At 43.0% G+C, this 288,358-nt stretch overlaps 1 protein-coding gene across 5 annotated transcripts; it reads left to right on the top strand.

The window, feature by feature from the left end:
- Positions 1-58,211: 58,211 nt before the first annotated feature.
- On the top strand, positions 58,212-272,519 carry JADE2 (jade family PHD finger 2). Of its 5 annotated transcripts, none has more exons than XM_048487863.1 (13): positions 58,411-59,354; positions 91,202-91,259; positions 102,783-102,868; positions 138,869-139,026; positions 185,958-186,127; positions 217,407-217,618; positions 223,464-223,631; positions 224,477-224,593; positions 236,752-237,213; positions 247,515-247,632; positions 263,457-263,585; positions 266,991-267,404; positions 268,596-272,519. In XM_048487863.1, the coding sequence occupies exons 2-13, from the start codon at positions 91,202-91,204 to the stop codon at positions 268,700-268,702; spliced, it is 2,199 nt and encodes a 732-aa protein (XP_048343820.1). In that variant the 5' UTR covers positions 58,411-59,354; the 3' UTR covers positions 268,703-272,519. The 5 variants fall into 5 exon arrangements, with proteins under 5 accessions (XP_048343817.1, XP_048343820.1, XP_048343819.1 ...); XM_048487862.1 differs by having other exon boundaries at positions 58,412-59,354; positions 266,991-267,607; XM_048487861.1 differs by having other exon boundaries at positions 58,413-59,354; positions 266,991-267,727.
- Positions 272,520-288,358: the final 15,839 nt, after the last annotated feature.

Below are 288,358 nucleotides of genomic sequence, written 5' to 3'. Positions count from 1 at the left end.
ACCCTCCCCCATTTCCCATTTCCGAGATATGGGTGTGGGTGTTGGGAGAAAGCTACTAATGAGAGGAAGCAAAAATTAGTTTGCAAGATGGTATGTTTTTAACTATACACTGAGCAATACATTGCACAGACATTTTCCCAAGGAGAAGCAAACTTCCAATATACATACATCACCTTATGAAAAAGATCACAATACGTTTAAAACATTTTGAGGCAGGAAATAAAACATTTCCCCCCTCTTTGGTTCCTCAAATGTTTTATTTGCAGTCTCAATGTATTTTAAGTGAAAGTCTTTTAAAATGATTATTTAGTTGAAATGTTTTCAAAATGGCTTCACTAGGCTGTGTGATCTCTTTAAGAGATTTCCCATACCACTCTACTGTCCCTAGATTTCCTCCTCGGCACCATTTTCTCACTCCTTGCCCCTCGCTTGATTATTTGCAGCATTTCTGCTTGTTTTTAAAATTTGGGGGAGCTAATCTTCGAAGGATCGAGTATGCATGATGATGTGAAGCTTTGAAGCATCAATCCAACAACATTATCAAATGAAAAAGGGAAAATAAAAAAATGGCAGCCAGGAGTAGTTTTAAGGGGGTGATTGTGGACATATATTGTAGTAAAGAAGGGGATTTAAAATGTTTACAAAAACATTTTTGAGCATTTTACAAATGTTTTTGGAGACTTGTGTGGAAAGGGACATCCCCTCTCTTTGGTAAATTATCATATTCTAATGATGTCAGTGGCGTATGGCCCTAGGGACACAAGGTACCCATGTCCCCAGGCACACATCTTTTGGTCATATGGGGGCGCCAAACGGCCTCCCCCACGTGACCAAACGGTTTGGGCCTTTGGCTGGAGGCAAGAAGCTGAGCCAGACATGCAGCCTGCAGCCAGCTCCCAGTCCCTAGGAGCTGGCTGCAGACCACAGTGCCCGGCACCCTGCTCAGCTCATCGGTTCCAGCCAGAGGCACAAAGCTGAGCTGGCCGCCGAGCTCCCAGTCCTGCCTTCCCTGGCTGTGGAGGGAAAGACTGGGAGCCCCTGAAGTCTGGGCAACCGGTTTAGCTTCTTGCCTCTGGCCAGAGGTGCAAAGCTGAGCCGGCTGCCAGGACTCCCAGTCCTGCCTTCCCTGGCTGAGGAGAGCAGGACTGGGAGCCCCTGCCTCCCTGATAGGCATGCCGGTGGGGGCGGGGCTTTGACAGGTGGAGATGGGGGGTCTTGCCTCCACAGTCCTGCCTTCCCCAGCTGGGGAGGGAAGGACTGGGAGCCCCTGCAGCCCCAGTTCTGGCTCACCTTTTTGCCTCCTGCCGGGGCCCCCTTCCGCACATGCAAAATAATGTGTTTTCAAACCACTTTCACAACTGTTTGCAAGTGGATTTTGCTATTCCGCACAGCTTCAAAGAGCATTGAAAGCTGTTTTAAAGTGCATTATTGTGCATGTGCGGACTGAGCCTAGATATGGCAGCACTTGGAATGCTGTAAACAGATGTGGTTGCCTCAGTTGTGAAAAGGAGATTGTAGCTCTGAGAAAAGTGCAGAAAAGGCATTCAGACTGATCAAGGATCATCTTCCTTCTGAGGAGAGGTTAAACTGTTTGGAACAGAGACAAGTTTCCAAAATTTATTCATGATGTGGGGGAAGTGGATAGGGAGAACTTTATTCTCTCTAGAACTTGGGCTTGCTTGATTAACTTGACTGCTAGTAGATTCAGGACAGATTCAATAAAATTCTTTTTCACTCATATGTAATTAATTGATGAAATTCATGATCAGAAAATGTGACAAGGGCCACTGACTTAGATGAAATTAAAAATTAGGCAAATTAATGGATGATAGATCTATAAAGAGGTCCCCAACCTGTTGGAACCTGCAGGCACATTTGGAATTCTGCCATGGCATGGTGGACACAGGAACAAAATAGCTGTCACAGGAGGCAGAGTGAGCCACAAAATGATTCCCACAGCTTAAGTTCCAGAACACAATGCAGATCTATATACTGTGGTGGCAGCTGCTGCCAAAGCAGCATTTAAAAAGAAATTTGCACTGCCAATCAGATCTTGAATAGTCAATCAGAATCCTTGCCAGGCAAAAGCCCTAGCTGACCCTGTTTACTTCCTAAAAACAACAAGCACCAGAAAAAGTGTTGGCAGGTGGACACCACACTAGGGATCCCTGGTTTATAAAAAGCTGTTGGTCATGATGGCTAAATGGGAACTCCATGTTCAGAAACAGTATACAGTTGTTGTGTAGCATGTGCCAAAGCTCAGTGCTCAGTCACATAGGAAAGAGGATCCTGGATCTGATGGATCTGTGGCCTGATCCAGCAGGGCGTTCTCTTAACATATCTCCCATAGGAACCATGTAGTGCTGCATGCTTTAATTTCTGACTGCCAGTGGTGTAGCGTGAGTGGGGTCACAGGGGTGATTGCTGTGGGATCAAAATTCTCAGGGATGCCAGTGCCCGGCCTGCCTCGAGTCGATGCTTGCTGAGCTTGGCACCTCTCCTGCTCACAATGAGGAAGGTAAAGGCAGCAGTGTAGCAGAAGCAGCAACAGCAGGAGGAGGGGAAGAAGCCACATCGGCAACATTCCCTCTTCTACCACCATTCATTTGATGTGAACACAAGCCAGGTGGGAAGGAGCCACTTTGCTAAGTCAGAGAAGGGGGGGTGGGAAAGAGGAGAGGAGGCAAGGGAGAGGGAGAGCACAGAGCAAAGGTGCCTGACAAGAGCAAAAGTGGTGGTTCCAAGTGGCGTGTGCTACTACTGGCGCCTTTTAAACAGCAACACACAACCACTGCCTCCTTGTCTGGTGGGTGGGTGCAGCAGTCATTTCCATGCACCTTCTGTGGCTCCTGCCTCTTTATAAACTGGGAAGCTCTAGTCTTTTACTACTTTGGAAGGGAGAGCACACGGTGCCCTTTAGGTGGGGGGGAGGGGATGTAAGGTGGCTTAAAAAGCTGAAGAATGCTGCCTCAAAACCAAGCAATCCATTTATGCAGCGGTTGCTCCCCAAAGGAAAGGGGACAAGGAAGAGTCATTCCAGCACCAAATGAAGTGGAGGAAATGGAAGGGCAATCTTGTAGGGAAGAGACGGAATCAACCAAACAGACAACAGAATGGCAAGAAGAGAAGTTGAGACAGAAGACTTGGGTGGGCCCCCAGAAGGAGGAAAGGGGTGGAGGCCGCAGGAATGAAGAAAGATAGAGATCTCCCAGAATTGCAGTTGATCTCTAGACTACAGAGTTCAGTTCTTCTGGGGAAAATGGCTGCTTTGGATGATGGACTATGGCATTGCACTTTGTTGAGCTCCCTGGCATCCCAAGGCTCTACCCCCAAATCTTCAGGAATTTCCTAACCCAGAGTGCTGGTGTGCTTGGCCAGCAACCTTGGTATAATAGATCTTTTACCTCTGAAGGATAACTTTGTGCACTCCAGGAATTGCCAATGTCTATTCAAACAACAGTTCACATTGCAAAGCAGTTTGATACATGTTAGAACACTGTTTGGTGTTTTGCTGCGCATGCCTCTGAATACTGCCATAATACTTCAGTACCACCTCACTATGCAGCATTTATTTGAGTACTTTGTGCAGCAGGGCTCTATGCATACCACGGAGGACTTGTCCAATCCTCATAAGCTCTGTGCAAATACCTGTGACATTTTTTAAGTCAGTACTATACTAATTGTACAATGTGAAGAGTCTTAGTGCTGAATACTTGGGATGCTTTGCATAACTATAGAGTAGCTTTGTGCAGTACTGTGTATAGGTTAGGGAGCGCAATACTTGCCTTGCCCTGGGCACTGGCAACCCACGCTACACCACTGCTGGCTGCCCCCACTAAGAGGAAACCAAAGAGGCAAAGTGTGGGCCCAGGGATGTTTGGATGAAGTGCCCCAGAATACCGTGTCTGTGATTCTGTTCCTTAGTAAATTCTACACCAAAAGCTTCCTGTCACAATTCATGATAACCTCCTAATTATTTTCCTTGCACCAATGAATAATAAGGGAATTCTTCTGACTTGATTTGCTGGAGGTCTTGCTTAGCTACCTCAGTGCATGCAAGATTCAGTTTTACAGTAAATGAATAATAGGAATGGGAACAGATACAATCGCTTTGCCAACTAATCTCTATTACCTTTTGATGGTGATTAGGTTTCTTTATCAGCTTGGATTTTTAAAAAACCAAATGATGGGCCAGTGTTAACAACACCTGGGTTGATGGTCCTGTAAAGTGGGATTTCTTAATTCCTTTATGCTGCTTTTTAATCTTTCTCAGTCAGCTCTGGAACTAACAGTACAATTTTATTCATGTTTATTTGGAAATAACTCCCACTGAATTCAGCAGCCAGGAATCACAGTGCACAGCTCTTCACAGTACAGTGTCAATCTAAGAGGCATTAGTTAACCTGCTGTATAATTTACCTTTGTGTTCTAAACACAGAGGACATGCTACAACATTCTGGGGTTTCTGTACACACCAATATTGGTTTCCCAAAATAAAACTCACGAAGAATTGCATCATTGCCTGAGGCTTCTGGATAAACAAGATGTGTGTGCCAACCGGAGGTTCTGCCCTTCACTGGAAAAATCCTCAGTTCCTCTGAATTCCACCAAAGCCAAAACACAGCATTTGAGCAGTGATTGCGAAAGAACATGATGTGTCACATCCCAAGAATGTAAGCATTAGGCTGCCAAATCCCCATAGGTGGGCAGCAGTGCAGGAAGGGGAAAGCAGTGGGGAGATTTGCAAACAGTTGCACGGATTTCCAGAAAAGGGTTGTCAAGAGCCAGTCCAGCTCTACAAGCTTTCTGTAAAGCTCACCAGGAGCTCATTTGTTTGAGATGCTTTCATTGGTCCCAGCTGTGTTTGTAACAAGGGACAAGTGGAGGCTACTGGCAGGCCAGTCTGCAGACTGTGTTTGCAGCCCTTCGGGTGTATTTTAATCAGTACCTGCCTGTTTTGCTCTGTTGTTTCTCCTTTTCATTGCTCTGCCCTGCCATATCCCTTCCATTCTGAGTCTGCCTGCCCTAAACCCACATATACACAGTTCTGCCTTGTTTGCCCAATCTCTGCCTATGGGATCTTCATGGCTGAAGTAATGCATCTCAAACCTGTTTTCCTAGCCCTTGACACAGCTATGCCACATATACCTGTAAGATGCTGGCCAAAAGAAAGCTTCCTGTATAAAGTGGTTGTTGATTGCTGTTTTGTTTTGTGTGAATCCACAATATCTGGCTGTGTCTTCTAGTCAGAGTTGCCAGCCAACAGGGAAGGAGGGCACTATTCCTAGCTTTTTCTTTTATGGTTGGTTTCCAGAAAATGAAGAGGAAAAGTCCTTGTTTTAAATATGAATAAGAGTAATGTGTGCATGTATCTACTCCTCGGGTGGGGTGCTGTGTGGTTTCCAGGCTGTATGGCCGTGTTCTAGCAGCATTCTCTCCTGACGTTTCGCCTGAATCTGTGGCTGGCATCTTCAGAGGATCTCCTCGGGTGGTTTCAGGCAGTGTAGTTTCAGGCAATGTAGTGGTTAGAGTGTTGGACTAGGCTCTGTCAGGCCCAGATCTGAATCTTCACAGTGTCATGGAAACTCACTGGAGGATCTTGGACTAGTCTCTTTCCATCTAACCTCCCTCATAGGATGGTGGTTGTAAGAATAGATGGAGAAGGGAGAACAATCTTGTAAGTTGCTTTAGGTCCCCACTAAGGATAAAAGTGGAGTAAAAGTATCTACATAAATAAATAGTTTGCACTGCTGAAAGATCCCTTGTTTGCATTCAGCTGCAACGAGAATCAAAATGGGAGTTCCACACAGCACTTAACATAGCACTATATTCTTCCCCGAAAAATTCCACCGTCACAGGCAAGATATTTTCACATGTCTACTCTGAAGTGAGTCTCCTTCAGCAAAGATCCAGCTTCTCCCTGTGTTTACATTTTCCTTATCCTGAAAACAAATTAAGTACTTCCTATTTTGTCCTGCATGACAAATTCTTTCAAATCACATCCATAAAATGGCTATATTTTGGGCCCTAGGATGATGAGGAAGAGCTAAAGCATAGGTTTTCTCACTGTGACAAGTCAGTTGCTTGGATCCTAAGCAATGAGAACACAGTTGTGCTTGTGGAAGGAAATTTTCCATCTCCTATTACAGACTGTTGTGCCCCCAAATTCCTGCTCCCCAGGAGTTAGTGGACCGTAAGGAAGAGCCTAGTGGAGGTCTGCAATGAAATGAGAGGGGGTGCTGGCAAAAACTGCTTCCCAGGCAAAAATTGTCTTCCCCAGGCAACAATAACTTCTGTCTTGGGAAAATGTACTTAGGAGGATCAAAGCTGTTGCTCATAATTTCTCAAATATTCATCATAACATGATTACAACATAATTATGATAATTAAAAAAGGGACGAGTGGACTAGAAAGTCAACCAGGAATGTTGAATCTGATGCTAAATCTAGTTTTTGAAAGCTATCAAAGACTATGTCCATCCAAGCCTCAGAGGACTCTTTGAATGAAGAGTGCCGTACTGGCTGCTGCAATTGGCAGGCAGCATGAGATCTTTGGATTGGGTTGCCGGCCTCAAGGTGCTGGTTGGAGATCTCTCACTGTTACAACTGATCACCTGCAGGGATCAGTTCACCTGCAGAACATGGCTGCTTTGGAAGGTGGACTGTATGGTATCATACCCCACTGAAGTGCCTTCCGAAACTCCATTCTTCCTAGGCTCCACCCCCAAAATCTTCAAGTGTTTCCCAATGTTGAGCTGCCTGCATCAGTTCCACAAAGCACTAACTTTCCCTTGCCATATTCTATTGCAACCTTGGGGGTTCCAAGCTAGAAACTAGTGCCTCCATGGGTCTGGATTTGGACATAATTGTCTATGTCCCCAAAGGCCTTGACATAATGCTCCCATTCACTCCAAGATCTGACCACCTACATTTCTCACAAGAGAAAGTATTTTGACTACACACTCTTGAAATTACCATAAACCTGTTCCCAAGTTCACTTGACTGGCAAGAACTCCTCTGTGGTAGATGTATCTGATGTCACAATGACCATGCAGCTAAGATCTAACTGCATGAAAATTATTTTAAGGATGCTGAGCCTCACTTATTTCCAAGCACACATATACTGTAACATGGAAACATTCTTTACAACTCTAGGGCGGATTCCACATGGGCCAAAAACAGTGGTGTGAAAACGATGTGAAAACGGTGTAACCCTTTTACACTGTTTTAAACCATTTTACACCATTTTCACACCACTGTTTTTGGCCCATGTGGAATCCGCCTTAGATCTACTACATCATCTGAAATTGTCATTACAAAATGTCCCAGGGTTCTCAGGAGTTCTTGAATGAGCAAATAGTAGTGATCAGAGGCCAGACCAGGTCCAAATGAAGTTTCAATTGAATGCCAGGAGAACAGGAGCCTTAACATGCCTGTTGAACCTGCTCAACAAAGAGAAATGTAGACCATTATGCAAAAAGCATTTCTGCTTGTACTCTCCCCTCTCCATCAGAAGAGGTCCAGTTTCATATAAACTACTTACTACAAGGTTTTGGTTCCTTTATGTAATGTGGAAACTGCCCTTAAAATGCATTAAAGTGTTTAACATTGTGAGAAATAATAATGTTCAATGATCATTGATGCCAAACCAAATTACGACAGCCCGTCATCCTAACGACACACATAAAAATGCATTTTCCTTTTGAGCATTTCCTTTTATGAATGAAGAGGCAAAGCAGGCAAATTTCTAGCCAGCTTATATATACATCTGGAATGCATTTTATTGTTCCTATAAGAAGCAATAGCTCTTGAATACCCAGAGGATGAGATTGCTCAAGAAACCATAGATGAATACACAGGCAGAGAGTGGCGAGCCAAAGTATGATCCTCTATCCCTGCAAGAGAATTTTTCATTCTCGATTGCCCAAACCTGTTTAGCACACATGTCTTGCTTCAACTGTTTGAAATTGTCTCCCACGATCTGTTGACCTCACCATTTCACTTTCGTCCTTTATTTCGCTCTTAAGGGTTTTAATTTTTTTTCTCTTTGTATTGACTTTTTTACATGACCAATCTAGAAGAATCTTACACACATTCTATTTCATACTTGTAATTTAGCGTGAATAAATTAATGTCTGTGCTTTCTTAAGCCAGAGGACGTAACAATGGTATATAGTAAGTTGCAAAGATCACAGGAAAATGGTTGACAGTGCAAAGGAAACAGGTGGGTAAGAGTTCAGTTATACAACATCAATCTGAGAACAAGCAATATTTTTTTTAAAATAGTGAACTCTAAATTAGGGCTGCCAAGTGCCCCCCTGGCCACTGTTGGGGTGATAGGGTTGCCAGCTCCAGGTCGGAAAGTTCGTGAGATTTGGGGCTAGAGTCTGGGAAGACAGGGACTTCTGTGGGGTACAATGCCATAGAGTTCACCCTCCAAACCATCCATTCCCTCCTAGAGAACTGATTTCTGTATTCTGGCTATGAGCTACCAGGCCCCACCTGGAGGCTGGCATCCCTTGCTCTGTTCTTAACTTCCACTGCAAAAACAATGAAGTCTTATGAGGCCTCACAAATAACACACTGGGAGAAAAATATGGCAAGTGCAACCCTGTTAATGCTCTTAGACCTTTCATCAGCTTTTTCACAGTTTATCATATTATTCTGGACCACCTTATGGGGTTTGGACTGGGAAGCACCATTCTGTGGTGGTTTCAGTTCTACTCAAAAAACTTTGGAATTTAGGGAGATTTGCCTGTTACTTTCTGTTGTTGTCTTCTGCCAGCAGGTGAAGATGTTTTTGTTTTATGTATTGTCGAAGGCTTTCACGGCCGGAATCACTGGGGTGCTGTGTGGTTTCCGGGCTGTATGGCCGTGTTCTAGCAGCATTCTCTCCTGATGTTTTGCCTGCATCTGTGGTTGGCATCTTCAGAATATTCAGATGCCCTCACCTATTGACCTTGCTATCTTCATTGTTACTCACAGGTATATATACTCCACTTGCTTTCCTTTCCTACTGTCAGATCCTCTGAAGATGCCAGATAAGGTTAAAATGTTTTGATGTTTGCTACCTTGTGGACCCTGTTTGGGTGGAGGGGTAGCATGGAAATGTTTTAAATAAATAAATAAAATAATAGAACCCTCCCATGAGATTTTGTGATAATTTGGGTGGAATATAAAAGTATTCCATTTGAATTATAGTACTTGCCCTTACCTTAATTTCAGCAAGGCCCAATACAGTTGCCTTAAATAGAACTAGGTCCATGGACCAGAGTAACTCTACATAGGATTATACTGTGTGCTTAAAATACATTGATGCAGATTAATTCCCTGCTATCTTCCCCTTCCCTCTGTTTTTTTTCTGAGTGTTGAAATTGATTCCGTGCCTTTTTTCATTTAGACAAACCCATAAATATCACGCATATTGGTAGTTCTCCCTACAAATTATTATCATTGTTACACTTTTGTTCTAGCTAGATCACAGTTGTGTGTGTGTGTGTTTCTCTTATCAGCATTTGATTTTCTGCATGCAAGCAAGTGATAACTACTAATGTAGTTACATTCGCCTTCAGAAGGGGAAATTTCTCAAAGATGAGGGAGATAGTGCGCAGGAAGCTGAAAGGGAAAATCAAGAAAGTCAAAACTGTCCAAAATGCTTGGAGGTTATTTTAAAAAACAGTAATAAAAGCTCAGCTGGAATATGTTCTGTAGTTTGGGAAAGGCAGCACCCAGTCCAAAAGAAAGCCACCATGATTAACAAGGGAGGTTGAGGAAACTATCAAAAAAAAGAAAGATGTCTTTTAGAAAATGGAAGTCCAGGTCAACTGGTGAAAAATATGAGAAGGAACACAAATGGTGGGAAAAGAGAAGCAAGTTAGCTGTAAGGGAGGCAAAAAAAAAAGAATTATGAGGAATGCATGACTGCAAACATCTAGACCAGCAACAAACAGTTCTTCAAGTACATCAAAAGTAGGAAGCCAGCTAGGAAGTGGTGTCCCCCAAGGATCCGTTTTGGGACCAGTGCTCTTTAACCTATTCATAAATGACCTGGAAGTAGGGGTGGGTAGCATGGTGGCCAAGTTTGCAGATGATACCAAATTATGTAGGTTGGTGAGAACTGCAAAGGATTGCGAAGAGCTCCAAGCGGACCTTGATAAATTAGGTGAGTGGGCTAAGAAATGGCAAATGCAGTTCAGTGTAGCAAAATGTACAGTGATGCACATTGGGCAAAAAATGTAAAGTGATGCACATTGGGCAAAAAAGTGATGCACATTGGGCAAAGTGTAAAGTGATGCACATTGGGCAGTGCTTTCAGTCACAGACCAGGAAAGGGATTTGGGTGTCTTAGTTGATAGTTCCATGGGAATGTCAACTCAATGCATGGCGGCTGTGAAAAAGGCAAACTCTATGCTGGGGATAATTAGGAAAGGAATTGATAATAAAACGGAAAAGATTGTCATGTCCTTATATAAAACGGTGGTGCGACCGCACTTGGAGTACTGTGTTCCTAATTCTGGTCGCCACATCTCAAAAAGGATATAAAAAGAGATTTAAAAAGTGCAGAGAAGGGCAACGAGGATGATTGAGGGATTGGAGTACCTTCCTTATGAGGAGAGGCTGCAGCGTTTGGCATACATTGAAAATGCAGGGGGGAAGAATTGGGACTAATAAAAGGAAACATTTCTTCATGCAACGCGTTTCTAGATTTTTGCTTCAATGCAGCTAAAGTTAGTCACAAATGTCCCATTGTAACTAATGTTCATTGCAACTAACTCAAGCCCCACTACTATCAGCAGGCTCAGTATGATTAACATTAGCTGGAATGGGACCTTTGAAGTGCTTATCAGAATGTTTTTGTGTTATTTTTGTATGAATTATGTATTGCTGATTCTGTATGAATTTGTACATTTGTAATCTTTTATCTTACAGTTAATGAGGTCATGTCTTTGGAGGAATATAGAACTGTACTTTAAAGTCAACAACTACTACTACTGTTTTGATAATACTTTCAGCATTCAAAGCACTTCACATATATTAACATTGTATTCCTTACAGCAACCCTGTAAGATTGGCCAATATTATCACCATATTACAGATGAGGCTGAAAAAGAGGGGGAGAGACAGTGCCCTCTCTAAGGTCACTTTATGCCTTTTGTTGATTAGTAAGTTTTTAACCAACAATTCTTCTGGCCCATTGCTCATTCCCTTAGCTGCCATGCTACACCACTTTAAATGCTACACATGCAGTCTGATTCTTATTTATTTCCTAGGGCTTTGCACATGTATTGAAAGCAAGACTAAAAATATTGGCAGCCAGATGCTGTAAATGTACCCCTACATAAGATTGGAATGAGCCAGGAATAGGTAGAGCGTTTAGAGGCAGAAGGGGGCAGAATGTATTCAGAAGAAAGCATGGCTGCTTGGTTGGGAGATTGAAATTTAATTATAGGGTTTAAACACCTCTTTTAAGGTGACTATGAGGACTAGAAAGGGAAGGTGACTCTTGTTCTGAATTGTAAATTTTAGAATTTATTGTTACAGGGCTGTGGCTGTTTGGTGGGAGTTTCTTGGGACCGTCATCTTTCGAAGCCAGTACACCCAGAGTTTATCTGGACCACCTACAAGAGGAAATAAATGGTCTTGGGACTGGAAAGCTGTGAAAAGGAGGAAAGTTAATTGTTCAACTTGAATAAGATAATGATTTCATTGTATTACTAAGTTCTATGTTGATATATGTTACTTTAAATGAAAAGTAAAAAGAAAATTTGTTTTAAATTGTTTTGCAAGATTAATTCCAAGTTCTCCCCCACATGTGGTGCCCAATATTTCTTTACAAAATATCAAGCCAACCGAAGGGAGTTTTAAGTAGTTTTATTTGCAAAGAAAGGGGAGCAGACTCTGCTGAACCAGTATATCCACAGCATATTTATCTCCTCCTCCCAAATTCGCCTTTCTGTTCCCCCATTGGCTAAGGGTACTTAGAGTCACAACTTTCCGGTCAATCTATTTATATGTTAGTCCTTAATATGTGGGCCCCTCCCATATTCTTCCTGTATGTTCACTATAACACAGTTTGTTGTCAGAGCAGGAGAAGTTAATATGCATTAGCCTATTAAGCATGCTCAATATGTACAATCTGATACAAGCCTTGTTCTTCAGCCTAGTCATCCCGCGTTCTTATCTTGTCCTGCCACAAGCACCCTCCCTTATGACTCATCTCCTCATTCATAGTAGAAAACACATTTCTCATTTTTCACACAGAATTCACAAGCTGAGGTTACATAAACACAGCAGCACTTGGGAAAGTCTATATCATTGTGTAGTATAACTACTTCCTCATTCTAACAATGATTCTCCCCCCCCCATGTAAACTTTTAACAGTAGGTAGCTCCAGAGCAGAAGGCTGAGTCATCACACAGGCCATTAGCTTTATCTGCAATAAAGAGTAGAGTCTAGCAGAAACCCCCAGGCCAGATGGTTTCACATCTGAATTGTTTCAAGCCATTTATGTAACAACTTGAAACAACCCTTCCTTTCCCCATATGTGCCTATCCCCATGTTTAAAGCAGCTCATGCTAGCCTTTGAAGAGTATGAATCTGGCTTTGATCTGTAAGGAAAGAAGTGGCCTGGACTTATGTTGGTAACACAGCTCTATTTCTATCACAAGCAACCCATCAAGGGAACATTATTTATGGTTACCATACATTTCTGATCCGCTAGATTTATCAGAATTTATGCTACATTCATATGTATATGCTAGAGAATCTTAAAAAGCTTAATATGATCAGGCCTTGTTACAGTGAGCCAAGAATGTGGGGAAATGGAATGTATAAATATGCGGATGGGAGTGGGGAATTTGTAGGAAACAATCATTCCTGTTGACCCTCAGGTTGGCTTACGAACGGTTATCCTAGCCATTGCTAAGCATATTTAGAAATGTGTTTGTAATATTTTGTAAATTACCTTTGGTAAAACAGAATCTTGGATTTAATGTCTATCTTCACAGACTAATTGTAGATACTCTGAGGGCCCAAGTATCTGTTAAACAAGAGATCTGTGATTGGTCATTACAATTTTTTTAATGAAGATAATGCTGCCTTGAGTGGTGATGATTTTTAAGTTAGTTTGGTTGGAGCATGGGTGTTTAACCCAACACCCTCTTCAAAATCACCACTTGCCCACAGCTGTTTGCTTTATGGAATGAAGATGCAGAATAGATAGCCATGGAGGGGAGTTATGCTTTTATGTGGAGAATCGGATGAAGGAAAAAATAAAGTGTCCCTGCCCTTTTTTTCCTGCTGCTCAACCAAATTGGCAGCCCATCTGCAGCTGTACATCTGAAACATCTGAAACAAAAATTTGAAACTTAGTCATGAGCGTTAAGAACCTAAGAACAAGCCTGCTGGATCAGACCAGAGTCCATCTAGTCCACCACTCTGCTACTCACATTGGCCCACCAGATGCCTTTGGGAGCTCACATGCAGGATGTGAACACCTTCTGCTGCTGTTGCTCCTGTGCACCTGGTCCGCTAAGGCATTTGCAATCTCAAATCAATGAGGCCAATATTATGTATTGTATATGTATACAAAGACCAACTTCTCCTCCATAAATTTATCCAAGCCCCTTTTAAAGCTATCAAGGTTAGCGGCCATCACCACCTCCTGTGGCAACATATTCCAAACACCAATCAAGTTTTGCGTGAAGAAATGTTTCCTTTTATTAGTCCTAATTCTTCCCCCCAGCATTTTCAACGTTCATAAAATATGTTGTTTGTCTCTTCTTAGTCTTCAGAAGAAACATTTTTAATCTGGGTTGTCCAGATTTTCAGAGTGACAGAGTGTGCATACAGAGGTGAAGCTTGAAATAAGATTAACTTCAAGGTGACCAGACGTCCTGCTTTTGGCGGGACAGTCCCCGCTTCTTTAAACCACCAATTTGTCCTCGCAGCGGTTTTTTTTACATCGTCCCCGATTTCTTTTGGAGAAGCACTCATTCGCTTGGCGCTTCTTTTCCCACCCTGTGACAGGGCGGGAAACAGGGGAGCGCCCCAGAAGGCAGTGCGGCAGCCTCCTGCGCTGCCGCGCTGCCTTCTGGGGCGCTCCTGTTTCCCTGTCACAGGGCTCCCGTTTCCCTGTCACAGGGCGGGAAACCGGGGAGCGCTCCAAAAGGCAGTGCACTCCCACCCTGGTCCAGGTTTAAAAAGGTGACAATCTGGTCACCTTAATTAACTTTCATAATGAGAAAGTTGTTGGAAGTTGTCCCCAGATTTTTTTGAGCCTGCAGGCACATCTGAAATTCTGACATTGCATAGTTGGCACAGGAACAAAATGGCTGCCACAAATGGCTACCACAAGAGGCAGAGCCAGCCACAAAATGATTCCAACATCTAAACTTCAGTAACATAATGCAAAACCTTGTGCTGTGGTGGCAGCTGCTGACAAAACAACATTTTACAAAATCTGCACAGCAAAAGCCCTAGATGGCCCTGGCTACTTCCAAGAAATACTTAGTAGGTGCCAGAAAAGAGGTTGATGAACACCATGGCATCCACAGGCACCACACCGGGAACGCCTATTCTGCTTTATTTATTAACACCTTTGTGAACTTTTGCAGTCTTACAATACCTTTATAAAAATAGTTATTTCTACTTCTTATATATCTAGAAGTAGAAACAGAGGTATACTGTCTGAACCAAAACCATCCTATAAGGAAGTGGCTGATGTGGGTTCCTTTCTAAGATCTATTACTTAGATCAAGAGTGACACCATTACTGTAATAGCTGATGAACTTACCACAGCCTTTATCCATTTCACCACAGCAAGGCGGGTTATTCTAACTTTATATAGAGCAAGGCATCTTTCTTGGAGAACACTTCAAAGTGCTCCTTTTTTCCCTAAGCCTCCTGCAAAGATGTCTCCTGCCTGGCTGTGCAGAATGCAGAGCTCAGGAGGTATCTTATTTTTTCTGCCCGACCAATTTGCTCTCTGGTCAGTTTGATCCTCAGCTTGCACCCAACATTTTGTGAGCTGCTGAAGGGATTCTCCCTGCTCCCATTTGCTGAAAGTTGCCCCAGTGTGTTTGCTGTGCAGGCTCTGATCCTAAGTGCCTTTTCAGCCCCAAGAGTACATAGTTGTACACAGCTCGTCCTGCTGATTCTGGCAAATACGAGAATCTTAGCTGCTCAACAGATTGGTCTGCCTCCCATTGAGAACTGTTGGGTTGACCTGCCCTCCGCAGACCAATGGGTTTTTTTCTTACTGCACAGAAAAAGGCCCTGGTCTAGGACAGACTGCTCTCAGGCCAGGGACTTCTATTAAATTTTGAGAACTAACACAAAGCATCCTTAGGAGAGGCTGACTCAGAAGCTCCAACTGGTTCAAAATGCTACTGCACCTCACGTGTCCTCACTGGAGCCCCATGGCAGAAGCATATTTGTCCAGTACTCCCCAGTTGCATTGGTTACCAGTGGAGTACCAAGTCATGTTCAAGGTTCTGGTTGTAACCTTTAAAGCCTGAGTGGTCTGTAACCTTTGTATTTGTGGAACTACCTCTCCAAACATACCTTCAAGGGAGCACTTCATTCCATGGATAACAAGAGTTAGTGATGGTTATTAATAGAGTGGCATGAGACAAAAAGAGGGCCTGTGAATGTTTGCTGCTGTGGGGACTCAGGCTGGGGCAGAGTTTTCATTGGGCAAGGCAAGGGAAGATTGATCAATGAAAGGAATAATTACAGTGTATTCCTGCTATTCCATGCCATCTACTCAATGCCTCTATTGAAATCTCTTCCCTTGGAAAATGTCTATTGAGTGAGCCAGCCGTGGGTGGCCTTTTGCCTTTCTGGACGCCACCTTTCACAAGTTTAGTGCAGATGAAGTGAAAATGTTTGTTTCCCCTACAGATAAACTTCTGTCTACTTTTCCCATTTTGTAGAGTTAACGTGCAAAACTACCTGTAGGAACTTGGGGATGAGAGGCGTACAAGAACTAGTGAAAGGGACTAAAGCAGAAAAGAGTCAGAGAGGGTGATATGGGTTTCATTACAAAGACCCTACCTCCCCCGCCCCCAATCGCCAATAATATGAACAATGAAAGTGATAACAGACTGTAACTGAGAGGAAAAGAGGAGGAACCAAAATAATACAACCTGTTTTGAATGGAGATAGAGAATAAAACATTTAAACAACTGTGTCAGAGAACTCTATAAGGAATTAATTCCTGTGAGACACTCACCATGATAGGAAACTATTTTCATTCTCTAAGAAGTAAATCTGTTCTTGCCTTCTGGTATTCTGGCTAATGAGTGCGAAGGCACTGTGATAACTGGGCACCAGGGACTTGTTTGTAGATTTTATAAAATTAAAATTTGATTTGTTAACATGTGATACACTTAAATATAGTTAAACATATTAGGGTACTTATGTTCAGGTTCTGGCAGCTCTGCAATGATTCCCACCCCCATTTGCTTTAATATCTTTAGGGTTTCTCACTGCAAAATTTCTGCATATGGACTGCTTCATGGATAAGTAAGAATTTGAATCCAGTTTTCCCAAGTTTAACCTTCTATTCAGTGCTTCCCTCTGGATAACTTGTTTACGCACTTGGAATCTGGAAGACCAAAACTTGAACCAAACTTCTAATTATCACAGGGCAGATCATGGGTGACTGTGTGTGATCCTCTGTATACTATAATTCCAGACAGGTAGCCAAGTTACAGTGCAATTCTATGCAGAAGTTCTCTAGCCCACTGCAGTGAATACTCCTAGATTAGATTAATTCTACATAGGATTGCACTGTGAGTCTGTTGTGACATAAATGAACAGGAGTCTAGTTGAATCTTAAATACTAGTCCTTAAATCTGCAGACTGTGTATTGCTTTACAGACAGCATTTTTCACAGAAAAGAGGGAAAACCTATTCATGCTTGTGTCAAGGGACAGATGCACAAAATGGAATAAGAGCAGTTTGACCAAATATATTGCAACATGCAATGCACCTCCCTTATCATTGATGACGAGACAGTAACCAGGTCTGTGTGGCTAGTATCCAGCCTTAACACAGATGCCTAGAAGCCAATCTCATTGATATTGAGCAATATGCTTTTAAATTGGTGTGAAGCCAGTGTCTAAAAAATGCTAAATGGTTGCTACATTTTATTAAAAGAAGAGGGCATTTGCTTCCTTTCTAGCTCTGAGCAATGGTTCTGTATATCACAACCTGAGTGAAAGAGAAACCTAATGAATATAATATGTTTGCTTGAGAAAATCTGTTTTCTTCCTTAAAACCATCTGTGCTAAGAGGAAATGTAGTGCATTGGAACTGCTGATGGAAGCGTAAAACTTACAGTTGCTGATGCAGAGTTCTGATGCTTGCTTGGCTTTCTTTTTCAGTGTATGAAAAGGTTGCCAGTTGTCCTTTGATCAATATTTTGTGTCGTACGCTGAGCCCACTGACAAATTATGTCACCTAAAAGATGCACAGTTCTTTGAAATAAAAGAGGAAAGAACGACCATAGTAACATTTTAGAATGAATGAGAATAGAAAGGAATGTGACTATATACAGTAGCTATGCCTGCAAACAACTGACAGTTATGAAGCAGTTGAGTTTGGATTTATACCCCTCCTTTTTCTCTCTTGTACTGAGACTTAAAGGGACTTACAAACTCCTTCTCCTTCCTCTCCCTACAACAGACACCTTGTGAGATAGGTGGGACAGAGAGTTCTGACTGAACAGTAACTAGCCCAAAGTCACCCAGCAGGAATGTAAGAGTGAGGAAACAAATCTGGTTCTCCACTCAGGTGGAGGAGTGGGGAATCAAACCCAGTTTTCCAGATTAGAGTCCACCTGCCTTTAACCACTATACCAATTATGGCTCGGCAAAATCCTCTTGGAGGTAAATATTGCAGGCTAAATTTTTATATATGCTGATGATACCATATTACTGGCAGAAAACAGTGAAGACTTGAAAGTTAAAGCAGAAAGTGCCAAAGCAGGATTATAGCTGAGCATCAAGAAGACAAAAGTAATGACTATTGGAGAATTACTCAATGAAGAAACTGAAAATTATTCAAGGTTTTCTATTCCTTAGCCGATCATCAACTAAAAGGAAGACTGCAACCAAGTAATCAGAAGCAAATTGAGACAGGGAAGGGCTGCCACGAAGGAGCTAGAAAAGATTTGTAAGTGTAAGGATGGGACAATTAACACCATAATATTCTCTTTACAATGTATGAGTGTGAAAGATGGATTATGAAAAGTTGACAGGCAGAAAGTTGATTCCTTTAAAATGTGGTGTTGGAAGAGAGTTTGGTGGATTCTATGGACTGCCAAAAAGACAAATGAGTGAATTCTAGATCAAATCAAGTCTGAACTGTCCCTAGAAGCAAAAGTGACTAAACTGAGGCTATCATACTTTGGTCACATTATGAGAAGACAAGAGTCACTGGAAAGTACAATGATGCTACAAAAAGTTGAAGAAAGCAGGAAAAAAAGGAAGACCCTACATGACATGGATTGACTGTATAAAGGAAGCCACAGCCCTCAGTTTGCAAGACCTGAGCTAGGCTGTTAACAATAGGACAATTTGGAGGACGTTGATTCATAGGGCACCATGAGTCTCAAGTGACTTGACAGCACTTAACATACACACAATATCCAGGCAAAAAATTAAGGGAAATTTCAGATTATTTCACTGACAGGATTTTAAATCCTCAAGCCTGATTTGCTCCACAGCCATATCTGACCAACCATCCCCCTAATTCTACCTATTTTTATACTACCGGTCCTCCAAGGAGCTTTCCCATCTTCTGTGTTGCTCTCATAACAACCCCATAAGGTTGGGCAAGCTGAGAGTGTGTGTGATGGGCCCTAAGTCTCTCAGTAAGTATCATATTTGATTTGTGATCTGGACCCAGATCTCACCCTAATACCAACTAACCACCATACCACACTGGTTCATCACACACACATAGCTAATATACAGGAAACTGTGTAGATTGCTTTTGAACATATGTGCATGGTGTATCTGTCTCATCACTTTCTACTCTGACTGTCAGCAGACCTCTGGTATCTCATAGCATTGGCAACTACCTGGAGGAAAAGAAATCCTGCCCCTTTAATAGAGGTTCAAGTGGATGCTATTTACCAGGTGATATTATTTAGCTCTGTGCTTAGAAAAAGATCGAACTGATCATTTCCATACATTAAGCCTCTATTTAAAAAGTTGGATACTTTTCTCAAGGACTGTTGGCAACTATGGCTGATTCCGCATGGGACAAAAACAGCGATGTGAAAATGGTGTAAAAGGGTTTATACTGTTTTTACATCGTTTTCACACTGCTGTTTTTGGCCCATCCAGAATCAGCCTATATTATCTTGGGTAGAGAACTATATTTCCTAATGTCTGCAACTTGAAATCTTTTGGAACTGAAGATGCCTAGGACTGTCACTGCCTTCATACAAAATATGTGCCTTACCACTGAGCTATGGCTCCTCTAGTGTCTCTCGTTCCCCCCACATTCAATTAGAATGAAAGAAGAAGAGTTTGGATTTATATCCCCCCTTTCTCTCCTGAAGGAGACTCAAAGGGGCTTACAATCTCCTTGCCCTTCCCCCCTCACAACAAACAAAGGCTTTGAAATTCAACATGCCTAAAATGCTTGTTTCCTTGTAAACAAAGAAAGACTTCATTACCATTTTCCTGGTTACCAGGAGGTATATCCACCACCACCCCACCCGCACCGCCCCCAGCTCTTAACTGATCACTGGCAAGCTTTCCCAGGTACATTTGCATTTAGACAAAGGTATCCTGATTGTAGCTTTTTGTATAGACCAAACTAACAAAAGGAGTGGACATAAATTTTTAAGAGGCTAATATAAGCTTGCAAGACACGATTTTAAATAACAAATGACTTGGTACAGGAGGACGTTGACATACCTAAAAACTGAGGATTCCATTTGCTTTCTTTTTGGATCTTTGTAAACTCAGCCTAACAAACAGATCACATGGGAGAAATGGGAGGAAAAATAGGAAATGAGGATAATATTGCTGTTTAAAAACAAACAAACCAGGTGGCATGACTGGAGGCAGCAAGTGGAAAGAACCATATTTTAGAGCAAATACCAGATGGGCTGTTGATATTGTAGCATGAGGTTTCAAGAATGGGTCTTCATTCAGTTATGGCATAAACCTAAAAATAGTTCAACACACATACTGCTCTGCTTATTTAGAATAATATTAACACTGAATCTGTCTTTCTAAGCAAATAGATACATAAGTATCCGCAAATGACAGGAAAGTGGTGGTGTGGGAGGGGAGGTTTTGTTTTGTACATGAGCAAGCTAACTGCTAATTTCCATGACTGCATATGGATCCATTGACTCCTTTCCCATCAAGACCATGTGGTGCTGTGGTCCTAGGATCCCCTCATCATTTTAGCGAGTAATATGCTAATATGGTAATTGAATAGCCCACTTGAATAAGGATTTGTTTGATTCACATCTAGACTGAGAAGGGTGCTGTAAATCTACCTTGAAGGCAAAGTGTTGGGCCTACCAGGGAAGAGAGACAGAAGTTGCAGAGAGAAAAAAATATTTCTGTCCCATACTAGGATTCACTGGGAAAGCTTCAGAGGAGTTCATGGAGCAACACATTTTCATTCAGCTCTCCTGCCAGCATGGCCAATTGGCCATGCTGGCTGGGGCTGATGGGATTTGTAGTCCATGAACATCTGGAGAGCCACAGGTTGCAGACCCCTGTACTAGACCCTGGGTCACCCAATTAAGTTAATGGGCAATAGGAATTCAGTCCCAGTGGATTTAGTGATGGTCATGAGCATGGATAGTTTTAAAAGGGGGTTAGACAGATTCATGGAGGCTAGGCCTAACATTAGCTACCAACCATGGTGACTAATGGGATCCTTCATTTTCAGAGACAATAAACTTCTGAATACTAGAGTTAGGAGGCAATATCAACGGCCTCTACACCCTGTTTTTGGCCCTCCAGGGATAATTGATTGGCCACTGTGTGTATATTTTCTATGCTGTAAACCGCTCTGAGCCCCCTTGCAAGCAAGAGCTGGATAGAAAACAAACAGGTTGCAATAATAGGTGGACTACTGCTCTGATTCAGGGCTCTTCATATGTTCCTATGAAGAGCAAGTCGAGGAGTTATCCATGCATTTCATTCTTTTGCTACAGCAATGACACCAGAAAAGAATTGCCTCTCACTTCATAAGGAAACACTGAAGGCAGTGAGGTATCCGGAAGGTATAGCTTCAATCCATTGCTTGATAGTCCTTCCACTACTATAGTCCTTATCCTCAGTGGAAGTGGCTTGTGTGGAGATGGATCAGAATGTGTATAAATTTGTGTATTTAATCAAGGAGGATTAATTCAAATGAAACAAGGATTTAAGAATCAAAATGGAGTGTCTCTGTATAGTGACCAGCTGAAGCCTGCATGTTTGCAAAGGTCAAAAGCCATGTTACCTATGCAGGCAGGCTACAGATAACATCTTTTGGTATCCTGGCACTGAGGGCCTACGTGACAGAAGACAAGATGCAATTTTATTACCTTGTTTTCTTGGTTAGGTTTTTGGGTTAGAATCCTTCAGATCCACCATCAGTTCGCCAGCATGGCCAATTGGCCATGCTGACAGAGGCTGATGGGAATTGTAGTTCCTGAACATCTGGAGAGCCGCAGGTTCCCTACCCCTGGGTTAGAACTAGCTAAATCAATGTGATTAGTTAAATAAGAGTTCTTCTATATAGTTAAATGAACACATAAATAATGAGAGTGATTCATATTCACATGTATTTGTATTTCACTATAATTCTATTTTCTTAGAATCATTGTGTTAGAATTATGTTTTAACATTTCAAACTGGAGAATTGTTAGAATCATTTCAAACTGTTGGGAGACGTTTTATGACCCAAAGGAATCCTGCATTGCTTTAAGGCATCTCTCTCTGAGAGTCAAACTCAGAGAACGGGTTTTTCTTGAAGACAGTGAGCTACCTTTTATTACTATTCTTTGTATATGCATAGAGGCCATAAAAGTGACAGCATGCAGCGTTTGGGCAGACAGAGAGGGCATGCGCTAGGCAGCATTGGAATGTAGAAATACGTAGAAATATAGGCTGTCTTTATTCGTGACCAAAGACAGACAGATCTCGACCAATGGAAGCTTTGAACACTGGACATGGATGATAATACGTGAGAGTAAAGGGATGGACCGTAGACGCCTTTGAATCTCACAAAACTCAGGTTTTCTCTCTGCTGGCTGCGTGCAGTTCTTCGAGAGAGCCACCCAGGAGAAGGCAATCTCCTGTAAACATTCTTAAACGTTGTATTAAAGGGCTGCCTCCTTCCTTAGGGAGAATGTCACCTTCTGTAACTTATCTGTATTCTGTAAACGCTCTGAATTCTGGGTCTATCACCTTCGAGGGCACTGGGGAGTGTTCATCATTCTGTAACTCTCTAAGCTATATTCTGCTAAGTAAACTGTTCGTTTGTTTTTCTAAATTTCAGATGCCTTTTGCTTTTATTTCTAACTTAGTTTTTCTTAAAACTAACCCAGCTGTGTAGGACCAGAGAGGCGGCTCTGGCCCCACACTTGTTATCTAAAGGCAAAATTATCCTTGAATCTGGATGGGAATATCTTACTTTACAATGGAGAATAGTCCTCTACCATAAGAAGGCCTCCTCCAAGTTATGTGGCTTTTTTTAGGAGAGAAGAGACTTCAGACATTGTTCAATAGCATGGTAGGATAAAGGCTAGAGAGCCAACGTATGGGCAAGGATAGAGGAACAGAAAGTATACTCTCCAAATTCATTTTTGGCCAGGATGATTGATTGATTCAGTTCTTTTAGTTGAAATATGAAATATGCTTCTTGGTCAGCTGGCTTTCCATTCGTTACTGGGTACAGTATACACAATCACCACTTGTGAAGCTGCCTTAAGCTGAATCTGTCCATCAAGGCCAGTACTTTCAACTCAGACAGGTGGTGGCTCTCAAGGGTCTCAGATGATGGTCTTCAGCACCACTTGGTCCTTTTTAACTGGAGATGCTGGGGCTTGAACCTGGGACTTCCTTCAGGGAAAGCAGAGAGTCTTCTGCTGAGCCCCAGCCCCAGTTGCCACTTCCAGCTTGGTGAATGGACAGGGAAGAGTTTGTGGAATGGTGGGAGCTCATCGAGGATGTGATGCCCTAGTCTTCCCTCTGAAACTTCTGTTTCCTCTAGGGGAACTGTTCTCCGTTGTCTGAAAACTGTAATTCTGTGGAAACTCTAGCCCTCACTTGGAGCGTGGTAACCTTAATACAATAGAGTTTTAATATGGTAGGGAGAGGATGAATTGGTAGAACCAACATTGCACATTTGGTGGCTATTTCTATTACTTATAAAAACACAAAATCTCAAAGTTGAAGCAAATATCACTATTTGCTGTTTGCACTGGTAGAAAACAAAAGATGGCATAGCCATTTGCAATTTCACTACTATTTGCAACTGTCCTTCTACGTAATTATGCCCTTTGTTTAACAGATTGACAAGGTGCATGAAGCAATTAACTGCATAGGTTTCACAATCCATGTGAAACTCGAAAGGTTTTTAGAGGCTTTGATCCTGGTTTTGATAAAGATGCAACAGCAATAGGACTTTCAAAATCAACATGGCTAATCAATAAATGTCACCCTGGACAAGTACCTAGCAAAATCCATGCAGATCTATTTACTTGGAAGTAAGCTGAATTTTTGAAGGGATTTTTTTTTATTCCACAACAAATGTTATTGGACAAGGTCAGGGGACCACTGTGTTTTTTATAATAACTCTGGAACAAAAGCTACAAATAATCATGTGGCATCTTAAAGATGAAAAGTTCCCTTTCTAGAGCTTCTAGAATCTTAAAATGAAGTTGAAAGTATGTTGCAGACTTAATTGGATTACATAAGTGCAAATCAAGTTTCTAGAGAAAGAAACCAGGAAGAAAAAAGTGGTCATGTTCTGTTTGATAATATAAATGCCAGCAGTTAATCAGATGTCCTTCCAGCACTACTTAGTATATACAGATTCTTTGTAGCACAGAAAGCAGAATAACAATGTGGTAGCCTTTATATTAGTAGATCTGTCCCTAGCTGATGAATTAATGAAGAGTCAAGGCAAGATAACACAGATGGAGAAAATGTTTGCTTATTTGTTAGGGCAGCAATTGAATAATTTTTTTAAAAAGTCAAATGCTAAAACATTTAATATTAAATGACCTGCCCCATGTTTAACTAAAGTCACCACATGCCTAACAAAACTCAAAGATCTCCCGTACTCTAAAATGAGTTCAGGCTAATATTATGCAAACCTCCAGAAGGCAGATCCATGTATGCAGAAAAGCATACTGAGAATTCCTCTTTTTATATGGCCCTAGGATTGACAGTTCTGAGCTGAGAAATTCCTGGAGATTCCAGGGGTGCAGCCTGGAGAGAGTAAGGTTTGGGGAGAGGACAGGACTCAGCAGGGTATGATGCCATGGAGTCTACCTTCCAAAACAACCTTTTTTTCCAGGGGAACTGATCTTATTTGTCTGGAGATCAATTGTAATAGTGAGAGATCTCCAGGTGCCACCTGGAGGCTGGCAACTCTGTGTGACTCTAATTGTTTAAAAAGTAGTGGTACCAATTGTGTATTGGTCAGGGTATTCACAGTCAATGAATGACATGTTGCCCTAAAGATGAAAGGCCTAAGTTTCTTGCATCATTTCCAGCATTTTGCATAGTGCCCAGAAGGAAAGGAAGTACAACCCATCTCCTTTGGACAGGAAAAACTGATCTGTTCATCTGGTCCCCTTAACCGATTTACCAGTTTGGAACTGCAAATGAAAAGGGATCATCCCCTGAACATTGTATGAACTGTGAGGTTTTCCAGCTATCCAGCTGGAGTTAGGTTTGCAAGGATTTAGTTGTTGCCAATAAAGCCAGTTCATACATCCACTCTCAGAGGATTCCAAAGAGGCAAGGCAACATGTTTTAAATAAATTAGTGTGTAATGAGGTCTCTGTTCATTTTTCTTACCTGGCCTTGGTGATGGTGTAGGTAGAATAATGGACTTACCTGTGTCTGCATAACCCTATTTCACTTTTATATCCAGCATATTATTAATTACCAAATCTCTCAGACCACTGCAAGCACAGAAGACAAGAAAGTTGCCACGTACTGTAACTCTATGTGAAGGGAATTTTATTTCATGGGAATGTATATGGGGAACAAACACAAAGATGGATCAAACTATGGTGAAGTTATGACAGGTGTAATAAGCAACCGACCAGTGTATTGACCTCACTATAAATAAAAATTATTAGAATAACAGTGCCACAAATGGGGAGAAGATTCATTCATCTCTCTTTAACAACCCTGAATTGTGTGAACAAAAGAACATGGGATTAAACTTTGCCAGGGTATAGAATCTGCAGTATGTGCTTTTTAGTGTGTACGCTCATGATCTGGCCCTCTCTTATTGATGAGTTCTTCATAGTAGCACTGTTCCATTGCAGCACTTCCTACATTCCATTAAGCATTGCTCAATGTAGCTTGACAAGCAACTTGGCGGCTATAACCTCTTGTCTTGCAGCTGTGTGAACAGCTTGCACTTTTGGATCAGCTTCTGCCTGCCCAAGCCAGATAATAGCCAAAAATTCAAGGTGAGACAGTGCAAAGTTAGCTGAACTACAGTGGGCAGAAACATTAGTGGGACTCCAGTGTTGACACATGAATTGAAAACCACAATTACAGAATTGTGAACATGTCCTATTTGCTAGGTGGCTGAAGTTGCTTCCCAGTTTCTTTTTTGCAACTCCTAGACTCATTCCACACGGACCAATAAAAGCAGAGTACAGTCGGTGTAAACAAAATCGCTGCTGCCTTGGGGCATTCACATGGGCGGGTGTCCCGTGGACAGCATGTGAATCGGCTGGGCCGCGGGCCTTCACACAGAGGAGCAGCGTATGTTTTTTTGTTGGTCACCTATTTCTGCGTAGCTATGCAGAAATGCACACATGAACCCCCACAGCCACACTGATATCCCACAATACCCCAAGATGGTCCTGTTCACCTGCATGGCTACACAGAAGTAAGCCAGGAATTTTTTTTAAAAAACGGAAATGTGGCCAGAGCAGAAGTGCCTCCTGCCTGGCCATTCACTCAGCAGTGGCTGAAAAATGGCATTTTTGAAAAGAATCCCTAGTTTAGCAATTCTCAAATATGCCGGTTTAGGGAAAATAGGATGTTACAGCTTTGGTTCAGCAGCGATGGCTGTGTGAAGTTTTCCCACAAAACGGTGTTTTTACTGTCTTCACACCGCTGTTTTTGGCCCATATGGAATGTGGCCTAGTTCCTTATTCACAAATCCAACAATAACTATTGAGCCCAGTATAAAAGCTCTGAACCCCAAAATAAGATTTGGACGGCCACAACTCATACACCCCCATATTCAGGGACTTTGCCCTTTAAGTGGACACCTGCTGTTTCTTGGTCCAAAGCTCAGATCTTGTGCCAACTGCTCCAAAATGGGATGCCCCCAGAACTAATTGTCATGAGTCAGTCCCTGGACAGTGGAGATGCATCTGAGGAAAAATCAGTTAGGGAGGAAACAGCTCTTCCAGAAAGCCAGCAAGAAGAGGTTCAGGAGCAAGAGGAAGTGTCGATTGAGGCTCTTCAGCCCTGTGGGCCATTCCTGCTTACCAGTCAGGCATCAGATGAGGAAATGTAGGCCCTCAGTTCCCCGGACTCACCTGCAGAATGAAGCTGGCAGCACCTGAGGAGTCAGTTGCAAATTAAAAGATGCACTTCCAGCCTCTTGCAAAAATTATGCTTGCTTGAGAACAATGAGTCGTCATAGGATCAGATCTAGTCTGTCCAATCAGCTACAAAAAGGATGCAGATTCAGCAGACTCTGTGTGAATTCTGTTGTCGTGCTGAGACTTCTCTTTCTGAAATCCTGACCCTTGGACCGGACCTGGGAGACCTTGCTACTCAGCTTGCCCTTGACTGCATGATAACTGCTGTTAGAACTCCTGGCCTCTTGATGAACAGACAGCCTGGAATAGGCTTTCTGTCTACTGTGCTCTGCCTGTGTGTGGCTGCTGCCTGGGCTCAACTCCAGGCACTGAAACCTGACTCCAGAGCTCTGCTTGAGCTTGCACATTAATGCACATTCAACACTGAACCTAAGCTGCACCCAAAAACAATATTTGGACCATCCGAAGTGACACATCCCCATACTCCAGAGATGGTTCCCTGCCAGAGTACATGCATTGGTACTCCATACAAATACTGGTTCTGGTACAATCTCTATATAAATACTGGTTTTATGTCAGTTACCTTCAAGAACTCTGAATTATGAAGAAGATTTCAGTAAGGAACTGGAATGGCTGAATGCCCTTTACACCCCAAAATAAAGTTTGAACCCCCTAAGGAAAGGGAAAGTATGGATCTGGGTAGTTCTAATAGGAGCTATTGATGGCCCAAGCTGCATTTGATCCAGGCACCATTTCATGTGTGTTAGAACTGGGGGCATCCCACTTTGAAGCAGTTGGCCCAAGAGCTGGACTTTGGACCAAGAAACAGAATATGTCTCCTAGGCATAAAAATGGGGATGTATGGAGTGTGAGGACGTATGATTTGCAGTGACCCAAATATAGGTTTAGGGTTTAGCTTTGCCTCAGTGTTTACATGTACATTTTTCCTGGGGGAACCCTACTTTGGAGAATAATGTGTGGGTGTAGAGGGCATTCAGTCATTCCAGTTCTTTGTTCAAATCTTCTTTGCAATATAAGCTTCTTGAAGGCAACCCAAAATAGAAATTTGTGGTGCCAGAACCAGTGTTTGAACCAGGCACCAGTGCATGTGTTATTGGAGGGGACAGTCTCTGGAATTTGGGAATGTGAAATTTGTGGTGGTCCACAGATTATTTTAGGGTGCAGCCATGCAGCTTTGACCCAGTGTCTTCATGTGCATTTGTCCTGGGCGCATCCCACTTAGGAGTACCTGGCACAAGAATTGGGCCTTGGGTTAGGTAACAGCATACCTCCCCTTGGAGGCCAGAGTCCCCTAAATGTGGGGTGTATGGTTGTGGTAGTTCAAACCTCTTTTTGGAGTTCAGAGCTTTTAAATTATCCTCAATATTTGTGATAGGATTCACAAACAAAGAACTAGGAAATGTGAATTCAAGGAACTGGGAAGCAACATAAAATGACTAAGAATTTGTTATAGATTGATAATCGAGAGTGCTAGTGTAATGGACTTGCCCCACACTGAAGGGCTGGTGTTTGTGAAAGGCCTAATGAAAAGGCCTTAGTAACAGCCAGAGTTAAGGCAGCAGGCTTCACTATACAAAGGACCCCATTTGACTGGTCGAGACAGGCACAGTTGCCTATGGCCAGGGATAGGGGGACCTAAAGTGCGAGAAGTATATATAGACAGTGCAGTGCCTGTCAGAGTTTAGTTAAGATTGGGAGAGAGATTCAGGAAGAGCAAGAGTTTGACAGACAGCGGTCTGTCATGTCTGAAGCTGAAGGATTCTGTCTCAGCCAAGTTAGCTGACAGAAGTCCAGTTACTCTACAAGCTGAGGAGGCTTGTCAAAGAAAGGAGGCCCTGAGTTTGGTGCAAAGTGAAGCACCAGTCAGTGGCTTGGCAGTGAATACTGTCCAGACCTAGAGTCTGTCCTACCCCAGTACAACACCAGTCTTGGGAAAGCCCGTTCCAGAGGCAGTGAGGCCAATTTGGGATTAGTGTGAGAGAGGGAGGCTTTGTATGCCAGAATCTCACAGGGCATAGACTGTGTGTCTGTGTATTCAGTGGGTTGTGGATTAGAAAGGACTAGTGTCTGTCTGTGAAGAAAGTTAGTAGAACTAAAGCAAAATCATTCCTGAAGAGACACCTGCGTGTGTCTGTGTGTGTGTGAAACCTAAGTAACATCTGAAGCCCTGTAACTTTTAAGTGAAAAGAACCTCTCTGAAACCATCAAGTGTTAGTACCTCTCTGAGCCAATTTAAGAAGCCCCTCTCTTGTGTTTAAGAATAAATTTCATTCGTTGTGTTCAAGTTACCCTCGTACCAGCCCACGTTTGTGTGTGAGAGGTTGAAGAGTGCCTGTCTGAGAGGCTAGAATACCAGCCAATTTTCCCTCCATTTTTGTATGTGGGACTCTGGAGGACCTTCTCCTCAGACCAAGAGCGAATGTGAGGTGGGATCCTGTAATACCTTTGGCAGCCAGCGGCAGGGTTTTTTTTGGGATTCCTAGTTCCTTCTCTGTAATGGTGACAGCAGAGTAAAAAGAAGATCCCTGAACACTAGTCTGGGATATTTTGGGTGGCAAAAGAAACCCCACTGGTCAGTTTAGTGGGAACCTTGATTGTAGGCCACCCGTCCCGTTACAATTGGTGGCTAGTGGTGGGATAATATCTCTCCCTCGCCAGGAACATAAGCAACCCCGTTACAGCTAGCCTCATTGCTGGGTTGGTTAGAGACTATAAAGGACTGGACACACACACACCCTGACTTGGTTCATTGGGATGTGAAGGAAATAGTTTGGCAATTTTTAATACAGCCAACTGAAAAGTTGAATTTTGTGACTGGTATCCAAAAATATCATGTGAGAAATCATATTTTTCAGGAGCAAATGCTACTTTAAAGACTGTTTCTATCTTCTGTCTAGGATAGTCATGTCCAGTCTTTTATGCTTAACTGATATATTTGAAATTAAACTTTCTTCAGAAACACCCTTGATTCTTTATCTGAACTTGGAAAGGGCTCCCCCTGAAATTTCCTTCTACTCCCAAAAGTGGGGGATTCTGAAATAATGGGTATCTAAAGTATCCAAACAGCAGATCAGCAGGAGGAAAAATCTCAAATTGTAAGTGTGGAAGCTTTTAATTATGAAGATTCATTCTGCTTTCTAAATCTGCAAGTGAACACATCAAACTGAATTTTAAAGTCTGTTTTATTCAAGGTACAACTTAAGCTGCATAAGAGCCATTATACTTTATCTATGACCTACTTAATGCTCAAGCCACTACATTAATATTCTGCTTTTTCGTGGTATATTGGCAGATTTTTAAAAACTAGGCTTCCAAATGCTGCCACAGCTTGATTTATAGAAAGTGCTTAGTCATTGATATTTGCTCTGTTTTATGTTAGAAAGAGATACTCCACAGTGTTTCTTACAGCATTGTATGCCAAGAAGCTGAGGCTGCCCTTGATAGATCATTGAAAACTGAGGCCCTTTTCCCATGGAAGGCTCCATCTATTTCTGCAGAATTTCTTAAGCCAGTGCACATGAAATCAACCTTCAGAAAGCACAGGTGACTGTTATTTCAGTGGTTCAGCTGAATAATACGCCCCCCCCCTCCCGCCGCTGCCCCACAAATTCCCTCCAAGTAACTGCATCACTTTTCTTCCAGTCTGATGGAAAGAATACATACTCATATTGGTAAATGAAGATGCCCTATGTAAAGATGCAAGTTACACTAATAAAGTTGACATTTGTAGCCAAGTGAGCTTGATTACTTTTAGCAGTTATCAGTGGTGATGAGATACACAGGTTCCATTTTAAAATTAGCACACCGAAGAAGGGCGTGTACAAGAGGGTGAATATTTACAGTTACCTTGGATATTATTGACAGCAAAGCCTCCACCCTGCCCTGGTTCATTGAGGGAAACTAATGGGCAATTTGTCTGATTTTTGCTTTAAGCCATTATGGAATATAAGTCACACTCACCTGCAGCAGGTGTAGGTCAGCAATTAATTTTATGGCAAAGTTTTCAAATTCTAGAATGCCAGCATGGTAAATAAATCAACGATTACAAAGACATCACAAGTCTCTATTCTACTTTCCCTCAAAGGACACTCACCTTCTCTCAAAGGACACTCACACTCACTCAGCTGAATGTTCCATCACTCAGGAAAAGAGAGTGTGAAATTAACAAGCAGTCCTTCAGGACGCAGTGTGACCCTGGTGTTGGCATAAATGCTGGTGTGGAGGCCCTTATGTTTGTATTGGGGAGTTGCACAGCAGCAAAACACTAAGGCACCAGCATCGCCACGCCACCCGCGCTCTTTTGACACAGTAGCTATAGGGCTGGCTTAGTCAGCTTTCTGAGCCCTTTTAGCCTGTGAACTTACACTGGCCAAAAAAGTAGGCCCAGGAACTTATGCTGGCAAAAAGTTGGTATAGTCCAAGGAACTGCATAGTGTTTTCATGGGAGTTTGGGGGAGCATCCCTGTCATCTCTCTGGCTATGGTGCAGTAAGCCAATTTGAAGGCACCATGGTTGCACTATGACTGTGCTGTCCCCAGCCATGGCGCAACTATCCCTCCTTAGGATTGCACTGTAATTCATGAATAGTAAGAATAATCTTGGAGGGGAAATGAAAGACATCAAATGACAACTGGTTGGCAAGCTGCATCCCCCTTCCCCATTATATCCTTCTGCATTTCCAGACCTGAAAGCTAGAAATAGTAGTTCTGTTTCAGAGAAGATCCGATGTTACTCCAAGGAAGAGAATGGTTAAAAAATAAAAAAACAACCTTGGATTATTCAAAAAAACTGAAACAAGGTCATCAGTTTGTATTTTGATAGTCCACTGAAATCATTGAGACTCTCAAGTATAGAGTAAATATAAGCTATAAAATAAAGCCATTTTATTTCCTTGAAACCAAGACTAAACTGGGCAAGGTAGGGGTTTTGTTGTTGTTTTAGTACATATTTTTCACAAAATTCAAGACTTGGTAGCAAAACAAGGAGTTTCTCTTCATAGTTGGAATTTCCCCTTTCGCATAATTGTGGAGCAGGTGCACAGCCATGTGCTATAGGACAATAGAACAGCAGCTGGCTACATCTCTTCTCAGTATGCTTTACTGTGTACTCAGACTCACAGAAAAAAATGAGGCAGGAACAGATGAGAAAGGCCACTCTTTTTTGGCATGAGCAAATAGCCTGTTCTTTTTTCCATGGCTCATTCTCCAATCTTTGTGGTATTTGACAAGAACAAACATAAAACAGTTAGTAAAAAAAGCCCCAAATTGTGTGTTTGGTTTTCATGATTAGCATGATTAGTTTGGGGGAAGCAGGACAGGATCAGGGTCCATATTCTTCTTGCTGACTCAGGCCTTATTCATTTGCCCTTAACCACAAGCTGGCACAAACAAATGAAGTATGCAAAGTTTTCTCCATCATATCTCCTTATATGAAACCAGTTAACCTGCTATAATTCCTCCTGCCAGTGAACAGAGCTAGCAAGAAAATCTGCAGCCTTATAGTGCTATCCTAAGTATACTCTTTTGGGCATAAGCCCCACTTAATATACTTGAGTAGGATTCTGAGTAGTCTTGCTTAGGATGGCGCTGTTGGTTACAAACTAGGGAGTCAGAAGAAGATCTTTGTGGCATCCATCAGTTCTTTATATACCGAATTGAATGGAATTTCTCCATGCCTCATGAAACAGTTAAAGCAGAACTTTTATCTTTGACAAGGATTAAGAACAATAATCTTGCAGTTTTACAAAACTAAATTTCCTCCGATTTGAAATAGGGAATATTTTTTACTCATCTGCAATGAAAACAAATTGCTTTAAGGTCTGGCCAGTCAATGTTTTTCTCTGCCATTAGGGGAAAAAACCTGCTTCCACATTTTCATTTCACTATTGACATTTACTGACCATGATGTTGGCCCTAATTCTGTTCCTTAAACAAACATGCTTCTCACTGGAGCTATATTGCTACCAGGCAACAGTAGCTCAAGAATGACCTAAGGAGTAACTGCTAGGCAGGTAACACTACACGACTACAACAATATTACTACAACAATATTATCCCAAGCCCTTGTTGGCAATGTTTATTTTTGGTATGCTGCTTTAATGAAAATATCATCTGACAGAAACAACAGAAGAGAAGGACATTTGCAACCAATTATATTATTGCTGATCCATCAAATTGCACTGAAAATTACATGTTGAAGTTTATTCAAGACCACTGATAATTTAATCGGCAGTCTATCACTTAGATCCAAAGTCAGGTTAATGTGTTTAGTTGGTTTAAAGAAAATAGGAGTTTTGGGGAGAAAGCTATGACATGATGTACAGATACTAATAATGTTGTATAACCAATATTATCAAATGCCTCCGGGTCCCATCAAAAATAATTTTACAACACAAATTAGCATGGAATTTGGCTGTCTCTCCTGTAAATACATAACTGAGGCTACTTTAAAATTAATGCTTTTACCAAATTTCTCATAGTCACAAAGGGAAGTTGGTACTTCAGCATATAATTAAGAGGTTACCTAAATTGCTGGCTAACAATTGGTCTAGAAGAGACCAATTGCTCTTTACACTCTGGCTTTTGGAGATGATAAAGTAATGTTATAGTGGCATTCCTTCCTGTTCCTTGGCAAGTGGGCTTCTTGGGGCTTTAGAAATGGTCTAGTTTCTCAATTAGGAGGGAAGACCCAATCCACCCATCTCTACTAAAAACAAAATTTGACTTAAATACATTGAAGATATCAATAAGTAAAATCAAATTCACATCCCTTAGATGGATTATAAGGAAATTGGAAAGGTGGCATAGTCCATTTTGGCCAAAGTTGGGGCACTTAAGGACATTGCAAAAGGATATGTACCAAAGGAGTTCACTGACTGAAGTGGGCAGTGTCTAAAAAAGGGATCCTTAGTCGATGGCCCAATAAAACCATTGAAAAAGGGCAATTAACTCTTGAGTGCATAAAGATTCTACATGACTTTAAGCTAACCAGGGAATCCGAATAAGAAGGAAGATTTCTCTTAGATAGAAGATCCAAGGTAAGCGGTGAACATGTCCTCCAAGCATCAAAATGAGTGTAACTCTTATCTCTAGCATAGATTGTACACTGATGTACACAAAAAGAGAAAAGGTCATCTGCCTTCAGATTTACCAGTGATAATTTCTGTCTAAAAACCTGGAGCCAGGGAGCCTTATAAGAAAGGTGGAATGTGCAAAGTTGTTTCTACTCTGTGTTTAGAATCCGAACTGCATTCAGATGATATTTAAAATCTTCACTCAGAATAAATGATGTAAATTGATTAAAACATGTACATGCTTAGTTTACTCTTTTCTCTTTTGAATAAGTAAAAAAGCATGCTAGTCTTCTACCTTATCGGATACTGTCCTTCCTTTGTTTCTTACTGGCAGGGCATACCCCATCCCCAATTTTGTGGCAGACAGAAAACCAACTATATAAAATTTTAGCTTGCCTCTGGGAGCAGAGGGGAGAGGAATCCGCTGAAGTGCTGCCTGTCATGCAAGTCAAACACACTGAGGCAGGGGAAAGTATGTGTCCTGCCTAGCAGAAGCACTTGGCTAATGCTGCAATGGGAATCATATGTGATGGAAGCCTCTTTTGACACAAGTTCTAGGCCAATCAGAATAGGTGACAGGCAAAGATTTATCATTAATACATGATTGCCCAGAGTCCCTAATCGCATATGGCCCATCTTTTCATGATCACTTCTCTATTTACACTCTGTGAGAGATGAAGAAGGAAGTTCTACAATTCCAATAAAATTTTCTTCTGTCCTTTTCCTGTTTGGAAGGAGCAAGGCTGACAGGCAAAATGGAGAGACACATTTAAAGACTCCAGGTTTCTAGTGGACGCTGAAATAATTCAGTGCAGGGCATTTTGATAAAAGCAGTAGGGCTATGTTACAACAGAATGGTTCAGGAAGATGTTTTAATAAAGAGCATGGGGCCTTGATCTATACTATAGCAGTGGTTCTCAACCTTCCTAATGCCGTGATCCTTTAATACAGTTCCTCATGTTGTGGTGACCTCCAACCCTAACATTTATCCATTTTACAGATGGAGAAGACTGATGCAGAGAGTCTTAGGCGACCCCTGTGAAAGGGTCGTTCAACCCCCAAAGGGGTCCAGACCCCCAGGTTGAGAACCACTGGTCTATAGTATACTACTGTGTACATTATGTATTTTCTGTTGCTGTATGTGTTATCATACTGCACTCCATTTCTACATGTCAGGTCTAATACTTTGCGCTTTGTTTCAGATTTCTACAGTCCTACTATTCCACATATCAGATGTGTCATTCTATCGACTGCATTGACTTAAGTTGTGTAATCTGTCTTGAGTCTCAGTGAGAAAAGTGGATTGTATGTAAAATGCTGTCAAGTTGCAGCTGACTTACAGCAACCTGGTAGGATTTTCAACACAAGAGACTAATAGAGGTAGTTTGCCATTGCCTTCCACTGCACAGCAATTCTGGTTTTCCTTGAAGGTCTCCCATCCAGTTGCTACCCTGCTTACCTTCTGATATCTGACAAGATCAGGCTAGCCTGGGCCATCCAGGGCCAGGCAGAAAAGTGGACTACAAGTAACACAACTAATAATAATTAAATAATCAATGTGCCTTAAGACAAAGAGGTGCTGCCAGTAGATCTTGCTGGCAAAAACAGAACTGCCACAACAGAAACATGGGGAGAGCTGCTGCTTCAGGCATGTGAGTCTCAGATAATGAAGGGCTTTAAACCAACTCCTTAAATTCAATCCAGAAAGCAATTGGCAATAAGTAAAGCACCTCAAACTAGGAATTATATAGCTCTGCTGGCTAGACCCAAATAACAAATGAGCTGGTTCATTTGGCACTAGCTGCAATTTCTGGCACAGCGTGGCATAGTGGTTAAAGTGTTGGAATAGGATTGGGATGATTCAGGTTCAAATCTCCACTCTGCCATGAATGATTGCTGGACCAGTCACACACTGTCTGCCTGACCTATCTCACGAGGTTGTTGTGAGGATAGAACAGAGGAGAAGAAAATGGTTTAACCTGCGTTGGGTCCCTGCTGGGGAGAAAGGTGGAATGTAGATTAAGTAAGTTGGTAAGTAATCACTGGAAAGGCTGCCCCATGTAGAGCATATTACAGTAATCTAACCCCAAGACTATGAAACCCCTGTGTAAGAATGGGATGACCCAGAAAGGGTGGAGTCTGAAAAGAAGCAGAATGCTGCAGAACTCATGAGGTTGGAAGAAGCAAGGCTACTAGGCTGGGACCTTGATTGATTTTATTAAGCCCTTAACACCTTGTTTAAGGTAACTGCAATGTTGTGGGGAACTAGTGGGAAGGGAGTTTATTTTTTTGCTATATTGTAAACGTTAGAATTTATTGTTTCAGGGTTTTTGTGTATGTAAATGCTGAGAGTTTTCTGGGAACCTTCAACACCTTGAATCCCATTCACCAAGCCTCTGAAGTCTTCAAAACCAACCACCAGCAAAGAAGAATTGGACTTGGCAATATCAGTAGACTGTAAATATAAGGACATCAAAAATGCAAACTTAACAGGACTGTAAAGTGTAAATGTTAAATGTTTTAAAAATGTTATTTGTTAAGAGAAGTAAACTGTTTTTGTTTAAACTTAGTTCTTTGCAACTCCTTCCAAGTACTGCCCCACAGAACCCACAGAAAGAGGTTACAACTACTGAATCATGAATCGGCATGACTACATAAGGCATCTGCAAACAGGGAGCTAACTTTCTAACTATATGCATGAGATCTTGCAATGCATATTAGAGCCACAGATGTCATCCATCTTAGTTGTATTTCAGGATCAAGAAGAAGAAGATAAAGTTGGTCTGTCTTAATGGAAGCTTTTTTCCACAAAAACAAAACCCAACTTGTCCTAGGGTTCAAAAACCCTTCTGGGAAGCACATCCCATTAGAAGTTGTGTTTTGTATTGTACTGGGCTGACTTTCATGAATGTAATACTAAAGACTGAATATGAAAGATTAATACTGGATTTAATCTTTGTAAATAGTTGTATTTCAGGATCAAGAAGAAGAAGAAGATAAAGTTGGTCTGTCTTAATGGAAGCTTTTTTCCACAAGATCTCAGAAGCTAAGCAGGCTTGCTACTTGGATGATGAAGAGGAGTTTGGATTTATACACCACTTTTATCAACTGAAGGAATCTCAAAGCGGTTTACAAATTCCTTCTCTTTCTCTGCCCCAACAGACACCATGTGAGGTAGGTGGGGTTGAGAGAGTTCTATGGGAACTGTAATTAGCTCAAAGTCACTAAGCAGGCTTCTAGTGTAGGGGTGAGAAGACAAACCTGGTTTACCAGATTAGAGCCTGCAGCTCATGAGGAAGAGAGGGAAATCAAACCTAATTTTTTTCAAATTAGACTTCCCTTGCTCTTAACCACTATGCCATGCTGGCTTTTAACCATTACACCATGCTGGATGGGAGACAACATCTGATTAAGCTAATGAGGGGCCCGTAGCATATGGTATAAAAGAGCCTTGTTGCAGGCGTACCCTCCAGTGTCATAACAGTGAGTGCATACTACAGTGGCTTGGGATATAACACAAAGGATACCATACCTGTGCATACGACACAGCAAGAAGCCAACACATGCCTGCCCACACACAGAACCCATAGCACGTACCATGCAGTATGCAGCTTCCCCAACATGTAAACTACAGAACTGCCAGATTGTGAGAATACAGTGAGATGTTGATTTCAGTACACAGATTGGAAACATTTAATGAGGAGCTCACAAAAATGCAGGGTCCAGATCATATACTTCTTTTGCTGCTAGGTTAATCTGGCACTGGTGGGAGACCATTAAGGAAGATTTTGCAGAGGAAGACAATGGCAAACAACCTCTGCTTAATCACTTGCCTTAAAAACCCTATGGGGTTGCCATAAATTGGCTGCAACTTGTTAGCACTTTACACACACACACAAACGGAAGTATGTGTGTATGTTAAACACAAGTAATGAAAAGGTGCAAGTGCTCAGGCACTGTAGCTTGTTGGTAGATGTGCCTTCCAGTGTAATTATTTCACATTGCTCAAAGCAGGTTGAAAGAATCCTACTTAGCAAGAACATCATTTTAACAAACCCCATTTCCCTACCATTAATCAAAAGATGACTCACTAACCAAAACATAATGATAAGGCTGTAGAGTTATTTCATCTACCTGGCTACTGCTTCATTTACTAAGAAACAAACTCAGTGATGCTTTGCCCTCATTCAATAAGAGGGCTTCATGTGAAATCCAGAGTACATATAGCTTCTTTATTTACAGTGAGAATGTCGACATCACACTTATCATCACACGCTTAATGTTAACAACTGGGTGTTTGGGTAAACTGGTAGCTTAATGCTCAGGAGATTAAATTACCGCAGCTCCACAACAGATATTGGTGAAAATGGCTGCAGATTTGACAGGTAATCTCCCAAACTACTGGACCGATTGCTTTGAAATTTTCACACGACGTCACATCCACGTGCGGCCAGGTTTTCATACTGTTTCCACACCTCCTGTTGTGTACATGACACAACTGTGCCAGTTATTATGTACATGCTACCTGCCTGCATGACAGTGCTGGAACTTTTCACAGTTCTTGTTCCAAGCAACAGCGCCATCTGGCTGGCCATCAAAGCAACACTTTTACTCAGTGATACAAAGGGAACCAACCATGCCTTCCTTGCCAGAAACCACACTGCCTTATGGAATTGGAAGGGATGCGGCGGGCTATTCCTTTGCACATGGCTCCACCCAACCCTAAGCGGAGGGAAGGGGAAGGTGAGGAGAGGGTCCAGGGGTTTGCCTCGACTCAAACGGCTTTCTCTGGAAATTTGAACACAACGTGAAGCTTCATGCCTCCCCCAGCCTGCTGTTTTACGCTAGATAATTCGCCTGAAAGGGAAGGGAGTGAGAGGGACAGGACCAGCCCACCTGGACATGGCCCACCCACCCTAGCAGAGGAAGGGGAACGTTAGGGAGGGACCTGCAGGGTTGCCATGCAAGGGAACGGGAGGGAGGGAGGGGAGCGAGGGGCCCCTTGCCCCTCCCCTCCCTTGCAAGCATTGTGCAATGACACATGTTTGAACCGTTCGCTTCCCTTTTTCTTTCTTTTCCACTTCACCAAACTGAGCCACAGCAAAGCGTGGCCAGGCCCGCTAGTAGGTATTATAAAAATTTTATTGTTTTTAAATTATTTTAGGCTATAATTTCAGTCTTTGTGTACATGGTACTGTTGCAGAAACTGAAATCAGAATTGTACTTTTCTTTTACATTCAATAAGCACTGACTTAAACTAGCTGAAAAATCTTTGTATATTCTAACTTTATAGTGTAATAAATGTGTGGTTAGTATTCAGATGTAGCAAGAAAGATCCAAATATCATCTTCACCCAAGCCACCTTATTGGGAAATAGACTTTCCCAGCCCTAAGACTATTGCTGGGAAAATGTTTTTCTTTGGCCCACAGTGTCTATTCTGAAACAGACCAGTTTATAGAAATAGAAGATAACTGTGAAAATCCTAAGTCCTAGTAGGACACTGCAAGTAACGTTGGAACAAGCACCACAATGCTCCTGCCCATTTGCTCATTTTTGTTATTACAGTCAAAAAAATTTAAAATGCATTATTTTAGTACTTCAAAAGCAAAGCTCTTTCCTTCCATGCTACTCTAATTCATGAATTAGAGCATTCATGAAGCCCTTTAAAAGCCAAACTGAAATCAGGGCTTTGAGGTGCAAAGGCTCCAGTTGTAGGGAGTGACTGAAGAAGAAAGTTGATTTTTACACCCTGCTTTTCTCTCCCTGTAAGGAGTCTCAAAGCATTTTGGGATTGCCTTGCCTTCCCCTTCCCACAACAGACACCTTGTGAGGCAGGTAAGGCAGAGGGAGTTTGAAGAGAACTGTGACTAGCCCAAGGTCACCCAGCAGGCTTCTTGTGGAAGTGAGGAAAACAACCCCAGTTCACCAGTTAAGAGTCAACTGCTCATGCGGAGGAGAGTGGAATTGAACCTGGTTTTCCAGATTAGAGTCTACCTCTCTTAACCACTACAGGATGCTAGCTGGTTTGATCTAAGCGCTATTTGAAGTAACATCTTCTCCAGTATGAGACAAGATTTTAATTATTAATGGCTAATGGCCTTGTTGTGATTGACTGCCAGCTCATTGCCAACATTATTTGTGTAGACTGAAGAGTCAGTTTGTCATTTCTTCACAAACATCACACGAATGTACAGTGTCCTTTACATTACTGTCTGTCTGTGGGACAAGTTTCAATCTTTTAAGCAGCCCTTCTCTGTATAATGATAATGTATCCTCACTCTTTAAATGACCATTCTCAAAATCTGTTTTTTTCCCCAAGTAACCTTCAACTCACGCTTGAGGTAGTTGTAAATTTCTGTCTTCTAAACAGCAGCTTGAACCCCACTAAAAATCCACATTTAAAAGTCAAGGGACCCTCCAGAGCAGCATGGGGTGTGATTTGGGAGAACTACAATTGGGATGACACATCTCTTGTGGACCCCAAGGCTGCTTCAAGTCTCTTGCCATCCCACATGGCCGAGCACCCTCTCAGCACTGATCCAGGGGAGACTAAAGATCACAGCAGGATGGTAGTGGCATGCAGCTTCATCTGTACCCCCCGCAGAAGCTTCAAGATGGATTGGAAAACTGGTCTGCTACACATCTTGGAATCCAGCAGCACTGTGGATGTGTCCATTACTGGTGGGGGTGGGGCTCCTGCCATACTACTGTTATCAATTCCAAGCCAGCCTGATGTGGACTCAGGCAGCAATGTTGTAACTCCTCCTCCTCCTTTCACACATCCATCCTGCACATGCATGTGTGCATCTGCAACCAGGGACCAGCACCTGGACAAAAGGTGGGGTTTCAATCACACATTCAGCCGTATATGCATTGGATGTAATGTGAGAATTAGTCCACATGCATATAAAGAAAAATTAAGTGTACACTGCACACCATTTATACATGCATTCACTGTGACCTGTGAACAGGTCTTGACTTTGATATCTTTGACAAATAATGGCCTGCTGCAATAAGCATGCCATTTGCTGAAGATATCATAGCCTCTCTGATTACAGCTGAAAGGAAGAAGAGGGGATAGGAATGATCCAAAGAGGTTAGGAATAGAGGTTTTACATTTTCCTGGCTTTACTGGCCATTCCCGTCCCCTGCTTCTTCCTGCCATACTCTAAGGAATCTCTTTGCAAGAATCATGTTAAGGATGGGATGACATTTGCCAAGGTCATCAGAGACAATCCCTTACAGTTACAAACAGACAGAGAGTGGAAGGCAGGGAAAGAGACTATCTGAACAAGCCAGTGGTGGGCCACTGGGTTGAAATTGTTGCCTCTGTTATCATGGCAGCTCAAGTGGCTGCTTATGTCATGAACTGTATAAGGGATGTCAGGTGTACATTTAGAATGTATGAACATCATGAACACATGACTTTGGGGTTTGGGGTTCAAAACAAGGTGGGCACTGTCAGATCTGACCCCTAAACTTAATTTGTGTTAGTGCATTGCTATAACTTGTAAATCCAAGTTAAAATAAACATTCTTGGTGTTGATGCTGGAGTTCTAAAAAGTTTTTATGCGCAAGTTATGTTTTTGTTTGTTTGTTTGTTTACATTTCCCTTATCCCAGCACTACAGCCTTTCTTAAATGAACCTCTTTGCTTATTTTACTACACTGGGCATTTCTAAGTGCTATTTCCCTTTGTGAGTGCCAGATTTCAGGCAAATAACTCCTCTTTGCTTTTGAGACCAAATAATCCATAATTTTTTTCCTGCCAGATCCTCCAGGTCTGGAGTGCACTCCCCACTAGAAAGCAATAGATGCATTTCTGGCAGTAACCCAAGAGAGGAGCTGTTTGGAAGGCTCAGGTACTCACTTAGGAGTGAAAGTAAGTCATTTTTTTTCTGATTTTCTTGGGGGACTGGAAGCAGTAGGTGAGATGTACCACTTTGCTCACTTTCTTACCAATATTCTGTACTAATCATCCTGTACTTAGTTTCACCTCTGCATCCAATCAAAAGTGTTTCCATTCTGCAGCCAGTCATTGTGGATTTCTTGTTGAAAGGGTATAATCCAATCCTAGAAGCTCATTGAGAACTAGGGATGTTTTATTCTGTTTACTGACTGACTACAGAAAAGAAAGACAAGCTTAGACTTGGCTCAGGACATTTTTGAGGCTAAGTTGAAAATCCAAATGTTTACCCACATCCCACAGTTATTAAAATCAACATCTGTTTGCCTTTTAATTTTAATATTTCACTCTACCTAATTATAAGAACGTAAGAAAGAGCCTGCTGGATCAGACCAGAGTCCATCTAGTCCAGCACTCTGCTACTCACTGTGGCCCACCATATACCTTTGGGAGCTCACATGCAAGATGTGAAAGTAATGGCCTTCTGCTGCTGCTGTTCCTGAGCACCTGGTCTGCTAAGGCATTTGCAATCTCAGATCAAGGAGGATCAAGATTGGTAGCCATAGATCGACTTCTCCTCCATAAATCTGTCCAAGCCCCTTTTAAAGCTATCCAGGTTAGTGGCCATCACCACCTCCTGTAGCAGCATATTCCAAATACCAATCTTGTGTAGAAGTAACCTTGTCTCCACTTGAGGAATCTACTCTCTTTCTGATGTGTCTTCCTTCTAAGTTGAAGTTGGGCCAGGTTGGATCATGCCACCCAAGTAAGAGCATTGAAAGACTCAAATTACCTAGTTGCATCAATGCATTGAAATCAATTAATGAAAAGTCAGAAAATGTTTGCTTTCCTTGGTTCTAAGGCCTCTCCTGCACGTGCAGAATAATGCACTTTCAACCCATTTTCAATGCACTTTGCAGCTGGATTTTACTGTGAGGAATAGAAAAACTACTTGCAAACAATTGTGAAAGTAGATTGAAAGTGCATTATTCTGCATGTGTGGAAGGGGCCTAAGAGCTGTAACTTAATTGTTTACAGTTTTGTTTAGAATAATTTGAATTATGTTGGTAGACTTATACCAAGTTCACAAATTGAAATTCATCCTGTATTTTTTCAATGTACATCCCTAATGTGAATTGCATGAATGCCTGTAAGTGATTTTTATTTAGTGGTGGAGAATGGACATATAAAGGTTTTGTGGGTCATTTTTCCATTGCAATAGAAACAGAGAAAATAGATTGTTTACCTTCTGGCATAGTCAGCGATGATATTTCTAGTATGGCTTTTTATTGTCTTAAAAATTATGCCTGAGGTCCAAGAATGTAATAATTTGCATTCATTGTTCCTTCCTGTTCAACAAGATTTTGAGTACCATCTTAATCTTTGAAATCTACTGACAGAAACCCATGTTTCTTGTGAATTTATTTATTTATGAAATACTAACAGAATTCCATATAGCTTACCACAGGCTGGTAGACTATCCTATACCATGATATTTACTGAGTCAATATTTGTTGTAATGAAAACAGAATCATTGGAATGACTCTTTTAAGATGCAATAATGGCTTTTCACTTTCAAATCTCTCTACTACAGCATTTTTATCGGTTTCTCAGTGGTGATGGGGCAACAGGAGACTATTCAAATGTCATTATCTGACAGATATATCACTTTATACAACTGCAATTTACAATGCATATATATTTAATGACACTTCTAAGCCAAATTAAATTCTTCTAAGATGCAGTAGTCATGGAAAAGAAATGTCTGTTCTAGCAATTTGTTGCTCATAGTATACTTTTTGTTATTAAATAGGTAACAGCACAATCTTGGCACGCAATAAATTGTATACTTCCATTTTTGTAAACTTTTCCTTTGGGAATCTAGCAGTTTTAAAAATGAAATTTTCTTTTTTCATACCCCAAGAGAACTGTGGAAACTGACTAAGTGTTTAAAAGTCTGAGCATCTAAGAAAAGCAACATAACAGGTTGGACTGATGGAGTCTTAATGCATCCAACGTTTCCTAGGTATAAGGGAACTGTATAAACAGATATGGCTGCCAGAGCAGCACAGAGATAAACAGTTACAAGTTTCACTACTGTTAGAGTAGCCAACTCCAAGTTGGAAAACACCTGGGGAATGTTGAGGTAGACCATGAGGACAGCCTAGTTTAGGGAATGGAGGAACTTTGATGGGGTACCATGCTACCTTCCAAAGCAGCCATTTTCTCCAAAGCAGGTGAACTGATCTCTGTCATCTGGCAATCAGTTGTAATTCCAGGGGATCTATGGCCATCACCTGGAGGTTGGCAACTCTAAATACTGTGCCAGTATGTTTCAATACTGGTAACTCCAGCACTTTGTCCCACTCACAGAAGTAGTTAAGATAACCAGCATGTCAAACAGGGATGTCACTGAATGGAGACTAGAGCATGAAACACAAGTTCAAATCACAATCTCAGCTACAAAGCTGTGTGGTTGTTAAAAAGCCATGCCACCACAATCTAACATAACATACAAAGCTGGTGTGAGACGAAAACACTACCCTGGGCACCTTGAAGAACAGATGATTTCTTTTGCAAGTTTGACAAACGAACTGGGCTGTGGCTGGGCTGAGACAGAAGTCCTTAGGCAGCAAGGACCAAGAATCAAGTCCAAAATACATCTTTATGCAAAACAAAGAGACCATCAGAAACAGCAGACTACATCCTCTGCTTTTTTGATAGTGGCTTCTACAAGGAGGCACTGTTATGGTAAAAAATTAGTATGAGTCTACTGAAACTATCCATTGTCTGTTTTGAAGGACACCAAGAACAGAGCACAGTGCAGCCCTTCTGGAGTACCTCCTGTGGCTTGCCCCAATGTTTTTCATAATGGCATAGATATGAAGTCATCACAAGTTCCATGACAGTGAAACACATCAAAGGAGCAGGCCCCAAGAGCAGAGCCACAGCAGCAGCCACCAAAAGGTGGCAGTGGAAGCATGATCTGATCAAAGGCCTTTTTGCAGCATCCTGTAGTCAGTGAAATCATAATAGAACACAGACTTGTGGTCCCAAATAGAAATCTGGAGAGGTTTTTTTTACGGCAGGACACAGAGCTGTTGTTGTTCCATTTGTCAGGATCAGAGTGCTTCCACAACTGCAGACAAAAATTGCAACCAGCTGTGCAGATTCAATAGGGGTCCAATCTTAAAATAACAGTAAAGTAATACTTTTATTAGGATCACCTAAAAGAGTTAAAAAGAGAGATAGAAGTAAGCAAATTTTTGAGTTCAGTAGTCCTTGCTGATAAGTTCTGATGAATTTGACAACATGCTCATGGCTTTCTGTGGTTTCCATGGTTAGTTGGTCCATATCTACAAAGGCTCACCAAGTCCATAGGATCACACAGGTGGTTGACACTACATATTTTTTTAGTTTAGGAGCAATACAATCACGCTTTACTTTCCAGTGTTTTAACCTAAAGAGGCAGGAAATTCCTTTCTGAAAGAGAAGGATAAGTAAAAACAGGCTAGCTATAAAACAAAAATTATCACAATGGAATCTGCTATGGTGCTGAAGAAATCTATTAAAATCACAATAAGATATTCCTTAAGTATTTCCAGGCACAGTAAAATATACCAAAACCTTTTCAGCTTTTATATTTCCCAAACCTTTTGCTGCTGTTAGATTATTTCAGTTATTAAATACTTAGCTTTAGCTTTATTCATTTGTTGTAATCGGGTATCATCCAAGATTGATACAGAGCCATAAGCACATCTATATACAATAAAATTTCAAAGGCACATAACTGTCAGATTTCAATAGCACAGACATAATTAATAAAAGACTTAACCAGCTGCTTTAATTAATTAAAAAAAACCAGACTTAACCATCTGCTTCTTTGATAAACATGTCAAAGCACAAAATCTGACCTTAAAGGTGGTCTCATTTGGAACAATCTGAGAAGAGGAGGGAAATATAAAATTCAACTGGTCTGCCTAGAAAATTTGATAGGATCATATGTATAGAAACCAAATGTCCTCATACAGAGGGCAATATACATGGTCAAATGTTTCAACATGTCCATTTGGCAAGGGCAAACATGCCGAGGATAAGGTGTATGTGCATATTTATCTTCTTTAAAAAGCTGACAGCAAAGCATCAAAGGTGAAGGCTCTTTTGTATTTGGGGAATTCTAAAACATATTAAATTTGACATTTGTATCCCAATTTTAGACCAACAAGGTCTCAATGAAATTTTCGAAACTGTGTTTGTATTGATTTGATTGATCGATCGATTTATTGCACCTAATGTAGAATCTGAGCTATGACTACGATTTACACTTTGTAGATCATCAAGGGTGAGCCTTGGAGACTTGGAGTTAGATCAAAAGTTTAGAAATAATGTATACTTAAAAAAATTTTGAATTTTAAAATGGGTCAGTGGGTCATAGTTGAAGTGGAGGGACATGAGGTACTTCAGGGCACTTTTGGGAAAGTTTCCAAAAAGGAGCATTGCAGTTTTCATGTAAATGACAAAGATAACTGCTGAATATCAGTTTAATAACAGAAGTATGGTTAACCTGTTATAAAACCCTCCATCGTTTTGAAATGTAGCATACTTTAGTATGCCCGTTTATTTTTAAATGTTGGCATTCTTTAGTTGAGTGTTTGAAAATTGAAGTCATTTTCTCTTACTTCTTTTATCCCAAAAGCCTGCTTCAGATCTAGGGGACCTAGGCTGTGAACAATTAATGGGAGGCATGACAATGAGGGAATAGTTATATACCAGCAGGAAACTCATCAATAAGCAAATCAACCCATATAGTGATGACCTGCAGGTATTAGGGTTAAAGTTGCAGGTTAACAAGCAATGCTTATCTCTCACTGCTAAGAACTTGCATATTCTTTAATATGCGCATGACATTTTAAGTTTCCTTTTCTGTTGCTTGCCACTGCAATTGTCCCTTTCTTTCAATTATTTCTTTGGCAAGCATTGCTGCTTTTTTAAAATGAACAGAATCTGGTGTTTGTAAAACCTGCATAGCAGATAGATATCCAAAGGTGAAGTTTCACAGTACCCAGTGTTGGGGGGAAATGTCACCTTTTGATTGCTGCCTGTTAGATAGCTGCTCAAGGCACCACACAAAAACAGGCACACTCTTACCAGGGTCCTCAGATTAGGTCATGGCCTTGGTTGGATATGAGTCTAGTGGGCCAGTGGTAAAAATGTATTCTGAATGTAAATCCAAAAGTCAAATAAAAAAGGAACAGTCTGAAATCTGAGCACAGCAAGTCAGTCAAGGGAGGCAGGAATGCAAAGCTGGGGAAATAAACTGTGAGCTGTTTGGGAAAGCAGAGGAAGGTCTGGGAAGTACAGGAAAGGGAACCCAAGCTGGAGCAGGTATTGATAATAAAGGGAACAGGAAGGATCCAAGTCAGAAATAGCAAGAGAGGTGTGAGCGGTCCAAGTTCCTTCCTAGCCCCACCCTTCCTCAGTATGTATACATGAAAAAAATCCACAAGCCTCTTGGCAAACAGTTTGCACTGTCATTTCTCAACTGTACCATCTTGGTGCCCACACCTACAAATCTCTTATGCAATCCAGTACAAATATCCATGGTAGTAACTACAAAGATGTTATTTGGCTGTCTGCAGGACCTGATGTTTCTAGACTTGGATGTGTTAAGTGGCTTTTAAATTTTGCTTCTAGATTTACTGCAAGTAATTGTGGTGGTATAATTTAGAATGCAACTTACGTTCTGTTCCTGATAGTTTGTGGTACAATTCTCAGGAACAAGCATATTTTTTAGAAATTATGCCACAAAGAAAGGCAAAACCTGTTCAAGCTTTAACACCACCTGTTCAAGCTTTTAGTGGTTTCAGATCAGGATAATGTTTATTATTATTACTGTAACAACATTTATAACTCTCTTTTTTTGCTAAGATACAAGACGGATAGCAAAATATGAAAAACAATTGAATTAGACAGCAAAGACCTCCAATAAACAATGCAGTAGGGCTATGATTACAGAGACTGATAAATAGTATAAATAAAAACTGCATAAGACAACAAAAAACAGTTTAAGGAATGACATACCACTTGAAGAAAGGGGTGACAAAAATAGAAGATATTGCAGTAAAAAGGGAGGTAATACTTGCAATAACCTTGCAACAGACTACAACAAGCAGGAACGCGCATGGACTTGCAGGAGATATCTCATTTCCCCCTCCCAACTATTTTCTTTTTATCTTCCCTAAAAGACCCCACAGCCTCTCCCCTTATCCTGTTCCTTCTCTGCTTGCCACCCAACCTACATTTATCTATCTCTTTGTCTTCAGCTTTCACTCCCCCACCTCAGCAGACTCTTCCTAAGAAAACTATAGTGAAGTTGTATGGTCCTGGCCACTGGACCAGGCCCACTTTCATGATAGGGAACCCTCAAGCACTTGAGGGGAAGGCACCTCACTTTCCACTCTAACCCTCTGCCCACATTATTACCACTTTCTCTCCCCCTGGCAACCCCCTTATCCTCTCCCCTTTTCCTGCTTCACTGTCTCCTTCTCAGCCAACCTACCTTTTATCTACCTCCCATCTTCAGTTATATCTGTTATTCTTTCATTTATACTTCACCTTTCTCCATAGTGTGGTTCAAAGCAGATTATTTTCCTTTCCTCCTTTTTAGCTACATCACATCCTTGTGATGTAGGTTAGGCTGACATTATATGACTGGCCCCAAATCACTCAGTGAGCTCCACAGCAAGAGTGGTCTCTCAGACATCCTCTAAAACTCTACCACACTGGCTTTCATGGGGTGGCTAGTGTTGAACAGTAACAAACCTAGGTGAGCCATGTAAGTTGGGTAGTATTAACAGTGCAATCCTATAAAGAGTTACTCCAGTCTAAGCCCATTAATTTCAATTGGCTTAGAATAAAGTTGTCCTTCTCGGGATCGTGCCATAAGTCACTCAGTGCTTGCTGCCAGGCGGGCCTGGCCCCAATGAGTCCTTCCTCAAAGACCAAAACAGCCTTAGAAAGGACGTTTTTCCCTCACCTCACTTTTTACTCAAATAAACCAAGTCTAGAATTCTGTAGTTGCATAGCCACTGAGGGACTATCAGCCCAATCCAGAGCCCCTGGAGGTGAGACATGGTGCAGCTGCAGCACAGACCTGCTGACTCCAGGAGGGCTTCTCAGTGGTGTGGGAGGCAACAAACAAACAAAAAGCCATCTATTAGGCTATATGTGCTCATTCCACCCAAAGGGGAGGGTGAAAACCCAAGCCCCCATTGCCAGTATTCTGGCAAGCAAAGGCCAGGTAGAAACCAACTGGGGGTGCAGGACTGCTGACCTGGCACTCTGCACCTTGTCTGCTTGCTGTGGAGGGCTGCAGCAGCCACCCTCTGATGAATTTGCCCCTCCATGATAGTAAATGCCCCAGGGAGAGAAAATCCCCTGGCACAGCCCTGTACCACCCTCCCGTGTTTCTGGCTGTTTGTGCACTTTCTAAATGCTCCGTGGCTCAGCCGGGGAGCATACCTGCTGTGGGGCTTCTCACGCTGCTTGTAGTTCCCCACTGCTGCCCAACTCTGTCCTTCCCTCGAGTCAGGGCCAGTGAGAGAAGCCCCAAATGGTTTCCCACAAGCCTGGGGCTTTCCTTTAAGCACCGCTTCAGCATGGCGAGCTCTTCCATAGTCTCACGCATGCGCAGGCAGCCTCCATTTCCTGCGTTCAGATTGGCTGAATCTCGCCCCATTCCCCCCACTCACTTTCACTATTTTAGTTTTACATGACAAATCAGGTGCTGAGAATTGGCACCCTCGCCCCCCCCCATCTAAAATTCTTGCAAGTGCAACCAGATCGCTGTCCTCCCCCCTGTCTAAAATGTAAATCTAAAATCCTTGCATGTGCGAGCGAATCGCTGCTCTCCTGATCATGGCGCCTGCACATGCCGCTTTTCTGCCCAAGGTTTCTCCCTCCTGTATAAAAACCAAGGTTTCTCCCTCTGTGTTTTTTTCCCCACTTCTCAGTGCCTGTCCATTGGTGGGGCGGGCCAGAGCGGCAAGGCGGAAAAACTCGCCCTGTTTATGCTACAGAGGAGTTTTGCACGCCGGGGAAGCCTCCGGAGCAGCAAAGGGGCATTTCAAAAGGACCTCAACCTTTGCGGTTCAGGAAATTCATGGAGCAAAGCCATTACTGCGGGGCGGCTCCGTGGCAGAACCGTGTCAGCCACGCTGCAGCACTGGAGTTTCCTGCTGGTTACTGATTTAAGACTTTATAAAACATAATGAAAGTTCAGTTCTTTATAACAAAACATCTGGTAATTTCAATTGTTTCTTCATCATGCACTATATAAAAGTCTGTATTTCCCTTTTCTTCTTAGAGATAAGTAAATATATAAGCAGGGACATGGTCAGTGAATGAAGATGAAAGAAAAATGCAGGTTGGTTTTATCTCCAGATATTTCTTACTTACAAAGCTTATTTTAGCATCACTCTGAATAGTCAAGCTTGTTCTTTTAGAACAGGAGTGTCAAAGACCAGCCTCTTTAAGGATTCCAGAGCATCTTGCAGCATCTCTATTACACTCCACTCAAATTACTGCACCATCTTCACAGCTAAGAGGCTGATGCTTATAGGGCAAGGGGGCAAACTCTGCTATTGCATGAGACAGCATCTTCCCATCTGTTCCAATTGCTCCCCTCCCCAATTAGCAACATATGTATTAAGTAAAGAAAAATGGAGTAGTGTGTAATGGAATGCATTTTTAGCATAGAGCAGTATGGTATTTTTTAGAGAAGAGTAAGATACTTGTGTTTGTGTGTATAAAACAGTGATGGCGAACCTTTTTGAGACGGAGTGCCCAAATTGCAACCCAAAACCCATTTATTTATTGCAAAGTGCCAACACAGCAATTTAACTTGAATACTGAGGTTTTAGTTTAGGAAAAATGGTTGGCTCCGAGGTGCGCGTTACTTGGGAGTAAGCTTGGTGAAGCAACTGTGCAATGCATTGTCGAAGGCTTTCATGGCCAGAATCACTTGGGTGGTGTGTGGTTTCCGGGCTGTATGGCCGTGTTCTAGCAGCATTCTCTCCTGACGTTTTGCCTGCATCTGGGCCGGCATCTTCAGAGGATTCCACACAGCGGTGTGAAAATGGTGTGAAAACAGTGTAAACTCTTTTAAACTATTTTAAGCCATTTTACACCATTTTCACACCACTATTTTTGGCCCATGTGGAATCCGCCAGAAAGAAGCAAAACAAAGAGAGGATGGGCTATTGGGGCTTTCAGAAAAGGGGAAGAGGAAACAGTGAGGGAGACGATACTGGGATGCTTTTGGTAAATCCTTGTGGCTACCCTGCTTGTATGCATAAAATTCTAAATATGATCCCATTGTGAATAATTAAATCTATGAACCAGGCTCACTTGGAGAACAGAATTTTTTCTACAAACCTAGATTTGCACAAAGAAATGGAGTGTGGGTTTTAAACCTCAGCATCCACTTGGATCACACTGCCATCGATGAGTCACTTGCAGGCAGGCAGGTGTGGAGCAGACAGGAGGCAACACCACATTGCTACTCCCTGCAAAGTGGCAGGAAGGAGAACAGATGGGGGAGCAGGCAGCCTGACAGACAGCAGACAAGCATAATGGCAAGAAGAACAGATGGACAGGTGCACAGAACTTTGGGGAAGATGGAGGGTGGGCATAATGGGGAAGGGGGCAAGCAAGATTCCCCCTCCCCTCTGAGTTTGCTTGGAGCTGGAGTACAGTCCATGGAGGTGACCATGCTGCAGGTGGCTACCTGGGTAAGTGAGTGAGGCAGGGAAGAATGTGATTCTCCCCTGCAGTTTCAAAGGTAGCTGCTTGCATATAAAACTTTTTCAGCATCATATTCATGCGACATATTTACTAAGCCCAGATAATTGGCCAAATTAATTGGCCAACTTTGCAATTTTTCGAGTATAACAGATAAATAGGTATCTTGTGGGCAGGAAATTTGACTTTGACACCTTTAGTTTAAAGAGTTTACATGGCAAAGCAGGATAAAACTCAATCCATCGAAGACAGAGGTCCTGTGGGTGGGTCACGAAAGAGGGGGAAGGGGGTTTCAGCCACTGTTGCTGGAGGGGGCTTCTCTATCATTAGTTCCCTCAGTCTGGAGCCTGGGTGTTTGCCTGGATTCAGTTCTCTCCATGGAGGCCCAGGTTGCCCGCACAGCTCAGGTGGCATTTTTCCATCTGCGTCAAGCACGTCGGTGGCCTCTTACCTCTCCCGGACTGACCTGGCCACAGTGATCCATGTGACAGTCACCTCCAGGTTAGACTATTGCAACTCGCTGTATACGGGGCTTTCCTTGCGGTTGATCCGGAAGTTGAAGTTGGTCCAGAATGTAGTGGCGCAACTTCTTACGGATAGTTCATTATGAGATTACATCTCGCCTGTGCTGTGCCACCTGCTCTGGCTTCCGCTAGAATTCAGAATCGTCTTCAAGGTGTTGGTTTTAACCTTTAAGGCACCCCATGGCCTGGGGACTTCATATCTTAAGGACTTTCTGTCCCCATGTGTCTCTGTTCGACCTCTGTGTTCAGTGGAGGTCAATTTGCTGGTGGTCCCGGGCCCTTCCATGATACGGCTGGCCTCTACCCAGGCCAGGGCCTTTAGTGCCCTGGCCCCAGCCTGGTGGAACACTCCCCCCCCAGCCATCTGGCCCCTGCAGGATCTAGAACAGTTCTGCAGGGCCTGCAAGACAGAGTTGTTCCGCCGGGCCTTTTGGGAAGTCGGCCGTTGAAAGTGCCATCCCCTGCGCCCCATATTCCACCTTGGGGGCTTGCCCATATTATGCTGACAGCCCGATGAGTTTGTCATTGTTTATTCTATCTATCATCTGATTTTAAGATGGAGGTTGATGGTTTTATTCACTGGCCAAAGCCCTTTGGGGATGGGGCTATATTAAATTTAGATAGATGGACGGACGGACGGACGGACAGACAGATAATGTGTAACATCTCTGTCTTGGGAGGAGGGAAGGCAGCACGCCATAGTGCAATCTTGTCAGACCTCAGAGGTTAAGCAGGGGCAGCACTTGGAAGTGAGACTTTCCAGGAAGACTCCTCAGAAGGCGGCAATGGCAAACCACCTCTGTTTCTTACTTGCTTTGAAAGTCCCTTGCTAGTGTTGGCATAAGTCGGCTGTGACTTAATGACACTTCAAATTCATACAACAGCTGTCTCATTCTGTTTATTTCTTCAGTGAAGAAACAGCTATTGAAAATCACAGGTTTTTTAAAAACTCAAATGTCACAGAAAAGTTTATGTATGAATCAATATTATGTATGAATTAATTTATTATTCTCTAACCCACATCTTCTTAGGGGATAACAACTTTTCCTGGGTATGTCCTATGTCCCGTGCTTCTCAGATGTGTGGAGAGACTCCCAATTCAGATTGGGACTGCAGCAGGCTGGGAAAGAGGACTCAAATGGCTGCAGGAAGCTGCTGTTTCCTCCACTGGGGGAAATTTAGTGTGTTTCCCCACTGGGATCCCCAAGGCTGTTCCAAATTAGGAAAATGACATAATGACATGTGGGGAAGAAAACTTAAAACTCATTTCTCTGTGTGCCACTGAACTCCCAAGCTACATCCATTGACTTGATCTGGAGATAAAACTGGAAAGATTATTGTGTAGTTGGGCCTTTGATTTGCCTTTAGGCTATATTATGGTCATGGGTAGTCCCCAGAGACAGAAGACCCTTTGCTCATTCCACAATAGAATGAACTTTTTATCTTATTTTTGGCTCTCCAGATCAAACCCACCAGTGGTATCCTGTTGCCTTCATTGGTGATAAGGCCCATTCATCAGCACAAGTTATAACCATATTTCACATAAAAGTAGAATTGTACAGGACTGAGTGGGGGGTGGGGGAGAGATAGAATGGACTCACCGGTGAACTTCTTAAGCCTTTGGCACACATGGCAAGATTCTTCATTCCCCACATTCAGAGCAGAATAGCTATACTAGTGAACAAATATTGCTGATGTTTTTTATGGAGTGCCACAAAGTAGTAGCACAAGATACACAATGACACAGGAAAATCTGTGATTAATTATATTTTTGCCCATTGTATAAACAATCCCAGATGGCTCAAGCAGCCAAGAGAGATAGGTCACAATGTGTTACATTTTTCATGTTGATCTGCTCCATTACACATTGGGCTATGCAAAGCATATGTACAGCAGCCACACCATGCTGCCTCTCCAATTCTTCACCTTTTCACGACTTACTGAGGAGTATGGCATAGATCCCTACACTTTGATGTTATCTTCCACATGTCAGATAGAACAGATCATTTTGGTGATCATGATTTGTAAAATCCAGTGGACACTTCTTAGAATTTCATCTTCCATATATGAGTTTTAACCAGCATAAATTAGGCACTATGTTTCTTCCTTATTTGACTGCATGCCTTTTCAAAGGGCCAGAAACTGTAGTTCCTCCATGACAGTGTGATGCGACAGTTGTTAGATCAGAAGAAGGGACCAATAAGGTCTGTTTTGGGATCATCAATCTGTCAAATGTTTCCAATATAATTCCAACAATGATTCTGAAGAACATTATTAGTTTGACTATCATATCCAATACGCATACTGCTGTAGCTGGTAATCAGATTAGACCCAGCTAGATCTAATCAATACAGTACAATGATCTGACATGTATTATTTTTGAAAAGCTTAAAAAGGATACCTTGCCAAAGAAACACAAAATAGAATAAATGCTTAAAATAATGTTATTCAAGTATTAAATGTGAAACTTTGTTTGCCATTTGAAGGATACTATTAAAGTATCCTGCCGCCAGATTCCACTTGTTCTCTAATGATCTTTTTTCTCAGTGTAACTACTGAGAGATGCACTGGATTTTTAAAAAATGGCTGCTGTGATATGGATCCCTCTCCCATAACCATTCTCCCAAGTCCTAATGCAATTCCCAGAGCAGGCACAGCAGTTGGCCCAATCACTGTTTTAAAACATGAGGTAAAGTACCTTTGCCAGTTGAGCTATATCAGTGATGGCAAACCTATGGCACAGGTGCCAGAGGTGGCACTCAGGGCCCTCTCTGTGGGCACGCGCACACAAAGTTCATCATGTGGGGGGCAGAAAATCACCTCCCCAACACACACACACACACACATCTAGGCTGGCCTGGGCCATTGAGCACAACATGTGCGCACCGCAGTGAGCAGGGAGGACTCAGCTGGCAGGCCCGGTGCCTGTGCTCCAGGTGGCTGCTGCCCGAGGGGGGAGGCACAGAGAAGGCAGAGATGCTAGAGAGGCACAGAGCGGTGCGCGCGGGACTTGCTGGAGGCTAGAGCAGGCTGGCCCCTGCTCGAGCGGGTGGGGCAGAGGAAGAGGGAGCCAACCGTTTTTTTTTCTAAACTAAAACCTCAGCATTCAGGTTAAATTGCCGGGTTGGCACTTTGCAATAAATAAGTGGGGTTTGGGTTGCAATTTGGGCACTCAGTCTCAAAAAGGTTCGCCATCACTGAGCTATATCTTTTTAAGCGTACATTATTTACAATGGTTAGGGGGAACGAACAACCCTGCAAACTGTTCTAATTTTTACATGGGTTCTTTTCCTGGTGGTGAGGGGATTCAGCTATGGAGCTATTATTCTGAAAAAAGAATTGCCCTTCTTGGGTTAAACCTAATGCTGGCATGCAGAATATCCTGTATTCATTCTCTCACTATTACAGTTGAAAAGGATTTCAGGTAGCGCTGGTGGAAAATACCTTTCCTTGCATGTGACCTGGAGAGTTACTTTAGGTCAGAAGAGACAGTGGTCAATGGTCTTAATTAGTATAAGATAGTGTCCTCTGTTTTGTGCATCTCCAAAAGTAGTGAAAAGACAATCATTATCAGAAAGGTTTTCCAAAACCAATGAGAGGCCCATGTTAAAGGGATAAAAATGCATAAACTATCTTTTATAATAACAGATAATAACAGATCTTCACGGAATATGTAGCATGACATGAGAAAGCCCCAAAGTGTTATAAGAAGTCAAAGGCTTTCACAGCCGGATTCAACTGGTTGTTGTGGGTTTTCTGGGCTGTCTGGTCGTAATCTAGTAGATCTTGTTCCAAACGTTTCGCCTGCATGTGTGGCTTGCATCTTCAGAGGTGTCCAAGTCCCATGGTGGGGAACCAATCAGTAAGTGTTTGGGTGGAACTTGCTATGTCATTGTCTCTTCTGACCTAAAGAAATGTAGTCTGACATAGTAACTTTCTGAGTTGTCCAGACTGGACTGAAAAACCCCCACGTGATCCAAAATTGTGCGCCCGGTGCACGGCGCACCCCCAGCCCCTGGTGGCTTCACTGCTGTAAACCTCTGAAGATGTCAGCCACAGATGCAGGCAAAACATTAGGAACAAGATCTACCACACCATGGTCACACAGCCTGGAAAACCCACAACAACCAGTTGAATCCGCCCGTGAAAGCCTTTGACTTCTTATAAAACTTTGAGGAGGAGATTCTAGTTGGGGTACAATTTTCATGCTTTGTCAAGACTTTCATGGCTGGAATCACTGGGGTGTGGGGTTTCCAGGCTGTATGGCTGTGAAGATGCCAGCCACAGATGCAGGCAAAACGTCAGGAGAAAATGCTACTGGAACATGGCCATACAGCCCAAAAACCCCATAACACAATAATTTTCATGCTTCTTGGATGGGCTCCAGTTTTATGTGGGAGGGCATCTTTTTAAATTTTTTACTTCAGAGGCAAAATGTATAGTGATGTAACTGATTTCTGGGAGCAGCAGTGGCGTAGGAGGTTAAGAGCTCGTGTATCTAATCTGGAGGAACCGGGTTTGATTCCCAACTCTGCCGCCTGAGCTGTGGAAGATTAGCTGGGGAATTCAGATTAGCCTGTACACTCCCACTTACGCCAGCTGGGTGACCTTGGGCTAGTCACAGCTTCTCGGAGCTCTCTCAGCCCCACCTACCTCACAGGGTGTTTGTTGTGAGGGGGGAAGAGCAAGGAGATTGCAAGCCCCTTTGAGTCTCCTGCAGGAGAGAAAGGGAGGATATAAATCCAAACTCCTCCTCTTTCTCCTCCTCTTCTTCTTCTAACAGTGAAAAGAGAACACCTTTCTGAAATGGTTAACTTTGGATTTGTCATTTACAATTGTAATATACAACTTTTACTGTGCAAACAGCAGTGAAATCATTATCTGCTTCCTCCCTCTGGAAATCCTGTGAGGTAGGCAGATGACCAGTATCCCTGGATTTCAGATGATGCCCCACCCCTCTCGAAATTATGTCTGAGGTGAATCCAGGCTCATATGAAATGGTAACAATCTGATGATTCAAATTGAAATTAGACTCTTTACAGTGTCTGTGCCCGCATCCCTGCAGACAGACTTAAGTTCTCCCAATTAAGAAATATGCTTTGAACATCAGTAAAGGCCCTAAGGAAACAGTGGAGAAATAAGTCTTGAACCCTTAGATTTCAGAAGCAGCTTTTTTGCTAACTTTTCAGGCATTTCTCAGTGGAAATACATAGCATCCATAATTATCTGAACATCCCTGGGGGAGTTTTTCTCTGCAGAAAGGTGATACTGTAACAACAGCTACGGAGAGGAAATGTGAGCTAGGGGATGAATGCTGCACCTACAACTGTGAGGAAAAAGCCTTGAGGGGCGAGGTGCCCACCCGGCGAAGGGCAGCCTCTTCTTTGCCTCCCTCCCAAGCTTTCTCCTTGGGTGAAACGACTGTTGTTATCCGAGTCCAGAGTGGTGTCTGCCTGCCTCAAGCAAGCTGCGGTGGGTGTGGCCAGTTGGATGTCGGCGGGAGCCCTGGGCTGCTGCTGCCGCCACCACCACAGAAAACAGACAGGCGACAGAAACAGCAACAAACACCCTTCTAGCAACGGACTGAAGTGCATTGTTTGTACATCACAAGGTCAAGTTGAGAACTACAGGAGGGCGGACCAGGCTCCTCTTCTTCCTGTGCAAAACGGTGCAAAGTTCCTTCTGCCTTTTCTCAAAAGAAGCCCCCTTTTAGTAGTTGGGAAAGAAAACTGCAGGAATCAAAGCAAACCAGTTTCATGGGGCAAGACGGGGGAGGGGGGATATTTCTTAACGTCCACGTCTCTCCTCCCCCTTGGCTTCTATAACCGAAACGGAGCAAGTGTTTCACGGCCAGCAGAGATCTGGATGATGATTGGAATTAAAAGGACTGGATGTTCTTCCCCATAAGGTGGTGGCATTTCATACACCACTCTCTTCACCCCTTTCTCTTGAGAAGGCAGCCAAATAACTTTGCGACCCATAGCACACAATTGCGATCTCGATGCTTCCCCCCTCCTGCCACTTCGCCCCCTCCCGCCCTCGCCTCGTGCACTTCTAGTTAATGCAAACACACACACACACCCAATCCCATCCCCTGCGCGGTTTTTGCTGCGAGGGTCTTTCTCTCCTTGCAGCTGAAGGGGTTTTTTTTATCCTTCTCCCCGCCTTGCACCTCGTCTGTTATTTGCAAGAAACGTCTTTTTGACGCAGGAAGAAATGGCAAATTTGAAGTACGTCATTAATATGGCGCCAAAAGATTTTGTTAAGTATAAGCTCTTTTTTTTTTTTGGTAAGGTTGCAGCAGCAGGCTAGTGTACGCCTGTGCATAGCTCCGAGGAGGTGAAGGGGGGCAGGGAGAGTGTGTGTCGGAGAAGAGGAGGACGCGAAGAAAGTGTTGCAGCTCTGTGATCTGCGTGTGTGTGCACTGCCGCCGCTGTTGTGTGTGCGCGAGGCTGAAGATCATTGCGAAAGTGACCTGATCAGGCTTGTAGAGGGAGAGAGAGCGCGCGAGGGAAAGTGGGCGAGCGCGTCAGTGTGTGCAACCCGACCCCTTTCCAGCTGCCCAGGGCACCAGAGAAAAACGATGGGGACTCAGCCCATCGGAGGGAGGTGAAGCAGAGGGAGGGGTGGGCGAGCAGTGCGTTGGGGTGGGAGGCGACACATGCCCGACACAATCAGGGATGGGACCCACGTCTGCCGCTACTCCCGCTGCACCTGGACCTGCTGCTCGTCGGGAGGCAACAACAACCAAGAAAAGAAGAAATTGAGGGAAGGGAGGTGCAGGGGGCGGGGGAGGAAGAGGGAGAGAGCGGCAGCATCACCCTAATTTATATACTGCTTTGAAGAAGTCTTTTCTTCGCCGGCAAGGGAGAGGAAGGGGGGCCTGCTGTTCAATTTCGGGCAATAGCAAAGAGATCCGAAAAGTCCGGATTTAAAAAAGAAACAGAAACACGCACGCAGGGCTTGCTGGATTTTGCACCGAGCGGCCATCTCAGCGGGAAGCAATTCTTTGGGGTTTTTTTTTTGTTGCATCCATGGAGTTACTTTGTATCTAATCAAAAAAGGAGGTTATCATCTACGGATCCTACGAGGCGGGGGGGATGTTTCGTCCCCTCCGCAATGGTACCGGATTAATTTTTGCAAAAGGAAATTCTATGAACGGTTACGTTTCTGGAGCATCACCCCCCACACTTCTTCTGTAACCCCAGGGGCATTCTCAACTCTTGGAGGACGCTCTCTCCAAGCCAAGGTAAAAGGGTGGAGAACTGCTCCATTTTTTTTCTTTTGCAGCTTCTCTTGATTTTGTTCCCCTCCCCTTCTTGCATTTGTTTTAGTCTTCCTAACTGAGCTGCCTGCAAAGGAGGAACGGGGGTGGGGTGGGGAGGGAAGTGTGCAGCGTTTTTAGACATAGATTGCGCATGTTGGTCAGTCATGTTTTAAAAGGGAGGCGGCAGGAATGTAAACAACAACTTTTTCAAGGATCGGGAGCCTCTGGAAGCAGTTCCTCGAATTAATGACTGCGGCAGCGCTTGCCCTAAAAGGTCTCCAAGAAAGAGGGACGAGCGAAAAAGGGGTCAAGAATCACAATTGGGGCCGGGGAAGGATGATCCAAAACGGAGGGAGAAAATGTTCGAGAATGATACAGTCCCTAAAGGGTGGAGATTGAGTAGTGTTTGTGTGTGAGTGAGCTATGTAATGTGTATATGTGTGTGCGCAGTAGGGGATAGCGCGGCAAATTAAGAGAAACACGAGTTTCATTTTTGTTGATACGCAGCACGTTTTGGAGCCTTTGCATTTCTTGGAGCTGCTGCACCCACATGATCCGCGCCTCTCACGTGCTGGGGTTGTGGGGTCCCTGCCAGCTCCTGTAACAGACACAAACAATGCTCCCAGGAGGCAGGCAGAGGAGAAGCGACAGCGCCGCCTTTTGCGAGGGTGGGCGAGCCCCACTGGGCTTTGAATGGCACAAGCTTTCCGGGGCGCCGATGGCTTTTGCAGCCGCGTTGCAACGGCGCGAGGGCGGGGGGGGGGTGACTGCGCGGGGGGGGGAGGGCGCGAGTCACGCCGCTGGGGGCACGAAGCGATTTGGGAATGGAAATGTACAGGCAGCGGCTGCGACTGAGCTGCGCGGCGGGGCTGAGGACTGTAGGGGGCGTGGCTGTTGTTTACCTTCTCCAACTCTCCCGGCTCCCAACGGGCTCCTCCGGGGGGCGTCTCATCTTTTCCTCTATCTCCGCCACTGAATCACACCCGCCCCCCAGCCCTCCCCCAGCTTTGCTTGCCTCCCGCGGCTACGCGGACCCCCCTCTGCCTCCCCTCCCGGAGGCGTCCTGTTCCTTCCTCCTCGCTTTCCCTCCTTCTCTGCATTCCCTTACAGGCTTTGCGCTTTGCCTGTGGTAGGCATTCCTTTCCCAAATGCCTCATCATCTTTTCCCTGCCGCTTCTCTTGCAGCCGTTTCCCACTCTCTCTTTTAGCTGCTCTTCAAGAGTCCTCTCTCTTAGCCAGGGTTTATTTTCTTTTTTTTATTTAAAAGAGTGATCCTGGAGCTCAAGCTCGCCTGCATGTGGCATGCTGTCTTCTGAAAGCGCCCCCTCCCCCCCGTTCCGCAGAAGTGTGTGGGTTGACTGTGAGGAAAAGGTACTTTCCACATGCTGAAGCCTCAAGGCCTTTTCTTTATTACTCTTTAGTCTGTTTCTGAACACCAGGCCCTACGCCCTCTGCATTTCACTTTCTTTTTTAAACTGCAGGTGCCTGTTATACTCCTGTTGCCAAGTGTCAGGTTTTCTAGTGGATGTTCCCAAAGCTGGCATTCATCATTGGGGGAGATGCTTGCTCATCTTTTAGAACTGCTAGCAACTCAGTTAATAAAATAATAAATAAATTAGTACATCTAGATTGGAAGCCACAAAATGCTCACAATGATCATATTTTCTCCCTTTTCCACACAACACGCACCTTCCTTTGAACTCCAAGGAGAGGAGGTATCCTGCTGCACCTCTGATTTTGGCTAAATTTAATATACATTTAATAAATAAAATTGCCCAAAGCATCAGATAAACTCTGAATTAAGTTTTTTTAAAGTAGTTTCATGTTAAAAACTCATTTGTGTTTCCTTCCAACTGATTGCTCAGTCTGTTTGTGTTCTCTCTTTTCACTAGGTCCCTTGTGTGTCTCTGCCCCCTTTTTCAGGATTGTAATGCTTATTACACTTCTTGTAGCTCTTTTCACACAGCTTCCCAGTTCTGCTACTTGCCCATGCGCCACACACATACACAGTACATGCCTGCACTGCATTGCTACTGAACCTCACTGGGACCTTCTGCCATTATTTTTTTGGAACACTCCTTTTATTTCCGTGCCTAATTGTGACATAAGTACATACACACACACACTGCCTCATACTGGTAGATTTCCTCTTCGTCCTGTCTGATTCTCTAGAACCTGCTTCTAGTCCTTCAGTTTAGTCTTGACTGATATATGCTCCGATACCTACCTTCCTTATTCTTATTATTCCCCATGCCACTGAATTGGCACCCACTTGTATCTGTCCTTTATTCTTGCCCTGCTTCCTTTCCTTTTTGTCAGCTACTTGTTGATATCCTGTGACCTCTTTCCATGCCAGTTTTTTCTTTGATGCCCTGTCAGCTTTCCTGCTTGCACTTGCTCACTGCACTCAGGAATCCCCTGACAGTCTGTACCTCTCTCATTTGGGTTCTTGTAGTTTCTGGGTGCCCTTTTCCCTCCAATTTCACTGTTTCATTCTTGTAAAACTAATGTTCCGTGCTGATTTTGTCTTAATGTAAAAAAAAAACCCCTGAGTTTGCCTTAATGTCTGGTCCATTCTTCTGCAGGGTGTATCTTCTGCAGGGTGTAATTCACAGTTCTCTGCACTTGTGTATATATGTTTGACCGGACATCTGGAAGGTTTCTTTCTTTAAACTGCTTGGCAAATAGTTGGGAGCTTCCCAGCTTCCTACCTGAAATATAATTTAATCTCTTGCCTTTCACTGTTTCAACCTTAAACATACTTATCATAAGCAAAATGCACATCTCCGGTGGTATAGCTAAAGCATTTTTTTTTATTTTAGGATCTGATTTTACATCTAATTGTGTTCCTGGAGGGCAGGGAATCTATTTGACTGCATACCCTTTAGAAGGAAGTGCAGTCAAAGTTTAACTGGGGTTGAAATGATGGGAATGGACTTGCTGATTATTAAAAGCAGCTGAAGTTCAGATGAAGCTATGCAGCTAGCTAGACCCTTAAGTGCCTTGAGCCTTATGCACAGAAACCCAGCAACATGTTATTTACAAACAGCTTATTGATTACTCCCCCAGCTGTCATTAAATGTAATGTGGGGATTTTGTAAATTTGCATACAAAACATTACCAGACAGATCCTTACAAGTGAGGCTTTGGCTCCAGATGGGGCACTAGTTCACTTTGCTTCTCACTGGGATAAAGAAGTCCTGGCTTTAAAACAGCATTTGACCTTTAAACATTTGCTGGCTAATTAAGTTGAAACATATTTCAGGCAAAATGAGAAATAGTTTATAGAAATTTAATTTTGCTGTTCAGTAGGAAAGTTTAAACTGGCTTTTGGCAGCCAAGGCTGTCACTGCAGAGTAGGAATTTTATCCCTTGTAAACTTATCTCTTGTTTATAGAAACTGATTTTACTTAATCAGATTTTCTCTAGGGTTGCTGCCACTGCAGGCTCACTTTAGAATAGCTGCAAATATCTACATTATGGTGATCAGACATATAGAGCTGTTGTCATTTCCATTTTGTGTAGGAGAGGGCGTTGGGGCAGGTTTTATCTTGCAGAGAAAAGCTGCACCTGCTGGAATTCCTTGAGGACATCATTATTGAAAACAGGATCTTGTCCTCTTCTGACATTAGATCCAAGTCTTCAAGGGCAGCTAGTCTAAAGATGTTTTAGTATCTCTTCCCCCCCCTTACCCATTTGAAACCTGACCACCATTATTACCTTGTATCTATATCCATTGAAGTCAGTGGGCTCTGTTAAATACTATTTTGCTGAAAACTTCACTTTTCCTCAACTTCTTAGTTTGCACATATATTCTTTTGTCTAGAACAGAAATTGAAATCCTGAAAAAGAAAGGTGGGAAGTTGTAGGAACAGAAGTTTAAGCATGGTTTAAGATTAGCTGTCAAAAGCTTCTGAGTTCTGCCTATTATGGATCAACTTTGCACAAAAAATCTTTGGAGAAGCAAGACAGTGACTGTTGGACTTACAATTGAGTCAAATCCTTAGGGTCACCTGGCTTTTTTGTGAGCTCACTTAAAAGTTATATTTAGGTAGGTAATGTTAGTTTTGCTCTTTTTGCATTTGGAATTGACTTGGAAAGTCACAGTCATTAAGTTGTTTCTTTGGGACAACACTGTCTGTGACAGGTCTGTGACAATACTTAGGCCTTTTAGGGCTACTCATCTTTTCGGATGGAATTGTTGAAGTCTCTATATTATGTAGCAGTTTCTCTTTGCTCCCTTTCATGCATTGCTTTGTTGGGGATGCCCATCTGTCTTTCCCCCTATCTAGTCTAGATTAATATGTTCAGTTATCACTGACATGTTTGGACTTGTTTCTAGATAAGCAAAGGGTAAACCAATTAAGAGTTTGAGAGGGAAAGTAGAGTCATAAACATGACTACTAAAACAGTTCCTCCTAGAGATGGAAAAAATGCAAAGCAGGCAGAGGTGAATAGGACCAAGTTTTGTTTTGAATTTTGTGAGAGTTCCTCATACGTGGTGGATGAGGGGGGCATGATGTTCCTCCTTAGGGCCCCTTCGGCACATGTAGAATAATGCACTTTCAGTCCACTTTCACAATTGTTTGCAAGTGGATTTTGCTATTCCTCACAGTAAAATCCAGTTGCAAAGTAGATTGAAAGTGTATGGCTCTGCATGTGTGGAAGGGGCCTAGGTGTTACAAACACAAGTATAATTCCATTCATCTCCCCTCTCCAAATTATGTAACGTACCAAATCACTCTTTTGAAAAGCATTAGAAATCTGTAGATAGAAAATAATATTATTTTAAGTCATTAATAAAAATTAATAATATTAATTTTTAAGTCATGCAGGCATATTATGCAATAACATTTTCAAAAATCAGTGGAACCATGAGGTCTAGCTTCTTATTTTTATATAGCAGGAGTTAATAGAGTAGTTTTATTAGGGTGACTTTCCCTTCTCATATGCCTTGTATCCTCCAGCAGAGGGCCTGCTGCTCTGCTTGAAAACCATTGCAAGTTTCCCAAAGAGGAATGGAAACAGTTTTGAGATGTGGAACTATTAATGATAGCTTTGCGTCTTAATCATAACAAAGGCAGATCAAAAATAATAAATGCAGGGTCAGTTCCAGCCATTAAATTAAACACTCATTGAATGTTACAGAGGCACTTTTATCTATTTTTTCATTGATTTCTGGCCTAGTTATTTCACCAGAGTCCATAATGTTAGATGCACTTCACCTGACTTCCCAACTTAATACTAAGAAGAGTAGTGAAATGCTTTTGGAGGGTTGTGTAATAGCTTTATCTTTTGATTATTTCAAAGAACAAGGACTGCTTAGCCCTTAACATTGCAGTTGGATGGAGAATATTTCAAGTAATCTGTGTGCTCTCCCAGTATATCTTGACTTCTGGAAGCAATATAGTGCAGAGCAGTTGCAGTGCCATCTTTATGCTGCATTTTCTGTCCTCCCAGGGAAGGGGAAGTTTACGTTGGTTTATTGTTAAATTATATAGAGAGGGAATCACCACCAAATTGCCCTACAATAATTACTTCAGATTCCTGATGGCTTCTAATAGATTTGTAGCATAGTTTAGGGGCTGGCATGAGGAGGAACATTATTTATGATTTGTCTCCTTATCTGCAACAAACTTACCTCTGTGCTATTGTGGTCATTGCTAGAATATAGTACAGGTACCATAAGTATATTAACATGTGTGCAGCCGACTTAGTCCTTAATGTGTAGGATCTTCCCACTTTTGTATTTATACCATCAGAATTTTGGCAGTCTACCAAGGATGTAATACGAATCCATGCTACATAACAGCAGTCCCGCAGGTTTGGACATCTTAGCTCCTTTGCACTTCAGTTTTCTTTCTTGTCCGCTTTTTTCTCTCCTTGGACATCTTATTCCTGGCACAAATGCCCTCTTTCTATCCTGACTCTTTATTTAAATATTCTTGCTTAAAGCGATTAAATTTTCCTCAGGAATAACCTCTGCCATTTTACAAATAAGTATCACTTCAGTAGCTTCCGACTCATGAAAGGAGGATGTCTTCTGATTCTTACCAAAGTCTGCCTGCTACCCAGCTGATTATACTTAGCTAGTGGGAGTTGGATGTGAATGCTGGACATCTCCAATGTATGTTCAACCTGCACTATATTCCAGAATAATGTCTCAAGACCTTAATAAAATCTTGAGGTAGAAAAGATAAAGGGATAAAGTCATGGTTTTTTAAATCTCCCTTTTGTCTGTGAGGAAAATTCTGGGCTCTATTATTGATTTTGGAAATTAACGGAGGCTGACAATAGATGGATGACAATATTAGCTCCGAACTCTCAGAAATTTCTTAACCCCAAGCCCTATTGGGTCTCAAATTGTAGACTTTAAATTTTGTGCTCTATTTCTTTGTTGCACTTTGCCCAGATGTGGCATAACTTTATAAGTAGGAACAAACTTGAGTTGTCCCCATTCACTTGTGTGGGACTAAGTACATCGGCAGCAATTGATGGGACAGTTAGGGGAGGGAACAATGTGTTTTTTTTAAAAAAGGCTGCCTAGGGCAGGTGTCACCAACCTTGCTGACCTATGGCATATTTGAAATTTGACAGCGGGGAATAGGCACCACAACAGAATGGCTTCCACGTGGTGGTTGGGATCAGTCACAAGATGGCTACAATGGGGTGTGGGTCCAATCTCTCAATATCGTGAAGTTCCAAAAAAGTTAGGCGGTTTCCTTTCAAGCACCTCCCTGTTATAACAGCTATTTTGGAATGGGTGGTTTCTGCAGACACAAACGTGATGCTTCCCAGAGACTTCTGTAGCTCCTCTTGCTCTATTGATGTGGAGGAAATTCTTTAGAAAGAGCAGTCACTAAGATAATGCATTATGTTGAGGATCACTGCTCTGGGTCATTAACAGCAGAAAGTAAGCTTTAGCCCACATCAACAGGTTATACACCCTCATCTCCTGTAAATGAATAGTTACTATTGACCCTCGTGAGAACAAACTTCATGCTCTAGTTGCTTGGAAAACCAGCTGTCCCCTCTTTTTTGCAGGATAGCCTGTCTAATTTAGAGAGGCTTTCACAAAAGAAGTTCAGTGGAAGGCATACAGAGATGCCTTGGTGCTTCTATGATTGTTTCAATTGCAGCTATGGCCTCTCTTAAGATTGATCCACACATTGCTGTAATTGTACTATCACTGTGCTATAGTTATCATTTCCCTCTGGATTTGAATGTGTGGACAAGACGATCCGGCAGGTCAGTGATTACAGTAGCACAACATCCAAAGTGTGTGGATTCAGTTTTTACCTACTTATCTCACACCTTATTGTGACAACAGACATTTCTCTAACTGATAATGAGAAGCAAGTGCAGCTATATACATGAAAAAGTTTCTGAACTTGACTCATCACTTTTAGAACACTAGTCACCATAATTATGAATGAAAATCTGTTCTGTTTATTATAGCAGAAATAATTTTTCTGTGAAAAATGTTTTAACATTTTAAATCTATATTATTTCTGTGCATATACTTTCCATTTTAGATCTGTGATTCCTCTTGTCTGTATTGTGAGCTAAGACCTTGTTCTCACTCAGGTGGTGAACCTGTCTGGGCCATAACTCTCCAGGCTGCTGGTGGAGGCTAATGTGTTGAATTTAATGGGGGGTGGGGGTGGGTGGGTGTATTCCCATAGAAAACTAGATGTCAGGGAGAAACCTCTAGACTAGCTTTTTCCAAACATTGTTGCCTTTGTGCAGAAATTTTTATTTTATATGTAGCAGTGAGCCCCCAATTGTACTGAAGCCCAGATATGAGTTTCCTACCCTATTAACTCTTATGAAGAGGAAACCTATGAAGATAATTTTAATCTTGTATATACAAGCTACAACAGTGCCCAAGTTTCCTGCAAACATTCTCCCTCTGAGGACATCTTTGGGTGATTTGCACTGCTTTGCAAGGAACCAGGAACTAAAATTCTTCTCCTTCCTGGTTCCTGTGGAGCTCGCCCCTCCATTTGCTCTGTTCTTTTCCTGCCTACAGGGAGAGCAGACATGTTATGTCTGTGCTGTCTGTCTTAAAGCTATGTATTGATGGAACATGCATCGGAGGTTGAACTCTCCGAGAAAGACCTAGAGGCTGCTCTGGTTCTGGAGTGGGACTCCTCACTGACTCCGGTGGGTACAACCCACAGGGCTGCCTCTTGCTGACGAAACAGAGCCCTGGCTGCCATTTTTGGCAGGCACAAGAAAGTGTGCTAGAAAGGACAGTGTTTCTAATATGGCGGCCACCACTATTCCTATCGATTCCTTAGCAACAGATGAAAGTGTCAACGAACAAGCCTGACAGAAGGAACAGAATGCTGACTTGGCTCCTGGAGGTTCCTATGACCAAACCACGCCTTCTCCACATCAGAGTGGTAATGTTGACACTCACAGATCCTTTACCCTTCCTGCAGACTTTATAGCATGACTGAGCAGATGGAAACATTTTTCAGGCAAAGGGGGATTGGAATGGGACCTAGAAGCCCTGTTGATATAGCATTGGCCTATAGGGAGAGAGGGGTGGGGGAACAATCCAGATAGCTTACAAAAGCAGCATTAAAACGCAGGAGGGTTAGTCCTGCCAAAGATATCTCTAATTCATCTGATAGCGACTCTGATTCTAGAGAGGATGGAGAGCTCCTTTCTGAAGCTGAATAGAAGATATCAAAGTACCTGAATCTGATCGTAGGTGCTTTAAACAGGCAGACTATCAATATTTTCCAAAACCTTGGCAGTTCTCTATCGTAAAGATACTCAGAATGAAACAGAGTAGGCCAAGAAGAAAACAAAACCTAGGTAGAAAGACCATTAGGAGTTTCTTCCCTGTACTGATTCAAAAAGGTGGTTTTTCCATTCCCAGAATTTTTGGAAAATCGGGTGAAAGCAGAATGGGACAAACCCAATACCCAAGCTTCATAAAAAAGCTGTACATGCCACAGTTTGCTGACGATTTATTACAGGTACTCTTAATGGATGCCCCCATAGCAGCCTTGCAATCTTCAGGAATCGTGACAGAAGCGAAGTACACGTTAAGGATGTGATTGACAGAGGAATGGACCAATGCACCAGGAAGTGGTGGCCATGACTAAAAAATAATCCTCAACAGCATCTTTAGTCTCCAGAGCCTCTGTCATCTGGGCAAGACAGGTAGTTCAGTTGTTAACCCTACAAATGTTAACCCTAGACTGCATGAAGGAGGCAGTTGCCTTTCTATCTGATGCCACTCTAGATGTGCTGACCTTTTCAGCCAGGGCTTCTGCAACAGCCACCAGACTCCTTCTATGGGTCAGACAATGGCAGTGGACTACCACTCTAAGACAGTAGTAGCTGCTTACTTGTTTCAAGGTGACACATTTTGGGGGATCCCTTTGGCAAGATTCTTGTGGAATCCAAGGACAAGTCAATGACTATGCCACAATATCCCAGGAGGTTGGACCAAAGATTCCAAAATTACTCTTCCTTTCATTCCCAACATACCTTAACAAAATTCCGCCAAGAATTTTGCAAAAACAGCTGGTCCCAGTTGCAAAAACAGTACAAGAAAAGCCCATTTGGGAAAAAGTTCCAATACAGAGGTGACAAACAGGACAGTAAACACAAACCAAATAAAGCATGACTCAACCAGCCCTCTGGCAGGAAGATGCCTGGCCCTCTTCAAGGACAAATGGACTCTATCTCACACAGACAACTGGGTCATAGAAGCAGTGGCCCAAGTCTACATAGAGTTCAAGTCCTTCCCACTGGAAAGGCTAATCATCTCTCCAACATCAACAAATAGTCAAAAAAAAAAAGAAAAAACCTCAAAATGCAGTTCAACATCTCCTGAACATCCAAGATATGGAACCAGTTTCCTAGGAAGATCGGGTAAGAAGAGTATACTCTACCTTCTTCACTGTTCTTTAGTGGGTAGGATTGGAGGGCAATCCTCAACCTCAAATTCCTGAACTGGCATATCGGACTATTTCATTTCAAAATGGAAACCCTCAGATCCATCGCAGAAGTGCTTTAACAGGAGGAGTTTCTAACCTCCATAGATCTGGCAGAAGCTTATCTACACATACCAATCTTCCTTTTGCATTGGAGATTTATACAATTCTGTGTAGAAGAAAGGCCTTTTTCGAGCTGTGCCTTGTGGATTCTGTTCAGCTCCTTGAGTCTTTACCAAAATGTTAGTCAACCTAGTCATCAACCTCAAATAATGTTAGTCAACCTAGTCATCATCCTCAAATAATGGGATACATTACTTAGACAACATCCTGATAAGAACCAACTTAAAAACCAAGGCCAAAGAGAATACGCAGAAAGTGCTGGAGTGATTGAAGGATCATGGGTTTCTTAAGGGTGAGGCGAGGAGCCTACTCACTCCATCCCAGAGAATAGAGCACCTGGGGACCATCATAGACACCAGATGTCAGATGCTCTGATGTCATTTTGGCCAAGAGGACTGATGTATGTGTTCCTGCTAATAACAGTCATCCTGAAACTTCTCAGAAAGATTCAAGAACAGAAAGCGGTGTTGGTTCTGGTAGTTCTTTGTTGGCCATGTCAACCATGGTTCTATACACTAAAACAACTATCATCAACACCTCCAGAAATCAGAGACCTGCTCAAGGACCCATATAGCACTCAGAACCCCAGCAATTACGTTTGACGCCTGAAAGTTGAAAGTCAATACTTCAAAGAAACAAGCTTCAATAGAGAGGTGATAGAGAAAGTTCTAATGGTCAGAAAGGCCTGCAAAACCCAAATCTATAACTTGAGTTGGAAAATCTTTGCACAATGCTGCTGTCGACAGAAAGCTGACCCACTGCATCTGAAAATATCAGCATTATTGGATTTTTTTGCAAGATGAAATTAAAGCAGGTCTACAATCTGCATCGCTATGAAGACAAGGGGCAGCTATCGCTCCCAGGGATCATAGGTTAGAAGGATGTAGAATTACTAAACATCCACATATAGTTAGGTTTCTCAAGGAAGCCACCACCAAAGCCTCCCCTCAATTGCATAGGTTTCCTGTGTGGAAACTAAACACTGTTTGGACTTTGTTCCCCAAAACCCCATTAGAACCCACTGGTGACATCTCACTCAAATGCCTTAGAATGAAGACCATTTTTCTAGTAGAAGTCACCTCAGCAAGGAGAATGTTGGAGATCAGAGTATTGTCAGTGGAATCTTCCTTATGCATTTTCCATAAGGATAAGGTAATACTCAGGATTGACCCAACCTTCATTCCCAGAGTGAATACTACCTTCCACAGACAACAAGAAATCTTGTTGCCCTCATTCTGCCCTCATTCAAAACATCTCAAGGAGATCATATGGCATAAACTTGACTTAAGAAGAGCCCTTGAGGCCTACATCATCAGGACGCAAGATACTAGAAAAACTAAGGCAATGTTTATAGCCATCTCTCCTCTGAAGTCAGGGTGCAATATTTCTGACTCCACCATCAGCAAATGTCTCATGGATTGTGTTATAAAGCGCAAAAGATTTATTTATTTATATTTATGTATTTATTATTTCGTCTTCTATACCGCCCGATCCCCGAAGGGGATCCTCCCACAGGAATTACAGCTTACTTCATTAGAAGCACAGCTATCAATGCTGCATTAGTCAAGAACACTTCCATCAAGGACATTTGTAAGGTGGCAATGTGGTCGTCAATATCTACATTCATTAGACACTACAAAATAAACATACAGTTCTGCAGATGCAGCATGTGGGAGGAAAAATCCTCCAACACATTCTAGAATTGGACAATCATGACCCACCCAACAAATAGAGACGCTGCTATGGGAGGTCCCAAAGATGTCCTCAGAGCCCAGAGGGAGAATGACCATTGATACTTACCTTGAAGGGTCGTTCTGCTCCAATTGAATGAGGACAACTTGCCCTTCCATGTCATTGTTATCAACAGGCACTATATCTTTATTCGTTACTTCTTCCTATTGATAATATCTAATTGTTATGCTCTCTTGTTGAGTACTAATTGTTGTTAATGTTTTGCAAAGTTCTTAATTTAAAAGTTGAAGTTCTATTACAAGTTAGTTCAGCTGCTGGTTGGAGTCTCAGAACTGAGCAAGGAGTGATCTTCACAGGAAACCGGAAGAATTTTAGTTCCTGCCTCTCTAAAAGCAGTGGAAATCATCCAGAGATGTTCTAATTCCATTCACAGATAAATACCCTTCACAGATAAATACCAATGGTCGTTTTAAAGGTATTTTAAAATTTATTTAAGAAAATAAAAGTATTTCCTAGAAAAATAACTAGAAAGGTCAGCTTGAAAGTTAAGAGACATTGGACTGATAATTTTTTGCCTTTTTGTTTTGCTATTGCCAGAACCAACTTATGGTGATTCCATAGGGTTTTCAAGGCAAGATACATTCAGGGGTAGTTTGTCATTGTCTGTCTGCCTAGAGACCCTGGTTCTTTGGTGATCTCCCATCCAAATACCAACCAGGGCTAATCCTGTTTTGCTTCTGAGATCTATCTAGGTCAAGGCAATAGAACTGAAATATCTGGAAAAGGATTGCTAGAGGGTTGCAGATTTGGAGAGAAGATTTTTTTTTGACATGCCTTCAGAGGTGCCAGTTTTCTTTTTTTAAATTCAGGTATGTGGGAAGAACAAATAGGAAAAGTGGTTTCTTTCACCCTCACTGCAATTGAAGAGAACACAAAATTCAGTGTGTGCTTTTAGCTTGACCATCATTGGGTTAGAAGTTACTAGCGATGGGAAAATATGAGCCCAGGAAGAGACCTGGATAGTCAATGTTTCAAAAACCAGATTATTTGATGACCAAGTAATTTTTCCTTTTCTGTAATTAGCTATCCTAAGCAGGTATTTAAATAAATTAGTGATGTTAAAGATAGACATTCCAACCACACATTGGAGTGGTTTAGGATTTTGCACATGTTGGTTTCTGTATAATTCTCCCTTTCATGTTAAAGAGTGTCTCTTTGGGAGAGATTTTCCAGTCAAAAGAATGTTAGGTCTTATTAGCATCTCATTCAGCTTAGTGACCTGCCATATGGGGAAGCCTTAGAAAGTGCCCCCTGCTGTTAGTGTTGTCAACTATATTTTTTAAAAAGAGGACTTTGTTATTGAGGCAATGGCTTTGCGCATCATAATGTTGCTACAAAGCTTATTTCTATTCTGAATAGGATTGCTAATTGAATTGTGGGAAGAATTTAATTCAGAGTTGTACTAGTTGTCCAGCATTTTATACAGGAGATTGTCGAAGGCATAAAAAATGATTTTTCAAAAGTTATGGTGCTTGAGATAGGAATTCTGGACTTGGCTACTAGTCATTTCTAAATACCTTAATTGTGTGTGCATTTATACTGTTATACCACACTTACATTTTTGGTGTATATATAACATGTTGGGGGGATATCCACTGGCTATTAGCTTTGATAGTTTAGTGGAACATCCATATTCATTGGCAGTAGTATTCACTGAGTAGCAGGTGCTAGGGACAGCGCGCAACAGAGCGCCATCTAGATACATACGTTTTCTAGAAATTTTGAAGCCATGGCCAGGGCGAATGCTTTGTTTTCTAGGAACAAATATCAATTTGGGTAACAACTGAAGTATAAATAGTCGTTTTCTTATCAAACTCAAACTTATTTTAATACTCCATTGAATTCTACATTCTTATTTATCACAATGGTACTTTATAAATTGATCTATTTGTAAATGGTACTTTATAAATTGATCTAACAGGTCAAACAAAATTGCATATATTCTCAATACTGGACACAGAAAGAGGCAGACTCTTGCATTTTGCACTTTAGTTTTTGCCACCTGGGAAGCAGGAAACAATGAAAATTGAAAATGGAAACTATGCTTTTGTAGCTACCTCATGAAGGTTCATTATTTTGACTCAGGAACAGCATATCATCCCAGTATTAGGAACTATTTGGATATTGTGGTAACAATAGAGAAATGAAGGCCTGGGGAAAAACAGACTAGGGGGAAAATCCCAATTTTGGGGGTGGGTGGGTTCTGAGAACTCTCCTCCCCCCCGCTCATTTTTTCAGTGGGAAAACTGGAAAATCGTAGGTCTACATTTTGTCTGCCTGAGGGAATGAAATGGCTAATGGGTAAAGTAGGGTGAAGAATGTAGGGAATGTCATCTCCTATTCTACATGGAGTAACATAGTAATCTAATCAGCCGGCTGTGGTTATTTAGAGTCTGTGCAGCCGCATATACCATTCAAAACCTGGCTGGATTGACTCAGCCATTCTTCTTCCAAGTCAAACAAGGAGAGCACAGTTGCAGTTTTCAGTTAGAGGGCTTTTTCAAAACCTTTGAAAAAATATCCTTATTTCTTTTGGAGTGCTGTAGGAACACACCAAATAATGCTGAAGAATAAGGTCTTCAGCCCATATTTCCTTTTCCTTATGCAACTTGTGCAGGATGCATTTATTGACCAGCTACAAAGAGATTATATGTAAGGCTGATTATCTGCTGATTAGTGGAATCAGTGAGGCTTCCCCTCAGCCCCCTGTGTGATTTTTGCTATGCAAGGAATACTGATAAGGAAAGTCTGCTTCTGCCCCCTCCCCCGGTAATGTGCCAACCTTTGATTGAACAAATACTGATAAATGCATGTACCCTTAAAGGCAAATCTCATTCTCTTTTAAATAGATTGTGACCAATGCAGCAGTAGAGTGCTAAAGACAACCATAGCTGCCTAGTTGATGCACCTGCAGAAATAGGCTCTTGCCTACTAAAACTTGTGCATCATTAAATGTGTGGTCTGTAAGGTGCTATTATATATATGTTCCTACCTAATTTTGGAAGCCATCAGATCAGAGCTGACTTATAGCAATTCCATAAGGTTTTCAAGGCAAGATACTTCAGAGTTGTTTGCCACTGCCTGCCTCTGGATGGTGACCCTGGACTTCCTTGGTGGTCTCCCATACAAATAATAACCAAGGCCCACCCTGCTTAGCTTTTGAGGTCTGGCAGGGTTGGAGCAGCCTGGAATAGCCAAGTCAGGACTCCTCTACTTTACAGAATGATATTAACGCATATAGAGATAGTGTATGGGAAACGGTTTGAATACACAAAAACTCTAAAAGATTACAATGATGTGAATTTTTTCCTTTAAAAAGCTTTTCAAACACTAAGAAGAGTTGGTTTTTATACCCCTGTAAGTTTCTTTTTATCCTCTTTTCTTTACCTTTGAAAGGGGTCTCAAAGCAGCTTACAGTCACCTTCCCTTTCCACACACACCCCACAACAGACACCTTTCCCTTTCCGTCCCCACAACAAACACACAACAGAGAGGGTGGGGCTGTGAGAGTTCTGAGAGAACTGACTAGCCCAAGGTCATCCCGGAGGCTTCATGTGTAGGAGTGGGGAATCAAACCTGGTTCTCCAGATTAAAGTCTGATGCTCTTAACCCGGCATGATTCTGGCTCTACAAATATGAGCGAATGGGAGCCTTTTAGCTAGCTAGATGGAAAGTTAGATGGGATAAGGATTTATTAGCCTCATTTAAGCTTGGTCATATTGGTCAAGTCACTTAACTTACCAGCCAAGTGAATTGGTGGAAGCATGAAGACTCCAGAGGTCAGTGCATATTCATGGAGCTCCTTTGCCTTCAAGGGCTCTTCCATTCAGTTCAGTGGCGGTAGTAGTACGTTCAGAACAAAGGGATGCATGCACAGAACTTCCCTACTGCTGAAGTAACATGTAGGACATTGAATCTAGGTTTATATCTGTGCCACCAAGGAATAAGATCCTCAGTTTAAGGTGATGCAACTCTCTTTAAGTCAGTAGAATTTTATGAACCAGTAGATTTTATTCACATTTTTAACTAGATTTTTTCTTCTGGTTAGTTTGGTATTAGTTTTAAACAAATAGTTTGGAACAACAATAAATTTATTCCAAAGATCTTGGAGATCTTACAGTTCAACCCTGATTTAACGGGCAAATCGGCCACTGGAGGAGGTACAGGGCCATGTGGGCACATTTGCCCACTCTGCTGGCATAAGAGGCACTTATGTTGGCGGGGAGGGCAAACAGGGAGGTGGGCAGGTGCCAACGAACTCTGTGGCACCAAGCCCAAAAGAGAGTGTATGCTGCATAGCTGCGCTGACCTAAATGGGGCTGTTGGTGCAGCTGGGGGCAGGCTAGGGGCATTCCCAGTGATGGAGCTGACTAGTTTTTGCGCTGCTCTGCCACTGGTGCAGCCCTGAGACTTATGTCACGGAAACAGTGGTGTAAGTCTGTTTTCTCTATGGAGCTCTTCAGGATTTTGAATTTCCCTCCTGCCTGAACCACCTGGAGCCCTTTTAGAAGTGCGGTTCCACTTTTGCTGCACCATTTCTGGGCACAGTGCAGTCCCTCCAACAGCTGGATAGTGCTATTAAAAATTCTGGAATCTCTCATCCTTTATTATCTCCATTTAGCTTTAAGCAGGCAATACTCTGTTGTGGGAAACACACACACACACGTGACATGGTCAGCAAAAAGCTATAGGAAGATGTTCAGTTGGAGTTTCAACATCATAAAATATCTCCAATCCATCTGTAGTGTCTTTTTCTCTCTCCAAAATCTAATGGCCCTGAAGTGCAAGGCTAGTTTAATAACAGCTGTTCCCCTGAATTACTGGAGAAAAGTATTGATATAACCATATTGTCAAGAAGTAATTTTAATCATGTTTTGACAGGGCAATTCTTTATCGCAGTGTGTCGGTAAAATGTTTATGTTACTTAGCTGTTATTATCCTTCATAGTGGTGTACTAAAACATTGCACATGTGCTGGAAATGAAGGCTGTGCTTATGATTTTATGATTTAATATTTATGGGAATTCTTCTGCAGATTGTCATCTTCTCTGAGGGATAATAGCATCTTGTGGTCTTGTCATCAAGTGCAATTTTCTTCTAATGGTTGTTGTGATTAAACCACAAACAAAACTATTTTCCGAAGTTTTGTTGTTCTTTCCTTCCTTGATCCTAAAAATGTGGAGCAAATGCTCTCTAGGCATTGGTATCTGAGTGAATACCATCCTGGTGGATTTAACTGTCTTTTCATGAGATTTTTTTTTACTTCAGCAAAAATACTTGCATATAAAATGTACTGTTTTGATCATAGCATTTCCCTTGAAAATGCTCAGAAGTATTTAATGGGAAATGATCAGGCCCTTGGCTTGTAGGACTGCCAGGTCAAAGAGGATGACATAGTGAACAACTGAAACTTGAAATCTCAAGATGCAGTGAGAAACCAACATGATGGAGCTAGGATGATAGAGCTAGTATGATTCGACCACAGCCAGTTCCCTAGGTGACCTTGGACCAGTCCCACTCTCTCACTCCAATCTCTCCCAGAAGATGGCTGTTGTGAGGATAAGATAGAGGTGAATGACAGTGTATGCTTCTTTGGTTCCTTGTTGGGGAGAAAAGTATGGTGCCAGTAGCTAAATAAATGATTTTTAGTCCTTCTTTTCACCCTTCTCTTCCGTTGTTTTGTAATGTGCAAGACAATTTTTGGAGGAAGGGATGTGAATAACAGGATTGAGCAAAGGAACAGTCTGAGAGAGCTGTAGACTGTTTTTTCCCCATGGCATTGAAAGTTAAAATTACATGCACATTCTCCAAACTGCAACCAGTACTATGTATTTTAAGAGGGAAAGCTGAATTTCATCTCATGAAATAGATTGCATAACTCTAAGTGAAACCATATTTGCAGTTTTGCTAAGACAGTGTGCTATAAAAATTCACATGGTGCCTTAATTTATCTTTTGATATAAGAGGTTAGTACAACTGTTTATGCAGGTAATAGAGATTTGGTTTTGAATCCAGTGACTATAAGCAGTTGTTCAGCTCTTCTGGCAATTAAATGCTTATGGAAAGATGCAGTTAACTGTTGCATCCTGAATATTTTTAAATATATTTTATTAGGCTTGCTATCCTGCCCTTTCCCAGCCAAAGCCGGATTCAGGGTGGCTAACACACATAATAACACCATACAATTTCATATAAAACATAGCAAACAAGTAAAAACATTTTAAAACTGCAATTTAATATTGTACTTCTGAGCCCTTTGGGGGAAAACGGCCAATAAATCTAATAAATAAATAAAATAAGATGGCAACAACAGAATTACATCCCTTCAGCACTCTTGTCAGGACCCGAGATACCTTTCCTTTCCACCATAAGTAGATTAAATGGGGGGGGGGGAAGGGGCAGGGGGGAAGGCCAACAAAATGGAACAAACCATAGCTGCCTCAACCCAAGACCCAGTGGAACTCTTCCCTGCAGAATTTTACAGGCCCTGTGGAATTCACTAAGATCCCACAGGACCCTGATGTCAGCAGGTAGAGGGTTCCACCTAGCCAGAGCCAGGGTCAATAAATAAATACTTGAAACCAAACCATATACAGGATACTCCTCTTTGGCATTGGATTTGAGCTGGCTGCACATAATTCACAAAACAAAAGAAAGAATTGTGGAAATATGGATGCACTGAGACACATGGAAGAGTTGTTCTACATAAAGATGTGACTGCAGCATTTAGTAGATACTTTTGTAAAGATAAATGCAGTCCAGCAACCCATTTCATATTACAGTATATGTAATTAAAGAAACTCAGTGGGAGGTTGGCCATACAGAAAATTTGAACATGAGCATAATTTCTGTAGCTGTATTACACAACAGCCAAGTGTGAAAGAATAAACTCATCTGAGCATAGTTTTGGTAGTTGGGGATACTTTTCATCATCCTTTGAGGCCAAAAATGAGTTTTATTTATTTATTTAATGCTTACATTTGTACCTTGCCTTTCTTCCCAATGGGACCCAAAGCAGCTTACATCATTCCCTCCATTTTACCTCACAACAACTTGGTGAGGCTTAGACTGAGAAAATGTGACTGGCCCAAGGTCACCCAGGAAGCTTCTATGGCACATATGGGGATTTGAATTTGGGTCTTCCAGATAGTAGTCTGGCACTCTTAACCACCGTGCCACACTTTACCACGATCCTTTGGGTCTCCCTTCCCCTTCTCCCACTGAGTTCTTTTACTGCCTCTGATGTGTCAGCAAGGAAACCTGAGAGTTCTGCTTCATTTTCCTACTGTAATGTAATCTATTTATTTATTTTTGTCATCAAGTCACAGCTTACATATGGCAACCCTGTAATGTTTTCTAGTCATTAGATCTCAGAGGTGATTTGCAATTGCCTGTGTGTTAGACCCCTTGTATTCCTTGGAGGTCACGTATTCAAATACTTGCCATGGTTAAGACTGAGAGTGTGTGACTTGCCCAAGGTCACCTGATAGGTTTCCAAGGCAGAGTGGGGATTTGAACCGGGTTTTTCCAGATCCTGTTCTGACACCTTAGCCACTATACCACGCTAGCTCCACTTTATTACTCTTTTGCCCTGGCTAGCATGCTGCAACCAACCAACTTACTGTGCCAGAAGATCCAGGAGCAGCAGCGTAAAATACTGCAGATTTTATTCCTTTCCTCCCCAAGCTGTGGCACAAAAAGTTGTCAGCCTGGTTGCCCCCTCTACAGAAGACACAGCAGAGCCCACAAGTGGAATTGCTAGTCACAGCCTGTCACATTTGGGCTCAAAAAATGAGGGGAGACTGTCATTTTGAGCCCCCTGAAGAAACTCAGGGCTGTCCTCAGTAGGCAGTGAGACAAGGCACACTTTACTTATCTAGAGTTAATCAGGATGGGGCCCATGAGTCAAGAGAGGAAGAAGTTCCCATCAGCATTTGATGCTTAATGAGGTACTTTTACGGATAACCACCTGGTCCGTCAGGAGTGGCCAAGCCAAAGGAGCCAAAGGTGTGGGAAACATCTCTACTGAGATCCAACCCCCCTTCTCCCTGCAAGTGTAGTCAATTAGTAAAGCTCCTGCAACTCCTCTCTTCCCACTTGAGGCAGACCCTGGCCAATTAAGATGGCCTTTAAGAGGCCTGTTTCTTCCAGGCCCCATTCCCTGGAGGGTTCCCCAAACAGACATTTGTTCTTGGAGGGATACAAGGATATGGATGAGGATTCCGACAGATAGCACAGTGAAACCTCAGTGAGGATTCCATTCATTTAGAATCCCGACAGGGATTATTTGCCCCAAATAACCTCCCTCCCCCCTTCTCCTCAGTGCAATGAAGGCTTTAGAATTCCAAATGAAAAACTCCTCAAAGCCAGTGAGGATAAAGGATATTTAAGAAGCAAGGATTTATTCCCTAGGAGTGGGTAAACTGCTTCCTAGATGGAGAACAAAGTCTTCAGAACATATGTATTTCCCCTTAAAAAGCCACCCCACTAATCAAGACTAGTTGCTGCTACTGTTTTCAGGAGTACTTCTGCATCAAGATGACAGAAGTACTCTAGAGGACTCTTCAAACAAAAAGATGAAGATGGCTCTCAACCACAGCGCTGTTGAACTTGTGATGAAGGCAGCCACTGCTTTCCTGATGGTAGAAGCATCACTGGCCTGGGTTAAGCTCTTAATCGCAGACTCACCCAATAAGTAGAAAGGTTGCCAATTTCCTCTTGGTTGGAAAGAGGAGTCTATGGCTGATGTGAATTTGAGATCCTTGACTTTCTCATTTAGAGCAATGGTCTTTGGTGTGGTCACATGGTGCTTCTTATGATTCCACAGTGGGGAGGGGGCCCATGACCAGACTATCAAAATATCCCTGGTAAATTATTTTGGAAGAAATTGGATGGTGAACAAGAACAAAAGGAAAGCTATCCCCTTCTCATTTAAAAAGGAGAACAAATACTTAAGCAGCCCAAGGATTTTTTGGCCTCTGTAGGCCAAACAGAACCATATTCATATGTACCAATAATTCCAAGCCACCATTGGGTTCCTAAGGTTTTCAGTCAACAACCGACATCTCCAGTTCAAAGTGATTTCCTTCAGCTTATTGATCCTAAGGGTGTTGTATTGGTGGTAGCAAGCCTCTGCTTCAAAGAGATTCACATCTACCTAATTATGGATGACCTACTCATAAGAGCGTCATCCTTCCAGAAAGCCTCTCAGGACATCACTGAGAGTCTGTATTTTCTACAACTACATGGAACTCTAGTCAACTTATCCAAAAGCCACCTGACATCCTCACAATCCCTACTTCACCTGGGAGTTGTGATAGACTCAGTATAGGAGAAAATGTTCTTCCCACCACACAAGTATGGAAACAGACTCAAGCACATGCCTTGTTCATCAGGTAAAGGCAGTAGTTCTCCTGGGGGCGAGGCTCGGGCATCCTGATTGGGCGATTCCCAACTCATTCTCAGGGAGGCAGGACGAAGTTTGTTGTCACTTCCTGTAGATGGGTTGGGCACACCCCTTCTGGCCCCAGTATTGTTCCTGCCTCAGGACAGGGAGGTCAGGTCTTGGAGTCTCTCCAAGCCCAACTAGGATCCTTTCCTAAAAAACTCTAACTCTTCGTATCTTTGTCTTCGTACTGTAAGTGTGTGTTTTTCCTTGTTTGTAACCCCTCCCAAGCCCTCCGCCCAAAAAAGGAGCAGTTTAATCGGGCCCTCTTAACAATGGCCTCTCTGCGCTCCTTCTCACCGCCCCCATCTGAAACCTTTGCCAGGGCCACGGCAGAGGGCAAACGAGCCTCCACTCGTGCCGGATCAAAGCACACCGGCCAGACCCGCTCCACCGCCAGCCCCGACAATCCCAAAAAGGGAAGCAGCAACGCGCCTTCCAAAACGGCCACGAAAGAGGCGCGCAAAAAAGCCGCGAAAGAGGGACCGAGTGCGCATGCGGCCAAAAGAGCGCACAGCGCAGACGCAGCCCCCGCCAAGCGCCCGCAGCGCCAAGACAACAACGATCCCTCACCCTCCCCAAGGAGCACCACCGTCCCTCGGGACGAGGCTGGTATAGTTCCGTCGCAACCTCCGTGCTCCCCTCCACACACCACCGACAGCCAAGGCAGAGAGCGTTCCGGCTCGTCTGTGGAGAGGGGGGGCGGAGCCAGTTCAGGCAACGAGGAGGACGCTCACAGCCTCAATGCCGACACCAACGAACCGATAGATGCCCCAGGCAGAGCTGCTTCCACCAGGCAAGATCGGGAAAAGAGGGGAGGGGGGCCCTCACTCTTTGATATGAGCTCTTGGGCAAATTCTTCCCCTGCATCCTTAATGAAAGCCTTCAATAAGCACATTAGGCAGGAAATGTCCCTGCGTGAGAAGGAGAAAAAGAAATCCAAGCGCAGGGGGCGACGTAGATCTCACAACAAAGATAAGCATAGAAGACATCACAGGTCTAGGTCTTCCTCTAGCTCTCACAGCCCCATCTCTTCCGCATATTCGCGCAGGGACCCCCTCAACACAGAAGAGGATAGCAGTGAAGGAGAAATAGTAGACTCTTCTGATCATTTCTCAGAGGGAGAGGAAACCAATGTAGAACCTCAGGAACAGTGCCAAAGATTCTTCAAACAAGAAAACCTGGCACTCATGATGGCGAAGGCCATCTCGGCCCTCGAACTCCATGACACCGCAGATGCGGAGGAACCATCCACCTCCTCTGGGCCCAAAAAACCAGTAAAAGGTGTCCCCAAGGGGAAGAAAGGGATCTTTCCCCAGACAGTGGAAACCCCTAGAGCTCTCCCATTACCCGAGTATTTCGAGACAAAAATTAAAAGGGAATGGCTCCATTTAGACATTAACAAGAGCTACCCCTCAATTCTGAAAAAACTATATATTCTGCCGGATCATGTCCAATCCATGATCGAGGCTCCTCTAGTGGGCGCCCGTGGTCATGCCCACAGTCAGAGGCCCTAGTTACCAAGGCAGGACAAGGCACCCTAAAAGATGCCTCCGACAGAAAGGGGGACGTCACCCTCAAAAGATTACATGACAGGTTAGCCCTTTCCACCAGAGCACTAGCTTCCTCAGCCACTATGGCTAGGGCCGCAATCGTCTGGGCACGCCGCATCCTAGAGATAATCCCAGCCGAGCACAGAGGTATCAGGGAGGGCATGGAAAGGATGCTTATGGCGGTCTCATACTGGGCAGATTCCACCTTTGACGCCCTCCTGTTGACATCCAGAGCCCTGGCCCTGGGAGTCATAGTCAGAAGGCAGGCCTGGCTCCGTGCATGGCAAGCAGACTTCCAGTCTAAACAGGTCGTGGCCACCTATCATGGCTCCCGCTTATTCGGCCAAGAACTAGATGCAGTCCTAGTGGAATCAAAAGGGAACAAAAAATCTATGCCCAGGTATGTCAGGCCAGACCAGGGTTCTTCCTTTAAACCCTATACCTCCTTTCGGTCACAAAAGACGCTAGCCAGAGCCCCTAGGGATGGTAAAAGATGGTCTTCTTCCAATGCCTTCCGCAGACGAAACAACACTAACAACAACTTCAGCGGTAATAACTCTTCCTTTCGTAACTCCAACTACAGACAAGGCAGGGGCGGAAAATCTTTCCAACCCGATCGCTCCTCCAAACCATGACTATCACGACACCCCAGTCGGCGCCCGCCTACAACACTTCCGGCACATATGGACGGGAATCCACGTCAACCGCTGGACCTCAGAGGTGGTCTCCACCGGTTACCTAATAGAGTTCTCCTGCATTCCAAAGCCGCGCTTTCAAACCTTCCCAGTACATCGCAACCAAATAAAAAGACTCAGAACCCAACGGGCCATCCAACATCTACTCAGAATCCAGGCCATAGAGCCAGTGCCGACTTCGGAGCGTGGATCCGGAGTATACTCCCATTTCTTTACCGTGCCAAAGAGGAACGGGGACTGGCGAGCCATCCTAAACCTTCGGTACGTAAACAGACATATCCGTCTTCGGCGTTTCAAAATGGAGACCCTCAGATCCATTGTAGAGAACCTCCGGCCGGGGGACTTCCTCACCTCTCTGGATCTCACCGAAGCATATCTGCACATCCCCATCAACCCATGACACAGATCCTTCCTGAGATTCGCGGTAGGAGAACTACACTTCCAATACAAAGCTCTACCCCCCCGATACGGCCTCGCCACCTAAGCGCCCATGTGTGTTTCTACAAAGTCCTCCCACCAGCACCCATCATGTGCCTTCGGGAACAAGCCATCCACGTCCACCCTTACCTGGACGACATCTTAGTCCGATCAGAGTCCCAGGAAAGAGCCAAGACAGATCTGACCACCGTCATGGAGTGCCTCGATTCGCATGGTTTCTTGGTGAACTTGCAAAAAAGTTCCATCGTCCCCTCAACTCGCATGGAACATCTCGGGGCAGTGATAGACACCAGTCTGAACACTCTCTTCATTCCCCATGCCAAGGCCCTAAAGATCCAACGCCTGACGGCATCCATTCTCTCAGCCAAAATAGTTGCTCTACTTCAACTGGAAAAACTGATGGGACTCTTTATATCGATCATAGATATGTTGCAATGGGGCCGCCTTCACGCCAGAACTCTCCAGAAGTTCCTGCGACCTTACCAGGGACTCATCATGCAGAAGACCAACAGAATGCTATCGATCCCTCCAGACCTTCGGCGCAGCCTAAGGTGGTGGTCACAGCTCAAGAACCTATTAACAGGCAAAGTCTACCTACATGGAGACAGAATCCAAATCTTCTCAGACGCCAGCCTCAGAGGTTGGGGAGCTCATATCCACGACAACATAGCCCAGGGCACTTGGTCTCCTACCCAGACCAAACTCCCTATCAACCTCCTAGAGATGAGGGCGGCACGCCTGGCTCTCCTTCACTTCCGGCCCCTCATCCAGGGACGACATGTTTTACTGAGAACGGACAATGTAGCGACCAAAGCCCACATCAACAATCAGGGGGGGTCGCGATCTCGTCGTCTCTACCAGGAGTCCCTCCATATCCTCAACTGGGCAGAATCCAACCTCAGCTCCCTCTCCTCAGAACACATCAAGGGGAACCTGAATGTCGAGGCCGACTGGCTAAGCAGACAAACGATCATGGAAGCGGAGTGGATGCTCCATCCATCAATCTTCCAACTAATCACCCAACGATTCGGGACCCCAGAGGTCGATCTGTTCTCCTCAGAAAAGAACCACCAGGTGCCAACCTTCTTCACCAGGTATTACCACCACTGGGCAGCAGCAACAGATGCCTTGACCTCTCCGTGGCCTCAGACCCTTCTTTATGCCTTCCCTCCACTTCCCGTCATCCCCAAACTCCTGAGAAAAATCTGGAGGGAGAAAGCAGAGGTCATATTAGTGGCTCCATGGTGGCCGAGACGACCATGGTTTTCATCCATTCTACAACTCTCCAGCCAACCCCCGTTCCGACTGCCAACACCTCAAAACATGCTGTCTCAGGGCCCGATCACTCACCCAGATCCCAGCTGGTTTTGCTTAACCGCTTGGCACTTGAGCGTGCTGCCTTAAAAAAGAAAGGCTACTCCAAAGAAGTAATAGACACCATAGTGGCCTCACGTCGTCCCTCCACCTTACGCATCTATGATTCTTCATGGAGATCATTCGTGAGATGGGCCAAGTCAAACAATACAGACCCGGTACAGGTGCTAACATTCCTCCAGGATGGCTTTAAGAGGGGCCTCAGAAGCTCAACATTCAAGAGACAAGTGTCGGCCTTAACTACGGTCTAGGGTAGACTGCAGGGTGTACCAGCCTCGAAACACCCGGACGTCGTGCGCTTCCTAAAAGGAGTACGTCAAAGTCAGCCACCAGTCTCTCACCATTTTCCGTCATGGAAACTGAACATTGTCCTGAACAGCGGCTCCACAAAATCCCCCATTCGAACCAATCCAATGGGTTCACATCAAATGGCTCCGCATGGCTTAATGCTTTTGGTGGCCATCATCCAGCCAGAAGAATTTCCGAACTAAAAGGAGCTCTATCGGTGAGAACTCCACAACTGTGTGTGTTCCATAAGAATAAGGTGGTGATAGCGCCTGGGCCCAACATTCACTCAAAGAAGTAGGCTCTCCCTTTTCATCTAAAACAAAGAAATTGTACTTGCGCTGCTCCTCACCAAAAACACCCCAAGGAAATACTTTGGCATTCCTTAGATGTTGGGAATTGCTAAAAGCTTACATCATCAGCACAGAACATATTAGAAGGACAAGAATCACTTCTAATTAGCGTGTCATGGCAGGGGACACAAATGTCTACGCTGCTATCAGCACAGCAATGATCTTGCATCGTAGAATCATACAGATCGATATTAAACATACCCATACCTCCAGGAATCTTTTCCAGCACATTCCACAAGAGGCGGCTTTTGCAGCTTAAGCATGGCACTTCGACGGCTCATACCAGTGGAGGACATATGCAAAGCAGCCACTTGCTCCTCCGTCACAACATTCATAAAATATTACAAGCTACAATCCCTAGCGGACAACGACACCGCTTTTGGCCACAGGGTCCTAGAGCATATTTTTGGTGAATAATCCCACCCTACAGGGACACTGCTCTGGGAGGTCCCAATCAGGATGCCCGAGCCTCGCCCCCAGGAGAACGGTCCATTGGTATACTTACCCTGAAGGGGCCTTCTCCTGGCGGGCGACGAGGGCATCCTGGCCCTCCCTTAACATTCACCAATCTCACCTAGGACACAGCATACCACTTTTAATAGGACAGAGTTCCCTAGCGTGGGACAGTTAATCCTTCCGTTTACAAAACAACGCCTTTCAGCCACTTAGGCTCCATGTAGTTCAGGTTAGATACCGTTAGTATCAGTTCCTTCACTATTACCCTATGTTATGGTTGTTGCTTCCTGTTATACTCACGTGTTGTACAGTTTTTCTTCTCTCTCTATACTACTATGTTACTCCAATACTGAGGCCAGAAGGGGTGTGCCCAACCCATCTACAGGAAGTGACAACAAACTTCGTCCTGCCTCCCTGAGAATGAGTTGGGAATCGCCCAATCAGGATGCCCTCGTCGCCCGCCAGGAGAAGGCCCCTTCAGGGTAAGTATACCAATGGACCGACCTGATTGTACTGACCCAACTTCAAATCCAGAAGATAGCTACAATAGAAACACTCCTGTGGACAAAGTCGCACTCCTAAATACTATAATGGACCTACTTCCATTTCAAAAGGACATTTCTGCTAAATATAATCTCTGGGTCTCAGTGGACCCGTGCCTTCAGATCAGTTTGGAGTGATGGGTAAAACCACTAAATTTATCGAAGTGCCAAAGAGTCCAGCAAAAACTAAATCAACCATAATTACAGATGCAAGCCTGTCTGATTGGGGAGCCAATTGTAACTTGGACCATGTATAGTGATTATGGTCACAGGAGGAATCTACATTTGGCATAAAACTCTATAGCTCAGAACCATTTGGCAAACTCTCTTTAACTTCCAGGATCAACTGCTGCACAGGAATGTGAGGATCAGCATGACAGTTAAATCATGCCAAATCATACATAGACAAGGAAAGAAAAAATTCAGCATACTCCAGGTGGAAAGATAAAGGTTGATTTATTGAGTGAAACAGAGGATTGTTGTATTTGGGTAGACCATAGCACACGGTGGACAACCTTGACATGGTTTGACTCAACAGACAATAAGTATCACTTGGAGAAGCAGTGGTCATGACTCACCCAGGGGCTGTGTTTTCATCTCCAGAGCAGGGAGTGATTGTCAGGACAGCTGTCCCAGTGGTGTCTGGCTTGCAGCACCAGGCCAAGGCATGGGGCTATTTGCTACCCAGCTGGGTTCTCAAAGGTTGCATTTGGTTTTACTCAGTTTTCTTTTGAATGTATCTATCACAACTTTGATTGGTGGTTAGGACATTTGTTGGGGGAGAGGTGCCTGTGCACCAATCTCCTACAATTTGGGGACCTCCTTAAGGGCATGCTTAGCTTGGGGGCTATTGGATGGCTCTTCACACCAGGTGGTAGAGGGAACCATACAGTAGTCTTTGCCCATGTGGGACCCTGAGTTTGCTACTCCGCAGTCCCCCCTCCCCCACATATATGCAGGTAGCATTGGGGGGGTAGGATTTATTGGGAGGATGGCAATGCTGGATCAGTCCCCATTCTGTGCCATTGCTTTTGTGGCTGCATTCAATAAAAGTTGTGACCAATTTTCTCCCAAATCCGGTGTAGACTATTTGTTACCTCCTCATCTTTGCTCCTACCCCTGTGGCTGAGCAGTACATGCACCTGCAGGTATTCAAACATAACAGCAACTGGCTGGGGAAACCAGTGACAGAACATGCAGACCCCCCCATCCTTCTTCCTCAGCTGTTTCAGTTATTAGGAAGTGGCGCAAGCGGATGCCTTAACAGTCCTTTGCCAATAGGCCTTCTGTAAGTCTCCCTCCTGTTTCCAACTGTCCCGGAGAGGCTTGAAAAGATCATTCTGGGGGAGACTGATTTGTGTCCTACAATACATCATTGTCTGTGACACCTCTTGTTCTCAAATCAGGTAGAACTGTCTCTTTAATTTTCTTGGCTCCATTCTTCAGCCCACTGGAAGAGTATCTGTCTCCAGATAACCTCAGTTTTTGAGATTTCTTAAAGAATCATTTGTTTCATGTCCTATGACTCATCTTTTTCCATAATGTTGTCTGGACAAGGTTCTCCAAACCTTCACTAGACCTCCCTTTGAATTGTTAAGAGAAGTGCCTCTTAGGTTTCTGACCTTTATTTATAAAGCTGGCAGTCATTATGCTAGCTAGAAGGATCTCAAATCTCAACACACTTTCCAATATTTGTCAGGAGATATTTATCGTCCTACACCTTATTTATGGCGCTCTTGCCTTGATTGCTCAAGGCAAGAAAACATCCAAAGCATTCCTAAGCAGATGGCTGCACCAAAGTATAGTGGCAGCCTATGAAGAAAAAGGGTAAATCTGCACATGAGCATTGTGGCATATTCCCTGTGATGTGTAGCAACATCTGCTTCCATTAACATAAATGTCCCAGAGCAGCAATGTGGGTATGTGTCTACATCTGTTAGAGCAGTGATGGCGAACCTTTTTGAGACCAAGTGCCCAAATTGCAGCCCAAACCCCATTTATTTATCGCAAAGTGCCAACACGGCAATTGAACCTGAATACTGAGGTTTTAGTTTAGAAAAAAACAGTTGGCTCCCTCTTCCTCTGCCCCATCCACTCAAGCAGGGGCCAGCCTGCTCTAGCCTCCAGCAAGTCCTGCGCGCACTGCTCTGTGCCTCTCTAGCATCTCTGCCTCCTCTGCGCCCCCCACCCCCCGGCTGGCAGCCACCTGGAGCATAGGCACCAGGTCTGCCAGCCGAGTCCTCCTGCTCACCATGGTGCATGCACGTCGTGCTCAGTGGCCCAGGCCAGCCTAGATGGAGGGGTGTGTGTGTGTGATTTTCTGCCCCCGACATGATGAACTCTGTGTGCATGTGCCCACAGAGAGGGCTCTGAGTGCCACCTCTGGCACCCGTGCCATAGGTTCGCCATCACTGTGTTAGAGGCTATAAGCAGGATACCATAGCCTCAGCAGACACAGTGTTTGGATGGAGGATCCTGCAGAATGTCCTGTGTCGCATGTTTGTGTATTACATGCAGTCCCCCAGAAATTCCTGTATAGCAATTGGACATCCCAGCTATAACAATTATTCCCTCAGTTCCAGAAGAAACTGTAAAGGTTCCTTCTGTTTGGAACTTGAGGGTGTCATTTTGTTCCATCCTGAATGGAGGGCATTCTGGGGTTTTTTCAGCCTGGGAAAACTAATGTTCTCTTCCCATTTGCCACTGTTGGATACTGTATTTTAGAATATTGTCTTCTTCCTTGGCATCTCTCTGAACAGTTTACCACTTGTGGCTATATTATCTGTGTGGCAGTGCATTCCTCTTTATTTAGTCAGGGGTAGGGAACCTGCGGCTCTCCAGATGTTCAGGAACTACAATTCCCATCAGCCCCTACCAGCATGGCCAATTGGCCATGCTGACAGAAACTGATAAAGGGAATCTATAGTTCCTGGTATCTGAAGCCTGTTCCCTCTAGAATATGTATCCTTGCATGGTCTATTGGGGCATTGTAAGTCTCAGAATTAAGTAGGAGCAGCTACAGAGGAAGAAAGAGCCAAAGGATTGTGACTTGTTTCCTGCCTCACAGGTTGATGGGAAAGTTTTCTTGACTGTAAAAATGATGCCCTGAAGTTTCATATAGAAGGAACCTTCACATTAACTGACCAATGTCCTCTTCCATTTACATCCATAGTAGGTTTTGGTGTACAGCTTGAGTAATTATTCTAAAACCTTGATGGATAACCCTTGAATATTATTGGTACTAATGGAAAAGCCCGTTTCATGTGGAAATAAAATCTCTAGGAAAGGGGGGGGGGGTCAAGGAAACCTTTTCCCCCAGCAACCCACTTTCTTGGCCGGCCTCCCTCCCTCCCTCCCTCCCTCTTGCTCGCCGTCTGCCTTTGCTCTCCAGCCACCCATGAATAAACATGAATGACCCATTCTGGTGGTTGGGGATAGAAGAGGGGATTGCCCGGGCTGGCAGTGTTCTCTTGTAGACACCAGTGGCAACACACTCTGCTGCCATTGTGTGCTGCCAGTGGCGGGTGGCTTGTGGCTTGTGGGGTGGTGGGAGGGCAGGAAGGAGGCGGGAATCTTGTCACGGGTGGGTAGAGTGAGCTTGATGTTGGGTTGGGGGAAGGTGGGCGAGAAATGGACATTCCACCAATGGTGCGCAGGACTGAGTTCTGTGCACTGATTAGGGGGGGGGGTTCGTTGTCAGAAGGCGCCAATTGCTCGCTGCTTAGGGAATTATATATGGTCAGATGGTGAAATGAACTCACTGAAGGGAGCAGCTACTGCGCAGGTAGTATTTCAAGCAGCTGGGTGTGGCTATTTGCTTACCCAAGCCTTCATCTGCCATTTAGACTTTTTACATGGTTGAGGTCTGCAGTCGGTTGTCTCAGATAAAGCTTATTCGTGATGAAGCCAGGGCTTATGATCTCTCTCTTTCTAATCACAGGCTGTGGTTTGATCAGGAAATCTTCAATCTCAGCTTTGTGTGAGGGAAATGGGAGGGAGCATATGATCCTGAGTACTCCTGGACCATACCGGTCACTAACTGTGCCTTAATTGTGACAGCTGAATATTTCAGGCATTCTGATCTCCAAAATGTTCTTTTAATTCTTAAATAGAAGCTCTGCAAATCAAAATAATCACACTAAAGATTTGTGATGTTTCTGGATGAGGCCTCACATATTTCAAAAGGAATTTCTGCAGGCTTCTTGATTTGCACCATGACCCAAGTCATGCAGGCAAGAAAGTGTTGTAAACTTTGCTTTACTATTTAGATGTATGGTGTTCTTGAATTTGCTGTGCCACAGTAATGAGCACTATTTGGTATTGGATAGTTATGATTGACATGAATACTACAGGATTAAAAAAATACATGCATTATCCATCCAGGTGAAAAAGAGATTTGGAAGAAAAGATGATGCTATGCCTTAAATTGTAATAATGATCGGAGGGGAAGCTGGAGAGATTCGGGGCTGGCGGTACTCCTCCCTCTTCCTCAGCTCTGGCAAGGCCGCCACCTGTGACCAGGTTGCTGGGCTGGGGCCCTTAACAGCAGTGCAGGTGACCTCGAGGCCAGAGGTGAGGGGGACGGGGCATGGCAGGGAGACCCACATACATACCCACCTTACATACTTGCCTACCAACCTGTGTGTGTGTGTGTGTGAGAGAGAGAAAATTGTAATAACTCAGTGATGTTCTTTTTTTACCTGTTAAGCCCTTTGGTAATTCTCTGACATTAGGCTAAGAATTCACTGGTATAGTTGGGTTAATGCGATGTGTGGATATCCTGAGATAATAGTGATTTGGCACCATAATGGGTTTCCTGAACTGTAAGTGTAATGTTCAATTTCTTTTGTTACAGATGGAAGAGAAACGGCGAAAGTACTCGATCAGCAGCGATAACTCAGACACGACTGACAGTAAGACCTTTAATTCAAGGCTTTGAACAAGATAACTAAACAATTCACCTCCAGCAGGGAAACTATTTGAATAATTACTTTGCAGACAGCTGGGAAGGCTACATTTCACCGAGTAGTCCCTAAACAATAAATTGTACTCAGGGAATTGTTTTTCAGAAATGTGGTACTGGTATGTAAGAAGTTAATATCTATTTACATACCTTGTTGGGAATGTCTTCTGTTTGATGTAAATGTCCTTCACTTCCTTTGTCTATTGTAGGCAAGAGGAAACCATAAAGTTGATTATAACATTTTGACCCTGGCCAAAGCCCTTTGTAGACAGTACATTGCAGACCATCATGAGAGCCAGTGTGGTGTAGTGGTTAAGAGTGGTTTGATTCCCCACTCCTGCATATGTGCAGCGGACTCTTACCTGGCTAACTGGATTTGTTTCCCCACTCCTGCACATGAAGCCTGCTGGATGGGCTATTCACAGTTCTGTCAGAACTCTCTCAGACCCACCTACTTCATAAAGTATCTGTTGAGGGGAGAAGAAGGGAAGGCGTTTGTAAGCTGCTTTGAGGCTCCTTATGGTTAAGAAAAGTGGGATATAAATTCAAACTTTTCTTCTTGTACATGGGAGAAAGAAAGCTGTTTCAAATGAAGCTACTTCAAGACTTTGTTGTATAACTCCCTTAAGGCAATCTTTCTGCCTTAGTCCACACCAGTCAGATATTCACATTTGGCTAATCAAGTCAAGAGCAGAATGGGCAAAAGAAAAATAAATTGTTCTTGGGATTAAGCAGGTAACCTGAAGGAATTTGTTGAGGTTGTGGAATACGTGTTGGACCGACAATATGAGCATATGCCATTAAAAGGGTCAAATGTAACCAAGCCGATGTATTGCATCCTGTGATTTGGGGTACAAGGACTATGTATTTTGCTGCACCCCCACACATCTTCCTAGAAAATGAAGGCCATAGTTATGTTTACAGTTACTCTGCAGGAGAGCATTTGTCAACAACTAAAATATCACCTACTGTATAAATTCCAAAGTCCCACAGACTGTATGGTTTAATACTTTGATTAAATAACGATTTAATCCTCAAAAGTGCTGGTACATAACTTCAAGGATTTTGTTGTTGTTGGTTATGTTAAAACTAAATCCTGGTCAGCAGTTAGGTTGGGCCATTTTAACAAGGAGTAAAAGGGCCATTTCTATCCCTTAGAACAGACTGCTGTCATCTCAGTATCACATTTGTGGTTCATCCAAGCTACCTTTCTGCCTCTGCAGTTGGTAACTGGAGGTCAGATGATACCACTCAAGAGGACAGATTGGCCTGTGTGGCTCCAAAAAAAACCCCAAAACGATTTACACAAATGAGGGGCTCACGAAACTCATGGAAGAGAATCTTATCTTCCCCTCATTGTGGCTGTAGGCCTCCTTCTCCTCCCTTAGTCCTGCTCTCTTGCCATCTCACAAGAAGGGGAATGTCATCTGTCCCTCATTGGAGAGATCATCCCATCTCTCCCTCATGGAGGGGGAGAGAATCTCTCAGTTTGGCCTGGGTCTTTGGGACGGGGATGGCTGCCACCACAGACAGCCAGGCCTGGAAGTCCATAGAGCAGCCTAAAGCTTCCCCCTTCTCACAGGGAGGATACCTTGCCAGGCAAGGACAGAGAACTGGACCTGGCCATACCTGGAGCTATCTGAAGCTTCCCCCCTCACAGCACCAGGTGGCTCCTTGCAGCAGTGGCAGCCAATGCCATTTTGGAAGAATGTCTTCACATGGGCAGAAAACATTCTTTCAAAAATCCAGGACTTCATCTCCCCTTTTTTAAATTTCAGATTTTTCTTCAGATCCAGGAGTCCCCCAAGTCTGCAGAAAAATCTGTTGGGAGTCAGTCTGCCTCCTGTCTGTGAATTTAAGTATCCTCAGGCAGGGGACAGAGTTGGGAATTTGATATATAGATATGGTGACATGACTTCCAAGAGAGATATTACAGATTCTAGTGATGAGTTCAAGTACCAGATCAGATCAAAGATCCTCCTAATATAATCTTATTGAAGAAAATGGCCTTAGAAACTGTAACTGAATTTACAATTATACTACCAGACACAGCAATGTGGATGTCCTAGGACAGGGGTCTGCAATCTGTGGCTCTCCAGATGTTCATAGACTACAATTCCCATCAGCCTCTGCCAACATGGCCAATTGGAGGATGGAGGCATACATCCTCTGTGTTCAGGGACAGTGGTACAGTTGCATGCCCTTCCCATTCTCCCCTCAACACCTTATCATGTCCTGACCCCTTATTGGTGGGGTTGGGGGCACTTGAACCTGTTGGGTGCCAGAGTTGTTGGAGTGCCTAGCTCTTATGGGCTGTGGTCACGTCTTGGCCACAAGCACTGCTGAGCCCCAGCAGAAGGAGGTGAAGCCTGAGAAGGTGGGTCAGAGGTTGGCTGTGCCTGCTGACCTGTGCCTGCTGACCTGTGGCCGCCTCATTGGGCCCTGCCTCTGAAGCTGTTGTACCTGCAATGGCTCAGCCGCAGAATGTGCGGACTTTGCTCTCCTGGGTGGGTTTTTTGCCCAAGTGTGAGCCCTGATTTGGAAGCTGCTCTCCCTGAGCTTGTGCCATTGCCCTGATGAGTGCCACCCCTCTCAGTCTAAGTCTCCGCAGCTGGATGCTGATAGGCAGCATCCAGTGGTGCACATCCTCCCTTATTGCTGGGTTTTCGTTTGGGTTCATAAACTATCCGGGGTCCCTCCATTGGACCATGAGTTGGGAGTTTGGCCACCACTTGGGGTCTCGCCATTGGCTAGGAATCTGTTTGACAGCCTGTGTGGTTCAGCACCTTAGGGGCATGGCGAGGCATCGCTGATGGGGGCGGGGGGGGGGGGGGGGGGGGAAATTCTCTTCATGGGGCCCTGTGGGCTGTATTACGATTTTGACTGGCATATGTTTACACCAGCAGAAGTAGATGTTCCTTGGCCAAAACAGCTCTGGGAGCTGGCTAACGTTGGCTTTGCAGCCAGGCATGCTCCCTTTGGCACCAGTGAAAGCCTCTGCACCAGAGCTGCACCGCTGCTATGGCTGCAGCGGTGACCCTCCATCATGCTCCCATGCTGCTTAAAAATTATACTTTATTGTGTAACTGAAACAAGGATTTTTTCAGGTTGAGGAATCTGTGCCATAAGAGTAATGACTTCCTCTAACAGTGCACTAGCACTAGTCATATCTAATCCTTTTTTTTAATCGAAGGAAAGGATGGGTGTAATGTAGTCAGAGAAAACAACTTTTTTCAAAAAAAATTGTACAGTTTGCTGTCTCGTTCTGGAGAAGAAAGTCTCTTGAAAGGGCTGTAAACTGTTTTAAGGCAATTCTTTTTTATGTTTTTGAATTATCAGCAAATGGATGGTTTTTCAAATATCCCTACCTAGCATCTTAAATCAAATTGGACAAAAGTGATATAATTAACAGCGATTTGCAGTCTTTGACTGCCTGGAACCTGTAAAGTACACTTATTCTGTGATCACTTGTGTAAGGCACTCATCACTTCTTGCAGAGAGTCCTTAGTGACCAATGAAGAGAAAGACTTGTTGAGGACACTTGAGATCCCACAAGAGTCCTTGCCAGACTGCTTCACTTGAGACCTTATGTCTTCATATCTAAAAATGATCATAGTTGTCACTTGGTAATCATCTTTCGCAAGACTCCACTCCAGTACTTCGGCATATATACTAGCTTGCCACTGAAAACAGTGTTTAAGTTCTGTTCTCTACAGCTTCAGACATTCTGTTCTCTACAGCTTCAGACATATATATATAGCAAGGCCATTGTTATTATCATAGTAATTCTAGAACCATTTCAAGTATTTGCCTTAATACTCTCTTTTAGAACTTCAAGTATGGCTTAATGTATTGTAATCAGGCATTGTTAGTATAGTGTAGTGGACTATCCAGAGAAATATGAATCAGCCTTTTTGCTTTTAAATTTAATTAAATAATTTAAATATTTGGAAAATGTTAGCAACATTTAAATGTTACCAAAAGAAGATCAATATCCCAAGTAAAAGCCTGGATTGGGAGTTGTCCATGCTTCATATTTAGCCCATATAACATGCTGATTTGCAGCACAATAGCCCTGACAACAACAGACAAACAGATTATATTTACATATATAGGATAAAAAAAATTCTCACAAAAATATAGCATTAGAAATGTTTATGCCCCGCAGCACTCATCACTTGATGTGACTATGGGACAATAAGAGTTTTGAGATGTGAAGTCACTATTAATTGATTGACAATGCCTGATTACCAGGAGGCTTTATGATTAGCACTGTGGATGAAGGAAGGAAGGGAGACAAATGGTTTCATAAGAAGAACCCTGCTGTATCACACCAGTGGTCCATCTGTTCCAGAATCCTGTTTCACACAGTGGCCAACAAGTTTCCCTGGCGGGCCAAATTACACAGCATAGAGGCCAAAGTATTTTTTTGATGTTGCCTCTGCATTTTGGAGGTTCCCTTTATTTACCATGGACAGTACGCTCATTCAACCTTCTGTGTCACCAAGACAGGGAAACTACTGATTCTGATTTTTCCCACCTTTTTACTTCAGGGACTGAGGTGCTTCTAATAATGGCAGTATAAGTAGATAGCACTTTCCCTCAGCCCTGTTATCAGACACCAGAAGAAGAAGGGATGACTACTGATTTTTATTTTCCTTTTTTCTTCTTAGACAATCTCCACACTTGGCACAGTAAAATAAATATACTGAGGCAGAAACTTAAACAAGAACTCAAATTTATTAAACAGGCAGGGGAGATGGTGAAGGAAAGAATGTTTAAACTTAGAGATGGATGGTTGAAGCAAACAAGGCAGGAGCCAAGAGATGATATGTGTATTAACATTAATTACACAAAAGAGCTTGGCATATAGACTTATAGTTTTGATTACTTTAGTACAGCACTTAAGATTACTTAGATGGTAGTTTCATAAGATGTTTCACAGCTTGTACAGTTCCTTTGTTTAGATGTTCTGGCTTATGGCTATTCACATAGAGTCCTAACATAGGATGGGTACATTAACTCAGTACCCACACATACAACCTTTAAAACCCTCAAAACAAAACATAAACTCATTACTGAGGTAAACGTAAAGCAAATCCCTACACCCCAGACAAATTGATATATTAGAACTCTGCTCTCTCTAGGACAGTGGTGGTGAACCTATGGCACGGGTGCCAGAGGTGGCACTCTGAGCCCTCTCTGTGGGCACGCGCACCCAGAGTTTGTCATGTGGAGGGGAAATCGCCCCCTCACACACATATATCTAGGTTGGCCTGGTCCGCTGGACTTGATGTGCATGCACCTCAGTGAGCAGGGAGGACTCGGCTGGCAGGCCTGGTGCCTGTGATCCAGGTGGCTGCTGCCTGGGTGGGGGGTGGGTGGGAGAGGTGGCAGAGATGCTAGAGAGGTGCAGAGCGGCGAATGTGGGACTTGCTGGAGCAGGCTGGCCCCTGCTTGAGGGGGTTGTTCAGGTTAAATTGCCGCATTGGCACTTTGCGATAAATAAGTGGGTTTGGGGTTGCAATTTGGGCACTCGATCTTGAAAATGTTTGCCATCACTGCTCTAGGAGAAGTCCTTATTCCAGTTTATTAAGCCTTCAGCTGGCCTTTTGACAAACACTGCCAATATACAGTGTCTGTGTATGATTTCTCAGTCTCAGCACTCAGGCTGATACCAGTAGAATCAGTAACTCTCTTGACTGTTCTACTCCCCTTAGAGTTTAGTTTTCTCTTAGCTAAGACTAACAGGTCTTAATATTACTAAAAAGTCATTCACAAAGAACACCCTGGTGTGGTTCAAGATCTTTCAGTGACTAAAAATGTTCGCTGTTCTCCTGATAAGGAGCTAACCTCCTCCCCCTTTCTACACCATACTGCATCAGAGTGTTGAAGGCCTCAGCCAATCAGGTGGTTCCACTGTTGCCAAGCCTTCCATGCTCAACTGTGAAGGTAGAAGAGTTTGGATTTATATCCCCCCCCCCTTTCTCTCCTGTAAGGAGACTCAAAGGGGCTTACAATCTCCTTTCCCTCCCTGCCCCCCAACAAACACCCTGTCAAGTGAATAGGGCTGAGAGAGATCACTAGAACTGTGACTAGCCCAAGGTCATCCAGCTGACGTGTGTTGGAGTGCACAGGCTAATCCAGTTCCCCAGATATCGTCCACAGCTCAAGTGGCAGAGCAGGGAATCAAACCCGGTTCTCTAGATTAGAGTGCACCTGCTCTTAACCACTATGCCGCTGCTGCAGTTAGTTTGCTATAACAGTATGGAATTTAAAAATCACCTTTTTTTTGCAGTCCGTCACAGCAACCATTGATGGATCTATCCTCATAAATCCATTTAACCCACTTTTTAAAATCATATTTGCTTGTGATCAGTGTCACATCCACTGACAGTGAATTCCACAGTATTGAGTGAAAAAGTATTTCATTTTGTCTATCATGTACCTATTGCCAATCAGCTTTGTTGGGTGCCCTCAAGTTCTTATATTATGGGGGAGAGAGAGAGAAAAGCTCTCTCTAACCACTTTCTCCACCTTCTGCATAATTTTATAAACCTCTAGCATGTCACCATTTAGCCACCTTTTTTTTCTAGACAGAAAAGTCCCAGACATTTGTGCTATAATCATCTTGGTTGCACTCTTGTCCTTTTTCAGCTCTGAAATATTATTTTTGAGCTACGGTGACCAGAACTGAATACAGTATTCCAAATAAGGGTGGATCATAGCTCTGTATGTGGGTTTTACAATACTGGTGTTTTATTTTCAATCCCTCTCCTAAAAATAATCAGCATGGAGTTTGCCTTTTTCACCTCTGCCATACACTGAATAAACATTTTGCATTGAGCTAGCCACTACAAACCAGTCCAGACCTCCATCAGCGTACATTTAATATTAGGATTTTTTGTTCCAGTGTACATCAACTTGCCTTACCAACATTGAAATTCATTTTTAATGCTGTTGCCCAGTCACCCAGTTTAGCAGTGTTGTCCTGTAGCTGTCTATGACCACTTATGCACACAAAGTGTTTGCTGGATAGTGGAGGTGAAGGTCCACCACAGCAAGATTTCTTGTACAGACATGTTTCTTCTAGTCTCATTTTCACTTTCTACTGGAGGCGGAGGACATCTTGATGGGTGTTTTCCAACCCGTTCTCAGGGAGGCAGGAACTTGAAACTTGTCACTTCCTGTGAATTGCTTGGTCGCCCATCTTGATCCCCAGTTTACTTTTCTGCCTCATCAAGGAGAGCAGCACCTTACCAGGCTCTGCAAGTTATATCTGTTTTTTCCTACCTGTTCTGTCCATTGTCTACTGGTTTAGACTCTATCCTTCCCCCTCATTCTCTGTTGTCGTTTACCTTTCCCCTCCTCCCTAATCCCTCGGGGGGGAGGGGGGAGAGAGAGAGAGAGAAGCCTTAAGGGCAGGAGCTGCAGGCAACCTCAGACCGGGGGTGAGGGACTCTTATTGCTTGGCGAGTCTGTCTGGGGCTGGGCGAAAGGATTTGTTGGGCTTAGAGTTGGATCGAAAGGAACTATTGAAGTAGGTGTAATCAGCCTATGACCCCACCTTGGTTCTCACCATCCTAATTTTGTATCGTTAGTAAACTTGACCACTACAACCCTCACAACCAGTCCCAAATAACTTCTGAACAAATTAAGTAGCATTGATTCCAATCCTGTAGAATTCTGCTGTTCACTTCCCTCCATTACTGCCCTTCTTCCTATTGCGTTACCATTTTTTAACCTAGAAGACCACCTGGTCTCTTCTCTGATGTTTGTTGTTACTTAGGATTCTTTGGAAGGAGACTTACTCAGGAATCTTTAGAAACCCAATGTTTACCAGCTCCTCCTTATCTACATGCTTGTTAACCTACTGAAACATTATCAGAAGTTGGTAATACAGCACCACAGGAGCAATGCTGATTTTCACTCAGCAAGCTTTCCCCCTCAACGTGTTTAATAATTGCATCTTTAACAACATTTTCTATTAATTCACCTGGAACAGATGTTAGCTTGCTATGTTCCAGATCCTTTCTGGAATTCTTTTTAAAAGATCAGTGTTAGATACTTCCCAGTCTTCCTATGCAGAGGACAATTTTAGCAGCAGTTTACATATACTTGTTAGTAGATCAACCATTTCACGTTTTAGTTCCTTAAAAACCCTGGGTTGTATGGCATCTGAACCAGCTGACTTACTAGTTTTCACTTTACCTGCAAGTCCTTACTTCTTATCATCTCAGTTTGACTCAATTCTTCAATTACTCTTACTGAAAACAGGAGGAATAGCTGCTCCAGGCAGGGGCTGGAATGAAGATTGATGGAGTTTGTGTGGACTTCTATTGAAGTCTAGACTTTCCTTCCTTTTCTGAAGTGTTAGCTTAAAATGTAAAACAACTGGTAATTAGAAGATACTACCCAAAAGTTTCTAATGAACTCTGGCTAGTGTTTTCTCCAGTTAATTCTATGTCCACAGAATAATGTAGTGACTCAGTTCCTGATTATATTGGTAGATGTAGAAGTGGAGGATGTTCAACAGCACATCACATCAAGTTCATAATGCCTTGATTTCCTATAACATACTCAAACCCAAGTTTCTAATTAAATGTTATTTCATCAGGGACAGACAATTCCAGAACTTAAAAGAGCCTGAATTGAAAGAGAAAATGGCCTTAAAGAGAAAAAAAGCTATCACCCAGACAAAGAGTCTTAATGTATGAGCAAAGTGGTAACTATGTTGAGTCCACCCCCTGGCTGGTATTATGTTAATGTAGTATTCAAGTTTAATGTAAATATTCAAGTTTAATGTTAAAAGGTGAAGGCATTAAGTGGGGAGGCAAGAATCTCCAGGGGCTGGGAGTCTTCCATAGCTTCCAGGGGGGGGTCAAGGGAGGGACATTATTTGTCAACAGTTTTCTTGCAATACTTGAAAAATAAAGTATAAAATATAATAAATAAATAAAATCTTTAAAAATAATAAAATTGGATAGTTATAGTCTATTTGCCCAAGAAATACCCAAACTGTTTGGGTAATGGTTAGCCCCATCCAAACTGGAGGCGGTTGGTCATGGTGCTGATGCAGTACCACCATGCTGCTCCCCAGTGGCGTAGCTGCCACAGGGAGGGGGCGCCATATCCTGGGCTCACGCCATTGGGGTCACCCCCACATACACACCCTTCCCCCGCCCCACCATGCCCAGCAGAAACCTGGAGCAGTCTGAAGTTCAGCTGGCTGCTCTTTGCAGTCTGGAGTTCAGCCGGCTGCAAAGAGCAGCCAGCTGAACTAAGGGGGGGGAGTGTCATTTTGCTCCAGGCCCCCATCCTCCCCCCCCCATGCCAATGCTGCTCTCAAAGAGGCTTCCCAGCAAAGTGCAAAAGTCTCCGCACTACTGAGAAACCCGTACTGGCCACAGTGGGCTTACACCACTCAAAGGGTGGCTTAATTCCAAATTGCAGCCCGCCAGCATAAACCCAGAAAAGACCAGAAGGGAGACTAATAAGGTTGGCTCCTCCCTGGGCTATTCCCCAGCCTTTCCTCGTTATGCCAGCAGGAACCCTGGGATGCTAGTGTGGCATTCAGTGCCGTGTTGCAGTACTGATGGGTGTCAGTGGCTATCCACCAGCAGGATTGCCCCTCCGCCAGGGTAACTGCACTGAGAAGGGCAAATCTGTTGGTGTGGCGATGCACCATTCCCAAGAGTGAATTTGGCCCTCCCCTTTGGATGAGGCTCTCAGTGTGCTGATAAATAGCCATCCTCTTTAGTGAGGTCATTTCAAATAATTAATTTTTCCAGATAATAGACTTCAGAGGGGTTGGATGGAATTTAATTTACTTAATGTGAAACTTTCTGCTTGTGCCAAGTGTTATTTAATGTTAGATCGCGTCTGGGAATTTACTAACTGATTCAAGGAGTGGTAGCTCCACCATTCTCGAATTCCAGACACATCTGGAGTTGGCAATACATGGAATTCACTGGTGTAGAACAAGAAAAGAGTTGAAGGCAGGTGGAGAAAGTTTCATTTTAATATTACTGTTCGTACATTCTGTGAAACAGCTCTTGGTTCTTCTAGAGAGCTGTTGCTGAAAAGTCTAATGGTTTTGAAATGTTTTACTGCTAGGGTGCACTGTTACCAGAAATCGATCTGAGACCCATAAATTCCACCTACTAACCTTAATAATAAATTTTGCTTCAGTGGTTCAAGTTTTTATTTCTCTGCATTTGGGACAAAACTGAAAATCTCTTTTTCATAACTGCATTAGTGAAATTTGATGGAAGTGGTATATAACCTATAAATTTATTTATTTATTTATTTATTTATATTTTAGATTTATAGGCCGCCTCTTCCCCGAAGGAAAACATTTTGTAAAAGAAACAACAAATTGAAAAAGTTGTCTGAATATCAGACCTAATTAAAATAGTCTTCCAACCCTGCATAAAAATTAAAGGAAATGAATAAACATCCGTTCACAATAGAAGCCTTCGCCATTATCGCAGTAACGTATTTACTTTTCACCATTCTTAGCCAATTTTCCTTTGGTTCACTGTACAGCTCTCTACAATAGTTTGGGACTCAGTAGCCTGTTGAGTGCACTGGGAATCAAAGTTCTGTGGTTCACGAAAAGAGAGCCTTCTAGTGTGAAATCTTGTACAGGTCAGCTCATCCACTATGAGTTTCAGTGTTTTTTTTTAATCTTACCTTGTAATCTTATGAAGAGGTACTCCAATCTAAGAGCCCCATTGAAAGAGGGGGTGGCAGCAAATCTGCTTGTTGGGTTGCTCTCTCTGGGGTGGAGAGGCGAAACTGTCACCATGCAGCTGCTACCCTACCCAGCAGTTGAAGATGGTGCAGGACACTGCAGCAGTGTCCCTGTGCCTCTGCCACCAGTGTAGTGGAGGCAGGCCAGGATGTGGCCGGGGAGGAGTCGACATTAGTTGTCTCCCTCCCGGCCATCTGGCACGTTATGCTGGTGGCTTCAAAGTGCGGCTTACACAACCCTTTTGAGTGGCTTAAGCTGATTGCACATTATGGGGACTGATTGCACATTATGGGGACTTCTTGGCAGCAGGGAGGCTGTCATTTTTGTGATGCCTCGCCATGCGAAAAGCCCTTTTGGGATACACTGCTGTGGCTGGCTGGCTGAATTCTTGGATGTGTCTGTAAGTCCTGTTGAGATTGGAGCAAGTTTGCATTGAATTCTACTGTTCTGGTGCAATTCTAACCCTTCCAAGTCCCTTGACTTCAATGGCATTAGATGAGTAACTTTGTTTAGTTTTGCATTGCTAGTGTTGTACTGGGAACACATTTACCCTGCATTTTGTGTAGCTTCCTGATATTACCTGCATTTATATGTGCTGTGTTACAAAAACCGTAGAAACTGAGTAGTTCTAGAATACTTTGCACATTTATGTTGCAAGTAGACTTTCTTTATATCTTGTCTATTCTTTTCAACCTTTTACCTTGTTTTCTTGTCAAGGCCAGACAACATCAACTTCAAGATGCTCCAAAATTCCAAATACAAAATCTGGTTGGTCAAGACAGAAGGAGAAGAAACCCTCAGAGGTTAGTTGCTTTTTATGTTTCTTCTCAGCCTGGCTGCTGGTATTTTTTATGACTATACAGATTTTAGTTGTGATCCAGCCTCAGGTTATGACTCAGGTATGTCATTGTATTGCACCTGTAAGAGTCAGGAAGGGGCTGATCTAGATCTCACATGCTCCCAGATTCTAATCACAACCATCCCAAATTTCCATCTGAACAGGGAAGCCTAGAATCTGTTTCTTCACAGGGAATCAGGAAGGAATGCTGAACCCTTGATCCCTGCTCACTCACCAACAGAGACCCTCCAGTATCTAATGAACATGCCAAAGCTGAGGACTAGGCCCTCTCTTAGGCCCTCTCTATCTTAGCAGCTAGCAGGACTAGATCCAGTATTAGGAACCGTAGCAGTACTTAAGAACCCAGTTTATTTATTGCACATATCTTGCTTTTCTTTCACCATGTTGGTATACACCAGGGGTCCCCAAACTACGGCCCGGGGGACAAATGTGGCCCCCTGAAGGCTTTTATCCGGCCCGCCAGGCATGGCGGCGATGGCTCCATTCACATGCAGTGGGGGCTCAAGGGAGAGGAGGAATCAGCTCCTCTGGCGCAAGGGGCTCGCCCGCCCCAGCACCAGCACAAAGGATCGGGGGAGCGAAGAGGGTGACTCCTCTTCAGTCGGTGGGGAGGGAAGCAAAGCAGGTGTGGATTTCCTGTCCCTGGATGCCCAGGACGGCCCTGAGGCTCGGGGTGGGGGAATGAGAACAAACGTGCTTTTGAGAGGACAGGTGACTGTTGAGCCCCAGTCGGGGCAGGCTTTCTATCTCGAGGCTGGAACTGGCAACAGATACCTCCGGCGCTCCCCAAAACACACAGTCACCCACGACTGCTTGAGCGAACAGGGCACTGAATCCCACCTGGATTCCCCAGCCCCGCTTGGCGGCTTCCTGAGGAACTGGCAGAGGGTCTCGCATGCATCTGGCTTCTGCAGGGCTCTCCTCAGCATGGGGAGGGCTTCCCACCCGAGGGTTGTTGTGCTTGCAAGTCGCTAGTCTGCCTTCCAGGCCCCCCACACACCTGTGAATGGGGCCACACACCTCTGCTCAGTGCCCTGCCAACAAGGCCAGCAGAAAAGCAAGCGGGTCGATCCCACTCTCCACCCTGGCGTGGGAACGGCATTTGGTAGGTGTGCGAAGCGGGTCTCCGCGTGGCTTTGACTGTTGGGTCTGCTGGAGGGAAAACTAAGAGCCCTGGAGATACCCGGCTGGCTCTTCGGGGTCTGCCAGATCGGCTCCCCCTTTGGGCCTCCTGGGCTCCTGGAGTTAAGCTGCTTTCTAAACACATTGCTGGATCACAGGCAGGAGACATGATTTGTGGATATTACCTCTATGTAAGAGTAGCCAACCTCTAGGAGGGAGGCCTTGGAGGACATGTCCCCAGAATTACAGCTGGGCCCTCCAGGGTGGACAGAGAGGATCAGATTTCTAGAGAAAATTCTGACTTACTTCTGGATGGTGGGCTCCCACCCCAAACCCCTTCGCCTCTTTCTCAGGATTTCCGTAACTCCCCAAATCTCCCATGAATTTTTTTCTTGGACCCCAGGAGTTGGAAACCTTTACGATCGTGGGTAAATGCCTGGCTCCGACAACTTCCCTCTCGGCTACTCCATATGTTGCTCTCAGGCTTTCTCCTGGAGGCGACATAGGGCATCTTGGCTGGGTGATTCCCTTCCTTTGTCCAGAGAGGCAGGATGTTGATTTTTTCCACTTCCTGTGACGTCCCTGGCCTCCATTTTGGTTCCCCAGAAGTTCTCCTGCCTTCGCAGAGAGAGCAGGTCTTTCACTGGCTTACAGCCAGTTTAGATTTTTTTCCTTAAATTTAGTCTTTTTTCATTAGTTAGGAAGCTAGGCAACAAGGGGCTGGGTGCAGCGTGATCGCCTTAGGCTCCGCTGCACCGAATTGCGAGGGATTCTCCAGCCAACACGGAGTCTCTCCTTGCCGTCTCTCAGCCCATCCGGTGGCCACAAATGGCTCATCGGTGCTTTTCGCCTCCGCCCGACTCCTTCCACAAGTCGGCGGCAGAGGGGACGAGGGCGGCCGCCCGCAAAGGAAGTCAGGCCGCCCAGAAGAACTCCGGAGCCAGCAAGAGCTCCAGAGCAACAGTAAGAAAGGCGGCAGCCTCCGCGACAGCCGCGGCGGCGGCAGGAGGAAGCGACGGGCCCCGGCGGCAGAAGAAGAAGCTGCCAGGGGGATCGCCCCTCAGGAGCGCCAGCGACCCATGTAGGGCCGCGGAGGGCGTTGCTCCTGCACCGCGGCCGCGTGATGGCTCCCCGGCGCCAGGCAACCGGCCGCGCCATGATTCCGGCCCATGCAGGGCCGATGAGGGAGCGGAGCGGCTGGAACCCTCGTCCGGAGAGGCATCGCCCACTGGAGACGAGGCAAACGGCCAGGACTGCCCTTCTGAGAACAGGCAAGACCGGGAAAGGGGGGCGGGACGCGAGGAAAGCCGCAGCCCAGGCCCCTCAGAGGGCAGAGCTACCTCCCAGGAGGGCAGAGCAACCTCCCATCGGGAGGACAGGGCAACCTCTCGCCGGGAGGCCAGGTCAACCCCGCCCCCCTTTCCTGCGAACATGGCGGTTTCTGGCTCCTGGAGAGACGCGTCTCCACGGGAACTCATGGGCTTCTTTAGAGAGGCCATGAGGGAAGAGATTACAAGGTTCCATAGGGGCGGGGAGCCCCACGGCCACAGAGCGGGAGCCAGATCCCCCGTGCCCCCAGAACACAGGCGGAGACACCGTTCCCCATCCCGGTCCCCCAGCCCCGTGGCAGAGAGGGATCCCCTGAACATCTCGGGGGACGCCTCAGAGGAATACAGTGAGGGGGAAATCGGGGACCAGTCGGATCATTTCTCTGATTCCGAGGAGACCCCCGTAGAGCCTAGTGAGTGTTTTATGAGGTTTTTCAAACAAGAACACCTCTCTGCACTAATGGCCAAGACTATCTCTGCTCTGGAACTGCAGGATTCAGCCGACGCAGAGGACCCATCAGCCCCAGTCCCTGCCACCACCAAACCCATCAAGGGATGCCCCAAGGGGAAACAGGACATTTTCCCAAGACAGGAAAAACCTCAAGAGGTTTTCCCACTCCCAGAGTATTTTGAAAGGAGGATCCGCAGGGAATGGTCGGATCTAGGCACCACTAGGGGCTCCCCTTCTAGTTTCAAGAAACTGTACGCAGTCCCTGAGTACGTCAATCACATGCTGCAGACACCGGTTGTGGATGCTCCGGTGGCAGCTCTCCAGTCAGGGGGGCTGGTGACAAAGGACGGGGAGGGGTCCCTGAAAGACCCCACGGACCGCCGCATGGATGTCTTTCTGAGAAAGGCACATGAAAAATTAGCCCAGGCCACCAAGATTCTGGCCCCATCAGCAACCGTTGCTCGTGCCTCCATCCTATGGCTAAGGAGGCTCCTGGACATGATCCCACCGGAGGATCAGAGGGTCAGGGAGGGCATTGAGAGGGTACTCTTTGCCACATCTTACCTAGCCGACTCCACCTACGACGCCATGATGATGGTGACCCGCGGCGCCGCACTGGCAACCGTGGCTCGCAGACACACATGGCTGCGCTCCTGGGCGGCCGACTTTCACTCTAAACAGGTGGTGGCCACCTACGACTTCCACGGAAATAGACTCTTTGGACGGGAGCTGGACAACGTCCTAGTAGAAGCGAAGGACAACAAGAACAGGAAGAACCTACCTAGGTACATCAGAGGGGACACGTCTTCCTCCTCCTACAGATCGCACACCACCTTCAGAACCCAACGGGCCTTGCCTCGGGCCCCTAGAGATGGACGGAGGACACAGCATCAACACCAGTCCTTTCGGAAACAAGGCAACTTCGGCAACAACAACAACGTGGCAAATTCCTTTCGCCCCAATTTCCGCCCCGGAGGCAAGGCTGGCCAGCCCTTTCGCCCGGGCGGCCAGAATCGCAGCTGACCACCAGAGCATCCCAGTCGGCGGGCTCCTGTCTCACTTTCAAGATGCATGGATGGGCGACCACGTAGACTGATGGACAAGGGAGATGATCGAGATGGGTTACCTCCTGGAGCTGGCAAAAATGCCAAAGCCACGATTCCGTACTTTCCAACGCCACTCCAGAGTGGACAAACTCCAAAGGACAGAACAAGCCATCCAACACCTTCTGGAGATCAGAGCCATAGAACCAGTGCCATCTATGGAGAGATTCTTAGGAGTCTACTCCCACTTCTTCACCGTGCCAAAGAAAAACGGGGAGTGGCGCGCCATCCTGAACCTCAAATACATCAACAAGCACATGCGCTTGTACAGGTTCAGGATGGAAACTCTTCGATCCATCACGGAGAACCTTCAACCCGGGGACCAGCTGACGTCGCTAGACCTCACAGAGGCTTACCTCCACATTCCCATCAACCCAAGGCACCGCAAGTACTTACGGTTCACAGTGGGGGGAGCACACTACCAATACAGAGCTCTCCTGTTCGGGTTAGCAACGGCCCCACGAGTGTTCTCCAAGGTCCTCCTCGCCCCCATCATGGAGCTCAGACAGGAGGGAATACACGTCCATCCCTACCTCGACGACATCTTGATTCGGTCGAGTTCAGAAATACGGGCCCGGCGGGAGGTCAACAGGGTCCAGGAAGTCCTGACCAAACACGGCTTCCTCATAAACCTGGCCAAAAGCTCCCTCATCCCATCACAACAGATGGAACACCTGGGGGCGGTGATAGACACGTCCCGGAGCGCCCTCTTCATGCCTCAAGCGAAGATCAGCAAGATACAACGGCTGACCGGAGCCCTTCGCGTGGCCAGCAGGGCCTCCCTACTCCAACTAGCGAGCTTGATGGGATTGTTCATATCCACAGTGGACATGGTACAATGGGGCAGAATGCACGCGAGACCGCTGCAGAGGTTCCTGCGACCACACCAGTTGCTGATCATGGCAAAGACAGACAAAACTCTTACCCTGACCCAGTCACTCAAAGACATCCTCACATGGTGGACTCAGTCATCCAACCTCGCCGGGGGCAAGATCTACCTGCCCCAGGACAGGGTACAGCTCTTCACGGATGCCAGCCTCAGCGGCTGGGGGGCCTACAGCCAAGGCAAATGTGCACAAGGTCAGTGGTCGACCATGGAGACACAACTGCCCATCAACATCTTAGAGACCAGGGCAATTTGCCTGGCCCTGAATCACTTCCAGGAGGAGCTGCTGAACAAACACGTCCTGGTGAGGACGGACAATATCACAGCAAAGGCATACATCAACAATCAAGGAGGATCCAGATCCTCAGCACTGCACCGAGAGGCGAGCAGAGTACTGGTCTGGGCGGAGGCCCACCTACAATCCTTGACAGCGGAACACATCCAAGGCAGCCTCAACACGGCGGCAGATTGGCTCAGTCGACAACAGATCTCCGAGGCAGAGTGGAAACTCAACACGCAGATCTTCAAACAGATCACACTTCATTTTGGAAGGCCAGAGGTGGATCTCTTCGCAGCAGTGGAAAACCACCAGCTGCCAACCTTCATGACCAGATTTTACCAGCCTCGGGTGATAGCTGCAGATGCTCTGAACTCGCCTTGGCCCGAGGGCCTCCTGTACGCCTTCCCTCCGGTCCCAATCATCCCCAAACTTCTGAAGAAACTGAGGGAAGAACAGGCAGAAATCATCCTGGTGGCACCGTGGTGGCCGAGACGACCATGGTTCTCTTCAATTCTACAACTATCCATTGCCCCCGCACTCACCCTACTGAGTCCCCCAGACATGCTGTCCCAGGGACCGGCCCACCACCCCAACCCTCAGCGGTTCTGCTGGACCGCCTGGCGCTTGAGCGGCAGGCTTTGAAGAGGAAGGGCTATTCAGACAAGGTCACAGACACTATACTGGCCTCTAGAAGGCCGTCCACAACCAACATCTACAACTGCTCGTGGAAAGCTTTCGTCAAATGGGCAAGAGCCGCTCACATCGACCCAGTGAGACCTTCGGTTCCACAGATTCTCCAGTTCCTACAAGCAGGCTATGAGAAGGGACTCCGGAGTGCGACCCTGTGCAGACAGGTGGCGGCCCTCGCGACGATATGGCCCAAAGCTCAAGGGCACCAGATCTCTAGGCACCCAGACATCATCCGCTTCTTAAAGGGTGTGCAGCAACAGCAACCACCGACTCTTCATCGTTTTCCCTCTTGGAAGCTCAACACGGTACTCAGGGCCCTCACGAAGTCACCCTTCGAGCCCATACGCGCTATACCGCTTAAGTGGCTAAGGATGAAAACCCTCTTCCTGGTCGCAATTACATCTGCACGCAGGGTTTCCGAGCTCAGGGCACTATCGGTCAACCCCAACCTTTGCTTATTTCACAAGGACAGGGTCGTCCTTCGACTGGACCCCACCTTCCTGCCAAAGGTGGGCTCCTCCTTCCACATCAGACAGGAGGTCATCATCCCCACCTTCTTCCCTAAACCATCTCATCCAAAGGAAGTCCTGTGGCACGGCCTGGACGTGCGGAGGGCCCTGAAGGAGTTCATTAGACGGACAGAACCCATCAGGAAAACCGAGGGTCTGTTCATCAACATCGCGACGCCTGGAACAGGAGCACTGATGTCCAGAGCAACAATCAGTAGCACCATCAGGCAGTGCATCATCGAGGCCTACAGGGCCGCACACATACCAATCCCACAGGGAATCACAGCACATTCCACACGATGCACCGCAGCCAACGCGGCGTTCAGAAGACAAGTGCCCGTGGAAGACATCTGTCGGGCGGCCACTTGGTCCTCCAGCTCGACTTTCATCAGACATTACAAGATCCAGTCTATCTCGGCCACGGAAACGGCCTTTGGATCAAGAGTCTTAGAGCACATATTCGGAGACTGATCATCCCCACCCAAGTTCCAGGGACACTGCTCGGGAAGGTCCCAGCCAAGATGCCCTAAGTCGCCTCCAGGAGAACGGTCCATTGGTTCACTTACCGTGAAGGGGCCTTCTCCTGTGGGGCGACGTGGGCATCTTGGCCCTCCCTAAGATCAGTCAGGTTCTAAAAAAGCAAGAAATGGCACATAAAAGTTTCTATGTTTAATAAAGTTGTGTTTGAAATCTAGAGCATGTTATTGGAATTCTTTCTGTTACCCCTGGCACATAGGAGATGGTGACTGCTTTGTCAATAGACCTCTGGGGAACCAAAATGGAGGCCAGGGACGTCACAGGAAGTGGAAAAAATCAACATCCTGCCTCTCTGGACAAAGGAAGGGAATCACCCAGCCAAGATGCCCACGTCGCCCCACAGGAGAAGGCCCCTTCACGGTAAGTGAACCAATGGACCGTTCTGTTCCGCCCCACTCCCATTGGCATCAGCCAGGCTGGTGAATCGCTCACTGGCTGCTAGGGAGGAAAGAACCCAGGAAGATACCTAATCCTGGGTTAGATGGAATGCTTCATTGGGAAAGTTCTGCTTTTTTTTTTTTACAGGGGAAGGTATTCCACAGCCTCCCCAACAATATTTGGAGCCCACCCTGTACTTGACATACCTTGGTCACTGTTCTAAAAATAGGCCACGACAGAAAGGCTGAAAGGTGAAATCAAACATTTTACAATAATTTGTGCATAGGAATTTGTTCATAGTTTTTTTTAGTCCAGCCCTCCAACAGTCTGAGGGACAGTGAACTGGCCCCCTGTTTAAAAAGTTTGGGGACCCCTGGTATACACACTGTTGCAAAATTGAGGCAGCATAGTTTATGCAGTGACACTTTTTCATGTGCCCTCCAAAGGTACCCAGGGAGCCACTGAGCTCTGTCCATTGGTGGAGCTGTTCAGTTGCTGTCCTAGGTCCTCAGCTCATTTCAAAGGAAGACTGGGTTAAACACCCAACACAAGAACCAGACTCCTGAGCAATAAGGTGAATCACCAGCTGAAAGGAAAACACACTGGCTTTTGCAAATGATATCTCAGGTTGGAAATCATGTTTGGATGACTCAGAAGTCATTCTCTATTGTTTTGGTAAATGCTGCTCCCTTTCAAGGTACAGTACCTTTGTCCAAGAAGAAAACACAGAAAGGTTTTTATGTTGACTTAAAATGAACATTTTGTAAACACATGGAAATAGCTGTCTGTTAATGCTGTATGGTTAAAAAAATATTAGCAGGTGTCTTTAATGTATTTCATTTTTTAACCACCATTTATATATTGGCAGCTGATGCCGATGCATGTTGTAAACATTTAAAGAACATTACAAGCTCAAAAAGAAACCTTATATTGGCACTGGACAGTGTTTGCTATAATGTAAACATTGTGAATCTTGAATGTAAACGTTTATGCCGTAGCATCTAGTATACTATACATACAACGGATTGGATCCTATAGCCTGTTTCCCTGGTGCAAGGGTACCTCTGATGGTGGAAGTGGGAGGCGGATTTTCTCTTGATTCTCCCCTTCCCACTACAGACCTCCAGATCTCAAACCTTCCAGGGGCAGCCTGTAGAGGCTAGCACAGGAGGGGGAAGATGGCAAGCAGAACTGTATTCACTGGGTCTTAGAATCCTGCACATTGTTGTGTTCTCATAAAACCCTGTAAAGGATGTTAACGTTCCCATATGTGAGGCTGAGAGAGGTGTGGAAGCTGAGAGAGACTGGCTTGACTTAGGCCTTTTGTTGAATTCACAGTAGAGGTGAGATCAAAGTGGAGTTTTCCTAAATTGTAGTCCAGTTTACTAGCTGATATTCAAAAGCTTTTGAATAAACATGAGATACATGGTAATCTCTCAAAGTGACAAACTGGCTTGAACTCAGAAACCTTGCAATCAAAATTTTGTAGCTTAGACCCTTTTGTATCAATAGCCTTTCATGGTTGCGAGATGAAACTTGCATGTAAGACTGCACTTTTCTTGGTTTTTGAATTATCTTTTGACTGTCCTTCCAAAACTATTAGAATTACACATATTAATCGTATCTTCTGTGGCAGCATAAGATGCAAATATTTTTAAATTATTTTTTAACTTATTTCCTGTCCATTACCGAAATCCCTGGTTGGAGGTACAATAAAGGAACAAAAAGGAATCAAAGGCAGTAGACCCATGCAATCATCAGGATAGTCAAGAGTGGTTCTTGTTAGGAAAGACTTTGTGACAGGGATTAGCTATGCACTTTTACTTTGCAACTGGAAAAACAGGCTCCTTTGCATAGAAAACACTGAGCTCTTTGTAAACACTGAGGTCATTTTTCAGCATTGTCAGGACATCCTGCAACAATTCATTGTTGCTGCTTGTTTAGATTTTTTCCTAATTCTGGTTTGCAGTTCAGTATCAGGCTGGAATGATTTTGCTCCTTGCTTCATCATATTTTTCAGTATTAAGAGGTGAATTGACTTCATAAGTTAATTCCAATTGAACCTCACACTTTTCCATTCCCTCCACGTATGAATATGAGAATGTAGAGTCATGCAATTTTGGCAGTGATCTACATGTGTTTAGCAATATTCTTTAATCATCCAAACAAGACGTTATGAGATAGGTATGCTCTTTGTGTTAGTGCAGTGTGGTGATTAGAATGTTGGACTATAAATATGGGGTTCTGAGTTCAAATTCTTACTTGACTTGAGTCAATTTCTCTCTCTCTACCTGCTTAACTTATCTCACAAGATTATTGTTGTTAGGGTAAAATGGAGGAGGGGAGACTCATGTTTCTGTTGTAAAAAGCGCAGGATAAAAATATGATACATAGTTGAGAAGCCTTGCTGAAGTGGTTTCCTTTTGGCAAGATAAGATATTTTCCTCTAAGGTACATGAGGATGTATTAGAAAGTCCATCATTTCCTAGTCTAAAAGTTGAAAAGCACATCACTGTTTCTTGTCTCTGTCCCTCTTACATACAACCTGGTTGGTGGCCAATACTAAGAGTGCTCAGTCAAGAGTATCCACTCATGAAATAAGTTTTTCTGTATTTTTCCCTTGGTCCCCATAGCACTGCCTAAACAAACCCAGTACCTGAACTTAAAATGGTGAATAGGCTGTATAAGGTCAAGTGATGTTTATTCATTTCAGATTTCATGCTGGTTCTGCATTTGCTTCTTCAGTGGCTGCATTAAACACACAGACATGCACATTATATATTTTGTGTCCTTCTCAAATATTGGGTGCCATTCTGGTACTATGAAAAGGATTTGAGGGATTTGGGGAAATTATGGGGAAAGATGAATTGATCAGGGGCATGTGTACAGGAGATTTAGAGTACCATCCTAAGAACACTTTCTTGGGAATAAGCTTCATTACACAGAATTGGGTAAGATTCTACATAGGCCAGGGAGAGATGAATTATAGATGAAAATTACTACTCACTGGCTTGTGGTAGGTGGTTTCTTTCCAGCACAGGTCATCAAACAATGGTTCACAATGGGCTATGTTCTCAGATTCATACACAAATGGAATTTAGGTTCTTAACAGCTCAGTCTACATTCCTATTAAGTCTAAAAACAAAGTGCTGAGATAAAAGACAATTTAATCTGAAGACTCCAAGTCTTTCTTGCTGCATTTGTTGGCCTCTGAAAATCACACCTGTATTCCTTATCAGAATATTCCCAAGCTTTGAACAGAACATAGTTCTGCCACTGAAATATACTATTCATGTAAGCAAGTTTATGAAAAGTGCTTTAAAACTCAACTAAAGAATTAAAGACAGATAAAACCAAAAACATTAGATCTCAAGCCAAAACAAATTTCACACCAACATTCTAGATATCCGAAGGGGGTAAAGAATCAGGGTTTCTGATGACAGCTTTTCTATTCTGCAGTTGTTTTTTTAAAAAGCATAGTTTTTGATAGAGAGTTTAAAGTGGCAATAGAATGCTCATGAAACTGGCTAGATCACTTCATTAGATGTTTTTTTCAGGTGAGTAAATGAGCCTTGAAATCAATATAAAGAATTAACAGAAAACCCAGCGAAGAGATTTCAAAGGGAGACTGATGGAAAAAGAAACAAAATTCAAGTGATGGAATTTGGAACAGAAGTAGTTTTGTCCTTATACTAGAAGAATCGTACATTGTGAGATCAAGGGAATTGAAACTGTCAACAAGAGTTCTGACAACTCATCATTCCTGGGTGTTCCTTGTTCTCATGTGTCACAGGGGTAACAAAGTTGAATGTCAGATGCATTAAGGGAACGACTAAAGTGATAAAACAAAGGGTGGTGTGACAACTACACTGCCTTTCAAGACTATACTTGATCTTGCTTCCATTTCATTGGACTTCACTGTAATAGTGTAAGTGCCAGCTTGCTCCAATATGCATTGCAGTTCTAGTTCTAGTGGATGTGCATTTTGGACTACACATCATGCATTTATTTAGGGCTTCTTAAATGTTTTGCTTTTTTGTGGGATATTATATTGGATTTGAGGTTAAATAATCCAAGAAGATGTTTCAGGCAGAAGTGGGCAGATGTTTCAGACTGGGATTTTAGTGTGGGCATTTACTCAGAGTAATCCCAATGCTTTCAGTGCAAGTTCTGCAGAGATCATGTCCTCAGAGCCAACTCTAATTTTTCCCCAACAGAATAAATTATGTGCTCCAACACATTAATGAACACTCTTAGTGCAACCACTGTAACCTATATCAATATTAGATCATTCCTTTATTGCAAAGTCTAAAGCTGCTAAAATATTCATGTTACACAGATCTGTGCAAAACTGCCTGATCTGATAATTAAAAGTAGTCCTAAAAATGCATTTGTTTGTCTTAGTTAAGATGATTCAAAAGAAAAAGATCATCAGTCCTAAACACAGTTGTTTGAAAGTATATCCCACTGAACCTTCTTCCAGATAGGTGTGCTTTGGATCATTGCCAGAGTCTAATACAGAGAAGCAGTGAGATGTAAGTATGGTGTTTTCATAGATTAGCTGAAATGTCAGTCTTTTAAACAAAGACAGGCTGATTGATCACACATCTTGTTCTAGATTGTTTTTAAGCACACAGAGATTGAGTAGGCAAGATTCAGAGTCACTGGAACAGTTGGCTAGTTTGACTTGTCAATACGGAAGTAAATTAAAACAGTTTTTAAATATTTTAGGACAACTGTAATGCCCGAATTACAAAACTATTCTGGTATCTTAAGGGAGCAATTTTATGCAGGTTTACTTGGAATTCAGTCTCATGTATCTCTGTAGGGCTTACTGCTAAGAAAGTGCCTTTAAGATTGCAGCCTAAGAGTGTTACCCTCAATGTGAAGGACAATTGTTTATTTAAATCTCCAGGCTGGTGTGTTAATAATACTTCTATACTAGCAGTAGTCAAGGCCAAGACATTCATGAAATAACACTGTGGAGCTAAAAAGCAGGAGGTAGAAGTTAGTGCGGGATTCTCGTTTTAAACTTCTGCTGGCCTGAGACTCCGCCCCAGCTGCCCCAGGATGGGAACAAGTAGGCCAAACATTTTATGGTTGGGTCCTGGGGGTGCCATGCAGCTGGCCAGCACTTCTCTTGATTCTGCCCCCCTCCCCCCCCCCCGCCCAAATGGCAGTTCTGTAGGGTAAGTCAGAGCTGCGTTTTCTGAAAGTGGCAAACTTTAATTGTTAGCAGCAGTTTCATACAAAAGGGAATTATTAATAGTCAAACATGAATAAATGTTTCGTGCTAAAGGATGATTCAGTGACACACTATTGGTAGGACAAATACTTGGAATTGGTTTACATGTTATAACTTACTTAAGATATCTTCACACAGTAATTCTCCCTCATGAATGCCATGCAACATCAAGTGAGTTGACAAATGGGTTGCCTGCATTGTATGGTTTCCACCATGTGTCACTGACAAATACCGATTAGCCATTAAATATACAGATTACAAATTTAGAAAAGTTTTTTTGTGCGTGTGCCAAGTTTTTCATTAGAATAAATAGTTCTTTAGAAATTCTGTTGGCTCGTTTCCAATTATGGTACATTCCTGTCTTTCAGTTATGCTGACTGGACATGGACCAGACTACTTATGCTACAGAAACTCCCAAATTATGATGGCACTGTGATGTCACAATTGTGTTATGTCATAATAGTGCCACTGCTAAGTCTGTAACTATTATACCACTATGACTACACCTTTCTAAGGGAGATGATATAATTGGTATTGTTGGGAATGTGAGGAGAAATGGCCAGCTTAGTCAGGATCTTGTTTACCCATAAACACAGAGAAACAACAGAACACTATCTGTTACCACTAAATATACAGTGGAGAGCCCAGGACTATGACAGCACTTGCACCATTGTTCAGCCACATTATAGAGAACAGATAGTAGTTCAAATATAGCCATTTGTCACACAGAGCAAAGAATATTTAAGGCTCAGCAAAGAAATATCAAATAGGTAACGTAAATCTGTACCAGCTCATTTATACCTTTGTTGAGAAAAAATACATGAGGAAACATTAGTAATGAATAGATTTGGTGAAAGGAAGACCTTTGTGTAAACAGAACCTCACTGTCATGGAGAACAAAAACCCTCCATAAAAGATAGATGAATTACAGTGGTGTTTTCAGAACCTTTTACAAATACTGCTCCAGATTCCAAATACAGACACTGGGAATCTTAACTCCACTGTTCCAGCTAGGGCTGCAAGGACAAGACATCCTAAACCCTGTGAGGAAGGGAGGGAGGGATCACTTGGGTGGGAGGACTTTTGGACATCTTCAGCCCTCCACAAAAAGGGATGGGTATGCAGGGTGTTCAAACACAAAAGTATTTCCCCCATCCCCAACACACCCAATTGAGGGAAAGCATATTGGCTTAAGAATCCTTCATTGTTCAGCCAGTACAAAATTTCATACAGAGAAGACTCAGGATAAGTTTGCACTGTGCAGAAAAGGGACCATTGAACATATCCCCACTCTCCCCTTGTAGTATCTTCTCATATGTTGGTATTGACATTGCAGAACACAGCCACTTTGTTCACGACCACCAACTATTCCTCTGCATCTGTTGTCACTGTTGGTCAAACACTTATGAGTAATTCCTCCCTGCAGGATAAGAGCTATACATGGAACAAATCAAACAGAATTGGGAAACAGGGTTCCAGTGCAATTCTACAGCAGATGGATAAGTTTGTCTCCATTAGGACCTTATTCTACATAAGTGAATCTTCACATATAAGCACAGAGGGTGTACTAATAAGACAGTGGGAAGGATGTGGGATGGAAGAGCACCTAGGTGTGGTACCTTGCACTTATCAACTGCTAATGAGCATCTTCCTTGTATGTAACTAAAGTAGCTACCATTCCTCTATTCATTGTCAACATCTCATCTCTTTTTTCCCCTCTCTGCAGAGAGCCAGACAGCCACTGAATGTATGCAGGGCTAAATATTTTGCAGACTACAAGCAAGGCCGATCAGTTGGAAGTTAGCCAGTCACCTGTGATGTTGCCATCTTTGTACACTTGCTGGGCTTCTCTGCTCTTCCAAGTGCATCTTTCGTTAGCATCTAACAAGAAAAGCAGTATGCGACACAAGGATGCAGTGCTGGTGAATGTTTCACCTGTGCCCTCTTTGCCATGCAGCTTTTCAAGCATAAAATTGCCTACTTCTTAGTTCACCCTTGTGTCATGCTCTCAGAATGCATTCTCCTAGTGATACTATTCAATAAAACAGTTAATATTTTGTATGTACTTCTGTTTTCTAATGAGAGTTGGCAGATGACCCCCTTGCCATAATTCTGGCTCATTTTTTCTGCTTTCACAATAGACAAATTACTATGGTGAAGGACTCTGGGGTTTCCACCTCAAGTCTGCATCTTGCCAATGGTGTCTCTACTGGAGTGCCAGGAAGGATCATTGTCTCAACAGCTCAGTGTTCTTCTAACTCTCCCATGCTTACTGCTAGAATGGTAGAGCCAGCATGACTTCTGCCATTAAATTTAAGTGGGAAACAGATTGATTTCTAGTGGTGTCAGAAGGTTAATGTGGAATATCATTGGGAGCAATCTGTGACTGATGGGTAAAGATGGGAGTTAATACTAATGCTGCAGGAATGGCTGTCTTGGCTATTTTGCTATTTTTTTCTTGTAGTGATATTGTTTGTTTGTTTATTTGCATACCTTTCCCCCAATTCAATATGAACTCAAAAACAGCTTACAATGCAAGATAAACAACAACAACAATAAACCATCAGATAGAGCAACTTTAGCTGTCAATTTTAAAGGAGGGGAGGACAAGTGCAAATAGTAGAATCGCTGTTCATGGAAAACAATATCTCCCCTAGAACTTCCAGGTAGCTTCCCTTTAGGCTTCCAAGGTCTGCAGGGGAAGAACTCTGCACATGATAGCACTGTGTTCTGCATGTGGTGGAAACAGTCTCTCCCCAAGCAATTTGTGGGTTACGACTGACTTACAAAGCCACAGTGAAGGACTTGGTGAAAGGTCATAGTACTAAGTTCTGTAGTTATGCTGGGGTAAAATCCATTATAGCAGCAAGCATCTTAGGGGTAGTCCTATTCAACTCAGAGCAGCTTACCTTTGAGTAACCATACATGTCATTTGGATGCAAGAGCTTGATAATGTTATGTTTTGCTCATGAAGCATAGGATTGAGCTTTAAGACTCCTGGTGTTGCAAGGGGTCTCCTATTCCCTTACTCAAGCATTGAAATGGAACATTTCCTACCCTTTGGACCATAGTGAAGGTATAAGAAGGGCAGATGCATGCTGCTATCCCATGCTTGCTTTTCACTACTTCTGCTTGTGGAATAGCCAGTATGAGAGGAGGTACATATAACTTGGGAAATATTATTCCTCAGCTATTCCACCAATGTCACCAAATCGCTTTAAAAGCAAAATTCATGGACAATTCACTCTGTGGCCTGTCTGTCACGGGTCGATTCCATTCAGTAACACATTTAACTTTTCTCCTTTTTTTGTATTTCATAATATTTCATATTCATCCAAACAGATTATTTTTAATTGGAATTGAAGGTTATGGTGGGCAGGAGGTTGTCCTACTCCTGAAGGAAAAATCAGCCACTCAGATGAGTCAATAGGAGTGCTGCTCCAGCATCCAATGACATTCAAAAAGGGAGGTGAGATGTTGGAGGGAACATAGGAGAAGAGGGACTTGAGTTCTATCTTGGGGGGACAGCAGTGACACCCTAGGTCTAGCTCAGGAAAATGAGTAGAGAGAGTGAAGGGTAGCTCCGCCTGGTAGTGAGGATAAGTGGTTTGGCACTGAAAGAGAAGAGAATGCTTCATTGATAGACATGTCTCTGATGATGAGCAGGTCTGTATAATTGAGTCAGGATAGGGGAAAGGGCAGCCTAGCATGTGCAGAATCCTGTGTGTGAGAGAGAGGATCCAACCAAATAGCTAGTCAGTAAAAGTCTGTTTGAGCCTGAAAGCACTGTAGAAAAGTCGAACTACTTTATGAAGTCAGCCAGTTTAAATGTTTGTGCCTCAGCCAGGTTTTTAATTTGTGTACCTGGAGACCTGTACTGCTAGTTTGTTTCTTTAAAACCAACCTGTAAATAAATATACCTCTCCAAAACAACCCCAAGAGAGCACTTCACTCTATGAATAACAACTTGCTGGTGGTCCCTCACCCAAAAAATGTCCAGCTGCCCTCAACCAGGGCCCATTGCATTCTCAGCTCTGCCCCTGGCCTGGTGGAATGCTCTGTCAAATGAGACCAGAGGACTGCGGCACCTATCACAATTCCACAGGATCTGTAAGACCGCTATTCCTCCAGTCCTATGTTTGAGGGCAGTAATGGTATTTCCTACAAAGCTGGCCTCTTTGCTGCCTGTCTCTTGTTTTATCTGATTTTTTTGTTCTTTTTCTCCTTCTTTCCCCCTTAGTCTGTCTGATTGTAACATCATGGCTTATCATGCCATGAATTGAAAGTGTTTGTATTTTAATATTATCTACTACTTTAAGCCAACCTGGGCCCATAAGGGAAAGAGTAGCCTATCAACCAACCAATCAATCAGTCAATCTTCATTTTTTTATCTATTAATCTATCCTCAGTGATCTAAATAATTCCCTTGTGCACATCAAAACATATCTCACAGTGGTAAACTCAAAGCCTATACACTCACTACATGTAGAATACCTGGAAATTGAGGGAAAGGTTTATAGTTCAGAACGAACCTAGATCCCAAAAATCTTAGGGGGCTGTGTGAATCCCCTTAGTAGGCAAAAAAATGCTTGTTCCAAAGGGTATGATTGGTAATATGGGTTTCAAGTAATACAGCACATACTTGAACTGGTAGGGTTCCTCCGCTCTTTTTAATGACTGTGGCTAATATATGTGGCTGTTGCTTCATATTGATTCAAGGCTTTTAATTCTTTAGATGTGTTTAAAAAGGATATCAATCCACATTCTTGAGTAGACTATAAATAAAAACCTTGCAAACAGCACATAGAACCATGCTTGTGATTCTGCCAGTCTCCAGGGCTTAGAGATGTGGGAATGAATGATGGTATTTATCATGTTAAAGCAGTAGCTGAGGCAGAACCAATAACTCAGAAGGGGAAATTGCCAGTTTGCCACCTGCAGCACTGTATGAGTTTCCCAGTGCAAGGATACTGACTGGCTGTGGTAGATGCAGATGTTTGCAATATGTTCTCTGGGAGCTGGAAGCATTCTCTGGGTGAATGAGCTGTCCATCCATAGAGTCAGGCAAGAAGAGCTTCAAAGTGATTACAGAAAGCAATTTAATTGAATAACATGAGCATTGTCAGAGGACAGCGAGCAACCGGCTAGTAATTTAACCATCCGTATCCACAGAGATCTTGATTGAGGCCAAACTGATTGTACCCAAAGCCCCACAGAGATCAAAGGAACATGCTTGTCAAGGCAAACAAGCTGCATTGCTTTCGAAGGAAGTTAGCCACACACCCTGGATCCAGCCTCATGAAGGGCTCTGGAGAACTCAGTAGTTTGCACGCTGTTTTGGGTCAGTTGGGTGGTCTTGATAAAAGGTGTTGTGTGGCTTTTGGATGCAGTTGCTTCTTTCGTAGTTTGATATTTGTTTTACTTGCTGATGGCTTCAATGAATTACTTCTTTGTGATTTTAACATTTGATTTGATTGTAAGATGCTTTGGTGTTTTTATACCAAAAAAAGATTACTATAAATAAGTGTTAGTATCAATAAGTTTTTCTTCTTCCTCCCTTCTCATACTTTTGATTTCTTCTTTAGAGGAAAGCAAAATGACATGAACTCAGCCTGTGCATCACACATTTTGGTTGGGGTATCTTGGGTTAACATGAGCTTGGCCTGAATCGACCTTATCATCCACTGGTTGAGAGCAGGCCAAACAAAAAGGATCCCTGAAGCATGTTGCTGGTCAGAGTATATGTGGTTAATTACACATTTAAATAGCAATTTCTTTCTTTCACTGATCAGTAAAATACAAGCGGTACAGAGATCAGAGAATTATTCGAATCTGCAACTGACAGTCACAAGTCTATTGTATTTTTTCCCTGACCAATTTCTCTCAATACTAAATTAGATGTGTATCCCTTTAAACAGTTCTCATTGTTTGGAGAAGCAATTAACATCTTGTGAGCAGATCAGTGGAACTGGTGTTGCTAAGCAGCAGACCTTTAAAGATAATTTGTCAATTTCTGCAGAAGGAAGAAAATAATAAACAGTCCTATTGAGAGAAAATTGCTTGTTTTCCAGCATGCAACTTTCCTTCCACCATCGGGTCTTCAGTTCATCAGTGTCCAATTTATTCTTTATTTAGCTTCTATAAATAATTCAGAAGAATTTGAGTGGAATAATTGAGTCTTTTCCCATACCCTAATCCCAGACAATTCAAAACAAAAAAATGGGGGGGGGGGGTGTTCAGATTACATTTAGAGTATATTAGCTGTTGGTAGCTTTCCAGAAAACTGCCCTTCTCAGTGGTTTGTTTAAAAAATAGCTGCAGCATGCTATCATGCTGTCTCTTCTTAAATGTTCTGCTTTGATAGTTCATAATTTGTGCATTTCCAGGTCTATGCAGCATCTTCATGATGCAATGTTGGCACAGTTGCTTGCCTGTGAATGTGGAGGCTTATATTTTCAGACGGGGTCTAAACAAGTGAGGCAGTAATATTGCAAATCCATGCTTCAGCTTGCCTTATCTTCAGGGAAATAGATGCAATCATCCTGCTTTGGCATAAAATTAAGACTAATCTTCTAACCCAGTCCTTGTTTGAAAGGCCAAAAGGATTTAGTGGAAGAAAACACAAGCTTGTGATCTGTGTGGACAGTCTGATGAGAAAATGTCCCAAACATTAAGTCTTGATTCTGTAGCCTTCTTGAGGTTCTATAAACTACCAATAGTGCATGTTTCAATATGAGACATTGTGAATCGTTTGCAACATTTACTGTTAGATCTCTGCAGGCTGTTAAATCTGTACTGTTAGATCTCTGCAGCTTAAAGAACATCCCTAAAAGAAATGGAAGTGTTATTGTCCTGACAGGAAAGAACTCTAGCCATGGTCCTGAAACCAACACAGACTGCCTAGCTGCAGTACTTTCACATTCTGGCTTCAATTCTGCCAAACAAAGCTCTGAGAACCAACATCCTGATGTGCTTCAAATGTTCCCTTTGACAACTGACATGTTTATATGCAGTGGCAAGTGCAGAATTTAAAGCCAATCTCCTTAAATTTACTACAAATCAGAGAATCACCCGGCAGCTGAAGGCTGGGCTTTGTCAGACTGCTGTACTTGCCTAGGCAAGTATATCAAAGTGCACATTACAAAAATGAAGCCATCTATTGAAGTAAATGGCAAGCTGGTAGCAGACTCTGTTTAATACATCAGTACTCAAGGATGATACCACAGATGGGAATCTCCAGTGGTGTGAATCACCAAAACAGTTTTAATAGGGGATGAGGCGATAAATGTTCTGTGTCTAATCTGGCTGTCTATCTGCTTGTATCAGCCCATCTAAGCAGCGTTTGAACTCCTGCCCAATGAAGGGGCATCTCAGTCACAGACCAAATGTCACCAGACCTAAGCGTGTTTCTATAATCCCTATTATTGTTGCAGTAAAGTGCTTTCCCTCTTCACCCTCCCCACCATCTGGAGTCTTTTCTGCAAAGGGTGGGCTGAAGAGAGGCCATGAATGAAGACAAGCAGTTTGCCTAATTGACGGTCCGCTACCTGACAGTTTGCTGCTTTTGCTCCATTCACTCTTGCCTGGCACTTCCCCCTCCTCTGTGCTCGCAGACAAACAGGCGAGAAGATCAAGCATTAAAAATCAATCACTCTGGGGTTCTTTCTGTAGCAGCAGGTGGACACATTTTCTTCTTGACATATGCCTCAGTGAGAATGGAATCTTCTGTTTTTCAAGAGAGTTCAGCTCCTTACTATAAAAATGAAATATGTTTGTGTTTTGCTTCCAGCTGCTACCTGCAGCCATTTTATTTAATTCATTCTTAAGGCACAAGGATGGCTTGGTGGGTGTCATGCGGCTCCTCTGTATTTAAACACAATTTCACCTGCTGCAGTCATAAGAGGCATCCTACTCCCCAAAAAGCTTATTGGGGGAGTGAATGGGCTTCGGGGAGAGGCGCAGCCTTGCACCAGCACATTTGCCTCCCTGGGGACTTACCCTGGTGGAGGAAGATATACTGGTGGCCACCTCCCCTCAGCTCTGTTGCAGAAAAACCTATCCTGATTGGATGCCAGCTTGTGGGGGGGGGGAGGCATTTCCAGTGGCAAAGGGGGGGATCCTTGAATTTTTTGCTCCCCACACCACCAGAATGTGTGGTGATGCCGCATCCCACCGGTGAGAGCTTTGGATGAGGCTGTTAGAGTATCTAACAGGTGTATCACAGAGGGAAGTCTGTTACACACTGTTACACTCTGAAGATGCCAGCCACAGATGCAGGCGAAATGTTAGGAACAAGATCCACCAGACCATGGCCACACAGCCCAGAAAACCCACCACAACCAGTTTCCCTCCTGTGTTCCTTTAAGCTGCAGTATGTGGTTCTCAGTTAGGATTTCTTAAGATTGGATTAGGCTGACCAGTAGAGGGTAGGTGTGTCCCTTCAATGAAGTTGCTTTCACAAAAGTTCCCTGTTACTTTTCCTAGACCAGTGGTTCTCAACCTTCCTAATGCCGCGACCCTTTAATACAGTTCCTCATGTTGTGGTGACCCCCAACCCTAACATTTATCCATTTTACAGACGAAGAACACTGATGCAGAGAGTCTCAGGCGACCCCTTGTGAAAGGGACGTTCAACCCCCAAAGGGGTCGCAACCCACAGGTTGAGAACCACTGTCCTAGACAAATCTAAGGGCTTCCAGCTTGGCTGCCGCTTTTGGTGACTGTCACTCACAATTTACGTAATCCTTAGGCTTCCCTGAGACTGTCTGCCTCTTGGGCCTCTCACTTCCCTTTCTCTGTGCCCTGATTCTTTCAGTCTAGGAACAAACCTTGAAGAACTTGATATTTTATCACCTGCTTTTATCATAGGCCATATTTTTTCTAGATCTTGTTTATTTTCACAGCTTTTGCTTCTACTTTAATGTTGACTCCTCCCAAGCTTTTTGAATATTTTCTCTCACACCTACCCAAGCCACATGTGCATGGGAGAACTGAGCCTACTTGCAGAGTCCAGCCACCTCTTTTCAATCCAGATCTTCCCACTGCAGAACAGACGAGCTATTTTAGAAACCAAATGATGACTTGCTTCTCTTTCAACGGGAACTGATAACAAACAGCAATAAAAGCTCCAGTGGCAAGTTCTCTTCTGCCTGTGCACATGATCCTCTTTAGTGAGCTCAATGTTAACTCTTCCTGTGTGTCATACTGAAGTGGATCAGGCAGAGTTTCTACTCAGTTCATCGAGGCTGTTCTCCACCTTCATTATTTTACTGCTGGACCAAACACATTTCCTTTCAAGCAGTCTACTAATCCCTACCTTTCTCGTTCCGTATTAACACATTTACTGTTTTATCTTTAAAATCATGAAGGATTTAGTTGCTGGAGATGAAGAGGGAAAAAGCAAGATTCGAAATTAACATTAAATACTGTCATCAAACCACGTGCAGTACATAGAGGGCAGATTGTCATGGTGCATGATTGATACATGGTACTTAGTAGACTAGGCATCTGGTGGAAGCTCTGTAGACAGGGTAAAAAGCTTTGCTTTATCTTGTTTGCTCTGTCCCCTTAGGAGATAGTCACTTGGCAATAGTGAATGACTTAAAACAGCCTGCAGCCTGATGTAGTGACAGAGAACAGCAAACACATGAAATTTATTTCTAAAAGGGCAACAGTGTTCATTGTGTCTTTGAAAAGGTCCTAGATTAGCACTGGGCTTTTTAAAAGTAGCTGTCGTATTTGCCTGATAAACCAGATATGCCAAACTGCAAGGATTTTGACATCTTTTGCAGATCCTGTCTCATGTTTAATTAGCATTTATCTTAATCTCATTTTAATTTTCTCACGCTAGCAGCATAATCAAATGCTACTGCGGCATTTTAACAATTATGTTATATTGGCGGATAGAGACTTCAAGGAAGCTGACCTTTGTCAAGCCCAGACTTATAAAGTGTTGGCTGTTAATTATATTTTTATTGGATGGAAGATGCATCCTGACTGTGTGGGGGCTGTTTCTCTTTGCTTTGTTTATATATGACTGGAAACCTTCTCCAGACAAATGTAGTGGTTAGAAAGTACTGCTGGTGTACAAAGAAGGGCTGTGTCATTTATAGAAAATGTTGCTTATGTTGCACTTCAGCTTTAATTGAGTTATCAACTGAAGCTTCGAAGAGTATGTGAATTGACCTAAATATTGGGTTTCTGCCAGGTTAAAAATTCCCCTTCCTGTAATAGTTTGCTTTCCAGAATACCTTCTGGAACATTTTAGCTTTGTTTTGGAAGTATAAAACTGCCTTTGAATCATTTATCATTCTGTGCCCTGAGCAGTAGTTAGGTTGTTGAGACTAAGCACTAAAAACAAAATAAACTGCACCTGAAGTAAACACCTGATCCATCTCCCTCCTTGCAGTCAGTGGCAGAGAAATCACCACATGTAGACTGATTGGAGCTAGGCGCTGTCTATCATTGCTGGTTTTGTAGATTATTTTTTCAAATCACAACAGGAAGGAGAAATCACCCCTTTTCATTGACAAATGACCCTTTATTTCTTGAGAGACTGGCTTGCTGTAGTTAAATCATAGTATTTTCATACTATGAAAAGCTTTATTTAGCAGATATGTTTTCTGCTCTCCCTCACAGTATATAGAAGGGAATGTCCAGAAGCAAATTGGGAAGTTGGAGATGAGCTCAGCCAGCATACATAGGGTTACAGTATTCTCATAATGGTGTGACTCAGCACAGACCTTCATGTAGCGGTTTCATGGGTCACCGAGAATCTGTGTGGCTGCAGGCTCTATGTGAGCAAGGATATGTGCCATCATTTTCCTTCTCATTTTCCCCTTCCCCATAAAAAAGAAAGGAAACATTTTCCTTTTTGAAGTCTCTAAGGTGATATTATAGTATCCAGTTCTTTTTGTCACCTGCAACAGCTGTGCTATGTTTGTTTGTTTTTTGCTAGAGGATATGGGTAGCTATACCTGCAGCAAGTGCAAGCTGGTTGCTCTCTTGAAAGAAAAGGCCCAGCAGCTTGAGGCACAAGTATCTACACTCTAGCCTGCTAAGCAGAATGACAATTTCCTGGTCAGAGTGGAGCAGACAGTACTGGAGGGGACACACCAGGGATCTCTCTGAGAAGGACAGCAGCTCTCAAACACAGGAGGTGGGCAATTGGAGGAATATGACCCATAGAAGCAGAGGGACCAGGGAGCATTCTGTGAGTTTGAATAGATTGGAAGTTCTTTCCCTTGTCAGTAAGATGAGGAACAGGCACAATAGCAACAGACTCAGCCCTCTGAGAATGTTCAAGTGACAGAAGGTTTAGCTGATGGAATGGCCTCTGCAAAAGCCCAGAGGAAACATGTGGTGGTGATAGGGAATCCCTGCTGAGAGGGACAGAAGCAGTGATTTGCAGGCCTGACAGGATGTCTCAAGAGGTATGCTGTCTCCCTGGGGCAAAAATGTGTGATGTCACAGAGAGGCTTACAACTTGTCAAGCCTGCTGACTGTTATCCTTCCTTTTGATCCATGTGGGAACAAAAAACATTGCAAGACATCAGAAGGTGATTTTGAGGCTCTGGGAAGGAAGCTGGATCTGGATGCACAGACTGTCATTTCATCTCTACTCCCAGTTGGAGGACATGGCCCAGGGAGGAAAAGAGGAATAGTGGAAGTGAACAACTGGCTTCACGGGGGGTTCTGCCAGTTGGGCTTCTTGGACCCTGGTCTGCGGTTTCATGAAGATGGACGACTGGCAAGGGATGGGTTGCACCTCATGGCTGTAGGTTGGAACATTTTTGCTAGGAGGCTCGCAAACCTCCTTTAAGGATGGGTTTAAACTGAGTTATGTGAGGGAAGGAGACAATATTCAAGCAGACAGGAGTTCATCAAGTACTAGAGATAATAGTCCAAAGGTCATAGAAAGAACTGAGCGAATAGTTCAAGAGCTCAACAGCAGGAGGGGGGGGGAGTAAATAAGCAGCCAGTGGGAATGAACCAGAGGCATCTACACTCATTCACAGAGCATGGGAAATAAACAAAATGAACTTGAACTCTTAACACTGAAAAGCAAATATGATATATAAGCATCACTGAAACCTGGTGGGAGGAGTCTCATATTGGAATGTAATAATGGAAGGGTATAACCTATTTAAAATAAACAGACCAACTAGGAAAGGAAGAGAAGCATTATATATCAGGGATGATTTATGTCTGTGAGCAGGTCCATGACTTAAATTCTGGAAGCCAGGTTGAGACCATCTGGGTAAAAAGAGGGAGAGAAACAACAGAGATCTCTTGGAGGGGAGGGGTGTCGATTACAGACTCCCAAGCCAGACTGAAGAGTTGGATTATGCCTTCCTGGAATACATGACCAAACTTTCAGAAAGGCGAGTGGTAGTGATAATGGGAGATTTCAGTTTTCCAGATATTGGTTGGGAGTCAAACTCTGCCAAGATTATAATGTCCAACAATTTCCTCACTAGTCTTGCAGACAGTTTCAAAATCCAGATGGTGAAAGAGGCAACAAGGAGATCAGCTATTTTAGATCTGCTCCTAACCAACACTCATGGCCTGGTTAATGGGGTGGAAGTGGTAGGATCCTTTGGTAGGAGTGACCATGTTTTCCTTGAGTTTGTTAAACAGTGGAAAGGAGATGTCAAGCATATTCAGACACACATTCTAGACTTTAAGAAAGTGGATTTCAGTAAACTTAGGAAACTACTGGGTGTGATTCCGTGGTTAAGAATACTAAAAGAGAAGGGAGTACTTGATGGATGGGAGTATCTTAGATCTTGAAGGCACAATTTCAAACAGTTTCAATAAGGAAAAATGTCTAAGGAAACCAGGATTGATGTTTAAAGAACTTTCAGCTGAGCTAATATTTTAAAGGGACATGTACAAGAAATGGAAAAAAGGGGAAATCACCAAAGAGAAATTCAAACAAATAATTAGGATGAGTTGGGAGACAGTCAGAAAAGCTAAGACTCAGAATGAGCTCAGGCTTGCCAAAGAGGTTAGAAACAATAAAAAAGGCTTTTTTGGTTATGTTCGTAACAGATGGAAGAAAGGGGATATGATAGGGTCACCGTGTGGAGAAGATGGCAAAATGTTAACAGGGGGTGAAGAGAAGGTAGAACTACTCAACACCTTTGTCTCAGTCTTTTCCCAAAAAGAAAATAGTGCTCAACCAGGGTGAAATGGAACAGAAGGTACAGTTGGAGAAATTCAGCACAGAATCAGTAAAAAGGTAGTACTATTTTAAATGAATTTAAACCTCCAGGATATTGAAAGAACTGGTAGAAGTAATCTTATAATCACTTGTGATAATCTTTGAGAACTCGTGGAGTAAGAAGTCCCAGTTGACTGGAAGAGGGCTAATGTTGTCCCCATCTTCAAAAAGGGGGAAAAAGACGACCCAGACAATTATGGCCCAGTCAGCCTGACCATAAAATATTCTAGATCAGATCATTAAATGGACAGTCTGTGAGCACTTAAAAGGGAATACTGTAATCACTTAAAGTCAACACAAGTTTCTTAAACACAAGTCGTCAGACTAATCTCTCTTTTTTTGATACAGTGACAAGTTCAGTAGATGAAGGGAATATTGTGGATGTAGCTTACCTTGACTTTACTATGGCTTTTGACAAGGTCCCCTGTGACATTCGTGCAAGCAAGCCAGTAAAATGTGGGCTAGACAATGCTACTATTAGATTAATTTATAATTGGGTGACTGACCAAACTCAAAAGATGCTCACCAATGGCTCATCCTCATCCTGGAGAGAAGTGACTAGCGTGGTGCCACAGGGTTCTGTCTTGGGCCCAGTATTGTTATCCATTATTTGGATGATAGAATAGAGGGCATGCTAATCAAATTTGCAGATGACATCAAATTAGGATGGGTAGCTAATACCCCAGAAAATCATTTAGTAGTTCCTGTGATTTACCTAGAAAATAGGAGGCATTATAGAAATTAAGCAATATTCAAGCATTCTCTGTATTGATACACGTACATACTTATTGCAAAGCCTATCTGTACTCATGGTGGTGGGTGTTTGTTTATGCCATCATCTCAACTCTCATATGGCCTTTTCAGGTTGGTAAGTAAGTAAATGTCCAAAAATAACTTTAGGAGTATGCTAAGATAAGGGATCTATGGATGTCTTTTTCTTTTTGAGTGGAAGGTGAAGACACTCCAAACTTCTTGTCCCAATAAAGATATATGCAAAAACTAAAACAGGAGAGATCAGAAATAAACTTCTGCTTCTTCTGTAGATTGCTTGCATGTTCTTGATGAGGGTAGCTTTCCTTTTTGAGAACTTTGGCCTCAAAGCAATTTAAGGAAATCATTTAAAGCCAGCACGTGTATAAATTCTGGGCATTCACGTCTCTTCCCAGTGTTTACTCTCAGTTTAATAGTAACATACAGTGGCCCATCCTAAGTTTATTGTTCATTGTGGGCTCTTTTGAACTTCCTTGAAAATGGAGGGAAGAAGGAGGACAAGTTGCTTTGGCTAGGTTCACTCACACACTTCTCACAGCTGGGTGATAAGTTACAAAGGTGGGTCCTAAACAAAATAAATAAAGATCTCAACTGAAAATCACTTTGCCCAAGATGAAAACCAGCATGACATTGCTAGCCTGTCCTAGGTCAGGCATTGTTGCTGTCACCAAAGTTAAACTGGCAATATTGTGAGGATCCACTCTAGTCTGATTTCAGGCTATGAGAAAAGACTTGGTCACCCTAAATGGTGACCTGTGCTGAGGGAGCGCAACCTTATTGATTCTCCTGGACTTCTCAGCAGCTTTCAGCATCACCAATCATGGTATCATTTTGTTTTATTTTTATATATGTGTTTAGGTCATTCATACCTTGGCTACAAAAAATAAATCAAGCACATTATGTAGGGGGTCGAAAAGTAACAAGTTGCTGAATGCATTTAAATTAAATGAAGCTGCATCCGTCAGTTGCTTTAAGGACTTATTTGAATTTTTGCTTTAAAATGAAGCCAGTGCCTTATTAGTGTACCCAGAGTGCATAACAACATCTGGATCACTTATTCAGAATCTGACTAGCACCAGAGTAAAATGGATCGTCTTTTTGACTTGTGCCAATGTCAGACTGGGCTCACTTCTGGTAGGTTTTCCTCATTATATTGTAGTATTGACTTGTAAAAGCACCTATTTTTAAACTGCACATTACAGCATAAACATAGAAAAGAGTCTATGTAGCTAATTCCAAAGTTTGCCCTTACCTGTGAATACCTAAATCTGGAGATAGGGGTCAAACTGATCCTTGGCAGATGTTTCTGCAGACTTGGGGAAATCCATAGGTTTGTAGAAAAAAATGAAAATTAAAAAAAATTGGGGATTGAGGGGAAAAATTCAGGGGATTTTAAGCCCCTCCATTTTGGGCAGTTGGCACCAGAAATTTTCTCTGGACCCAACTGCCACGTCAGAGGATTCAAAGAGTAGTAGACTTCGCAGCATTACTCTTTGAGGAAGGGAGGTGGGAGTTGTGGCAGTCCCAGCAGGTGTGGGGTGGCCAAGAACTGTGAGACATTGGGGTGCTGGCTGCATTGCCCTTTTTGGTGGGGGGGGGCGCTGGAGAGCAGGGGGAACACAGTAGTGTCCAGGAGCAGGAGTGTGGTGGTGGAGTAAGAATCTTATTTCATTTGTATGTAATTCATTTCGTGAGAGATACAAAATTTCTAGAAATTTTGAAGCCAAGGAGAAGAAATGTCTATTTATATATGCAATCGTTTCTTATCTAACCTAAATGTCTTTAACTGCTTTAACAGAACAAAACACATCTTTTTAAACCTAGTATATAAAATTTAATAGTTCAGCATATTGATGACATTTACAAGTATTAGTGCTTTAGTTTTGTATAGAAACTGTGGATACACCCAGCACTTAAAAACTACAAGCTGCTACATTCTGTGTCACCTTAGCGCATATATCTTTTGAGAAGTGGTGGTAGAAAGGACTATGACCCCACAGGGTTTTCAAGGCAAGAAACTAACAAAGCTGGTTTGCTATTGCCTGCCTCTGCTTGGAATTCTTGGACTTCCTTGGTGGACTCTCATCCAAGTGCATAGTAGGCCTGACCCAGCTTAGACTTTCACAACTGCAGTCTTTAACAAAATGAAATGCATTGTTTATAATTCCATTGTTCATATATCTACTGTTCACCTTCTTTATTGTCTAGGTTTTTTTTTACACAACCCTAGGCTCCTTAGAGGATGAGTGGGATAAAAATATATCAGAGTTTCATTGCTGGGAGCAAACTGTATGGGTCGGTTTATTCAGTTCACATGGCATTGGGTGAAGGAAGGTATAGGATCGTAGAAGCTGCCACTCATGAACTGCACTTGTTAGCCTTGAGTGCAGACCACATCATGGGGTCATAAGGTGGTTGAAATAGCTCTTCAAACTTGATACACACAGAAATAAAAACAGTTTTGCTATGAAAGCCCAGTCTGTGCTGTAGGCATACTTCCAGAGAACATTCCAAGAAATTTGGAAGAATTTTTTCGATATTTAGTGACAGCTGCCAGAGTGGTAATTGCAACAAAATGGAAAGCAGAAGAATGTCTTAACTTAGAAAATTGGGAAAATAAGACCAGAGAATATGCAACAATGATAAAATTAACGAATTCTGTAAACAAGAGACCTAACCAAGAATTTCACAACAAATAGAAAACATACCTTCTGTCATTATCTTCTACCAGGGGTTAAGAATTTTTCATTTCATCTGGTGTTCCCATATTGATCCTTCTTGTTTGCTTTAGTTTTATATAATGTCTGTCCTGACCCAGATAGCCCAAGCTAGCCTGATCTTAGAAGCTAAGGAGAATTGGCCCTGGTTAGTACTTGAATGAGAAACCACAAAGGAATTCTAGGGTTGTTATGCAGAGGAAGGCAATGGTAAACCGTCTCTGTCCGTCTCTTGCCTTGAAAACCCTGTCGGGTCACCATAATCTGGGTGCAATTTGATGGTACTTTTTATACACATACTGCTTTTAAAGTTGATCTGTATTAACAGTTTGCCACCATGAAGGTTATAAAACAAATGTTTTAAATAAACAAACAAACAAATAAATAAATAAAAGATCCCTGCATCAGAGCTAAGCCTATATATCTTCTTAAGGCAGCTGAGCTATTCCTTGCTAGGAAAAGGAGTTCTCCTGGAGGTGAGGCTCGGGCATCCTGATTGGGTGATTCCTAGCTCATTCTCAGGGAGGCAGGACCTAATTGTTGTCACTTCCTGAGGAGGGCTCAATCACCCCTCCAGGATCCAGTATTGTTCCTGCCTAGATAGGGAGTGCAGGGCTTGTTTAGTGCTCCAAGCCCTCTAGGTATTCTACTCAACTGCAAATATCTTTTCATCCTCTGTCCTGTCTTCTCTTCGTCTATAAGTGTAACTGTAAGTGTAAGTGTAAGTGTTTTGACCCCCCCCCACTCATTGGGAGAGAGCAACGCGCACAGGCATAATGGCCTCCCTGCGCTCCTTTTCCCCGCCGCGAGAGACCTTTGGAAGGTCCGCGGCAGAGGGAACCCGCGCTGCCACCCGCTCCGGGCCGCAACGTCGCGGATCCATTGACTCCAACATGGGGACTTGCTCCCAAGCCCCGGAGACGGCCGCAAAGCGAGGAGACTCTTCGGCGCCATCACCTCCGCCTCCTCCGGAGCGGAAAAAAGGCGCGAAGAACAAGGCGGCCCCAGGCGCGAAAACAAAAGCAGCCCCGGCCAAACGAACAAAGCGCCTGCAGACGGAGGCCTCCGTCTCTGCCCGGAGCACCAGCGCCCTTACACAGGATGCGCCCGGCGAAGCTCCGCAACCACCCCCGCACCCCCCCCCAGAGCCAAGCGGACAATGCAGGCAGGGAGCGTTCCTGCTCTACTGCAGAGGGCGGGGGCGGGGAGAACTCAGCCAACGAGGAAGGATCCATTCACTATGGCTCTGATGCAGAACGGCCCAGTCCATCCCGGCCCAGACAAACGGAGGGGGGGGGGAATCCTTCCAAAAATGTCTCTCTCACAGACATGAGTGTCTGGGCTAATACTTCCCCAGAAACCCTAATGCAGCTCTTTACACAAAAGATGAGACAGGAAATTTTAGATTATGATAGGAAAAAGCAAAAACTAAAGCAAAAACAAAAGAGCCGCACTAGAGGCCGCCACAGATCCACTCATAGGGAAAAACGCAGACCAAGCCACCGGTCCAGTTCTTCCAGATCCAGCAGCCCTACTCCATCCACATCCACTTATAGGGACCCCCTCAATGTAGAGGAGGACAGCAGTGAGGGAGAAGGGTTAGAGCAAATAGAGCATTTCTCAGAATCTGAGGAAATTCCCACCGAACCTAGTGATTTATGTAAGAGATTTTTCAAACAGGAAGAACTCACGTCCATGATCGCCAAGACTATCTCGGCACTCGAATTACACGATGAAGACGACGCGGAGGACCCCTCCGCCACAGCTGGACCCAAAAAATCGGTTAAGGGATGCCCCAAGGGGACCAAACACATGTTCCCTCACTCTGAGGAAACTCCCCGGGCCTTTCCCCTTCCAGAATATTTCGAGAAAAAGATGAAAAAAGAATGGCTCAACCTGGATGTCAACAAGAGTTACCCATCACTCCTTAAAAAGCTTTACGTGCTTCCAGACCACGTCCAGGCCACTATGCAAACCCCCCTAGTCGACGCCCCGGTGGTGGCAGTCCAGTCCGGAGGTCTAGTCACTAAAGATGGTGAGGGTTCCCTTAAGGACCCCTTCGACAAGAAAGGGGAGGTCACACTCAAGAGAATGCATGATCGCCTAGCGATTATTCTGAGAACCCTTGCATCCTCTGCCACTATGGCCAGAGCCGCCATTATATGGGCCAGACGAATTCTTGCCATCATCCCACCCGAACACATAGGTATTAGGGAAGGCATGGAGAGAATGCTATCGGCAGTCTCCTTCTGGGCAGACTCCAACCTGGATGCCTTCATCCTCACGTCACGAGTCCTCGCCCTAGGTGTAGTAGTCAGGAGACAAGCCTGGCTTAGGGCCTGGCAAGCCGACTTCCACTCAAAACTAGTAGTCTCTACCTACGACTATCACGGATCCAGACTCTTCGGTAAGGACTTAGATTCGGTCCTGGTTGAGTCTAAAGGGAACCGGAAAACCATGCCCAAATTCGTGAGAGCAGAACAGAGTTCCAAGTCCTATCCCACCTTTAGATCACAGCGCACTCTGGCGCGCGCACCCAGAGACGGACGTCGCTGGTCTAGTTCCTATACATCACGCAGACGCCCCGGCAACAACAACAACAACAACGCCAGCCAGTCTTCCTTTCGCAACTCCAATTTCAGATCAGGCAGAGGGGGCAAACCCTTTCAACCTGATCGTCCCAACCGGTCATGACATACACAATCCACCGGTCGGCGCCCGGCTCCAAAAATTCCACCACAGATGGACGGGCCCCAACGTCGACCAATGGACACAAGAAGTGGTCACCTCAGGCTACCTGATAGAATTCTTCAGAATTCCAAAGCCCAGATTCCAAGCTTTTCCCACTCTGCGGAATCAGCAAAAGAGACTCAGAACACAGCAGGCTATCCACCACCTGCTCCTGATCCAAGCCATCGAGCCGGTACCGATTTCGGAACGCTTCTGCGGGGTCTACTCCCATTTCTTTACCGTCCCAAAGAAAAACGGGGAATGGCGAGCCATTTTAAACCTAAGGTACGTCAACAGGGCTATCCGTCTACGACGCTTCAAGATGGAAACCCTCAGATCCATCGTGGAAAACCTCAGACCCGGGGACCACCTCACCTCCTTGGACCTCACAGAAGCGTACCTCCACGTACCAATCAACCCTCGACATCGGTGCTTCCTGAGGTTCGCAGTAGAGGATCAGCACTACCAATACAAAGCTCTCCCATTCGGGCTCGCCACAGCCCCACGGGTTTTCACGAAGGTCCTACTAGCACCCATTACCGCCTTACGGGAACAGGGCGTCCACGTCCACCCCTACCTGGACGACATCCTAGTTCGATCAACTTCCAGGGAACAGGCGGGGGCGGACTTGGACCTCGTGATGAGAACGCTGACCTCATATGGCTTCTTGGTAAACTTGCAGAAAAGTTCGCTGACCCCACAAACGCGAATGGAACACCTGGGAGCCACCATCGACACCCAAGTCAACGCTCTCTTCATACCGCACCAAAAGGCCCTCAAAATCCAAAGACTAGCGACCTCCTTCATCAAAGCCCGAAGAGTTGCGCTGCTACAACTAGCAAAGCTGATGGGTCTCTTCATCTCCATCATAGATATGCTTCAGTGGGCACGTTTCCACGCACGAACTCTGCAGAGGTTCTTGAGACCCTATCAGTGGGATATCATGCAGAAGAGGGAGAAAACCGTAGTTCTACCGGCACCAGTCAGACACAGCTTCATCTGGTGGTCTCAACTCAAAAACTTATCCACAGGCAAAGTCTACCTCCAAGACAACAAGGTACAGATATTCACCGATGCCAGTCTCAGGGGCTGGGGAGCCTCTCTCCGGGACCAGGTAGCACAGGGCCTATGGAGCCCCGCGCAAGCTCGCCTCCCCATCAACCTCCTGGAGATGGTGGCCATACGATTAGCCCTTCAACAATTTCAACACCACATTCTTCACCAACACGTCCTGGTCAGGACCGACAATGTAGCAGCCAAAGCCCACCTCAACAATCAAGGGGGGTCGAGGTCCCCCCAGCTGCATCAAGAGGCTGTCAACATTCTGACCTGGGCGGAAAAACACCTCAGATCAATCTCAGCAGAACACATCAGAGGGAACCTCAATGTCGAAGCCGATTGGCTGAGTCGCCAGACCATCTCAGAAGCCGAATGGAAACTCCATCCATCAATCTTCTTGCAAATATGTCAGCAATTCGGAGCAGCCCAGATAGACCTGTTTGCGTCACAACAAAACCACCAACTGCCGACATTCTTTTCCAGATACCAACATCCCAGCGCGGCGGCCACGGACGCCTTGACCTCGCCCTGGCCTCCGGGTCTAATGTACGCCTTCCCTCCAATACCAGTCATACCCAGACTCCTGAGAAAGATATGGAAGGAAGAAGCAGAGGTCATCCTTGTAGCCCCCTGGTGGCCAAGAAGGCCATGGTTCTCCTCCATTCTACAGCTGTCTGTTGCGCCCCCACTTCGTCTACCAACACCAACAGACATGCTATCTCAAGGGCCAATCCTCCATCGGAATCCAGAATGGTTCTGCCTAACCGCTTGGCACTTGAACGCGCGGCATTAGAAAGGAAGGGATACTCCAAGAAGGTGATCGACACCATCATAGCCGCCCGTCGTCCGTCCACACTTCGCATCTACGACTCCTCCTGGAGAGCCTTTATCAGGTGGGCGAACAACCACCACGCTGATCCCATCCATCCTAAGGTCGCCCAAGTCCTCGCGTTCCTACAAGACGGGGCCGACAGAGGTCTCAGAAGTGCAACCCTTAGGAGACAGATAGCCGCCCTATCCACGGTCTGGATACGACTGCAAGGCATCACTGCTTCTAAACATCCAGACATCCTAAAATTCCTAAAAGGAGTACGTCAAACCCAACCTCCGGTAATTCACCGCTTCCCCTCGTGGAAACTGAACATCGTACTCAACGCACTGACTAAACATCCATTCGAACCCATTCAGTCGGTACCCCTGAGGTGGCTCAGGATGAAACTCCTTTTTCTAGTGGCCATCACCTCAGCAAGAAGAGTTTCAGAGCTACGTGCTCTCTCAGTCAATTCGCAGCTGTGCGTATTCCATAAAAACAAAGTAGTCCTACGTCTGGACCCAACCTTTATTCCCAAGGTGGGATCATCTTTCCACCTTAGACAGGAAATTATACTTCCGTCCTTTTTTCCCAAACCCAAACATCCAAAGGAGATACTTTGGCACGCGTTAGACGTCAGGAGAGCACTCAAGGCGTACATCATTCGCACAGAGGACTTTAGAAAAACCGAGTCCCTCTTCATTAATGTGTCAGCCCCCAACTTTGGAGCCCAGATGTCCAAAGCTGCTATCAGCTCCAACATCAGAACCTGTATTACTGAAGCATACAAATCGGCCAACATCCCAGTCCCCCCGGGAATCACCGCACATTCCACCAGAAGTGCCGCGGCCAACGCCGCACTCAGACGTCAAATCCCAGTAGAAGACATCTGCAAAGCGGCCACGTGGTCCTCTGCCACATCATTCATCAGGCATTACAGGCTTCAATCCAAGGCCGACAACGATACAGCCTTCGGCCACAGAGTTTTAGAGCACATATTCGGTGAATGATCCCACCCATTAGGGACACTGCTCTGGGAGGTCCCAATCAGGATGCCCGAGCCTCGCCTCCAGGAGAACGGTCCATTGGTAGACTTACCCTGAAGGGGCCTTCTCCTGGACGGCGACGAGGGCATCCTGGCCCTCCCAAAAAAGATCGATTCACCGCAACTGTACTAAAAGACCATGAGCACTCATGCATCCATACACTAGTCTGTTAGACATAAGAATTAGGAGCACTTGTTTAGGCCTGTTGCCTCAATTTTCACAATGTTGAATGTTGTTACTTCCTAACGTTTTCCTTTTATATATGTGGAGCCTTTCCTATACTACTACGCTAATCCAAATACTGGATCCTGGAGGGGTGATTGAGCCCTCCTCAGGAAGTGACAACAATTAGGTCCTGCCTCCCTGAGAATGAGCTAGGAATCACCCAATCAGGATGCCCTCGTCGCCGTCCAGGAGAAGGCCCCTTCAGGGTAAGTCTACCAATGGACCGTTCTCTAGAATAGTTCTATCACAGTATCTGTAAGCTAAAGGAATCAGTGCAGTCAGTGAGGCCTTGGTGGGTTTGTAGTACAGATGGCTCAAAATTTCAAGTGAAACAGGAAAGCAAACAGAATCTCCATCTAAGTGTACAAAGCCTCCTTTTAATCATTCTAGTAGCTCTCCCCATGAGGAGGAGGAGTGAAACTTTGCTGACATATAGTTTTCTTGTGGAACAGGTAAGTACCCATTAGACGTTCTGGGAAATAAAGGTATTCCCTTGGAAGTCTTTGTTGTGCTTTTCCTGGTATACTTTTCCTCTCACCCTAGTTTTTTGTTCTAAGTCAGTTCTGCTTAATGGGTCCCAAGGTTCCTTGAAAGTGACTCTGTTTGGCAATATTCAGGATTGATGTGAGATCTCAGTTCTATGTAGAAGTTAACTCACTGCTCATGTTTATTTTCATGTGTCTAGTTATTTTCCTCAATTATCTAAGGCCTAGCAAGGCTTTCCCTTGATATATCACGGAAGCTAGTAGAAACCAGCGCATCTGCTTCCAGAGACTCTAGTGTGTCAATAATTTGTTCTGCTTCTGACTGTACCTCTGTCTTTTTCTGCAGGTTTTTCGTACGGATCTGATAACAGCCATGAAGATTCCAGATTCTTACCAGCTGAGTCCAGATGAGTACTACATCCTTGCTGATCCCTGGAGGCAGGAATGGGAGAAAGGTGTTCAGGTACCTGCAAATACAGAAACAATCCCGCAACCAGTGGTTCGGTAAGTTAGCATGAGCTGCCTGTGCATGTGTGTGGGTGTGAGGTAATTCATTCAGCCCCCCTGCTCCCCACAAAGTAGGGTACTTACACTGCAGTGCCATGATTCTGCCTTTATGTTAAGTTGAGGAACTTTCAAAGTTATTTATTCATTTAAAACGCTTCTCTGCCACCTTTCCGTTCAAATAGAGGTTGCGAGCATCTCCAACATTAAAACATCTCAATAGTATAATATTTAAAACATTATAACAGAATTTTAGGTGAAGTAAATATAAAGTATTGAAACAATTCAATAAAAAATATAAACATATTGCACAACCAAAGAGGAAGGCCAATAATAGTTGTTGGGGGAATGCCAAACAAAACTGCAAACTCTTCACCTGCTGATGGAAGATGACGACAGAAGGAGATAGATGAATCTTACTGGGGAGGATGTTCCAAAGTTTTGACACAACACTGAGGAAGCTCTTCCTTGGGTTGTAATCCATCTAGCCTCAGCCACAGGGGCACCCAAAGGGGGACTTCTAAAGATGACCCGAGTGGCTGGGTAGGTTCATATGGAAGAGTAATGTTTTAAAATATTTACTCAGTAGTGTTTGAGGAGCCTAAGTGACTGACTAGAGCTTCAGCTGCTTTGGGCTCTGACATGGAAAGTGGAATCAACTACTTTCTTATCTGTGCATCTGCCAGGATGGGAGCAATAGAAAATGTGATTTCATATATTTCAGAGCCCTACGGGGATGGGGCGGTATAATAAATCGAAAAAATAAATAAATAAATAAATAAATAAATATATGATATGATGGTTCAAAAATGACGTGGTTTGGAGAATGCAGCCCATGTGTGTGAGATACACAAATGGCTCCTTATTCCTGGTAATGAATGGATTTAGGCAGCCAGAAGCCAAACTTGGTAAAAACCAGTATATTGTGCCAGGCAGAGTTGGTGCAAAGAAAATTATCCCGAGGCACTCTCTGTGCGGATGACTTGTAAGGGAAGTTAACATACAATCATGAAGAACGTTTCAGCATAGTGATAATATAGGGTACCTATCTCACCAAGCTCTATTTGTAAAGTCTGCATAAATCCATATCTGACAAAAATATTCTTGTGGAAAATGTAATATGTAATACAAGATGTCTGTGATGCAGCTGTAACTTGTGTCCTTCATCCCTATTGGGCCATATCTCCCAATTTATCTCCCATACCCCAATTATACTATTCATGTAACCTCCTCCCTACAGTACCCTCTCTTAGAATAGTTCACTCGGTGACCACCAGGACTAGGACTTTCTTTCTTGTTGGGCCAGTGTTTTGGAGTAGCTTGTTGGTACAGGAGAAGAGGATATATTTGCTTCCTGCCTTTCAGAAAGCTAAACTTGGAGAAGCTAAACTAATGTTATGGTATTGTTGGAAACACTTTGCTGTGTTTTGATGTATGTATGTTTTAAAATCTGTTAAGATAAAACTTAATTGTTAAAATTGTTATTGTACCTTGTTATTACTTATGTGTGTTGTCTTTGGTCTTCAGAGAAAGCAGAATATAAATATTTTAAATAATCAAATGAAATATCAGCTCAAACTGTGCTGACAAATGTAAATAGTTCCACATCCCCGGCACAAATACATTCCTGGATACAGCCAAAACTGATCAGGTAGAAAATATTTTGAGCGTCTTCTTCTCTTATTCATGGACTCTCCCATGAACTGGAACAATAGTTTTGGTCATACTATATATGTATTAGTACACACATACTTAAGTGATCTGCTTGCACTAACTTTTTTTCTTTCTGTTCGTTTTGATAAGAAAATCAAAGGTCTTTAAGCTTTTTGCACTTACAGATGGTATAGCCACTTTAAAGACAGCAGTTACATAAGTGAAAATTAATGCTTGGATAGACTGTAGGGGAGAATTTAAGGTGTTTTCAGATTGCGTGCAGGAAATTCCTCTCTTTTTTCCCACTCAAAGGGTAGAAGTATTTCAGTTAAGTCAACAACTCTGCCTGACGCACAGCTTGGCCAACAGTGACAGCAGCAACAGCTGTTGGTGAAGGAAAGTTATGAAATAAACTTTTGTGCACTCATCTCCTATGGAGTGGAAGGGAAAACTTGAAAACAACACAATGATGAATCTGAATACTTTATAACAGAGACCATAAAATGGAATTTGAGATTAACTTAATCCTTTAAAAAATGCTGGGTTGAATATTTGTTTTTACCAACTTTGATACACAACCGCAGTCTGGAGTCATGAATGTCCAGCACTAGTGCTGAAGGTTGATTTTGGTGTTCTGTCAAGATGAAAAGTGATAGCTTGGCACTGCCTGGGCCGGAGGTGCCTGTTTAGATCCCTACTAAACGGATTCACATTTTTAGAGCAGAATTTGCAGGCAGGCAGTTTGTTTTAACATCTTTGCTTTTTGGGTTTCATTGAGGGGAAGATTTTGGCCACAATCCAATGCAAGGGCAGAAGTACAGAAGAAGTAGATTTAGCTATGAACTTTCTCTTGGCTTGAGACCTGGTTATGTCATGGAACATATTCTAGTGTGCTGTAGTGATAAGATGCCTTAGAGGAGGAGAAAATTCTTTTGCATTACCACCAGCACTTTTATGGATGAGGTAATGCTAATGCATATTTCTAGATGACTGTTGGACTTTATTATTGTCCAGTTTTCTAAAATGCTCATGTCACTGCTGCTCTTGGTGAACAATACATGAACACACATGAGCATGTAAACACTTGCCTTATACTGGCTATCAGTCTTATTAAGGTGAGTATTGGAAGTGCCTCTTCAGGATCTCAAGTTGAGATCTTCCAGATCATCTACTGTCTGATCCTTTTAACTGGAGATGCCAGGAAAATACCACCTAAAGGAAAAACCTCATTCTTGGGAAAAGGTTTTGCAGATTCAATTTTTCCCCATCTCTTCTCTGTGAGTTAATGTTGTACTAATCTGACATTATGGTGTCCAAGCCAGACATCTAATAGGTAGAGTGCTGTTTCCTTATTTCTTCTATGTTGTAAGCACCTGGTCAGAGGAAGGAACGGCAGAGACTGAAAGGGGAAGGCTTCAGCAGTACTGTCCAGGATCATTATGATCCTTGAATAAGGTGACCCTGCAGGTTATGCTTGTTGCATTCCTGTGGTCTAGACAGTGGGATGACCTCTTTCTGCTGGGAAGCATTTTCCCCCTTAGATTTGGCAGGTGCTGGACCGGGGTATGTGGTAGATTAATATCCCTTTTGCTGAAGGAAAGGCCACTTTTGTGCGTGGGATCTTAGCTGACTGAATCCCTGTTTCAGTGACAGATTTATTTAAGCATTCAGGATTTGATGGCTGTTGCAGTAGATGCTGGTTATCAGTCATACAGAACAATGGAAAGCTTCCTCCTGTCTGAGTCTGCTGGTGCCCTGTCCCAGGAATCTGTACAAACCAATCTTAGCTTTGTACACAACCCCAGTACTGGACGAATTCCCACGCTCCCCAATCTTGGAGAATGAGAACATTGATCCAGACCTTTATACAGCCCTATTTTTTGATTGATCAAAGATTACCTCCTCTAATACAGGCTAGCAAGATATCCTTTTGTCAGTTTCTGTCCACTATGGTAATCTCTGTCATCTTTCAACTGCAAACCAGGAATGTTTTGCTTGCTTTGCCAAGGAGGCATAATGTACAAAGAATCCTTGTAAAGTTAGGAATAGCCGTTTTTTTAAAAATCCAAGTCCCCTCTTTGCCTGTCTGGATGTGCTTAAAATACACATTTTAAATGTAGATATTTACTCTAAAACACATTGTGTGGGAATCTTTCTGCAGGGGTTGACTTCCCTCTACTGTGGAGAGGAGAGGGAGTGGCAAGTCCCTTGCAGGGATGAGGAACTTGGATAGACTTTATTTGAGGGTAAGGGAAGTCTGTCAGGACTAAGCTTCAATTTCGTTTCTTCTAGTTCCCTGGTTCCGGCCGTTCCGAAGGACCGCCTACTCACACACACACACACACACACACACCTCCTCTCACACACCCTACGTATACTGGAACTGAGAGCAAGAACCCTCAGTTCCAGCACCCTGTCGCTAGGGCGACACAGATCAATAAAGTTTGTTCCTTTTTTTATAAAGTCGACTTTGTTTGAGTGTGTTCAGCCTTACATTGTGCTGGAACTCCTCTCAAACGTTCTACTGTGCACCCAGACCCTCAATCGAGAATGGCTGAGCCAGGAGAACACTTTCATTACCTTGGGTTCTCCACGGGGGCAGAGGAATACTGGCATGGCGCCCCACACCAGAGCGGGTGGGGGAACACCCGCCATGACAGGCATCCTGGATGAGAGTCAGGATCCTATGAGAGGACATGGAGTCGCTGTGCACCCGACTGACTTCATTTGCGGGGGACTCCCCTGCAGCTGAGGGGAGGTCGCTCCCCGAACCAGACGACCGAGACCACGACTACGAGGCACTGCGGCGAAGGACTGAGGAGGTAACCCAGGAACGGGATGAGCTGAAAGCGGACTTCGCAACGCTGCAAGTAGAGTTCCTAATGGCTGAGCACTGAGAGACGATGGCCCCATCCACGGTGGCGGGAGGTACGTCCAGCTGCGCAGGAGGGGACTGGAGGACTGACGTACGCTCTCCGCAATGACAACCGTCTGACACCAGGCCGCAGCCCACCGAGTCATCCCCTAGGGCCGAGCGCACAAAAGGGCCTACATAGAGGGTTCAAGGTGGACTTTGATGGGAACCCGAACAGTTTAGCATTCTTCCTGATCCAAGTGGGATCCTACATGGAAGAACATGGGAGCGACTTCCGCTCCGACCGTGAGCAAGTTTTTGAGGTGGGCACCCGGCTTCGTGGGGAAGTGGCGAACTGGCTGGTTGGCCTAGTAGAAGGGGACGCCCCATAGATCTACGACCTAGAGCGGTTCCTGCCGGCCCTGCGACGGAGATTCGAGGACCCATTAGCCAAGGAATTGGCCCGGGCTGCACTCCAGTGACTACAGCAGGGTAACCGCTCAGTAAGCTACTTTGCCGCGGAGTTCTGCAGGCTAGCTAGCCGACTGCAGGGGTGGCCCGAGATGGTCCTTGTACAACTTTTTAAGGACGCTCTCCACCCCAAAGTATTGCAATGGAGCTTGATCCACGGAGACCCTAGGACTTTGATGGAGTCAATATGGAGAGCAGGGGATGCAGAGCTGCGGATCCAACAAGTGGAGCAATCGGAGCAACGTTGGCATCACGCCCAGCAACCCCCAATTCGCCCACCAGCTCAACTCACCAACACGGGGACCGCGTCAAGGGCCTTCAGATGCTACCTGCGCCCATCGTCGTCGCTTGGGCTCTGCCTCCACTGTGGGGGAGAGGGCCACCTCGCCGCAACATGCCCAGGGCGACACACTGAAGCAGCACTTCCCGGTGATGGGGCTCGCCAGCGCTCAGGGAACCCCTGCAAAACCTTCTGAGGATTCCCCCGTTCGCGAACCATCACGCTCAGGTAGCATCTGCCCAAGCTGGCCCCGAGGAGTTTTTGAGCGATTCCAAGGAATCGGAGACCTGAGACTGCATTGAACTGGTGGGAAACGACTTCGACCTGTTGTTCAGGAAAAAGGACGGGTCCCTACGCCTTTGCACAGACTACTGAGCCCTGAACTTGGTCTCACAGACTAACAAATACCCCCTCCCCCTGATCAAAGACCTCCTGGGTCACCTCTCAAAGGGTGGGAGGGGTACTTCTGGGTACGCATCACGGAGGGGCAGGAACACCTCACAGCATTCAACGCGCCATTGGGCCAATTTGAATATCTCGTGATGCCATTCGGGCTCAGTGGGGTTCCCGGGGTGTTCATGAATGTAATCAACGAGGCCCTACATGACCTGCTGTACAATGGGGTCGTCGTGTACTTGGACGATGTCCTTATCTACTCGGACGATGTGCCTTCGCACGTTACATTGGTGCGCGAGGTCCTCCGCCGCCTCATTGACCACGAATTGTACGCCAAACTTTCGAAGTGCGAGTTCCACAAAGAAAGGGTCAATTTCCTGGGCTATCGGATCTCGGGGCGGGGGGTGGAGATGGACCCGAGCAAGGTCCAGGCAGTGGTCGACTGGGCAATCCCCCGCACTCGCAGGCATCTCCAATCCTTCCTGGGTTTCGCCAACTTCTACAGGGACTTCATTCCGGACTTTGCCTCCATTGTGCTCCCACTCACTGTGTGTTCAGCCTTACAAAGTCCTTTCCCTGCCATACACAAGTTCCAACAGAAGGACTGACCAACACAGTTCATCAGTGTCACATGTAGTTAATTATTTCCAGATTTGGTTAGTTCTACATAAGTTTGAATGCAAGGTTGTTGTACAGTTCATGTAAAGCCCTGTTGTATTCCTTACAGTGAATTCAGGTACTTTTGTAGGGGGCATCTCCCTTCCCCCCCTCTAGAGCCAGTCTTTCTCCGTCTTCTGCAGTAACTGGTCACAATTTTGCAAAAATTCAGTCATCGTCCTGCCCCCGCTATAAGTCACAGCCAACTTATATAGAAACATCATAGGGTTTTCAAGGCAAGAGACATTCAAAGATCTTGCCATTGCTTGGTTCTCTTTGGCAATCCTGGACTTCCTTGATGGTCTCCCATCCAAATAATATCCAGGGCTGACCCTGCATAGCTTCTGAGATCTGACAGAATTGGGCTAGCCTGGGCAACCCACATTGGAGCAATAATCCCACATTTCTGTTCTCCATGGGCATACAGAGTTCCTGTGAATCAGTTCCAGATGGCATGTCTGCAAAAACGTTTTAATACAGCTCATTCCACATTTTGGTTTAAGATTAAGTAACTGCCGTTTGAGAGCTCTTCCCTCTTTTTTGGCCCCGTTTTAAGTCGTGAGAGCTACCATTTTGCTTTGGCATATAGTTATGCAGAGAACTCTGGACTGGAATAAAAATAGCAGGCCTGCTGAATATCTTTATGACAGCAAACAGGAAGGAAGGACAAGAGCTGTATGCATGCATTGTTCCTTCTCTGAGCTCCCAGAAGACACCGTCCAGGTGTTTTCCACTTTCTATCATATTCAAAAGGGGAAGTCAGCTTTCAGTGCAAAAGCTTTCAGCTTCTGGCCATAAACAAAACTTTGCACATTTTGCTTAATGGCAGAAACAGCAATTCTCAACATTCCACATATGTGAGACTTTGCAGTACATTCTTATTTCATTCAGAAACAAGCATCAAACAAAACTAAATTTATTGGGCGGGATTTCAAACTGTTCTGAAAGATGCTTTTAGAAGTTACAAAATCAATCCTAATTAGCTAATATTAGAACTAGTGTAGACAGATTTTGTGGTGTTTAAAGCTGCACACTTCTTCATAATGATGAAGTAACTGTGACGATGGCCCTTAAACAGCTGTTCCATTTTTCCCTCAGAGTGGCTTTCTTGGGCCAGTTAGATAACAGCTCAGTGTTTATTAAGGAGCAAGTGCTTCAAGAATTCACAAATGTGTGCATATTTAATTGGAGGGTGGATTATTGGTATTGATTACATGCCACCTGAAAGCAATTGCAAAACTTTCTTGCCAAACAAATCTGGGAAACTCCTACCTGTTACCTGTGTGTGAGATTTACAATGGCATCCTAAGCAGAGTTGCACTCTTGTAAGCATATTGAGTTTGGTTGGTATTAACCACTCCTTAGAGAGAGAGAGCGCTAATTCCCCAGACCTTTCAGCAACTGTACCCCCTGCCTCCTGCCTTTGTATCCAGGTAGGCGACTGGTCAGACCTTATAGTCACTGAGACTATAGGTGGGCAAGGAGATAAGAGTATGGCATCTGTCAATGAAAAGTGTTGGGGCATTTGAAATCTGAAATCTTGGTGATATTCTTTTGTCTGCTTATTTTTTAACTTGATCTAGAGAGCAATGCAGAGGACCTGATAACTTGCTCATGTGAAAATGAAGGTTGTACCATCTTTAGTGAAAATGAAGGCCAGAGGGTTTTTGCCAGCAAGAAGATGAACGTCCTGTACTCTGTTCTATTCATCCTGTCAGTCTTGACAGTGATTTACATTTGAAATTCCTAGAGGGGAATGGAGCCACAGATTGGTCTGCAAGCTATGAAAGAAAGCAGCCGCACATCATTACACATTTAGGAAATCATTCCATTACATGGTGTAGACGAAGTATCTTCCTTAGTTAGGAAATGTTTAGATAGTGGTCACATATTTTTTCTGAAAGACAGCAAGAGAAACAAGATATTTTCTCCTTCTGTCCCTCCTTCTCTTTTGAAGAGAAAGTAAACCTTTCTTTCCCGCCCCCCTTTCTTTTCATGTTTCAGCTGGGATGTCATAACCTAATGTCCTACTTCTTGACTGCCTCATGGTGTGTATATTCCAAACTTAGACCTTTTTCTATTTAAATTTGAAATCTTTTCGATGCTCATGCCCATACATCCAACATGAAAGTGGAGTACGTTTTCTACAAGTGGGGGGTGCCTGCTTCTGGGGAGCAGAATGGAATTGGCTCCCCCCTCTTTTTATTTACCTTCTAGTTTACTTCAGAACACTATCCAGAGATCATGCTGATTGGTTGCAAGGAACAGATAACTTGGCTCTAGCAACTATTATTGGCTAATTGACCTCAAACGTGGACAAATCCTGATACTGTGATAAAATATGAATTGGATTCACTTTATTTTCCTGTGCAAAAAAATGACATTACAGAAATAGAAATGCCATTGTTTGTCCATAGACAGTAGTAGCCAATGGCAGTTCTCAGCTGAACATCAGAAGTTAGGTGTTGTGTGATACCACCCTTCCTCAATTTCTGTGAGAGATTTTTCCAGGCTTCTTGCCACCCCTGAACAGCTAGTCTCTGGCTATATGTTGTTAACCAACAAAGAAGTTTCTGGTTGCTGGTTGTGGCACTCCTGCTTCTGGCCAACCATATGACCCTCTATTACAATTGCTCTTAATGCTTGCATCATACCCTCTTTCAGTAAGAAAGGGGAGCAAAACACCAGGAATGTCTCTTCTTCACTTACTCCCAGTACTCAAGTAAACAATTCTAACTGGGGCTGCTTAAGATACCCTATGCTTCGTTCAACATGGATCCCACCGCACCCTTTGTGTGAGAAATGTAGCAAAATTTCTGCAACCTAGACGGAAGTCTAGATGATTGGCAGAAAACTCTCATTAGGCCAGGCAAGTTCCTTCTGTTTGGCGTTATGCCAGATGCCTTTTCCTACCACCTGTCTGCAAAGCTGCCACTTTGTTTATTTGATTTATAGCCCATGCTTCCCATCAAGACAGACTCAGGGCAGCTCCCAACTACCAATTTCCACAATGATAAAATATACAACTTAACACAACTCTTAAAATTCTTCAGTTTTCTGGCACCCTAAGACCAACAGATAGGCTAACCAGATGGAGGGAAGATATCAGGGTAAAAGGATCATAAGGTGATTCCTAATATGAGAAAAGGACAAGGGAAATAAAAAAGGAAATGGGGAGAATCAGAGGGCTGCTAGGTTGCCTGCAACCTCATCCCTGCAGCCTCATCTGCCTTTGCCCTAGTTGCCCCATGGCTTGGGTACGTGATGCCAAGCCAGCCTCACTTCTGACCAAGTGAAGACCAGCTGGTTCTATCTCAACAAAGTCCATCCTGGCTGGTTGTCCTGGCTGTCTGCTGTAGTCAGACGATAAAAGAGGGGCTTGTATTGCTGCAGCTGGTAAGATGGTGCTACCCAATAGTATGTTTGATTAAACCTTGAGTCAGGATCTTTGGATTGGCCTTAAAGAACCTTCTGTTGTCTTGAGGCTTCACTTTGTAGGCTGCTGGACAATACAAATGTTGTTTTCAGTGTGTTGTTTAGAGAACACTGAATGACAGAGGCCTCCATGGGGCATGTGTGGTTTGCCATGTACTTTAAAGGGAATTGCCTGGTGTATGGTTCTGGTGAGAGAGAAGGGGTGGGTTTGGGTATCTGTGAAAATTTTTAAATAAAAAAAAATGGCCCCCAGGTTGCTAAAATTTCAGAACCACTGGGATATAACTTACTGGGGTATAACTTACTGAGGGATGTCACATATGGTAACAAGATACAACACCTTACTACTTGTAGAAATCAGGGGTTATGATAAATCAAAGTAGAAAAGGCGAGAGATAGTCCAATGGTGGAACATCTGCTTTATACACAGAATCTCAGATTCAATTCCTGGCACTTCCAGTTAGAAAGAGCTCAGGTAGCAGAACTGGTTGGGGCCCTGGAGATCTATTACCAGAGAGAACAGACAGCACTGAATTAAGATATAGCCTCCGTATCATACAGCTTCATATGTTCATAAGAACACAGGATGGAATGTTCAGTTGGAAGGATAGTTCTGACTAGTAGAAATTGCAACAAGTTTTGTTCAAGCAGGTTTTAATAGCCTCTTTCAAACAAATGTGATGATTCCAAAATGCTTCTTAAATACTGCTATACATTTTGGCACTATTTTCTGTATATATAGAGGCCAGCTTTCAAATCTGTTGTTTTGGATCACTAAGCAGTGGCATTTGAATATTTTGCACTTGACAAGGTATTAGAACAGAATCAAGGTCCAGCTGTTGAAGTGTGCTTGGAACTGATTGATGTGAACTTCCTTCCTGGGAGTAATAAGATTTGTGAATCCTCTGCAATTCTTGGAGCTCAGACTAGTACACAGTGTCTATTGGATTTCCTGTGAATTTACACATAGCAGGAGGAAAAAAGTAAGAAGCCTTCTCATTGGCTATTTTCCCAGATATGTTTTGGCTCTGCGCTTTGGTACTTTTAAATAGCTTGTTGCAGCCCTCATGTCAGTAAAAGGTAAGCTCTTGAAATATAAGATCCTAACGTTTCGTGTATGAAGCCCCACTTTACTCTGTGCCAATTTTGGTTGACCTTGGTAACTAGCCACGATGTATGATTTCTCTAGATTCTCCCTCCTTTTGAGACTGCTGGATATGCAGTGTATCTCAACGCTATCACACAATAAAAATTAAATCATTATATGTATTTATTTACTTCATTTATATCCCACCTGTCTCCCCTGTTGGGATTCAAAACAGCTTACCGGTACCTCATTCTCCTCCCTTTTATCTTCACAACATCTCTGTGAGGTTGGTGAAGCTGATAATGTGTGTCTGGCCCATGGTGGCCCAGTTAGCTTCCTTGGCATAATCAGTCTTGCAGGTCTCAATTCAGCACTGTAACAAAATTACAAGTTGAGAGGGCCACAGGCTGCACAGGCCTGCTGCAACTTTAACTGAGCAGCAGCTTTACTTCCTCTCCAAACTCTTTTTCTGTCAAGAAAGCAGCTATCAAGGGAATCATCCTTACAAAATAAAAATGTGTTCATTGTGTTCAGGCAATTGCTATATGGTTACCTGTTGCCAACAAGTTTGCTCTGGCTGGATTATGAAAGATGGTTGTCTTGTTGGGTAGTGGAGACAGCTCTGATGGATACTGTATACAAGAGCAGAATCCTGCATGGAAACTATCAGCAGGCTGTTTCCCACCCCATCCCACGCACCCCTTTTGAGATGAGGAAATGTTGTTTTCTTTGCAAACTTCCAACAGGATTATTTATCATGATATGATCAAACTCTTGGGATGAATCATCTTGTTTTGGGATTGATGTCACCAGATAGACTACAGTGGTGTGGGACTCCTGCCCCAGGGGAATTAGGTTTCTGAGGAACTGTGAGCTAGGTGGAGAAGTGAGAGAAGAAGGTGAAGTTCACTGTGGAGGGAAAGAGAGTTTAAGGAACTGATTAGCTTAAGGAACTGCTTAAGGAACTGATTAGCTACAGATGAAAGTCCTATGAAGCATGGCTCTTCGGAACAAGAACTGCTTAAAGGACAACAATGTCATGTGACCTGTGAGGTTTCATTGATTGTTATAGCGCTCTTGTTTGCAACAGCTGACGTGCCTATACAGGGTCTCCACAGACTGACTAGTGAGTATTCAGCTCCCTCTACTGCCAAGTATTTTTCTGTTAAACAGAGGTACTACTCACATCAGCTCTGTTTCTGAAGAATATACATTGATAGTTGCAGTGACTATCAAGAGATAGGTTTAATGGTTCTACTGGATGTGGGAGGCATCTTGAATGGGTGTTTCCCAACCGGATCTCAGGGAGGCAGGACTTAACCAAAGTTGTCACTTCCTGTGGTCCGAGTGGGCGTCACCTCTTCTCCTCAGTAATTTTCCCTGCCTAACAGGGAGCGCAGCACTCTTTCGAGCTCCTGCTCACCAAAACCTTTTTTCTTCTTTTCTGTACCCTTTGTCAGTCTGTATTCTTTGTCTTTGTTTGTCTCTGTCTGGGAGGGCTGGGCTACCTTGGGAACTTTCCTCCTTGCAGGGTAAGGAAACTTCTCCCCCCCCTCCCCCCCTCGCTTCTCAATGGCGCATTGGGGCGCCAGCCGTTTCTCCCCCGAAAGGGAGACCTTCTCAGAGTCCTCGGCCGAGAGGACTAGAGCAGCCCACAAGGCTCGCTCCCAAGCGTCGGAGAAGAGCGCGGCCTCGGCGGCGAAGAAGAAAGAACCAGCCGCGAAGAAGCCGCGCAAGGACGCGCCGCTTAAAGACGGCGCGAAGAAAAAGGCGCGAAAAACGGCGCCCGACACCAGCGACCTCTGCCGGCCGGCAGAGCAACCGCAGACCTCACAGCTGCGCAGAGGAGACCAGGAAATGGCTCCTCCCAGCCGCAGCCCGCAGCGCAGGACTGAGGGAAGACCTCAGAGCCCTGCTGCTTTGGACGCCGGCATCAGCGACCCGGAGAGGGCCGCCTCGATCGCCGAGCAGGAGGAGGAACCCGCGGACGGCAACAACGGGGCTTCCCAGCCCCACAGGCAAGAAAACCGAGACGCGGGGGAAGGGCAATCCCAGACAGCCTTACCAGGGGGTTGGCAACAGGCATCCGCCCAAGAGCTGGTAGATCTCTTCAAAAAGTCTATGAGGGAAGAGATTAAGTCCTACCATAGGCACTTCCATAGGAAAGGCAGATCCCCCTCATCCTCCCTCCCCACCACCATCTAGATCTTCTAGAGCCAGCACTCGCAGCCGGGACCCACTCTCCTTCCCAGGAGAGGAAGGGGCTAGTGAAGGGGAATGCACAGAATCAGACCACTTCTCAGAACCTGAACAGACCACCCCTGAGGTGGGAGAAGTGGCTCCTAGATTTTTCAAACCAGAGGAAATCACCTTACTCATATCTAAGGCAATCTCAGCGTTAGATTTGAAGGATTCTGAGGACGCAATCGACCCCTCCTCATCCTCCACTCCTTCCAAGCCCATTAAGGGCGTCCCTAAAGGGGATAGGAAAATTTTCCCGCACGGGGAACCCACCAAGGATTTTCTCCCCATTCCGGAATACTTTGAAAAACGTGCCAGGAAGGAGTGGGACAACCCTTCTGCTAGCAAAGGGTTTCCATCTAGCTTCAAAAAATTATACGCCTCTCCAGACTATATCCAAAGCCTGATAGCAAACCCTCTAGTAGATGCCCCTATAGCAGCACTCCAATCGGGAGGACTCGTCTCCCAAGATGGCGATGGCAACATAAGAGACGCCTTAGACAAGCGCATTGACGTGGTCTCTAAGAGACTCCATGAGGTCTTAGCCATGGCTTTCAAGATCCTGGCTTCCTCGGCCACCATGGCCAGGGCGGGCATAGTCTGGCTTCGCAAACTCCTAGACATGATTCCAACTTCACAACAGGGAGTTAGAGAAGGTGTAGAACGTGTCTTGCTGACGGTATCCTTCCTAGCTGATTCTAACTTCGATGCCTTCATTGCAGTCGCTCGGGCCATGGCCATGGCCTCAGTCCCCAGGAGACTTGCCTGGCTCCGCACCTGGCAGGCGGACCAACACTCCAAACAGCTGGTATCCGGATTTGCATTCCAGGGCGGCACCCTATTCGGTCAGGCCTTGGAGAGGATCCTTGTGGAGACCAAGGACAAGAAGAAGGCCATGCCAAAATATTACAGATCAGAGACCAATACTTCTAAGACCGGCTCCACCTTCAGGTCCCACAGAACACTCGCCAGAACTCCCAGAGATGGCAGACGCTGGCAACCTCAACAGGGATTTCGTAAGAGAACCCACCAGGGCAATTTCAACCAGTCCTTTCGTCAACATGCCAGACCGGGCAAGAACTTCGGCAATGACAGAAATCCCAACAATGCCAACAAATCCTGACTACACCATCCCAGTGGGCGGCCGCCTGAAGACATTCCAGGACCAGTGGATGGGCGAACATGCAGACGCTTGGACCAAGGAGGTCATCAAATCGGGATATTCCATAGAATTCAACCAAGTACCTCCACCACGGTTTCACGCCTTCCCCACCAACTCCAATCTGACCAAAGCAAGAAGGACACAAGCTGCCATCCAACACCTTCTATCCATAAGAGCAATCGAACCGGTACCTCATGCAGAGAGAGGCTCTGGAGTGTTCTCTCACTTCTTTACCGTTCCGAAAAGAAACGGAGACTGGAGAGCCATTCTAAACCTTCATTTCATCAACCGTCACATAAAACTACAACACTTCAGGATGGAAACCCTCCGCTCTATCGTAGAACATCTAAGACCAGGGGACTACCTAACCTCCCTGGACCTAACAGAGGCCTATCTGCACATCCCCATAAAACCCTCACATCAGCCAGTTCCCTACGCTTTGCAGTGGGAGAACAACAATTCCAGTTCAAGGCTCTTCCCTTCGGGCTCTCCACCGCCCGAGGGGTTTTCTCCAAGGTACTCTTGGCCCCCATCGTTCTCCTTCGTCAACAGACCATCCACGCCCACCCGTGCTTGGACGACATCCTCGTGAGGTCCACCTCCCAGCAACAAGCGGTGAGGGTCGCCCAAACTCAGTCTGTCCTCCGCCGGCACGGATTCCTAATCAACATTCCCAAAAGCCACACAACTCCATCCCAACGGATGGAACACCTGGGAGCCATCATCGATACATCCCTGAACACTCTCTTCATCCCACCAGAGAAGATCACCAAAATGAAAGATTCAGTCAATCTCATCATTACAGCCAAGAAGTCATCCCTACTACACCTAGCCAGTGTCCTCGGCTCCATGGTGTCAGTGTTCGACATGCTTCAGTGGGGCAGGCTCCACGCACGCCCACTACAGGTCTTCCTCCGACCCTATCAGTATCAAATAATGAAGAAGGAAGACCGATACCTGACACTCCCTCACCACCTCAAAATCAGCCTCAGGTGGTGGACTGTGAAACGCAATCTCTCCAGAGGGAAGGTCTACCTTCACCAGAAACGCATAGAGATTTTCACAGACTCGAGCCTGCTCGGCTGGGGAGCCACAGCGAACAACCAATTCATCCAAGGACAATGGTCCCAACAACAAACCAAACTGCCCATCAATCTCCTGGAGACCAGAGCGATATACCTTGCTCTTCTGAACTTCCTCCCTTTGATCGAGAACTCTCACGTGCTTATCCGTACGGACAACGTGTCAGCCAAAGCTTATTTGAACAATCAGGGGGGCTCCAGGTCCTCCCTCCTTCACCAGGAAGCGACAAAAATCCTGCGCTGGTCAGAACGACATCTTCTATCGATCACAGCAGAGCACATACAGGGGAACCTCAACATCTCAGCGGACTGGCTCAGCCGCCAAACCATCCAGGAGGCCGAGTGGCAACTCAACCCATCCATATTCCAGATGATCACTCAACACTTCGGTCAGCCTCAACTGGACTTATTCGCTTCAAAAAACAACCGGCAAATGCCAGCCTTCATGTCCAGACTCTATCACCCAGAAGCTGTGGGAATGGACGCCCTGTCAGAACCCTGGCCCAAAGCACTTCTGTACGCCTTTCCGCCAACGCCACTCCTTCCCAAGGTACTCCGGAAGATCATTTCGGAAAAAGCTTCAGTGATCCTGGTAGCACCATATTGGCCACGACGTCCGTGGCTTTCTTCCATTCTAGACCTCTCAGTAACCCCAGGACTGACTCTTCCGACTCCGTCAGACATGCTCATTCAAGGACCCATACACCATCCCAAACCTCAGTGGTTCAAGCTAACCGCATGGCTGTTGAACGGAGATTGTTAACAGAGAAGGGCTACTCGTTCAGGTAGCCAACACCCTCTTGGCATCACGCCGTAACTCCACCAATAAGATCTACAACTCCTCATGGAAGATCTTCACCAGATGGTGCAGAAGGAAATCCATAGATCCTGAAAATCCCAGCATCCCCCAAATCCTCTGGTTTCTTCAGGAGGGTTTCGAGCAAGGACTACGAAGCGCCACCCTCAGGAGACAGGTGGCGGCCCTAACCACCGTCTGCCACGCAGACCAGGGGGCTCCCTTATCTCACCACCCTGACGTCATCCGGTTCCTAAAGGGAGTAACTCAACTCCAACCACCGACCGTACACCGGTTTCCAACCTGGCGACTGCACCTGGTGCTATCAGCCCTCACTAAATCACCGTTCGAACCGGTTCAGACGATCCACCTTAAGTGGCTGCGCATGAAGACCTTATTCCTCATAGCCATCACCTCAGCCAGACGCGTTTCGGAGCTTCATGCCCTGTCAGTGGACAAAGAACTGTGCCTTTTTCATAAAGACAGGGTGGTTCTTAAACCAGACCCCATCTTTGTGCCTAAAGTCTACTCTCAATTCCACGTCTCGCAGGACATAGTGGTCCCCAACTTTTGTCCCAACCCTTCACATCCGAAAGAGAGGTTATGGCATAACCTCGACGTGCGAAGAACCTTGAAGGCCTTCCTGATTCGAACTGAATCCATACGCAAGTCCAACTCAATGTTCATCAACGTATCCACTCCAAACCTGGGCCATCCGATGTCTAAAGCAGCCATCAGCCGTACCATCAAGGCCTGCATCATAGAGGCGTACAAGGCCTCCAACCAACCAGTACCTCACGGGATTGTGGCCCACTCCACACGCAGCGCAGCGACCAACGCAGCCCTCAGAACTCAGGCATCAGTATCAGACATTTGCAGAGCGGCCACCTGGTCCTCTGTCTCTTCTTTCGTAAGGCACTATAAAATACACTCCACAGCAGCTGCAGAAGCTGCCTTTGGCAGGAGAGTGTTGGAGCACATCATTGGAGACTGATCCTGACCCCCCCGTTTTCGGGACACTGCTCTGGGAGGTCCCATTCAAGATGCCTCCCACATCCAGTAGAACGACCCATTGGTTACTCACCGAGAAGGGGTCTTCTGCTGGATTAAGGGAGGCATCTTGGCCCTCCCGGGATCATCATTAGTCTCCAATTCCTCCGCACTCTCCGTGTCACACCAGTTATATGCCACGTTGGCTACACAGCACCATCCTTCCCAGGGTGCTGATAGTTCAGTATAGGGTTATACTAGTTACCACTGTTTTCCAGTTTTCGTTCCGTTGTTTGTTGTTGTTGTTACTTCCCCTGTGGATCAATGTGCATGTTTTTTCCGAGGAAAGCTTCACTGCTTGGACAGGTGTCTACTGAGGAGAAGAGGTGACGCCCACTCGGACCACAGGAAGTGACAACTTTGGTTAAGTCCTGCCTCCCTGAGATCCGGTTGGGAAACACCCATTCAAGATGCCTCCCTTAATCCAGCAGAAGACCCCTTCTCGGTGAGTAACCAATGGGTCATTCTGCATGTCTTACGTAATTGAATATTACTGATGCTTACTCTACAGTGGGCTTTCCTTTCACCATGCAATTGCTTTTGCTCCCCAAATCTGTCTTTCTGTTCTTGTTAGAATTAATCCAGATCTTCATTTGTAATTTAGTGTTTTGATTCAATTTGTGTCCATAAACCATTCCATAAAATACTAAGTCTCTTGTGTTTTAATAATAAGCTCCTCATCATCCCAGGGAGAGAGGATGCTGTAGGTCATGAGTGCTTGCATCCTCAGGGTCCATGTTATAGGCTAGAAAGATTCATCATCAACTTGATGAAGAATTGAATTATTTAATTCTGAGTTCCATTTGCTCAGTGTGTCAAAGTTGACTAGAAATATTAAAGTGAGAAGGGCAGGAACATCAACACTCTGGACTTGTCTAGTCTGCTGCGCATCAGTCTATTTTAATACAGCAATAAATAACTTGGGATCTACTTTAGAAAAGCTGTCTGTTGGATGGCTGTTTAGGCCTCCTGTTTATTCGATAGTCATTTAACCCCTTAAAAAAAGGTCTTCCAGTTTGAACACCTCCCCCCGGAACAGATTTTCTATATTTATATTTCTGTACCGGAAAGTCGCAGGACGGCCTGTCGAGGATCAATGTATAATGGGATTTATAGTGTTCATTATGTGGATCAAAGGGAGCAGGTCACACTACCGCTTAGATCCATAGGAATGGGATGCAGCCAGCCAGATAAGCAGATCACACTTTTTGCAGTTCCTCAAGAACCTTCTGTTCTTCTGATTCAGAATGAAATTGTACAAAGGATGTCCAAAAATTTTAAATGGGTCATTCTGGGTGAGGTGATGGGATTGCAGAAGACAGTTTCATGCAAATAATGTAAAATAATCACAGTAGTGCATATCATTTGGGACAAAAGAGTCAACATAAATAAAAACAAATTAAAAATCGTAGTGCATTGAGCACAAAAATAATGTTAATTGATGACAGCATGGTAATAGTGAAAATAGCCCAACACAGGGTGCGCATCTGGCTGGCTTTCAGGGAGGTAGAAGCTTGGAATGTGTGGCAGGAAAAGTAGAAACTAAATAGGCACTGTGGCTAGGGTGGATTGTAAACAGCCATGGTAAGATTTCAGATGTCTTTCCTGTGGCACAGTGGATAAACTGTTGCAGTTGAATGTGAGAAAACTCGTTTGTAATCCTTACTCAGCCACAAAGCTCATATTTGGTATGTCTCAGCAGTAGATTCTCAGGCTATTGCACTATTTTTATGGATCTTTTAAACATGAAATCTTAATGGAGAGAAGGAAGAGAGACACTGCACAGTTTACTAGTATTGCTTTGAGAGCAAATCTTATAATCTTATCCAAAGTGTATAGAAAACAACACTAACAGACCTTGCTTATATCTGGCCGTAGGTATTCCCTTCTAATTTGCGGAAAGAGAAACGAGCAGGAAAGGCATGTATAATTTCTACTTCCAGGTGTTGCATGTAGAGGTGAAATTGGGAATGTATGGTCTCATTTACCCAAAACATGCTGAATTGGAAACCACATGTTAAATAATGCTCTTGATGTATCTGAAAACATCCAAGAATGCTGCTCTGGAGATAGATATCTGCTCTGAAATTTTTGTTTGTTTGTTTTTGGTCATTGTTTTTCCCCAAAGGGATTAGGATGATAACATAGTGTTCATTTCAGTTTAATGAACTATTTTAGGGTTGGTGTTAGTGATACCAAACATGTCTGAGAGGAAGCTTAAAAGGGGGGAACTATGGAGCGGTACTATAACTGGAGCCAGATTACTAACATGAAAGCATCTGGAATTATTTATCTAATTAACTACACTATGTTTTCAGAATTATTTCAGAAGTGGAAACTTACAGTAGTACCCATCATTTAGAAACAGCAGTGTGGAAATCAGGGTTTTCTTCTCATCTATCCAATAAACTGTAATCATTCACTTTCTGATATCATATATATTATAATGTTCACTGATGGACAAATAATAAAGAGGCAGAGAGGTGGCTGCCTATAATAGGCCATAGTTTCTCTAGCGTACTTAGCAGCCAGATCCCTTCTAATAGAGGGTACATTGTTAACCGATGAAGATCTGTGGTTGTCAGCTAAAAGATTGGTGGCTTCCCGTATATTCATTATGCCATTTTTTTCCATTTTCCATTGCTAATATGTGGTTGCTATCCTGTACACTTAAGCAATAATACAGAATTCAAAAAATATCAATATACCAACAGCCTCAACAGTCATAGCAGTTTCTCATCTGCACAAAATAAGTGTAATTTGTGCAGCTAGACACGGGAAGCACCAATCAATGAAAGATGCTCTATGACATTTCTCCACCCAGTACACACAATAATGTACAACCAAGCTACCTGGGATGGGAGACTGTTGCACCTTTAACTTCACCAGGCGTATTGCATGCTGGAGGCTGCAGCAGATACCTTCAATTAGACATTCCTTTAGACAAGAGTTTAACAAATCTCTTAAAAATCACAGAACAGCTATTTGTCAGGCAAACAATTAGGGCAAAGATCATCTGAGAGTGCATTGCACAGAATAGGGGCCATAACTGAGAAGGCCCTTCCCCTGAGTGATCCTGGGGCAAGGCACCTGCAAGAGGCCCCTAGACCTAGAGAATGAGCAGAAGGAGCATGGGGCGTTGTAACAGGTGAGGTGGTTACATAGATATGAGGATCCCAGATAGTTAACAGCTTTAAAGGATCAAACCAATATCTTAAACTGGATCCAGAGACTAATTGGTAGCTAGTTCAGCTGCCACAAAATTGGAATAATGTGAGCTGATCCTGATGTTCCTGTCAGCAGTCTTGGTTTTACAATGAGATATACCTTGTTCCTTTCTTCCTGGCTTCTCCTCTCTTGCTCTGGTAGCTCTACATGGTCATTTCTTCTGCCCTTCAGCTGGACTTCTGCTCTTTTAAGGACTTTGATCTGGTTCCATTTCTCCCCCACCCCCAGTTATACTGCCCAGAGTGTAACAGAAGTCAGTGGAAACAAGAAATAGCATACATCTTCCCTTTAGGCATAGTGCCAGTCTCTATTGGTACAAGAGGGTTTCATACCAATCATATCCTTGGCCATCCATAGCAACTCAAGGGTGAGATTGCACTGTTGGTTTGCTTTCAGAGAGTTGTATTGGTTTGTCATAGGAATTATATTTTTTAAAAGGACTTTAATATCAGTGGTCTATTTTTCTAATGTGTCAATATTTATGGGGGCTTGCATATTTAAACTCTTTGAAATCATTAAGGTTTTTATTCTTTGTAAGGCTTGGTGGACGCTCTCAATGAGATTGTTTTTAATAAGCAGCTATAGCGATCAGAAAATGAAAAAAATATCCTTTTTACATTGCAGCATACTTTATTTTTTACCATTTTCTTTGTAAAGTTCTCATGTTTTGCAAAAGAATTCCACAGTGAATCAAGGTGGCAGTAAGAACAATATGAGCAGCCTCAGAAGGCTGCTGGCAGAATTATCTTGCCAGTGACTTTCATAAGCTGATTTATTTATGGACACCAGGCGAGGATACTTTAGAATGGAATGCAGGTGAAGAAAAGATGACTGACTAAAGCCTTTGCCATTAAAAAAATTGAGGATTTGCATAAGGGAATAGAATGCCTTGTGCTATTCATGTGATATATCATGCCTCTCTAGCACATTAAAGAGGAACGATTTGTATATAAAGCAAGAAAGGAAAATGCATTTGCTCTTGTTGTGGGATCATTCAGAATATGGAAATGATAAAACTCAGCCACCTGCATTCTTCCCTTTAAAAAGTAGTACTGATTTCACCTATATTAGCTGCTGGCTTGTTCTTTTTAACACCTTGCTCAGAGATAAATCTAAGTATGCCACAAGGAAATGCACCCAACAGGGAGAGCATGCAGCCAGTGACTGTTCCCTGGGGGATATTCCTATATGATACATACTGCCTTCAGCTCACCCTGTTTCCCTGATAAGACTAAGCATTTGTAACCAGGATGATTGCATATACTTCTTCTGTTTATTCCTCCCTCCCCCTTTCCTCCCTTCTTTAGTGGCATTCTCTGTCAGGTTTCAGATTCTCAGGTCAGAGGCCTCTTTTTTTGTAGTCTGTAAAGCACCACATGCATTGATGGCACTATAGAAATACAAATAACACCTCTTGAAATGTGTGTGTGTTACTTTCACACTTTATTTATCTATTTATTTATTTGGTGTACGCTTGAAACTTCTTCTGAGTGCCTTTGGGCCTGTTACACGTATGCAGTCTAACCTACCTCACAGGTTTATTAGGAGAATAAGATGGAAATAGGAAAATGATTGAAGCAGCTTTTGGATTCTTATTGGAGAGAAAGTTATGATATGAATGTAGTAAATAAACATCTTGGCTATTTCTAGGGTACTTCTTTGTTCCCAGGGCTGGTCCAGACATTCACAGTTTCCCCCATGTGATATGCCCTCTATGACTCTGATAAAACATGTGATCAGTGGTATCTACAAATCCAGAGTTAACCAGTCAGTCACTATCTGTAGTGACAGAAAAATGTTAGTCTTCAAAGGCTTTTTCCATCTCATTCATCAGGAATTTGTGTCTGCTATGTAAATATCCTGTCTTGCATTCCCTGAGAACAGTTGTGAAAATTTTGACTTGCTGAAATGGCTTTTGACCTGTAGTTGGATTGCATTTTAGTTTAATAGTGCACTGTTCCATGGTCATAGTTAGGTAAATGAATAAGATCTATCCTCCTCCTCCATCCTTCTGCATAAATACAGTTTTTAGTAGACAGACAGCTTTCAGCTTCAGGAATAAGGACTCATTCCTGAGAGCTGTGAAGTAGTTTAAGTGAAGAAACTGTTCATGTGAAGATGATTTAAAGATGAGAGAAAAGACCTGGACACACTTTCCAGGATCATAGACAAAAAGGTTTTTTACTTTTCTATATTACATCCACCTAGCAGTCTGACATGAGCCCTTTCCGCCCCCCCCCCCCCCCCGGGACCGTCCACATGGATGGTCCCAGGAGGGCGGCAGGCGGCGGCGCACCCTTCGCACAGGCTGCGCCATTGCCGAATGCCTACCTTGTCTCCTGGCTTCCAGCTCGTCGCAGAAGCCAGGGGACAGGCCCCCGCAGCCTGGAGCCACGGCTCTGGAGTCGCAGGCCAGGGGGGGCGTGTCCCCTTGGCCTCTGCGACAAGCCGGAAGCCAGGAGACAAGGTAGGCATTCGGGAAAGGGGGGGGAATGCCGCCTTCCCTCCGCTGCCGTTCACAGGGCAGCGTTTGGAAGCCACTGTTTCCAAAATACCTTGCTCAGGGAGCGAGGTTCGGAAACAGAGGCTTCGCGCTGCTCGGGGGTTGTGAGGCTGCTGCTGCTGCGATGCGGTGGTGGTGGCCGTGCAAACCCCTCCCCAGGGACGCTGTTTTTAGCGTCCCTGGGACGCTGTATTCCGCCTGTGCGGAAACAGCCATGGATTATTCTTTTAACAACTCTTGATATTAATTTTAAAAGGAGTGCAATATGTTTAAACAACAATAATAATTGATGTATGATTAAAGATACATGTCTCTTGTTGTCCCACCCAGAGAATTCTACCAGTGTAGGACCATCAGTTAAATAGAATAGCTGCTTAGCTCAAAGCATAGTCTTGGGTGTTTGAGGCAAGGTCTCCTATCTAGTTCATTTACAATTAGGGCAGCAACAAGCCAGTTTGGGTACATATTCAGTTTATCTGTGACTTGGGACACATTAGAGATTTAAATTATGTCTTAAATGTTATTTATTATATGACCTGTGTTTTGTATGTTGGAAACTCATGAGGGGAAAGGCAGCATACAAACCAGATAGGTAGATAGATACATAGAAATTGCATTCAAACCATCTGATACTTCTCTTATCTTCAGGTGGAAGGTTACTAATGAAAATCAAGAAATCCCTTGTCCAGTTAAATGTAGAGTCTCATGATTCACTTGTTGCCTTTTATCCACAGTGGAGGAGATCTGCTATCTTTTATTTACCTTATTTATTGTCCACCATTCTCACTTAAACTCAAGATGGATTACATAGAGTGAATCAATACAGGGCATTCAATAAACAATGTAATATAGCTCAAAAACTATAAATTATTTGTCCTAAGGGTTTTATGTAAAGATTGAAAAGCATGGGGGGATAGGATCCCATACTGATGACAATCCATTTCTGGATCTCACCATGGGAACATCCTTGGGGGAAAAACATTGAAATAGGTCTCCATTTATTAGTTCAAGGATATTTAGTTCAACTCAGGCATGATGGCTAGTTGCAACAGGTTATCTTCAAGGTATTGGTTTTAACCTTTAAGGCCATGAGCGGTTTTGGAGATGTAAGTTTTGCCACCTGACAGCTGAGTGCAGTGTCTGTTTTGCTAGTGTTTTGTTTCTTCACAAACCTTCTCTGCAGATTATTCGCATGGTTGGTCTACAAATGAACCAACAATTTACATGTAGTTACTGTAAACTCGATAAACCAATTGACTATGTGAATTGACTCCACTGAAAGGCATTGCGTTTGAAATGATGTACAGTGATGAGTTGACCCCATTTGTGTAGTTGGCCACAGAAATTATTTTAAGGAACCAGATCTATTGCTGATCTCTTCAATTTTTTTGGAAGATTTTTTGTGGTCCCAAACTGCGCCAAGTGTAAACTGGATCACCTCTCTGGAGTCTTCCCATACTCACATTTACCTAGATACAGTGGTGTGAGGGAGGAGACATAACAGGTGCCACATGAGGGTCTTTATTAGCTTCTATATTCTTTGGCAAGCAGCATCCAGGGAACTGAAACATTTCCAGAGTCCATAGAGGTGGCTGTCCTTGCTCATGGTAGCATGGGGAAAGAAGAGACTAAGAGAAATGTTACCTAGCAGAAGTTCATGATCCCTTCTCATACCTACATACAAGTAAACTTCAGAAATCTCTTTTAGGCTTTGTTATCAAAGGAATCAGTGCTGAAATCATAATCAATTCAGTGGGGTGAATCAGAGACAGACTATCAAATCAGTTTAGAGTCAAGTTCAGACTCTTAGTCCAAGCCTTAACAAAAAATGTTGTGTGTAATACCCCTCCCTTTTCATTTATCACCTTACAACTGGTTATAGAACTGAACTGCCTTGCAGATTCATGATGTTAAATAAAAATACCTAGATCAGTTAATGTAAGATCTCCATGTGAGGTGAGGTATGTCTTCAACTCAGCTCATACACTGTGGTAGTCATTGCTTGATGTTGTAGTAATCAAGTGATGAATACACACATTGAAACAAAGCTTCCACTTTGTAAATCTCTTCATATCCAGCTTGGCATCTTTTTTCTCAGAACATGCCTGGTACCTACCATGCAGTTGCCCGCCAACTCCTGCTTATCTGAATTTTATCGGAAAATCTTGAAAGTCTCCCATCAGTGCCATTCTACTGAACATGATTGTACTGTAGATGAACAAATGAGGTCATACTTCTAATACAGGCTGCAGATTCTCAGGCACATCTGCTTCCAAGAATAAGGAATTGGAATGCTGCTGGCTCTAATTTTCAGGGAGCCTGCCATGCTAGAAATGAAAGCTTTTAATAGGACTGTTTGCTGCACACCCAGAGATGAGCTCTTGGAGGTTTCCTGTTCTAACATCACTTATTAGCATCATCCTAGGATGACTCATTTCTGCCTTCCATTTGTCTCGTTACTCCCACATCTGGCATAAACTTCAAACAGTTTTAAATGGAACAAAAAACAATCACCATACCAGACAGCAGCAGTGAAGGCGTGGTTGTATCTCCTGGCTATTTGCTTAATTTTTGTAGGTACAAATCTTTCCGCATAAGAACCTGCAGGGTCAGTAGTCTTTTTCCATATACACAGTGCTGAGAGCTGGTTTATTGGTGTGCTGCTAAACATGCTTATTTTTGCCTTAAAACAATTAATTACTGACTATGACAAAAACTGAACCACATAGCATTAGCCGGTGGGCCCTGTGTAAATGTGTCAATTTAGAAAGCAAAAGACAATTGCTGTACTTTAATTGAGTAATGATTTATTTAATATTCCTGTATTTTACTTAGACACCTTTAGATTAATAATACATTTATTCCTTTAATGATTTCCTTTCAATGTATCTATGCACTGCCTATTTTCTTCTTTTAGCCCATTTAAAAAGATTCCCCCCCCCCCCGCACATAAGGATGAGTCACTCAGTTTCCTGTGACATTTTCTACCCCCTCCATGGTTATGATCAATTCTTTCTGTTCTCTTATCTACCTTTAGATATCATGCAGAGCCTTTGAAGTTCAAAAGTGTTGTCTTGTTCTGTTGGCAGCAGAGTCATCTTGACATAAAGTTTTTTTTCAGCTGGTTTTGTTTCATCCTTTAGACTTAAGAATACTTATTCGGGGCTTTTTGATTAACATTCTTGGTATTTTGTTTTGATAATGAATCAGGATGGTTCCTCTCTCTCCCCTCCCCACCCCCCCATGTTCTCATGACTTGGGAATTATGTGTACTGCATTGCCACACCTACTGCAGGAACATGGAGTGCTTCTTAGTGCTCCAAAAGAGTAAGCATTACCATTTTGCTATCTTTCCATGCATTATATGGGCCTGCAAACAATTTTGTGGGGTAATTTGTCAACAGAACCCAGTTTTCTGTTATTCACTGTCATGTGGTCTAAAGGAATCCTGTCCACCTTTTCCATCTGATCCACGAGGCTGTTGTGTAAGGAAGTTTATGCCACAGCCTTTTGGGTCTTCTAAAGCTTAATCATCATCTTCTGCTTTCCTCCTTTTTTTGACTATGTTAGGCGTTTGAAGTTTAAAATAATAAAGTCAATTACCTATCTGTCTCTCTTGGAAAGCTGTATGAGACTTCTCCAGAACTTACTCAAAACAACCTGCCACTAAAACAATGCAGTGCTGATAAATTATTAAAAACAACCAAGCCAGGAAAAACAAACAAGTTGTATCTTCTGGATAGCTTCACACAGAGGTGGGATCCAGCCGGTTCTCACAGGTTCCCGAGAGTGGGTTACTAATTATTTGTGTGTGCCGAGAGGGGGTTACTAATTGGGTCCGCTCAGAGGCAGTGGCATATTTGCCTAGGGACAAGGGGTACCCCATGTCCCCAGGCGCATCCATTGCAGTCACGTGGGGGGGGGGGTGCCAAAATGTCCCCACACACAGACTGATTTTCCAAGCCCCAGCAAGCCCGGAATTGAGGAAGCCAGCTGCTGCGAGAATGAAGGAAGCCGGACATAGCCCCGTCCACTCTCTATGGTGGCCCTGAGTGTCCAGAGGGCGGGGGAGAAATACCACTGTGCTCCCAGGATGAGGACTGGGGAGCTCCACCTCCCCTCCCTCTCACCCAGAGCGCAGTGCCTTAGTCTCCATTAAGTCGTTTCCATTGCTCTCAGTCTCAAGCCTTCCCCGCAGCAGACAGATACCAGCCAGCACAGGAGAAGTCCATAGGCCAGCTAGGGAGGCAATCTCTGCCCCACCTGCAAGGTGTTTGTTGTGGGGAGAGAAAAGGGGGGGCACATTTGTTAGCTGTTTGGAGACTCTTTAAAGGTAATGTGCAAATCCAAACCTCACTTCTATCCCTAAAATCTTGTTTGCAATCGTGAATGGTCTTGATGGGGGAGGGGGGACATGAAGCACCTGGCTTCTTAACTTTTGCTGTGGGGCTGGGCTGTAATCTGGAGAGCTGAGTTTGATTCCCCACTTTCTCTGTCCCACCTGCTGCCCCATAAGGTGTTTGTTGTGGGAAGAGGAAAAGGGGGGGGGGTTGTTAGCTGTTTGGAGACGCTTTAAAGGTAATGTGCAAATCCAAACCTCACTTCTATCCCTAAAATCTTGTTTGCAATTGTGAATCGTCTTGATGGGGAGGGGGGGGGGACATGAAGTACCTGGCTTCTTAACTTTTGCTGTGGGGCTGGGCTGTAATCTGGAGAGCTGAGTTTGATTCCCCACTTTCTCTGCCCCACCTGCTGCCTCACAAGGTGTTTGTTGCGGGGAGAGGAAAAGGGGGGCGTTTGTTAGCTGTTTGGAGACTCCTTAAAGCGAACTGCACCTGGGGTGCGCGTGCCCTGTGTCCTTGCCACAGCCCCGCCCAGGAATGCCCTGCCTCCGGAATGCCCGGCCAGGCCCCTTCATGCCCCGCCCAGTCCCATTGGCGCTACGCCACGGTTTGAATCCCACCACCATGGCAACCTGTTACTAAAATTTTTGGATTGCACCACTGGCTTCACACCAGCTTTTTTACATGGCTAGGGGCCAACTGCACAGACAATCCAATCCTGTACATGTTTACTGAGAAGGAAGAACCTGTGATTTTAATTATCCTTATTCCTAAGTAAATGTGCACAGGACTGCAACCATAGCATAGTATATGCTGAGAGGGTCATCCTGATTTTACCCAATCCAGAATAAACTTATCCTGAGATAAGTTTTACAGCCATCATCTCTTTTTCAGCTCTCAACAGGGAGCATTTAAAGTTTTAAAATACATCTGCCATGTACTAGAAATGTCGAACTATATGAACATATTAGCCCATTGCCCTTAACTGAAGGGGTCTCCTTTAGGTGTAAGTTACTTACCTGAATTTTAAACTGATCACTGGGGGAAAGCCGACAGGAGCTGAGGTGACTTCGGTTCGGAATACAGTATCTATGGGGATGCAGACAGAGAGGGAGGTTTTTCTAAATCAACCACATACAAGTGAGGAACATAGCAATGTGCATGTGACAAGGGATAGTGTCTACAAAAGACTTGAGGATAAAGCACATAAATCCCAGGTTAAGGACAGAGACAGGGTATACAGGTGTCTCTATGCTAATAGTAGAAGCATTCGACCTAAAATGGGGGAGCTAGAGTACAGAGTTTTGAAGGAGGACTTTGATATAGTGGGCATTACAGAGACATGGTGGAATGAGGAGAACCAGTGGGATGCTGTTATACCAGGCTACAGGCTCTATAGGAAGGATAGGACAGGGCGCATTGGGGGTGGAGTTGCCTTTACATCAAAGAGAGCATAGTATCACATAAAATAGACAATGCAAGGGGAGCTGGTTCCCCTACAGAATCACTGTGGATATCAATACCAGGTGTGAAGGACAGTTTAATATTAGGAATATATTATCATCCCCCTGACCAAAGTGGACAAGAGGATTCTGAGATGGAAAAAGAAATTAGAGAGGCCAACAAAAGTAAAAATGTAGTGGTAATGGGTGATTTTAACTATCCCCATATAAACTGGAAAAATGCATGTTCAGGTCATAGTAAGGAGAGAGCATTCCTGGATATGCTAAATGACTGTGGCTTAGGAGCAGATGGTTGTGGAACCAACCAGGGAGAGGTGATCCTAGATCTAATTCTATGTGGGACCCAGGACCCGGTGCAGGAAGTCAGTGTTGTTGAGCCGATAGGGAACAGCGACCACAATGCTGTCAGATTCACTATCTCAGCATGCGACCAAGTGGCAACTACTAATGTAGTTACATTCGCCCTCAGAAAGGGAAATTTCTCAAAGATGAGGGGGATAGTGCGCAGGAAGCTGAAAGGGAAAATCAAGAGAGTCAAAACTGTCCAGGATGCTTGGAGGTTATTTAAAAACACAGTAATAAAAGCTCAGCTGGAATGTGTTCCACAGGTTAGAAAAGGCAGCACCCAGTCCAAAAGAAAGCCACCATGGTTAACAAGAGAGGTTGAGGAAATTATCAGAAAAAAGAAAATGTCTTTTAGAAAATGGAAGTCCAGTTTGGCTGATGAAGGATATGAGAGGGAACACAAATGGTGGCAAAAGAGAAGCAAGTTAGCTGTAAGGGAGGCAAAAAAGGAGTATGAGGAACGCATGGCTGCGAACATCAAGACCAGCAACAAACAGTTCTTCAAGTACATCAAAAGCAGGAAGCCAGCAAGGGAAGCGGTAGGCCCGTTAGATGACAAAGGAACAAAGGGTGTGCTAAAAGATGGCAGGAGATTGCAGAGAAGCTGAATGAATTCTTTGCATCTGTCTTCACTCCAAGAGGAGGTGAGGAACATTCCTGCACCTTGAACCAAGCTTTAGGAGGCAAACCGAGGAACTAGCTAACATAGTGGTAGACAAGGAAGAAGTTCTGGCAGCCATTGATAAACTAAATGTTACCAAATCCCCTGGCCCAGATTGCATTCACCCAAGAGTTCTTAAAGAGCTCAAGCATGAAATTGCTGATCTTCTCACTTTAATATGCAACTTCTCCCTGAAATCAGGCTCCATCCCTGAAGACTGGAAGATGGCCAATGTCACACCAATCTTTAAGAAAGGGTCTAGGGGGGCCCCGGGAAATTACAGGCCAGTCAGTTTGACATCTGTTCCTGGTAAATTAGTAGAATCTATCATTAAAGATAAAATTATTAAACATGTAGAAAAGCAAGACCTGCTGAGAAAGAGTCAGCATGGCTTTTGCAGAGGCAAATCCTGTCTTACAAACTTACTAGAGTTCTTTGAGGGTGTAAACAGGCATGTGGACAGGGGTGAACTTGTCTACTATTTCCAAAAGGCTTTTGACAAAGTTCCTCACCAGAGACTGTTGAGAAAACTCAGCAATGAAGGAATAAGAGGGGAAGTCCTCCTATGGATTAAAAACTGGTTGAGAAACAGGAAACAAAGAGCGGGTGTAAATGGGAAGTTCTCACAATGGAGAGATGTCGGGAGTGGTGTCCCCCAAGGATCCGTTTTGGGACCAGTGCTCTTTAACCTATTCATAAATGACCTGGCAGTACGCGTGTGTAGCTAGCTGGCCAATTTTGCAGATGATACCAAATTATGTAGGTGGTGAGAACCACAAAGGATTGCGTAAGAGCCTCCAAGCCGGACCTTGATAAATTAGGTGAGTGGGCTCAGAAATGGCAAATGCAGTTCAATGTAGCAAAATGTAAAGTGATGCACATAGGGCAAAAAATCCAAACTTCACATACACGCCACAGGGTCAGTGCTATCAGTCACAGACCAGGAAAGGGATTTAGGCGTCTTAGTTGATAGTTCCATGGGAATGTCAACTCAATGCATGGCAGCTGTAAAAAGGCAAACTCTATGCTGGGGATCATTAGAAAAGGAATTGATAATAAAACTGCAAAGATTGTCATGCCCTTATATAAAGCAGTGGTGCGACCACACTTGGAGTACTGTGTCCAGTTCTGGTCGCCGCATCTCAAAAGGATATTGAGGAGATAGAAAAAGTGCAGAGAAGGGCAACAAGGATGATTGAGGGACTGGAGCACCTTCCCTATGAGGAGAGGCTGCAGCGTTTGGGACTCTTTAGTTTGGAGAGGAGGCGGCTGAGGGGGGATATGATTGAAGTCTACAAAATTATGCATGGGGTAGAAAATGTTGACAGAGAGAATTTTTTCTCTCTTTCTCACAATACTAGAACCAGGGGGCATTCATTGAAAATGCTGGGGGGAAGAATTAGGACTAATAAAAGGAAACACTTCTTCACGCAACGTGTGATTGGTGTTTGGAATATGCTGCCACAGGAGGTAATGATGGCCACTAATCTGGATAGCTTTAAAAGGGGCTTGGACAGATTTATGGAGGAGAAGTCGATTTATGGCTACCAATCTTGATCCTCTTTGATCTGAGATTGCAAATGCCTTAACAGACCAGGTGATCGGGAGCAACAGCCGCAGAAGGCCATTGCGTTCACATCCTACATGTGAGCTCCCAAAGGCACCTGGTGGGCCACTGCGAGTAGCAGAGAGCTGGACAAGATGGACTTTGGTCTGATCCAGCTGGCTTGTTCTTATGTTCTTATGTTCTTATGAATGAGTACTTATTTTTATCCTGCCTTTCCTTCAAGTAGCTTGAAGTGGCATACCCTTCTCAATTCTGTCCACACAACCATCCTTTGAAGTAGGTTAGGGTCAAACAATGTGACTAACCACTGCCATCCAGGCTGATTCCGTACAGCAAATGGATAATGGGTTGCAGTTGTGGTAAAGGAACCCGTTTACCTGTTCACATGTGTTCCGTGCAGGCAGTAATTGAAGCCCATGGAAACAATCTGGGTTGCTTCTGTTCTTCACATGTAGATACTTCTCTTTTTGTGGTTGAAGGAAGGCAAATAAAGCGCCTCCTGCCTGGCCGTTCACTCGGGAGCAGCTCCAACCCAAGATTTTTCAAAAGAATTGCTAGTTTAGCAATTTTCATAAAACCCAGGTTGGGGAAAATAAAACAAGGCAGACTTATTTTGGGGGCAGGACCTGTGCAAAGTCCCCCCCCCCAAGCCCCCGGTTTTATAGCATCCTACACCCATGTTTGTTTGTCCGTGAAGAATCAGCCCTAGTGAGCTTCATGGCAGAGTGAAAATTAGACACCCTAGTTCTTGTACAACACTGTAACCACTACACTGCACCAGTTTTCAGTCTCTGTTATGCTGATTATGCAGATACATTATGCAGATTAATTAGCTGAGCTCTCGTTTCTAGCATCCAATCTTGCCAGCTGCATTGGAACAAGAGTGGGGTAAGCAGAATGAAACAGAATGTAGATAAATAGGAATGACGGAGGTGTTGAAAAACATAAGTGGAATTTCCTTTCAAGAATACACCCGGAAGTGAAGTAGGATAGAAGTGGAAAATCCCAAAAGTATATAATTTGTGATTGCATTTGTAATGTGATAGCTTTTTCGGTAGGGTAAGTGCAAAGCAGACTTTTTTACTTATCACTTTACACTCACTCTACCCAGAGAAGTGAACCCAAATTACAGGGTTTGTCTTCATTGCAGAGAAGATAATAATTGTAGTCAGTAAAAATTAACTTGAATGGTGTAGAATAGAAAATTCAAGCCAAATCATGGACAGCGCAGCAGATTTTGTGCTGTGCTAATAAAAGCCACCATTACTAGATAGGCAGCTATGTTGCTGTTTGCTACCTAAACCTGCTTCATGGCACATAAATGGAGGAACTTGCTTATATTCTTTCTTAAAGGGTTTTCAATAACAACTCAGCCAGTGACATTCATCTGGATGCAGTCACCATGAGACCAGGAGATCTCCCAAGGAAGAGAAACAATGAATTGACTAGGTCCAAAGCTCAGTGAACACTTGTATCTTCAAGCAAGACCTGATGACTGCCAAGAGTTTGTATCCCCAAGTGAAGATTCAGAGACCCTGAAGCAGTTTTGTTGTGGTTTAGAAATGTGTGTTAGGATATCTTAAGCTTGGCTCTGTGCCCATTCCAATGTGTGGAAGTTGATGGGTGATGTGTTAGAATATTCAAACTTACCACTGTACTACCATTTATAGGTATGGAGTCTGGTAACTCCTCCTCCTCCTCAGAAAGATCTTCTATAGTTCCATGAGTGCTCTAAACAGAATTTCCTGGCTTGAATCATTACTGGAGGAGTTAAGGGAGCTGAGCCTCATCACCATGTTGCTTGCAGCCATAGGCGGAGCTACTGTGGGGTGGAAACAAACATACCGGATGCGGGGGGGGGGGGCAGAGAATCACTTCTCCTACCCCTCCCCTCAGGCCGCCTCTGCGGCCCAGAGCAGCCTGCATGGACTGGAGCAGTCTGCTCTTTAAAAGGTTTAAGGCTTTAAAAAGTGAGGCGTGTTGGGGGGGGCAGAAGTGCAGGGGGGCCACAGGCACCCTTTTCCCTTCCTACGGCACTTCTTGCAGCTGCTATGAGACTGATTTTATTCTTCATAGCCTGGCATAGAAAATTCACTGCTGGGATAATTTTGAAATCAGCTCTGAATAAGCAGGCATTATATTCTGTACACTATGGAGCAGTTGGCAGTAAGAGAAGCTAGTTGCAGCAATTACAGGCCATAAAGTGTTTGATGGGATAGGAATAACTATTTGGTGGTGATTTAGCTATTCCATTTAGCCAGGACACTTGGTATGTAGGAGCACTGCTTTCCTTCCCAGGATCCATGACTTCAGTGATGTCTGTCATCTGTGTTAACTCTCAGCACTGGTCAGTTCCATTTTTGGTCTGGCCAAGAAGAGGAGCTAGGCCATTTCATGTCTAACTATGAGAAGAGAGGCAGGCAAAAACTTTAGTGCACCTGTGTGTTTTCACTGTGAGCAAAGCTCTGTTGAACCACAGTGATGTAAGTGTAAAATAACAAATTACCTTCTTTCTGCAAAATACAATAAACCCGAGAAGTTTGAAAACAGTCCCGGGGCCAAGCTGCCTCTCAGGTGGGATTTCTGTTATGCTAAACCAAATCTGATTTAAAATAATTGAAATCAGTAGTCCAATGATAGTGTAAGAATAAGTGGGCCCTGGCCAATGGTTGTTTTTCTCTTGCCTCAGCCACAGTTCAGAAGATAACCTCACAGCAAGGCTACAGAGAGTTCAGCTCAACACTTACTGAATCCATTACTCCTGATGTTTAGGGTTGGTAGCAGCTGGCTTTGTCCCCCTTTCCTTTCCTTTCCTTTCCTTTCCTTTCCTTTCCTTTCCTTTCCTAGGGCTAATAGGAACAGCTTTATAACCTATTACGTGGACATTGTGAAATTCTGCACACTTCAGGAGACTTCCTTGGAAATGAAAAATACTTTCCTTTTCTCGGAGTTCCTGTCAGCTTTGTGTCAACATTGGAAACCTTCTGCTGTGTTTGCAGTATAAACTACTGCAGCAAGATTCTGGAAATTTGAAGACAAGGGCTTTGTTTTTAGCGCCACTAATTTTCTAACTTCAGTTACATGTACTCAACTATCAAATGAGCATAGTGATATATATTTTAAGAGTGTTAAGCGGCCTAAAGTGTGTACATTTGTAAATTAGGTACAGCATGTTATTAGTCTTAGATTAGAGGGTGGATCCCCTAATTAAGCTATTAATAGCCAGCCATGAGATCCAATCTCTGTCCTGGATTATGTCATATGGGGGTGAAAGCTCTGTGAAAAGGTATGTTTTGAAACATGCTCTCATCCAGCAAGTGCTTACAAATGCACAGAGACCTCCCCCACGAGAAGGCGTTCTGAATGCCCATCTCTTTCTCCATACAGGTTGTTTTATCTATTGAAGTTAATGCATGAAAAATCTCGAGCACCTGCACTGAAGAGTGTGCGAACTGGTTCCGCTGTGCTTTGTATATGCACTCCATGTCTGAGAGCTCAGATAGCATATTGTAGATTTATTTATTTTGCTTTATAGAGTTTTACTTGTGAAAATGCTTTTAATTAGTTGATAATTAAGAAAGATTTTAATTTCTTGAATGTTTAAAAGTAGGCTCTTCCTCACTGTCTTAGCCTTCCTCAGTAATGTTTTAGATTAGATTTAACAAATTAGTCCACACACATGAAATTAATGTCAACAGCCTGGGTCACATATGCTAAGGATCTGTAACTGAACACTGAGCTCTGTGTCTATTACCAAAGTGTGTGCCACTCAGGAGCAAGGGGTGTCACTGTTTGATTGGTATGATGGACAGGTTAGGTTCTGTCTGTCCCTGAGAGCTGGCAGAATGTTAGTGAGAGACAGTTGGAAAAACAGCAGCAAGGGAGTTAGTGAGAGCAGAGAGGATGTCTGACAGAGGGAAGCTGAGGTGAAGAGCAGCTTGTAGCTAAATGGACAGAAAAGTCAATTTGTAACAAAAGATCCCAAGTGCTAGAATAGGGAAGTAATACTGTAACATCTACCTTACTTTATTTAGTGTTTTATCCAAACCACAAATAAAAATTCCTTTTTTTGTTTAACTCTGTGGACCATGTGTCTCAGGGAAAGAAAAAAAAACGCAAGTTAATATCTTGGTCTATATATGTTTTAGGATATGAACAAATGGTGGCAGCAAGTGAACTGAAGTATGTTTGAACTCAACCCCAATAAGGCTGTGAAGTGTTGAGTGAAGGCCTGTTATTAAAGGGTGTTGGGCTATCCTGTTTGCTGAAGTGTCTGTGTGAGAGAGGGTGGACCTGAGAGGTAAAATTGCCACAGCTCTGTTGAGTTTTAGAAAAGACAAGAAGGGTAGCAACTGTGTGATGGTCTGACCTCCTTTTAACCCTCACCTAGAGAGGGAGGGAGGGAGGGAGAGAGAGAGAGAGAGACCATGTGAGTGGAGAAGGGGTGTCATAGTTGGTTTATACATTACAGTTACCATGAAGAGATTACCTGAAACCGTATAGGCGTGGTTTCTCCACAGAGTAGCAGTTATGCATTTGTTGGCAGAATAATTAACACAGGAAAGATGCACAGCCTGATTAAAGAGTAGATAAAGGTTTGTCTAGGAGAGAGATAGTGTCCTAACTACATGATTAGTTGAGAGAGAGAGCAATAGTGAGAGTGGATTTTCTGAGGAGGAGGATATTGCCCTAAGAGTAGCAATCTAGAGACAGACAAGAAAAGACACTTAATAGAAGAGAAGGTGCTGACCTCATTATCCTATCTAACTTCTCTCTTGCTGCACCCTTTGGAGTCTTCTCTTCTTTGTACACCAGATGTCTCCTACTCCAGTAGTACAGAGACTCTTTCCCATTAGATCAAGCACATCGTGCCTCAAGATTTCCTACAAACTTATAGTATCTGATGATGAAATAAAATAAAACGTGATCAGGACATTCACTTGACAAGCCACTTTATTCCTTTAGATACTACTTGGCTTGTTCTCCATACACAGGCTGTTTCAAGTTCATGGGGCACTTATAACACGTAAACTGGCTCTCAGTCTCATGAGCCAAAAATCACCCACTTTTGCCTTTCGATTCAGATTCATGGGTGATGCTGGCACTTATCTTGCAGTTCCTTTCCACTAGCATAAATGTCATTAATTTATCATTTAATAATAAGTTGAAGACTTCATTTTCATAGCAGAATATGGTAAGCACTCACAGTTATGTACAAATCATCCCTTGTCTGGTGCTACTGCTTGTGCAGTGATCCTTGTGTTAATAGAACACTGCTTGCTTGGAAATGAACTCCACTGACATTTTGTTGTATGCCACTTAATCATTCAGGTTAGATGGCTATGTGGACTACTTGGGGAAGTGGATTGCTAACGAAGTGGAGAGCTGGGGCAGATTTGAAGAGGTGTTTTGCAGAACAATCTATGAATGAGGTGATGTAACTTAAGCAGAAATAAAGATTTATGCTTTTAAATTGCCAGTTCAAGCTGCTCCACAAGCTCTGCTTTGTTCTCAGAGAAGTCACATTAAGGTGAATCTCAGATGCTCTAATTTGGCAACGTACTAGTGATGGACAGCCCAACCCTGCTGGTTATTGAACTAGTATGACAGGTCAGGGCTACGTTTGGTTTTGTAGGTTACAGTTGGTTTAGCTAAAAAAACACAACCTTTCTTCTCACTAGTGCTAGGGTTAAGTTCCTTTGCAGTTTATCAGAGGCATAAAAGGAGGAGTGATGCCACCAGGTTGTCTTTTTGGTGGGGGGTTCACGGGTGGAGATCTGTGTGACTCTGGCCCACTTGCCATGCTTAGGATTTTACTTTAGCCAATGTATTATATTCTTGTCTGGGATGCCAAAATAATAGCATTCAAGTCAGCATTTTCTCCTCCATGATTATATTTCTAACACCACTACTGAACAATTTGAAAAGTAGTTAGCTTATATCCTCAGGTTCTTAGTTGCTTGTAGCCATTATCAACATTAGACAGGTGATTGCTAGGCTGGTGGAAGATTTATTTCTCTCTGGTGGAAAATATCTCACCTCCAGCTTCAGCAGTGCTTCATTTCAAATTTCCTTCTACAAAGTGATAGTTTTGGACAGAAACCCTCAGGGATGACATACCCTATTAATCATTCAAGAGTTGTGCACGTATAGGTCTCTGCAAGCAACCAGCACTTTGAACATGAACCTTTAGATAGCATGGTAAAGTATCCGACAATGCCCCGACAATGTCCCAAGGCTTTCCCGTCCACCTGTATTTTGTACATGTATCAGTATCAGAGACTAAAATTCCAGTGGCTGTCCATGGCCTTCATGAACCAGGTTTGGGCAGCCAGCAATTTGGCAGCAGGTTTGTTCCTGCCAGCAATTGCCTTTCAGTATTACATATCCTTAAAATACTGTAATTCCTCGTTTCCTAACAGGACTTTTTCAATCGTGGCTCTGTATATAGCTTGTGAATTTAGATGAAGGATTAGGATTAACAATTGCAGAGAATTAACCTTTTTTTTTTTGAGAACTGTTGAAGAGAAGCATTCATAGTGCATAGGATTGTTTTCTTTCTCAAAATCAGCACTTGACTTTATTTGGCATGATCCCTTGTTGGGGTGGGGGGAAGTGGGCAATATATATAGTGTACAAATTAGACAGAAATTAGACAGTTTCCCCTAAATAACCCTGCAGAAATACTTGTAGCTGTTTGCATGCCTTTGTTCATGGGAAAGCAACCTTGAATATGCACACAGAATGATCTTTGCACTTTTATGCCAGGCTAAAAATAAAACCTTCTTTCCACCAAGGTTCAAAGCCCAGTGCTTTCTGCAGATCATCAGTTGGACACATTTCAAACTATCACCTGTTGCAAGCTGACTGTTCTGTAAGCGAGTTATGTAAGTAGGATTAATAAAGGCTTTAAGCCTGATCATGCTGTGTAGCTGGATCAGTTCAGACAGTCTTAGTGGCAGTAAAAAAGAAGGACATTTATTGTGGCTTGAACTATTTCCAAAAGAACACAAAGTTTTGCATTTAAAGCACTTGTCACATGGTTTAACACAGCTGGAAGTTAAATTTTGATTGAGGGTTTTGGTGTTTGTAGTTCATCAGCAGTCATCACATTTTAAAGTCTGGCATAGATTTAAAGTGTGTCATAGGTTTGCCATAACTGAGCTAGATGGTTGACAACCCAAAAAGGGCTTTCTTGATCGTGGTATCAAAACTCTGGAACTTCTTCCCAGGAAGATTCATCTGTCTCCTATCATTGTCTTCCTTTAGCAGGTGAAGACTTTTTTTGATTTTTTTGGCATTGCCCCACTAATTGTTATTGGCTCTCCTCCCTGGTTGCATTATATGTTTTGGGGTTTATGTATTTTAACAAATAACATTTTATGTATTTTAAAAGCTGTTTAATGTCTTGTGGTTTTAACATTGAAATGTTTTAATGTTTGCTGCCTTGGGGGATCCTCTTTGGGTGGAAGAGTGGCATTTAAATGTTTTTTTAAAAAAACTACAATAAATAATCCTTTATACATTGTGGAGAATTACAGTGCCATCCAAACAAGTCTGTCTAGTCATGGCTATCCAACCAGGCTTACATCCAAGAAAATGTTCTAAGAATTGCACTGTAAGTATTACAAAGAATGGACATCTGATGGTTCTGTATATGGGGAACTTCATTGAAGGTACTTCTTCAGATGTGTAGGGAATGAACAATTGGTTAGGAGAAACTGGATGAAAAGAGAAATGCTGTATCCATCTATATTGCAACCTGTGAATAGAAACTAGCTTTGCATAAATGTGTAGCACCGAGCCTAAAACGGGGTTTGTGGGTTAGTTGCCCTAGCATTTTCTCTGTGTATTGAGGTGGGGGTGGGAGAAGGAAATAAACTAGAATTTTCAGATTCTCGGATTACCCTACATATTAAGTGAGTAGTTTGTAGATGATAAAGTGAAATCCTTTATCTGATACCTTCCAAGAAGATTGTAATTACTTTTCCAATTAAAAAGAAAATATTCTTCTATTAAGGAAGAAATCTTTAGAGGTATAGCTGTAATTTAAAACCTTGTAAATGGCAATCTGAATTCAACCCACTACAATTCAATGTAAAACTGACTTTGATGCTGAGATGCCTTAACTAATACTTATCCCAGACCTTCATAAATTGTGATGGGATTACTTTGACCTATAGTGTCTCCTTTTCTGTTAATCTGTTTTACAACTGTCTAAATAAAATTAAATGTTGTCTTACTCTCTTTGATACTAGGGTTGCCAGCTGGCCTGGAGAAAAATGCCCTGTCCCTATAATAGAGGCTTAATATGTGGAAATGGGCACCTGAAGATTTTCATGGCTTGGAGGTAAATAATATCACATGGTAAATAACATCCCATGAAGCCTCTGTTAAAGGGATAGGATTTTTTCCTGGGCCAGTTGATACCCTGAGGGCTTGGGGGGGGGGGGTGTCACACCTGACTTATGGTGACCCCTAGTGGGGTTTTCAAAACAAGATATGTTTAGAGGTGGTTTGCCATTGTCTGCCTCTGCATCATGACCCTGGTATTCCTTGGAGGTCTCTCATTCAAATATTTACCATGGTGAACCCTGCTAAACTTCTGAGATGTGATGAGATCAGACTAGCCTGGGCTATCCAGGTCAAAACAGATTCAGAAGCTAGCAGTATATCTGGTATTGCCAAGCATCCATTTTACTCCTGTAATGCCTGGAAAGCTTTCTATGAGTTATGCTTATTATTTCCAGTTCAGGGTATAGATAGATATTGAAATAATTGTGTGTTTACCATTCCTTTCTCATGAGGTTGCATTAATCAGAAATGCTTGATTGGCGGACTTATTGATATCTGTAATCTGGAGGACACTAAGTGTATGGGATTTTAAAACACTTTTGATAAAGTGCACCACCAAAAACTTATAAGTAAATTTTGCAGTCTGTGGATAAAAGTACAGATCAGCAGTGCTATCCTAAGTGCCATCCTCAACAGAGTTACACTTTTCTAAGTCTAAGCTTAGAAAGGTATAACTCTGCTTAGGATGGCACTGTAAGGAACAAACATGGACAGTTTTCATGGGGAGAACTAAGCAGTGGGAGCCCTCTAAGTTCTTAATCAGGATGAGTCCTGATGAATTTACTCTTAAGCAGTCAAGTCAGGGATAAAGCCAGGTCATTCAAGAAGTTACACAGAAGCAATGTGAAAACTCCTTAAGTGATCTGCATATATTTGGGGTCTGATCCAACAGGACTTCTCATATGTTCTTGTGCCATACATTAGGAAAACAGTTTCTATCCTTTCTTTGTATAATTAACCCCTTAAAAATTAAAAATGGAGGAAACTGAAGGATCACAAATGTCCAAGATTCACATTATTTCTTGAAGAACATATAGTATTCTGGGCTTTTATTACTTTTTTGGTCCATAATCTTGCATATTGGCATTTGTGTCACAATTTGCAATTTCAAGGGGGAAATATGATCGTAGCAAGTACTGGGGCAAGCTTTAGCTCCCAAGTGTGCTGCATCACAGCCTGCTTCTCACTCTGAGAACTCTTTCTGTGATAGCATATCATTATGCATTATACTGTTGTTGTGTGCTTGGCAAGTAAAATGCACCTGCTGGAGAACGGCTGGAAAATAGACAGTGGATGCTTCTTCACATGCAAAAACTGTGTGGTCAGACAAAAACCATTTCCTCATCTCTATCCTTCTCAGCATTCAAGGCCAGTCCTTAGAAGTGATGTGTGACACCTTCCTTGGCAAAGCGTTCCATGTTCTAGCACCTCCAGAATATACAGAATATTAGAAGTACATGTAACACCACTGAGAAGCAGTTGCCTTCTGGAATGCTATCCCCGTTGTCTGCACAAATGGCCTGAATACCCTAACAGAACTTTAGTGCTCAGAACTCCATAACAAGAATACAATAAAATAATTGCTGGCATGCAGCAGGAAATTAATTAAATAAATAAATTTGTGTTTCCGATAGGCTAGTGTAGAGGTCTGCAACCTGCAGCTCTCCAGGTGTTCATGGACTACAATTCCCATCAGCCCCTGCCAGCATTGCCTATTGGAGAGCCGCAGGTTGCAGACCCCTGGCTAGTTCTCCTGCCACACAGATAAGGCTGCCTGCTGTGTCTCTGAATGTCTGTCCCTCTTGCCTCCTTCTAATCAGCAAATATTTCTGTAGCATCAGGTATGATTGGATCATTCTTGGTATATAAAGTGGGACAAATAGATTGCATAAAGAACCCTTCTGGTTCTGCGTTTCTATGTGTCTCCTATCTGTTTAGGCAGTTGTGCCTACATCCCTTTAACCAGTTGGGACACACTTGGTCATAGTGCAATTTAGAGAAAATTATATGTGTTTAAGTCTCATTGAGATCATTGTGGTTTAAGTGCTTAACGGTGCAATCTTAAACAGAATTATACCCTTCTAAATCTATTGAAATCAATGGGTTTAGAAGTGTGTAACTCTGCTTAGAACTACACTGTGAATGTGTTTCTGTATATATTCTGTTGACTTTAATAAGGCTTAAGTATACCTGACTTTCACAGAACTGTGACCTAGAATGTGATGTTACACATTTCAAATTCTGCTGCCAGAAAAAATTATTTTGACAGAAGGTAGTATTCAGATTAAGAATATTTACTTCCCATGTTTCCCATAGTGTACTCAGGGATTTTTTGAGTGGGGGAGGGGAGGAATAGCAGGAAAAAAATTCAATCCCCTAAAAACCTGGGGAGCAGAGATAGCTTCTAGAATCATAATTCTTTCCCCAGCGCAACCCCATTATTAGACATGTCATGTACATTTTTGAGCATTTGCTTTGCAGTCATAGGGGCTAGGAATTTCTTGTTGGTGTGAATGAGTAATTAATTCTGTGCCAGAAAACCACATTTGAGTTACTTGATCTCATCTGATAATATAGTAAATGTACATTTATTTTTAAGTAATACTTGTACATTTCCGGAAAGGAACACAAGATCTCTGACCTCCATCAGGGACGGTTTAGAAACAAAGCATGCATCTGTCTTGAACAAGTACATTTGTACAATTTTATCTTTCATAGGCTAGAAGCAACAGAGTTCCATTGCTTATTTTCTGTTTCTGGAAACCCTCCAAAGTAAATTGACTTCCATCACTGCCAAAGTTTGCTTTTCTCTGTTTTGGTTTCATATATAAAAATAAAAAAAATCGTAAATTGTTATCTTATTTTCTCTTGAAGTGGTACATAGTGAACTCTGGGGGAAAGAAACCCTCTAGTGTCATAAGGAAACATTATGAAAAGATTGATGCAAGCAAATTTAGCCGTAGGTAGAGTTATTTGTTTGATTTTAAAATCAAAACGTGGGAGGTTGCTGTCAGCAGCCTTACAGTAAACCGGCAAGGCAAAAATAAAAGAATTATATCTGCTGGGAGACACGTGGTTTAAATTCTTTGTGACATGAGAAGGAAGTATTTAAGTTATAAAAATTGATAGATCTGAGCACAGGAGTTTCTCACTTCATTTGTGTCCAGTGATTCTCTTTCCAATGTGAGATGAAATTGAAAACCAAAAGTACGATTCATTCTGTGTTCTAATCTTCAGTCCTTGCATAGCAGCATAGTGTCTCTCTTGCCATCTTTCTGTCTCTGAAAGGCTAATAACAGCATGGGGTGGTTTGTTGGCAAAACTTGTTATGAGGGTGAAGGGTTAAACCTCATCTTCCTCCCCAAACTATGGTACCTCACAGCTGTAATTTATCTTTAAAAGATTCTGGGAAGGTCCAGTTATTGATCTTGCAGTGCATTGTTTTTGCCATGACCCTAAGGAAAGGGAAAGTTTCAGGGAACACAATAAAGGACTATACAGTTACTAAGAGTGTGGAAATAGCGATATACACTTTAAAGTTTGATTCTAATAACTGCTAATGTAGTTGCTAGCATAGAAGGCTTAAAAATAACTACAAATTCACAATGGATAAGTCTAATGATGGCACTAACCCATAATATGTACAACTTTAAGATCCATGTTAGAGACAGAATACCTCCCAAGTACCAGATGATGGAGACAAAGGGGGAGGTTAATTCCATCATATCTGGTTTGTGCTTCCCAGAGACATCTCTTTGGTTACTGTTAAAGGCAGAACACTAAACTAGAAGATCCTTTGAACTGGTTTAACAAAGCTGCTCCTATAGAAGAAGAAAACAAAAAAACCCATGTGTTCTAGATCTTGTCAAGTTTTGGAGTAAATACCTTTCTGGTGCCCAAAATGGCTATAACTGACATAAGCATGAGTAAAATACATTTGCAAAATCTTCCCTGGTAATAATGTTTGTACAGGACGCTGAAGTTCCACAAGACATTGAAGAAAAGTCTGTAGATGTATTTTTAAAACTTCAGAATCATCCCATTGAGCTGAAATGCACTAGGATTGCTTCCAAATTTTGTTTCAGTTTGGGATGGTGGATTGGCCCTGCTGACTTGTGAGCACTGTTACATTCCACCTCCAAGATGCCTAGGTACCCAGTGACCACTCTGAGTATCCACCTAGCAATGTGCCACTCTCCCAGTTTGCCTGACCCTCTGAGGGGTTTCTATCTCACTAATCCTTTGAGATACTTTCACCAATTTGCCATTTTAGGAGTTACCCACCCAGTGCCTGCATCTCTTTTTACCCAGTAACTGGTTGTCATGAGGACAACTTACTGTACTTGTGCACTCCCAGGGAGTTAGCTGATTTTGTAGCTGACCACCTCTCTTCCCCTCCCCATTTAAAAGAGTATGTTTTGAATGGTGGAGGTCTGTGTGATATGAGAACCAGTTCTTCATTCTGTAAATGCCCTAGCTGTCCAGGCCCTGCGGGATCTTGGAGAGTTCCACAGGGCCTGTAAGACCGAGCTATTCCACTGGGCCTTTGGAGATGCCGGCCGCTGATGGCGCCCCTTCCTCCCCTTTTATCATCTGTGGCCCTTTTCCATCTTGGGCCTTCCGTTCCCTCTTAAGAGGGTTTTTTTAGATGACCGGATGCTGTATTTTTTACATTTATATTTTACTTCATTTTGTATGCTGTATCTTAAATGGTTTTAATTCGATGCTTAGAGCCCTTATTTTATCTTATATTGTATTTAATTTATTGAGAGGGCTCCTTTTGCTTATTTTTGTTATTTATGTTATATTGAAATGCTGCACACCACCCAGAGCTCTCCGGGGTTGGCGGTATAAAAGTCAAATTAATAACAACAACAACAACTAATACTATTCTAAGGCAAGCTCTTTAACTTCGAAGGTACAGTGTTCTTAAAGTTTCCCATTACCTTGGAGTCTTTGTCCAGATAGACTGACAGCCGTTTGTTGCCTGATGTGGCAAAAGTGGCCATCAAGATATAACTCAGATGTATCCAGCTGTATTCAGCTAAAATGGACCTGCCAGAATGGACCCCTCTCCCTCTGTGACAAGGGATTTTGTCTCCTTTGTTTTCCTCCTCCCTTGAGAGCCATATAATTCTTTCGTGAAATCTCCAGGGTGGTGCATTCTGGCCCCTGATACCCCCCAATTCTCTGTGTCTCTCCCAGGAGAGAGAAAACTTTGAATGTGGATCTTTGGTAATTAGCGTTATCTTCCTGTTGAAGAATGAAAAGAGTACTTTACTGCTGTTGCAGCTCTGCTCTTGAGAGATTCTTCAGCATCTTTAGTTATGGTTAATATGTGTGTTTGCGTGTGTTTAAGGATTCACATTTTCCATCTAATGTGACTGGTAAGTGCAGACATTAGGTCTCTGTGGCATTTATTCCAGATTATTTCTGGTTTTGAGGGTTGTGATTCCTAACCATATTATACTGAAGATAAATTGCAGTTACAACACCACAGTAGATTATAATTAGAGATTTGTGTCCGCTAGGGTGATCCCTATGATTGAGAAGACTGAAGCATCCTGTCTCAGAAAGTACATTTTGCGGTTCCATTAAAAAGCAGCAAATAATAAATTATTTTATTATTAATTATGTACTCCTACATGGAGGAGTGTTTGGCTTTACTGACTGATGAAGCCACATCCTAGAGACATACTTGCAATTACCTAGAAGTAAGTGCTACAGTTACTTTTTGATACAACAATTGAAGCCCTTAGGGTTGAGTTCAGGGCAAGGGTGGAGGAGGCACCTTTCACATTCTGCCAGTTTCTTGTTAGCTGATAGAGGGTCAATTTCCTGACTGTGTGAAAGTCTTGCTTTGAGCGAGAGAAAAAGTCTGTGCCTCCCTCAGTGCAGACACAATACAAGTGTTTCATGTCTGCCCTGAGACCCCTTGTCCCATGAATCACTTAAATAGTGAGATTTTTCAGCAAGGTCAAGGGTGAAATATTCAGAACTTTTCCTCAGTGCTAAACATTTAACCTTTCTTGACACCCGGGAAGCCCTTTTCCTTGACACCACAAGTACTCTGCTGTTTGTTAAGCCTGTATGTAGTCTTTAGTATGTGTACACATTGTTGTGCTCATGATAGAGGCCTTTTAAAAAGTGTCTGCTCATTGTCAGGAAGGTCATGGCTGGTCGTTGTCAGGAAGGTCATTAATTTTGTGCCACCAATTTTTATAGCATCTCAAAGGTACCTGCCTTTTTAGAGGAATCAGCAGCCAGAACGGTTTTTGAGCTGACTGAGGTTGGACTTCCATGATGAGCAGGTGCTTCAAAATCACTTGTTTTGAAATAGTTTTAGCCATTCTGGCATATCAACTCTATAGAGTGAGCAATATTGGTTTTATAAGATGGTGCCTTCAGTAAAAAGTTTTTTAGTAGATGTGTGCAAGATATCAAGCTTGTTGAGCCAAAAATGACTGAATTGTAGGTATTTTTTCACTACAAATCTCAGGTAATTTAACTGTCACATTCTCCCAAGAAACTGTACAGCTCTGTGAACATGTTAGAGATCTTTCTAATTGAGTTCTTAACACCCTCACAAAACTATGACCCCCGTAGGAGCAATCATAACAGTTAAAGCAGCCTATGTTTGAAGTGAAGATATACTGAATTTTTCTCTCCTCAAAAATTGCTACATACATACCAATAGTATTTAACCCAACTGTTCCTTTACATTTTTGTTCCCCTGAGCACTTAACGTACACATATAATGTCAGCATGAAAGTGTCCATGTTTCTAATAACATATTCCTTCCTCCCCACATCCCTCATATTTATATAATGTATTTATACTCCACTTTTCAGCTAGATTGGTTCCAAAACAGCTTACAATTAAAATCTATTTTAATTAAAGACACTTGCTGAGATGCACAGTTTCATTTTTTTCTGCACTATGAAAGAAGCATCACCAAATACTGCTGCATCTGTTAGAACACTGAATAGCTTAGACTTGTCAGTTGCTAGAGTTGATGTGTGGGAGGAGTTTGTTCCAGATATTATTTCTCTGCTCAAACCCCTTCTTCTAACTGCTGATAGTTCCTAATAGCTGGGCCTTTAGGTGTTCCTGCACAGTGATAAACACTTCCCTGACAAAAAAACAAACTGTGCAGCTCCTATAATTTTTCTCAAGAGATCCACAGTATGGGGTAGCTGTTAATGTCTGGAGGCAACAGAGAAATTGAGAATGTCTGCTGGAGACAGAGAACTGGGAATGTCATTTGGTAAAGATATCCTTACCTCTTGTTTTCTTTTCCAGGATCATTCCTGCACTAGAGCACTCATCACAACAGATCTCCCCAAGCAATCTGTTCAGCTCTGACAGCTCTGAATTCACCAGGACATACTCCCAACGAGTTAGCCGATACAATCTGGATGAAATAGATGCTTGCTGGCTGGAACTCTTAAATATGGAGCTTAAGGAAATGGGTAAGTGTTTATGGTTCCCCTTTTCCTTATTTGGGTTGCTCACACACCATAAGTAAACACATCTGAGCTAGACCTTGAGACTAGATTATTATAACACACTTGATGTGGGGTTGCCTTTGAAGACAACATGGCAGTGGCAGATCATTCAAAATACAGCACCTCAGTTTGTATGGAAGTAGCAGCTTTGCACCTATTAATTCCCATCTTAAAATGTTTGCACTCGCTGTTTCCAGATTGAGTTCAAATTGCTTGTTCTCCTCCAGTTTGTTCCTCTGGAAATCCCAAAGGCAGCTCCACTTGTCCCAACAGTGTCGATTCTGTGTCCGCCCCCCATGAGAATTTCCACTGGCTAATCTTGGGCTTTTACGGTGATGGCCACTATATCGGGAGACAGTCTTCCTAAGAAAGTTAAGAAGGGATCCATCTTCATATCCTTTGGGAAGCTGTTCAAGCCTGAGCTGTTGAGGAAGATACAGGGGTTTGATTAATAGCAATGATGGTTCAATGATGCAATAATGAAGGAGCAACAGTGGTGTAGTGATTAAGAGCAGGTGTACTCTAACCTGGAGGAACCAGGTTTGATTCCCCACTCTGCTGCTTGTGCTGTGGAGGCTTATTTGGGGAATTCAGATTAGCCTGTGCACTCCAACACATGCCAGCTGGGTGACCTTGGGCTAGTCACAGTTCTTCTGAGCTCTCTCAGACCCCACCTACCTCATAGGGTATTTGTTGTGAGGGGGGAAGAGAAAGGAGTTTGTAAGCCCCTTTGAGTCTCCTTGCAGGAGAGAAAGGGGGGGATATAAATCCAACTCTTCTTCCTTGTCTCTTTTTGTGCTTTTATGTCTTTTATAACTAGATATATTGTAGTTAGAATTGATTAATTCAGTGCACTGAAGCCAGTCCCCATGCTCAGGTTCTGCTTCCCCCTCCCTCTTCTAGGGAACATTGGGTTGAGGTAGATGCCACACACTGCACACACAGAAGTGGTGTTCATCGCATAATGTCATTTCCTTAAAACTGCTTCCTGCATTTCTGCTTACATTTTATTTTAATCTGGGAAAATTCTTATGGAAGCTCCCCCAGTATCTTGTTCATCAATACTTGTTCCATAAATTATCGTATTGCATTGCGAGCTGCAATCTGAAAAGAGGAACCACAGAAAAACATAACTATAATAGTGTAGAACAGGAGTTATGGCGGCTGAGCTGGACTGCAAAAAATGAGAAATAAAAAAGAAATAAAGCAACATCATATAGAGCCACCTTCAACTGGTGAGAAACTGCAAAATGTACAGAAATTCTTTTTAGCCCTGCTTTGGCTTTGTCTGTCTCTTGTTCCTCTTTTTGTGCATTCTTGAAAAACTGGGATTGCTTTAAAAAAGAAAACAAAACTGAAAAAGATCATACAAATTTACACCTTCCTATGGAAAGGGGAGACATACTTTTTATATCCTCTAGCTCATTCCTCTGACTACACAAAATTGCTCTATGGTGCTATTTTGAATGCCTTTATTTTATAGGCATTCAGAATTGGGATTTTAACTGATTGAATATGTGATAAACTGATGTTACTGCTTTTTTAAATGCTTCAAAAATGATCTTTCATCAGGAAAGTTCTCAGTGGCTGCCTTAAGATGTCATGACAAGTGACTGTCACACTTCAGTTGGGCACAAACTCAGCTTGTTGCAGTGTTCTTTGTGTGCTCCTTGATCGTCCCATAGCCCTTCATGCATGCAGCTTGATATGAAAAGTTGATATTTGATCAAGGTCCAATTCATTCTGATGCCCACGTGATTTGTATGGAGTAAACAAACTCCAATTTATTTGCATTTGGACATCATAGTGAATTAATGTTTTGATCAAACTGGGAACAGCAAGCTCCATGCACAAAAGGAGGTGGGAAAGGAAAGAGGAGCACACAGCCATCCCAAGGGACTGTGTTCTATCAAGAGTTTCATTACAGCAATATAAATGAAGTGTATAATTAATTCATTAATTAACACAAAAGGAAAAGAAAGGAACCTTTTCCTTGTCACCAACACACACCTCTGATAGGCTACCCTACTCAGGAAAAATGTGCTGGGGAAAGAGCTGTCAGCTGATAATGTGATGAACATTTAACAATTTCAGATGGTTTTATTGATTGCTGTTGTGCAAGATGGTCTGACGTAATTTGGATCAGACACCAAAATTAACACAGAGAACCTTATAGATAGCCCAAGACCTTTTTCTTTTTGGCAGAAGCTGGAGTACAAATCTTTATATTTTTCTTGAGTTCCATGCTATATGTTATGATCACTGTGCAGTGCAAAGCTATTCTGCAACTGACTAAAGCAGGGGTAGGGAACCTGCGGCTCTCCAGATGTTCAGGAACTACAATTCCCATCAGCCCCTACCAGCGTGGCCAATTGGCCATTCTGACAGAGGCTGATGGGAATTGTAGTTCCTGAACATCTGGAGAGCCGCAGGTTCCCTACCCCTGGACTAAAGAGACTGTTAAGGCTTTGGGATAAAATTCCCTTGTATATGTTTTCACACACACGGACATACACATAGACCAGGGGTCTGCAACCTGTGGCCCTCCAGATGTTCGTGGACTGGAATTCCCATCAGCCCCTGCCAGCATGGCCAACTGGCCATGCTGGCAAGGGATGATGGGATTTGTAGTCCATGAACATCCGCAGGTTGCAGACCCCTGACATAGACTCACACAGGTCTTTCTGATCATACTAAGCATGTTCTTTCTCTGTCTCTCTATCATATGTATATCCCAGAGAAACCAATATTTTTCTTCTGCATTAGGAGGGGGAAAACCTGTTCATAACTAGAACTCCTTGATAGGAACTTTTTCAATATGAAGTGAAAGGCTAGGGAGCCATTGCCTCTTATTTTATTCCTAATGGATAGCATTGCTGTATGTATGTATGGTACACACTTTCTAGTTCAACACAAAATCACTCTAGGATAACGTGAGTGTGGAGAAAAGAGCATTTCCTTCTGCTGTCTCTTTCCTAGTGCTACTGGCTTAGGAAAATTACCCACCTGTGTACTGAATCAAGTCAAGAAGCTAAACAAGCAGCAATCAAGGGATCATTTGATAAAATGACAAGGCCCCTATTGAAAGTTTAGAGGAAGTTTTGCATGTAGTGAAATCAGAGACTGTTTTACTGAAGGGAATAATTAGCAGTCACAGTAATATCAGACCTACAACAACTATAGCAAATACCAAAATGCCCACACAAGCACACACATCATTCAAGAAGGATGGTACAAGAGACTAAACAGGTAGACAGGTGAAAAAGGAGCTTACCTGAACAGGCTTCTTCAGGCACTGGTGTGAGTCTTGGGAGGAGCCTGAAGAACCTGGCAGCCAATAAATCTACCAGGTGAGGGCACAAGCAGATTTGAAACACACTGAGTACCCACTGACAGAATCCAAAGCAGTGACTAAATCAGTATTCCAAGCAGAGTTTCTGACCAAAGAAGCTGGAAGTCCATGATGGCTGTGAACAGTGAAGTTTTGTAGTACTGTACAGGAGTGGTACTAGCAGAAATGTACACTTGTGGGTTGATTCTGGCTTCATCTAGCCTTGAATGAAACCAAAGTTTCCTTTTCTCAGGCAAACAGAAAGGGGAAGAAAAGAAAATTCTCAGATTCTGAGAATATTCCAAAATAAGGTGGAGTTTGGGGAGCAAGAAAGGATATTTTCCAGGAGGCTATGATGGGAGCTTCAGCAGGAAATTACAGCAGGCTTGTATTGGGTCAGTGTAAATAGAGATTTTTTTTCAGTTGACAATACTAATGTGAATCTAGGTCTTTACCAGTATGAATATTAATGCAGCATGATCTTTTGTGCTTGAGTGTTGCTTTATTGAAGGTCTTAATTAATGGTTTTAGGATTAAACAACACTGGAAAGAACTTATTGATATGAGGGAGAGGGCAGACTGGGAACAACAAGCTCCATGCTATAGTCCGTAGGTGTCAAACTCGCGGCCCTCCAGATGTTATGGACTACAGTTCCCATCATCCCCTGCCAGCATCATGGTGGCAGGGGATAGTGAGAACTGTAGACCATAACATCTGGAGGGCCGCAAGTATGACATCTGTGCTTTAGTCTATGCGCTTTTTGTATTGTCCAACTCCATCCTACAAAGATTACTAATTTTTCATAATACGCTTGATTCTTTTTGAGAAAGATAAACTACAAATGTTGTGAAGTAAGTAAATAGCACAAGTGCTGGGTAGAAAGTTGGCAGCCCTTCTTCTAGATTCATAGAGGATGCCCTGGCAGCCACTATCCAGACATTGTCTACTTGGTGTCTCACATGTGACAGGATAGGAGCAACCTTTTTTCCCTTTAACTTGACAAACGTTTTGCCAGTGCAGTTTTTCCAAGCAGTTCTACTGCCAGTACCTTGGGATTTGGCCTGTACATTAAAAGTATAAGACTTTTCAAGTTCTAGTCCATTTCAATAGTCTTAATTGATTGCTGAATGCAGTTGGAAGTAGATGATGCCACTAATCACCCTGGGATAAGAGAGAGATATAAAACAGTTCAAGAGAAATGATGTTCACAAGAACACTAATTTCAGATGAGTTGTTCCTGAAATGCCTCAGAGTTCAGATTAGTCATACATTAGTGAATGCAAGTATATTATTGCCTCTATGATATACTATATGAGGAAGTAGGTATTAAAAATGGGCTACTAGGTAAAGATGTGGATTTAACAACCCAATTCAAATCCTCTCCCCGGTGAAGGGATTGGTGCCACTGTAATTTTGCCCCGCCACCTCCAGAGGTTTTTTCTATGGGCCAGGAAGCCCAAAGCTGAAAATAAAACACCTGCCAGCTGAAATCCCCTGTCCAGGGACGGGGCTGCCGCTCAGCACCTGATAGCCTGTTTTGTCCTCCTCATCACAGATGCCCACCCAGGGACTCTGGAGCACCCACAAATGGTAGTCCCATGTTCAGACTTAGCAGCAGAAGCAAAGACCTTTAGGAAGCAAGAAGCTGGGAGGAACTGCAGAGAACTGGCAGGAGGGCCTGAGCAGCAAAACCTAGCCTCAGCAGTTCCAGGGGAAAGGATGGAAACAGGACAGCCCTGGCTGCTTGGGCTGCAATGAGCAGTCCAATCAGCCTTAGGAGTGGGTGCAATCAAGGCAGAGGGCTAGGAAAGCTGAAGAGCCAGTCCCCAGCTGTCAGGGTTCGACAGACAATTCATCAGCCACTAGTAGGCTGAAGAAGAGAGCTGCCAGGAAGGATGGAACCTCCTGAGAGGGATAAAAGAGAAGCAGGGAAAGAGGTCTGTGTAGTGCAAGGGCTCAGGACTGTAGGAGTGATACTAACTGCCTGACAGAAGTAAAGAGCTTATAAATGAAGACAAAGTTGGGTTTTCATTGATCCCAATGGGTAGCTGAGCTCCTACAAGGCTAAGGTGGCCTATCCTGCATGAGGGCAGGCAGAGAGATACTCACATCCCCCATAGGGGATAATGGATGTACACTATGAAAAACATGGTGTACATCTGACGCCAGCTCCATCAGTGGGGGTTGGGAGGCAGTGGAAGACAACTAAAGTTGACTTCAATCCCTGGAATGCTCCTAGCTGTGCAGGGGCATCTTTCTCTACTGGTGGGGCTGGAAAATGGCAGCGGCTTCTGGGGTCAGGTGTCATATCACCCTCCCATATATCTGCCCCCTCCACTGGTGCATGTGCCCCTTGTGCTGCCAGGGTGGATATCAATGTTAGCACTGGGCTTCACCAACTCCTATGATGAGTTCCCCCCCCCCCCCATGGATCGGACTGCCCGCCACAAAGCCCAGATTCTGAGAGCATTAATATCTGACCTAAAATTCAAGGGAAAAAGCTCTTAAAATGGACAATTGACAAAAGAAACAGTAAGAGCAAAATATACATAAATAAACCACAGCAGCGCTGAAGAAGGGAAAACCAAAAAGCCCTATGTGGTTTGCTTGATGGCAATAAAATAACTGGGCCACAGATTCAGCAAAAGATTTATAGTGGATGTCTGCATGGTTTCTAACACAGGAAACCATCAAGTAGGCTAGGTAGATACTGCTTGCTTTAAAAGCCTCCTTTACCTCAAATGCGACATTGACTTGTAAGAGATTGCACGAAGCTATATATTAAGGATTGTCAACAGTGGAGTTAGCTTTAGTTTTATTGCTATGATAGGTCACAGATTGGTCACTCCATTCTTAATCAATGTGCTCTACTTGGTGTGATGCAGATGGGATGTGGCATGGATGGGAATTCAGGCAATTGACCTGCAGGCAGCAGGTGTCACATCTAATTACCAGTCTCCCTTAATAATCAGTGGTATTATCTCTCTGTTTCTGGAAAAGGATACAGGGCCGCTAGTGTTTCTTTCAGAAAACCATTGCATATTTATACTTCTGATCTATTTCACTTCACCTAGAATTTTCTTCTTTTTTAAAAGTGTTTTTATTAGTTATAATATAATAAATGACATAGAAGCAACATTCAAACAATTCATTACTGACATACAATTAGTAAGAGAGCTAAGACGAGAAAGAGAGAAAAGAAAAGAGAAAAGAAAAGAAAAGAAGCTGAGAAAGAAGAAATAGTGGGTTAGAGAATAGAATGCAGTACGAAATGTTCCTTTGTTGCTCTTGAACTGACTAATAACTTGTAATCCCTTTTAGTGGCATCAGGGAAACTGAGCTACTGATCATGCACCAAGTCTTTTGATATTATATTGGACTTTTTGTTGATGGATCAAGGCCAGAAACATGTTTACTGGTTTGTAGAGAGGATGACCTCAAGTGGATTTGGGTGGGAGGGGTAAGGAAGTTGAAAACTGGAACTACTTCAGCAATTCTGTGGAGTTGTAACATATACACCTCTCCCCATACACTTCTCATGTTAACTTTGCTAGACTTTGACCATTTATGCATTCAGTTCTTACTTTGCTGCTCTATGCTTTTGCAGTTTTTTCTTGGGTTTTTTTGTTTGTTTAAATGGGAAAAACAAACTGTGAAGCATCCACAACTGAGCTGATCCACCATTTAGCTGCCTGCCCCTCTTCTTTTTTCAGTCTGGGTGGGAGGAACTGCTTTTGTGTGGGTGAGGAAAGCCAGGAGGAACAAGAAAACTTGAAGAAAAAGAAACAAGTTGATTCTCTTCACTTTCCCTGAAAAGTCACATTTTGAAAGCTTACGGGAACCATGGACATTCTCAGACCTGAGAGCTCAGTGAGTTCCAGAAAGGGGGAAATCTAGAATCCCATCAAGAATCCAATTTGAAGGGGATGCACGAAACCAAGAATCCAACCTGAAGGGAATGCACACTGAACATGAAGGAAACCACAAGTACATAAAAGCCCTTCATCTTGAACTTGTCTGTGGTCCTGATACCTCTGAGGGCAATTAGCAGCCCTGACCTCTAATCAAATTGTTTCTCAGACTTTTTAACCTTCCCCACCCCTCAGCAGTTGAGGCAGCTGCAAGGAAAGACTTAGCACAGGCAGGGGCAGTTGTGTTTCTCTTGCTGTTATCCAGTTGGCCAAGCTGGTATGTCCCAAATAGCTAGTCAGCTATAGGAAACTGCAACTAATCAGGTACCTATGGCCCATCTAGCAACTGATCATGCTTCCCCAAGGATTATTTGTTGCCCCCAGGCTGGGCCTGAGTTTGAAAAGCACTGATTTAATACACAATCACCAGTCAGGATTTATCTCTTATGGGGGAGAGAAAGCAGTTACTGAATTAAGCTTGGGTGTGTGGGAGTAAAGCTCTGCTCATGAGAAGGTAATTTCCTGATCAGTCTGTTTGTATTACCAGTAACAGCTGATTAGAAGCACTAGCAACAGAATCTCTGTATTAAGCTTCCCCTTCCCCTAATATGGAGTAGTCAGGGAAGGGCAGATATGTTTAAAGTGACGTTTCCCAGCCATTCCTACAGAATACAGTCATAAAGTTAAGTGTTGGCCTCAGTGTATATAGATGAATTGCTTGAAATACACTTTAATATACAGTCCTATGTAAGTATTTTTTTAACAATCAGGACTTTATTTTTTTAAGTATATAACAAATGGTCTTGTATATTCTGTTGACCTTACAATCAAGTTAAGGTTAAGGTAATCAGCATTCTATATTTCACTTTCTGCAAACTCATTTTGAGGGTCCTGAGATGAAGCAGAATTGCCAGTGCTTTGAACGCTCTGATTACAGCTACTGTAATCCAAATTGTGCCTAATGGTGAGGATAATGATGTGAGATCTTGTCCCATTTCATCCCTTGGCAAAGTGTTTGATTGGGATCAGGCTCAAGGCGGCCTCACAATGTGAATGGCAATTCTCAAGTGCTCAACTTCTCAGAACTCCAAACAGCTCTTCAGAAGGCTGAGCTCTGCACCGCACGATGCATTTTAAAGCTGTTCTGAGGAAAAACGTAAACAACATGGCATAATTTAATCCAGTAAATTGGACATGAAAAGAGCCAAGGAACGCCACAGGGCAGGCCCTTTTCGAAAGCTCTGTTGCCTGCAAAACATCCGTAACAACAACAACATCTTGTTCTTGCCTCTTCTCCCTAACGGTTTGTGTAATATTTGGTCATGCATATAAAAATTTTTTCCGAGGTGGTTAAACTTTGGTGCAGACACATAGTCTCTGTGCAAAAGAGTCACTTCCATCATGCTCTGCCGGCAGGGATCTTCAGCTCCAAACAGTTACTTGGGCTAGGGTCAGCCTTGACTGGAAATAGACAGTACAAGCATAATATCATCAGCTCTGCTCTGTGGATTTTATGGCATGAGATGCTGAGGATTTGGCATTTAGGACTCCAACAGGCAAGACAAAGATTGCTGGTCTCCTTATGTTCATAAAATGGAATTTGCAGGCTTCCATATACTGCCTCTCATAGAGAGATAGAAAGTAAAATATGCATTTATTGGACACCTGCCAGATTTCTCAAAATAAAGCAAGTCAAGCTGCATGTGTTCCACTGGAGCTCCTGAGTTTTAGTGAAAACAAATGAATGTGGTATAGCGGGTAGCATGTCGTATCAGGATCCAGGAGACCCTGGTTTGAATTTCTTCTCTGCTTTGGAATCTTTCTAGGTGATATTGGGCCACTCTCAGACTAATCTACCTTTCAGAGTTGTTGTGAAGATAATATGAAACAAAAGAGAAGCAAGTCTCTTTTAATTCCCAGTTGGGAAAAAGGAGGAGTATAAATGATGTAAAGAAACGAAAAGAGTTGTTGTGAGAGCTCGGAAGCAAGAATAGCTGTCTTGGCAGTCTTTCTGTATCTTGCCTGATAATTACCACTCATCTCTTGTGGCACAGCTTCATTAGCATCCACCTGCCTTGACGCCATTGAGCTACCTCCTTCTCATATCTACAGTCACTTATGGGCATGGAATTCTGCAACATCTGTTGAGCTGAAAAACTGTAAGGACAGCCCCTACACACATGCACACTTTGTGCTACTGATGTTGTGCTACTCGTGTTCTATAGTGACCAAGAAATCATAAAGAATCATAAAGTTGGAAGAGACCCCAAGGGCCATCAAGTCCAACCCCTATAGTGCAAGAACACACAATCAAAGCACTCCTGACAGATGACCATCCAGCCTCTCTTTAAAAACCTCCAAAGAAGTAGACTCCACCCACATTCCAAGGTAGTGCATTCCACTGTCAAACAGCCCTCGCTGTCAGGAAGTTTTTCCTGTTGTTTAGGTGGAATCTCTTTTCCTTCACCTTGAATTCATTACTCCTGGTCCTAGTCTCTGGAGCAGCAGAAAACAAGCTTGCTCCCTCACCAACATGACATCCCTTCAATTATCTAAACATGGCTATCATGTCACCTCTTAACCTTCTCTTCACCAAACTAAACATGCCCAGCTCCCTAAGTCTCTCCTCGTAGGATATGGATTCCAGACCTTTTACCATTTTGGTTGCCCTCCTTTGGACCCATTCTAGCTTGTCAATACCTTTCTTGTGTATGTATTAAAAACACAAGGAAAGTACATTGACAGCAAATTTACCCATTTGTTTTCCATACATAGTGTTACCAAGGTGAGGTTTTATAGCAAAGAATGTTCATTCTTAGTTTAAAACTTGCAAGGTGTTCTAGAATTAGTTCAGAATTCTTAACCCCTCCTTAATCATTCTTGACTCGTTTATTTGGGACTTCCTTTTTTGTAACCAGTATTGTTATGAAAGAGGCCCCTGAAAGAGGCACGAAGGATAAATTCTTTGTCCTCACTTGATTAAGTTTATTGCACAAGTAATAATTTTAACTGTTTATTGTTGCATGAATAGAAAAAATAGTAAACCTTTGGCTACTTAATAGTGTGTGTTAATGGTTTTCACTTGAGGATACATTTGCAAGAGGACCATATTTTACATTTTTAACAGTGCATTTGAAGCAGCTCTATTGTACATATCTGAGTAGGTTTCATTGACTTTCCATTAAACATTTTGCTACTTTTCTCAGATGGTATATCAAATAAAATCAATCTTTTAAAAATGCATTTTTGGATTCATGCTATGCAGGACTTAAAGTCTGTTAAATAATACTTCATAGCTACAGAAACGCATTGGCCGTTTCCGCACGGCCCATTTATGACGGCCTGGGGGCGCCAAAAAAGGCGCCTCCAGACCGCCGTTCGCACAGGTGCAGCAGCGGTGACCTGACCCTTCTTCCCTCCCCCCAGGGCGGCGTCAAGCCGCCCTAAACAACAACCCTTTAAAGGGTTGTTGTTGGGGAGGGAGCGTCTTCCCTGCGGCGCGGTGCGAACCGCGCCGCCGGGAAGACGCTGTCTCGATCTCCGCTTCACTCACGGTGTCCTCCTCGTCGCCTGCGGGCGTCGCCAGCCCCGCCCACACTGTCCTCCGACCTCCAGGGTCGGAGGGCAGCGTAAGCGGGCTGCTACGCTTCCAGGCTTAATGAAGCGAAGGCACCGCGGAAGCGACTCCGTGCAGAGCCGCCTGCAGATCTACCGACCTCCGCTTCTCCCGGTTAAGCATGCTTCAGCATCGCGAGCGAACTCTGCCGCCCGCGCTCTTGGCGTGAAATTTTGAAAACAGGCCGTATGAAAGCGGCCATTGTCTCTCCCATTATAATGTTTGCTTCTAGTGGAATATTGCTAGAATAATTATTTCAGAATCATATACAGAAGTAAAAATAAGGAAAGGGTGGAATTGAACATCCACACAAATCTCTGTGGAAGAACTGTACAACTAGAACCTCTTAAGGATCCATATGTTCCTGAAAATCCGTGAGAATTATAGATTGAGATATAATTAATAGACATTCTTCCAGCAGAATCACTCTGGAAGCATTTCCAAGAAACTTACATTGGCATTAAGATACTTCTCACTTGTTTTTGTCCTCAGAGTGTATGAACCCTAGAGATGAGTTCATATAAGAATGGGTGAAGGTGGAAGACAGTTTTTGACATTTATTTATTAATTTACATATTTATAAACTTGTCTTTCTGCTGGTCATCCCAAGTCACAGGATAAGTAACAACAATGTAACATTAAAACAACCCGTGAAAAGAAAACTAAAAACAAGTTATGCCCCAACTATCAGAGTATTCCCTCACCTTCTTTGCTTAGGCTCATGTAAAAGTTGGATATAGGGCAAGTATCATCTTTGTGCTGAAAGATCTGCACTGGTAACGCATCTGTTTTCAGGCACAATTCAAAGTGCTTACCTTTAAGGCCCTAAATGGCTTGGGACTAGGATACCTGTACTGTTTTCTCCCATACTATCCAATCTGCCCTTCAACCCCTGTTCTTTGTTCTCTAGCCTTCAGAGGTAAGAAAGTTGTCAACTAGAGACAGGACATTTTCTGTAATGGCATTTTGGGGGCAGGAGAGGGGTTGGAACACCCTCCCTTTTGAGACTCTTCTGATTCTTACTTTACTAAAACACATCTTTTGACCCTGGCTTTTAATTTGGGCTTTTAGCTTATCAGATTTTTAATGGCCCTCTGCAGTTGGTGATGTCTAATGTCTTGTTTTTAAATTACTATTTCAGATTCAGACACCTTTATTAGGCATATACAGCAGGGACAAAAGGAAAAGGTAAATCCAATAGAGAACAGTGAAAATAGTGTGAACAGAAGCCAAGGGAACCTAGTTCAAAGTGCGCAGCAAAAATGTGGCTATGATTTCCGTTATTTCAGCCTCAGTGTTGTTGAGCAGAAGAATCATCTTTGCGTTGGTAGAGAGATTCGTGAACCCAGCTGAGGTTAAGCAGAGAAATCGGGCCTAAAGCTGTTATACTTTGGGCAGGAGAGCAAGATGTGTTCAAGAGAGTCAGTACAGGAAAGGCAGAGAGAACAATGTTGATCATGCCAAGGGATGTTTAAGAACCGAACTTGAAGTAAAGACAATGGAAAGGAATTGCATCTTGCTCTGGAGAATGCCCACCTATGTTTATGGTTTGGGAGTTGGTTCAGATAGCGGGCAACACAGAGCTTTCGGGGAGTGATCCCAAAATACAAGGGTGAACAAAAACCTTGTGCCTTCCTCAAAAGGTATTGAAACTCTTCATCAAATAATTTATTTTTTAGTTGGTGAAAAACTTCACCAGCAGTGAGCATGAGCAGGAAGTCCCAGGCAAGGCCCAATGAGGAGATCTTAGCCTTGATTAGTAATCACCAGTCAGAGGTCTGGAGCTCATACATCACTAGTTGGACCAAGCTGTGCGAGTCAGAGTGGAAACAGAGGCATACCCAGAATTTGAAACTGTCAACCCATGCCCTGGTTTCCAGAAGGTGCTGTCCTGCCTCAAGGCAAAGGACTGCATAGGGGACGCAGTGTGGGAGTCCAAATCTATATCTATAAACGCGAAATACCACTCACTGACTGACTCATGCACAGAACTCAAAAACCACCGAAGCCATACACATGAAATTTAGCACACCTGTTCCTTATGTACTCCAGGTGCTCACTAAGAAAGGATTTTCCAAGAATATTCATTCTTGTTTGTACCTATTTACTGTTTTTTAACTGCTATCTCTGGCCATCTCTTGTGAACATTCTAAGGGACCAACGCTCAGTCCACAGACATGCTGCACGAACATTCTAAAGGGTGACAGTTCCAACACCACCAGCTTCATGTCCTTCACCGGCTGCACTCTACCCCCTCCACAAGCGTGAGCCTATTTGAAAACAAACCCATCAGTCCACAGATAGGCTGTGAGGAAATATGCTGCATGTCACCCTAAAAAGTTCACAAATAGGCTGCAAAAGAAGTATGCTGAATGTCACACCGAGAAGTTGACAGGCTGTGAAAAAGTACTCTTCCACCCACCCTCACGTTAACTTTCTTTACAGCCAAATACTATCAAAACAGATTACAAACCACACTATCGTCTTGGACTACTAAACATTTGTCAGGTTTTGCATATGGACATCAGATTTATTACTGTGGAGACAAGTTTATTGCTCTCGACCTCCGATCACCCTCTGTTCTTGGTGTCGTGCTCTGAAGTGGCGGGATGAGTCCCCAGGAATGTGCTGCGGTGGTCCAGCTCCCTGCCCTTCAACTAACCTATACCTCTTCACAGCCTTCTCACTCATCAGCATCCGTTTGCAGAACACTTCCTTTGCATCCGAAAATCTAGCGGCTGCTTCCACATGGCGTCTTTTGGAATACCAGGTGAAAGAGCAATAACATATTGCATTATAAAAAGACAACTACAGGGAGCGGCTGCAAAATATGCGAAACCCATCAGTCCACAGACAGGCTGTGAGGAAATATGCTGCATGTCACCTCAAAGTGCACAAACAGGCTGTAAAGAAGTATGTTGAATGTCACCCCGAAATTCATAGAGAGCTTGTGATGAAGTATGCGTAGCAAAGCACAGGTGCCCTGCTAGTATTTTATATAGGAAGCTGGACTACAGCTGTTCAAGCTTGGATTTCCATGCGTGGATCCATATAGGAACCCCATACAAGAGATGTTGAACCACTTTTGTGTTAAATATTTTCAGGGCCGCTGGGATGAATCTGCTGCCATTGGAGGTAAAAAACTTCTGGACAGCAGCAGAGGCACATTTGCTACCCTTCAGGGCCTTATCTCTGTGTTAAGCCCAGCCAGGCTTATATTGGAAGAGAACCCCTAGGTATTTAAGAGATCTGACTTGCTCAATAACTGAGCCCTGAATAGACCAGTACCATAGATTTTGATGGATTTATTTTGATGGATTTATTGAAAACCGATTAGATGTGCAATAGTTGTTGCACTTAAGGAGTAAATTCTTGAGGCCAACCCTTTAGCAGGACAGCAGAACTGCATCGTCGGCATATAGAAGGATAGGGAGCGGAACATTATCCAAATAAGGACAATGAGAATTTTTGCTATTCAGGGTCAGGGCAGGATCATTTAAAAAGAGATTGAACAGAACAGGGGCTAACACACAACCTTGTTTGACTCCCCGGGAAACAGTGATGTTGGGAGTTAAGTGGTCTAAAGGATTAATTCTAATTTGACAGGTGGGTTTTTTATGCAGAAATATTATTATCATAAGGAGCCTGGGGTTCATTCCACGATTCATCAATTTAGACCACAGGAGGCCCCTGTGTAAGGGTGGAGGTTGATGTGTGTTTCCACTCCACCATCCTGGCCTTGGCGCATTCCTCAATCTGGGCTGTGCGCTCAGGATGGTTACTGCCTTTGCATTGCTACGCTTATCATGTATGATTTCAGCTTGTGTCTTTGAAGCTTGTTTTTGCTCTATTGTGGGAACTGAGCTTGGGAGTTAGGAGGGCGCCGTGTCCATAAAGAACAACGCAAAGTCTGGGAAAGTCAGAATCCGCATTGCATGTATTGTGTTCATTGAAGTTTATGAAATAAACGAACTGATCTCAGTTGCTTTGTTTCGAGTCCTTTTGAAGTTCCTTACATTATGCGGATTCTCACTAACCTCTCTTCGGACTAAGCCTGGTCAAGTACCATCCTTCATCCGTTTTGTGGATCCCTGATGTCCACCAACATGCGAGGAGTTGAATCCCGAGGGTTAGGTAACTGGAGAGGCTGGCGGTGGTAGCCCAAAGAGAAGGGTTCCCTGTCTTCCGCTTCCATCTGACGAGCTCTCTAGGAGGCCAGTGGAACCAGTCTCCCTGGTGACCGAAGCAAACTCAGCGAGGAGCAGCCTTTCTCCAACTACAGAGCAGGTGGAGAAGTCCCCTGATGGCCAGCGCCGCGGTTTCGACCGGGCGGCTTAGAGTGCGTCCGTTCTCACGATCCTGGTGGCGGGGTGTCGATGGACCGTGCCCCTGGAAGCACTTTACTACCCGCCATATGGATTACAAACGGTGATCTCTCGTAGAGTGGAGGAAGAATTAGGGTATCCACCATCCATGGAATACCCAGGAATCCCTGGCGAAGATTCTGGACCAATACCTCGAAGACCCACCTCCCGAGGATCACTGGCAAGCTTACCGGTGCCGTCCTAAGGAGGCTCCGCGTCCTCTAACACCTAGAGGCGGAGGAGGATATAGTGGAAATACCTAAAGTTCACCGAGTCCGATACCTTAAGTAAGATTCGCACAGCCCGCGAACCCCGGACTTAGCAGAACTTCGAGGGGGGCTACTACTGCGGCGCCCGACCTGCAGGTCGATATGAGTATGGGGAACTACTGCTCTATGCTAACGCACCAGTTCTTTGGGAGCAACTTGAAGCCCTCGAAAGGTCAAGCGTGACTGGGAGCAGGAGCGGGAGGCCCTCGAAAGCAGCGAAGGCCATGGAGGCTTGGCGGGAGCAGGAATGAGGAAGCGGAGAGTGAACGATTGGCTCTCGAGCGGGAACAACGAACAACAAGCGCCAAGCCGTGGAAAGCGGGATTGTCCGTGAAGGTGTGATTAGAGACCAATATCTCAAAGACCTCACCTCCGTGATGTGTTTTGGAACACTCCAGATTGGAACTTTCCAAGCGCTAGCGTGAGTGCCTTAAAACGCAAGAACACCAAAGTGCAGTCAAAGCTGACCATTCAGCGCGGGACGCCGGGCTAGCGGTGATCGGAACTCTCCTTCAATGGGAAAGGGGCTGGCTGACGCGGAAGGCGTTGCTCCAGAGGGAGCTAGGAGCAACTCAAAGCGACCCTACAACACCAGCTCACCCGCCCATCATCCCTGATGTCGTACGGCTCAGCAACCCGGCAGCTCCTTTGCATACGTGAAGTTCTACTGCCAGTGCAACCCGCCTCCAATGGCCCAACGCCCGCCCGTCCAGCAAGCCCGGCTCCGCAGAGCGCCGTTGGCGAAGGAAAGGGGTTATCAGCCCTCATCCAGCGTTTTGATGGGGCTGACTGCCCGACTGCCATATTTCATCCTACAATTAAGGCGCACATATGGTGGTGTTGGCGATCTCTAGATCGAGGCTGAGAAAGTCGCAGAGACATCGGATCCGTGCTGGACGGGGAAGCGGCAAATGGTTTACAATGGAGTTACATGAACTAGAGGGCCCTGAACTTCAAAGCGTGGCGGCCCTGCTCCAAGGTCTCGCGACTTCACGGCTTTCAGGATCCTGAGGAGGTGAACCGAAGCCATCAAGACTATTAAAAGCGCTCAAGCAGGGCAACAAGACCTTTCGGAATTTGCCGGGGAAATTCCGGCTGGCCATAAGCAAACTTCCTGGCTGGCCTGAGCATGAAGTGTGAATATTTCCACGATGCGATTCGATTGGAGAGGAAAATTTGCACCTGGGCCTGTATGGTCTTGCCGAACCTCAAACCATTGTCGAATGGATTACAACCGGCAACCTGATTGCTGCCCGACTCACCCACGACCAGGCGGAAAACGCGCCAGCAAGCCCCCCACTAAACGGCAGCAGCGACGCGCCGAAGAAGATGGGTGCAGGACTGGAGTGTCAGAATCCACCTCTGATACGCGCCGCGCTTACACCGGTTAACACCATATTGCGGGAGGCCCGACCACATGGTGGCCAATTGCCCTAAAACAGCATACCCGCTGCTGCAAAAGTCGGCCAGCGAAAACCGCGGAAGCCAGGACCAGGGACCCCAGGAGCTGAGCAAACGCCTGTGAAGATGAGCCGGGGAAGCCGATGACCGAACCTGAAGGGTGAGCCTCTCATCCGCCCGCCAGAGATTCCGGCACCTGATGCGGTGAGTGAAGGGAGCCCCCCATAATTATTATGACCACTCTGACCAATATCATCCAAGCATACCCATATTTTGCTTACGAGCTTTTCGTGGATTCGGATTTACTCCCACTACCTTATGAAACCTCAGATTGGCCGAGACAGTTAGAACTTGAGCATTATAGCATTATTGATGTTCCTTTGCAGATGGATGGCAGCGGCCCCTGGGCACTGATGGCCCGGCCGGGTCAAAACCCAACCAGTGCTCCTGCGATCGCTGAACACTGGGAGCGTGAAAGCTCATCCTGGCTCCAGCCAAACATCCCATAGTACTGGGGATGCTGAAATTTCTTTCCCATGAACCCACCATTTTCTGGGGACGAAGCGCGTAGTCCGTTTCACCGATCCTTGTGGGGTCACATGCGAGGAACCACCGTGATCACTGGCGAAAGCCCCAATGAGCCTCATCAATTTATCAGCGCCATGCGCCCAAGCCCTGAGTTGAGTGGGAGTTTCCCCGAAAACAATACTGGGATCTAGCTAAAGTCTTGAAGAACAAGAATCACGATCAACTCCCATAGGGACACAGACTGTAAGATCCTCTTGGTCCCAGGGCACAACTTCTTAAAGGTAGAATATACTGGATGAGTCCAGCTGAAGGGAAAAGAGGCTCCGTGCCTTCCTCGATAAAAATCTGGCTTCGCCAGTTTTATTCGCGAGACCACCAAACACCCACTGCCCCACGTTTGTTGCCGTGAAAGAAGATGGGACTCTCTGACTCTGCACTGATTACCGAGGTTTAAGCGCTGTTTCTCTCGAATAAATACCCCCTTCCTTGATCAAAGACCACCACCGATGCATTGGGAAGGGCTGTATTTTCACAAAATTAGTTCTGAGGGAAGCTTATTACCGAGTGGGATAAGCTGAAGGGTTTGAACCTTAACTGCCTTCAATACAAATTTGGTCAATATGAATACACTGTAATGCCCTTTGGATTATCGGAGCCCAGGGGCTTTCATGTCACTTATAAGCGTCCTAAAAAGAATTTCTGTTCAAAGGGGTGGTGGTTTTATTTGGACTGATGTACTTATTTATTCCCAAACTGTGGAAGAGCATGGCGGCTGGTCAGGGCAGTTTTGCAACATCTACTCGACAACTCCTATTTGCAAAACTGTCCAAATCTTGCATCAAGACCTCCTTGGATTATCTTGGCTGCAGGATTTCTCCAGAGGGCCTGGAAATGGATCGGCAAAAGTAGCAGCGGTGGTAAGATTGGCCCGTTCCACCACCCGTGAGAACTTCAATCTTTTTTGGGGTTTGCCCGTTTCTATAGAGATTTCATCCCCAATTTGGCAAGATTGCCCTACCTCTCACTGATTTGCTTTCGCGCGCAAGGAAAGGTCCTCAGGCTTCCTAGGCGGGGCTTCCCTCGCCTGGTCCCCAGAGTGTCAAAATTCCTTTCAAGCCCTTAAATCAGCTTTCACTACAGAACCCTTTTGACACACCCGGATCCAGACTTGCCCTTCATCGTTCGTCGGTAACCCGGATAAAGCCTTAGGAGCAGCCCTCCTGCAGAAAAATAAAAATAATAAACTTGTGCCGTGTGCTTATTTGTCCAAAAACCTGTCGGGTCCTGAGCTCAACTGGACAGTTGGTGATAAAGAAACGGCTGCGATCAAGGAGGCCCTGAGTACATGGCGACATTGGTTGGAAGGGGCTGCCCGTCCCTTCCAAGTCTGGTCTGACCATAAAAACCTGGCAGCCTTGTCTACTCCGCTAAAAATGTCGGCCAAGCAATTGAGATGGGCTGATTTCTTTTCCAGGTTCAACTTCACTGTACATTTTTCCCCCGGTAATAGTAACAAGCTGGCTGACGCCTTATCGCGCTTGCCAAAAGGGGCGGATACCTCTCTACGCGCCATGCCCCGTACTATCTTAACGTCAGCACAACTGGGCTTGGCGGTAACCTGATCCCAAACAGCTGCATCCCCGACGCCCCTCCCAACGAATGTTCCGCACGTAGTATCTCCGTTTCTACGCCATTTAGAGGAGGCGGGACAACAGGAGGTTCCAAAAGAGGAATCCGACCCCCTCCTGCAATTGAAAGGCGGGGTCTGGCAACGAGGTGACTGCTGGTACGTCCCACCGGCACTACGCAAACAGGTTCTCCTAGCAGGCCATGACACTCGTCAAGCGGGACATTTCGGTTTTTTGAAAATGCTCCATTTGCTCAGGAGACAGTTTTGGTGGCGTACCATGCGCAAGGACATTGAAACGTACATTAAAGGGTGCCCAACCTGCGCAGAGGCTAAGGACATCCCTGGTAAGCCCCATGGACTTCTACATCCCATTCCCCCGGCGGCAAAACCTTGGCAAGTGATATCCATGGATTTCATTACTGACCTCCCCGAGAGCCACGGGAATACCGTTCTATGGGTGGTGGTGGACCTCTTCTCCAAACAGGCACACTTTATTCCGTGTCCCACCATTCCCTCTGCACCCAAGTTGGCCAAATTGTTTATTCAACATGTCTACCGTTTGCACTCGTCACCGGAGAGACTGATCTCCGACCGCGGCCCACAATTCATTTCTAGGTTCTGGAAAGCGTTCCTGGAGTTGTTGGGAACCGCCTCAGCTGTCGCTGCCCCGTACCACGTGCAAAGCGACGGCCAGACCGAACGGACCAACAGAACGCTAGAGCAGTACTTACGTTGCTACACCAACTACCATCAAGATAACTGGGTTGACCTACTTCCCTTCCGGCTGAATGCGCCTATAACATAGCAGTACCAATAAAACGCCTTTCGAGGTGGTCTCCGGCCGGTCGTTTCCCCCATTGCCCCAACTCCCCGATCATGCGCTCCAACCCCCGGACTTTAATGACTGGATCCAGTCCCTGGCCGAGGGGTGGAAAACTGTCTCCTCCTCGCTGTCGCAGGCGCAGGAGGCGCAGAAAATCCAAGCGGACAAACGTAGAATAGATTTTCCTTTGCAAGTGGGGGCGTGGGTCTACTTGTCCACCCGAAACCTTAGGGATGTGCACAAATATTCCAAATTAGGCAAGAAGTTCATAGGTCCGTTTCGGATCACACAGGTGATCAACGGGGTGACTGCTCGTCTAGAATTGCCTAATTCACTCAGTAACATTCATCCTGTGTTTCATTCTACCTTACTCAAGCGGGCTCCAGATTCAGATGCCTGGCATGACCCAACGGAGGTTCCCCCACCAGTGATCGTTGATGGCCACAAGCATTATGAAATAGATGCTATTCTGGACTCCCGCTATGTTCGCAAATGTTTGCAATATCTGGTTTCCTGGGTGGGCTATCCCTCTGGCCATAATCAATGGGTATATGTTGAGAATATTGATGCCCCCCCCCCCTTGATCGCTGCATTCCATAAATCGTTCCCTCTTAAGCCAGGTGGGGAGGGAGCTTTCGTGGGAGAGGCGGAGTGTACGGGTGGAGGTTGATGTGTGTTTCCACTCCACCATCCTGGCCTTGGCGCATTCCTCAATCTGGGCTGTGCGCTCAGGATGGTTACTGCCTTTGCATTGCTACGCTTATCATGTATGATTTCAGCTTGTGTCTTTGAAGCTTGTTTTTGCTCTATTGTGGGAATTGAGCTTGGGAGTTCGGGGAGGGGGCCGCCGTGTCCATAAAAGCGTCACGCAAAGTCTGGGAAAGTCAGAATCCGCATTGCGTGTATTGTGTTCATCGAAGTTTATGAAATAAACGAACTGATCTCAGTTGCTTTGTTTCGAGTCCTTTTGAAGTTCCTTACACCCTGTTGACGGAGTCAAATGCCCCCTTTCGGTCTATGAAGGCTGCGTAGAGACTAGATTTACCTTTCTGTACATATTTTGAGATGAGCATACTCAGAATCATGCAATGATCTAGGGTAGATTTCCCTTTCATAAAGTCAATCTGTTCAATGCCAATGATCCTTTCTGTAGAGATCCAGGAAAGGTGATTTAGTAGAAACTTGGCATACAGTTTGCCAGAAATCATGAAAAGACTGATTGGTCTACAGTTAGTTGACAGATTGTGATCACCTTTTTTGAACAAAGGGATAATGTGGCATTTGTCCAGGAGGAAGGGACCTGACCTGAGTTATTCACCATGGTAAATAGGGCAGCTAATAGGGGAGACCACCAGTAGACAAATGATTTGTAGATTTCAGCTGGGATGCCATCGGGGCCAGGAGCCTTGTTGGATTTAAGGTCTTCGGTGACTGGAGGCCAGCAGGGAACATCCCCAGTAAATGACTGTTTTATAGTATAGTTTTTAATTGTAAGTCACCTCAAGTAGCACTCTGAAGAGGTGGCATAGAAATAATTAATAAATTCACACACGAATTTCAGTCAGTGTGTATTCTTCGAAATATACTTTTAGAGAGGCTTCAGTTTTAGAAAGGCTTCAGTTTAATAGAGTGTAGCAAGCACAACAACTGTTGATTGAGAAACACTGACGAGCCAAGGAGCTTTTGTGCCTTCTCTAATTATATTGGCAAATGTATGGGGTATATATGAGAGGAGGCAGCCTTCAAGATCCTCCTTCCATTGTTAAAGTTTATTTATAGAATAAAGACATGGATAAATATGACTTTAATATTACAAAGCCTGGTCAAACAACATAATCTAAAATGGTAATCCACTAAAATTGCTCTTATGTTTGCCTTACCAGAACTACAGAAATGATTCTTCAACTAACATTTATTGTTTCTACATTTTCAGTTTTTTTCCTTTTTATTTTTAATTGGTACAAACCATTAGAAATCATTTCAAAGGGTTAAAGATGAACTATTCAGATTCCAAATGATGCTTAAAACTGAGTCACCTCTTAATAAGAAATGCATCAAGGCAGTTCCATGAGACCAAAGTAGTAATGTATGAAGAAAGAAAGAAAAATTAAGTGGCTTTTGAAAACATTTTGCTACCATCTTTCTTAAATTTAAGCAATAATTGATGTTGGTGGGTGGCATAAAAGGTGATAATTGGTTCCTGTAAATCTTTTAAATGCATTAGTAGGATAAGCTTGTAATGAAATATCTGGGAGATGCACAGCACACAATTGGCTCATATGCTGGTTATGTTTAGTTTACATAGAAAGGTTTCTGTCGCACTCAACCCTAAACGACCCAAGCATCTCAAAACTTCATTCTTTAAGCAGTGGGCTAGGTATTGGTGTTCTTTTTTCAATTCTGTCTTCTAGAAATGAAGAAGATTTGTTCAGTATTTAAGAGAAAATATTTTGAAAAAGAAAGAATATTCACGTTAATGAGATTTATCCTGAAGAAGTCATTTGCAGATTGCAACTTAACATTCTCATCTTCATGGGAAACAGATTCCACCAACTTCAGAAGAAAGTGCTTTCATTGACTCACATTGAGCCTTGTTTTTCCTTGGGCATATCTCTGGTCACTTGCTTTGTGGGAGGGAATAAGTTTAGAAGAAGATTCTTGAATCTCCCTCCACCCTTACCAAGCTGCTGTTAACTCCAATATGGAAATAAAATGGTGCCCATATCCATATATATGATTCTCACCATTGCCACATCTGTGCATATTTAAATCCAGAGATTGGAGCTGGAGATAGACAAGACAGATCTTTCTACAAACCTGAGAAAAACCTCAGGTTTACAGAAAAATTTGAAATCTTCAAAATAGGTAGGTTAATCTGCCCTTCCATAGAAGCAGCACTTTTAATTAAGAAAAACCCAATGATCTCTCTGTCTATTGCTAGGCAACCACAACATTAGTGTCAGTTGAAGCATTTGTTTCTGACATTAAAAGGCAGGGGGAGATATATTGTCCTTTGCAGGACAGCATTGACCTTTGAGGAGGATTCATGACCTCACCACCAACCACCATATGGCTTGATACCATTCAAGTTCCAGCATTCCACCCAGTCCCAGCTGCTACCGTGTTTCCCCGAAAATAAGACAGTGTCTTATATTAATTTTTGCTCCCCAAGATGTGCTATGTCTTATTTTCAGGGGATGTCTTATTTTTCTGTGTTCTGTTCGTCAGGCATGCTTCCAAACAAAAACTTTGCTACGTCTTACTTTCAGGGGATGCCTTATATTTCGCACTTCAGAAAAACCTCTACTACGTCTTATTTTCTGGGGATGTCTTACGTTTGGGGAAACAGTATCTACTGCTCAACAGCAGCCGCCACACACAAAAACAGTGTGGTATGGTGGTTCAGATTAGGATCTGGGAGATTTTTTCCCAATGAGAGGCTTCCAGGGGAAGGGAAAGAGATGAGTTAAAGGTGGGTGGGTGGGAAGGACAGAAGGCAGGAAAAGGGGAAGGGTTATGGGAGCTTTAAGTGAAGGAAAAGAAAATAATGGGGAAGCGGAAAATGAGATGACCGCTGATGTGCTCATACCATCACATTCCAGAAGACAGTTTACAAAATGTGATTTTACCAAATCTCATGCTAAACTAGTCACAAAAAGAACACAAAAAATAAAAACCCATCTCCCAGCTCAAAATGTCCTATGTGAGTATTTGAAAGCATGGTTTAACTTCAGCATAACTGTGCTTCTAATTGCCTTAGGAAGTCTGAAAATATCTGTCACCGTCATCATCATTACATAATCAGAAAACTTAATGGCATGAATCCATTTGCCCAAAACTGTGAAGGAGTTTTTATATGGGGAAACTAATCCAGTTTAATCTTAGTGCTTTGAAAAACGCTTCACATTCTGATAGGTCTAAATTCTCACAGCCTTCTGTGAGGTAGGTAATGATCATTATCTCTGATTTTCAGAAACCCAATTGGACAGATTCCAAGTGACTTAGTTTAAGTGAAAGGCAGAAAAGATCCAAGAACTTAGTGCTCAGGAAATCCTGACTCATGGCCTTGTGGTCTAAATACTAACTGCTTTTTGAAAAGGACATTCACTCGTTTGCATAATTTGCCTAAATAAAAGCATACATGAAACACGAAAGACCTAAGGAAGAGAATCTGTTTGTATTTATAAACTGTAGCAATGTTTGTGCAATAGATTTCTGACTGTTTATATGTACACACATATTCTCAAAGAAACAATCGTGTGACTCAATGTGTGGTCTTAAAATTGTTGCTCATAAACAATTTTGTCCTGTCCAGTATACTCTGCAGGATGAAAGTTGTCATTTTAGTAAATTGATTTCAGTAAAAGTATAGTTTAGTTGGCAATAAGTCTCAGTTTTTGCACGAGGTGGTTCATCTATTAACATTTCTTCCTGGTTTATTGAACAGTTCATTATTAGAATCTTTTAAAAAAAACGTATATTTAATTGAAAAATATTTTCATAGTACCCCAAACCTCAAATCTCTACCAGGAAGTGTCATTGTAGAAAAGTGGTTGATGAGGGTGCAGAATGCATAAATAGGGTATGCCAACCTCATGTGCATCCTTTTTTGAACAGGTTTTTTAAACAGATTCTCTGAATACAAATCTTGGGTTTGTGTCTGCTTTTCCCAGTCTTCTGAAAGATTTCAGGCATTCAGTGGTTTTTTTCACACTGCTTTCAGCAACCACTAGGGTAGACTATTTTTTCACCAGTGGATCTTTTTTGCCATTACATGACAGGCAGAATTTTTCTCAGTATGTAGATGATGTGGGGAAAACCTGTATTATTTCCTGACACACTGCTGAGAAAGATATAGCAGTTGTTTCCCCCACTCCCCAAATCAGTAGATTTAGGGGCAAATATTAGGCAACAGCAGTTGTCATTACACCTCATCTTACAAGGTTCTGAAGAAGGGGTCTGAGTGATTCATTTCCCTTTAAGGGTAGACAAAGGGCTGTGGTTGGGGGGTTCCATGTCTGTTTTTCTAGGTGAGTAATGTCTTTATGGGCATTATGTTAGTATCAGTACTATCACATTTCCCCTTGTCTTAGTTGATTATCTCATTTCCACTGTTGTGAATTAAAAAACCCAGTTCCAGAAGCTTGTTCAGGACAATGTAATTATTTCCTGCTATTCTATAGTGAAAACTGCCAAGTAGGTGCGGCATGATAGTGGCACTGACTTGGTGTTTATTTTCTCTCTAAATAAAGTCTTCTGACAGAAGTGTTGGACAAGCGCTCGGTGGCTGAGATAAAGCACCAAAGCCTTCTCTATGGAACACTGTCAAACAGCAGTTCTACTCAGTTGAAAAAAAACCCCACTTTATGAATAGCAATAACTTTATATAGTGCTGGGGAAGATAAATAGAGCATAAATGGAAAAAGAACTTCACCCCCAGGCCTTGTCATTTAACGATTCATAAGCCATTAATCGCTTTGTACCCATCAAGTACATTTGTCACTTGAATAGGCTCTGGGGTACTTGTGAGCTGAGCTCCACAGACTAATTATAGTACTAATGTAATTACACACAAGCAGATTGGATATATGTGTGTAAGTGACAGAAAAAGAGGGTGAATGCATAATCAGCAAGCCACAATCAGTGAGGCGCACAGTCCCATTCCTGAAGATACCACTTGTAATTTTGTTTCTGTTTAAAAATCCAACAGGTTACACTGATACGAGCATATTTAGTAAGTTATTGCATTCATATCTTCATTTTGTTTGTAGTTCAGGCTCTTCTCTTTTGTGTACCTTTTCTTGTATTGTTTATACTCTTGAATTTTATTGTGGATTTGTGATTATTTAAGTTAAAAGTTTTAATTAAAACATTTTTTAAGTCCTGTGGATTCAGACCTTCTGCTGAAGAGAAGCTCAGTTTTAGAACCAAGTAAAATCAGAAGGTGGAAGAGGTTTCTCATAACTCTCACTCCTTTCTTGTGGGTTCAGTTGGCAGTATCATTTAACAATGAAAAATTTAGAACCTTGCCTAATCACACAGAACAGAAGGTGTAGGGTAGGATACTATTGCAGATATGAGAAGTTTCCACTTAGCATGAAATAAGCACTGTCCCAGTGCTTTTGTGATATCTGCCAGGAATATAGGTTGGTTTCATATTACCTTTGGAAATTCTCTGTATGTTCTTACTATTTCACCTTTGCCCTTGTTCATGAACAGCAAACCATTGGACTTGCTCAATGCTGAACAATTTCATAACATAGCAACGACCTTCACTGCTGCTCAAGGCAACAGCTATAGTAATTGCATCTTAATTTTAATGTAAAAATGGTGAGGAGGTGGTTAGTTACCGCAAATTTAAATGCTATTCGTAATCTCCATCCACTTATTACTCTGTAAGAGCAAGAAATAAGTCAAACTAGAACTTCTAAATGAAGCATTTTGGTGTTATTGTCTTGCTCTGAATTAATTAGCAATTTGTTAATATGTGTAAATAAATACTAAGTTGACTAAGTACAGGTGACATTTGGAAAATATTTGCAGAACACAGCTGTTGATTTCTCATTTAATAACACAGTGGAATAATTTGTTTGGGCAGACTGGGTTTTAACTTGAATATTTCAATTAATACTTTCAACCCTATGACAGATTACTCCTATTAAAACATAAGCAAGGAGTCCTCGCACAAGTTTGCTTTATCATATGTGACCTGCAGTGCATTTCACAGGTCTGTGCCAGTAGAATGTATTAAAAGCAATACATTACACCAAAATAGCAACTTAGTAGAAATTATTTTTTTCACCAGCTTCTTCTTCCCCTATCAGCCTCCTGTGTCCCTTGATACAGCATTCCTAAGGTTCAGAAGATGTTAAACAGCAGAGACACCATTTTCTGGAGATGGTGGGAGGGCAGTTTTTATCTAATCCCTCTCCTCAGTGAAGTCCCTCTATATTCATGATTTTGTGTTCTGGAGGGTCCCTCAACCTTCACTGATGGCATGTGAGGTACAGGGGAAGCTTCCATCAAATTGCTGTGTTGATATAATTTTGGATCCAAACCTGTAGTTTTTCAAACTATGTTTAGCCTGGAATAATAGATTGTTCTATTTCAGTGGTGGCGAACCTATGGCACAGGTGCCAGAGGTGGCACTCAGAGCCCTCTCTGTGGGCACGCGCAAACAGAATCCCTCCCCACCCCCACATACCTAGGCTGGCCTGGGCCGCTGGGATTGATTATTAGTATTAAACCTAAGACCTAGTTTTGGGGAAGCAGTGTAGATAACCCTGTTAAGCGCTGTTAAACCACACTGATTTTCATGGGAAGAACTAAAGTGCAATCCTTTACCTGGGAGTAAGCTCGGTTACTGTCAATGGGGCTTGCTTCTGCGTAAACCCTCCTAGAATCATGATTCACCCATTGGAAGAGTTGCACAGTTGCTTCAAAGCAAAGCCACCGACTACTACAAGCTTACTCCTGAGTAACGCACGCCTTGGAGCCAACCGTTTTTCTAAACTAAAATCTCAGTATTCTGGTTAAATTGCCGTGTTGGCACTTTGCAATAAATAAGTGGGTTTTGGGTTGTAGTTTAGGCACTCTGTCTCGAAAAGGTTCGCCATCACTGTTCTATTTGCTTGCTTGTACTTTGGAGATCCTTATCAAGATCAGAATACATGACCAAGGCTCATATAGTTTCCCTTCTTAATATGCTAGATTGTACCTTGTTGAAGCGTACTCATACATGTCTTGAATGATCTCATTTGGACAGCATCTTTTTATCACCTCTTCCAACTCAGACCAACAGCTATATTTAGGAGCTGAAGCATGAGCTGTGCTTTAACAGATTGCTAGTGAAGGGCTCTTCAAAAAGTCAATCAATTGGAGTATTCCAAACACCTAAGGCACTCCATACCAAATTTGGCTTCTGAAAACACATCATCTGGCAGGTTTGCTGACAGTAGACCTGTACCATCAAGTTCCTTTGCATATTCTGGCTTAATAGCTCTAGCGTTTGGAAGAGTCCTGGTAGGGAATTGTATTGTCTGGCTGGCTGAATTCCAGACTGACACAAACATGTAAGATGCTGATCCAGATTCTTGCCTAAACTTGCCAAGCTGAGGCAAATAGCATGCAAATTGATAACTCTTTGAGAAGCCCTAAGTTGCCCAAGCTATGTGCAGTCTGAACCAAATCCAAATTCCATTCCCAGGAAATCCAGATGCTGCCGTCAGAATAGATTATGCAAACTGCGTACATTTTGAAATGATTGATAACTCTCCCATTTATATTAATCATCCTGTTACCCCAGGCCCTTAGCCCAAATTCTTATACGAACAGTGTGTATTTCGATTATCTTCCATAATATATTTTGCATACTAGAATCAGATTTTCTATGAGTGTCATGTTCTTGGCAAGAGACGTGGTGACAGGAAGGAAGAAAAAGACTCGGAGACTGAGATTTGATCATCTGCAGGGTAGTGATGGAAGAGCTATGCATAACAGTCTGGCAAGGAGGATAGAGAACTGTTCTAGAAGCCAAAGGTATTGCTGCTTCCAACCGCTGGAAGTGCTTCACAAAAGCCACCAGCTTTTATTCACTGAATTACTTAACCTTATAGCTGAAAGGGAAATTGAACCACGGTCTTTGCCATGAACATATCATGCAGAGCTGTACACAGTTTGGGCAGACTGATTAAAATATCTGGCTGAAACTAATGATTTCACAGTGAATGTAATGTTTGAACATTATAGGACTATTTTGTACCAAAGCCATAAGGTGTGAGCCATAATTAAAAATAATTTTTATGCTCCTGTTATTTATTTATTTATTTATTTATTTACTTATTACTTAGATTTATTAATGCATGAAATAACCTGTTTCATTCTAGGTTAGTTAACTGGTAGATTTTTTAAAACTTAATAGTGGACATCTCATGTGTTTTGTTTTGCATATTAATCCTTGGTTTGATTAACTTACCTTTTTCTGGAGAAAATGTCAAGTACATATCATTAGGAACATATAGGTTTATATCCAATGGACAAATTCCATGCCCTTCCTCCATTGAAAACCATTGATTTTTTTGTAAACGGAAGTTTTGACGGATGTATCTTAGTAGATGTTTAGTTGATGCATCTACATGTTCAGGCTTGGATCCTATGAACAAATGCTATGCATTCTAGTACGTCTGGAATTCTTTCATGGTGTTCAAGCTGTAACATGTAGCTACAGGACTGTCTACAAACAAATACTTCTCTAAGTAGCTATCCCTCTGGGACACTCCACTGAACAAGCAGAGTATACAAGGAGGATATATAAATCTGGTAGTCTCAGGCTAAAGGCTGGATTCAAGATATTGATATGGATTGAGTTAAATTCCCATTGACTGAACAGAGGTACAATAAATTTATTTAGGCCGTTTCCGCATGGGCCAAAAACGGTGCTTTGTGTAAGAAGAAGGATATAAATATCTGAAACGCAGCAGTGCCGACCTGGCTGCCCTTCCCCTCCCTCAGGGCGGCGTCAGGCCGTCCTAAAAAACAACCCTTTAAAGGGTTGTTTTTGAGGGAACAGCGTCTTCCCGGCGGCGCGGTGCGAACAGCACCGCCGGTCACACGCTGTTTCCCCTTCCCTCTCCCACTTACCGCGTCGCTGTCATCCTGCTGGCCTCCTAAGTCCCTCCCTCGCTGTCCTCCGACCCCTGGAGGTCGGAGGGCAGCGTGGGCGGGGCTTAGGAGGCCAGCAGGACGACGACAGCGACGAGGTAAGTGGGAGAGGGAAGGGGGAAGAGGCGGCTCCGTGCGGAGCCGCCTCTCCTGCGGTGGCCTCTGCTGGGGCCCCTTGCACGCTTGCGTGCGAACGGCCTCCACCCCCACACCGGCAGAATTCTTGCCGGCGTGGGGGCGCATAGAGGCCCATGCGGAAACGGCCTTAGATATTTATAGCCTTCTTCTCACACAAAGCAGCTATTCTCCCCTTTTCTATTTTAGCCTCACAACAACAACCCTGAAAGGTTGGTTTGGCTGAGAGTGACTAGACCAAAGTGACTCAGTCAAGCCTCCATGGTAGAGCAAAGATTTGAACCTGGGTCTCCCAGATCCTAGAACAACACTCTAACCAGCACAGAATACTGGCTATCTGAAGGAGAAAAATGTTAGAGAGATGAGTGCTACATTCAAGATAATGACCCCCTACTGTGGATCAAGCATTGACAATATCACATTCATTGTTTACTATTATTGCTGAGAATTCTGATTATAATGAGAATAAAAAACAAGACTAGAAATCCAAAAACTGAGCAGTTTTCTGACAGCACGAGAGCTTACTGTGGCAAAATCACAAAAACAAAAGACAGCTTTTATAGAAGGATACCTAATAAATAAAGTTAATTCTTTTCTAATGCCCTTGGGATTTCTCCCATTTCATGTGCTTCTTAAAAAAATTATCAGCATCGGAGTAGCTGACCTCATCCCTCTGCACCTTCTACCATCCTGTCACTTTAATGGATTCTTCCTTTTGTAACAGTCAGTGACACATAAACTCTTTGCCCTCTGAATCAGAAGCAGCAGTTTGTGCACGAGACCTTCTTGTTCCCATTAGTCTTTCTGTTCAAACTGCAAGTGCTTTCTTTAAGAAAGGTGAAAAGAGCCTTTGGAAGTTGTGAGTCATGAACCTTCATTTGCCCAATGACCCTGTCACAGTGTCATGAATGCCCCTCTTAGACCAGAATCCTGAAAGGCAAAGAGAGAAGGGTACTCCTCTAAGGAAGCACAAGGTCTCTCCAGTTACTTGTGTAGTGACTGGTCCAAAATAGGAAAGCTGCATGGACCACAAACATCTCCATTTTCAGTTGTGGCAAATGCAGTCCCAATGAATATGAATGACACCCCCGTCTTTATTAATAGATGTTCAACCCCTACTTTTCTATCTAGATAACTCATTTTTATCCTAACTTTTTATCGGGAGCTCAGGGCAGTGTACATGGTACTCCTGATTTTATTCTCGCAATAACCTTGTGTGATGGGATAGGCTGAAAAAGTGTTATGCAACCAAAGTTACCCAGAAAGCCTCCTGGTAAAGAGGTGATTCAAACATAGGTCTCCCAGCTCGTAACCTGGTACAGGTATGCTGGATCTGAGTCTATTTTGTTTGGGAACTTGTGTGGTCTTGTTTTCTACAGTTTCTTTTCAGTTGTTTTTATTTAGGGCAGAAGAGAAAAAAGCATGGCCAGCTAAACTGCCTGGTCTTCATTAGATATTTTGAGGCTTACATGGGATACCAGCCCCTTCCCCTTAGTTCAGAAATTTTCACTGCAACACAGTTTAAGGTATTCTGTCACAGAGTAAATGGAGTGCTGTTGCCTTTTGCCTTTCAGAGCAGCCAGAAATGGATGAATTCACTCTGGAAAGAGTGCTGGAGGAGCTGGAGATGCTTTGCTACGAGAATATGAACATTGCCATCGAGACAGAGGAGGGCCTGGGCATCGAGTATGATGAGGATGTTGTGTGTGACGTCTGCCGCTCACCAGAAGGAGAAGATGGCAATGAGATGGTTTTCTGTGACAAATGCAATGTCTGCGTTCATCAGGCAAGTTGTATTTCTCACTGCTGGGAGGGTTAAGTGGTCTTTCTGCCTCATTAGCTTAAGCTACCAGCCACAGATTAGAGGCAGAAACCTTGCTCTTGACAGGGGAGCCCTCCTGTCCTGCATACTGTAGCTTGTCGTGTGTTCATTAGCAGCAACAATGGCATTTCTAGATTTGAGCTTCTTTTAAAGTAAAAGTTCTTCCAGCCCATCATCATGGGTTTTGTGAAGTTGTGTATGTTACAGCAGGAGAGCAGGATCCTCTCACCTGCTAGGCTTTTGCATTTCTTTCCCTGCACTGTTGCAGTTACATCTTCTAAATGTTGATAGAACATTACATTAATAGAATGCTTCTGTATGTATATAGAAAGTTACATCTTTCTGTGTCAGCTGCCACTGCCATCGGCTGTCTTCCTGTCCTAATTGATGAAGAATGTTCAAGCTAATCTTAGGATAAATCCATACATACCAATAACTTGCAATGGGTAAAAAAACAGCAGATCAGTAGGAGGCTGTGCTCATTTTTTCCTCCTCCTTGTTTTCATGTGTCTTTTAACCCCTTCCTTTCAACATCTACCCTCATAAAGCTGCTTTTGTGGAACATGGAGAGATCTTGGCTGAACAGAATATGGCAGGGGCCCCAGGAAGTTCCTTTTACAAATTGCTTGTGTTAGTTTAATAGATAAGTAGGTCACAAATAGGCTGTGTCATCTGCACAGTTGACTTGCCAGGCTGTCCTTTAGAAGGAAAGAAGATCAATTTAGGTTCATTGAAGTCATGCTACCAGTTAGCGATCAATACTGAGCAACTGGGATGTTCAGTATGATTGGAGGTAGATCTTTCTGTAGCGTCCTCTAGGCTCTTAATTCAGGGGATGGTCTAAGTCTTAGCAGAGTTCTTGTGCTCCCACATGCTGCCAAGATTTTCACCAGGTGAATTTTCACCAGAAACTGTTGGGGGTATTTAAGATTTTAATCAGCCTTCCAAATAATTCCAGCCTTTCATACTGTATACTATTATTTGTGCAACACAACTCTTAGCACACATTGTTCTTAGGATGCTGTGTGGCCATCACTGTGGAGAGGACTCCACTGTTGAACAAATGCCATGTGTTACCCTAAAACAGTAACTCCATTTTCTGGAATAATGATAGCCAAACCTTGTTGCCCTGTCAGACTCACAGGCTTCTGCAAATTTACTCACAAGCCATATTTCCTATCCTCCTACACGTATAGAAAATCCCTAATTATTTGCCAGCCTCCTACAGCTGTACCCCCTTTCTGAGCCTTCAACTTTGTGGGGACAAAGGAAGGGATAACCGTCAGTGGGCTTGACAAGTCTTCTCTGCCTCTCTGTGACATCAGGGGTTTTTCCCCAGGGAGACAGCACACCTCTCGATACATCTTGTTAGGCCTGCAAATTGCTGCTTCTGTCCCTCTTAGCAGGGAGTTCCCTACCTCCTCTGGGGTTTTGCAGGTGACATTTCATGCATTGAACCTTCTGTCACTTGTGCATTCTCTGGAAGCTGAGTCTGTTCCTTGTGTGCCTGTTCCTTATCCTCATTGAGAACCTCAAACCGATTCTGTAGTTTCAAATGCACAGAATGCTCCCTGTGCTCCTCCTGCTTCTATGGGTTACATTTCTCCAATGGCCCACCTCCTCTGTTTGAGAGTGGTCATCAACCTCAGAGATGTCTCCGGTGTGTCCTCCACCCAGTACCGTCTGCTCCATTCTGTCCAGGAAAGTCTCGTTTTTCTTAATGAACTGAAGTGTAGACACTTGTGTTTCAAGCTGCTGTACCTTCTCTTCTAACAAAGTAACAAACTTGCACTTTCTGCAGGTGTAGCTACCCATTTCCTCTGGTAGAACAACAAACATTGCACAGCTGTTGCAGGTGACAGCAGCAACTCCTTGATGATCCAAAAGTATGTGTCTTAAATTCTGCCAAACAGATTTCTGGGTCTCCCTTTCCAAAATCCCCTCCTTTTTCTCACTGTCTTTTTGCCTGGTCTCAGAGAGTACAGTCTGTGCTGCTGCTTCTGAGCAAGTCAAAGAGCAAGCGAGTAAGTCGACGAGCAAGTAATGTGATTCACATAATAACCTGTGAATCAACTAACCTGGAAGGAAGAACACAGCAGTGTAGGATGCACGATGAATTCTAACAGTGCAGTCCTGGGGGCAGGGGGTAGTTGAGCCATATCCAGGGCCAACACAGCCAGGGCACAGCTGCACTGCCTCCAAAGAGACTTTCTGATTGTGGCTGCCCCTTCTCCCATGGAAGTGGCTTATGCAGCATGATAGGCTGCACCACTAATTTTGCTGGCAAATGGGGCATTCCTAGACCAAAAGGGTTCAGGAAGTCAACAAAAGCTGGGCTTTGGTGTGGGCTCCTGCACTGGAGGAGTACTGCTGCCATGACTGTGCTAGTGTCTGGGCATCATGCTGCTGCGTGGCTCCCCAGTGCCAGTGCATGTGCTCCTTATGCTGGTGCAAATAATAGAAGGGAGGAAAAGAGGAGGAGGCCTGTGGTCTGCTTTATCCAAGAGGATCTTTTCAGTTTGCATCATGTCATGTTGCAGATGTCAGATCAATTAAATGAATAAGTCAGTAGCTGGTGTTGGATTACCTTTAGGCTTTAAAATTTGCCACCTACTGAGGGAACTGCTAATGAGATGATGAGCTTTTAACCTCTAGCGTATTCATTCAGATATCAGTAGCCCACACTCATCATCTTGATAATGTAGTCACTGTTCTGTAGCTTCTGTGGAAACGAACCCAAGGTGTTGCTTATTCCATGGGCATCTTAGAATTATACTTGTTGAGAATGCCGCAGTGAAAAGCGGCTTGAACATAACATTTACAACTGCTTTGTACTGAGTTAGTCCATCTAGTCCAGTATTATCTTTGACTAGCAGCAACTCTCCAAGGTCTCAGGCTTTGTTGTCTTACTTTGTTGTCTTACTGAGGCCTGTGGGAAGGAAAGTGGCAGGGGAAAGCCCAATCTTATCAGACCTCAGAAATTAAGCAGGGTGGGTACTTGGAAGGGAGACCACCGAGGAAGACCCTGCAGAGGAAGGCAATGCCCAACCACCTTTGCTTCTCAGTTGCCTTGAGCGGCCTTTTTTGGGTTGCCCTAAATCAGCAGCAACTTGATGACACTTTGCACACAGACATCAGAGGCCCTTCTTTGTGAGACACCTGGGATTATACTGGGAGACTTCTGCCAGGTAAAACTTGTACTCTACTTGTTGAGTGATGATTCTTCTGACCATTGGTTTTTAAAACTTTTAATCTACTACTACCCATCTTTCTCAATATTATCATTGAACATCCTATCACAAAAAACAAAAGTAACTTATAGACAGCACTCCAGATTATATATTTATTTATGATATATGTGTACGATGCAGTGAGGCCTTTGCACCTGATGGACATTAGCCAGTTACTTAATGTTAGCTTTGAGTCCTGTTTGCTTTGTGCCATTTTTAAGCTCTGGGGTTAAAATCTAAGGTCTGGGATTTTATCCTTAGGTCAGGGTGAGCAGTACAAACATTTTTCTCTGCTGACTGTTAAAAGTCATTGTAAATTGGGGTGAGGGGACTGCATAAAATCCCAATGCCTTCCAAAATCTATAAATCACTGCCTGGGGAGCTGTATGATTCTGCCCCCAACCCTCCCTCCCCCCCCCCCCCAGGAATCATTGCCATGGACAGCTCGAGGTGCCAAAAATGACTTTGAATATGAAGTTCTGTTTCCTAGATTGTTCATTCCTTCCTCCCACAGACTTTCCTCTCACAGTTGTTCCTTCTTTCTCTCAAAATGAACAAAGGCATTATGTTTTAAAAATACCAAAACTGAGGAATGAGACTGTCTGAAACCAGATCATTATCATAACCTGGATGAGAGCTAATTTAAGCTTGGGAGATACCCAGTATCACATCTTTGTTCACTATTTGGAGTTTATTCAGCCATATTTGTGCAAGAAGGATTCCTACATCATGTTTAACAATGGATGATGTTTAACAATGAAAAGCCTAGAAACTTGTCACCGTTTCTCCCCTTTTAATTGCTGAAACATGGTTTAACTGATTATTGGAGTATTCCTACATAATGGTAGTAAGCCGTCTTGTCCACAAACATGCAAAAGACTAAAAAGTTGAGACTTAACATTTAATAAAATACGAAGTTACAAATGAGCAGAAGCACAAATTCATAATGTTTTTGAACTCGTGTGAATTATAAATGGATATACTGAAGATTCTCAGAAACTAATATTACAATCCTATGTAGAATTACCCCAGTCTAAGTGCCAGAACCTGCCCTGGACCACCCTTAACACAGGAGGAAATTTTCTCAGAGGAAACTTCTAAAGCATAAAAGAGCCCATGGCTTCTTTACAACTGATCCTCCTTGCCCCCCTGAGCCTTAGGAGTGTTGGAAGTAATAATGTTTAGTGCGCAGAGGAACTTAGAAGACCCAGCAAGGGGCAGGCAAGTGTCAGATAGGTAGGGCTGTAAGCTTAGAGACCCTTCCATCCTTTTGTGTCACCCCTTGTCTGTCCTTGGACTAATAATCTCAGCAATACTTTCCTCCTTCTCAGAGATCTCCTCTCTATCCTTCCCTAGCTAACAAGGTAGCTTCAAACTATCTTGGTCTCTTTTCCAATCTGAGATATAGTTCCCTAATAAACAATTAACTTTACCTGTAATCAGTGAGTCTGTCACTTCTCTGTGTAACTTGCACTGTGACAACAAAGAGAAGGCTCCTTGCCTTTTCTACAGCAGAAGGCTCCTACTCAAGAGCCACTGTAACAGCAGGTAGACCAGACCTAGCAGTCCCAGAGTCTTCACCAGGGACAAAGAAGAGCCAGGACCAGATGAAAAAGCACACTTGTTGGCAACGCAACCTCCCTGTACGCCAGTTTCATGACAGACTTTAACACTTCTGTCTAGATCAGTGGTTCTCAACCTGTGGGTCAAGACCCCTTTGCGGGTCGAACGACCCTTTCACAGGGGTCACCTAAGACTCTGCATCAGTGTTCTCCATCTGTAAAATGAATAAATGTTAAGCTTGGGGGTCACCGCAACATGAGGAACTGTATTAAAGGGTTGCGGCATTTGGAAGGTTGAGAACCACTGGTCTAGATTTTGCAGGATCTAGGACCCAGCTCTGTCTGCTGGAAGAATGTGATTATCAGCTCCATTTAGCCTGATCTTGTTAGATGTTGGAAGCTAAGCAGGGTTTATTTGATGGGAGAGCACTGCGGAACTCAACGGCAGCTATGCAAAGGGAAGGCAATGGCCAACCATCTCTGTTAGTCCCTGGCCTTGAGAACCCTTAGAGTCACCATAAGTTGGCTGTAACTTGATGGCATTTAGAATGCACACATGCACGTTTTTGGATGAATTCTAGCATTTGCTGGTTCAGCAACTCTCCAGCATAGGGTGTGCTAATCCTGGACAGCTCCCTGAAGCTAGGCGTCTTCTATCCAACTCCTTCTACACTGAAATCTTCATCAAGCTCATCCTGAACCTGGCTGCCCTTTGGAGACTGTGCTTTTATTCCTTGTTGTGCAGACAGATACTAGGACACTAATTGATTCAGTGGGCTTAGCCTGGAGTAACATTGCATAGGATTCAATTTTGAGGTTATGAATAGCAACTTTTTAACATGTACAAAATGTCTACTAGTTCAGTACTTGTTCATGGAATCGGTATGCAAATTATATTCACTACATGCATTAAAATTGTGCAAATTAAATGTGATCATCTAATAATTTTACCATGTAGTCCTGAGTGCTGCCCATCCCTCAGTTAAATAATTCCTCCCTGCTCTTGTGTTTATTTAGGCTTGCTACGGAATCTTGAAAGTTCCCACTGGAAACTGGCTTTGCCGAACCTGTGCTCTGGGAGTCCAGCCAAAGTGTTTACTCTGCCCAAAGAGAGGAGGTGCACTAAAACCCACTCGGAGTGGGACAAAATGGGTCCATGTTAGTTGTGCCTTATGGATACCTGAAGTAAGATAGTAAACGACTTCCTTTTAAAATGGGAGGTGGGTGGTTTGTGGAATAGACATAGTTTGTTTCTTATTCATTGAAATAGTTTTTCATTTATAGAATTAAAAATACAGAAATTATGACCTTATGGTAAGAACACAATTTACCCAGAGATACGGTATCATTTGATTGTACAATATGCTGTGAGTAATCTGCACCTATCACTCAAATCAAAAGTTGAATTTAAAAAAGAGGACATTAGGAAACCTGCATTTCCAAACCTTAGTGCCTTGGGACACTATGTGCTCACTAAGAACAGGACAATCAAAATTTCCACATAATGTGCTACAGCTCATTTTTAGGATATATTCACATTGAGAATGTAACATAAATACACAAAGTTGATTTATACCAACTCGGACCATTTGTCTTTCAAGGTCAGCAGCTGCCAGCAGTTTTACAGGGTGTCCAGTGCAGATTTTGCAGATCACTAACAACTGGATCCCTTTTTTGTTGGAAGATTGTGGTGGTTCAACCTAAGGCCTTCTGCATGCAAAGCAAATGCTCTACTACTGAGCCAGGTCCCTTCTCAGTGTGTAGAGCTGTTGCTTCCTGGAGGCAATTTTAATAACTGCAGCTTGGATCATACATTGCATTCCACGTGTAAATGCATCCCTGGATTTGGGGCTCATTACATGAAAAAGACTGGCTTCTTTTGGCATTGGTTGAGGTATAAGTTAATGCTTTTTCTTCTCCAATCTTCGGCCACAATATATACATGTTTACGATAGCTACAAGTAGAATTGTTTCACTGACTTTTAAGAAGATTGATAAAAGCCATTAATTTGTGTGCTGTTTGTGTTCAGGTTAGTATTGGATGCCCTGAAAAAATGGAACCCATTACAAAGATTTCACATATCCCAGCAAGCAGATGGGCTTTGTCTTGTAGTCTTTGCAAGGAGTGTACTGGAACATGCATTCAGGCAAGTAATTAATCCTAGGAAAACTTCAAAACCAGTGTTTTCTTTAACTACAGGGCCACCTATGATAAGGTTGGGGCCTCCCATTTTGCTAATAGAAGTATGTATTGAAACTGAAAGTTATTGATGAATAATGTAAATAACCACTGGAAGAAGGAGCCATTAGTTACTACTGGATATTCATATCTTCTAATCAGTGATATTTTGTTGGATCTGGCTTTTGTGAAGATAGTTTCAAGTATGTGTGAACAATGTGTGCTGAATGTCAGAAGATGAGACATAGCTGAGCCTGATTTCCTGTGTCAGGGTGAAGCATGTAACTTCTGGCTCTTTCCAATTAATAGCATAAGCATTATTGTTTAATTGTGTCTCAGTAGAAAAATGTACCCTGCAACAAGTTTCTCCTCCCATCTGCTTCCAAAGGCCTGAGCTTGGAGAGTCCCCGTTCTGGTCCTGCCTCCACTAAGAGAGCAGAGTCTTGCTAACAGTCAGTCAAAAGACAAGAATAATATATTTCATCTCACTATAAACTTGATCAGAACTAAGGAAGGTTTGCCAGCCAAGTTACTTAGACAGGGGGCCTCCATATTCAGAGATAATTTTGCGGCCTCCATATTCAGAGCCCCCCAACTAGCTCCACAGCCTGGTAGTTTTCCCCTCTCCCAAGGGGACTTCATCACCAACCCAGTGAAGAGATATCCTGCTGCCCCCTCAAGATGATCAAACAGAATGGACAAAAAAAAAAGTACGGTAACTAAGTTAAGCAAGGGGTTTGTGGTTCTACCTTTTCCTTCTTTAGCCTTTTTCCATCCTTTGGCAGCTAGAATTTGTTTTTCATTCTAGCTAGGCAATTTAGTGGTGTTGAATGGTCTGGTTTTTATTCTACAATGGATGCTGTCCACATACAGGGATTAATTTTCAGATTTGTCCTGTTGGGAAGTGGATGGAAGAAGCAACCTGTTCCATGATATCTTTTCTCACTGAGAAGAATGGGTGCTTGCACTGTTCATTTTGCATAATCTGCTCTGATTTTTTAATTCCACTTTTTCTTGGTACAGAATATTGAGCTTTTTAAATTGTTAGTGCTTAGTTTTATAGACCTGCTGCTAGATGGAGAAGTGTTCTTGCCATAATCATTTGACACCTATCTGGCCTATCCAAATGCACTTTGATCTCCAGGAGGACACTCAAAGTATTTACCTCAGGTCCATAGGGAGGATCTGTCAAAGATGAGGCACTTTAGATATAGAAATGTCAAGAAACAATTACCTGGTGTAAGAAAAGCCATGTGCTCTGAGAAGAGAAAGTGTCAAGCTTCCATGGTGTTGGAGCATTTTGAAGGAGACATTCAAAAGCAATCCATTTTAGCTGGTAGTGAAAGTTCACACATATTTCTTTAAATCCTCCTAACTTGAATCGACTCCATTTGAGATAGCTTTGGGTGGATCTGCTTATTCACCCTGCCAGATGGAGATATTCTGTCATAATGGCAACTGCTTTCAAATAACAGAAGGGCAGGGAAACGAGTCAGCTACACTTGGCAGCTTCCAAAAATAAAAATCAGTTTTCTCCTAGACTTCATCCTCTTAGCTCTGGCTCACATGTTAGTTTTGAATTGCTCTGAACTGAATGGATTTGCATGGAAGGTCACCTGAAATAGAACACATGGTTTTTATTGTTTCCTTTGCCAGCATCTCACATTTTCTAAGTCTTCACAAGACTGACACACAAGCTTTTGTCACTACTGACTCCCAGTAAGAGACAGAACATTTCTGCAAAAAAGAAATAATGCCGATGATTCATTTGTTTAAGCATTTAAGCGATGACTCAGCATCAACGTGAAACTTAGAAATAAATTACAGAGATCCTGCTCTTCCCCCCCACCCACAAATAGCATTAAGATTGCATATTGCGCTGTTTTTGTTGATGTGGCATCTTTTTCCGTTTGCTTAGGCAGGTGAATTTTAGCACATCTGTCTTAACATTACTTTAATGGAACAGCTTTGCAAAAAAATTCTTCTTTACTGAAATCCTGGCAATAGGGATCATAATGAAGAAATAATATTTCAAAGAAAGGTCTGGCCTGTGCTGTATGCATAAGAACCAACTAAAAACCTGTTATTCACTATTAAAGAAATGCATAAACTGTTCTATGGCTATATGGTTTAAAAGGGATTTCCTTGCGAGAGATCAGGAAGAACATCTTGGTCAGCTGTAACATCTTGATGTGTGTTTACTTTCCCCTTCCTGTTTCAGGTATGATAATGTGGCCAGAGGTACAAAAGGACTCTTTGGCTCTTAGTGCATGGCTTGGGGCTGATGCCTGTAGATGAGCCAGCTCCTGAATGCCAGGCAAGCCCGAGATATGATTGTTTGGTTTCCTGGTTGGTTGTTTTATTTATATTGTATTTTCCTGTCAGGAGCTAATTTGAGTTCTTTCATAGAGAAAAGAGGAATACAAATAAATAAATTGTGATCCCAGATGAGGACTGTTAAATGTAGGAATGCTGAATTAGAAGGATTTTTGATCCTTTCAAATAGAAATGGCAAAAATGGAATTTTCAGTATTTGTAAGTGGAATTATACTTCATTGATCTCCCTGGTTTGTAAGAGTTCCACATCTGCTTTTGCAGATGGGAAGAGGGGGCATAAAAGAGTTACTAAATTTTGCTGCAGAAATATCCAAAGCAAAATTTGTAGCCAGAATGAATAGTGTAAGTCTCTGAAGAGATCATTCATTTGCATGATGTACTATTAATATGAAATACAGAATTTGATCCTTTGTCTCACAGTCCCATATGTGAGATTATAAAAAGACTCCAAGGCAGCAAACTCAGGCAATAAATAAGTAAATTATCACTACATTAGTCAGTGGTTTAGCAATGCTACAGAGGACAAATTACCATTCAAATGTTGGATAGTAAACATACAGTGCATTGATGTTGATTCTCGTAGAAGGAAAAAGCTAGAAGATGTATTGTCGTAGGCTTTCACAGCCAGATTCAACTGGCTGTTGTTGGTTTTCCAGGCTGTGTGGCCGTGGTCTGGTAGATCTTGTTCCTAAGGTTTCGCCTGAACACAGTGTGTAACAGACTTCCCTCTGTGATACACCTCTGAAGATTCCAGCCATAGATGCAGGCAAAACGTTAGGAGCAAGATCTACCAGACCATGGCCACACAGCCCGGACAACCCACAACAACTAAACCTAGAAGAGTTCAGCACTGAGACATAACAGTTCCTTTTAAAAATGAATAAAAATAAGTCTTAGCTTAATTATTTTAGTTCTTTAGCCCAGTCCATAGGAAATAAAGCACTTTAACTGTTACGCAAGTTCTCATCTGAATAGAAAAACAAAAAGAAGCACGGCATCTCACGAGGTTGTTATCTTAAATTAATTAAGAACATAAGAACAAGCCAGCTGGATCAGACCAAAGTCCATCTAGTCCAGCTCTCTGCTACTCGCAGTAGCCCACCAGGTGCCTTTGGGAGCTCACATGTAGGATGTGAACGCAATGGCCTTCTGCGGCTGTTGCCCCGATCACCTGGTCTGTTAAGGCATTTGCAATCTCAGATCAAGGAGGATCAAGATTGGTAGCCATAAATCGACTTCTCCTCCGTAAATCGGTCCAAGCCCCTTTTAAAGCTATCCAGGTTAGTGGCCATCATCACTTCCTGTGGCAGCATATTCCAAACACCAATCACACGTTGCGTGAAGAAGTGTTTCCTTTTATTACCGTATATACTCGTGTATAAGTCGACCCGCATATAAGTCGAGGTACCTAATTTTACCCCAAAAAACTGGGAAAACTTATTGACTTGCGTATAAGTCGAGGGTGGGAAATGCAGCAGCTGCTGGTAAATTTCAAAAATAAAAATAGATACCAATAAAATTACATCAATTGAGGCATCAGTAGGTTAAATGTTTTTGAATATTTATTTCAAAGAAAAACAGTAAACTGGCTCTGTAAATGGAAAAGAGGGTCAACAAGAACAATATGGTATCAACAATAACTTTAAAAGTACAAAAACCTTAGCTCAATCAGCAACCAAGCTAAAACACAAGAGTTTAAATCCTTCAAAACTGGATTCCTCATCACCATCTGTATGACCAAATGTAACTTAACTTAGATTTTAAGAGGGATATTGTCAGGGAATGGGGGCACCTCCTTTGGGGGTCCATAACTTTGGACCCCCTGAACCAAACTTTACCAAACTTGGCTGGTATCATCAGGAGATTCTTCTGAGGGTACCCTGAAAATTTGGTGTTGCTAGCATGAAAACTGCGCCCCCTGCTGGCCGGCAAATTAAAAACACAAAACAAATTTATGACCCGCATATAAGTCTAGGGGAGCTTTTTCAGCATTAAAAATGTGCTGAAAAATTCGACTTATACATGAGTATATACGGTAGTTCTAATTCTTCCCCCCAGCATTTTCAACGTATGCCCCCTGGTTCTAGTACTGTGAGAAAGAGAGAAAAATTTCTCTCTGTCAACATTTTCTACCCCATGCATAGTGTTAGAGACTTCAATCATAACCCCTCTCAGCCTCCTCCTCTCCAAACTAAAGAGTCCCAAACGCTGCAGCCTCTCCTCATAGGGAAGGTGCTCCAGTCCCTCAATCATCCTTGTTGCCCTTCTCTGCACTTTTTCTATCTCCTCAATATCCTTTTTGAGATGCGGCGACCAGAACTGGACACAATACTCCAAGTGCGGTCGCACCACTGCTTTATATAAGGGCATGACAATCTTTGCAGTTTTATTATCAATTCCTTTTCTAATGATCCCCAGCATAGAGTTTGCCTTTTTTACAGCTGCCATGCATTGAGTTGACATTCCTATGGAACTATCAACTAAGACGCCTAAATCCCTTTCCTGGTCTGTGACTGATAGCACTGACCCCTGTAGCGTGTATGTGAAGTTTGGATTTTTTGCCCTTATGTGCATGACTTTACATTTAGCTACATTGAACTGCATTTGCCATTTCTGAGCCCACTCACCTAATTTATCAAGGTCCGCTTGGAGCTCTTCGCAATCCTTTGTGGTTCTCACTACCCTACATAATTTGGTATCATCTGCAAACTTGGCCACCACACTACCCACCCCTACTTCCAGGTCATTTATAGGTTAAAGAGCACTGGTCCCAAAACGGATCCTTGGGGGACACCACTCCCGACATCTCTCCATTGTGAGAACTTCCCATTTACACCCACTCTTTGTTTCCTGTTTCTCAACCAGTTTTTAATCCATAGGAGGACTTCCCCTCTTATTCCTTCATTGCTGAGTTTTCTCAACAGTCTCTGGTGAGGAACTTTGTCAAAAGCCTTTTGGAAATCCAAATAGACAATGTCCACCGGTTCACCCCTGTCCACATTCCTGTTTACACCCTCAAAGAACTCTAGTAAGTTTGTAAGACAGGATTTGCCTCTGCAAAAGCCATGCTGACTCTTTCTCAGCAGGTCTTGCTTTTCAACATGTTTTATAATTTTATCTTTAATGATAGATTCTACTAATTTACCAGGAACAGATGTCAAACTGACTGGCCTGTAATTTCCCGGGTCCCCCCTAGATCCTTTCTTAAAGATTGGTGTGACATTGGCCATCTTCCAGTCTTCAGGGATGGGGCCTGATTTCAGGGAGAAGTTGCATATTAAAGTGAGAAGATCAGCAATTTCATGCTTGAGCTCTTTAAGAACTCTTGGGTGAATGCAATCTGGGCCAGGGGATTTGGTAACATTTAGTTTATCAATGGCTGCCAGAACTTCTTCCTTGTCTACCACTATCTTCGCTAGTTCCTCGGATTCGCCTCCTAAGAAGCTTGGTTCAGGTGCAGGAATGTTCCTCACCTCCTCTTGGGTGAAGACAGATGCAAAGAATTCAGCTTCTCTGCAATCTCCCTGCAGAGGGGGGACTGTCTGTCTGTCTGTCTGTCTGTCTGTCTGTCTGTCTGTCTGTCTGTCTGTCTGTCTGTCTGTCTGTCTGTCTGTCTGTCTGTCTGTCTGTCTGTCTGTCTGTGAGGAATGGCAGTATATATAGGCCAGTCTCATCATATCTCAGAAGCCAAGCAGGGTCAGTACTTGAAAGGGAGACCACCAAGGAAAATGCTACAGAGGATGTCAGTGGCAAATTACTTCTGTTTAATCACTTATCTTGAAAGCCTCTTACTGGGGTCACTATAAGTCAGCTGCAACTTGATGACGCTTTACACACAGACATCTGCCTATCTCCCTCATGCCTCCCTGTTTGTCGGTTACTGAGCACCCAGACCTTGTGTGTTTAAGCAGATCTTGACACAGAACAATCAGATGTTTCTTCTTTCTGTTCTTTTGTATGACTTATAACAACAGTCCTGGGCTCTCTTTGCTTGTCACTATATTTTCCTTATCCCTGATCGTATGGTTTTATTTCACTGACTCATGAAAAATAGAATCAGTAATGCCTTTGTTATCATTTTTATGCAAGGTTCTTTGGTAGCTCTTGAGGAACAGGTACTTTTTGTTGTTGACCCATCAGCTCAGTGTTCTAATTATTTCTTATTTGCATTTTGGGCACAGTCCCTGACAACTGCTACTTGCCATCTGTCAGAAGAAACCCAGGATGGGTGGCATTCTATTTGTTTTATCTCTAAGGTAGCACGGATAATCTTTCCTGCGCAAAAGGGCACTGTGTAGGCTGTTGTTCTGGCAAAAGCCATAAACAATTTAATAATGATATTAATACTGTTTGTGACGCAGAGGGGTTGGGGGAGAGGGAGAGGAAGTACAGATGCATTTATTTCAGTAGCTGAGATACTGTGCTACATCCAGGGAGTTTCTTTCTCTGCTTTCATTTCAGTACTGTAGCAATTGTGTGCATGACACCACAAAGGAGCTTTCAAGTCTTACTTTTAAAGCACCCCACCCCCCAGGATGTTTCCCCAATGCAAACACAAGTGGCTCCATCCATATCTATCTAGCTATGTATGAAGTAAAATTACAGCACTGGCACAGACAAGAAAACTCAAACCAAGCTGCTTATTGTTGGCAGCAGCCTAGAACTTCAAAATGCAATAGAAATTGACTTCATTGTGTCTTTTCAATATCGTCTGTTTTCTTCCTTGGGACAGTTTTAACCCAAATCAGTTCTTGTGCCAGGCCTGAGACATCAGAGCATCCCCTATATGTGGATGGCCAGAATACAAGATTAAAAGAAACCTTCTGTAGTCTGTTGTATATATGTTACCCAGTTTAACACAGTAAATCTCAGATAAAGTAAAAATGGAAGGCAAACAACCAGCAAGTAGCCTTATTACCCTAGCCAAGGTACAGATTAAAAAATGAGGCATCTGTATGAAAAAGAAACAAAAGGGCAAGCAATAACAGCCCAGAAAACAATACACATCAATTACTTTGTGCAAGCCTATGTGTAGTTTTGTTACTTAAGCTAGTTACCAGTTAAAACTGTTTACTCCAAATTATGATCCTCCCATTTGGCTAGTCCAGACCAAACTTACCCAAAGAAAGAAGATTGGTGAAGCACTCCCTAAATTGAGACCAAAAGCTGCAGTGGGATAAATGAAAATGGAACTTAGGACAGAAGGAAAGTCCTTAATGAGGAAGCAGTGGGGAAGAATTGGCAGACAGGCAAGCCAGTCCTGGATGAACAAACACAAAACGAAGAGATAGTAAATGGGTAAACAGAGCCTACAGGATTATTTCAGGGAGTGAAGCGGAATAGGAGACAAAATCATATCCCACCTGTCTTGAAGGTGCAGAGTCCAGTGATTTCTTAGTCATTCTCATGGAAAATGGTTCTGAAGGAGAATTAACTATAAAGACTGAGGGCCTAGGATGCTCTTCTTTTACCCTTGGTATTTCCTGTCTGCCAGTAGAGGTGGTATCTTATTTGCCTGTTATGATATAGAGGTAAGATTTGTGTTGGCATTGGGCCAAAACTTAAAGTGCCCATTGGTGACCTTTGGGTTGTATTCAAATGGTGTAATTTTGGATCTGGCACCCTATTGGTATAGATTGAGGATTCAGGCTGTGATTGGATAGTGTAATCCTCCTGAAGCATGAGGGGCACACAAATAGACATAGGAAATGTACCTAGGACAGGTGAAGATATTCACACAAATCTGCCAATAGTAGTTAAGCGATGGCCCTTCCTGGCTTTATGATAGTATCACCCAGATTGCCTTTGCAAAGAAAATTTCAGTATCTTTGATTATCTTTCGGCAAATCTGGGTTGTAGCTTGTGGCCAAAAGGAGGTAGGGAACACTGATGGTTCAAAAGTGCCCTAATCAGGTTTTTTTCTTGCTTTATCTGAAAATTTAAGGTATTCCCTACCAGATGTGCTTCTTATCAGTTGCTTCCTTTAATCTGCAAATAGATGCATTTCTTCTAACTCCTGACACCTTCAAACCAAGAGTGCTTGAATTATATTTCCCTCACTCATGACATTCTTATGACCACAGGATTTTGGGATTCCCTCCCACACCTTTGTTCTTAGTACAAGCCAAAGGCTCTTGGGAGTGAATACTTTTACTGGTCTTAATGGGGACTAGCAGGCTACATAGCTGTAGTCACAACAGTCAGAAACTGCATTATACTGCATGATATATTGAAACAATAATGTTCAAATCCAGTATGTCCAGATTAGAACTTCTCTCACTATGAATTTCTCATTCTGCCTGATACAACTGTACATGTAGTTTAAATTACTTAGCTTGGCCTGTAGTTAGGGGCTTTCCAATGCTTTTTTCTGAACACTTGGTAGATGCACAAATCCTGCACTGTGAGAGTGAAACTAGACATGACAGCAACCAATCCTGGGTCTTCTCCAGTTGCATGCAAGAACTAAAAAACTGTGATGCTGTGAGGGAAGATAAGCCTTCCCTGCACCTGCTACTTACTATTCTATCCCCAGCAATGTTTTTCTTCCTGCCAAATTTACCTTCTGTATACACATACATGAGAATCTTCAGTACACATGAACTTGGATCCCATGAAAGAGTTTTGCCAGCTCCCTCCTGCTGCAGGTTTATGACATGCATCCTTAAGCTATTCCTGGGAATCCGCTCTCTTCAGAAGCTGTATCTGGGGTACGGTTTGGAGCTGCATTGGGAAGGGGAGCAATAGTCATGCTTTGCTGGTAGAAATCCCTTCCATTAACAAAAATCCTCTGCAAGGACTTTAGGAAACAGCTCCTAAGACATCAGTTTCTACTTTGCAATATTAGATATTACTAGTAGTGCACATTATTATTTCTAGAGCTCCAAGTTTGGACCAGAAAACTACAGTGTAACATTAAAGGGAGCCTTTCATGAAAGTATGTACGGTTACCATGTGCCAGGAGAGCTGTGTCAGGCCACAAAAAGAGGATTTCCTTTGAAAGAATGTGAGGTACCTGAATCATTTCGCAAAGCAGTATGGGTTCGACACAGATTTGTTCTGTATCAGCACTTATATGGCAGGAATCTTGCCTGTACTGAAGTAGTTTAATTTGTCATCAAGAAATTTATTTTAAAAGGGACAGAGGAAACACATCTGACTATGATAATTTGATTCATATTCTTGGTGACTTAGCACCAATATAAAGATAAGTGATATAAAGATGACACCTGCACATAATCAACATTTAAAAATCAACATAATTCCCTCCCTCTCCAAAATTCAAATTCTCTTCATAGTCAGCTGAGAATATATTGGCCCTCAAATCACCTCTCAGTATCCTCCATGAAACATTTCCTTATGTTAATGTAGTCATTCAAGCTGGAGCTACTGTTCTTCATATCCATAAGTTCATGTAAACGGCTTGGTGGGGTGTCTACAGGAATAAACCTTTCAGAACAACTCCTTATTGCCTCTTAACTGATCATTAGCAGCTGGAATAGGCTGATTTCTTATGGGTTATTGCTTAAATAATTACCTGACACTCTGAGTCGTTAAAAAACAATTAATAGTGGAGGGATCCATGGGGAGACTACGGTCATATGTACAGCTAACTGGGAAATGTGATGTCTTCCATGGAAAATGGCACTTTAGATTTTGCTGCCCGGGGGAAGATGGTGGCCTAATAGAGCAAATCACTAAGGGAGGGCTTTAATAAAATTGGTTAAAGTTCTTCTTTGCAATAACTAAATAGCTATTTAGCCACTGCAATGAGGTTTAATACCGTAAGTGTATTTTTATGATACCATTTTTAGACACCTTAGAGTTACTCATTCTCTTTCTTTTAAATGACACTAATTAGAGGCCATAGTATATCAATGAGAATAAAGGTCCAGTTTTTCAGGGCATTGCAAGCCCCTGAGAGCGTAGCTTTATTTAGGAACTGTTGAGCCAGTGTGGAAAAAAAATCAAATTAGCCAGGGCAGTTTAAATATTAAGAAGAATAAAAAAATAACAAGGAGGGGGCATTGCACTTCCCTTCAAAAAAGAACCCAGCTGTTTTCAGAGTAGTAAGTATCCCATTGAGAGTTGAGGGAGTTATTCATTTTTATAGGCAGTCTCAAAATCTCAGGCCAGTAATGCAGGATAGCTGGGGGAGAATTCTTCCTTCCTTTACTTGCAGTACAAAAATCCAAACCCCCTCATTTAACAAATGATCATGATGAGATCATTTATTGACAGCTTGGTGTAGTGATGTTGAGCCAGTAGGGTGCAGTGATTAAGAGGGGTGATTCTGATCTGGAGAACTAGGTTTAGTTCTCCACTCCTTCACATGGAGCCTGTTGGAAGACCTTTGGCTAGTCTCAGTTCTCTCAGAGCTTTCTCAGCCCTACTTACCTCACAAACTGCCTGTTGTGGGGAGGCAAAGAGAAAGCAACTGTAAGTCACTTTGAGACTTCTTTACAGGAAAGAAAAACAGAGTATAAAAACCAACTCTTCTTCCCCTTTATTCAAAAGGCCAACTAACACTTTTTTCCTGATAGCAATGTCAAGAACACTGGCATGTAATCTCTGTGACAAATTTGAAGATTTTCTCCCTATGAGCTGCCTGCTAACCAGCTAACGGTTTCATAATTTCTGTGATTACAAAAGTATGTTTTTTCCCCTAACACGTCTGCTCTAGTGTGGTGTAGCAGTTAAGAGCAATGGACTCTAATCTGGAGAACTGATGTTGGTTCCCCACCCCTCCACATGAGTGGTGTACTGTTATCAGATGAACTGGATTTGTTTCACTGCTTCTACACATGAAGCTTGCTGGGTGACCTTGTGCTTGTCACAGTTCTCTCAGAACTCTCAGCCCCACCTACCTCACTGGTTGTCTGTTGTGGGGAGGGGAAGGGAGGGATTTTGTAAGCTGCTTTGAGGCTCCATACGGGAGAGAAAGGTGTACAAATCCCAACTCTCCTCCTTTTTCTTCTGATTGTATTTCCTTCATTAGGCACTTTGATAAAAGGATTTGACTGTAATGCATAGTGATATTATAGATGTTGTAGTACAGGAATAATTGACTCAATTTTTGACCAGTGGACTACTGTGTTATATCAACACATTTCTAAGTGCCAGAACCAAGGTACAGTTTGATACAGGATCTGGAGAACTGGTCCCAAGGAAACAAGATAAAGGACACAATTAAAATTCCCCTTCATTGTTCTGTTAATTTGTTTCTTAGCAGAACATATATGCACTTACAGATATTTTAGGTTTGAGACATACATGGAACTTGCAAGCCTAATCACCTCTTCCTGGATGGGCTGTTAATGTTACTAGATCAAGGCTTGTGGGAGTTTCAGAGTAAGGATATCATACGGCACAGAAAAATGTAATTTCTTCTCAGAAAAATCAAATTAATCTTATGCAGAAATAAAAATATCATGAACTTAGATGAAACATCTAAAGAAGTTCTTTCTCAGCGTCTGAATAGGAAATATTGATGATATTTCTCCATTTCCTCAGGAAAATTGAGCAATCCCAAACAGAAAGTGATGAGGATATCCCCCTTTCAGCATTCCTCAGATGCTGGAATTGATTAACTGGTCTTGTGTATAAAGTACTTAATGTCTTGAGTAAAGATTTTAACCAGGCCTAATCACAGCATACTTGCTGTCAAAATCATGTAGTGATCCTGTTATAAAAGTGTTTGTGGTTGATTATATCTCATTGGAAATGGCTCCACAGGACTATTCACACTTTTGCTCTGTGGCTTGTTTTTTTCCCCCCCTCCCATTATAGTGTTCCATGCCTTCCTGCATCACAGCCTTCCACGTAACATGCGCCTTTGAACGCAATCTGGACATGCGGACACTTTTAGCAGAGAATGATGAAGTGAAGTTCAAGTCGTTCTGTCTTGAGCACAGCAGCAATGCTATTAAGCCCCCAGATCAGGTACGGACAGAGGCAGATCAAGGCAGATTAGACATGGAGAAGGTGACACTGAGAAAGCAGAAGCTCCAACAGCTGGAGGAAGACTTTTATGATCTTGTGAAGCCCTCAGAGGTGGCTGAGAACCTTGATATGGCTGAGTGGCTAGTTGACTTTGTCTATCAGTACTGGAAGATGAAGCGGAAAGCCAATTACAACAAACCCTTGATGATGCCCAAAACGGACGAGGTGGACAATTTGGCTCAGCAAGAACAGGATGTGCTATACCGACGCTTGAAGCTTTTCACACACCTCAGGCAGGATCTTGAAAGGGTAAGTAGAATTGTTTAGTAATATTCCTTGTTACACTTCCTTCCAAGACAACAGGCAGTTCTTGACTTCCATTGACCAGGTGAAGTTTCCCTAAAAGTCACTTGCTTTTTGCAATCCCCGGGTATCACTTTAGTTGTGATGATTGATTTCCATGTGTATTTTTGTTGCTGTTTAAATCAGTCACAAATATTCAGTCAGGTACAGTGGGTCAACAAGTTGCAACTGACTGACTTGAAGCAAGAGATAAGCAGGGAAGGTTTTACATCATCTTCCTTGGCATATCAACCCCAGTCTTCAGGTGCTAACCATGATAGACCGTATTTAGCTCCAGAGCTCTGATAAAATGAAGGTGGCATCATACATATATCACATTATAAACATGAAGAATGAAAGCATTCAGTCTGTCCATTTTGTTTTCCAGTAGCTTAATGAGTATATTTCTTTTTCTTTTTCAAAATGGTAATAGGCAATCTACTGTCTGTTCTAGGTCAATAAAACTGGATCTAGTCTATGGTGATAGGTGTGCCTTTAAGTAAAAATATGCTGGCATGGCTGGAGGACTTGGCAGAAAAGTCAAAAAAACAAATATCGATTGTTGTTCCATAGTGTAATGGAGGCGCCCCACCACAAACCTTTGGCTCTTCCTAAATAAGTTATATGCACTTTTTAGGATGGTGTGGAACGATCTCTCTTCTCTTATAAAGTTATTCTGTGTTTCTTCTTTTGTCATTAGTTTTAACAGCAGGAATGAGCTTGTACAGTAGGTGAAATTAGGGAATGCTTTGCCATCACCCTTTTACAGGATTGGCCGATGTTGGTGAAGTCACTCACAATAACAAATTACCATGATCAAGTGTCCTTTCTTTCCTCTTGGTTTCCTCCTGCTGTGCTTAGTGCAGGCTGTGCTGCTGTGTGCAAGACAGTAAAAGGAGATTTATTAGAATCTTGCTCTCTCAAGTGCCACACTGCCATGCCTCTTGGATTCTTGTAAATTTCTCTTTTATTAGCTGTGCTCACACTAAAAAAATGCTGGCAGAATCAACCATGAAGCTACAGAAAGTATAAGAAACAGGAACAAACTTGGTACTGAATAAACAACTCCAGACATAGAAGAGACCAAACAAATTGCCCAGCGAAATAAGTATCCAGACTTGTTCAGGGAGGAGGACTGGATGGTAGGTTTAAAGCATAGTGTGTGGGCAAGGAAGCTACAAAGAAACAGGAAAAGGACACAAGTAGGAAATGTGGGCATGAATGTACAAATAGATACACCCAGATAAAGACTGTTTCAAGTGCTGTGATACTGCCTTAATTATATTGAGCTCAAAGCCGAGGCTTTGGAAGGTTCAAATATGCTGCAGGTGGCTAGGCCTATCCTGAGCTGAGAAAGAATATTGGAGATGAAGAATCAAAGCATGTTACAAATGCAGCACATTCACCAATTTAACTATCTTCACCCCTGCTTTATGTATTTGTACTAAAATATATAGCCTGCTTTTCTACTGAAAATAGTACTCAGCAACACTTCTTTAATAGGGCTGGAATTTTTGAGCACTTTAGAGAGTCATGTGCAGTGCTCTTGGCAATATTCCACATCTAGGTGATGAGGCTACCAGTTTTCTTCTAAAGAGCTTCACATGCAAAGATTTCTTTTAAAAATGTTGTTATATTTATAGGACTGTTGGAGCTTCCAATGGATTTAATACCAGCTTTTGTCACATTCTTAACAGCACGTGCATCTTGATCAAAACATCGTAAAAATGTGATACACTTAACAGTGCAATCCTATACAGTTTCTCCAGTCTAAGCCCATTAAAATGAATGAGTTTAGACTAGAGTAACTCTCTTTAGGATTAGAGCGTTAATATCCAGTTCAGTGGTGTGAAACATTGCTGTTTATCCATCCTGTTAGAATTAAAAAGAATAACTACCTGCCTTATACTGGTTACTTAGCATTTTATCCCTTTGCCTACTATGGTCAGAAAACAGAGCTGGTAGAAGATTGCTCCTTTTCTGCAGACTCCCAGCACATATAGTTAAGGAGGAGGAGGAGGAGGAGGAGTTTGGATTTCTATCCCCCCTTTCTCTCCTGTAGGAGACTCAAAGGGGCTTACAATCTCCTTGCCCTTCCCCCCTCACAACAAACACCCTGTGAGGTAGGTGGGGCTGAGAGAGCTCCGAAAAGCTGTGACTAACCCAAGGTCACCCAGCTGGCGTGTGTGGGAGTGCACAGGCTAATCTGAATTCCCCAAATAAGCCTCCACAGCTCAGGAGGCAGAGCTGGGAATCAAACCCCTGTTCCTCCAGATCAGAGTGCACCTGCTCTTAGCCACTACACCACTGCTGCTCCTAAGCATGTTGGCTTGTCTAAAATACAGGTACAAGAAAACTACCTTAACATTACAGGAGTAAGGAGTTATCACCAGTCTATAGTGTTGTTGTAAAGCATTGGTTTCCTTTTTTCATCTCCTGATTATTTTTTTGTCCAAAGGCCTTGGAGTCTTGTTTGTGGCCCAATCCCTTCTTTTGTTTTCCTTGCTTGTTTCCAACCTTTTATTTCCATTTAGTTTCATATCATCCTCCGTATTTTTCTCACCTTATCTTTCCAGTCACTTATGCTACCTGTTCCAGATCAGCCAGTTTGGACTGTGTGTGTCCATCTTTGCTGCAGGGGCCTCTCTTGTTCTGCTTTCTAGTCCTGAGGGAGGATTGTCTAAAGGAGGAGGTCCCTGGTGGTTAGATGCAGTTACAGGCATTGAAGTTGAGAAATATCAGGTTACGAAAGTGTAATCATGGGGCAAGGTATTCTCTAAAACCATTACCTTTTTTTCATATGGTGACCCACAAGTTCAAATTTACTTTTGGGTGACCCATCCACATCTGAGGTTTTTTGGTGCAGTAGGCAAACTATTACCCTGGCACCCTTCTATTCCAGTATTCTGTTTTTCTGTAGTGCCCGACCAGGTATTTTTGAGAAACTAACAAACATTACACAAAAAGTACAGCTGCCCCCATTATGAGCCCCAAGCAAGTGGAAGATCATTTCCTCCTCTTCTGACAGCTGGGCAGAGCATGAGTTTAAGGATGTGCTCTCAGAGTGTGCTGGGTTAAAAAAATACATGAAGATGGCAAATGGCAGTGAAGAGGTTGGAAGCAAGGGACTTGGTGAAGTACATCTCTCACAGCATGGAGAGGGCAGTGAAGCAATGCAGGGCAGATGGGAGGCAGCCGGGCTCAAGCCCCCCGAGAATTTCTTGGGGGGACACAGGAAGAATCTCCACCGCAATTGATTTAGCCTGGTAGGGGAGGGAGAAAAGTGGCCCATGTTCCACCTCCTCCATGCTCCCACAAGCCTATGGTTGCTTTAAAATTTAAGATTAACTTACTTCCAGGTGAGTGACGCTACAACCCAAAGGAGAAGTGGGGGTACCCTTCCTGGTCTATCCTTGACCCCAGTCTCCTTCCATCTGCAAAGCTGCTCATTTGGAAGTAAATTAATCTTAATTTTAAAGCAACCAGAGGCTTTTTTTGCATCCGGGGGGGGGGGGCATGTGGGTGACCTTCCCTCCCACTGCAACTTTCTCCCTTGCCCCTTTCTCTCTCCCTCATTTCTCTCTCCCCCTTTCTCTCTCTCACCAGTTTCTCTCCGTTTCCCCCTTTCTCTCCCTTTTACTGATTATTTCTCTTCTCTCTCCCTTTCCTCTGATTCTCTTTCTTCATTTCTCTTTCCCTCCCTCCTTCCTTTCTTCCCCCCTCTTTCTCTTTTCCTCCTTTCTCTCTGGGGGGAGGATACAATACCGCATAGTAATGTATGAGAACAAGATCTTGGGGTATGGGTGGACAATAAGTTAAATATGAGCAGTCAGTGGGATGCAGTGACAAAAATAACTAATGCAGTCTTGGGATGTGGCAATATGGGCATAACATCCAGATTGCAGGAGGTTGGGGAGGTACAGTTTGAGAGCTTGCCTGGGCTCCATTTCCTGTAGACACGCCCCTAATGCAGGGGACTGGGCAAGAAGTTGGGCTGCTGAAGGAGTAGCACCAAGGCAGACCCATGCGCTCACACACACACACACCTCTTTGAATCCTCCTCTGGTTTTTCCATGGCATACCAAACAGCTTCCATCTACTCTCCAGCCTCTCCCCCACCCCTTTCAGCTACTACTAGAAATTACTAGAAGTGAGGTGGCTTTGTTTCCACTCATTATTTTTGCTATGATGCATTCTCTCAATTTATTGGTGTAAGACCATAGCAGAGGTGAATTCAATATATGAAACTTGTTCACATGAGCATATTATTTCTTTTGAATTAGCTTGTCAAGTCATTGTTCTGACCCATTGATAACCAGATCGTATGAATACTCTTTAGTGGACTTTGCTCCTTAGCTATCAGGTATGGAACTGTAGTTCTGCAAAATAATTATGTTGTAGGAGGCAGACCTATTAGTTCTGGATTGCATTCAGGTCTCTTATTTTCTGGTCTGCTGCACTACATATAGGAACCTGTTGCTTCAGCAATGGGACAACCCACTGAAAGTTGTGACAACTACAACTGCCAACTTTTAAAATGAAATAAAATTCAAATTATGTCTTCATAAGATGATTGGTGTTTGACCCTGACTGCATGCAGCAAATTTTATTAACCTAATCATTTCATACCTTAATGGGCATTTGTCTATAATGAACAAAACTCCAGCAAATCTTCTTGACATGCAAACTCAGCTCCCTTTGGTGAGCTGCACTTATTGGTTCCAGAAGGCTGATCTGTACAAGATTTTTTTCTGGCATATTAGGACTTGCTGAGACATTCGTAGTCATATTTTCCATTTGCTTTTGAGTACTTTTAATAGTAAATTGACATCTTTTGCACCAGTTTGTACAGTACTGTACTCCAAGTCCTTTTTGAAAAAAAATAAGGCAAAGGTGGTAAATGTTTCCATTCTCAAGTCTCTCTGCCCTGTTTCTTTAATTCTTTCTCTCTGCCTCTTTAATTATCTCAGTTACATGCCATTGTTTTATTTGCCTAGTCTGTTATTTGCAGTTCAGATCTTGAAAGCTTGCTGTCGATGTAATCCATGCATTAATTCATAAGTAAAGATGGAATAAGTCCAGATCGTTTGACAGGTGCATACACTTGATTCCTCTGTTGCAATAAGAAATGCAATAGAGAGATGCTTATCTGTGATAAGCAGTGACTTTAATTATTTTGGTAGAAGAGGAAGAAGAGTTTGAATTTATATCCCACCTTTCTCTCCTGAAAGGAGTCTCAAGGTAGCTTACAAGCTCCTTTTCCCTTCCTCTCCCCACAACAGACGCCTTGTGAGGTGGGTGGGGCTGAGAGAATTCTGAAGAACTGACTAGCCCAAGATCACACAGCAGGCTTCATGGGTAGGAGTGGGGAAACAAATCCAGTTCACCAGGTAAGAGTCCATTGCTCATGTGGAGGAGTGGGGAATCAAACCAGGTTCTCCTGATTAGAGTTCACCTGCCAGACAGAAAGGTTGTTTTTTGTTTGAATTAAATGTTTCTCACTGGATAGAACAACACAACAAACCTTTAGAGCCCTGACAGATACCAGGAATTGAAAATAAATTTAGTAAAATCAGAATTGTTAATGTTAAAGCTGATAAGAACTTACAAAGAACTTACAAATAAATCTATTTTTAAGGAGATCCATGGGCATTGGAGCCTATCAAGGTTACTATTATGTTCACTGGCTAGAAGTAGCTGTCCAGGGTCTCAGGCAGAAAAAAGGTCTTTACCTTTATTCTTTCAACTTAAACATGTCAGGAACTGAACCTGAGATCTTCTGTTTGCAAAGTATGTGCTCTACCATGGCCCCAATGCAAGGTAGTTTGAAGTCCACTCACAATTAAGCTGCAAGAGCAAAAAGAATAAAAAATACTGATTATTTTAATGAATGAATTTAAAAGATGTCTTGCACATGGTTGCAATTGTTTCTGAATGAGTAGTGCTTAAAATGCCTTTGCTATCCAAGTTGTTATACTTATTTCAAGCGACGCTGATAGGAATTCTTAGAGAACAGCTGCTGCGCGTGGCAAAATACCTTGGTTTAATTCATTTGGCATAATAACAAAATAAAGGGAAAACACACACACAACCGTGAGAAAGCCAGTTACGCAGGAAAGACATTCACTTCCAGATTTATGATTATGTTATTTTGCATTTCAGCTACACCACCTAATTAATTTAGTCAGAGTTCTAGAAAATAAACAGTAGGTCAAGTTGAAAGTTATTGAATGTTGTCAGTGCCCATGCAAAGTGGTAATATTTCTCCTGCCTTCAAAACATACTCAGCCCCTAGTGTAGTAGTTTTCCATCCTTAACAATGAAGCTATGAAGTAAGTAGAAAAGTAAATGAGCTTCTGGAGTTTTACCTCTTACCTTGTTTAACCATCATTTAGGTTTTGATAGGGGAAAGTTATTACATGGTGACAGCAAATAAAGGTACAAAATATTGGGTTTCCTGACTCCAATAGCCCTGTATGGTAGCTTGGTAAGAGGTGGATAATAAAGGGAACTGAGCTACTCTGGCTAAAGACATGTCTGGAAGAGATAGGACACAATGTTTGAAAAGGGTCACAGTTTTCTACCTATTAAAGGGAGACAGATGGGTAGCAAATTCTGAGCACCCTTCTGAAGTACCTAGATCTGTGCGAAGAGAGGTTAATAGCTGGAGGCGGAGTGCTTTGGGGGTGGATCACAGATAAGTTATCCCATTCCTTGATATCAGTATCTAGAGGTACAAACTTTATTAACTCAGAGAACTTAGAAAATGTCTCTAGAGGGGTGGTTCTCAAATTTTGCATTCTATGATGCCTGCTTTGATTTTTGTGGACTGCTAAATATGCAGCAAATTGCATATGTCGAAACGCTGGTAGATCAAGTGGGCCATTGACATGATTGCTCTTGAGTTCCTTCATCTAGCCTCTAGAGTCCATCTGCCCCCACTGTTTAACAGAGATCTGCGGGCAATGAAACAGGAGGGACAACTGCTAGAATGCAGGTGATTGAAATCACTCTGCCGATCTGACTGGTTGGAGCCCATGCTCAGGCCTATCAAATGGTGGTGTGGGCAGCAAAGAAAGCATACTTCTCTGCCATCATTGCATCCTCTAGTAGCCATCCAACCAAATTGTTCTGGCTATCCTCCAATCAGGGGGTTGGAGCTAGAACACCCCTGGAGATCTGCTTCAACACTTTCGGGATGAAGTTGCCCATATTCGCACGGGATTGGATGACACTGTTGAGCAATGGAGGCATCCAGAGAACCACTTGGTCAGGTTGTGATGGATCGGTTTCAGTTTTTGTGGACAAGTTATATGCAGGAATGCAACTTACCACTTGTCTCTTGGATCCTTGCTCACCTTGGCTAATTTGATTGAGCCGAGGGGGCTGGCTAAGTGGGTGCAGAGTGTTTTTAATGCCTCTTTGAGGAAGGGGGTGGTGCTGGCAACCCTTAAGGAGGTGGCGGTTTGCCTTCTTCTGATGAGGCTCTCCCTGGATCCTAAAGTCCTGGACAATTATTGTCCAGTAGCCAGCATCCCCTTCTTAGGGAAGGTCCTGGAGACAGTGGTGGCTGCCCACCTGCAAGCACCCTTGGAGGAAGCTGGTTATCTAGATTCATTTCAGTTTCAGGCAGGAGAAACTGCCTTGGTCGGCCATATGGATGACCTGTACTGGGAGAGGGTCAGAAGGAATACCTCTCTGTTGATTCTTCTGGCTCTCTCGGCAGCTTGTGATACCATCAATCATTGTATCTTCTTGGAGCAGCTCCAGGAATTGAATCTGGGGGGCACTGTTCTTCAGTGGTTCTTGTCCTTTCTCCAGGGGCAGGCTCCAGAGAGTAGCAGTGGGGGGGGTTCATGCTCTCCCCCCTGGGAGCTCTGTTGTGGGGTGCCTCAGGGCTCAGCTCTATCCCTCCTCCAATTTAATATATATATGGTACTGCTGGGTGAGGTCAGCAGGAAGTTTGGAGTTGGGTTCCATCAGTAGCCTGACGACACCCAGCTCTACTTCTCTGTTCCATTTGAATCAGGGGAGGCCCTTCATGTACTGGATGCTTGCCTGGAAGTGGTGATGGACTGGATGAGGACCAATAAACTGAAGTTGAATCCAGATAAGACAGGAATGCTGTAGGTACTGCGACCCTGAGTCTAGGAGATCACAAGGTGCTGGATGGGGAGGTGTTGCCTCTGATGGACTAGGTGCTAGATCTGGGGGGTGTTCTTGAACTCAGCCCTATCCCTGGAATCACAGGTGGCAGCGGTGGCCAAAAGTGCCTACCAGCAGTTCCGGCTAGTTCACTGGCTTTGCCCATATTAGGACAGAGAGGTCCAGGCCACAGTTCTTCCCACTCTGGTAACCTTTGACTCTGCCATGCACTCTACACTCTACACCTTGACGATGGTCTGGAAGCTGGAGCAGAATGCAGAAGCCAGACTACTGAAGGGATAATCAGGCTAAGGTCATGTAACAGTCTTGAAAGACCTGCACTGGCTCCCCATTCGCTATTAGGCCCAATTCATGGTCTTGGCATTGATGTTCAAAGCCCTAAATGGCTTGGATCACACCTATCTGAAGGAGTGGTTACACCCATATGAACCTGCCTGAGCACTGAGGTCGAGTGGTTGGGCTCTCCAGGAGTCTCTTCCCTCACTGAGGTGTGGCGGAGGGAGTACACAGGAGGGTTTTCTCCATGGCCAGCCCCAGATTATAGAACAGCCTCCCCATGGAAATTCGCCAGGGACTGACACTTTATGGGTTTGTGTTTCTGGTGAAGTCCTTTCTATTCACCCAGACCTTTGGAGTTTGACCCTCTGATGTTCCCTCTGGAGGCTGCTAGTGTGGGGTGGGAGAAGGTATGTGAGTGTATATTAATATGGTTTTATGATTGTTTTATATGTTGATGTTTTTATTGTTTTTTAGTTGTTTTTGATCTTGTAAGTCTGTTTGAGATCTCTGTGTAGGGCAGGGTATAAATTGAATGAATGAATGAATGAATGAATGAATGAATGAATGAATGAATGAATGAATGAATGAATGAATGAATGAATGAATGAATGAATGAATGAATGAATGAATGAATGAATGAATGAATGAATGAATGAATGAATGAATGAATGAATGAATGAATGAATGAATGAATGAATACATCCCATGGTGGCTTCTGTTCCAGATTGGAGGAAAGTCAGCATACTAAGGCCCGCACATGCAGAATAATGCACTTTCAACACACTTTGCAGCTGTGCAGAATAGCAAAAATCCACTTGCAAACAATTGTGAAAGTAGATTGAAAGTGCATTATTTTGCATGTGTGGAAGGAGCCTAACAGGAGAATGCCTTTGAGGACATTCTTCGACTTTTATCAGCTGTAAAGAAGAATTCTTTGAGACATAAGACTATTTACATCGTTAAAGGTAAGATGCAGGTGACTTGTTCCTGGAAAAAACCCTACCTAAACCAAATCGTACATGGCTAGCCATGTTCTTTGCATAATGGGTTGGACAATCTTGGGCAAGCCATGCTCTGTAGTCCCCTCCTTTAAAAAAAACATGTTATATTGTTCTGTTGGGCACTTGCCATTTATTTCAGTGAAAAATTAGATAACTTCCTACTTGATTTTCCCCTTGTGTTGAAAATAGTAATAAATTATTTCCTGAAATAAGATATTGTAAAGTATGTTTATATTGAAGGCATCAGTTCTTCCAAGAAGAAATAGAGAAAGACAAATATGGCATTATCTGGTTTCCCATGGGGGGATTCCTTTTTTAGATTGGCAGCTATATACTTTTTCCCCACCAAATTTCTTGCTCTCTTGCCCCAAAGAACAAACACTTCCATAACTTCTGTGAAACATGAATATATAGATTTTTTTTCTTTCAGTCAGCTGTGTCTGCAGCAAGGATAGGTCAATACACTTAGCTGTTTGGAAACAACTCCTGCTGCAAAAACCAGATGAGTTGCTATACTACTAAAGAACAAATGGTGACAGTTTATACTCCTGTTCCTTAACCCATTGCACATTGTAGTTATATCTGTCAGCATGTTATCAGAGTCAAAGGAAGTTTGAGTACTTTTTGGAGTTTCTAGAACTGCTGTCTTTGGAGTGTACAAATTGCCTTGAAGGACAGAGCCAGAAATCATAGAACAGAAAGACTTTATGAAGTTAAATAAGGGCTCAGGTTAAGCAGTGAAATGTGATGTTCTGACGACCCAGACTACCACTCACGTGTTTAATATTCGCTAGTAAGCTCCTTTTAAATGTTGTTCTACAGGTTAGAAATCTCTGTTACATGGTGACAAGGCGAGAGAAAATGAAGCACTCCATTTGCAAACTCCAGGAACAGATCTTCCATCTCCAGATGAAGCTTATTGAGAAGGATCTTTACCCAGGTAACTACCTTGCTGAGGCTTAGAAAGCCTGGTGTTATAAATGAGTTTATTTGCATTGTTATCAGTACTGTCCAAGGACCTAATTAACATTGTTGCTATTTTTCACAATGGTTTATTTTTAATAGCCTTTGAAAATGGAGGCCTAGGCAAGAGCCACTCTTTAAAATCTGTTGACTCCAAGACCTTCTGGATTTCTTGGGAAATATGTTCTTATGTGGATAACTAACTCTCAGCTCAGATTCAGACCAGTAGTCAGGGAGGGGAGGGGAGGGGAGAAGAGACAGAGTCTTGTGATCACTCTGGCTGCCTAGTCTGTTTTTGCAGGATAGCCAAACAGCAAGCCTTCCCTCACAGAGACTCTTTTACCTTTAAAGCCTCCACCATCATCCATGAAGTTGGGGTTAGTATTCAGTTGCCAGTCTTTAGCAGCAGTAAGAACGTATTTGCAGCCTTACTGGCAGGTGTCAAGGGGGCAGTGTTGGAAGCAGAGGGATGCTGGGTTCAGCAAATACATGCTGGTTGCCATATTTTAGTTCACTAAATCCAGGTAATCCAACCTGTATGTTATGCAGTTTCACAGTTAAAATACTAAACACACACACACGCTTAAGGTTGTAGTAGTTAGCCTTAGTAGAAATTGAAAATCCTCATTAGATGCAGTCCTAGGAGTAAGCACCAGTGAATAACCTGAGCTTTGCTTCTGAGAAGACCTGTTTATGATTGCTCTCAAGCAGATCAAAATTTCAGTACTAGAAAAAGTGAGTTTAACTTTGCCTGTTTTCCCATTCACTCATTTCATGTTGCAGTAAAAAGAAGAAGAGTTTGGATTTAACCCCCCCCCCTTTCTCTCCTGTAAAGAGACTCGAAGGGGCTTACAATCTCCTTTCCTTTCCCCCCACACACAACAAACAGTGGGTGGGGCTGAGAGAGCTCCAAAGAACTGTGACTAGCCCAATGTCACCCAGCTGGTGTGTGTTGGAGTGCAAAGGCTAATCTAGTTCCCCAGATAAGCCTCTACAGCTCAAGTGGCAGAGCAGGGAATCAAACCCAGTTCTCCAGATTAGAACGCACCTGCTCTTAATCACTACGCCACTGCTGCGTAGTGTTAATGTAATACCCTGTGCCAGCACTGGTTTTTACTGACCCATTGGATAGTATTACATCATGATATTTATTAAGCAGACTATGTTTTGTGGGGAGTTTGCCATTGCCTTCCCAGTAGGGAAAAGAACAAAAAACAGGCACACTGCCTTTATTTCTCTACTATGGCTGATTGAAAATGGAGGAGAACAATTTAGGTTGGAAAATTACCTCAAGGGAAAAAGAGTTAAGCCCTCCCCACCACTACCTTTCTCCTTCCTGCAACTCCAAGACAACTCAGCACTTCTGGAGATTCAGTCACAGATTTCCAGTGCAATAACTAGTTTTTCCCTCAGGCTTTCTTTTTCCCTCTCTGAATCCCAGCATCATATTATGGCTTGTCTCTACAACACTGACCTTTTGGGCCCTGTTCACCTGACTCAGGTTGCACACTAAGTATCCCTTCTGGATTAAACATACTTAGATAATTATCCTCAATGAGAAGATGTGTCTGTGATTCAGTCAACTGCTCCTTGTTATGTAAATAAGCATTTTGGGAAAGGAGAATATTTACTTGTTCTGGTTGACTGGGAAAATAGGTTGGTGGGTGCACTCTTGTCTTGCATAGTGACTTGAACATCTTTTGGAAAATCGCATAAAATTTGTCTGTGAAAGCAACGTGGTTTGTCAGTGGTGAAAATTAAGACACTTTCTTAGCAGCGTGATTTTTGTTGCCTGGATGCCTTGAAGGTCAGTCTAAGCAGCAGTTTACAAGTCGGTTCTAAAATGAAAAGGTGGGATTACATGTCTATATGGCACTCATGCTGATTGATTCCAGACCTATAGAGATCACTTTTGATTACTCAGTTAGTTATGTTTATTTCCTTGTCTTTCCAAGATAGGATCACGGTGCTGAAAATAAGTTCTGTTTCTAAGTGCTGCTAAGCTTGCACAAAATTAAACCTTACATTATGCAGTGATATAATTGAATATTGTACATTTAAACCAGTAGGTAATATTTACGCATTCATCTCTGAGTCTGGCTGTCTCATAGGCCTATCTCTACCTGGTCTCTAATATAGGACAGGGGATTTACTTCAGAAATATAGGCAATTTCATCAAAGAGTGATGAGGAAGAAGTTCTTCTTTTCTAACCAATGTCACTTTCACAAAACATGTTTTGATGTTAGGAGTATTACCACTCAAGCTAGCTCATGTATTCAGTTATTAGTCATTTGTAACTCCTTTCCTGAACTTCCAGATTAATACCATTACCTTCAGAGTGACTGCTTTGAAACAATCCACCAGTAACTACCAAAGGCCTAGTCTACCCACATTTCAGAAGCTGCAGCTGTTTCTAAAGAGTTCAGGAGTTGTGTCTCATTTCCATCTGTTAATGAATAAAATGGTACCTGTTTGTCATAGGCAACAAGGTACCTTCTGAACACATACCAAACAATCTTCTAATTGTTAGTAGAAACATTAGGTCAATCCCTTTAATTTCATAATGTACATGAGAGTCTGATGCTTTGGCTTATTGCTGGTCATAATTACTCTGTAGGCAGAAGGGAAATTGCTAGAAATACAATTTAGTTGATGGTTAAATAATGGATTGCACCTCGTGGATTGTCTGCTGACAGCACAGGGAAAACAGGCAATCATGTCCAGTTCCCCTTGTGATTCCCTCACTCCCTCAGCCTTCATGAGTTTTTGTCTGTGAGACTACTCTGAGGCCAAGAAACTAATTTTGAGGGATCATAGAAGCCTTCTGGGGGAACAGGAAGGCAGCCACATTTGCCCACAGAACATACATAGAATATAGCCCATTATTTTTAATGTGCTTTTCCCCTTCATTCTTGTCCTCCTGTTTTCATTGCTATTGCCAATCTTGGCCTTCAGTTCTACGTGTTAGAGGTTTTTAATGGCAGCACCTGTTTCATTGGCATGTTTACTAGCAGTTGAATTGGCTTCTTGGCAACTACCTCTGGCTCCGTTAAGGATCAAAGGTTAAACTGCTGGCTGGTTGTTGTTTGCTTCTTGGTGCTTTTAGCTTTATCTGTAAATTCATTTGCTGTATCTATTAATAGGGAGTGTCTTTCAGTGAATGCACACAACAGTTGGATTATTTTTAATAATATGGACTCAGTCAGGTTTTTCCCCTCACACACAGATGGTCATCCAGAGTGTGTATCTGTTAAGTCTGCATCTTACACAGTTCTTCCCCACCTTTTTTTTCATCCCCGCAACAAGAGCACAGGGCCCAATATTCAAATCTATGTAACATTTTCCTGAGAAGCAGCATCTGGCTTTTTGGCAGAGTTCTCGGCAATTGTTATGTTTGTGGAGCCGTGGAGCCTCCTCAGAAGTCATCATGTGATGGGTTTCTTTAGGACTGTCTAGACTGCATTCTTATCTGCTCAGAGGTTTTCCCGGACTTGAATTATGAGGCCCAGAATGTTTGCATTGAAAATCAGTGGCTCAAAATCTCCTGTTACAGGATCATGTATGGTCACGTTGAGATTGTAGAGCCAAATTAAATGTTCCCTCAAATTTACCAGGTTGTTAAACCCAACAGTGTTGGGCAGGTTATACTGTAAGTACCGTTGAAACAAATGCAGCCACAAAAGACCTGATCCAGTTTTGCTGGGCCTGCAAGGCGGAGATGTTCCTCAAGGCCTTTGGTTGAGGACAGTAATTGTTTATGTGACCTACATGGTTTACATCATATGCTGACCTGGATTGTGGGACCCTTTTGCTGTCTGCCATCCATCCTGTTTATCATCTAGTCTCTCCACCTCATCAGCCCCCAGATGACTATCTGGGCTGATGACAGCTATTGCATCACTACCACTACTCCCTGATTCTATGTGGGTTTTTTTATTTTGATATTTAATCTGGGGGCAGTTGCTTTTAATTAAGTGTTTTAGAGGAAATTAAGGGTATTTATAGTTATGGTTTTTAACAAGTTTAAATTATACTAAATTTATCATTGTGAGCTGTCCTGACCCCTCAGTGTGGGGGGAAAGTGGGACAGAAGTATAAACAATGAGCGAGCAGATGATATACAAGTGTTTGGTTAAGTCCAATTATGTGTAGCCAGATTGCCTGAGCAGCCGTCAGAATATTCATGCTATAAAAGCTGTATGTATTTAATGTACTTGAAAATTTGTTGTGCATAGAATATATGACACTAATAAATATCTCATTTTGGGAGTGAGGGAGTTCCACAGCCCCTTGTTTACCCTACTCATCCTGTTCCAGGTTCTCCTTGCCAGGGAAGTCCTCCTTATTCCATCTATGTCTCTTTCAGCTACTGGCGTATGGGCGGCCACCCTCCCCCACCATGACCAAACAATAATTTTTTTTACCAGCTCACAAAACACCTCCCATTCCCATCAAAACATACATGGCTGTCTACCCACCAACTCTTTTCCTAATTACCTAATCACAACCACCCTATGAGGTAGGTTGTTAGCCTGAGAAACAACTCCAAGCCAGTGCAAGTAGGTATTAAGCATGTAAATCTCACAAATCACCCCCAGCAAAACATTTACCAAACAAATGTCACATCATCTCTCACAAAACACCTCCAGTGGAATCCACCTCCAAACAGCATCACTTTCAATGGTGTTTAAACTAGGGAGCTCAGATTCTTCTTTTAAATCTACCTTAAAGGGAGAATCTGGGGTCCCCGGGTTAAAACAAAATTGAAAGTGATGCTGTTTGGGGGTGGATTCTCCCCCACCCTGAAACAGCATCACTTTTGAGGGTTGGAGATTCAGAGGAAACAAATAGCAGATTCAGCTGGAATCTGGGCAAATTTGGGCACATTCAGACAAAAATTGTCCGATTATGTCCTGCCCAAAAATGAACAAATGCGAATGCAAGGTATTTGGGTTGGGGGGGGTGTATTTTTGGTGTTTTTTCGGCCTTCAGGGAGTGCATTTTTAAAGCTAGTGGCACCATGATGTCAGGACATCATCCAGAGACTGCTTTGATGATACCACCCGAGTGTGGTGATGTTTGGTTAAGGGGCAGCAAAGTTATGGATGCCCAAATGGAATGCCCCCATCCCCACTGTTTTCAATGGGAGCTAACCTGAGATGGGGGCTACTCATTTGAGGGACCATAACTTTGGTCCCCCTGAACATAACTTCACCAAACCTGGGTGGCATTATAAGAATAGTTAACAGATGATACCCTGACATTTTGATGTCACTAGCTTTAAAAATACATCCCTTCCAGGCACCCCAAGAAATTTGCCCAAGATTCTTTGTTTTGCAATGACTTTGCTCCATTGTAGCTAATGAGGAATTTCTGAGGCAGGCTGCACATTTTGAAGATAGAGGCGCCAGACTTTCAAGGTGGCTCCAAGAGGCCTTGAGTAATAGCATCCAATCTTGGTGAGCTTTGCTTCCGGGCAGGGCGGGGGGGTTGAGAGAGTTCTGAAAGAACTCAGCCCACAGGCTTTCATGTACAGGAGCGGGGAAACAAAATAAGCCTTTTGGGGGCCCATAAAATTGAACCCCCAGAAGAAAAGGTCTCCAAACCTGGATGCTATTACCAGGAGGCCCTCCTGGAGCCACCCTGAAAGTCTGGTGCCTCTATCTTCAAAAATGTGCAGCCTGCCTACACACTCAAAAATTCCCCATTGGCTACAATGGAGCAAAGTCACTGCAAAACAAAGAATCTTGAGCAAAGCCCTCTTGGGAGTGCTCTGAAAGAAGGTGTATTTTTAAAGCTAGTGACACCAAATTTTCAGGGTATCATCTGTTAGCTATTATTATGATGCCATCCAAGTTTGGTGAAGTTATGTTCAGGGGGACCAAAGTTATGGTCCCTCAAATGGGTAGCCCCCATCTCAGGTTAGCTCCCATTGAAAACAATGGGGATGGGGCACCCCCTTTGGGGGTCCATAACTTTGCTGCCCCTGAACCAAACATCACCAAATATGGGTGGTATCATCAGGACAGTCTCTGGATGGTACCCTGAAATTTTGGTGCAGATAGCCTTAAAAATGCGCCCCCTGCAGGCCGGAACGTGAAAAAACACTTTAAAATTTAAAAACACACAAACGACCCTGAAATGTTGACGCCCCCCCCCACGTGACCAAATGGGGGGCGCCCGGGGACATAGGGTATCCCCTGTCCCTAGGCAGGAATGCCACTGGTTTAATCTATGAAGAAGGAAATTTGAGTTGATTTCCATACTGGCCTTTGGATTTTAGATTTTTTTTTAACATACCACATTTGGATTAAAAGTCTGATGTGTTGTTATGTGCCCGGTTGGAAAGCTTGTCCCCACCTGCTAATGTAGTGGTTGTTTCTGCCCAAACAGACAATCAAGGATAATGTTGAAGCCATACATTTGATTCACAGGGCAGCTTCCATACCAACTTCATAATCAGTCAGGATGTTTGGGTGCAGGTGGCTTTTTAAAAGTAGTTTATACCTTATTCCAAATTGTTTGTGTTTGCCATTATAGACTTATAGATTTTATAGACTTTGAGCTGACAGGAGCAAAGCTGTCTTTTCTGTTTCACCTTAAGTTGAGGTTTGATTGTTCAATTCTGGAGATACAGAGGTCTACAAAAGGACTCCTTCTATCGAGAGATAAACCTGACACCAAAGAAGCTGATCTATCTCTGAGGAGGAGGGCATGTTGAAGCTTGGGTGGTTCTCACTGACCATTCAGGGAGGCAAGACTAATCAAAGTTCTTCCTGTCTCACAGGTGGGAATCTGCTGAGCCCAGTTACTTTTTCCTTATATCAACTAATTTTCTTTCTCTAACCAACTTACCACTTGTTTTGTCAGAAAGACAGCTCAATCTTCTAGATTTTCCCCTGGTCTCCTTCTCTAGTGCCTGCCTTTCCTTTTTGTCCTATTGTCCTCCCCACCCTTCCCCCCGGTGAAGTCTGTAGCTCAGAGGAGCCCAGCAGGAACAGTTTTCTATCTGGTGGAATGTTCTATCAAACCAGACCTAGGCCCTGCAGGACTTGTCTCAGTTCTGCAGGGCCTGTAAGATGGAGCTATTCTACCAGGGCTATAGTTGAAGACAGCAACATCACCCTCCATCATCACTGGCCTCTCTGTCCCCATTCCTTTCTTTCATTATTTCTCTTCATTTTCCTAGTTAGAGTGGACTTTAGGGCACTATAGTATTTAATATTGTAACTGGGTTGTAACTGGATTGACTGTGAGCTGCCCTAAGCCTGCGGTAGGGAAGAGTGACATGCAAATTAAATAATAAATAAATAAAGATGTAGAAACAGGGCTACTGTCTTCTCTGCTTCTATGAGGTGATGTGGTTCTCAAAAGCCTTAAACATAGCAAAAGAGGGACCAAGCTAAATCATGCAGATAATAGGGGAAGAGCAGAGTCTATACTTACATACACAATAAATGTATCACCCTAGCACAGCCTCTTTTGCCTACAGTATTTGCTTTTAAAGAGTCATTTTTCCTATCTAAAGTACTCCAGCCAGTCCAATAGGGGCAAACATTTAAATCCTGCATGCCTTATTGTTTTCCTGCAAACTCCTCCCACCCCAGTCCCTTGCTCCAGCATTAGACCAAGATAATTTTTGAAAAATTCACACACACACACACACACACACACACAAACCCCAAAGCCCCTCTGATCATTTGGAAATGGTGGCCAGAGGCGTAGAAAAAACTGCCATTGGGTGAACTGGGGAAGGCAAGCAGGAGTAACAAAACTCGGATAAACAATTATGCATCTATATCGAAGGAAAGATAAGCTGACTCAAAGGCAGAATGCATAAACGTGAGGCAGAAGGCAAGGCAGAGTGTATAAATGGCCAGACAAAGCAAATGAAGGAGACATTGATGCTAAAAATGCAAGAGGCAAGCTGCATCTCTGAAAAATGGCATGAAAAGGGCCTCAGTGGAGCAAACAGTTCCAATGGCTACTAGTTTGGCCCAGAATGGCTACAATGAGCCAACTGTTGGAGATGGACGAGGTTACAAGTGTTAATGTATTACCACCACCCCACTCCTGAGATTGCAGGAGGGCATGCATCCTACTCCATTGAGATCATGGAGGCTGTCAGGATGGCCCTAAGGGAAGAGTTGCATCACATTCAGATGCTCTCCTCCCCCATCATCCAGGGGATCACATTGACACCCCCCAGTAGTATAGTATATACTACTATGTCTTGGTACAGGCTTAAGGAGGGACAGAATGTCCCCTAGAAGGAGACCTCCAGACAGTTGCTCACCAAAGCAGCTTGGAAGGCCTCATGCTCAGGTGTTTGTCTTGACCATTTCCCAGGTAACACCTCACCTTTTTCCTTATTTGAAAATGGAGTGTTCTCATCTGAGGATGAACCCACAGTGGAAGAACAGCAAACTATGCTATTTAATGGGAAAGAATACATCAGGAACAGTCACTAGTCATCTTCGTGGCCCCAGAGTGGCCTTGCAGTTCCATGCAGCTCCATGCCGCCTCCAGCAGCAGATTCCACCACCACCACCACCACCACCACCCCCCTTTGGATGGGGCTGTAAATCACAAATATCAGCCTTGTTTCAAGAGGAAATAGCAGTTTTACTAGGAACTATAGACACAATTCAAGACTATCTTTGTTCTAAGTTTCATTCTGAAGATAGGTAACCCCATTAAAGATTCTGTTTAAGTGACATACAGTGACTGGATGTCACTGTAAAAAGTGACTGGACTTTTTTGGTTTGTGGGATTTGGTCACTTTTTCCCTTTGAGACTTATCTAAGAAGTTGATTCTGATACATAGCAGCCTGTACCGACATTCACTATGTAGACCTATAAAGTCATGTTCATATTTACAATGTGTTTGGATAAATAACTGTTCTTTCCCTGGGAGCGAAATATTTTGCAGATCATTCTGTAATCCCAGTGGTCACAGAGGCTATTAAATGACCTCCAAAAATGCATGAGTTATATTTCACTCTGTTTGATCTGTAGCCCAGAGAACTTTGCTTCCAAAATAAATCTGCTTTCTTGGAAATGTGCTTAAAGTGGCCTTTCTTAGTGTCACTTGTGGTCACTTTGGAGGTCTGGCTCTAGAAAGATGAAGTTATGGAAATTCTTTCAAGCTTGTCTTATGTACAAATAAGAAAAATATATTCATATAATTCCAAAAAATAGGGATTGTGAACTATTAGGGGCTGCTTCCAATGTTACCTAATTAAGTCAGAATAGTCTTGTAAATCCCTTGTTGAAAAAAATAATGCTATAATGCTGAAAGTGTTTATAAATGTGATTGTATCCAAGAACGACTCTCGTTTAGATGCTTCAGGATCCACTGCTACATTAATTCCTTCTGGGGGCTAGAGCAAAAGGCTGTCTTGTAAAGCATATGGGAACTGCTCACATGCAATTTACAAGGGGCCAGTGGTGGCTCCCGCTCCTTCCCCATGTGCTTGCCTGTTTGCACTTTTCCCAGCACACTTGATGGCTCCTCAACTCCTTCCTCCGACCAACGGCCACTCCACTCTCTGCTCCCCTGGCTGAAGCAATGCGGCGGGGGTTAGGGGGAGTCAGCACCTCCAGCTCCTCCCTACCTATTGTGCCACCTTGTCAATGGATGTGTATGTGAGTCCCACTGACTGCCTTAGGAGAGGCACGGAAGGCTGCATCAGAGCAGATAGATTCACCAGACTCTTCTTTCCCTCCCCCCTGCTGGTAAATTGCTGATCCTCTGTTTGGATTTTTAAAAATCAACTGATTTTTCTGTAGACCTGGGGTGTAGGGACATACCTACAATAAATAGGGCCTAGGGCAAGCAGTGAAACTGCGCGCACGCACACACACACAGAGACGTGTAGTGTGGCTTCTGGCACTCCCATTTAACGCTTTATCTCTCTTACACCCCACTGCTCACAACCATTAGAATCCAGTGAGCCCTCTCTGAGGGAGAAGCAATAGAGAGGGAGTGATTCCCCTTTCTACCCTCTCTCCTCTCCCCTTTTTAGTCTCCCCCTTTTTATCCACCATGCTCTGAGACTGGATATCTTGCCAGCTACCTGAGAATCTATGTGAAGGGCTGCATGACCCCTTTGCCTCGGAGCCCCACGCTGGTTTTCCTCTGGCTTCTACCGGCTACTTTCCAGTGAACTCTCTTTGCTCTGGGTGCTACAGCAGCTGTTGTGCTATTCTGGTTGCTCTACTGGGGGTGGGGGGGGGGGAGGAGCCTCAGGCAGGAAGCAGCACCCAAAACCGCCAGGTTGCTGCTGTTGGTGGGGCTATATTGCAGCTTCAGCTCCCTCTTCAGCCTGACCTGTGACTTTTTCCTCACCACTGACTTTCTGGCCTGCGAGGGGCAGGAGAGGGAGGGATGGGGCAGCCAGCAAAATGCACACACACACACACCCCATGTGATGCATGCGAGTGATGCCTGGGTCCCTCAACCTCATCTAGATCTACATCTGCTGGGGGATTCCCCCAGCTTGTAAAAAAAAAAACCCCCAAAACCCTTCCCTTCTCTTTATATGCCTCCAATTTGCAAATGGGGTTATGTTGACTATTAAGATAAGTTGGTTCCTTTCCTGGGTTGCTACTTACCTAGCTTTAGATGACAGGGGCAACTGAAGATGGGATTAAGTGTGGACAGGTAGGGTCATATGGGAATAGTTAGTTCTTCAGATGTACTGGCCCAAGCTATACAGGGCTTTAAAGGTTTTTTTAAATTATAAAGGTTTCTTCTTTTGTAAAAGACATAGCATGTAATTAGACTTTCATGGCTCCTAAAAAGGGTTCAGTGTGGCCAAGAAGACACATTAATTAGTGATTTTAAGTGATATTGGCTCCTTTTCACCACTAAACTCTTTTGACAGATGGTCCTTTGAGAATTCATAGATAGAAGATCTATCTATAACTCTTAGCCAGGATGACTTAAGTGGAGCTTCTGTAGTCTGATAGTCCTGACCTGGGTAGCCCAGAGTAGCTTGATCTCGTCAGAGCTCAGAAACTAAGCAGAGTCACCCTGGACAGTATTTGGATGGGAGACTTCCAAGGAATACTTAGGGTCATGACACGGAGGCAGGTAATAGCAAACCATCCCTGAACCTCTCTTGCCTGGAAACCCTACCAGGGGTCAGTACAAGTCAGATGTGACTTGATGGCAAAAGAGGGGGGTCAGAGGTAAAAAGTAGAACAGTAAGTAGAAAGCGGTTGCTTTCATGCTTATCTTATGGTCTTCCCAGAGACATATGTTTGGCAATTGCTTAAAGTGGGCTATCTTTTCTGATCCAGCAAAGCAGTTTGTAAGTTCTAAGGCAGGGGTCTTCAAACTATGGCCCTCCAGATGTTCATGGACTACAATTCCCATCAGCCCCTACCAGCATGGCCAAGTGGTAGGGCTCATGGGAACTGTAGTCTATGAACATCTGGAGGGCCATAGTTTGAAGATCCCTGTTCTAAGGCATTTCAATCATATGGCTTAAGCTCGCTGATACCTCAAGCCTCCTGGGTAGCCATGCTAATTCTCATTCTGCTCTCTTCTAGTCTGTGTAGGAGATTGGGACTAACTTGCTGAGGGTCAGTTTTCTTGAAGAGTAATCAGACAGTAGGGCTTTTTCATTCAAGATTTGTAGACAAAGTATGTTTTCTCTGGAGGCTTCTCTGGCATAGGTAATATATAAGAGAGTCAGAAGGAAATGTCACTTACAAACTCTAGACTAGAAGGAAAGATGTAAAATCTGGCTGTGATTTCACTCCTTCGTGTTCCAGAATTCATATCCCATTACTCAAACAGACAAAAAAATTAAGTCCCTTCTCTAAGGGGATGGCCACAGTTTTAGATTTTGCCATATTCAGGTCCGAGGTCTAGGAATTGCCTCATGAAATGTTTTTTCTTTAGCCTTTATTTGGCATAAAGCCTCATGAAATTAACCAGTTTTGATTCTGAGAACAAGAAAGGGTTGAATAATGAACAAATGAGGCATTATCAGCCCCCATAAAGTGGGGCTCCTAATAGTAATTAATGTGCTGGAAAAAAGACCACTGTGGACCATTCATTACTCAGTATACATCATAAGACTTTTATGTCTGCACTCAATTCCTGGACACAAGGGAAGGCAAGGTTTGCTCTTTATTTTGGCCGATTAGACAAAAACAATGAAATCACTTCATCAGCAAGTAGTTACTCTATGGATTATCACTCTAGCAGATAGGCATTATTTGGAATTGCAAGCCTACATGGTATGAGTAGCCTTTGGAAATTAGATGCACATCCCCAGCACCTACTGAATTCAATAGGATACATACCACATCTTATAGAAGGCAATAGTAGTTTGAATATTGTCACATGTCATAGCATCCTTTCCCAATAGAACACTGTTTTTCAAAATGACCCAAGATTTCTCTCTACCCTCTTTCATTTTCTCGTTACATGATAGGGAAAGCGTCTGTCTCATTTATCACAGGGCCACTATAGTTATTAATTATTCTGTGCCATCACAGTTAATGAACTAGCCCTTGGTGGAATACATTTGACAGCTTTTGGAAGGTTGTCCTCATAAAGCAGAGCTTGATGGTTTATTCTGCCACCGATGAATAATCATTTCAGCAAGCAGTACCAGTTAAAGCTGGAAGGAGCTGCTAGATAAAATGCCCAACTTTTCTATCTGTCTTCTGTGAACTGAAAAGTAAACACCTAGCTGTCAGGCTTTGAAATGCAGCTGTTGTTTTTGACAGGCTTCCTTTTCAGAAAGAGTAACATTCATATCACTGTTTGGAAGCATTGCTCTGTCTAAACAAAGCCATATATTTTGTTTGTTAATTCAAGTGAAAAATGAGTCTGCCCTTCTCCAGTTAGCTGGCAGGAATTGAGCAAACCTTAGTTTTGCATTTCTTTCTTCCTGGAAGTCAGTTCAGTGCTTAAGAGAGAGGAAAAAAATAGGTGATTGGCATGTCTGAAAATGGAAATCCTCTATACAACAATTATATTGGTTTATTAAGTAGTTATAAAATAATTAATTGGTTTAGACCAATATGTCCATCAAGCCAATTTTTCTTTCTCTAAGAGCGGCTAGTTCTGGAGATATAAAATAAGTTTTTATCAGCATGGCCTATTGATGTGTACCACGAGTTGGCTCTTGTATTTTGCTCTTGGTAGTTTTATCTCTGAAGATTGGTTAGAAGTACTTCACTAGCAAGGAAAATGTCTAAGAGTGGATAACTTATCCAACTGTTGCCTACTACCACTATACCATGAAAACAGATAGACACTACTTGGGATGTTGGGATGTCTGTATGCCTGCATTGTTTTTGATATATCTGTCACTATCTATCCATGAAGAGTAATCATATACATTTTTATTCCACTGTCACCATAATACTTAAAACCCTGGTTCGACCAGAAGTTCTTTCAGCGAGGGAAGGGAATTATGGGAAGCAAGCTATCAGCTGTTTAAGATCCAGGCAGAACATTTGTCTCCCTCCTGTTGCATAAACTTAATGCCTTGATGTGGCCACAAATTTCAGCCTTTTGGTATGAGCTGAAGGGCAAGGAGTATGTGGTTTGCAGCCTGTGTCCTTGATGGACAGTGCTGGTGGATAACAAAGCAGACTGTGGTATTTTGTATAATTTTCATTTTTGATTCCTCTTGTGTACTGTTTTTTATTTCAGTTGCATTGGTATTTTTGTAAGTTATTTTGGGACTTCATTGAGAAGAAAAGCGGAATAATAAATATTCTAAATAATTACATTCCTATACAAAATTTTACATCCCATTTTTAACTTTATCAGGAATTTTTCTTTCTTTTGAACCTTTATGAAGAACTCTTCTTTCTTGTATGGGACTCAATAGAGGCTTCAGTGGAGAGCCTTGTCTCCACAATAGAATGTCTGCTTTGCATGCAGAACCTTCCAGATTCAATCGTCAACATCTCCAATTAAAAATCTAACTGTTCCACTGCAGACCAACACAACTACCCTCTGAAATGATTAAGTAGTAGCTGATGGGAAAGACCCCTGCCTGAGATCCTGGAAAACCACTGCCAATAGGTGTAGGCAGTGCCAGTGGTCTTATTCAATGTAGTGTAACCAGTGGCTTTAGTCAGTATTCAGTTTCACTGAAACCATGTTCCTTAGAGTAGCACTTCTGGTGATACAAAAATGCAGTACGTTTAATATAGTACATCTTTATAATAGCCATTTCATTCCAGACAAATAAATCTCATTAATTATCCAATTAAAATTATTTTATTAATCTAATTTTACTACATTTTCAAATATCACTTTGAATTATGTCCCAAAACAGCGCAATTGTCAAATCCTTTCCCTGTTCGGCTCCCTTTACATGAAATTCAGTGCAGTTATTTCGGCTAAATGTTTTGCAAGCATGTTTTCAGATGTTTGTGTATTTCATGTTTACTAGTATTTCATGGTGGTGATTCCACATCCACCTGTTAAATAGGTTCCAGAAAATAAGACTAGGGAATTGCTGCTGTGCACCATCAGATGTCCTATGGGAATTCTACAGGATTTTAACTTGTCCTCCATGCTTTTCAACATCTACATGAAATGACTGAGAGAGGCTTCTAGTTTTGGATGAGGCCTAAGTATACTGATGGAATTTAGCTCCGTTTCTTCTTGTCAACAATGCTAAGGCTAGTATTTTGAAGGGATAGCAATGTTATATTTGTAAGCTTGTTTCCCAAAACTAGATTTATAGCCAAAGACAATGTTCATCGTATGCATTGTTTGCCTGAGGCACTGAACCAGATACAGCTATCTGGACCTATTCCACATTTGACCTCATTCATCTATGAAATTTTGTAGGATTCCACAAGCTCCTTGTCTTGGTTCTTGATGCCTCAAGTTTGTGTCTGATAAATGTTTAATCATAAGCTAATGTTGCACTAGAGTTTTTTGAATGGGATTAGTTAAGCAAGTGCTGTATATCGTCAGAATTGGGAAGTGCTATAAAGCTCTATTGAACCAAGCTTTTTAGAAATGTACAAGGCTGCTGCCAGTAAAGAGTCCTGTGGGGTACAGCTTACTGTTGCAGAAAGTTCATGATCCTGCTAAGAAAACTGACATTTTAGCTAATATGACATAAATTTCATGAACGTCATTTGTAAGGTGACCAGATGGTCACCTTTGTGAACCGGGAGGGGGTAGGCGGCCGCAGGAGCGCATTGCCTTCTGGGGCACTGCCGTTTCCCGCCCTGTCACAGGGCGGGAAACGGCAGCGCCCCAGAAGACCGTGCTCCTGCGGCCGCGTGCACGGGAGGCTGCCGCACTGCCTTGCGCCCCAGAAAGCAGTGCGGCAGCCTCCCAAAAATCGGGATAATGGAACTAACCCGTGGGACGCGGGACAAATTGTGTGAAGGCGGGACTGTCCCGCCAAAAGCGGGACGTCTGGTCAGCCTAGTCATTTGCCTAATCCACAAGTTCCAGTGACTCCAAGGCATTAGATCAGTATCACAGTATTCTGGTGAACCAAATTGGCAGCTTGAGCTTCTTGTTAGTTAGGAGAAAGTTCTTCTGTATTCAGTGGCATTTGATCACTTCAAAACATGCATAGGGTCTGTGCATATAGCATCAAGAAAGCAATCCCGAGTGGGTATAGGAATGTGTTCTACCAACAAGCTCCATTTAGAATTCATGGTGTTTCTTTTTTGTTTCCACTTTTATGTTCTTCTTTGTTTCCAAATATATGTTCCAAATTTTACCTAAGATAGTGTTACTAATTTATTAGGTAATGAATTATCTTTCCTTTTTAAAAAAAAAATTGCAGAGCAAACTGGGAAAAGAACAAAGGGAAGGAGAAGTGACCCAAAAAGAAAAGGAAGAGATGATAGGAAAAGCAGTCCAGAGAAGAAGGAAAAAAGGAAATCTGGGAATGAATTGGTACTGCAACAACTGGGTAAGCTTAGAATCGAAACTTCCCCTTCCCTACCTGTGGAGTGGCTTAAATTATTGCAGTCCCCTTTGGTTGATTGCAGAATGTAACTTGGAGAATTTATAGCTAAAAATGTTACAATAAGAATAGTTCAACACCACAATCCTGCTCATACTTTATTCAGATTATTTTTAATGCTGTTTTTAGTCCCTGCAGTATTCCTGCACTAGTCCTTTGAACCTTTGCCAACTGGAAACCATTCTGTCTTTCCATATTCTGCCTGAACAGTAGCCTCTTGTTCAAAGTACAGGTTGTGCATCAAAGCAATCAAATGCTGTGGCACACCCATTTCCTTTAAAACCAGTCATAGCTTTTCATGAGCCGCATAGTCAAATGCTTTGCTGTAATCTGTAAAACACAAGTTGATTTTTTTGTGAAATTCTCCTGTATGCTCCAGTAACCATTATAAATTTGCAGTATGAGCTCTAGTTCCTTTTTCATGTCTGAATATAACTTGAACATCTGGCATTTCTCATTCCATATATGGTAACAGTGTTATAAGATTTTGAGCATCATTTTACTTGTATGAAAAATTAATGCATCGGTCCGATAGTTGCTGCAGTCTTCAAAGTCTCCTTTTTTCAGAATGTAGATTGAGCGTTTCAAGTCTGTGGGCCATTTTTTCCCCACATTTGTTCACATATTCTTGATAAGATTTTTATTGACCCCATTTCTGTGGCTTAGAATAGCTCTATTAATATCCCATCTTCTCCTGGTGATTCTCCCAGTTGCTCTCCGCACAGCTTTCAATTCACTTTCTGAAACTGTAGGTTCTTCTTCAAAAGATTTTTGGAAGAAATCTGTCATCCTTTCATCTCTTTTGTATAGTTCTTCATTGTATTGTTCCCATCTTTTTAATATTGTGTTCTGTTCAGGTAATGTTTCAGCCCTGCACAGGGCAAGCACAGGATCTTTAAAGATTTGAATAAAAGTTCAGCAGGATGAGGGCCCCCTAATGGCCAATGTGATAGGCATTCTGTAAGCATTTTAAAAATGTTTTTTAAAGATTCTGAATAGTATATTAATTTTAGATAATAAATTACAATTTTGTGATTCTATGTTTGTACTGAAATTTCATACACGCTGAAAAAATACAGGCACACATAGTCTTGTCAGATTACTATTCACTGTTGCCTTGGCCCCTATTTTTGCCCAGTAGAGTATCATGAGCAAATTTGGAGTAGTGAAAGAACAGCATCACACAACACTCTTAACCATTGCCCAAATCACTGTGAGTTTTACCATAGAATTTTGGGAAGTTCTGTAGGAAGTTCTGTAGAAACACAATTTCATGTGAAACTGTTTTCCCCACTCTCTGGCCGTTTCTGCACGGCCACGCTGCGGGGGTGCGTTGGCATAAACGACGCCGATGGACCCCCCTCCCGGACTGTTCACACAGTAGGGGTGGGGAAGACGGTGCAGCCTGTACAGAGGCTGCGCCATCCCCCAAACGCCTTACCATCCCCTCCGGCCTTCCAACGTGTCACACAGCCCAGGGGACACACACACCCTGCCCTGCGCGACAGCTCTGGAGTCGCAGGGTAGGGGGGCGTGTCCCCTGGCCTGTGCATTGCGCCGGAAGGCCGGAGGGACGGTGAGGCGTTCGGGAAGGGGGGGGGTAAATGGCGCCTTCCAGTAGCGGTTGGAAGACACTGCTTCCAAAAAGCAGCATCTTCACATCACTGGGGGGGAGCGAGGGCGGCGCTGCTGCAATGCAGCAGCACCTCCCATGCAAACAGCTCCCTAGGGATGGTGTTTTTGCTGTCCCTAGGATGCTGTTTATGGCCCGTGCGGAAAGGGCTTCTGTTCCCAGAGGGTCCCACCACCACACTGCTGGTATGCACTCTTTATTCATGCAGGCTAGACATTGAATATTATGAAGATGCTTTTCCATGCAAACAATCTTTGGACATTCCTCAATGGATGGATTATATTCAGCATTTAAAAACAAAGTTTATTTTATTGTCACTTAAGAAAACTAAGGTATTTCAATTTTTAAAAATAAATAAAATGAGCATGGTGCTGATGCTTACCATTTTTTTTAAATGGCTAGATTGATGTTCTTGCACTTCAGGGGTACTGTGGAAAATTGCTTACTGCTAAAAGAATGTATTTATTTAAACGTCAGGTAACAAAGTGATATTATAACAAGTTGGAGGGAATTGTGTTGCTCATAACCACTGCTGTATTTAGCAGGCATTATTCAGTACACAAAACAGTGCATTTGATGAGTGAAAGAACAATGGATGTTGTTTCTGGAAGAAGAATCCCTTTTCCCTAGCAATTTCCTGGTATGAATTCCCACAACCAGGCCACTGCTCTGAGGATAAAGGTCTGGGCATCCCACGCAACAAACAAACAAACAACTGCTGTGCAGTTTGATGTGTGAAAAAACCTCTGGGATGTTCCTCAGTTACAAGTAAATAAACAGAAGAATTTAGTCCCCAGTAATAGCTATGCAAATAATTCTTAGTGTTTGGTAAGACATCCTGCATCCTACCAATAAAAGTCTCTTTGCAGTGCCAGTTTTAGTCAGCCAGCCAGTATTATAGAGGCCTTAAACATTTTGTTGTTACCACCTGATGTCTATTTTAATATGCTGCCGCTTCAAAGACCAGCTCGAGGTGGCTTACAAATAAAACAGTAGAATAAAATCTTAGAACCACAGCATAAAAACAAGCCATTAAAATCATAGTATCAACATCTATTCCCAAAGGCAAACAAGAAATTTGGGGTTTGAAAAACGTTTGGCAGGGGGAAAGTGCCTTGAGGAGGGAGGCATGAGCCCTTGCTCCCCCTGTGTTGGCATTCTACACCCAGTTGGGCTCTCTCTTATTTTCTTAAAACTGTTTCTCACAGTCACACCCAGCCCAACTCTTAACCTGTATGTCTAGTTTGGCCTTAACCATGTTGTTGGTTTTAATTAATTCAATCCTGACGGATACTATCCTAAAAAGTCACTTTCCCAAATCGATTGCTGTGGTGAGGATAAAGAATTACTGGCATATGTGATAAATTGAAGTGAGGTTTTCTTGTTTATCATGATGATCTCTGTTGAACTCCAAACCATAGGTCTTTGGGTTACCGCATTAGAACTGCATATTCCACCATTGTAAACATTTGAAGCAGATAGAGGACAGTGCAGTTTATGTTGAGGCTTTTGCAAAACTGTCATTTGTAACTGAAATGTGTTCATTATTTCTCTCATCTATAATGTCATATGTTACATTAATCATTCCAAACGTCCTTCTCTGTCTGATTATTACCACAGGTATTAAACTGCTTTTTAAAACTGTATCTAAATCAAAACCATGATGAATGAGTGTGACTTGTAAAGTGTTTGTACTTTGTCTCTCCTTTATTTTATAGGTTTATCACCTTCCTTTCCCATTGATGGGACATTCTTCAATAACTGGCTGGCTCAGTCTGTACAGATTACTACAGAGAACATGGCAATGAGCGAGTGGTCCTTGAACAATGGCCATCATGAAAATACCACCCCTGGTCTCTCTGAGGAACTTTTACAAGATGAAGAAACCTTGTTAAGTTTTATGATGGATCATTCCTTGAAGTCCTCGTTGAAACAGAGTGACACAGCAAAGAAAGCTAAGAGCAAACTGCGTGCTCACAATAAGAAAAAACCTGCAAGAAACAGCTTGAATACCATCTTCAAAAGTCACCAAGAGGAGGATTCAAATCAGTGGACTAATAATGTGAATTATTTGCCAGACGACACCACAAAATCTTTATTCCATAATTTAAGAAACAGCAAGGCAGAGAAAGGTATGGACAGATTTCAGCCAGAGCACAAAGGGATATGCGAAGCAAAAAAGACATCTAAGAAGGGTTCTCATCCTGCACCTTCTCTTCCAAAAGCAAATGATTCTCAAGCTTCCCAAGGTCTGATAAGTAACCTCAGCAATGATGAAGAACCAGTTAAATCTCTCCCATCTGATCCCAACTCCCTGGTTAAAGTGCCTGACTCAGTAGGTAGTCCGAAAACAGTAGTGAGGTTCAAATTACCAAAAGAGGGCAGAGGAACTCGGAGATCACACAGTGAGAAGACTGACATGTTTAATGGACCTCCAGGAAGTGAAAGATCAAAGGTTATCTTACACCCTTTTGACAATGAGACTGATGGCTACTTTTCAGATGCAGAAATGAGTGACTCCGACACAGAATCCAGTAGTGGCAGAGGGCCCTGTAGCCAGTTAGATTCAGGAAATGGGGATAATTTCAGAATGAGTATTTTGGCATCCTAATACACCAGATAGACCAATTGGGACAGCTCTTTGAGGCCTAAATCCAGTTATAACTGCCATGTCCCCTTTCTTCCTAGTATCATAACAGTGGGTTTTAGTTTGTTTTAATTTGTATATATAGTTTTGAAATTAGCACTGTTGTTTTTCCTCTTCTCTATATGCCTGAGAAACAGCTAAAAGCCTCACAGAGTATATACTGTAACAGTAGTTAACCTTTCGTACTCAAAACCTGCAAACCTGGTTAAATTAAACGCAAGCATGTGCATTTTTAGGAACCTGTGCTTGCTGGTAGTGAACAGGACATCCTAGAATTTTAATGAGGAGATCTGAGATTGCCAGTATCTGTTGTTTATGCAGGGATGATAGTTTTATGGGCATTATTTAAACCAAGCTAGTAGATTTCATGGTCTGCCTGGTGTTATTGCCTCAGTTTGGCAGGTTGTAGAATGGGAGGGCTACTATGGTAGCCAATTATATACACAGAACTTAATAGAAAAGTAAATATATATGTTTGTGTGTATGTGTGTGCGCGCGGGTGTGCAGGATTTGTTAGCGTGCATGTCTGTGCGCGTACAACTATGAAGTAAAATAAGCGATTATTTTTTAAAGAAGCACAACAAGCTTATTTGAAGAAAGCACTTAATGGGTGGAGGAATACAACATTGTATTTATGATCTATTAAATCCTTGATTTCTCTTTCTCACCTCTCCAGTTTGGTCAGAGTCCGTCCAAGGGGCCAAGAACCAAGATTTAGCCCAGTCAGTCCAGCAGTCCGCTGGGCAGCACTATAAACACGCATCCAAGCCTCTCAGTAGATAGAGAAGAGATACATATCTGTATTAAAGCTGCTCTGCTTTTTTATCAGTGTCCTTCCTGAGTAACTTTTGGTATTATTTATTGGTATAACCTAATATATGGTTTTCTGAAGAATCTCCATAATTTACTCAGGATGATGGCAGTAGCCTTTTACCAAAACACTTGGGCCAAAATGGAGATCAGAAGAAGAAGACATGATTTCATTAATCAGAGAAGAAAAAAATATATTCCAAGATGTGTTTTCTTTTGTTTCAAATCAAATGGCTTTTATTCCCAACCTTGCACAAGAGCTCAAGGCCACACTTTTCAGCAAAATAGCCAAATTGTCATTTGCCTGTGCAGGGAATTGAACACCTAAACTTCTTTACAGAAGTGGATATTTGGCTGCAGAGTCTGAATACAACATAATTTGGAGGCAATTGAAACTCTTTATCTTTGCCATTGACTTCCCTTTTTTTTTTTTTGTCTAAACACTGTAACTCCATGGATGGGGTTTCTCCCCTTCCCATCCTTCCTTTTCAAAACAGAACTCTTAGAAGTAAGCCATCAACTCATCAAAGGAGGGTGATTTGCAGAAGTTAACATTCTAAATATTACAATATCATTGTGCATATATTGTTTCTAAGAAGCCTTAAGTGTCGTCAAAAGCCCATGTTACCTATGAGTCATGAAAATTTCCATGTTTGCACTTAACTGCGCCATTATTTCAGTTTTGGCTTCACAGTTAACATTTGCTATATGCTTTATGGGAGTGACCCCAGTGCGAACTCAGGGAACAAAAAGAAAAGTGAAGTTCACAAAAACTTCTTGGTGGTGTGTAACTTCCAAAAAATTTTTACTGGGACACTTCTGCTTGTTGACCCATCATTTTCAAGCTGGGGGAGACGAAGACCTTGCAGTTGTTCAGATGAATCAGTGAAATTACTTAATGGATGCCAAAGAATATTCTGACAATAAAATAGCACAGCTGGAAACCGGAAACTAGTCATTTGGAGAAGAAAATGGATGGAGCTGTTAAGCTACAAAAGGACTAGATACACGTTCATGACACAGCTGGGGCGTTAAGTTGCAAGCTTGCTAAAGGTTATGCTTTTTCTCATTTGGACCATATTCCAGCATTTTGATTTCTGATGCTCTTTGCTCATTTCAGTCTGAGCAATGTTGGGTTTTTGTTCTCTGATGCCATAAATTGGCTATCCTTGGGTTTTTTTTTCAGTCAATCATTTTACAAGCCTTCCAAAGCCTTTACCATCGCTCCAATTGAGCAACCGAGAATCTTGATTCTGAAAATAAACCAAAATCAGGAGCCAAACTCTTATCAGTTTTACTGATCTGAGAAGTTTTGTTTGCAAAATCTCACTTAAAATGGAACACTTCAAAATTAGACTAACTTATGTGGGTTCCTAAGCAAATATTGCTCCTTTGTCAAGGCTTGGTATGTTCTGATAATGTTAAATACAGTAAATAGGACTTAGTTTTATCTTATCAAGCTTGCTAGGCTTTAGCTACAATATCCTAGTTATGTCATACAAATAATCAATATGCTGTCTTTTAATGGACCTTGCTTCCGTGTGCTTCAGTTCAACTATAGCTAAAAATAAAAAAGAGGAACAGAATCCAGAAATCTCACTGTACACAGCTTTGTTCATGAGCTACTGCATTACTTGCTTGCTTGGCCAGTACAGGACAGCAAAAGGGACAAACTTTAAAGAACAACCAAACTAAAGCAACACCTTTTCTTAAAAGAACTGGGTCATATATGGCAGCACTGTGAGATACTCTGTCATTATTGTGAATAAGAGGTAGTTGTGAACAAAAAAGAAATAAGTAAAATAAGTATTTCACACTGATCTCACAGCTTCAGGACACTCAATGGGCAATCTACAGAAAGTCTTACGGAAAGCATTGTATAAACTGTGGATTAGCACACCTAAAGTACTCCCCAAATTTGACAAGAATGGGCAGGCCCTGCTCACTTGGACTGTCATGATTTTGCAACCTGAGAATGTAAATGGGGGCTTCATTGTGTGGAGAATGAGAAAATGGGAAATAGAAAAATTCTGTAGAATTGTCTGGGAGAGAAGAATCCAACATTGTTCCTACCTAGAATGTTTAACTGATTGTGTTACAAAACATATTTACTGCATTCCTTGTAGATAACTATTCAGAAGGATGCCCTTGTGGCTTTGATTTTTAAAAAAGTATTTTGCCAAATTTACTGAGCCATCTGTTGCTTTAGATTCTTCTGTGTGCTTGGATATGTTCTTGAAATTGATAAAAGCATTCTACTACAGTTATGATAAAGGCCCATGAGTGCCTTGGGACCAGTTATAATCTCTGAAGCTATTCAGGACCCCATGAAAAAGAATGTTTTCTATGAAGATCCACCTCTGACTCTGCCCTATATCGGTTCCAACACTGAATCTTCTGTGTTGTTTCCAGTCAGTCCACTTTGGCCCCAGAGGGTCATTCCTGCTCAGTCATAGTAGCCACCTGAATATCAGTCCAATACTTTAAAGAAACACTCCATTCTTCCTTTGCTGTTTAGCGCCTCCTTTTGTTTTCCCTGCAGAACCAACAAAAAAGATTTGCATAAAAGGAGAAAATGTAAATGGAAAATATTTTTGATGCACTGTAAATGTATTTTGAGATGAACAGAGAGAAAAAATATAAATGGTCTATTTTATTAAACAAATGTCTTTTAAGGTGATGTGTGAACTTCAAGCATTGGCATTTGCACTGTAAAAGGGGAATCCCATTTCTTTTGGAAAAACAGCATCATGCTTATTTATTCTCAATGTAACAATAATACTCCTTTTTGGTTTGTCAGCATGAGTGAAACTTCTCTTTTAAAACTGTAGTGTTGAATGGAATTTCCAAGAAACACTTGAGATTTTCTCAGACTTGCAGTGCCTTTCTGATCAGAGTTACACTCTTCTAAAGTCCATTGAAGTCAGTGGACTTAGAAGCATATAACTGCTTTGATTGGCACTGTTAGTTTCTCTCCTTAGGTTTTCTGGAACAGCTCAGTATATCATATATTTTGTTTCTTGAGTACATCCTTATGTATAATTGGAAAAACAAAATCTAGCCATGCTTTTCCTCAAAGCACAATTGGAGAATTAGCCATTTCTTCATAAGAAAAAGAGGAAAAGATCCAATTCTACCTGCTATCTTTTTTACTGAACTCCTCCAAAATTCGGATTTTGCAACCTGTCACACAAAAAGACTCCATTTCCTGTTACTCAGCAGGTGTGTTAATTTGGTTGTTCTTTAAGGAAACACTTGTATACTTTTCTTCATTCCACACAGACACAAAACAAGCCCACACCATATCAATTACAGGAAACAATATGAATGTCACAGGAGGCAAAGCCCTTCTGTTTTCTTTGTTTCAAAGAAAGTGATGTGCCATTTGTTAATATAAAAGAGAAATATTGAAAATTATATTGAAAAGAGCAATTTTAAATTATTTTTGGCTTATGTTGCAATATTTATTTTCTAGTATTAGAAATTCCTTTGTAGAGAAAAAATGTATTTTTCATTAATGCAAAAACCTATTTCTCCTTTTTGTACATTTTCCATGGTAGTTAATCCTTAAAGCAATATAATGTATCAAAGTTGTTCTGTGTGAAAGCTGTATTATGCATGCTGTTTGTGTTGCCTTGAATAGGTCTGTCTGCCATAATTTTCATCATGTTTCGATTCAGTGTATGCTTTAATACACATTGGGACCATGGCACATTTGCTTATGGAAAAAAACCTTTGCATTCTTCAATGTGTTGGCAAATGCAGTCAATAAAGCCGTGTTTTCTGTGTACTTGTGCCTGAATGTTGAATTCACAATAGGACTAATTCACCTTAGTTATCAAAAAAGTCATCTTTTCATACATCCATAAATTCTGGATGACAGTAAGCATTAGATTTGTTAATATCTATGCAATGGCAATTAGTTTCCATCAAAATAAGGGATATAATTATGTTTTAATGCTCTAATAGCAAGGTTTAACTGTGTTGCAAATCTACAGAAGAGCAAAAATACCAAAGAATGTGTCTCTATACAGCAGGGCGTCGATTATGGAGGGAAAAACTAAGGAGGCCTTAATGAAATCCACACACACCCACATCTTCATTCCCCTCAGCTTCAGCCCTGCCACCCTGGTTCTGACAAGATATTCTCTAAGCTCTATTCTTACTTAGTGCTGTTCAAATTATTACTATAGTAGCTCTGTGATTGTGGGCAGATTAGGGAGTCACTTAACCTGCCTCAGTACCTCCATCTTTTTTGTCACTGTTTTAAAAAGGAGTGAGCACAAAGGGAAATAGCACCCTCTGTTGAGCTCACTCAACAGAGCCCCCTTCCCCAGGAGAGGGTGTCAGTTGAGACAGGGTAGATGATATGGAACAGCCATAGTATGATAGTACACCTCTTGGCCACTAAAATCTGCATCAACCTCTGTCTAGTATGACAACCAACATTCACAGGAGTCTTACGTTAAGGGATGAAATTGATCCTCCTGCCACTCCACCAGAAAAGTTTTTTCAGAAATTCATTCATTACTCTCATTTTTCATTCTGGATAGTCATCAAACATCCAAAACAGCCACCCAAGCAAGAGCCCAAAAGAAAAAAGCAGGTGGAACAACAGAAGAGAAAAAAGTGGACGAACAATGGTCTTCGCTCACTATTTGTGCCAAAAAACATACAGCGCCAAATGAGTCCTTTATAACAGCTGACTGTATATCTTCTCTTGTTGACTTTCATATTAAAAAGTATAATAGCAACTTTCCACAAATGGAAAACACAACTGGGTATGTTAATACATATTATTAATATATTGGCTACACACATAGTAGTTGGGGTTTTGTTTACATAAAGGAAGCTGATCTTAACCTCACAGAGAACTAATTCACTCTGATTTCAGCAAATCCAACTGAATATGCATAACATAAATTGAGTGCTCTCCAGCCTTAACCCAACATGAACTGAATTGAATTCCCTTAATCCAATATAGCTGCAGTCTCTTGAAATCAATTAAGCCTAGCTTAATTCAACATTGGATAGTGGCCAACATCTCTATAACCAATAGAGTAACCAACAGGAAATTTGATAAGAGTCTTCCCATATCTTTTAAATTTCTAAGTATTGTGGGTTCATCATACCAAATAAAGTTTTGAACACCATAGTATGCTCCACAATTACCTGCACCCCGCCCAAAATCTGGCATATAGAACAGACCACCAGCATTTCCTACCACAAAATAGTTCCATTTTAAAAAATTCTCTTATGATTTTAATAATTGCAGCTTATTTCATAGTTGAAACTATAGGTAGTCTGTGTCATTGGTTGGGAAGGAGAGTTGTGTATTCATAGAATGGTCGAAAAGACAGCACAACAGGTTTAGCAATACAGAATATCATTGAGGCATGTACTACAAAATAGAATGGCAAGAGACAAACTTCTGATAATAATGTAGAAAACAAATACCACAGGAAGGAATAGGACCAAATATGGAAGCAGGGTTTTGTGCCAATCCCCTAACAATTTCAGAGTAGGTAACCGTAGAAAAGACTCTTGGGCCATGTTATTTAGCATTGTGCATTACTAGCTAAGAAACCTCAGAATTTCAAGAAATGCATATTTAAGTCTATGTGTTCCATATGAATGTGGAAATAACTGCCAGATCTCTAAACTATACCCAATTAAAATATATTTAATTGATAACATAAAATAGGTTTGATAATGTGGCCTTCCAGATCCTAGCCACATTGTTTATAATCAGAAATTTTGCACTTACTGTGATTTGCCAAATATTTTGTAAACAGGAATAATTTTCTTCAGATTCATATTACATTTGTGATAGATTCTACTTTTGTACTATGAGCTTTTGTCATGGTAGAGTGTTTGTGAGCAGAAAGGAAGAACAGCTGCAGTCTTTTTGCTTCTAATTAGTGATGGTGGCAAATTTTAAAATTGAGGGGTGAATTTGGGATTAACTCCTCCAATTTGAGTTTTGTGGGCCATTATGAGCCTGAACATTTTGCAAGTCCAGACTCTGTTCATAAAGAGCATGGTACTTAGTAGAAGTAGGGTACCAAGGGCTTCATCGTGTTAGAGAATGCCACACTGCCAACATTGTAGATGCCATGACGCCTGGGAAGTGTATTTTTTCCAGAGCTAAGAGTCTTATGACCCAATTTTGGAGGAGGGGCAGCAAATAGTCCTGTGGAGGTGGCATGGGTCCATGGCAGTGGATTTGCCCTTCCCCAGGCACTTATCCTGGTAGGCAGATGCCACAGCCCTCTAGGACACCCGCACATGGCACTGGGCATCTTGTCAATGCTTCCGCACCGCTGCTGACCCTTTCGGTGCAGGGGCATGCTGGAGGCATTCCCAGGGGTAGAGCCAACATTAGTCCATTAAGCCCTATGAAGGGCTTTCCAGCAGTGGGGGTGAGGGCTAGTTTTTCTGCCTCTGTGTACCACCAGAAAGCCTTCTGGAGAGGGCAGGAAAATGCAGGAGTGGGGCCGTTCCCAGCCACCCACCCATGGCTGTGGACTGGTCTGCTTGTACCCAAGAAACTGTCATAAGTATGCTTTGCAACATCTCCGGTATAGTTATTTCTAGAAAATGTAGTTTCCCAAAGCTCCTGCATAGTGACTAAAACCTCAGGGTCCTGAGAAGCTTCTCAGGAGTCTTGGTGTCCAGGCTGCTACCGTGGTAGTATTGTCACCAATAAAGAAAGCTCCAGCCCTTGCTGGCCCAATCACCAGATAAGTTATGCACACAAGGAAAAGAATGGGGGTTTGACTTGGGCCTCAAAGGAATTGATAGTTAATAAAGGAGTGTAGGTGTTAGTTTTATTTCATTCCTGGTGATGTTCTGTTAAACTCAGTGCAGCTAAACTTCAGAGTGTTCATTATGGGGAAATAATTATTTTTGGCTTCGATAATTCAAAATAAAAATGAGGGGAAGGCTCAGCCATCACTTATTCTAATGTGCACAGTGTACTTGACCTAAGTGGCCACTGTTTATTGAAGAGAGGGCAGTATACATCAGTGTGTCCTGTATGTATTTTATTGTTACTGTAACTCTGCAAGACAATTTAAGTTGTGGAAGAGAGCGAATGGTCCAAGGTCACCTCATGAGCTTCATGACAGCTTCATTGAAACCACTCCCAACTGTCCTTTAACATGTACATCTGCCAATTCACAGTTGCTGTACGATGCAAGTATTCTTACAGAAACTGCAATCAAAGCTAGGCTGAAGAACTTCTGAATTAAATAGCACACTGATGCTATTATTTCACATCATTCAAAGACATAAGAGTCATCTTGAGCCTTAGAACTAGACTATCATCATTAAAAATATTTTTCTGCCACATTCCAAAACAAACTATTAAAAGTAACATGATACTATCTGATATTCAAAACGAACAGATTAAATGTATAAATGCTGACCAGAAGCCAAGGAAAATAACAATAAAACTGCGCTTTCTCATACCAGAGATGAAATACTGGCTAGTTCTGCTGTAAACGTGAATAACGGTCATAAGACAATCACCATGCTCTTTCACTGGATTTTTAAAAAAACATGATGGATAGCCATCTAACAGCAGTTATATGGTTGCCATTAATAATAGGAATCCAACTTCACACATTGAAAGGATTATCTGTCAGTCTTGTGATTGGCCCAGCAGATCATAGGAAAATTGGTTGGGAATGATTACTGTTAGCATAGTAGATTGATAATTTATTTGTGACTTTCTGTCAAAAACAGAGCAAAACCTAACCATTTAAAATAATTTACAATAAAATTAAAGCAAGTAAAATTGGGAATTTACAGGAAGAATTCATTGAGGATACAATGAGTTGTCAGGCTTTAAGTAATATTGCAAATATTTTGTAAGCTGGACTGTAACTGGGGAATTATCTCCTATAAGAAATTTTGTAATCAGCTCCTCTTTACCACCAATATACATTCTTTCAATCAAAAGCTCAACAATCTTAGAGAGAGCTGTTTTATAAAAAGAACAACTGAAAATATGGTCAAAAGTTTCTCTCTGCCCAGGAATCTTAATAAATGTCCCTTTTAAAATGGTCGAGCATCTTGTATGTGAATAAGCCCTCTTGTAGCAATTTATTTCTAGCAAATAAAGATAAGCAGCTGGTGCTGGAATATATCTGCTAAGAGGAGGCACCAGAAATGAATGGGCCCTTGAAAGAACAGCTTGGTGGTTGATATCTTTGACTCCTTGAGTTGTAATTGGCCTAGTTTGATCCTGAAGCAATACTAAAGTGGAGAATCTATGGCTGATTCCGCATGGGCCAAAAACAGCAGTGTGAAAAAGGTGTGAAAATGGTGTAAAAGGGTTTAAAACAGTGTAAAAGGGTTTATACTGTTTTCACACCGTTTTCACACCACTGTTTTTGGCCCATGCGGAATCAGCCTATGACTGTTTATTTTCTATGCCTTTACACCTCTTTGATCTGAAAGTATCAGTGAAAGAAGACCCTTTGGGTTAATCTTTAGCCATGTATAAAGAGAGGATAGGCAGACCCTTGCCTTGACCCTTAGCATGCCAGTTTCTAATCGAATCATAGAGATTGACACGCCTTTAGGGAGTTGGAGGGCACCTAGTAAGGGTGATTTTTAAAAATTGGTAAAATTGGGTTTACGGTTTATTGGGACTGAAATTTTTGGCAAAACCAGAAACCCACCAAATACCAATATCAGTAACTGGGTTCTTCAGGCTTTTGGTGGGAGGAAGGAGCGGAAAATATTTAGCCTAGCCGTTTTAGCCTATGGGGATTTTTTTTTAATGCTCACAGGGAAGTGTTTTTCAAGGCAGAGACACCAACTTTTCAGGATAGTTGCAGGTAATTCATAAAACTTCGTTCAGTGTCTCCAAGGGCCCCCAGTGACTTCTTAAGGAGGACAGATTATTACCCCTTTTGGAACTCATAAAATTGGACCCCTTGAATGAAACTTTACCAAAGTTGGGGGTTCTTCTAGAGAGAGTCACCTGCATCTACCCTGCAGATTTGGTGTCTCTACCTTGAAAAAGAGCATCGGGAATAAAAATCCCTATAGACTATAATTGTATAAACCGCACAACCTGAGAATCTGATCATGGAGGGAAGAAAGTTTCCCCATAAACCTACATAGGACTTGCAGTTTTGCTCCAATTACATTGTGCTGGAGATTTTGAGGGGGCTCTGGGAAGGGCTGTTCTTTTAGGTAGGGTCCCAAATTTTCAGCACAGCTGCTGGTGACTCTCCTCAGAAGAACCCCCCAAGTTTCTATGCTAATAGTAGAAGCATTCGACCTAAAATGGGGGAGCTAGAGTACAGAGTTTTGAAGGAGGACTTTGATATAGTGGGCATTACAGAGACATGGTGGAATGAAGAGAACCAGTGGGATGCTGTTATACCAGGCTACAGGCTCTATAGGAAAGGGAATAGGACAGGCTGCATTGGGGTGGAGCTGTTGCCCTTTACACTCAAAAGGCATAGTGCATCACATAAAATAGACAAATGCAAGGGGAGCTGGTTCCCCCTACAGAATCACTAGTGGATGTATCAATACCCAGGGGTGAAGGACAGTTTAATATTAGGAATATATTATCGTCCCCTGACCAAAAGAAGTGCACAAGAGGAGGATTCTGAGGATGGAAAAAAAAGGGAATTAGAATAACAAAACAAAAATGTAGTGGTAATCGTTGATTTTAACTATCCCCATATAAACTGGAAAAATGCATGTTCATGTCATAGTAGGAGAGAGCATTCCCTGGATATGCTAAATGACTGTAACTTAAGAGCAGATGGTTGTGGAACCAACCAGGGGAGAGGTGATCCTCTAGATCTAATTCTATGTGGGACCCAGGGACACAGATTGCAGGAAGTCCAGTGTTGTTGAGCCCGATGAGGGGAACAGCGACCACAATGCTAAGTCAGATTCAGTGCATCTCAGCATGCGAACAAGTGGTAACTACTAATGTGGTTACATTTGCCTCTCAGGAAGGGAAATTTCTCAAAGATGAGGGGGGATAGTCTCTTGGGAAGCTGAAAGGAAAAAATCAAAAGAGAGTCAAAACTGTCCAGGATGCTTGGAGGGTTATTTAAAAACACAGTAATAAAAGCTCAGCTGAAATTGCAGGTTCCACTGGGTAGAAAAGCTGCAGCACCCAGTCCAAAGAAAGCCACCATGGTTAACAAGAGAGGTTGAGGAAATTATCAGAAAAAAGAAAATGTCTTTTAGAAAATGGAAATCCAGTTTGGCTGATGAAGAATATGAGAGGGAAGGGCTTCCGGTTTGGGAGAAGAAGCCAGCGGGTAGCAACTCTCTGAGGTTGCTAACCTGCACTTTACCGCTGGCGTAACCCCTGTTATTAGGGTGGCAGGAGACTCTGCTAAGGAGCTGGAAGATATCCTGCTCATCGCTTGAACTCCCCGCCTGGGGAAATCCGTGGAGTTGGAAAACCGGTAGTCAGGGAGCTCAACGACGGGAAACCTCAATGGAGATTGGGAAAGGGTAGCAGAGCTGAAGAGCAGCCTTCCCCTTTAAGCAACGTAAATCAAACCCTAGAAACTTATTTATTACTAAGCCTTCACTTTTGCAGTAATAGACATTGAGTTTAGCAAAGTCTGTACAAAAAGAGTTTAAATTCTTCTAAGAGTTATCACCCTATATGAGGAAATAAAATACAAAACTAAAACGAGCCACTCACGGAATTAGAGGAGAAAAATTAGAGGAAGGGACTGTAATGCAAAGACAAACAGAACTTAACTAAATTTAGAGGTCCAGGGAGACAAAACCCCTTTAAATAAGTGTAACAAGAGAAGCAATCAATGGCAGTAAGAAAGCAGGGAAAACAAACCTTACCGCTTTATGGGCATATGAGGAATCTAACTAAACAAAACGGAAGAGAGCTACAATGTTCAGGGAAGTGGGATTAAGTAAATCATAGAGAGGAGAACAGCCGCCTGGCACGAGGGAGAAACGGATATAACAACCACAAGTGTTAAGAAGTAATTAATAAGAACTGGACTGTGCTGGAAGATGTGTGACTAATGTATTTGGTTAAGGTGAAGACAGTTTGTACCAGTCTTATATTTACCCAACCATTGAAGGAGGAAATAAATGGCTGCCAGCAGAGGAAAGATGCAAGTAAAGATAAAGGAGGTATAATTGAGGAAATAGTATGGCAGGAGAGGTTCGAATCTGGGTTCAAATGGAGACATTGTATGACATGATATCTCATATGCAACAACAGAATATTGTGTAACGTTACAAACAAGACACATGCAAAAATAACTTTAAGGAAATTAAACAAGAATTAGCTGAAGTTAAAAATTGGAAGAAGCTGGTCTTGACCACAAAGCAGGATATAAGTGAAGTAAAGAACAGGATGGCTGATAGGTGAGAGAATGATGAAAAAAGATAAGCCGGTTGTGAGTCTCTGGAGGAAAAAATAATGTTAATGGAGCCATAGTTAAAGAAAAAAACATAATGGATTAGAGGATTGGGAAGAAGAAAGGCCAGGAAGAATTGAAAAGAGAATAATTGCTGAAAATGTATTAACTTTATTTTGAATATGATGCCAAGAACTAGAGGGAAATAGACTCAATCTTCAGAGTCAACTCAAAATTCATTAGAGAAACAATGTGACCTAGAGACATTTACATTGCTAATTCTCTCTCAAAAAAAAGAAACAAGAGACGCTACTTACTAAGAGAACAAGCAAAGCAGAAATGAGAATTGAGAACCAAGAATTGACTTTGTTAAAGGAAATACCCTTAGCTATAATGAAAGACGGGAAGAAGCCATACCTGACTGAAATCCCTCAAAGGAAGAACATCCCTCTTCCTCATTGGGAAGTAAGAAGGACTATCCCTCACTTATAAAAGTAAAATTGGACTATAAACTCTGAAGAGAAAATGAAGGACTCTACACAGAAGAATAAAAAAGAACTATAAAATGAGCTATAGAATGCTGGTAAATTAAGACATATATACAGTATAAAGATGGAAATTATTTCCATCACTTTAAAGTTTATAGAAAGTGTTTAAATAATATTTCAGTAGAAATAAGAAACCATATCATGTAGATAATTTTAAGTTGAAGTGCATTAAAATGTAACATATAAGTTGAAAAAATCAGTAATGAAATAAGGCTATTGAATTCATTATAGTTTTAAGGTGGATAGATATAGATACATATGTAGAAATGAAAATGAATATAATTCCTTGTTTATATTTCTTAAGTAGAACTACATGTATATGGGTAAATTATTTATCTATTGTTACTATAACTTGCCTTGTTTCAAGCCACCATACAGTGCTTTTAAAGATGATAGGTAGACAACAATTAGGAATTAATTTAGGAGTTATAATATTAAGATAATTTAAGTTGGAAGGATAAGTTAAGTTAATGAACTGAAATGGAAGGAAATATAGGATAGTAAAGAACCCTTTGCCTTTATGCAGATTGAATAGTAAATGAAGATGTGTAACGGAAGTACATGTGTAAATAACACTGAATATAAGCAGAAGTATAAAAAATGTATATATATGTATAGAAGTATAAAAAACGTGCATATATTTGTATAGAAGTATAAAACTGTATATATTTGTATAGATAGAGATGTATATATGTAACCTCGTGTATCTAAATGTGTATTTAGATATTTCAATAGGATTTTTTTTTGGTTTCGCTTTAAAACCTATAAATTTGAAAGGAAAAACAAGAATAAATAGGTATATTTAGGGTTCTGAAACTGAAGATAGTTTGAGCAAATAATAAATAATATGTAAATATATAGTATAGATAGAGAAGATGGCAAGGAAATTCGACAAGAATTATTAAAAGGATAAAAAGGATAATTTGTCTCACCGCGATACGACGTGAAAATACTGAATTTGTAAGATTCTTGGTTAATAATAATAATGGGTTAAACATACCACAAAAAATCGAGGGACATATTTTTTCACCCTTGTATAAAACAAAGGTGTGATATAATATGTATTCAAGAAAACGCACATATAAAAGAAAAGATGAAGAACTAATTAAAAGGAAATCCCTTTAGAACTTCTTTTCCACAAGTTGCACATAGGAAAAAAAAAGGGGGAATTGCTTATATATTGGAAACTGGGAACATTTAAAGCTTCCATACACTAATTTTTGGGGACCCCCAGGCAAGATACATCGGAGTAGAAATAAATGTGACAGGGGAAAAAATATTATTGCTAGGTGTATGGCGTCTCTAATGAGAAAAAAAACAGGGAATACTATAAAACCTTAACAAAATATTAGCAGCTTACCACTATGAAATGTACCGGTATGCATGGGGACTCTCTACTGGGATTGTAGATCCATGTAAAGATAGAACTGCAGCTAAAAAACTAAAGAAAGGAAAAGGGGTAAATAAAACTAATCTGTGCAAAACTATCCCAAAAGTTTTCTTTGACATGATGGAAAGCCACCCATTTAAAAGAGATGTCTGAGGAAAAATGGGAGAAGCTAAAGACTACACCTCCTACTCACATAGGCATAACTCCTCCAATTCAATAGACATGATATGGACATCCCTACATCTATTGGACTAAAAAACCAAAGATATTTCCCTTACTCACCGGCAACCTCCTGTCTGACCACAACCGATTAAGCATGGCGATTGGAATTCGTGATACAAAGCCAAGGGACATGGAAATCTAAAACCCATTATGGTATTCTAGGAAAACAAAGAAGTAGGAAAAGAATGGTGAAAAAATATAATAGAATACTTTCTAATCTAACGGCGAAGGACCGTAGAGGGACATAAAAAGTCATATGGGATGCCCATAAAGCTTTCTATCAGAGGAATCTTAATAATAAGAAAGAAGTAAACTGAGGGAAAAAAGAAAGAAGAAAAGACAAAAAAGAGATAATGAAAGAAATCCTTACCTCTGGAACAGCAACAACAAATAACAACCTAGAAGTAAAATAACAAATAAAATTAAAATTTGAAAGATTTAGGTACACTCCAATTAATGGTACTAGAGGCTATTAAAATAAATTGGGCAACGAGACAAACAAAACTTTTATAACGTTAAAAAACGTAGGGAAAAAATGGATTAGCATTAAAACAAAACAAGAAAAAAGAAAGGAAAATAATAACTAAAATTAAAAAAAGAAGGGAGAAAAAATTATTTGACAGATCCAAAATGATAATAGGAAAAATAAAATAAATATTACTTAGATTTATATAAACAAGTGCGACAACAAAATAAAATTAGAAATGGAAAAACTATATAACGTAATAAATGTAAAAAGGTAGGAATAGGAAAAGTACATCTAGGAAGAATTCAAATAAACCCTTGGTTTGGGAAGAAATTAAGAAATGCAATAACAAGGTAAAAGAATAAGACCCCTCAAGCCAGGATGGCTATACAGCCCAATATTATAAATTCATTTCAGGACATCCTGGCACCTAAATTAACGGAAGTCATAAAACAATGTGGCATTGACAGCCCAAAATGCTGTAGAGACATTACGGGAGAGACAAGCTAACATCAGCTTAATACCCAAAATATCTGAACAAGATCTAACAGGCGGTTTTAGACTGATATCAGCGTTTTAACGAGATTATAAATCTTTGCAACAAAGTAAGCTAGCACAGAGATTGCAGAAAGTGATACAGAAATACGTCAAAAAAGATCAAACTGGATTTGATTAGCGAAGAAGTCAAGTCACTGACAACATTAGGAACTGATAAAACATAATTGAATTCTGAACTTCGGGAACCCTAGCAACAAAGCAGCTCTTTATTTTGTCGCATACTAAATGCCAAGGTATCTGGAGCAATGTCAGTTAAGCAATTTATGATAATGTGATGTTACAACAAATGGCATGCAAGGAAGCTTCTTTATAAATTGGATTAGCAGTATACATGATTTCGGTAAAGAGCTAACATAATTATAAATGGAATAAGATCAAAAGAAATACAGATACAAAAGGTACACGGCAAGGATGCCCGCTATCGCCAAGCTATTATTTAACCTATCCTGAGGTTCTAATTTGAAAAGTTACGTAAACTGCAAATTGCTATAAAAGGAATTCAAGGCGATAAAAAAAAACAAATGTAAAACTAAAGGTATATGCCGATGCTATAGCACTCTTCATAGACGCATCCAATTCAGAATCTAAATACTAAACCATAAATACAGTAGAACAATTCGACAACAAGCAGGATTTATCCTAAATAAGAAAAAAGACCAAAATTCTCAGCTTTTAATTTAAATAGACAAAGAAAAAAAAAAAGAATCTATTTATAGCAACAAATATACAAGTGGAAAAAAGAGTAAAATATCTTGGGATAGGAGATTGAAAAAACACAATAATCAATTGTTTAATAATAAATTATAAGAAAATTGGATGGAAATAAAAAAAAGACCTGTCCAAAATGGAACACCCACTCCATCTCCTTACAGGAAAAATTGAATTGATAAAACGATGGTACTGCCCAAGATATTGTATCTATTCTAAAATTTAAGCTCAGTAATATACAAAGTTTAAAAAAACAATTCATAGAATGGAGAAAAAAGATCTTCTGAATTTTGTTTCAGCCAAGAAGAGACATCGTGATTAAGTATATATCAGCTATTAGAAAAAACAAAAGGCAGGCTTCACTTTCTTCTCCGACCTACAAAACATATACATGACGCTGCAAAGCTTGCCATATGGGTTCTGAGTGGATAAATCTAGACAACTTAAGAACTTCTAGACATAGAGGGTCACAACATTGTGGGCAGGGATGGCACGAATAATTCCTTTGGCCTACTAGAAAAGAAAAGTATGATAGGACGCTCAACAACCATATATTTAGGAGAGCTTGTTAACCCAGACATGGGAGAAATATAAATAATTCCCATTATAGTAAATTACCCTTATTGGGTGTCTAAGAACCGAGGAGTTGTTTAAATATTCAAAACAATAGTAACAAACTATGGGTAAAATATATCTGGATATTCTAACTGGATGCGCGACAACACAATGAATTTAAAGAAAGACAAGAGATAAACAATTAAGCAAGGTTACATGTCATTGGTTTTACTTTACCAACAAATACAACACAATACAGGAAAGATATGACAGACTTGACAATTAATAAAAACCAAACCGTTTAGCATAAGATATTATTATTAGAACCAAACAAAAAAGCACTCCAAATTATATAAGTTGTTAGTGAATTCTACAAACAGAGAAAGAAAAACGTAATAGATGTTATGGCAGTGAAATGGCTACAGAACATTAAGGAAAAAAAACAATAGGCATTATGAAGATTGGGGAATTCAGCTGTGGGAAATAAACTGCAAATTCTCAGCAAGCTTAGAGTTGAGGGAAAATTTATCTTAAATTATACCCATCGGGATGGGTAATTTAACCCCTAACTCCACCTCATAAAAAAAATGAATAAAAAAAATAGCACTGGAACTGTTGGCAATTCATTACAAAGAAGAGGGAAATATGATGCATATGTGGTGGTTTCATGTCACAAAATAAGAAATTTTGGGTGATTGTACATGAAAATATAAAAAAAATAATGAAAATACAAATAGAATTATGGCGCCCAGAAATATATTTATTGAAATGTAGAACTTGGGAAAATTCCTCAAAATAAATATTGAACTGTTCTTGTACATTACGACCAGCTGGCGTAAAGTTTTGATAGCCAAAAAACTGGAAAAGGAGAAGGCTATCTAACAAAAGAAGAATGGTTACTTAAAATTCAGGCTGTCATATGTGATATAGATAGGCTTTCGTCAATTAAACTTGAAGAATTACCTTGGAATAAATTTGGAGAGGACATGGAAAGATTTATCTTCAGCTCTATAGATATGATAAAAACAAACAGTTAATAAAATTGGTGCTTTTAAAGAAAATCCGAAGTAATGGTATACTATAAAACAGTATGTTTAATATGTATAATGATTTAGTTTGAATACATTATTAGAAGAATCTATACAATAACAATTATAATAAACTCTCATGGTAAAATGTTTTTTTTTCTATTGTTCCCTAGAATCTAACTAAAACCAATGCGAAGTCTGGTGTTGTAAAGATAGATGGAATCAAGCCAAACAATTTTGTTTAAAAATAAGACGATAGAACTGGAGAAACTGGCTTGGTAGGAAAAAAAAATGAAATAACTTTATTTATTTTGTACAAATGTAATTGGAATGAAATTGCTTACTTTTGTGAATATTTACTTTTAAATAATTAAGTTTATGAAAAAAAAAAAAGAATATGAGAGGGAACACAAATGGTGGCAAAAGAGAAGCAAGTTAGCTGTAAGGGAGGCAAAAAAGGATTATGAGGAACGCATGGCTGCGAACATCAAGACCAGCAACAAACAGTTCTTCAAGTACATCAAAAGCAGGAAAACCAGCAAGAGTGAAGCCAGGTGAGCCATTTAGGATGACAAAGGGAACAAAGGGTGTGCTAAAAGATGGGCAGAGATTGCAGGAGACAGCTTGAATGGAATTCCTTTGCATCTGTCTTCACCCAAGAGGAGGTGGAGGGAACATTCCTGCACCTGGAACCAAGCTTCTTAGGAGGCTTAACTGGTGAACTAGCTGAAGATAGTGGTAGACAAAGGAAAGAAGTTCTAGCAGCCATTGATAAACTAAATGTTACCAAATCCCTGGCCCAGATTGCATTCACCCAAAGAGTTCTTTAAAGAGCTCCAAGCATGAAATTGCTGATCTTCTCACCCTTTCTTTAATATGCAACTTATCCTGAAATCAGGCTCCATCCCTGAAGACTGGAAGATGGCCAATGTCACACCAATCTTTAAGAAAGGATCTAGGGGGGGACCGGAAATTACAGGCCAGTCAGTTTGACATCTGTTCCTGGTAAATTAGTAGAATCTATCATTAAAGATAAAATTATAAAACATGTAGAAAAGCAAGACCTGGCTGAGAAAGAGTCAGCATGAAAACTTTGGTGTGAGAGGCAAAATCCTGTCTTACAAACTTACTTAGAGTTCTTTGAGGGGTGTAAACAGGCATGTGGTACAGGTGAACCGTGGACATTGTCTACTTGGATTTTCAAAAGGCTTTTGATGCAAAGTTCCCTCACCAAAGAGACTGTTGAGAAAAAACTCTCAGCAATGAAGGGAATAAGAGGAGATCCTCCCATGGATTAAAAACTGGTTGAGGAAACAGGAAACAAGAGTGGAGTGTAAATGGGAAGTTCTCTACAATGGAGAGATGTCGTGGGAGTGAATTGTCCCCTAAGCGATCCGCTTTGGGACCAGTGCTCTTTAACCTATTCCATAAAATGACCTGGAAATTTAGAGGGTGAAGGTAGTGGTGGTAAGTTTGGCAGATGATACTCAAATTTCATGTGGGGTGTTGAGAACCACAAAAGGATTCTGCAAAGAGCTCCAAGCTGGACTGTATGATAAATTAGGTGAGTGGGTCTCAGAAATGGCAAAATGCAGTTCGCCAGTGTAACTTAGAAAAATGTAAAAGTGGGATGCAACATAGGGGCAAAAAAAAAATCCAAACTTCACATACACGCTTCTGGGGTCAATGCTATCAGTCACAACCAGGAAAGGGATTTAGGCCTTAGGTTGATAGTCTCCATGGGAATGTCAACCCTCAATGCATAACGAAGCCTGTGAAAAAAGGCAAACTCTATGCTGGGGATCATTAGAAAAGAAATTGATAATAAAACTGCAAAGATTGTCAAGTGCCCTTATATAAAGCGCAGTGAATTGCGCACCGCGACTTGGAGTACTGTGTCCAGTTCTGGCCATCAGTGCATGCTCAAAAAAAAAAGGGATATTGAGGAGATATGAAAAAAAGTGCAGAGAAGGGCAACAAAAGGATGATTGAGGGACTGGAGCACCTTCCCTATGAGGAGAGGCTGCAGCGTTTGGGACTCCTCTTTAGTTTGCAGAGGGAGACGGCTGAGGGGGGGATACAATGATTGAAGTCTACAAAATTATGCATGGGGTAGAAAAATGTAGACAGAGAGAAATTTTTCTCTCTTTCTCACAATACTAGAACCAGGGGGCATACATTGAAAATGCTGGGGGGAAGAATTAGGACTAATAAAAGGAAACACTTCTTCACGCAACGTGTGATTGATGTTTGGAATATGCTGCCACAGGAGGTGGTGATGGCCACTAACCTGGATAGCTTTAAAAGGGGCTTGGACAGATTTATGGAGGAGAAGTCGATCTATGGCTACCAATCTTGATCCTCTTTGATCTGAGATTGCAAATGCCTTAGCAGACCAGGTGCTCGGGAGCAACAGCCGCAGAAGGCCATTGCATTCACATCCTACATGTGAGCTCCCAAAGGCACCTGGTGGGCCACTGCGAGTAGCAGAGAGCTGGACTAGATGGACTTTGGTCTGATCCAGCTGGCTTGTTCTTATGTTCTTATGTTCTTAAGTTTGGTGAGATTTGGTTTAGGGGGGCCAATTCCATGGGCAATGAAGTGGAGGAAAAGTGGAGCAGTGCCCTGCAATAGCTGGTCTGTCAACCCTTGCCCTGCCTAGTACTGGGCCCCACTCTCATCCCAAACATCACTAGGTTGCTACCAGTGTGCCATAAGAGCCAGGTAGGCATGCTTCACCTGATGGCTGGTCCAGATGTCTGCCGTGAAG

Source organism: Sphaerodactylus townsendi, linkage group LG03 (assembly GCF_021028975.2).
Source record: "Sphaerodactylus townsendi isolate TG3544 linkage group LG03, MPM_Stown_v2.3, whole genome shotgun sequence".
In the NCBI taxonomy this organism is placed as follows: Eukaryota; Metazoa; Chordata; class Lepidosauria; order Squamata; family Sphaerodactylidae; genus Sphaerodactylus; species Sphaerodactylus townsendi.
The sequence above is the reverse complement of the archived record's forward strand: the minus strand, read 5'-3'. Positions and strand labels throughout refer to the sequence as shown.

What these genes read in the sequence shown, in the direction of transcription:
- JADE2 (XM_048487860.1), top strand. Translation starts at nt 91,202, where the DNA reads ATGGAAGAGAAACGGCGAAAGTACTCGATCAGCAGCGATAACTCAGAC. An exon ending in GCAATGTCTGCGTTCATCAG is followed by an intron (nt 217,619 to 223,463) that starts GCAAGTTGTATT and finishes GTGTTTATTTAG; the next exon opens with GCTTGCTACGGAATCTTGAA. An exon ending in TGAGAAGGATCTTTACCCAG is followed by an intron (nt 247,633 to 263,456) that starts GTAACTACCTTG and finishes AAAAAATTGCAG; the next exon opens with AGCAAACTGGGAAAAGAACA.